Source organism: Falco punctatus, assembly GCF_963210335.1.
Source record: "Falco punctatus genome assembly, chromosome: 3".
Lineage (NCBI taxonomy): Eukaryota > Metazoa > Chordata > Aves > Falconiformes > Falconidae > Falco > Falco punctatus.
Window position 1 is genome coordinate 41,567,330 of NC_137582.1, and position 218,053 is coordinate 41,785,382.

Consider the following 218,053-nt stretch of genomic DNA (forward strand, 5'->3'; position numbering starts at 1 on the left):
TGGTCAGTCATTGCTAATGAGACATCACAAACATAAAGGTACTAACAAACGAATATTCACTGAAAAGCTTAGCAAAACAAATTCTTTGTTTTTATAATTGCACTTCTAATTCCAGTAGAGCTCAGAGAATCTTAGTATCAGGAGGGTTGTTTCAGCAATGAGTGAATCACAGCCACTTCTGCTTGAAAGAGCAGTATCAGTTTGACAACTCAGAGGTTTGTTACTCAACAGCTTTAAGCAGGAAGAAGAGCCGATAGTCATCTTGGAGGAGGCTGAGGACAGCTTCCAAAGCTGTTGTCTGGCCAGGAGTCTGGGCTGGGCTGTCTTGCTGCAATGTCTGTGCCAAAGCCTTTCCCTTCACCCAAAGTCATCCAGCACTTCACATTTTGGTCTCATTCTGTAAATTCTGAGTGTTTTTTGAAAAAGCACTCTTCTTGAAAATAGCAGTGATCTAAAAATAGGACTTGTAATGCAAAAGCAGGGTGGTTTTTTTTCCCCCCCAACTACTATGTACTTCTGGATATACTCATTTTAGACATGCTGTTCAAGTGTCAGCTGGATGCTTTGTCCACTTCATTATTTATCTGCTTTAATCTTGTGGCTATCCTAGCTGATTTCCAGTTGCTCTTCAAAACCACACTGAACAGAGTTGTCTGCTCTAGTCCTAGGTGAGGAAAAGCTTATAGAAATTGTATGAATGTTAGATAGGCTTGCCTGTTTTCCTCGTGTTCCAATCTTCCATGTTCCCAAGTATATAATCTTACTTTGTACACCTACACCAATGGAACAAACAGCTAGCGTTAAGCTTCGTAATGTCCCCATTGGTTTGAAGATTACACCTCTTCCATACATGAGGAGCCTATAGTAACTCAAAATACAACTTGCCCAGAGTAGATCTTGGGAATTTAACAAAGACTTATATTTTATTGCTACATCAAACTTCCTTCTTTCCCTTGTTTTTCCTTTTACCTTTCTTTACTTCCCTGTTCGGTCCCTATAAAAGATCTTAGATTTGATGGGATATATTACCTAGGATTTCAAGTGAATCAGTGTAGCCATACTGCTTCAGATGGTTTAGGGTTTTTTTAATAGTTTTCCAGTTCTTTAAGGTTTCCCAGGTCTTCTAGTGCTCTAAATGCTGAAGAGTTGATTCTATATAGGGTAGTAAAGCTACAAAAAATTCAGCAGCTAAATGCACTTCATACGAAGCTAAAAAAGTCTCCAAATTCTTATACCTGTTCTTATGTTGCTGTATTCTTTCTGAGAACCTGACCTGGCTTTTTAAATCTCCGCCTCTTTGCTGCATCTTTCATCTCTGCAGAGACACTCTGCTCTAGGTAACTTTCCACTTATAGCAAAACAGCCCAGATTCCTGTGCAGTGCATTAGCCTCTCTCAAGAGGTGATGTTAATACAATATTGTTACAATGGTTAAGCATTCTTCTCCATCTCTCTTTCATTTTAGAGTCCTTTTAATTTGTGTTGATCAATTTATAGTCCAGATTATGTAAGAATATTCATGAAAGTAGACTGACATGACCTTTCAAACTGTGATAAACCAAAAAAAAACAAAGTTCCATTTTGTCACAGCAAGGAAATTCTATGTTGAGGGGTGTTTTCACTTTTGATAGAGAGAAACATGATGGCTTTGCATCTGTAGAGGGTCTAGGTGTTAGCAAGGTGATGGGAAGGCACTTCTCTGCACTGCAACTGACTCAAAGAATGACCTAAGGGTAAAATTATTTAACTCCGGGTTCACGCACCTGGCAAAGCAGTGGTTGGTGTCAGTGATGCCTGCTGCTCCCAATTGCAGTTGGGCACTCTCTGATGCAGGATGATGACATGTTATGTCTTAAAGAAGCAGAAAACAGATTCACAGGCCACAGACTTATGAAACTCGCTGAGGACTTTTGCATGGCTTCATTTTTGTCACTCTTCTTCATGCCAGCTGCCTTTGAGATGCCTGTCTGTTGCACTAACTGCCAAGCCAATTCCTTAAATGCTCCTTTTAGGATTTCAGCTTGGGTTCACAGAAAAATACACTTAAAGACAGTAATGATTTTTTTGAAATGTCTGAATCTTTGTGAAGCATTTGGAGCTCATTAGCAGAAAAGCATTAGAAGCAACTGTGAAAGTATTAGGAAACAATACTGTGCAACACACAAAACATTTGGCTAGGACAGAGGCTCTAGCTGTGCCATTCACTGGGTAGATGCTGTCAGCCACTTTTCCTTTGTTGCCTACTGTTCAAAGGAGATTTTTTTTTCCCCGCCTTCAAGGTATGAGAATTGTATTTTATTTCATATTTAAGACCAGTAACAGTGTCCCCCAAAGGACTTCAGAGACCTTGGACCTACAAATTCTTGACTGCAGTCCAGGGGCACTAAGACCCTGGACGGTTACATGGCACGGGCACCGTGAGCTGATCAGGTTGTCTTCACCACAAAGATGAAGGTTCACGCTGTTTGCAAGGAGTCCAATGTCAGATTTGGTGCACATAGACACATCTGTTCAATAATGCAGTTCTCTTACATGTATGCAGCCTTATCCCCAGAAAAACAACTGTTCATAACAGAAAAGCTCAGTCCCCTGTGGTTTTCATGTGCCATGGTGGGGTTTTTGGTTTTGTTTTTTCGGTCATACACTATGAAATCACGTAGTATTTGCTATGTCTGGCAGCAATATTGCAAATCCTGGGGGCTTTCCACATCAGTGCTCAGGCTCCAGGTTCCACCAAGCCCTCTCCTTAAGATGGCACCACTTAGTTAAAGAGCCTATGTGGCCATGTGAGGGCTAATTTTCACAGCAGGAATTTTCCATGGCCCTTATCTTAGGTTACTGAGAAGAGCCATAGCTCTTGTACAGTCTTTTGCCATCTTCCCTGTGCAAAATGGAAAGCTTTTGAGGTTTATAGATGTATATATAATACTGAAATCTTAGGGTTTATATAAACAAATATATATAAATAAATTAAAAGCAGCCACATAACAAATGAAAAGCAAAGCAAAACATAACAAAATGTAGGAGAAAAGCCTGTCAAAAGACTGTGTGCATGTGTATACACATACACACACCCTTTCTGGATGCTTTCTGGTTACATCCCAGTCACAGCTATGATACACTCTGTGTGTTTAGGTGGTTGGTTTCTTTATGGTGTTTTTGCTTCATATATGAATAACACTGTTTAAAATAGATAGCTGCTATGAATAAGGAAAGAATTTGTTCAGAATGACACTGAGAATTTCTTGTAAATCTTGCATTAACTATTTCTGAAGCAGATAGATTTGATTTCTTTTTGAAAATCACCTGTCAGCACAAAAGCAGCATTTTTATGTCAATGATTGTTTGTGCTGAAGTTTGTGTACCATAGAAATTTTCTCATAAGGAACAACTATACATATAGATGCTTAGGTATAGATTTAGGTAAAACACATTTCAATTTCATTTTTTTTTAACAAATTAGTTCTGTATTTCATGAGATTATGGATCACTTTTGCCAAGGGACTGGGTTTTGCTACTTGTAAAAGACATTACCCCATTGGCTTCGGTCAGGATGGCCAAGTGCAACATACGGAATTGCTGTTCTGTGGAAATGTGTTTATTTTTCCAGGAGGTGATTGTGGCTCCCAAAATAACTGCTGTATGACTGTGTAGTAAATTTTAGATTTGCCAGTCTTGGCACTGTCCTTTCAAACAATTTATTTCCTCCTCCGTATAACTTCAATGGTATCTTTAATGAGTATACATTTCAAGCAGTAACAAAGACAATTTGAGCCCGTCTCATTTCCTGGTAAACATCCAGTCTTCAGTGAAATCAGCTCTTCTGTGTTTTAAGTTGTGTGCAAACTTTCACTTGCATTTATTATCACTTCCTTGGATTAGTCAGTGGGTACTATAGCAGCAACTGAAAAAGAAAGCCTTTATTTTCTCCAGTTCTTGGGGGAGAAGGGCAACAGGAAATAAAAGCACAATGTGTATTTTTACTTCTCTTTCAGTATTAATATTGCTGAAGTGGGTAGAGCAAATCAAGCTTGATTGCTTTTATTCTAATAAGACCATTGAATGTTTGTCATGGGTTAACCCCAGCCAGCAACTAAGCGCCACACAGTAGCTGCCTCACTGCCCCTGGTTGGGATGGGGGAGGGAATCGGAAGAGTAAAAGTGAAAAAACTCATGGGTTGAGATAAAGACAATTTAATAAGTGAAACAAAAGCCACACATGCAAGCAAAGCAAAAGAAGGATTTCGTTCACCACTTCCCACCAGCAGGCAGGTGCTCAGCCATCCCAGGAAAGCCAGGCTCCATCACGCATCATGATTACTTGGGAAAACAAACGCCATAACACCAAGCGTCCCCCCTTCCTCCTTCTTCCCCCAGCTCCATATGCTGAGCATGATACCACATGGTATGGGATATGCCTTTGGTCAGTTTCTTGTGCCCCCCCAGCCTGCTCGCTGATGGTGGGGCGTGAGGGGCAGAAAAGGCCTCGACTGTGTAACCACTGCTCAGCTGAAACATCCCTGCGTGATCAACACTGCTTCCAGCACAAATCCAACACATAGCCCCGTAACAGCTACTATGAAGAAAATTAATCCTATCCCTGCCCAAATCGGTGCAATGTTTTCTAGCCAAAAAGACACTGACAGGTAAAGAAAATTGGTAGAAATTTTGTCTAAAACCCAGGGAGAAAGCTTAAAGCACTCATCAGTAATTGGGAGAGAAAATATCTTACAGGGATGTTGCATCATGAACAAAGCATCAGAAACGCAGAGGAGGCAGAAGGAAGGCTAATGTAACACAGGAAGGTGCACCTGAGGCATGCTAGCAATTAGAGGGCTGCTCCTCCTTACAGTTTGATTAAGGTTGTGAATCCTGACTAAGTCACACTTTTTATTAAAGACACGTTGTATGCTATTTTCCCTTCCTGCAGAGCCGCCTCATTAAGCATTTCCCTCCATGGCACTTGTGTGGACTTTCTTGTGTTAAGATGCTAATCTTCCACAAGTTACCGCATCCTTTGTGCCCCGCGGGACAGAAGCCAAGGTGCCCTCTGAAGGGGGTGTATCCCTTGCCCTGCCAGGGGATGGAAAAAGGGATAGTGAAAAACAGATTAAAAGAAGCAGTGACTGTCTTTGGGAAGGGTGGCCACTGGCCTGGGACCACTGAGAGCGATGGGAGGTGACAGCCACTTGGAAAGGGAATGTCCCTTAGTGGCGCCCCATCCAGAGCCCTATTTATCAGGGCTTCACCAAGGGCAAGCAAGCATCTGGGGCTGGGAGAGCAAAGGGTTGCAAAACAGGAGGAATTTTCTACTCGTGAGCTCTCAGTGCTGTAGGGAAGATCTGAACTGCTTGGAAATAATGGCTTGGGATGGGACAAGTGTGATGCTGCGTGGTGTCTTCTGCAAAGTCTCTGCAAGGTCTTCTGCAATTTTAAAAACAAACTTTATCTCACAGTCTGTTCTTCTCAGAAATAAAGTAATAGGCCTGCTGCTGTTGTCCAAAACCATCTTCTGGTCCCAGAGGATTATTTTCTTCATTTTGGGAAAAAGATTTATGATTGAAATGCCACAAAATTGCATTGCTGCTTTACAGATAAGGTGATGTTTACATTTATTTGTGGACTGCCTCTGTAACACTGGTTGAAGACAGATAGCAAATAGTCTACATAAACCCAAACGCTTTCCACCTTTCTTTCTCTTCAGCTTTAATGCCATGTCGTCCTATATAGTGAGCGAGTTATGGTAATTAGTAATAGAAAAATCCTTTGAAAAAAATACCAAAGGCTTGACTTATTTTTATATCAATAAAGCTTCTGTAATTTCTTGGCCATCCTGTAGCTTCAGAGAAAATTCAGAGTACCAGCAGAGTAAGTGTAGTGTGGGAGGGGTTCAGCTGAAGCATAAATTAACTGTATTTCATTTCCCCTTAATAAAGAATTTCAGTTTTTCCACAGCTAACTGTATAATCAATTTGCTCCCCTGCTGGCTTGCTAACTTGCTGTTGGCTTTGCTTCAATAATATCAAGCCTGTAATGAGGGAAATGGGAGGCTCTAATCACACAGAGGAGAAATAAGCAGCTGCAATTGAACGTGTAGTTTAGCTGTGCAGAATTTTGCTGCGGCTTTTATCGCTGAAGAGCTCAAATACATCTCCCCCTGTGCCCGCCTAGCTTTGGAGACTAAAAAGCAGTGTACTCCTCCAGACTCATTAATCATTTTTCACTGATTGGGTGACACTAAATACTTAAATCCTATTCAGTTTTCAGCAGCCTTGAGCTTACTTCTTATTCTCTGTAAAGTTTTATCTTCAAGCTGTACTTGCATAGCCAGGGTGCATCGCAGCTCTGCCTTTCTGTATTAGTAATGTGACATAATTTTGTTTCATTCTGCTGTGAAATTCTTAGTCAAAGTATACTTTAATTGTAACATTATTGTACCACAAGTCTTGGAGAGATTATAAAGAAAAAAAATAATAATATAGTATAATAACTGCTGAGTTTGTTTTTCCTTTCTTCACCATGCCTAGGAATTATACCCTGTGTTATGGGTTTGATCAGTTACTCACTTGTAATTCTACATTTTTTTCCAACACTTTGAATATACAAGACACAAGTTAAACATACAAGATAAACAAAGATTATCTTTAGTCACAGTATCGCCAGACAAAAGGCTCTTCTGAGCTAGCAGTCCCCACCCCTACATTTCTATTTCTGCTCTTCATTCTAAATGTTCTGCTTCTAGTTGCAGATAATCTGCCTGGCAGAACTCTGCAAAAAGAAAAGTCTTTGTGTCAAATTAAACATACTACTATTTTTTCTTTCCAGTTTTTGTTTGACTTCAGCATTTGTGAGGGAATGACTTCTGCTTCATATTTAGATTTTTTTTCTTTTCTTTTTTTCCTGCCAGTGCAGGGGGGGAATAACTGGGGGGAGGAGGTGGGGTTAAAGTTCAATTTTAGTTTTCTGCGTCATTTGGTCTCATTTTGACTTGTGGCCATGTGATCAGGCAGCATTCAGTGCAAGGAGAGGCAGAGTGGGGGAGGCTGAGCCAGTGTCAGAAAAGCTTAGAAGAAAAGTAAAAGTCATTAATTAAAAATGGATTTTATTTACCTTTTGGCCTTTTTTTTCTGATTATGAATATACAATTATAGTTCATAAATAATTTCTTTTTGCTTCCTGTGGTGTTTTGGAATCTCCTATGTTCAGAGTCCTGATGAAATAAGTGGTTTTTTAATTAGACACCAGCAACAAAAGTCAATATTGCTTCAAAGATATCTGCCTATTTTCTATGTCATCAGAGAGTCCTTGATGTCATTCCAGAACATGCCCTGTTTGTGATGAAATTTTTTTTAAAAAAGTGATGTAATTAGGAAAGCAGTCTTGTTTTGATTTATGAACAGGATGAAGCTTACCATTAATTCTATTAGTGTAGTACGTCTAACAGTGCACAAAATGGTCCTTTTTTTGAGATGAAAGTGATCAGAACCAACAAAGCCTATCTGTCGCCTTTTTTTGTGGTTTTGTCTGTCATACTGTGGTGCATGCATGTGGGTATGTGAACATGTGGGTGCATGCTCGGGCATCAGGAACTTGACCAAAGGTAGGATGGCTCATTGCCTTCGTGCTCTTTCAGATTCAGAAGACCATGCTGTTGGCCATGGTGCCGGAGCTCTGGCTGATCTACTGCTGTATTTGGACTGTACCCATCAGATACCATCCAAAAGCAGAGCACAGATGAAATCCTGCGGGCCACAACCTGGCAGGTTGGAGTCCTGGGGGTGCTGCTCAGCACTGAGCAGAAGCTGGAGGTGCCATGCAGGAGGCAATCTGGTTGCAATGCAGGGATGAGCCGAATACATGTGCTTATTTACAATATCATGGGTAACTGCCAGAAGAAGGAGCTTTAAGGAGTGGGGGACCTTGGATATATGATGGTGAACCTTCTCTAATACTGTTTTGTGTGCTGGCTGGATTGAGCACACCCAGTCCCACTTTTACTTTGTTTCCTAGTTGGATCCCAAGATTTATGAAGCACACGAGGCTTTCTGTTTTGGCTCAAAAGACAGAGTGGCATTGCCTTTTAATTGTGATGATTCACCATTTTCAAATCTGAGTGCATAAAATTAAGCATGAGAAGCGTGTTGTTTTCATTTTAGCACTTCAGAAAGGGGGGGAAAATCAGTTATTAATGAAGTTTTCTATTTCTCCTTCTGCATAAAGCAGAGTGGTTTATATTACAACATGACTACTCCAGAGTTTCAGAGAATAACAGCAGCAGTGAAGAAAAAGTACACACAGACTCTACTGGGGCTATAGTAGTTGTTATATTTATTAGAAACTGGGCCAGAAATTTTCCGTCATCAAGGCAGTTGTCAGTAGCAGCCATTACCTTAAGCACTGGTTGAGAGAGAAGAGTTGGAAAGCCTTAAAATAGAGACAGGGTCAGCATGATTTAAAGGAAGCTTTGGTGGGATGAGGAAGTACCGAGGTCTAATGGTAGCAGTGCTCTCTGCTAAACAGTGAAGTTTGTGGCTTTCCACATCGGATGATTTAACGTGATTTGAGTGTCAGCTTTCAGGCTGACACATTTTTAAAATGTTGGTCAGAATTCTTGTGAAAAATGAAGATAATGAGCCCCCGGTCCTCATGATGAATACCGTTCATGAAATAATTTAAGAATTATTGAAAGCATATACTTCTGAAAGGAAACTGCCTGTCTTCTCCTTTCAGACCTTGACTTTTTTGTTGTGACTAATGGAGACACCATTTGGCAGGAGGCCTTTGCAAAATGAAGCCCTTCTCCCTGGGACTAGCAGAGAGAACCACAACTCATTTCTAATTTGCCACCATTCTTCTGCGAGAGACTTTGAATAGCTTCTGGCTGAAATGAATTGACTCAATCAAAAAACATGCCCATTGCCAATCCCCTCCTTCATTTCCCTCCATCATGTTTTATTTAATGTTTCCAAACTTTCACTCTCATAATGTTTGTGAAGGGAAAAATTCAAACCCTCTTAACAGCTTAATCTTTTCCTTGCAACCTTTAAGACCTCTCCTCTCCTTCTACCCTATATTTCAGTTCGTTCCAATCTATGCCACTGTGCTGCATGTTTTCTGGGAATGAAAACTGAACCAGATTTAGCTAGTGAAACTGGCTTCCTCTGCTCTTTTAGAAGATAAACACCATGGTAGCAGCCTGAATTTTACATACTTTTTAATGTTAGTACACGACGTTGTGAAACCTCCTCCAAATTGCTGTCTAGTGTCACCTGCAGGGCTGCTCTGGCGTGCCTGCTTTTGCCAGCTCAGCCTTCCCTTCATGGACTTTGCCTGTGTTCTCCCTGTAATAATTTTCAAAACCTGTTATTGTATTTTCTTACGATGTTTTCATCCCCTCTGGTTTTTGTATTATCTCCATTCTCACTAATGCCATCAGACACTCATTTCAGCATTACGTGATGTGATTAGCATGTTGTTTACAACGCTCTCTGCCATTTTATTAATGAAGATGCTAAATGAGATGATACCAATTTATAAACCTCCTTAAGCTCAGAGAGAGCTAAATAAACTCAGACACTCACTGCCTACCTTTCTGTTTTCTAAAGATGGCTTTAAAGACATTTAAAGCCATATAAGCCAGCTTGAAGTTACTCTTCATGGAAGATGAACAATACGTGGCACCAACCCTCCTGCAAACCTGTGAAACAGGCCCTGCTATTTCATGAGGGCAACCTGGTTGGGGACTACAGGTGTTTCTTCCATTTTAAAGCATTTAAAATAAGGTTGTGTCATGAATTTTTTTTTAAGCAATTGGTATTTCTTTCAGGTGTATTAAGCTCCTTGCTGCACCTTACTTGGAACAAGCATTTTTCCTTCTGGTCTACTGCCTTGCAATAAAAATCAAAGCACTCAAGCATTTCCTTTGTGACATTATTTGTGACGAGCATCAGGAAGGTACACTGAGGGGTAAATGTTCTCCAGAATACTCTTCATTAATTCCTGACTTTTAATGTAGAAAATGGCCACCCGTGTGACCCGCAGGTCCAGACTGCAGGCTGTCTTGATGCAAGGATGAGGGAAAAGGAAGGTTTTAAGCAAACCCAGATATAGGGCCTTATATATTTTTGTCTGATCATAACTTTCTCCAGTACATATTCAAATACCTTTGAATAATTGTATCTTACCTTTTCTAGACAACTATCTGGAAATGCATCAGTATTTTTTGTTGTATCATCATGCTTGAACTATTTTCTTATTGTGGATATCTCATGCACTCAGGTATGTTAAAACCTCCTCAAAGACGTACCTACAATTTTCTGGCTGAAAAATAAAGAGCATTGTAATAGTAGTAATAAAAATACAGCATGTAGCACTTTATAGTTTGACAGTGTTCTAGGGAAATTAAAGCACCACTGCACCCTGTACTATTAGTATTAATTGCACCACCTTATCGTGGTAATGTGGTAAGAACTTCCTCAGCGTCACACAGTGGTGTGGTTAGGTTGTCAGACTGAGAGGTATTGGGCATTCCTGCTTTTTAGTTTGGTACTTCCCTAAAACACTTAATACATCTGATACTGGTTTGCTTCTTAGTGATTATTCTGCCAGCTGATGCCCTAGGGAAGTTGTTTCTCCTTCTCATAAAAAAGTTGGAAATTTTTTTTTCTTCATAACTTTATAATATAAGATGCTGCGGTTTAGTTTTCCTTTTAAGAAGGTGTGATTTATGTGTTAATATATAACTTATGTGTTGGACATTCTACTGTATTCTGTGTTCACCCAAAATTTTCACAGGAGTCAGTCAGAATATTCATCAGACTTTGTGAGGTCATCTGTTTCCTGAAGGTATTCTCAGGCCACAGTTTTAACAAATTTCTAGTTATTCTGTGTGCTCCAGTTTTTGCAGAAACATCGGAGCGGACCTGATTTTCAGCAAGCATTGAGGACAGAAGAACAGACTACATTAAAGTTTCAAGTACCCTGAAATTACCAGCTATTAAATCTTGGCCATTACTGCATTCATTTCCCCAGATCGTACTCTGTACTTTGCATATCATCTAGCATAAAAAACACGAGCATTTTGTCTTGCTATATATTTGCTGTAGAAATCATGTGATTTAAGGAATTTCAACAGATGTATAATTCCTGCTTTACTAGATTTATAATAACAATTTCAACTGTGTTAAAAACATGTAAACACCAGTTTTAAATCCCTCCCTCAATTGATTTTATCTTGCCTATCTACAATGTAATTGAGTTTTTTTCACTTCATTTTTATGGTTTACTTGGTATTCCTGTGGAGAAACTGGAATTATGATGGTCCCACTATGTTTTCCTTTACATTAACTTTTCGTATCAACTTTTTTTTTCCCCACTAGGAAATCAAAGTAATTTCTCTGATCTCCTAAAGGTACCTTGCTCTCCTGTACTATACTCTGCTTTCTGCACAATGACTCTTTGTTTGAGGTTTGGGGTTTTTTTCCTTTTGAAATTTAATGCAGGTATAATTCTTTCTTTGACTTTCATCCTCACAGATGTGGCTTCTTGTTCAATTCCTAATGAAATTAAACATGCATGTCACAAAACTTGTGCTTAGTATAAAACAATGATCTGTTTTGTGTCTCAAGTTATATTGTAGTATTTCAGTGAAGGGCTTGGAGAACTGTTCTTCACTTAATGGAACTGTAAGCAAACCCGTGTTACATGGGGGTTTTTATTGTCCATTATTTTGTTCAATTTGAAAGATGATATCTCAGTTTTCCATGTGAAGTTTCTGCATTTGTTCTCCAGCTAACCTAAGAAAAATATGTTGCTTGCTTTAAAATATTTCAAAGTGTAGGCAAGCTAAGATAGTGAGACACAAATCTGTTTGCATGACAATATTATACTACAGGCCTGTGTATTCTTTTCTTCATCAGCAATGGGATTATGGCACGAGTATACAGGATTTCTTATCCATATAATTTGATGGCAGGAAATATTAAAATAAACTATAAACTCAATTTGCAGCTTGTCTTAGGGAGGAAATTGGGATATGGCTGGGTAAAATACAGATTGCAGACTAAAAAATGTGGATTTGCAGAAATAGAATGATGACACAAGGTTCTCTGTCATTTTCTTTCAGTAGCATTGAATATAATTACCTTACTATTTATCTTAGTAAATGTTAGGTTCCCAAGCAAAGCTACATAAGCACAACTTTTTGCATCCCTTAAATAACCTGAAGAGACTTCAACTAACTATATTCTTGGTGAAGCTTCTATGCCTTAATTCATGCAATCAAATTAACTAAGGAATTGAAGTCCAGAGTAAACAGTTATTACTTTGTGGGAAATCCACTTCTGCAAACAGAATTAGTATTTTCTTAATTTTTTAGAACAATGAGGACCTAAGTTTTGAAGGTGCTGAACCTCTTCTAATTAGTTTGTAAGTGAATTAATTGCTTACGGAAGCTATTCTACGGAGATACAAGGAAATTACAAAATGGGCTTTGCTGCTACGAGCCCTATCCCTGTGCCTCAGGCCCATCAGCATCAGACCCGTTTTCCTTATGCTTGTTCCGGGCCTGTTCTCTTTTTGTATTGAAAGTCAAAGCAAGGGCCTGTTGGTACTGACTCCTGGGGCTGCTCTTCCTGGGCGTGCTGCCTGGTACCTGAAACCACGTGGCACTGCCTATGGGAAGCAAAGGGGAGTTGTGCTTTTCTTACTATCATGTAGGGTTTTGATTTGATTTGATTTGATTTTACTTTATTTTATTTTTTATTTTATTTTATTTTACTTTCCCCACATCTCCCCAATGCCCAGATTTCAAGAAAAGAAGTTCCACAGAAAACCAACATTTTTTTAATATAAATAAACCTCAGAATTTTTATTATTTTTGTATTGTTTCATCACCCAGCTATTGCTTCATTGCCAGTAATGCAATGATTTTTATTTCTTTTTCCTGGTTCCTGTGAGGGGCTGTGGAGGTGGAGTGCTGGCTTGGGATGACTGGGGGGAACAATGTTGCACTGGTCAGCACCCAGCAAGGCAGGAGCCCCTGGCCCCAGCTGCCCCTGGCAGCACATCCTCCCCTCAACACCTCCCCTCCAGCCATACTTGCTCAAGATAGGAGAGAAAGCAACTTCTCTGTGGAAAAGGGAGCTGGGGATTTTTTTAACACTCTTGGTGAAAGAGGAAGCAAAGGCTGAGAGAAGATATGATGGAGGCATGGATTGCTTTAAAGTACTGCAGCTGGGGCAAAAGGAGCGCACCACTAGAAACTGTATGGGTGCAAATCCAAGAGGTGTCAACTTGTGCCTCTGTCCTGGCTTGGAGCAAAATGGGCCCCTTTGCCCAAGTGGTAAATAACAGCTCTGGCAAAGTCCAAAGTAGTTGATTTGTTTCTTAAGACAAATGCTTGCATTCCTTTTTTCACAATTAAAACTGTGCTAGGATAGCTAGTTTGTGCCAACTTTGAAAATTTGGTTTCCATAGTGGTTTTGTTCCGAAGCTTTACAAGCGTGTTCTTCAGTGCCTAAAGATTTGCCTGACTTACAGTGCTGGAGCACCTCCTGCATCTGGAACCTCCAAAAGCACAGCGGTTTGGATGTGAGGGTAGGGCTTAATTTCTGGTGTATAAAACACACTACGGGATGGACTGTGAAGTAGTGCAGACATACCATGCCTTTTAATAGAGTTAAAAACATAGTATGTTTAGGGAATTTTAAGCCTTCAGTTTGGAGCTGGTACACTGCAAGCTGTTTGGCTTCTATTGCCCTGCTCGTAGGCGCATTTTCTCCAGAGATGGACAGTAAGTAACTATCAATAGGAAGAGCTTGCAACGCAGAGAACTGCTACTACCTGGAAAAAAGCACAGGGTATAGCCAGAGAAATGTTGTCTGTGGTCTGGTTTTAACACCGTACAACTTCTTTTGCTTTATGTAAGTGATGTCAGTGCTGCAGTTCCATCCCAACGCATGGGGCAAGGAAAGGGTAACGCCAGGCATCCATATAAAAAAGAGCTGACACAGGCTTTTGATGCAGATTTCTACCTACCTGTATGTGAACCAGTTACACAAGAACTACAAAGTGCCCTTTTTTTTTTTCTTTTTTTTTTTTTTCCCCCAGTAAGTGGTAGTTGCAGACACTATTATTTGAGGTAGGGCGGGGTTCCTTTCTGCTTGTATTTAGAGTAATACTTGCATTTACAAAACACAGTATAGGGCTGAATCTTCACATTGTCTTGGCAGCTTTTTGCAGTGAAATCATACTATATTTCAATGTAGATTCTATCCTCATTGCAATCTGTTCTGTGTTTTCCCATGTTTTTCCTATCTGGATTATAGGTAGGTGGGTTTTAGAGGAACATAGGAAGTTTGGGATTGCTGCAGGTCTAAATAAAGAGACATTTCCATACCTTAACTATTCAGGAACTGAATTTATTATTTTTTTTGCAATAAGCCTTTTCACTTGCTCTGAAGTAGCAATTCAGTCATGATTTGGTTATGGATTATAGGATATCTAATATGTATGTGCATTTCCTTGTTTAAGAAACAACTTGATTTTCAGTTTCACCTTAATTTACATTTAATTTCCAGAATTTCTTACTCCACTCACCAAACTAGCATTTTGCATGTAAATAGGAGAAACTATCTCTTGAATGTATTCTTGTTTATTAGAATTTTATCTGCACACAAATACCATAATTTTATCTCTTCCTCTTTTTAGCTTCTATTACTTAGTCTCTTTGCTTTGACTTCAGTATACTTAATTACAATGAGTATGAATAATTACAACTGGTGATTTTATAGATGGCATTTTATGCCTATAATATGTATATAGGCACATTTTGAGATATAATGCATTATGTTACAAATTATAAATACAGGTTTTAAACCCAACATATTCTGAATGGTGATGTTCAAATGACATTCCAAATGTTTAAATACTCTGCTTCTACAAAATAAACAGCATTAATTAGGAATTACCTTTGCATTACTTCTTCATTCCATTGTTTGAGGTTTGCCAGCTCACTTGATTTTCTTGTTTGAGTCATGTGAGTTAGGAAGGCTTACTCTGTGTAGGCAAGCCTACTAATCCTTGCTCATGCTCTCCCTGGTATCTGTGGTTATAATGTACTTTTTCGAGTTTTTGACAGAATAGTGAGAAACTACTTGGGAAATAAGCTCACACAGTGAGTAAATTGCAAATTATTACTACATAGTTGCATAGGCCATCTGGCGTTTAAATAGAAATACAATACATGTCTTCTCTAACCAACGTATTTTCTTACTCCACCAAAATTTGCAAGTATTCACAATGTGTCAGTGAAGAGGATGCTAAGAAACAGGCACTGAGGAATTTAACACACTTTAAAGTAGTGAATTAAATAGAACTCTTGAATAATATCATGAGCAGATCCTCTAGCGAAAAGGGATATAATCCATTTAATAGGAATATGTAATAGACAATTCAGTTCTTACGGGTAGCTTATCAAATAAAATGCTTTTTGTCATAAAATTACATGCAAGAGAGTCAGTACAGAAAACCAAGCCATGCGTTTTGTTGTATAACAAAACAAAATATATTACATTTATGAATATTGACACATCCAAAATTATACACAAGTTATACACAATTAGACATTGCTTTCCTTGAATAGTAGTCATTCTACATGTCACAATCCAGGGTTCCCTCTTTATCATTATTATTAAAAGAAAATGAAAGATTTTATCAAAGCAGCAGGGGATGAGATTTAAGTAATTTCTAAAAAAATTTTTTTTGGTTTGCAAACATGCCTTGCCTCAAAATTGTAAGTATCATAAACACTGAAGTGTTGGACTGATTCATTTACTTCATGCATTTCATTTTAACACAAAAAAGGAATACTTGGATCTACAATAATGAGTATGAAAAAGATATCTTTAAAATATATATAGGGAGTAAATAAATTCAACTAAAGGCATGTTTGGAAGGCATATTGTATCAGGCATGATTCTGTCTTGCAAGCACTAGCTAAAACCAGGCCCACCAGCTTCACACAAACAAACACATTTCAATTTCTTTACTCCGAATAGCTCGAATAGCCTCCTGATTAGCAAGGTACTTAGGCATGTAAGTAGTCTCAGTGAGTGTCCCCAGCAAAGCTAAATATATTTGCCAAATCACTTACCTAAGGGTGTCTCCTGAATTTTTTGAATTGTTGCATTGTTTACCCTGCTCCAGTTTCTACCAAGAGTGACTCAACAACAGTTAAGCAGCTGCTCGAGTAGGACACCTCTCTGTCATACCAAACCCTGTACTTGGCCAATTTTTCATTGCTCCTTTTAATTCCACTCTCTAGGTACAGGGTGGGGATGGAGGTTGTAGACTGGGGGGGATTGGGGGGCAGGGATTTCCAATTCACCCGTTCCTTATCTGGTATTTATCTTGTAATGTTTGGCCAGGGAAAATCTTTTTGCAATAAACCTGTGTAGTCCTTAGCAAAATGGGATCCCATTTGACAACTAATCCCTGAAACAGCAAAAGTGTAGTTCCCTGTTTGAACCTATAGTTATGTGACATCTTTCAAAAATACATAGGTATGAATAGAATATGTGAGTAAATGTGACTATCTCAATTTCATAGACATAAATAGTATATTTCTTCATCCCTGGAGGGTTTTTTCTACACATGAGACTGTTTAGCTTGAGGATATAATGAGGTGTTACTAGACTTTTCTGTAGCTAAAAGAGTGGTTCTCTGACAATCCTGATCCAGATTTGTAGAAATATGGCCAGTACAGAAAATAACGTATGTGCCATTGTCTGAAAAATTCAGGCATATCTACACACAAACAGTAGCAGTAGTCTTTGTTTATTATGCTTTGATTTTGAGTTTTGATTTTGCCAAAATGTACAAAGAATAGTGCTCTGAACACTTCTGTTAGATTTCCCTTTTTTTTTTTTTTTTTTTTTTTTTAATAATGACTGGACAAGGTCTTCAGTTGAAGTGGTATATGTCTTTTACATCAATATAATGTCTGTAATAATTCACTAAACTGCATTTTTAAATGTTGGAATACTAACATTAGCATAGTAGATCTGATCTCTGAACAACAGTGAGTGATACCATGTTATTGGAGGGGTGGGGGAAATAAAAAATGCTTATTAGGATGTGGAAAAGGACATACAGCCTGCATGGCAAATGAAGTAATGCTTCCAGCATCAGTAAGGCCTCAAACTAAGTAGTATGCTCAATATCAAAAACTCACCCTTTTCTCTGCACCAGCTGGAGAAAGTCTATAGCAGCTGGAATGAGCAGGGACCGGCATAATGTGCTGTAAAAGGAGAGCTAGAAGGAACTGAGATTACTCAGGCTAGTAGAAGACAGGAGCAACAATGCAGCAGCCCTGCAAAAGGGTAAGAACTGACAAAAGTAGAGGGGGAAAAAAACTCTATATCCATGGTAGATTTGAGAAGAAGATAAAGGCCTAAAATGCAGCAAACTAAACCATGTCTAAGCATTAGAAAAGCTAATCCTGAGGAGAGTAGAGCAATGCAGTAGCCTGGGAGGCTGGGATGTCTTCATCACAGGTCATTAAGAACAGGTTAGACCAACGCACTGGGAGTGAGATAGGTGTTAATCATCCTGCCTTAAAGGAGGGGGGTGGACACAGATGGCCTCTTGACCTCTTTTAGCTTCTTGATCTTGTCGTTTCTTTTTTTCTGGATTCAGGGTATACATTTAATCAACGCAGCTGTATTTAAACTAAGAGGGAAGGTGATAGTCTTCTATATAGAAGTTAGTTCATTTCCTCCTCATCCTTCGGCACTTTCTGTTGTAAAAAATTGGCACCTTTGTCTGAGCTCAGTCTGTCCTTCACAGGACTTTTTTTTCCCTTTGGTAGGCATAAAGCTGATGGGTAGAGGAGTATACAAAGGACAATTGGTTTTGTAAGTCCGCATCCCAGCAAGCACAGTATCTGTAATGATCTCATCAAATGTACTTGAATTGTCTAAGGCAGGATCTTTCTTAATTATAAGTCAAGATGGGGAGGGGAGAGCTTAGGCTGCAGCTTGTCTTCTGAAAGGGACATAGAAAGGACTGCAAAAGTGGGGGTGGTGGTGGGTGGTGGTAGCTTTATATCACTTGTCTTCCAAATGTTAGGGCTACAGTGGCTCTTGCAAAACACTTGTTGGTTTAAACAGTGCAAGCAGAACTATTGACAGAGCCTATTACCTTAGCTGTCAGGTTGGAGTCACCAGACCATGGTGAGGTTGGGTTGGTTAAGTTATGTGCAAGTTGGTTACAAATTGCGCTTTTCCAAACCATTCAGTGTGTTTGCATTATCTTTCAAGCATGTATTATCTTACTGCAAACACAAGCCGTAAGTTAGTTTATTAATTTCTCTCTTGGCTCCTTTCCTCTCTTTAATTTGTTGCTTTTATGAAACAGCTTTACTGTTTAATTTTTTTTCTCCAAACATTATGATAATTATTGAAAATGTATTTGAGAGCTTAAAAGTGGAATGGCTGGAGTGGGATGTCACAAGAAACAATATCAAAATTTGATACAGTTGTAGCCTCTTCCTCCTTCAGTCTGAGCTTTGCTAACCTTGCTATTTCCTGATGAGCCATATTTAATGCATATGTAACCACCACATGTAGTAAAATCAAAAGCAAAATCTCTGTCTGCAAAACCCAGAGATGTGAAAATGTCCCACGGTAGGATTGCAACTTCAGAAACATGAACTATCTTTTATTGATATAGAGCTGTCTCCTTGAGTACACAAGGAGGCTGGAGCAGAGACTTATTTTGGTGAGGTGCTAATTCTGATGCCCAGTGATTATTTCAAAGTCAACACTGTTACCTTTCCTTCCTGACACAAGAAAGGAGAAAGAAAACCACAGAATTTCTTGCTATATTGTGAGCAATGTGTAATTTTGATCCTACATATAGAGGTTCACATGGTAATAGTATCTACTCCTAAAGCCCAAAAGTGGGAGAAGCCAACTCAAGGAGACCACAGAGTCTGCAAATCCAAGGACCTGTTTGGGAAAGGAAAGGACAGATGTCCAAAACTGATCAGGGAAATGTTCAACTCTTCTAGTTGCTCTGCACTGTCTGGCTCAGTCTTCAAAAATGACTGTTCCCCATCCCTGATGCCTTTGGTGAGTCAAATGAAGCTGATGCTAAGGAGATTTCAGAGGGCATGCCATTAGGGTGAAATGGAGGTAGTCTCAGGGAATGGAAAACCTCTGTCCTACTACATAGTCCAAAAAAATTAGGGACAATTTTTTCTGATATGTGTTAGACTAAAATAATTCCATACAAAAAAATGGGTTGTTCTAGAGTTTAGGGTTGGAAGCCAAACTGAAAACATAAGCTTAAGAAACTTTAATTGGTTTAATAATAATAATAAAAAGAAATTAGATTAAAATAATATTTTTTTAAAAGCCATGAGCAGCTGAATTCCTGAATTTAAAGAACTTGAACTTAAAACCCTTAACTCTATCCTGAGGTGAAGTCAGACTCCTTATATTACTTCTTCATACTTTCTGGACTTTATTTACTTCAGGTAAAGGTTTGTAAGATCAAGCTTCTGTGCTATCTGTAAATCAAAAAGCTATCTGTGGCCTCAAGTTTGGAAAGCCATTTAACTGGTTCTGTGACTAAATCACTGTCATCCTTCCATCTTGATTTCATCTCTTTCATAATGGCATTAAGAACTGCAACAGACAGAGGCAGATCTTAAGTCTGCTGCATGAAATGTGCTACTTGTACAGACATGCTAAGTTTTTGCCAGTTAAAAACATGCTTCATCACCACTCTGATTTTTTTTTTTTTTTTGTATCTTCTGTGCTCTAATTAAATGGGCTAATAAATTGACATGTTTACATAACTCTGGATTTACATAGTAAGTGGCCAATTGAGAACACAGATTGATCATCCTCAAGCTATAATCAGATTACTAGTGAATTTAGAAAGTATGCTCAATATAAAAGATGTAGGGTCACTTAGGCTGAGGGTTGCATAACTGAGGCTGAGGGGTACGATTTAGGAGGAAAGCATTCTAATGTATGTGGTCAGGGATGAGAAGTAATTGTTAATTATGAATTAATAAAAGCTGCCTTAGAATAATTTTTCAGAGGACATCCCAAAGAAAGCAGCACAAAGAGTGTGTCCAAGGGGCTTGTCAAAGCCTACGTCTCCACTTGCTAATGGTGGGATGGATGATTTTTAATTCTGCCCTTCCTCAGCAATGCTTTTTATTATCAAAATCTTGTGAAGGTACAAAAACGTGTGTATTCAAGTGCAGGAAGTCAAGGGAAGAAGACAGTGTTACACAATCCTGAACAAAAGGTAAGTTAACATGTTCAAAAGTGTAATTACAAGGGGAAGACAACATTACTCTTTAAACAGCAAAATCATAATGAAACACTTCTACCTCTATTTCTTCTTATATGTAGCTCGATCATACCCCTTAACGTGTATGCTTGAGTGTATGTACATTTTCAGTTAAAGGCGGAGTATAGGGGTGAGCTGGGCCTTTTTCATCCTCAGTAGGAGGAATGGCAATGTCTTTTTGAACAGACTGCGTGAATATACAGAATATGTCATGGCATAAGTGTCATTGACCATACACTGCAGAATGAGAATGTGGGAGAGACTGAGAATGGAAGAGTTGCAAAAATAAAGATAAAATGGAAAATAAGGGCAAAAGAAGGGGAGGAAAAAAGAGATGGCTGAAGAGAAGAATGATTGGAGAAGTTGGGAGATCGGTGTGAATGAAATAAAGCAGAGTAGCAGAAAGAATTTTTTCCCCACAAAAAGTATCACAGAGCCACAGAGTTCCTGAGGCTGGACAGGACTTCTGGAGGTCAACTGGTCCAGCCCCCCTGCTCAAGCAGGGTCATCTCCAGCAGCCTACGCAGCAGTGCCCAGCACTTTTTCTCATGGTTGGAATTTGGTGCCAGCTGCTCAGCAGTCCCCACCACAGTGCATGAGAAGAACTTTAGGGGCAGATCTTGTTTGACTGATCCAGCACTTCTGTGGTCATAGTTGCTACATGTAACTGAAGGAAAGTGGCAGAAGCAAGTGGGCTAGGTAAATGAAGGTGCTGCTCCAGCAAGGTAAAAGTGCAAGGGGTTTTTGTATGGTGTTATCGTACAAGAAAAATACATACACTTCTGGTGCTAGTATAGCAGTCACGGTTTAGTTCTACAGGTGTATTTCCCTCAGCTGAACATTATTTTGTCTTAGCATGACTGCTATCAGAGTAGCATGAGTAAAATGAGTTATTTATTCTAGTATAAAAATACTGGCACAAATATTGATTAAAATTCTGATTCTTACCCTATACATTTATAACTTTCTTCAAAATGTTTTATAAGGTGAAATTGATCTTGATTGATTTCTTGTATTAAAAAAGTATGGAGCTTTTCAAGGTTATCTGATTTTTAGAAAAATTAATATGAAGCAAATCAACATGCAATAAGATGTTTGATTAGCCACTTTTTAATTTATAAGTTTGTTATTTGAGGTGCAAAACATATTTTGTTTTTGCCTGAGGTTTTTCTAGGACAAAAAAAATACCTTATTTTTACTTTTAGCACATAAGCTCTATATGACTAGGATATGCTCTTCACTGCAAGCTCTTAATGAGTCTGATGTATCACTGTATCAAATGGCAATAAAGCCAAAGTGCCACTGAAGAAGTTGAGCCAGATCCTAGATGCTTTAAAAGAACATAGTGCTATGCCAGTCAGTGTGTTGTTTTGAGAAGGCAGAATATGGCGAAGGGCTAATCAGCAACGGTCTGGATGTGATGTGAGAGCAGAGGGGCACAGTAATTGTGGTAACAATAGAGTATGCATATCCTGACAGGTGTGTGTGTGTGTGTTGTGTAAAGGTGATGGCGACTAGGGGAAGTGCTAGGTAGCTGGAAGAAAGACAAATGTCGTGTCCACCTTCAAGGAGGGAGATCCAGGGAACTACAGGCCAGCCAGTCTGACCTCCGTCTGTGGGAGGATTAAGTAGTAAATCCTCCTGAATACCACGTTCAGGTGTTTGAAAGACAAGAAGGTGACTGGGGACAGGCAGTAAGGGTTTACAAAGGGTAAATTCTGCCTGACCAACATCACTGCTTTTTATAATGAGATAACTGAGTCTGTGGAGAAAGGGAGAGTGGCAGATATCATTTACCTTGACTTTAGCAAAGTTTTTGACACAATCACCCATAGGCCTCCTTTAATCACATTGGAGAGGTATGAGCTAGGTTAAGTAGAAGATAAGTTAGGTGGAAAAAAGATGTTAGGCTGGACCATGGGCTCAAGGGCTGTCATCAGCAGTAGCAGGTCCAGCTGGTGGCCAGTGTGCTTCAAGGGTGGATACTGGGACTGATACTGTGAAACACCTTTGTCAGTGACCTCAGTGATGAGATGAAGTGCAGGTGACAGCAAACTGGGAAGGAGTGGTCGGTGCACTGGAGGGACCTCAGCAGGCTGGAGAAATGGGCTAGCAGGAACTTCATGAAATTCAGTGAATATTAGTGCAGCATCCTGCATCTGTGACAGAATAGCCACCCACTTTAGGAGGTGGAAGCCAAGTGGATAGAAAAGAGTTTTTTAAAAAAACTATTATTTGGGGATCCTGACAAGCAACTAGTAAGTCAGCAGTGATCTTGCAACAAAGGAGGTCAATGGCATCCTGGGCCACAATAGCAAAAGAAGAGCCAGTAGGTTGAGAAAAGTGGTTGTTTCCACCCATGGAGTACTTGTGAGATCACATCTGGATTACCGTGTGCAGTTTTGAGGTCCCCAGTACGTGAAAGCCATGGACATAAAAAAGCAAATCCAGAGGAAGGCTGCCACAATGGTGAAGGTGCTGGAGCATGTGACGCACAAGAAGAGGCCGAGGAGGTCAGGCTGTTAGTCCTAAGAAGAGAAGGCTGGCATGAATTTCATTGTTCTCCTCAGCTACCTAATGGGCAGGCACAGAGAAGATGGAGCCTTCTTTGAAGTCCACAGTGGCGTTTTCCCTGTGACAGGCAATAGGCACAAGGTGGAACAGGTCTATTAGATATTGGGGGCAAAGAAAAAATCACAAATGTGGTCAAAAGCTGGAACGGGTCATTAAGAGAGGCTGTGGACTCTTCATCCCTGGAGACAGTAAAAACTCAGCTGGATATGGCTCTGGAAAATCTGGCATAACTTCAAAAATGGCCCTATGTGGAGCTGAGGTTTCAACTGGAAGACCACGACAGGTCCCTCCACATCCTGAAGAGGGTGAAGATGGTATAGTAGGTTTAAATGGTTTTAAATTTCATTTTGTTTTCTTTATGGCTTTGAATTGGTTATATACTGTGTCAACAAAAATCTTATTGGTTTCATAAAGACCATATTTAAATCCACTTGGGAAGGTTAATAAATAAGTGGGGACTCAATTCCCCATAAAGGTGGGCAGAGCAATTCTACAGGGTAAATGCAGCTGCTCATGAAAAAGGCTTTGTGCACAAACAGCTGTGTTACATATAGCCCTGGTGTCAGCAGGTGCACATAAACCCTTCTTCCTTACGTGTTAGAGCTGTGGATACAGCTTTATGAGACAGCAACCATACCTGAGTGGCCCACCAAGTTCATAAGCATTCAACAATTCATTCATAACCTTTCACCTTACGGAAGAATAACTGTTATGTTTGAAAATCAGTTAAAAACACACCGGAAAATACTAGTTTTACTCACAGCACCCCATGTACCAATTTTTTTGAGACATATGTTATGTGGAAAAGGTAAGTAAGAAAAAAATATTGACAATAGATGACTATACTGATCAGAAAAAAACATGGTTGCATTCAGATTCTGATTTTTCTCCTGTTGATTTAGGGGAAAAAAATTATGAGAAGAAATTTAACCAAACTTCACTGAAAATTCAAAATAATTAAAACCTTCTGTCTGTGTTAAATTTCACACCAGGAAAGGTTTGCAAGTCACAATGAATAATCAAGTGAATGCATAAAGTGATGCTGTGAACAAAAAAGCCAGCAGAAGTATAAATGGGAGGAGGACGCATAGGAGAGGATGATGGAAAGCTTGTATTACTCTTGTTTAGAATGGATGAAGCTTCTGTTGAATAACTAAGCCCAGCTGTAGTCAGCACTGCACAGCAATGGTGACGCTAGAGGTTCAGAGAAGACCTGTAATGCTGAATAAACCCTGGCACTGAAGTGTGTTTATCAAATCTGTTTCACATCTGGAAGACGGCGCTTTCCCTTTAAAGAACAGCAGTCAGGAATAGCATAATTACTGGTCTTTGCACTCAGTGATATTTGTAACCAGGGGTTTGGGTTTTGGCCTTAGATGACAAAGTGTATCTGCTCATGAGTTAGAAGCTTGTAACAAATTTCAGTGGATCTGAGCGTATGTGTGTAGCTGAAACCCTTCTCTCACCCAGTTTATCAACGACACTCAGCCATATCAGACTCAGAGGGTTTTGTCAATGTTGAGACCATAAACTTTGTGTTACATGGGCTATCTTTTATGTTTGTACTGCAGCAAGTTAAAAGATCTTCCTTGCTTTTCCCGGTGGATTTAGGTACTAGTTTAATACTTAAGACTTTTGGTTATGTTAAAGGAAGTGTGAAGTTGGGAAAAAATCAAGCTTTCATAAGTAAGAAATGCTGGAATTAAAATTACCTGTGCAATTCTGCTTATGGTCATAAAATTAAAGACATACTCCCCCCCCCCCCCCAGCGGCCCACTGTTTCACTTAGCATAGGAGAACGAATGAATCATGATTGTGAGGTAAATGAGATTATTGCCTATATAAATGTTACCTTATTTGCTACAGAGGTTTGCACAGATATAACAAATGAGGCCAGAGGAAAAGCTCTGTCTGTCCAGAAATCTTTGCCCCAGGTTTTTTTCACATACAAGCTACTCTCATTTGCCATGTTATTTCAAGGTAATATTCTGATTTCTCTGCTCTCCAGACAGAATTAACCTTCGATCTCTTTGCTGCCTGCCCGCGTACGGGCAGGGCGGAAAAGCTTCCTGAAGACTGAGTAATTTCTCTGCCGAGTATGACTGATGGGGAGGGACATTCAGAAAGGTTGTCCTCTCCAGCTACTGCAGCCCAGCACTGGAGCACGCCTGCTTCTCTTCTGGAGATGATGCCAAAATCACTCCCCCTAAAACAGTGGCATTTAATGTAGGTAGGATCTCTGGTTACTTTGGCAGCAAAGCTCTAATTGAGTGTTTACAGACTACAATCCCTCCACCCTCATTTCCTAATGGGACTACATTCAAATAAGACTTCTGATAGCCATCTCTCCCATACCTGAGTATAGGAAATCCCATACCTGAAGAGGAAAATATTACAAGTTTTCAGTACTTGCTTGCAAAGACTTTTCTTAATATGGGGGAGGAGAGCGGGAAAGATAGTTCCCCTTTAATATGTTTGGAAAACCCATTGAACTATTTTTGCCCAGTCAAAGGAAAAAGCTTTTAAAAAAATTGAGTCAGACACAAGTATGGGAAATTGCATGCAGCACAGCAGGGCAAAATGTAACCCTCTGAAAAACAACGGTTATGATCAAAAAAGTATTGGACAAGCCTAATTGCAAGCAGAGTTAGCCATACCACCAGCAACAATATATAATCTGTGGATAGCTCCAGAAAAACTTGGGGCTGCACACCCATGTGAGAAAACATCAAAAATAACAACCCTTACAAGCTGTAGAGCACAGCTCGCCATTATCGACATACGTGAAAACTTAAAGCTTTCCTTTTACGAAAGGATTTCTGCATCGTGGGTCGCCTCTTGAACTAAAGGGCAATGTTTAACAATCACCCTCCGGCCCTTAATAATTTTTAACTCACGTCTTCACTCCTCCAACCTAGGAAGAGCCTGCATCTCCATCCCCTCGCTCCCGTGAGCAAGGCACAGTTGATTCCGTGCATTTGTGACGCGATTTTCAGCATGTGTGCCTTTTTTTTTTTTTTTATCCCCCCGGGGGCAAAGAAAGGAAACAAGCCTGTGCCGTGTGCCCCCCCCCCCCGCCCCCGCGCCTCTCCGTTACTGTGGACAGGGGCCACCGAAAGCCCTGCCGGGGCTGATCGCGCCGGTCCCGCTGGGCGGCGAGGTGCCTCCCGGGGCGGCCCGCAAAGGGCCACATTTAAAGTCTCGCCCTCCGAGGGCGAAGGACTTTTTTTTCCCTCCTTCTTCCCTTCCCCTTTCTCCCCCGCCCGGGTGCCGGGGAGGAGGCTCCCGGGAGCGCCGCGCAGGGCTGCGAGCGAGCGGGGCGGCTGCCATTGTCCCTGCGGGCGGGGAGCGGGGCAGCCCCGCGCCCCGCCGGGCGGCATCTGCGAGGGGCGGCGGCGCCCCGGGCCACGCCGCGGTGCCGCCCGCCCCGGCCCAGCCTCCCCCAGCCCGGGGCCCGGCCGCTGCCGCCGTGCCCGGGGGCAGGGGGGAGTGACTTGTGCCTCCCCCCGCCTCCTCCCCGTCCAGCCCTCCTCTGGGTAGAAGGGGAGGAGGAGGAGGGCGAGTGGTGGGAGGGTCTCCATTGAAATAAACAAGCAGGCAGTTATTAAAACGGGAACATGGCGGCCGCAGCCCCAGCTTCAGCTTCATCTTACAAAGCGAAGGTCAGCGCCGGCGGCAGCCGCGGCGGCAGCGGCGGGAGACGGCACTGATCCCGGTAACGGCTCCCGCACGCCCCCTCGGCCCCGGCGCGGCGGGGGGTGTGCCCGAGCCCCCCGCGCCTCCCCGGCCGCCTTGTGTAATGCCGGGGGGACGCCCGGGGCCGCGCCGGTGCGCGGAGGGGCGGCGTTGGCGGGCGGCACCGCGGCCGCGGCGAGGCGGCTTCCCCCGCGGCGGGGAGCGGGGCGGGGGCTGCGGCCCCCTCCGGGGGGAACCGGGGGGCAGCCGGGGGCAGGGGACTGCCGGGCCGCCCCTCGCCGGGGCATCGTGCTCGCACCCCCGGGGCCCGGCGGGGGGGTGCGGGTTTACTTCCCCGGGACATCCCCCGTTTCGGCGGAGCGGGGCGGAGGGGGGGGCGGGCGGGTTAGGGCACCCCACACTGCCGGGCCGGGGGGGCTGGTTTCCTGCGCCCAGGCCAGGCGGAGGTCGGGTGCCGCCTCTCCGCGCCGCTGGCTGGGGGCGGCCGGGGGAGAAAGTGCGCGGAGCCGGGGAGGGGAGGGCTGCCGCGGGCGAGCCGGGGGGCAGGGGCTGCCCGTGCTGGGGGAGGATGGGGCAGCCGGGGTGCGGAGGGAGATTTTCAAGGGATTGTTTAGGACGTTCCCTCCTCGCCTCCGAGCACACGCCGACAGGGAAACTTGAGGGAGGGTGTCTCCCCGGTGACAAAAGGGGTGATTTGGGGAGCAGGGTGGCGCTCACCCCCTCCCTTTCCCCGGCTGACAAGGACTTGGCGCGCCGGGGTGCGGGCCGCTCCGCTTTCCCTGCGTGGGGCTGAGCCGGCCGCCCCCTTCCCCGCGCCGGGCAGGGGCCGCGGCGCCCGGTGCCCTCTCCTCTCCCCTCCGCGGCCGGGGCGCCCCGCCGCCGCTGCGCGCCCGCAGGAGACGCGCGGGGAAGGAGGGGGCAAAGCGGGCAACTTCTCTAACTTTCTGCGCGGGGGCTGCGCCTGCGTGTGCGCGCCGCGCACCGCCGCGCCGTGCCGCGGGGGCGAGCGGCGGGGCGCCGCAGTCGCGCAGCCAGGCCGCGGCGGCACAGCTGCGTGCGAGCGCAGCCCGGGGCGCCCGGCCGCCGCCTCCCCGCGGCCCGGGGAGGGGTGGGGGCCCGGCCGCCGCAGTGCCGTGTGTCTGCGTGTGTGCGCGGGGCGGGGAGCGGCGGCGGGAGGAGGAGGGGGAGGAGGGGACGGCAGCCGGCTGGGCGCGGGGCCGGGGTCCCTGGGCGGGTGCTGCCGGCGGGGCGGGCGGTGCCGCTTGCTCCCGCTCCGCTCCCGCGGGGCCGCGCGTAAAGGCTGCGGGCCGCTCCGCCTCCGCCGGGAGCGGGCCCCCGCGCACGGGGAGCGGGGGAGGGGTGGGGAGATGTCCGCCGCCTCCGCGGAGGGCGGGTGCTCAACCCCTCCCCGCCGCCGCGCTCGCCGGAGGCTCCTGGGCGAGGTGTAACCGGAGCCCCGTCCCCCGCCTCGCCGCCCCTCACCGCTTCGCCCGCGCTTGGCCCCGAGCGCGTCCCCCCTTCCCGCGGGGGGCGTGCAGGCCGCGCGGTTTGCCTGCGGGAAACCTGCCCGGGGGCCCGGCAAAAAAAAAAAAAAAAAGGCCGGGGGGGGCGGCGAGGAGGTTGCTGGTAGTCGCCGGGAAATAACGATACCCGAACCGTGGTTCGCGTAAGCCTGTGTGCCTCTGAGCGCCTATGCGGGCCCGCGGCGTGCATACACTTGTAATGCAGCCAGGGGAGAGTCTCCTTGTAAAGGAGAGCAGCCTGCTTGTTGGTAGCAGTCAGTTGGTTTTGTATTTTCTCTTTCTCTGAGTAGTTGGGAGCAGGTGAAGGGGCTTTAGAACTGAACCGATAATATTTTTACGGTATTTGAGTACAGCCTGAACTAAGCATATAGTGTCTGGCTGTGACAGAGCCGAGCTCTATTGCTGCTGTAAATAAGTAAGCAGTTTAGGACTGCCGGTCTTCTTACTTAAAGCATTTTTTTTGTTGTTGTTGTCCTTAGTTTGCTGCTGTTGTGACCAAGAGCAGTCATTTTTTTTTTTTTTAATCCTTCTAGGTTTTTATGTACTAAACCATAAAATGAACTCTAGCCAGTTAATTTCCTGGCTTTTTACAACCCGGTAGTGGCATTGGGCCACCCGGTGGGCTCCTCGGGGGGCAAGGGGGAGCCCTCTGGGAGTGCCGAAAGGGGGGGAGCTGCTAGTCCGTTGTGCTGCATCCTCTCGGAGAAATGACAAGGTTGCACACCGTTGTTAGTGTCATACCGAAACTGTTATTCCCCAAAGCAGGGCTGGTCTTTGCTTGCACGCAGCTTAAGGCCGCTGTGAATGGAACCCGGTCGTTTTATCGCAGCCGGTGTGGGTACTGCGCCTCCTGCGTATTTCAGGACACTTGCTTGTTTACGTCAGCGGCAGTGTCACAAATAGGATATACCAGGCTTATGCATATTTGTACGTACAGATGCGTACGCAGGTGCGTATGGGCGCTCATGCATTTGTGTCCCTTACTTTGGCATTTGTGATACAGCTGATTGGGGGCTGGAACATAGAAGTCAGCTCTGCTCTGCCACATGAGATAAAAGAAAGATGTAAATTGCCCCCAGTTAATCCCTAAGTTTATGTGAAGTGCTGTGATAAGCTTAGTGTTCATAGCCAGTCTTGGTCATCTGTGATCTTGATGAAAATACTTTGTCGTGGACTCATCCTTCAGGAATATTGAGAACAACTTTAAGAAGAAAGGTTGATCTTTTTAGCGTCACGCAAATATTTGAAGAATCACTTAATTTTTAATAAGACAGTATCTCGCTTTAGTGAGCATTATGCAATAAGTGTCTGACAAAGGTGGTGTCATCATCTCACTTTTTCAGCCACCATGCTCTTTTTATCTCATGTAAAAACTGAAGATTTCTCAACTTTATATTTTCTCAAGCTTGTGGTCTTTACTAGGGAGAGGATCCATGTATGACATGCTTAATCGCTATCTCTGCAATGTCTGAAGACGCCTCTTTAGTAAATGTGTAAATCTTCCCCATTGTGTGTCCTAGTGGTGTCAGTGCTAAATTTGAAACTTGAGACATTTGAGTAAGGAATGCTTTATTGCTATCAAGAATGATACTTTTGGAATAAGGCAGTTCGATTTAAGTTTTTAAACTGGAACAATGTTATTTGGGAGAGAATATTTCTGGAGGCAAAATTAGAAAGTACAGAGGATTTACTCACATATAGTGCAGTGCATTGCATTAAACTGAAGCTCTGAAGTAAAAATTAAAGAATAATGTTTATGTTTTAATAATTGTTTAGGATGTTGCTTGCTCATTATAAAGCTGAAAGAATCTGTCAAAAGAGGCATGTAAGCACCCTGTAGTGTTGACATTCCCAGCTTTTCCCTCTGTCCTCAGAAAAAGAAACCCAGTAAGAGCTAGCCCATCTGCAGGGAGCCCAGGTTTTGCAGCAAGAAGAACAAAGTCAGTGAGCGAGCCAGCTGCTGCTACAATGCCCACTGTCTTCTGCTCCTTGCCTTTGTTGCTGATGTCACTGTCTCATTGGCAAAATCTGGGCTTCTGCGCTCAGCTGGAGTTTCTCTAGCACCTGACACCAGAATTGCAGAAGCTGCAGAGGCTTATTGAGGTCTCAGCCTTGAGGGTGCTGTCAGTTCATTTAAAAGAAGCAGCCGAACTAAAGACTGGTACCAAATTCAAGTATAAATGTAACACTCTTTGTCTGCCGAGTGCCAATAGATTGCGTGTTGGAGAAAGGCAATGCTGAACTAAAACTGTTCTTGCCACGTTCATTTTTTTGTACGTTTGCTATGGTTGGCCTCTGCAAACGATGCAGTTTGTATGCAAGTAGGTATAAAGTATTTGACAAATTCCACACATTTCTTCAGTATTCTTATAGGCATTAAAATGCTCAGTACTCGCTTATTTCTATGTTTGGCTTTGGAGGTCAGAGGTGAGATGTGTCATTACAGTATATATACTCTTGTCTGTGATACAACATTTTAAACCAAGAACAGAGTAACACTGATACTTACTGTATAGAAGGCAAATTAGAGCATCCATTCATCCACTCATTTTCTACTATTAGTTAATATAGTTACAGATGGCTACTCTGGCAGGATCCCTTATTTTTATTTTTAAATGAGGTGAAGTTCACTGCACTACTTTATTTTTGTTAGTTGTTAAAACATTCTCATACTCCTGGTGGCAGATAATGACAAATTCTTCAATGTAATGCTGGGAGCAAGGGAGGTGGAGAGGGAGAAAAGGGGAGGGAGGCGGGGTGCGGTGGGGGGGGGGTAGAGGGGGTGGGGTGGGGGGAAACCCCTCCTGAGCATATGGAGACATCCAGAAAAAGATGTGCATCGTCAGCTGTGATTCCATTGTGTGCTTGCGGACAGGATCTGGGCTCTTCTTCTCTTGGGAATTTAAACCTTACAGAAGTATTCTTTGGCTTTTACCCATCAGGATAATTGAGCTTATATAACATATATTTCACATATATATTATAGATAATATTTTGATAATATTTTAAGATTTCATGGTATAAATACAGTTACCAGGACTCCTGCTCTGTGTTTGAATAACATTTTGAACAGGCATACATATTGGTGAAATGGCAACTTTGAGAAGCAAGAATAATTTGTAATATTACATCAGTGGTTACATATTAATAAGGCATCTTACCAGTTCTATGGTTAGTAGTTTGTCAGCAGTATTTGCATTATGCGAACACTCCCTATTTTTAATGATTCAGTAGCTTAGCCTTTTCAAAACATACCAAGGAGAAATGTGACATGAAATATGACAGCTTGTATAGTTTAATCAATTTAAGATACAGAATTTTTAAAAAAAAACCCAAACAATCCCAGGTGTTTTTTTAAGCAGGGGTTTAAAACAAAGCTATTTTGTCACTGTTGAGTATTCAGAAATAGTATTTACATGATGAAAAAAACTGAGTGGAAGAAATTAAATTTTCTTGTCTGGCATTTACCTATTACCTAGAACAGCGTTCCTTCTCCTGAGCATTTGGAATGCTTCTACTGATTTTCTACAATTATTTTGAGTTAATGAACAGTTTGAAAAATACATGTTGAACACGGTGAATTTACTACGTTGTGTTTTGTTACAGTTTATGATTTTTCAGTCTTGTTCTGTGGAAATTGCACATTATTCTAGTGAAAGACTAATGGAAATTTTGCTTAAGAGTTTTATGGAAATAAATAGGCACAGTTCCTATGGAAAGAGTATGGTCACTGGGGTGCTTGGCATTTTGAAGTCTGAAATTAGTTCATTAATTTAAATGTCTGAAGCTATACAACAACTTATTAACAATGCACACTTTTTTTTTTTTTCTTCTTCTGCAGCTGCATCATTATACTATTTGAAGTCTTGCATTTCCTTAAATGGCTTCCATAAAAATCTCCCATTAATACAGTTACTGAGAGATATTATTCTTGCTTTTCTCTCATTTTAGGAGTTATAAATGATAGTAAATCTCACTCTGTCTGTGAGTGTACTCCCATTACTTCAAAATTCAGAAGCTGCTTTGTAGTGTGCATTTGCTTGTTTTCATCTCAAATGCAATGCCCTCTGTAAAGCCTAATTACATTTTCCTGTTTGCTTTTAAACTTCAAGTTACTTGCTATTTGGAAAGGATAACTTGTATTTTGCTAAAATATTCCATGTATATGGAAATCATTAATGTATTAATGAAAGGACAGAGAGTATAGGTGACAAACTAATTAAAATAGCATGGATTACAAGAGCTTCTGGGTGGCGGTGGGGTGGATCCTGGGCCATAGTGAGTATATGTATCTGATGTAGCGATAACTGAGAGTTGCTATTTTGATGCTTTTTTAATGAGCTATGTAAGACATATTGTTGCTCTTTGGTAGGAATTATAGTGGGCATATCACAATTGGCTGCTTTATTGGCTGCCTCAGTGGAAAAGTCTGGGATTGAAGAATGGGCATGGAAAGTGAAATAACATTTTACTTGTTAGGTCAGAATTATTATGGAGTTTTACTCTTACTCTGCCCGTGCTGCAATTCAGCTGTGTGTGAACAGATTTAGTTTTTTATTGCTGTCAGTATTGGTCTCTAATGAGTCTTGCCCATGGATTTTGAAGAAAATGACTCCAATTAAAAACAATGCAGTATGTCACCTATTTGTACCTTGCAGATTATTTAGGAGCTATTAAACTGCATTTAAAAAGAAAACTTTATAAGGATGGAGGAAAGTCTGACGATGAATATATCTGATAGTATATACTGACACTTTTATTACAGGTCTTTTTATGAACTTAGCCTGGGTGATGGAATGAAATTTTAAAACAAACAACTCAAACCCCAAGGTCATATATTTTAATACTTGTGCAAGTGAGAGTTCAGATATCACCCAGCCTACAGTGGAGACTACTTTTCCTCATACTTCTTCCAACACCGTACTCTGAGTTCACAAGGTAGCTCTTCAGTCCGTATTCTTTACTATTTCAAAATTCATGTCAATGGTTGTTGACCAACCCTTTATGGTATTCCCAGGAATAAATTCAATTGTTGTCAACTAATTTCACTTGTTACCCTTGCACCTTGGTCTCCAGAGATACGAGCAATGTCCTTTTCCTGTTCCACCAATTTCCTAAAATAGGTTCTTTGTGGAGGAAGATGATGAGTGTATACAGATAAATACATTATTTATTTTAGCAGATTTCAATGTTGTTCTCAAGGAGAAAAGCCGTTCTTCAAGTCTAAATCTTGGGGTTTTTTTTTCCCAAATAAAAATTTACAACTAGAAATACACTATTCAGTGTGGCCAGAATAATTGTTGCCTTTATGTTAAAAAAACCTAAAGTCAACCTGTTGATACTTGACTAGCTAGAAAATGTAGGTCTAACATATTTTAAAGCTTTTTTTTTTAATTGCTTTCCAATTTGTGTTGGCATCTGCAGTGCAAAGATACTTTTGCTTGTTTTGCTGCTGTTTTTTTTTAAGAATCATGGCTTATTTACTACAAATATACTGAATTTTTATTGAGGCCTCAATTTTTTTTTTTGCTACAGTTCTGTGTGAAATTAGTGTTTACTGCACAATGATGAGATCATTTGTGACACCTTTTCTTATTAATATAAGAATGAGGGAACTTGAAGACTATGTGGATGAAAAAATACGTTCACCAAACTTGCATGCTGTCAGTGATGGTGTCTTCCAGTTATGTCTGAAAGTGGTAGTTGTTCCCTCCCTTTTAGCTAAATTGTAGTTTGTAGAGCGGGTATTGTGTGTTTTGGTTGCAACTTTAAGTTTTTATGGGGCAAGGAGGTAGCACATCTTTAGGTACCCGGAATACAGATGTCCTGGAAAAGAAAGAAATTGCTGTGCATGAATGGGGCATAAACGCGTGAAGCGCTCTGAAGTCAGAGGACAGTGTGTTATTCTGGGCTGTACCAGTTGCTTTTAGCTGTTGTTTGACTTCTTTTTAAAAGTTTTCTTTTACTCTGTGGGATGGAGAATTGAATGGTGGTGTTGGAAAATGGCAGGTGTGGAGAGTGATAGCTATGGCGCATTTAATTTTTTTATTGTAGCTAATGCTGATAATTTATGTACTGTTTGAGGCAGAGACCCATTCTTCATGTAGGCCTTTGCATGTGGCATACTTGTAGGCCTTTGGGCACCACCGTTAACAGCATTGCATTCCTGTGAAAGCTGGCTTTATGCAAGAGTGGTTTGTCTTGAGTTTTGAGGGGCATCCCAAGCCCCTCCTGATTCCTGTGGGAATGGGTGGGAGTTTGTGTGGCCATGGGTGCTAGCATTGCTTGTTGCTGCAGAGTTGGCTTTCCTTTATTTCAGGCTTCAGAAGGCACTTGAGAGAAGGGAAGGCAAAGGACTAATAGGTCATTTCCTTGTCCATCACTTCATGTTCGTCACTTTTCTTCACTGACAGTCTAGTTTAGTTAGAGGAACACATCTGGAATAATATATCAGTTTATATGTAAGCTTGTCACTAGTTGCTGTATCATTCAAGAGTTTTATTTGGAAAGAAACCTCATTAGTAGCATTTTGAAGGTAGCACTATAATGTATTGCCTTCACTTTCAGACAGTACTATTATTAAATATTTTATGAATAGAACAGATGAAAATCAGCAAAACTTGTCATTTCCATTGTTGCCATGTGGTGCCCCATGGGCCACAGCATAACAGTTGGGAGCCACGTTGGTTGTGTGCGGACTTTCTGAGCTGCAGTACTGGCAGCTGTGTAGGTCGAGAGGTGGGACTTGAAAATAAGTCAGCAGTAGGAGAACACCAGTGGGCAGCCAGGCTAGTTATCAAGAAACAAAATGGTAGTGGAGCAGTCGTTCTCATTCACTGGTGTGCAGCAGCTGGAAGACAGGAGAAGGGTGGGAAATGCTTCTGTGTACACAGGTGCTCTCATGGTCATCGCTCCTCTGCAGAGAAGCTCTCCCCGCCAGGGGCTGGGGTTGCATCTGCTGCTGAGGCAGTGGCTTCCCTTTAGAGGGTCTCTCTGAACTGACTCTAAATCTCGCTAAATCGCCAGAAGGTCTAGTAGTGTTTTACTAAAAATTTTAATTCTAAGAAAAGATGGTGTATTCTGTCAGGAGGACCCACTTGAAGCACCAGGTTTGTGATCAGTAGAGCTTGTGTACTTTTTGAACATTCCTGAGGAAACAATGTAGTCATATCTTCTGTGTATATCTCATATAAAAATACTTCTTTGTTAGTGGTGCCTGCAATTACTTTGTTACTGTGGTGGTATCCTGCCTGTGACTGAAAACTTAAGCAGAGTTTGGCTGAAAAAGGTTCCTGTGAGATGGCAGAAATGACAGAAAAAATGAAGTTGTTTCTAAATTTCATTTCTCTTGAGGCATAATTAGTGTGCTTTTTTTCGCTGTTGATGACTCTTGTAGCGTATCCTTCATTTTCTTTGTTCTGCCTCTTTGTTTGTCAGAATAAGAAGGTAGAAAACTGTTCTTTGGTAGCTTGCTTGGATACGTTTGACGTACAGTACTGTTTGACCTACAAACAGAAGCGCAGGCACAATATTAATGTGGGTAGTGGCATGCTCCTTTTCCTTGAAGAAATGTGTATTGCTGTGCAATGTATGTCCTCTGCTCTACTGGACTCTTAAGCTCTATACTTATGAAAAGCTTTCTGTTTATTTGTCCGCTGATACTCGTCATTCAGGTCTGGAGTATTGTAAGTGGAGATCAGAGAAGAAACATGCTTCTGTATGTACAACTTTATAAAATGTCTTTCAGCCATTATTAAAGGACACCAGTTTCTCCTTTTTAGAGATTTGAAACTAATGTGTCATAAAAGTCAACCAGCCAAGCAGTCAACCAAAAAAGGAACCAACCACTTTCACAGGCAGTTCCCACAGATTCTTTTGTGAAAATAAAGGCTGTGTACCGAGTAAGTTAATGTAAACATCTTAGTTGCTATCACTGTGAATTTGCAGTAGGCAGCAGGTACAGAGGAAGTTGTGTGCCTGGAGTGATTGTGCAACTGGAAGGGGGTTGTAGTTACGTCTGGAAAAGCAGATAATGCTCTGCAAAGTTTACGTTTCCCTCATTGTGTTATGCTTAAAACAGCCATGTGCTAGGCATCACATTTTTATTTTTCTATGCCTGTCTCCAAAAAAAGACTAATATTTTTCTCTCAATTTTGTTCCTAGCATGCTTGAGATGTATCTGGGTAGTGAGGCCCCCTGCACGCACAGCCTCTAGAAATCATTGTCTGGCTCACTGAGTCCTGGTGAGTTGTCTATATCCTATTTTGTTTAATTGGATTGTGTTACAGTTTTATCTTCTTCACTGGGGAATTTGATGTGAGATGTCTTAAATTGATTGTGTGGATACAGCAGAACAAGCCTTGGTTTTTAAGTAATGTATGATATTATACAGTGATTTGAAATACAAACATTTTAGAGACTTTAAAAAATAATGCTCAGACTGGTTATGGAAGCAGGGACCCTGCTTTAGTGCCAGGATCAGGAATGGGACTTTCTGCTGAGAAAGGCTGAAGGGATCAGCATGTGGTGTTATTTCACATTAAGTTTGTTTGATATTTTATACTATAACTAAGGAATTGACATTTTTCAAATGTGCTGGTTATGGTGTGTCTTACGGCAAAGGTTGAGTATGAAATAATACAAGCTTTTCCATCCAACTATCTACACTAATAAATTACTTAAATTGAGGGTTGAAATTGGTATAATGACACTGATGACTTAAACTGCTTGTTGCTCAAGAATTACTGTCTGATGACTCCATCAGGCAGTGCTGTGCCTGTTTAACTCTGCTCACAAGAAGGGATAATACCACTGAGAATTAGAAAAAGGGACCCCTGTGGATTGGTTAAATGCAGACTAATAATAGTTTTGTAGTGCAGTGAAAGGAAGTGGAATATAAATACTGTGTTTTTATTTTCGGTATGTTTAATATATCAATATACTCACTTGGTATAAATTTTTTACAAATATGCATTTGAGATTTTATGTGAGAACCTTTTCAGGGTACTCATGAATAAATGTTGTCTTTCAACGCGTAGAGTGACTTATTAAGGTCAGAAATATGTATTTTTGAGGCTTGCACACTAAATATAGAGGTGGGAAATGAGCCTGCTGGAAAGGTTTTTAGTGGTGTGTGGGATAACTGTTTATAAAATGCCAACCATTTATGGGTAAAGTTATGTATGTCCACTTCAAGTATAATTTCCTCTTTTGTTAATTATGTTGAGCAATTTTTGCAAACTAACAGTGCTTTTCTTCAAATTTACTGAATTTTCTAGCATCAGTGGATGAAAAGATTAAGAAGCTTTCCAGTGCTGCTGTTTTTTCTGCCTGTTCCCTAGGCTGTTCTGATAAAACACTTTGTACTTCATTGCATTCAGTGAAGTTTATAATACTGGTTAATAGTTTGTTTATGTATTATATTAACTTGAAAATGCTCAGCCACATAGATGTTATTACTTATTTACACTCATTACTTAAATAGAATAAATAAGTAATATAGTTTATCTGGGCTGCATAATGATCATAATATGCATGTGCAGGTCTTCTCAATAATAAGCTGTTCTTGTGATCATTTAAGCAAATTGTTTTAAAAAAAGGAAAGAGTAAGACTTTTTTTTTTTTTCTAGGGAGTAGGACTCAGAATCAGTTAGGTATGGGTAATAAAGATAGAGGAAAAAGTCACTGGCTAAATTCTTGAAAGAAAACATGAAATTTTGTTGTCAAGCTGCTAGTATGTTTGTTTTCAGTTGTCTCCATTGTAATTTTCTGTTAAAAAAGGAATGCTTTAGGTAAAGATTAGAAAAGGTTAGTATTTAAATAAAAAGCAATTTGCATATATATTTTTTCTAATTAATATACATGGGCACAAAACCCCCTTTTATTTTGCTTAGTGTTTCATCATTCTGTACCAGAATTATAAATTTGATTGTTGCTGTGCCAGAAAGTAATCTTGTACCTTTACAGATATTGACTAAAACATAGTTGCTGTGTGTGAAAAGTTCAGAACCTTTAATAAGAGCACGTAGGAGATAAATATTTGTATATGAAGGCTATGCTGATGACACTGAGGAAGAAACCACTGTAGAAAATGGGATGTCATGAAAGGATTTAGAGGGCGAGGATGAAGTGGAAAGGTGGTTCTTAGCTTAAAAATACCGTTTTGCTCTAAAGTGGATAGTTATCCGTGTGTCCATGTGATAGCAGCAAAAGAAGGCTGCATGAGGCAAGGAATAGTTTCAAATTTTGGTTCCTTTGAATCCTTGGAAATATTTTCATCGATTTCTGAATGTCCAGGATTTCAGTCCTATTTTTCAACATCATCAGATGTTCACCTTCGCCATCACAAGATCAGAAAGCTGTAGCTGTTGATTTTGACTAGTACATCCATCTGAACTTACACTAGTCTGAAGGATGTATCAGTTGGAGTTTCATTTAAGAAATCCTGTCCTTGGTTTCTGACTGGAGTTGCTTGTGGAACAGATGTTGTGTTTGACTGTGTGTTGTGACATTGTACCACAACTGTGACTGAAATTGTGCGCGTTCAGTCTGTCTACCACTGTATTAAGTTTTTTGGGAAGTGAAACTACTGCTTGATACTTATTGGATCTATTTTTATATGTTAGAGTGGATAAGAGTGTGAATCCTGGGCTGGTTAAATGGCCTTAGAATGTGTGTATATGAACTGATAAGAAATAATGTAAATGACAGAATTTGTGGCTGCTCCCTTGAATTGTTGTTAGTTGAGCGGTGGAAGTAGCTGCTGTGTGCCACCAAAAAGCCGTGCAATTAGGATGGTGGTAAGTTTAGACTTAAAAAAAATAAACAAACAGATAAAAATACTGACTTCTGTTCCTAATCTAAAAGTTTTCAATTAGAACACATTTTTCTTTTCTCCTTTTCTTTTTGCATGAAATTGTTTGCTGTGTAAGGAATATTTCTCAGCAAAAGAAGAGTGTAGATTAGAGAAGTCTCAGTTTTCTGTCACTCTTGATCTAGAGAGTCTGTTTCAATCTAACTTTGTAGTGATTTCATTGGCGTTTGTGTTGTAGTTAATGTCAAGTGTGATAGATAGAAAATATTTGTGTGTCTCTTTGTTATGAGTTATAGCACTCCTTATTGTTGTTTACAGCCATAGTAGATAAAGAAAATTCTGACAGATGTCTCATTTTTGACTGTGGTCCTCCTAATACATGTGTGTCTAAAGGGAATGCTGTCAGAAAATAAAGTGCGGTACTGAAAACAGAGTGCCTTATGTTGAAATGAGTTTTAAAAACCTTCAGTATTAGTTCAAGGATGCAAGTGAGGAACCTACAGTAGGTTCCAAGTTTCAAATCTGAGTAAGAGCTCATTTCTATCAGCATGCAAAGCCAAGCTGGGTTGGTGCCTACCTAGAGCTCTGAAATGACTTCGGAGCACCTTAATTCCCACAGGAGCTGTATTTCTAAAATACCTGAAATAAAATATAGGTATCTATCACAGGCATGGATAATCTTTACTGCATCAGGTTTTCTCATTTACAGAGGGATCTGTGAAGGACATTTAATCTATTTTGAAGTGGCTTATGATAAATAAAGGGAATATATTCCCGTTCCTAGACCTTGAAACATGGAGTTGTTTTGCATGAAATACCAGATTTATCTGTTTTCAGTCACTCTTGTTCAGTAGCAACGTTAGTTAACATGAATTGCCTGTAAAAGTAGTTGCTTGATTATAGTGAATTTAGTGCAATCAGCGTTAAAGTGATACTCCTAATCTGAGTGTGAAGTTCTGTGTGGGTGGTACAATGAGAACAGCAGTACTGAAAAATGAGCATCTGTTAAGATTTATACAATTGTACCCCACAGATAGATAGATATTCTCCCTTCCCTGCACACCCCCCACCCCCCTACCCCTTCCCCCTCCAAATTGTAAATGGGAGCTGATGGAAATCTTTGGGGTTTATTTTGTGGAAAAGCTGAAATTTACACAAACGTAATATATTGCATTTCCTTTAAAATTGATGAAAATTGAGAGTATTGCAGAGAAAAATCTCATCGTGCTTGAAACTAGCAGAACTAGATTTGTTGGTAATAAAAGCAGTTTTAAAGTACTTTCATAGTCTTGAGGCCACAATGTTCAAACTCATTACATATCTGCAGTAAACCATTCTTAAATATGTTAAATTCATTAATTGCTGTGAATGGACTTAAATGGAGTGCTCTGTCAGTGAAGTTTTCACTGAATTGATGGAACTAAACTTCATATATATCCAGGACTGTTGAAAACACTCTCATTCGATTGATTGAAGCTTGCCTTTTGGATGTGGCTATATCTTGGAAGTTTATTTTTAACATTTCAGTTTGTGAGACAAATAAAAAAATATTTAGGAAATGAGATTGCTAACTTGATTTTATTCACTGCTTAAATATTGGTTTTGACCTAGTAATGGGCTTTGCTAAGATTTTTTCATTTCTTACTTTGATAGGAACCTTTTTATATGGGCAAATGTATAGTATATATGCATCTGCAGAAGAAATAGCTGTCATTATCATCTGTGGAAAATCAATATATATTATAAATATAGATTGATGACATTGTACCACCAGTATTGGAGTCTGGGAATTCTAGAGGGGTCAAGAACAGGACAACTGAGAACTTGCATCATCAGAGAAGATAAGATGCATTTACTTGGGCAGATTTTCCTCTGGGTCTGCATTTAGCCCTTGAATTCAGAGGAGTGAAATATTTACCCAGCTTGGCTCTTGACAGTAAATAGTATTAATTAAATACAGCGCTTGAAAATGACACTGGTATTTCACATTAAGGCCAGTAGATTTTTGCCTTGGCTTTCTGGAAATTGAATTCCAGTAGTCTGTTTATTTGACAGAATTATAGTACAATAATTTGAGGTTCATGGATATTTCTGTACATTGGAGTGGGTGAATTTTTATAATGTCACAATGCTGGGATTTTAGGCTCAGAAGACTTATGTGACTAGAATAATAAGCAAATTTGCATCTGGGTAATATAAATTGTGGCATAGTACATTTCCATCTGATTAATTTACCTTTGTATTAACTAAACTGACAAGAAATTACAGGTTTTCTTTTTAAAACAAACTTTAGATGTTGAAAAATTCAGATGAAAGGTCTTAGATAAATTACAGATGTTAAGAAGTATTACTAAAATAATTTAGAAATATTGGTGAGTTTTACAGTATCATTGTGAAATGCTCTAACTATTCAAAATGCTTTACAAAATCCTCCTGTAGTCATCTCACCACAAGCAAAAAGGGTTACTGACACGCCTACATACACAGTATCTGTTGGTGTGTAAATGGCCATGATAAATGAAGAATACGCTCTGTTCTCCTGTTGCAACATCTCTGTTTTATGGTCCAAATCCTTCCCTTTTTTCATTATCAGTACTTTTGTTCCTTCAGTAATCCCAGTTCAATAAACTACAGCATTCTGTGTACACCAAACTCTGTATCTTTTAAAATGACAGCAATAGGCAATATAGGAATATTTAAAATTAGATTGGGAAAAGATTTAGTTTTTCCTGTAGGTATTGCAAATCAGCTCATCCTTGAGGGAAACCATAGTAGTGTCAGAGAAAGTTAAAATGTTTACATTCTTTATTTTTTCCCTTATATTTGGATATTCTCACTTAAAATTTGAATCCTCATCCTTAGATCATCCTTGAGTCACCCCTTTTTGTGTTGGATTCCTTTGTCTTTCTGTCTCTAGGTACCTGTTTTGCTGCTGTGAAAGAGATGTCTTCTGCATTTCTTTGTTCAGGTTGTAAGCTTGAACCTCTGCTGTGGTGGCACAGTTTAGTAGTATTGTAAAATGGGATAAAAACATCTACGTTTCTCTAAAAGTAGCTGGCCAACTCGTATGAAATTTCACTTGGTTTAATTTTTATGGCCTTTCAATTTTCAGTTGTGGTTTTTTGCTTGGCTTCTCTTCACAAATCCTGGTTAACTGTGTTTTTATTGCTCAGTCCTACTGAACAGACTCATGTAAAACTTTTTCTGTTTGGAGTTACAGTATGTAACTTCCAGAAAGTATCCTGCAGTGGAATAGGGTTTATGTGCGGCTGATGATACATGAAGCTTGATGCCTGACTACCGATTTTTAAAATACTCCTTGTCACTGACTGTGTACTGTGGGCATTTCTTAAAAGAAAAAAAAAAAAGAAAAAAAAGTAATAGCCTTCTGCTGATGAGCTTGATTCCAGTAACAGTAGTTATCGAAGTTGCCTCCTACTTAGTCTTTGTCTTACTTGCTTCATTACTCCATTTCTGCGCTACTTCTTTCCACCCCCAGGTTCCAGGAGAGATGTTTTGTGTGTTGTGGTCTTCTGATACAGTCTGTTAAAGCTTAGGGATAGTTCATTGTCCTTCACCTTTGCTATCAGTCAGAGTACCCAGGCAGCAACATAAGGAGGAGTGACTTTTTGGGTCAGGACAGCTTGATCCATGGTTATGAGGCTGTTTAGGAAGAGTTGGACCTATTTGTCTGTGTGTGTATGTTATTTTGAGGGAAAATTACTGAAAATGTATTTTTGGCTAGTTTGAAGCTATTAATGGGTTGGCTTGAATTTCGTAAGTGGCTTTGTTGAGGAAGGGGGAAGATTCCCTACTAATCAGAAATGTTGTAATGGCTTGCTTAGGAAATCCTGAAATTAGGAGTTTTGGATTTCGAGGCCGGATTCACAGGAAGACTTAAAAGCCAGCAAGCCATGGGGAGGTAGGCTGGCTGCAGGGTACGCCTTAGTGGGTAGCCGCTGTGGGTGTGCAGTGGGGGCTCTTGCTAGGCTACAGCTTCAGTGTCACAACCTGTGCCCCAGGTAGAGGGACAGCTAGTGACAGGTCCCACAGCTCATCTGCTTCCTGGTGTCTGGTCTCGCTCCCTGTGAGGTGCAGTTTATCCTGCTGTTCCTGGGTCCAGGGCGGCCCTGCCTCTCCTCATGGTGCCAGGCTGGGAACGGGCAGGTTGCCAGTGTTTTACAACCGTGGCAGAGAACGGCTCCCAACGTCACCAGATTCACTTGGAGTGACTGCGAGGGCTGGGGAGCCCTTTACTGTACCCCCATGAGCACCAGCATGCATGGGAATGGGGGTACACCAGCCGCTGCTGAGGCGGGGGAGGGTGGATTGCAGCGTGCTGCCTTCCGAGCAGTGGGGTGTGGGTGCGCAGCAAGATGGAGAAGGGAACAGTGATGCTTCTGCTTCAAAGCAGAGGTTTGCGTTTTGGTCCTCTGCCTCCTAGGAGATTACTGCTGTCTCTGGGCTGCTGAATGTTTTCAAGCGGAGCTTTCCTGCCTCTGAAAGGGCCCCGCTTTTTTATGGGTGTGTAAATACTTTGTTGGAGAACTGAATGTCCTGCATCGGCACTGAGCACCCTATCTGTTGTGCATGTCCTACAGTGAAGGACAGTAGCTTCTTCACTTGCCCACTTCTACAGATTTAATTTATTTATCTGCTACTCATAAGGTTGTTTTCTCAGACAAGGTTCTGCAAAGGAAGCTAAAGTGTACATTCACAGATATATTTAGCAATTAAATCCTCCTGTGGATGTGCTTAATGCTTTGAGATAGATGTGAAGTAAGCTATCTGAAACAAGGGCATTTTTCCAGGTGAACTTAGTACTTGAGCAGCTTGAAACAGTTTTAAAATACGTGGGGTTTTTTTGCCTCTGCCCCATTTAGTGGCTGATATGAAACGTCCATTATAGGCAGAGCTCTGTTCCTCATATCAGAGGTGTCATCGTCCATAATTAAATGGATACCTTTGACTACAACGTTATAATAGAAATTAAAGTTTCACGTGGTTGCCACTGCATATGCAATATTTTTTTTTATCCAAATCCTTTGATAAGGTTAGTGTGAAGTATTTTACCATGTAAAACTGATGAATTCTTGAAAACCTGAAAAGATCAAAATGAGGCATATTTAGATCTCTCAGAGCAAATGAGAAGTAAAAATGTGAACAATATGTAACGTGTCTGGCAAAGGTAGAAATAAACCCTTCAGAACTTAAAAGCACTGGTGAATATTTTGTGTTATGGTGGAAAGGGCCATATGCCATAACTTTTCTTGCTGTTGACATGATTTGGGGACTGTTCTTACTGTTCTGATTTTGTGGAAATACCGTTGTATAAGCATAGTGGTAACTTTTGCATAATGAACTGTACTCTGGTCTGTTAAACTTGTGTAAATAGTTTTTACTCAAGTTGTATTGCAGAAGCTGAGAAAGGAAAATGGTGAGCCTGCCCTCAGAATTTCCTTGGGGGAGGAGGGACTTTTTTTAGAGATGAGATTCTGAGAAGGGAAATAGGAGGGTTTCTTGCAGAAAGGCTGAGCTAACTAGCAATACAGGAAAGATGAAAATGTAAAATCCAATATTCGGTCAAACCTCTTCTGCTAATTGAAAATGTTTCTCACTTGCATTAGCTGGATGTAAAGACAAACACTGTGTTTTACTGTTGTTTTTTTTTTTTTTTTTTTTTTTTGACTGATTTTGCTTACCACTGGCAGGGGAGGAAGTCAGTAAAAGGGAACTGCTATTTTCTTACACAGGCAATGTCTTGAGGAGCAGAATAAATTAATGCAACACAGTTTTTGGTGAGGGTGCGTACCCCAACAACATGAGAATTTTTTATTTAATATTTTAATAATTGAAATGGTGTGTGTTTTTTTTTCTGTGTGTGTCTGCATTTGTTTCTGTGTTGTAATTTGTACAGAGTGTATTGCCAGTGTTGAGTTCTGTCTTGTCCAGGTAGTATCAGCCACTCTTGCATGTTATGGAAATGTCCCTATAATTATACCCATGGGAATGATCTTACATGGTAATGACACGGATGGAGCTAGTCCTGTCTTGGAGATCTAGGAGCTTACTCTTCATTGCCAGGTTTGCCAGAGGTGTACTAAACAAATCACGTGAGCTGCAAGTCATTCACTTCACTGTAAAATGGGGTCAATCCTAATTATTTTCTCTGTATGCAGAATTCTGATTCATTGGTGATTGTGGATTGTGTAAGGAAAACAAATATGTGTTTACTTTCCTCAAATGTAAATAAAATGCCTGCTTCTATCTACCTATGCTGTGAATTAATACTGAAATTGTAAAAACATGCTAGAGAGAACTTGCCTATTAAAATGGTGAAGCAATGGCCTTTTGCTGTTTTATTAAAGAAAAATCAACCTAGATTATTTTGAGTTAGCAGTACTTTTGTCTGCTTATGTTATGAGATAAAACATTGAGTATTGACTTAACTTCACGTTTCACAGAGGAAGAATTAAAAATTATCTCTGTGAAGGGTGACTATGGAGTTACTCTTTGAAATTCTAATTTAACACTTCAGTAATGGGTCAAGCCTGCTTTGAATCCTCTGTGGGATTATTTGATTTGCTGTCTGGTTAACCTCAAGGAAAATGGGATGTCTTTAAATTACTAGAGGTGCTAGCTATCACCTTATAATGGAGCCACGGGAGAATTTGTTGTTTTAAATTAGGATTGTCCCCTGATGACTAAGGGATTATATGAATGGGACTTATTTTTAAGATGTACCTTGAGGTTGAAAGTTGCAAATTTTTTTTATCTTTTGTTTTTGGTTTTTTTTTGTTGGTGGTGTTTTTTTTACTTGTATAATTGGATATAATTACAGGATAGGGGGGGGAAATTTTTCTTTACCTGAGAGGGGGATGGGGTTAGCCTTTTAGTATTTATTTTGTCTTCAGTCTTATTTATGCATGGAAGTTTCTTTTGTATTTCTTCTATTAACATTAACATATATGTTTTGTGCCTCAACAAGAAGACTTCAGTTTTTTCATAATAAAGCTGATTATTAAATGACATTCATGTGATTGTGGAACTGAAGGGAGAAGTTCAGCTTTTTCTAAGTAGACAAAGAAGCAGCTTGAATGTTTTGCAAGTTTATGCATGTAATGTTTATCCTGCCGAAACCTTTACAATTAATTTGCGGAGTATTGAAATACAAGTACTCGAATGTTTTATGCTGTGTCATACAAAAAGGGAGCATTTGGCAGTTAATTAGGAACTTGAATTTTGGGGATAAAGGCAAGATTTCAGTTAATAATGAATTCTTCCAACATTGTACTTTTCATTCTATTTCATGTTGGATATTCTGTGCATATTGCTGTTACAGGTTGTTTTTTTCTTTAGCTGCAGTTCACCTTTAAAAGCCATATAGCACACCTAGTCATATTTTAGCAGGTTACATATTTCTCTATCTTACAAATTAAATTGAATTTTTAAACATCTATAGTTTGTGACATCATAGGGTATATATTAATACAATGGAAAGCTTAGCATAATAGATCATTTTAACGGCACTTAGCATCTCTTCAAGAGTATTGAATGGAGACAAGCTATGCAGTGTGTATTGCATATACTAAGAAATTTCACAAGACTTTTTGACATGAGTTTTGAAATGAGTCGTGGGCTCGGCTCCAGTGCCACTCTGCGCGTAGCCTTCCTGCAGAACTTTCCATTGCCAGTCTGTCATGTACCACGTGCCTATATTTCACCTAAGATTTCTGATATGAGTAGCTGTGGCTATACATTGTTTGAATTGCATATCTAACAGAATTTACTTCCTGTTGCTTCTGACGTTTTGATTTGGTTTTTTTCGTAAGAACACAAGTATTCTTTACAGTTCCACGTATATCAATTTGTAATCAATTTTTAATTTGTATATCAACATGTTGTGGCATGTTTTTGAAGTTAGTGGTAGTCATGGAAATGTAAGTCTGAGGACCTGGTGATTTTGGGAGGAAGTATGTAGTTGTCTGTTCCGTACACACGTAGGGGAGGAAAATTTTTTAGGATATGAAAGTTTTTCTGTGCTTTCTAGGAGCTGACATATGTAAATAACATAGTGTGATAACATTTATAAAAACAGAAAATAGGAAGATTTATTTTACAATATTTCCATCAAAGGTTTGTTTACAAAAGGCAAAAAAGCCCTTCTTCTGTCTACTGGATTAAAATGCATATGACAATGTGCTAGTTGCAGCAGAAGGAAGCAGGGCTGGGCTTGCAAGCCTCTATCTGAAAAATTGCTAGCATGTACGAGTTGGGCTGCTTTGCCACTTCAAGCTGGATAGCTTTCTGGTGATAGGAGAGGTCCTACAGCTACCCATTGCTGGTTGCTAAAAATAGTGGTGCTGCAGTAAGGACAGTACAGCAGCACAGAACCAAAAAACCTCCCCAACCCTCAGAACACCAAGATTTTAACAAGTAAATGCTCAAACAAAACGCACCATCTCCCCATGGCAGGCAGGGTTGCAGGCTAGCTCATCCCCTGAGTCTGGCTGACTGGCTGCATAGAGGTAGAAAAGCTTTTGCAGGGAATGCTTGATTTGCTTTTCTTCTTTTTTTCCTAGAGGGGAAGTATAAACTGAAGTGTCTTTTCTGACTCCTGCTAGAAGTGTGTGAGTTCACACAGACAACTTCCAGGCAGAAATGTAAAATACGAAGTGTTGTTGTGAAATAGAAATCTCCAGATCAGGGCTGCTGTTGAGTGTGAAGAAACATGATTTTATTATTGGTAGATGACATGCATCTTGATTTGCCTTCCCTTAACCCTGAGGTGAACCTTCAGAAGGTGAAAGATGGCTTAAACTCCTACTAAGCTGAGATGTGGAGATCTCCTGAATATAAACTTAGATGTTTTGCCACATGATATGGCCACAAATCATCAGGCTTCCTGTAGAGTTTCAACTTGGCCCAAAGCTGGGGTTCAAATAAGACACCACCACCCCCCATCCCCCAAAAAAACCCCACCCACTTAACACAATTTATGCAGACTGTTTCATGTGATGTTTTGTTTTTACTAGCTACTGTTTTCTGTTTTTTGTAATAGTAGATAGGTGGCTTAGGCTGTATTTCAGATATGCCTTCTCTTCTGTATTTATGTACAAAATTAAGAATAAAGGAAGAGATACAGATTTTTTTCAAGCTTGCTTATAGCATTCAGGGAGAAGTATTGAATAAGTTTGAAGTCCTAATGAAAAATTTTTTCACTATTGTAGGGAATTTTTGCTGAGTTGCAGATTTGAGGTATCATTTGCCATGAAAGAACTGATCACTTAACAAATCTTCCACTAGCAGTTTGGGTTGTATTTTGGTAGGTAATTCATAAGACATCTTCTCTTGATGATCATGTCATTTCCCCAAATGGCAACAACAACTGACTTCATGGGAAACCAGTAGTTAGAACATGGATTGATGTATTTTTAGTTTTCTTTAATGTAATTAAAATCTGGAAGTAAGCAGAGCCATCATCATGTGAGCAGCCAGATTTCTACAGCATCTCAGGAAATATTCTTGACCACTTTTTGCAAATGGCTGATACAATTATCTGGTGGATATTTTTTGTTCCAGATACTCAATCTAGTGGCCTGTACACATTGTAAGGGTCAGTTCATCATCTGGCCAATATTCCTTCCCACTTAATAGTAAGTACTTATTATCATGCTTGTTGCTCTGTGTGAAATTAATAAGTATTATTAAGCTTCATGATGGTCTGGTGAGGTAGGGATCGTACAGGAAAGTCGGTGACAGAAATTACAGTAAGAACCTAAACTGTGTGTCTTGTAGATATTAATGAGAAAAATCAGTAGGGTGATGGCTAGCTGCAAATTAGATAGTCTAATTTGTAAGCATTGATAATAGCTCAGTCCACCGAGTTTCATTTGTAGAAGCACACTGTATCTCAGAGTTAGAAGTTGGTAACTGAGTAGTATCATTGCACACAAGTCCTATCTTAGTGAACTTTTTGCCTTCAGACCTGTGCTATGTTTGTATTAGCTGGGCCTTTCCATACAGAATAAACGAATAAGAAAAATAACTCTCTGGCAACAAATAAGACGAACACTTCATAAGGTGTTTAAGAAAAACAATCTTGATTTCCCTCTCTCCCCTGCTACTTCTCTGCCTTCACAGTCTCTGCTTTCTGCTCATGTCCGACTAAAATGATACAGTAAATGTCTGAGCCCTTGCAAGTAAGGCTGTCACATTGATGTTTAACTGACTTTGAAGCAGTGCAGCTGTAAAGGGGAAATGAATTCTGTTCTCTGTCAAAGCCTGTAAAAGAGTGTTTGTTTTAGCAACTACTGATGATGGAAGTGTTTATTCCATGACTGCGTTGGTTGTCAAAACTGGACATATTTTCCTGTATTAATAATATTTGGAATTTTTCATTACTTATCATTTCCTGCTGGTTCTTGAAAGGCGTATTGAGATGCTGATCACTGTCCCAATCTTTTCAGCTCTTCTTTCTGCATTTGAATGGAAATCTTGGAATTCCATTGGGGGTGGGGGGTGTATGTTGTGCACGCATGTGTAATTATGTATTATATAAAACTTTAAAACCAGTTGCAAATGTCTGTGAGTTTCTGATTCAAAAAAGCAATGGGATTTGTACAAGACAGACAGCTCTTCCAGTTTGTCAGGTGATGGAAGACTGTACCTAATGTGCATGAAACACAACTGATTAGTCATATTTTTGTGGGTTTTTTTTTTTTTTTTATATGACTTCTGTCACAGAGTTTTGCTCCTGATATATAGAATTCCCTCTTGACATAGGACGACTGACCACAATCTGGATACTTAGTGTTACTGAAATATGTTATTCTGTGTGATTTATTTCAAAAGTAGCTTATCACATGTACTTACCAAATCAGCCATTCAGCACAAAAAAAACTCTCCTGAAGTGTTTCCAATGCATAGTTGCTATAGTGAGGGGGTGGGGGGGAGGAAAGGTGGGGTAGCGGTGTTGGAGTATTTTTAGTTTATTTGGCTGTTTAAGATCGATCATCTAGAGCTGAAACTTAAGGATAAGTGTTTGAAATGTGAAACAATAACCATGCTAAGTAAGCCTGTCATGATCTTGGCATCATCAGAAGAGAGAGCAAGTGGTGCGGGAAGCTAGATCTGTGCTAGTGTTGCTTGCAATGGTATGTAACTTACTAATTACCTTTGCTGTAAAATGGTTGGTAAAAAGCCAAAATACTGCTTCCCTAGTTCCCTAGGATCCTTGTTTTGAGAGGATTATACTTCCTAGTGTTTTTACAAGAATTACATGGATGCCAAAACGTTTCCCAGGCTTCTCTTTGATGTTTGGTACAATGTAACAGGGAAGGCTGACCAAAAATTACTGAGGAAGCGAGTAGGAGAGAGATAAAAAAGTGTGAGAATACATTAGTCTGATAGCTGTGTATTTATGCATCTTCCCTGTCCTCCTCATTTTCAGTCTGGTTTCTAAAGGAAATTAAATTCATGTGATCGTGATTGAGACAAAACCTGTTTATGTGTATTTCTGGGGTAGTGTGTGTGTGTGTTTGCAGTTTCCTTCCTCTGCCCCAAAGAAACTGTGCTTCTGCAGGTTGCAAGAAAATACTGGTCAGGTAGATGACTGCCATCCTGTTAGTGAAAGAAGGACCTTACCTGTTGGCAGCCTTGATCTGGTATCAGGAAATCACTATGGGAGAGCAAGATTATGGATGGCTGAGGGCAAAAAGTCAGTCAAGTGCAGAGGTGTCGGCATGTTTGTCAAACTAAATTTCCATGCCCCTTACTCTCTGCTTGTCAGCTGGAAATTGAAACACCTTGTGATGCAGAGGAACTGTGAGGTTTAAGGCTTTTAGATTAAAAATCAGAAGACATGTTATATCAAGACACTGTAGTATGCGCTTCAAAATCTATTGATGGAACTAATGTCCGATATTAATATAATCTTCTGAGATATATATGTGTAATTAAAATTTAGAACTCAGTTTCTTTAAAGAAGAGTGTGAAAAGCTTTACATACACTGGGAAATTCAGCTGAATATGCAGATTACAGACCCTTTTATTTTACTAAAGTTATTGCTGGTAGTTGTAGCCTTATTTTTTCATCTGTGGGCTAGCCATAATGCCATGTCTTAACATCCATTATTTTTTTATAAGTCTCTGTTGATTTTCAGGGTAGAGTCAGGAAGAAAATATACAGTGTTCCCTGGCAGTGGTGCAGTGCAGGCCTTCATTCATCCTTCCCCATGTCTAACATAATGATTTTGGCTGTCAGTGTTGCAAGTTGTTTGTTTCAGCCTCAGATACTTAATCAGATTGATTATCTTGGCAGTATTTGATATTATACAGAAAGCATTTGAAATGGCAGTGATATTTCACTGAGCTACTGCTCATGTGGAAGGCCTCATTTTAATAGTCTCGGTGATAACAAAAACTTACTGAAAAGTGAGGTGGAGATATATGTGTGTAGATATATGTATATATATCTTTTGGCACAAGTGATTGTAGACATAAACCACTATGAGAACTTTTTCTTACATGCTTAGTTCCTATTTGGATGAGTGAAAGCAGTAAGATTTATGTAGTTAGTCTATTTTAAGTGTTACTCAATAAAAAGGTTGAAAAAAGATTTCTGAATGGTGATGTGGTATAGACAAGCATCACAACCTCAGGCTGTTGCTGGCCAGCTTCGTGTTCATTGGAGATTTCTGTGAGGTAGAAGATGCCCTTGGTCAGGTGTGATGCCCCTGATGAGGCCAGCTGCACTTTGAGGAAAACTGGAAGATGCAATGTCTTCTTACATGCCCTGAACAGAGGTTCTTCAGCATAATTGCAAGCCAGCTTCAGCCTCTGCTTCATTAATTCCGAATTCAGTGGTTGCATAGCTTTGCTTCAGTTTATCTTGCAAAATGACACCTCATCAAATTTTTGTACTAGGGTTTCCCCAGAAAAGCCCGTCACATCCAGCTTCTACCAGGACTCACAAGTCCACTGTCTGGTGCAGTGTCTCTGCTAGCCAGGACTCTGTTTTATCCCTTTTGTCTCACGTGTCTTCTCTCCCTTTCTCACTTCACAATTGGTGTAAGAAAGGTTAAAACTCCTCTACTTCGTAACATCAAGACAGAAATCAACATTACAAAGAAAAAAAATTAAACTGTAAATAAACTTACTTTCTAGCAAAAACTTTCTTCATTCACCTTCCTCAGCATTAAAAGGTAAATGGCATGGTGTACTTGGTAAGTGAATAAAAAATGCAAGCCTGACTTAGCTTCCTGACTACAGCAGAAAAAAATTCAGGCATGCTTTTTAAGGAATGGTTATTTAAAAGTAATGTGTTTTTGTTGCAGCATGATTATATATTTAACAGGAAACTAGGTTGCAGTCTTTATGACTAACTCTTATTACTACTGCTCCCTTGGTTTCCAGGAGATGATGACTATAATGCTATACAAAATCTTCAGGTATGTAGCATCATCTCACACAATTTTCTTTTTTGTCCCATGGTATTACTGCTCAATCATTATTTTGTGAAGAAATGATACAGGTTTTGAATTTAATACAACGTAATGTTTTCATTTTCCTTCTAACTCCTTGTTGTTGGTCTGGGTGGACCATGGGAGGACAATAATGGGACCGTATTCTGAGGCTTTTTGGTTTTTAGTACTCCATATGCTCAAGGTACAAATTGTATTTGGAACTTGTGTTTTACATGAAGGAAAAACATTGGCTTTTTAAATCAGTAAAACATACCAAAGTAATTCACTTTTTGAGTTGAAATTGAGAATTATTGGGAAGAATTTTTTTTCCTCTCAGATATATTTTTAAAAGACCTTTTTTGTTGACAAAGGTAAGTATATAATGAACAACATTTCTCAACCTTATGTCATTTGCTGCATAGGAAGAGTATTTATTGACAATAACTCTAGAAAGGATTGCATGTGTAATTGCTCAGAACTCCAGGTAGCTTTTCCCAAAAAGGTTTGTGTAGGAAAGAAATAATTTGGGACCTGTCCAGCACAGACTTCAATCTGAGAGTTAGAAGCATTAAGCGTTAATTTTTTCTAAAGACCCCCAGCCCTGTTCAGTTACTTTGGTAGCAATGCAGATATTTTCTTATAGCTGCATGTATTTTATGGTTCTTTAAAATACCAGGAATGTTGCTGTCAGTGTGCCTTTTACCATTGTATATTACCATGATTTGACAGCTGACAAAACAAGCATGTGAAGGCTGACATTTGTGCCAGATGTCTTTCATTATATATTTTTATAGGCTTAATTTTTCATGTGTGCACTTTATATTGGCAGCTTTAATATTTTTTGCAGATGAAGCTTAATTATCTTTCTTTTATGCACATTTATATTTTAGTAGATTAAATTTTTACCACAAAATGTACTTGTAATTTAAATTGCTGTGCAGAAAGTAAAAGCTTACCAAAAACATGACCTAAAAAGGTTTTGACCATTCTTTAGGGTTTAGAAAAAGGAGTTGAAAGCATCTTATTCTGATAGAGAAGCTTTTGGCCACCTGAGGAGCCTAACGCTGTATTTTTCCTTTCATTGCCTTATGGTGGCCCTTCAGAAACTCATGAAGCTGATTTGAGGAGCAGACGGAGTCCTGTTATCCATAATCAAGTGTATAATCTAAAATTTTGCACTGACTTAGCTAGATTTGGATAATATGTTATTTTACGGCAGTTTCTAAATCCTTGACAAACAAGTGAAGTCCCCCTGAAGCTTGAGTTGTCTCTGGGGTTTGGCCCTTCTGCCACTTGGTTTCCTGATGCATCCGGGAAGTGCCTCCTGAGGAGGAACTGAACACAGCAGAGTCCTTCGATGGTCCCATAGCTCCTGCTATACCCTCGCACCAGCTGTCAGCCCACGCTCACGAGAATATCTTAGGAAATGGGAGCGAAGGGTAAGAAACGCGGTTTAAGGCTTTAACAAGTGTCAGAACTTAAGCAGGATAGGGCTAAGCCAAATTTCTATTTTCTTTTTTCTCAAAAATATCAAGAGATCTGATACATGCTTGTTCTATATGAAGATGTGATTACAGTTTCAGAATTTTTTCACTAGCTGTGTGGATGAAAGAGATTCTGAAATAACAAATAGCCAGTGCTGTGGCATTTTTCTGTGGTGACAGGGACTTGAGTTGTAAAATTGCCAACTTGTCCAATTCAAGTTAGGGTTTTAACATCTCTAGTAATCACCAGTAAGCATCAGTGGGTTGTCTTGGGGTGATGCTCTCATTCTCGCTCATAGGTTCATCTTGAGTCTTATTCTATCAGGACTCTAACTGGAATGTTCTTGCAGAGGAACTGGCTTTGGTAAGTTGGTGGGTTTTTTTGATGAACGCTGTCTTAGAAAATCTGAGTGCTGCTTGCCTGAAGTTGAGCAGTCTGCAGTTGCAGGAGTGCCCCCTTCTCCCCACTCCCTTGCTGTGGCAAGATACATGGGAAGGAACAGAAACTGGGTGCCGTTGCTTTTGCCATAAGTTTATGATCTTCTTGCAAATGGCACTTGATTCTGGAGAAAACAAAATAGTGGGAAAAAGACACATGGTTACAGCAATAGTGGATTCCCTTGCAATCTTAAAGTCTGCTGAACATGAAGGAACAAAAATTCATGGATACTTTAAAAACAATAAATATAATTGTTGACTCATTTATGTATTTCCTTTTATATAATGTCACTCACACACTTTTTTAGCTCCACTGTACTTTACAAGGTTCTGTGTTTGTGGTAATATCATTGCTGTAATCCTGCCCTTTCCTTCAGCAACTTCTCCCTTAAGAGCTTTCAAATAATGGTTTGAAATGTTAACACTTTTTTTGAAAAATATTTTTTCTCAGCCCTTAAATGAGCATCACTTTGAATTGTATTTCTGATAGTTTCCATTTTTCTTCATTTAAGAAACCAAGTGGAGCACACTCGTTCTTTTGTTTCCCTTCAGTAACAGAAACCATAAAAATGAACAGGACCTAATTTGTGCCAGCGTTACAAAACCAGTAACGTTACCTGCATACATCTGAACACCACTCAAAATTCTAGTTTTATGGAAAGTCTCCTCTCATCTCCCTTATAAAAATGCACATAAATTCTGCATTTGGTAATGAAATATCATGGAGATAAATGAAGAAAAGCATGTGGATGGGCAATAAAATGAGAAATTTGAAATGCAGAAGCCTTTAAAAACTTAAGATACTTATTTAGTCTACTCAAGTGACAAAAGTTTTTGGCAAAGGAAGTGTTACGGCATGTTAGTTCTGTTATAAATATATTAATTTGTGTATTTGGCTACAAATACTATGATGGATATTTTTATAACCATCCTTTAAGAACATGTTTTATTTTTAAGATATTACAGTCTTGAAGTACATACATTTCTGTTGCACTGTTAACATCAGTAATAGCCAGGAAAATCTAATTAAGACATACTGTTACTTTTTATGTGCAAGTATATTCTAAGGTTTCTGTTTCCAAATCTCCTAAGCTGAGAACTTAAAATGGTGGTTTCAGTGATCACAAATTTCTGTGTGTTAGTATGGACAACATTTGTGGTACTGTTTCAACATAATTATGTGAATTAAGTGGTTTATATAATTTCTGTGTATCTCAGGATTTGGTCAATAGAAGGCGGCAAAAGTCTAGCCTCTCACAATTCAGATAACCAAGTAAATGAATAAATTGTCATATAAAATCTGACAGAAGTGGTAAGATTGGGCTGTTGCATCTAGTGCTGTTCTACAAATTAAATGAGTGTTTTGCTGTCTCCCAAGTGTAACGCACAAATGGATGTTACTAAAATATGCACTGTTATTACCAGGCAAAAGAGTTATGAGAAAAAACCTTCAGAGTAACAATCGTACTTTTCACATAAATGCGTTTTGTTCCTCTTCTCTACACGTCGTTTTCCTGTCCTTTTTCTATCTACTGGTGTTACATCACTTGCACGCTTGGTTTTTAAAGGCCCTTGTGAAAGTATCGCTGTATTACTTCCAGCTGAGTAAGTACTCAGTTGCACCTCATAAGCTTTCCAAGTCACGTCTCGCAACAGTGACAACCTGTTAAGAAAGCAACTCTGTTTTTAAAGCCCTGTTCTTGTTCTCATGCACCATGTTAGTGATGCTTGGAGCTGATTGCGGGCCTATCGATGAATGATGGTGCTGTGTAATTTCAATTATTCCATTCAATGGTGATGTAGATGTTGATTGGTTTTCAGATACTAATCGTGTTCCTTAATATAGCAGTTGGCCACATGTGTGAGCTCATCCCATTAAGGAACGGCCTTCAGGGAAAATGAGCCCTGAAACATTTGGGCCTGGAGTTTATAAATTTCGTAGGAACTGGAAAGTAAAAAAGAAATAGGTGAACAGTTTCAAAGGCAATGACAAAGTACCACTGGCCTATGCTAATGAAAAGCAAATAAAAAAACCAGCCTTTTGTAAGGCAGAGTTATAAGACTTATTTCCTCAATCACATTTTATGAAATTTGTCTTGTACTGAAACTTTTAAACAAAGTTCTTGGGCCATTCAAGTGCTGTTAGTAGTGAAAAAATGTTGGAAGGATATGCAAGGCGGTTTTTATTCTAGAGCCAGTTCTGCTATTCAACCTTAATGTCAACAACTCTTGTCACCAGGAATGTAATATAACCAATAGCAGAGCAAAATCTCAGCCCAGCTGTCCGGGGATGATTCCTCTGCTGTTGTAAATTAGCTGGAATTCTTGTGAAAGAAGCTTTCCACGTTGGGAGTGCTTTGGAGAGAGTATCAGTGAAGGCTTCAGCTGCCTGTTATTTGCCTGCCTTAACTGTGTGTTATGTCCATCTTTGCTTCTAAAAGTTGTGTGTAAATAATTACCTGGCATCCTACAAATAGCCCCACAGAGCTGTGATTGCAAAGCCAGCTTTGAATGGGCTCTACATAAAAGGACAAGTAGTTTTTCTATGCATTTGGTTGCATTTGAAATTACTTTTTGCTGTCAGTTTTTTCATTGTGCTGTCATTCTTCAGGTCTATAATTTCAGAAGACTACCATACCTAAAGTTCAAATCCTCATGGTAAACTATTAGTACTCTTAAGTCCATTTGTTTTGTAACGTTTCAACATTTTCTGCTCAATTACGGATGTTTGGTTTAGTTATCTTGCTTTAGCCAAATATTTTTGCCTGATACTGCCAATTTTGTGATCTATAGGGAAGGTATGTTTAATTTAAGATCCAAGGACGCTCGTGAAGGGCTTGTGTGTGTGCTCAAAGACAGAATTAAGAGTAAATCCTCTGGGTTTTTTCTTTTTTGACCTTTTTAAACTACAAAAATGTGTTTTAATGGGTTTCCTCAATACTGTAATGTGTTGCACGGGTTTTGTTCTACCTTGTTCTTAACCTGCTTTTCATTGCATCTTTCTTGTAGTTTGGCTCCTATGAAATATGAGTGTCAGATTTCTGATGTACGGCATGTTGGAACAGGTTTTACTGCATCTCCTTTCTTTCCATTTGTGTGCTTGGGTGCATGCAGGTTTGAGAATTATCTGCCTTCACGTACTGATTAGAACACTTAATTTCTTTGCAGAGTTAAAAAGAAGACCTGCTTCTGCAACTCAGTACAAATTTACCTGTCTTCAACTTAAGCTGTAGTTGTTATTCATTTTTATACTTTTGATAGATACAACCTGCTTATTTTAATTAAATCTTGGGTAGAAGTCAACAGTGCTGAGAGGGAAAGACCTCAGCCAAACCAGGTATATATTCCAGCTAATGGAGGGGCTAACATTTTCTGCTTGCTGTCAGAAGTACTTGAGAATGGTATTACCTTATTTTCACATTAAAAATAGGTTCAATGAATACTTGCTCTTTTTTTAGATTTCTTTTCCACCCCCCAGCTCTTAATTTTTTTGTTTTAATTGCTATTATTTTTATATGTTCATGTAGCAAACCTTCATGTGGCTTCTGGACTTGAGAGGTCAGGGTACTCCTCAACTTTGCAGCGGAACAGTATATTAAGTTTTATGTGAATTAGATCAGAATATTTTCTTTAATTATAAATTGTGGGTGTGATAGTGTTTCTGGTGGCGCTTTGAGCGCATCTACTGACATAAAGATATGCTGGAGCTTTTTTTAAAGCATTAGATGAAATTTTTGTGACACTAAAATATTGTACTATGGCTAGAAAACAATAAAATAAAACTTGTCAGCCAATCAGGATTTTTTCAATTCTGTTGAAATTAATGAGGAAGTTAGAAGAAATAATGAATTCCAAGGGTACCTCTAGTATACATGCAAGAGCTTTTTAGGCCTGATTTAGTAATTTGTGATTTCTGTGTTCTGAATGACTGCAAGGATAAACATTCTTAAAATTTGTTTGTATAGTTTTTCTCTCATGATGTTTGTACATGGTGTTTCCTAAAACCTCTTATTAGCTGTTTTAACAAAAAACCCTGCATCTTATAATGGTCTGTAACTTAAATTTTGCTTATGAAGTTAACTATTTAGAGAACTCAATTACATGTTTTATATTGTTTCACAGAAGCAAACCGAAATCATACCATCTTTTTAATAAGAATGGTAAGTTTGACAGCTGGAGTAGTTGCTTCAAATGTCCAGGTCTCTAATGCCCCTATCATGCTATCTGGTTTTGTCTGAGGTTTTTTTTTATTTATCTTGGCTTATTCATTTGTGCATATTTCTCTTTGAAGATTTTCTCTTTGGAGATCAGTTCTTTTCACTGAGCTAATAGAAGCAATCGATAAATGCTTTATTTTTTGAAAGAGATAGTGTCATATTTTAATTTTTTAGAATTTTTTTTGCTGCCAAGGTTCTTTTAAATGGAGGCAGTAATCGTTAGTTACTTTAGAATCTTTTGTGCTTTACCTGGATGTATACATCTCTTCAAAGAACTTTACAACCCCTCTATAATCTAACTATGCATCAGTGTTTTTATTTAAGAAACCAGAAAGGTACGTGTTTGTTTCTGCACCAGCATTAAACCTGGAGTTGCTGGCTACCATTTCTATGCTTAGTTCCCTAGGTCATGCTGCTTGTGCAAAGGTATTGATCTTTAGGATGTTTAGCAATCTTTGCCTGTTACCCCTGTGTATGTTGCAGAATTTTAGACATGGGATATGTTGCCCTGGAGGAGGGCTCATTTGTCAGGAGGCTGCATGTTCTCCCATTTGGGTTTTTTCCAAATGTTATGAAGCACAATTTAAGTTTTGCAGAAACACTTAGCCAGTAATCTTAGTTGTCTTGGCATGTGTGATACTAGCTTTTTAACACATAAAACAAACCTGAATGTTTCTAGCTGTTATTTGAAATCTTAATTCACAAGGATGCTGGTTTCAGGAACTGAAATTTAGTGCATTTGTGTTACAAAGAATAGAAATAAATATACTACCTTATATGCTTGTTTACTAACAGCGAAAATTGATGGAAACACAATGTTTATGTAGAGCAATGCTACTTGGAAGAACACTTGGGGGAAACAGAATTTTGTTTATAATTTTTTACCAAAAATTATGAATATTAAAACTGAGGGAGTGCTGACATGCTTTTTCACCGTATCAGAGAGCAGGGAAACACTGTTCTGGTTTTATTAAATTCTGCACAAATCCTGTGATGTCTTGACTTCCTGGATTATCTTGTAAACCTTTTTGGCTACACGGAAGGGATGCACTGACTTGGCACTTAGTGTGGTCATAGGAAACCTAGAAGAAGACGCTTTCTTTGCATGGTAAAGTGGAACCTGCTGTGTGTTCTGTTGTTAGCAAAACTTAAAAGCACAGACCTCTAGCTTTCTAGTTGTAGCTGGTGTTTCTGTCGTGCATATTGTTACCTAGGGAAGTTGTGCTGGCAGTGGCAGAGTACACAGAGCAGCATTCCACAGAACTTGTGACTTTGTACCCTGAAAGTGTTTAGCAACCTGTAGAGATTATAACAGCAAACATTTTAATGAACTTTGAAAAAGTTGCTATTACAGGAAGAAAATAATAATTTAACCTTAAATAAACACTTTCTGAAACCTGTTAGAAAAAAAGTACACAGTTTTACTCTTATTCAGTGGTTTTGTTTCTGGGTAGACTCTGTGCATGTGCAACTGTTTTGCCTGGTGTTCAGTATACAGTTCATCATGTTGGCCTTACAGGGCAATTCGTAGCAGCAGTATTTTGTATGTAGTACAGCTACAACCAAACAAGTTATAAACAGCAAATGAAACTTAAATTACAACTGAGTTAGGAAGAAAAATCAAAAAGATTTTGACAGTACAGTGTATATCTGTCTATTCTGTATAAAATACAGCCTGGAACGTGCATACCTATTTATTGCCAATCTTGTGTCTTGGCAAAGTGCATTGACTTTTTATCAGGTAGACAAAGTAAGCTTAGTTGGTATCAGGCAGACTAGAAGCTCCGTTCTGCAGTTATATGTTGTTGCCAGGATGTAGTTATTATGAACCATAGTAAGTTTAGTAACAATAATAATACTACTAATGAAATTGTTAGCAATTTTAAATCCCTTAAGCCCATCTGGAAGTGGGTGAGACTACAAGCAGTATCCTTTTCACTCCTTACAGCTCTATGAGTATCTTTGCAACAATTTTGCCTTATGTGTGGCTGAGTTGGCTTTAGTTATTGATAGCTTTTGAATGTGAAATACTAGGGTATGTTGTATTTTGGGTATTTTTTTGGTTTACTGTTCCTAAATATGGGCCCTTTAACATGGATTTATTTGTCAGCCATGTGTAAAATTGTGGTCTACTACACACTCTAGAGTATATATAGATCCATGCCACATTCAAGTGTTGTCTCTACCTGAAAGGCTGGTGTGCCAGCTTAGCACAAAAACACATGCTGTGTTACAAACCTAGGTGTCTTCTCAATTTCTGCAGTGGGCAGAAATTGCTCATGTTCTTGGGCTTGGCTCAAGCCAAGGGGTAACTTCCCGCTTGTTTCCTGGGCTGGTGTGTCATGTTTGACCAGGTAAATGAAAGCCAGTCCATTTCTGACAAGTCTCTTTCTTTATGTTCTCTTTGGAATGGAGTTTAAGGGTTACTTAAAGAATAAAATAATGCTTCTGATTTATTTGCTGAGGATAGTAAATTCTGCTATAGTATTCCAGTGAGTCGATGAAACTATACATTTAAATATTGAATGGAACGATGTTTCCTAAGCACTTATTTAAACAAAACGTTGTCGGAGTGATGTTAAAAAACATCTTTTAATTAGCTTGGAAAGCTAGTTAATGAGAGGGCCTTCAGGTCTTGAGAAACCCTGCGAGTTTATATTTGCTTTTCAGATGTAAAAAAGGGTTATATGATTGATTAGTATGAACAGCTTCTACCTTTCAGACTGTAGATGAGGAACATCGTTCCAAAGGCATCAGTTTGCCCAAATAGCTTGGATATATTTGAAAACATTATTAAATAATTGCTAGTTCTGACTTAGGTACTGTTTCTATAGAACCTCTAATGGGTATTCAATAGGTATGAAAGGAAAGGTTAACTATTTGAGTATTTAAACATACTTTTTTCTTTAACTTAAACTGAGCCAGGGTTTTCCAGAATTTTTTTTTTTTTAACAGTGGCACAGCTCTCTTCCTTCAATACATTCAAGACCACCATGCACTTCTAATAGAGACTTACGGGGAAAATACATGTGCCAACCATGGCCTTTTGGACCACCATTTGGAAACTGCTGCTGCTGAATATTCATTTGCAAGCCTATAGTATAACTCTTGGCCACAGCAAGAACATGTGTTTTAATAGTGTTAGTACTATAAAAATTATGATGCTGACTGTCATGACTTTCTTCTTGGATAAATCTTCCACTATTTCATGTTTGATATGCTGTATTGGAAAATTTAAGTTTTTACACTTGAGTAACTGTACATGTGGAATCATTTAAAAATAACAATACATACATTTCCCCATATGGATTTTTGATGGGCTCTGATTTTCAGAACAGCTATTAAATGCATGCTCTTTCTTAATGAAAACGTTTACATAACATTTAATTGAGTAACATACACTTTGTTAAATAGGAGTATCTCCTTACCTGGAAATGGAGCTTGCTAAATTTTTTTTTCCTTGATTCGGTCTTTATGAAATGTAAGCAAGCCCAGCTTTGGTAACTGATGATTATGGGTATAACAACTTGGATATTACCAAGTACAATTGCAGAATTGCATAAAGTAACTGAAAAAAGTTTATATGGTTGAATTTGTTCTCATGTTCAGGCCGGAAAAGGGTTGAAATAAATCTGAGTTGCTTTTAAACTGAAAGCTTTCAAGTTTTGGTTGATAGTTTCTTATGTGTATTTCAAGATGACTACAACTACTTGAAAATAGCAGCAATGAATTAAAGCAGATTTTTTTTCAGTCTATCCATAGTGCTGGTTTTGTGACATTAGTAAACCTCTTCAATCTAGCGGATTTTGGCTTTCGGCTTTGATTTTTAAAGGCGATTTCTTGTTGAGTAATTATTTCATTGTGTTTGTGTTGAGTTGAAACCTGGCACGCTGGGTGTGTGCCCAGATTGCCCACAGTAGCTGTGCATGCAGAATACCAGATGTGTGCAGCTGCTTAGGGCTGGTGCATGTGCTCTGCCTTCCAAGGAAGGTACAGCAGCTGCAACATCAGCTGTCACTCTGCCACAGATAGCTGTGCTTTTCCCTTTACCTGAAAGTAGTTAGGTGTTACCTTTGCTAGGGAGGTTCTAGTTCAGCTCTTTGGCTTTTACTGTGATGTAAGGCATAAATTGTTGGGTTTTATTTTTGTTTCTTGGTACCAAGGTCTGTGTTTGATGGCAATCAATAAGTGCTTAGCCTGAGAATGTCCATATGTACTGTTTGCCCTGCAGACTCCCCTTTTCTCGCACACTGCTGTCCTGTGAGCTGCCCAGGATGTATGTCTTGCTGTGCCAAGCAAGTGCTAAGCTGCTGAGGTGCTTGAGGTTGTGTCTGTGCAGGAGGGTGCTCTCTGGCTGCACCTGATTTTTGTGTATCATTATCAGCAGATAATGCAGAGTGAGCAGGTCCTGCCTTGAGGCAGCCCTAAAGCCCTAAAGTATTTGGTCTTTGAAATGCCTCTTGCTGTATGACAGTCATTTGGAGGGCCTGTTTTCTAGCATTCCACCCCTCCTCTTTTTTAAACTGTCAATGGAGACTTTGTGGGGAGTCTGTGAGGCTTTCTGAGAAGTCTGCGATACCTGTCTAAAACTATTCTTAATGGAAAAGGTTATGAAGAGCTGGTGTGACTCTTGAGATGCTGTCTCAGGAGCAGACTTCTGCTTTGAAGTTGGCTCTGTCACATGTTCTGGCTGCAAGAGCCAGCTTGAGGGGACAGATCTGTTGACTGAAAGAAACTTCATGCCATGAAGAAATGCACTGACCCACTTCATCTGTCTGGGCAGGCGGTTGTTCCTTCTCCCTGAAGCTGGAAAGATCAAAGATTCCCAGGTGTGGCCCAGCATTATTTGCTTTCACTGAGTTGGCTAAACAGGGGGATAAGAGATTTCATGAGGGTTTCTCTAAGCAGGCACACCTCCTGTGTCAGTTACATCAGTTTTGTGAGGTTGAGGCTGGAGGATTATATACCTTGGAGTCAGTACTGCATCCTTCATCTTTGAATGCATCAAAGTATGACTATTTCTGCAGTGTTAATGTTGATATACTGGTACTTCCTGGTAAAGATGATGTTCTCATCTACTAAGACTGCTAGGTGTGTAATGCAGGTCTGAAATCTTCCATTAAGGTACTTTTATTCTCCATGTATCTCAAGGCTCCGTAGTATAAAAAAAAGCGCTGTTTTTTCCTTTTAGCAGATTCCTTTCTTCACTTAGGCATCCCTTGAAGAAATCTCCTTGTTAAATATTCTTTACTTAGAGGAAAGCAGGAAGACCTCTCACTTACTGCCTAAGAAGTGCAGGTGGAGCACAGGACTGAATTGCTTTGCTTTGCAAAATGATCTTTCTCCTTGGCTTCTTGCTGAGTTCCATCTGAAGCAACTGCAGTCATTTTTGAAAGGTCTAGGAAGATTCAGGCATCTTGTTGTTTGAGGCTATGCCTCTGATAGCTGTAGCCAGGACTTCCTTAAGCTTTCTTGAAGTTCTTGTTGAGATACCGTGGATATCATATGGGAAGATCTCAGTTTTCTTTGATATTCCACAAGTGAGCTACTGGGCTACTCAAGTCATGTTCAGCTGTTCTCATTAATGTGCATACTATGAACTGTAGCAGGTCTCTGTCTCCCTTCTAGAATTGCATAGAAGGGCAGATAGCAGTTACCAGTTTTTCTTTAAAAGGTGTAAACACGTCCCTGAACGTTTTAATCAAACCACACAGAACCCCTGGGCTCTAGCCTGTAGATAGATTATGTGAATATAAATAGAGATGGGAAGACGTTTTGCTTGGAGAGCCTGTTGACTGTGCTCAGGAAAGCTTGTTTCTTTCAAGTGGCTTTGAGGCATGTTTAATCCCAAAGTTGGATGAATCTTTCATGTTCCAAAGTGCAGCAGGGCAGGAATGCCCGAATACGGTGTTTGGATGGGCTCATCATAAATGAAAAATTACATAGACTTTGGTTGTTGCCTTGAGAGGTTGTGGAGTCTCCATCCTTGGAGATATTCAAGACCCATTTGGACATGGTCCTGTGCAACCCACTCTAGCTGACCCTGCTCTGAGCAGGGGATTGGACTAGATGATCTCCAGAGGTCCCTTCCAGTGTTAGCCATTCTGTGATGGTGGCACAGTGATTCCAGTGTAAGTTTCCCCAGTTTGGGGATGAGGGTGGGATGACAGGAATAACTCCATGCAATATGAAGCAACAAGAAGAAAATTTCAGGCAGTATTGGCTTTTCTTTGAAATTATCTGTCTGGTTGGGTAACACCTGCAGCTCTTGAGTCTTCCTGAGGTGGGATCAGTTGAAACCTGCAGCTGCAAATAAGAGCTGTGGCTGATTCCCACCATATTACCCCTCTTACTTCACTCATAGTGATCAGCTGTTCTTTTGAGTCTGAAAACAGACCTCTTCTCTCTGGAGAAGAAATAGCTGTCTGTACTACGGCCAGAAAGGTTAGGAATAGAGGTTGGTGGATCATGAATGACATGGAGAGATTAAAAGCAGGACAATTGTAAATTGATTTTTTTTAATTTTTTTTTCTCACAGTCCAAGAACTAGTGGCACTAAATAAAATTAGCAATAGTTCTTAATTCAAAGTGTGGTATGACTCTCCTTTTGAGGCAGACAGATACAGTTTACATCCTGCTCTGGTACCATCATTTGTGAGCTCTCTTGTAGCATAAAACTTTGTTCTGTATTTCTCTGTTCTTAAGTGAGAGGGGAAAAAGCAAAGCGAAAGGGAATTCTGGATTCAAGGTTCCCTAGACCAAAGCTGCTTTTTCTCATTAATACTGAAAAAAGTATTTGGCTTTTTTGGCCAGAAGAAGTCTTCCTATGGCAATGAATTAAGAGTATGTGAATGAGATTATGTTCTTCATTTGGAAGTTGCTACAATGGGAGGGTCCTGGTCTACTTGTACTGGTTGCTGTACTCATTTGCCTTTTTCAGACATTTGTTTATTGGTTTTCTTCATGGTAAAGAAGATACAGTTAATGGAAGATTGGTATTACATAAGTAAACCCAATCATAATGTGTTTGCATGACACTAGAATATCTAGAGCAGCACTGATGACTGTCATGTTTCAAAGTCTTGAGTGTGTAACCTGAATTATGTTCTCTAACAATTTGTGCAGGAACATTCCTGGGTTTAATTAGTGGGAGACAAAAAGGTTGTAATTTTGAACTGCAGCACTGATGTCTTAGAGCAGGGGTCCTCAAACTACGGCCCGTGGGTTGGATACGGCCCCCCAGGGTCCTCAATCTGGCCCCTGGTATTTACAGGACCCCCCTGCCAGGGGTTGGGGGAGGAAACCAAGCAGCCACAGATGACTGCCTGCCACTTCATCCGTGCGCCAGCCCCCTGGTTAAAAAGTTTGAGGATCCCTGTCTTAGAGTATTCAACTAAACTACAAAATAGCCTGCCATCAGTCTTCAATAGGATGGGTAGTTCGACTTGGGTTTTAAGTTGTTTGGATGGGCAACAACAATTCTGGTCATGACTGGTCATGCAGTCTTTTCCCTTGTCCAAGACTTAAGAAAATTATTCTCTTTGTTACCCACCTAGTGGGATACTGGCCGGTGTAGCTGCATGCTGAATCTGTTTTTTTAGGATCATTGTGTCATGCCTGGAGGTAAGGGATCTTCTGACCTGCATGGTGACTTTTGAAAGGTAAATTGAGAGTACATGGGAGTAGAAAGTTTTCAAAGTGATTCTAGCGTTTCCATTGCTACTTTGGTGGTGGTGAGCCCAGTTTTATAACTGCTGGTTATGACTGTGTTGTGCTGCCAAAAATTTTGCAGGAATGCAAGAGAGGAGAAAAATTTGGACTTTAACAGTTTATACATCATCCAAAAGTGAATGGAATTTCATGGGGTAAAATGAAAACAGTTATGTATCCCATGGGGATTTCCTCTGCTGAATATCAAAGGTATACTGTAAGCCATTGAGGTGTAGGCACTTCTGCTTGAAATGGTTTCAAGATCCTTTATGATGAAAGGAGTTAGGCAGCTGAAGTATAAGTGTTACTAATGAAGTCTCATTAGAAGGTACATAGCAGTGTTATTTGAAATATCCCATTGACCTCAGTAGGTCTTTGTTTTATTTTTTTTCATTGTTGCTATTTGACATTGAGACTGTTGAAAAGATACTGTGATTTGATGTTTTTGGGTATGCCTGGCATTTTCATCTGTGACCTGCCTCACGCTGTGCCAAATTCAACTTTGGCAAACCAATGCCCTGAAATTACTAGAAACTTCATCCCTTTAAAAGCAAATCTTGAAATCACAAGAGCTTGCATATTACACTTTCTGAAGTGTTTAGGCATAATGCATGTGTTGTAGTTAAGATGTCTTTGTTTTAGTGTGTATGCGTATTATGTACTTAACTGTTGGACAAAATTATTGATGTGTACTAGAAGATTATAGTATTTTTCAAATCTACAGAACTTCTAACCAGATTCTTACTACCTTGCAAACAGCAGTTTTGAGTGTAATAGGAAACTCCTGCAGGGTGCTGTTAACTTTCCTAGTAAACCTTGCAAGACAGAGGCTGTCACCTTATGTTTTTGCAGCTCGCAGAACAGCAAGGCTTTAATTCTAAATAGGGTCTTTGAGAACAACCAAAATATTTGCTTAAAAAAGAGAAAGAGAGGGAGAGAGTTGGAGGATGTCAGAGTCACCTGCTCCTGATTTTCATTAAACTTCTCTGATATTTGGGATGTTCTCCCTTTTTCAGCCTTGACGGACACTGGCCAGTTAGGTCAAAATTTGCAACTGGCAGGCATGTTGCAATTTTTAATGTGTTGCTTCCCTAGGTATCCGTGTTGAAAACCAGAAAGTTTATTAATGCTGAAAAAAGCAAATACACTTGATAAATTTGTAATGAAAGTTAATTTGTTTGGTGTATGTAGGTTTAATTGGGATATGACAGGAACTGTCTTAATCTCAACTAGTGAGCAACTTCAGTGACAAATTGTAGCTTGACTTCTGGAGCTGCTGTTCAGAGATCTGAGAATCAAACAGGTGATGAAAAGCGATGTGAAGAGAGCAGTGCTGCTGAAGACTGAGGAGCTTTCTGGTTTTCATTTAAAAATATATTTTAAAAAGATAATTAGGATTTCTGAAAATTATACTTAAGATAAATTATCTCTCGGGTAATTTTTTTCCTTTGTATTTCTGTGAAGTTAAATAAACAGAGATACAATTGTTTGTAATCAATCTTAAATACTTCAACAAAAGCTTTTCAGAAGGTAATATTCCTGGAAGCTGCCAATTTTACTGATGCAGCCATTTGTATCAACACCACTGGTAAACAAAATACAGAAGGAATTGCAGGTAAAGAAAATGGAGTTCTGTTACAGCAATACCACCTTCATTGCTTTTTTTAGCTGAACTGCATGCAGGGCTCTGCAGTCACACAGTAGAATAGCAAGTGGTTTTATTCCACCAGCTTGGCCAATATAATCAACGTTTATGTGAACAAATTATGGTTAACTGCAACAGGATTATCTCTAATATTTAACCTGTGATCTCTAGAAGCTCAGTGCACATATGTTGTTAAGAAATCGATGGCAGTACCGCAGAGAAGCCTGTGTGTGTAACGAGAAGTGGTAGTTGCCTGAGCGGAGTTGAAAGCAGAGGTTTGTTCCAGGCAAGTTGATTGTGGGGTTGCTGGAAGACATGTCTTGAATCCTCCAGCTTAGGTTGCATCCAGTCAGATGAAACAGGAACAGTGTTCTTCAGCAGCTGCATGTTGGGTTTTTTCTCCATGATTTTTTTTAGAATACTGTACAATTTGTGTGGTTTACACAAGAGGCTTAAGGGACTTTGTTTATATTGATGTGTTCCTCACCTGTACACATTGTTCTAGGTATGTACCTTATGAAAAAGGCAATGTAAGGACAAGCTAAAGTAAAAATACAAGCAGGAGTATTGTTTTAGTAGAACATATTAAAATGGCAATGGATATAACAATAAGAGGCATAGTCAGAGGGTCTGTATACAGAGATCTTGGCTCCCATTGTAGCTAGACTCGCTGTGGCATAGCAAAATTACATACAAGAATGTAAGGAATTAAAAGTCATAAGATTACCAAGAGTTACAAGACTCCACTGAGTCTAAGTATAGAAGAACATTTTAATGCTTTATTAAAATCAACAGTTAAATGCAACTTGCAGAAAAAGATAAGACCTAGAAAAGTCATAACCTTAACCCGATAACACAGACTTTTTTGAACAGCAGCATATTGGTAAAAGAAATTTTAAATCTGTGCTCTTCATAAGAATCCAGTGGTAGAGTTGGGCAGCAAGGAAAACCCCCTTTGAGACTTTGGTTTAGCCGCTAAATCATACAAAATAAGGCATTACTTGATGTATGGATAAAATGAAAACAAAAAAAAGTAGAGAATTAGAATTAGCAGACTGAATTGATGTTAAGAAGCGAAATAAGCAGACTGAATTGGACATTTAATACTCGTATTAACTTGAGTTCAGCACAAGTTCTGTCAGTGTAAGACTGTGCTTACTAGTTGAGCTGTCTTGTTTGAAGCTAATGGTTAATAGCTTAAAAGTTGATTAACTTGTCATACCAGTCTCACCATACTTTTGTTTTTCTCAAACTAGATGAAAGGTTTCTTTAAGTATGGTTACTGTAGTACTGCATTCCTGATGATGCTGGTAGCTAATGACACGCTTTGTTGTAGAAATCAGGAAATGTGGGTTGAGCCTCTGCGATCTGTGTGGCTTGAGTATGAAAATATGTCCTAAATGGCAAGGTCTTGCTGGAACAACTTGGTATGTGATATTGCTAATAATAAGTCTGCAGCTTTCGCTTTTCAGATTAATTTACTCACTTGCTAAATGTAATGTAATGCTAAATCACTTCCACCATGACAAAATACTGCATCTAAAACTATCTTTTTATAAAAAGACTTAATATTTCTTAGAGTGCTTGGTATGGGTGCCTGGCTTCTGTCACCAATACTGTCTGATGGCATTTTCATTCAAAATCTGTTTGACACACAGGTTCTGGTTGGCTAAATGGGCTGACATTTAACATGAATTAATTTCATTACACTAATTAAAACAACCCTTGTGGTATGCAGCCTTGTATTTCCATTTGAATTTTTAATTTAAATACAAAGAAATTATTCATAAACGTTTACATAATAGAGTGCTTGCCATAAAGTGCAGTTAATATATGCCAAGCTCAAATGTTTTTACTGTGAGCCAGAGGCGGCTGTGAGACTTTCTTGCCTGTTTGGCTTGTTTTTCTGAGTTTTCAGTGAAGTGTGGGTGGGGCAGAATTGGCATTGGGGACTAGAGAAAGATTTCTGGATTTGCAATTGATTTAACTGAAATATTAAAGTCCTTGTGTTTCTTAGAAATTTCGTTTTGACCATATTTATTGAAAAGCAAGATGATTTTACTGAAGTGATGTTGACATGCCTTCCTAAATCAAATGCCTGTGTAGTACACTGGATGTTTAAGGAAGGTCCTAGGGTTACTTGTTCTCTGTCTAAAGAAAAAGTTGTCTGGGGAAATACAGCCCCTGCCCAAGTATCTCCTGTGGCTGCTGCTTGGATCGAGAGCATAGTTTAGTCTCCTTCTTAACCTCTGGTGTCTGTACTAAGTACTGCACCCCCTGGAAACTTTATTATGTACTGATCTATTCTATCTAGCTGTGTTACGGACCAGCTCCTCAACCATGATCACGGAGGATAATGTGGATAGTTCAGTTCTGCGGAAATGAATTTCATCCAATCAAGGGCATGGTAGTTGTTCGCATGGTGGATGCTGAATGCCTGCCTCCCCATGTTGACTCTTGTTGTGCACTGCCACGTCCTTTGGTGCAAAAATGTAAACGGAAAGATCAAAACCTGCAGGTTTTCAAGCATGCCTGAACAGATTGTCATTGTTGCGGTGTGTGTACAGTCAGTTCTGTTCTGTGGGATGCCTCTTGGGCGTTCCTCATTTCTTCACAAGAAAAAGTCGTTTAGTTTTAGCAGAATTAACTTATTGAGAAAGCCTGGTGATTTTAGTTTTCCTGAAGACTGAAATATGAAGAGAATGCACTGAGGAGTATTGATGTGTAGTAGCATCCCCTTGTAATGTGCCTATCCTCTCTGGCCTTCCTGGAGATTGGGGAACTGAGAACAGACCAGAAATGTGTACTTGTTGTCAGCTTTTGGGATACGTGGCAAAATTTCATCATTTTCTGCAGGTTTACTGGACAATAGTGAGGTTTTAGGAATTATATAGTGGTTCTAAAATAATCTTTCAGATAAACTTTTAATGCGAGAAGGAATCTGGAATCTCTTCAGTATCTCCCCCTGCTGTGATCCTGTCAAATAATACAAAAATTCTAGGAATTGTAGCTCTCACAGTTACATTCAGCTGTGGAAGGAGTGAAATCCCCGGTATGCTAAATCAAACTTTTTCTTCTATTAAACATACAACAACATTTTGTACCTAAAAGCAGTACATTAAATAGTTCAGTAGATTTACTTGGTGAGAAGGCTACAAATGTTGAAAGGGTGAATTCATTGCAGATAAGACCTGGAAGAGTGGATGGGTTAGAATGCAACAGTTGGACTTTTGGAAGTGTATTGGAAAATTAATACTCCCAATTGTTCTACAAAATGCCAAGATGCCTAGCCTTCTAGTCTGTATTTGTTTGTTCAGGTTTTAAATCATTTAGTTATCTTTGATATGATCTTTAGAAAGTGCTTGTTAACATAATTGTGATTCAGTAGAGTAATTCTTTCTTCATTTTATTGCCTTAAAAGCAATTTTTTGCTTTATATTTAGTACTGTGTTGGTTTCACTTCTACTCTAAACAGTTGACTTGTAAAGATTGCATGCGAAGTTTGGCCCTGAAGATATGGCAAAATTAAAAATACAACAGGATGGAAAATGGTTGCTGTTCTAGGAGCTAGTAGTTTTGAGTTGGCTTTTTTGGGGTTGGAGAATGGTGTGGTTTTTTTACTTTGTAGATCTGTATATTAAAAACCAAACCAAAATACCAACAGCCCCTTGCCCCGACCACAGAACTCTGCTAGGCTTCAGATCATAACTTGGAGTTACAAATAGGTACCTCCTGCTAATTGCATGGGATATGTATACCTAGTACATCTTGAGTTTTCTAGGATGATATTAAAGCTGCAAAGAAATACCGAGGTGGTGAATACAGTGCCTTTTTAAAGGTTTTGTTTTCCACTTTTTTGCATTACTTCTTATCTTGTTTTATTTTTTTGCTTCATTAATAAGAATTGTAGTTATAAAATCTGGATATTATCAAATCAAATCTAGGCATTCATGAGGTTGGAGCCAAAGTTTCATGACTTGCCAAGGCAAGAAGGATTCAGTAGTAAGAAAAACTGAGTACATTGTCTTTAGGAAAGCATTCAGGTCTCAGATAAGACTGGAATTCTGCTGTTGATTACATCATTTGTGAGGTGCTACATGCATACAATTGCTATCTTGCCTTAACTCACCTAAGAGAAGGCCAGTGCACAGAAATACTTTTTTTCACTAGAATACTGCGATGTCTTTTCTGTTTAATGTGTCAATGCTGCAGCAAGTTTGAAGGAAAGTTACTATATATAGTGATTGCTCTAAAATGTAATTTAGCACTATCAGGACCTAATTCTTCCATAGGCGGTTTAAAATTCTCCTTCTATAAAATTTGTAGTATATTTGGACTGCTCAAATATGAGTTGGATGAGGGGAAAAAAAATAGAAAACTATTACAGTATGCATTTGTTAAGCTCTGTGTAGTGTGGTTATTGCATTTAGTCCTGGGTTCAAACTCTGAAGGGTGGTAGTGCTGATTGAGAGAAACTGAAATTGGGATTTTCTTTTTTAATCTACATTATTTTGCAAAAGGTAAGGGGGAATAGCTGAATAATTGTTCAATAACTTAGTTGGGATTTTAGCATGACATTTTAAATATATAATCAGTGCTTTGGATTGATTCAAACTTGGAAAACTTTGCCCATATAAGGGAGATGGATGGAAGATGATCCTAAAATAGGAGACTTGGCACATGCCGAACATCTTCAGAGGGGTATGAATGTAAGGACTGTTTCCAGCAAGATAGCTCTAGAAAAATCATAGCATTTTAACATGCTCTTAAGTTTCAGGCAGCAAAATTTCCCAGTTGTGTGACAACCTCAAATAAAACTCTCAACTTTAAAAAGCTGAAGTCCTGGTGCAGACAGTAATCTGGAATTGTTCTATCTAGCTTTTTTTAAAATAGTAATACTAAAATAGTAAATCCCTCTTGTAATCATCTCTGAAGTAGTCTGTACACTGGGTGCACTTATATCCTGCTGTTCTGGGATTTTTGCACCTGAAGCTGTAGTAAAAGTAAAATACAAGTTTTTGCCTGTAGGGCACCTACTCTTCCCCTCTCCAGAACTGCTCACTCAACATGTTGCTAAAATGGCCAAGGAGTAATGAGCTACCCTTTCTTCTCAGTTAGGAATAGTTTTAAAGTCTTGCTTAGTCTAGAGTAAAGGGACTTGCATCGGTGCAGTGTGAGCAAGTTATTGTTTGTCAGTGAAACCTGATTTTTCTGTGCATACTCTTACTCTGTTATATGTATTCCTTTTTGCCATTGTTGTGGTATCTGTACAGCATAGATTATCCCTCAGGAAAAAGCTAGACTACCTTACAATGAACGCCTGGTGCTACGAGTGTAACATTGTACACCAGGACTGCGTTCGTGCTGGCTGTAGGGACCTTGGATCCACTACAGAATTGCAATTGTGAGTTCAGAACCTAACCCAGTAACAGATGATATCTTGCTGAAGGTTTCGTCTAGAGATGTTAGAGCTAGACCTTTATTGTTTAAGTAATGCTGGAAGATGATAGTCTGGATCCATTTAAAGAAGTGTGTGTTGAGTTTAACTGTATTGTATTCACTTAGCCCAATGCGTCATTTTTCTTTGTTACAATAAAGCTTTAATCTGTTTATATTATTGCATCTTATAGGTGTTGATGCTTGCAAGCCTAGTGGGATATTTGCTAGGCCAATAAGCATGATAATAAATCTGTTCACTCAATGTATATTAGGGTTAGGCCTTGTCTAGTCCAGGCTTTAAAGGTGTGATCCTGATTGATCTACCTAGCTCGTTCTAATTAATACCTCTAGTTAATGGAGTTGAAGCCTAGGGGGAAGCTTATGCATTAACCTGTGAAGTTGAGCACTTCTTGAAGAAAAATTGCTTTGTCTTTGCTAGAGCTTTAGTAAGGAGTTAATTAGATCTAAACAGGTAACAGATCCAATACCACTCTTAATTTCCAGGCAACGTAGTGCCTTAACCTTGACTGTGCGCTTCCAGGATTTCAGGCTTTCTGTGATTCAGTGCAGTTTCTCTGTTCTTGTCAGCTCTTGAGAGCTGTGGGTAGTACAACACAAATGTGATGAGAGGTGCTATGTTTTCCCTGTATACCAAGATACCCTTCTCTTAGAAAGGATTTAATGACCATTTAAAACTCAGAAATTCAATGTTTAAACCAGTTTAGCATTAAAAACAATGATTATGATTAGGCTGTCTGCCTGTCTTAGGGTTTCATCACTTGCTAGTTTTGAATTATTAGACCTTTTCAACAAATATTGGCAAATATCTCAAAGAGAGAAGGAATAAACGTATCAATGACATTATAATAAGAGAAAGTCAAGTAAAGGAGAGAGACTTTATTAATACCTGAACAGAGGAAGAAAAGGCATTGGACCCAAAGGAGCTGGCATAGGTTAGGGTGATTTCATAAATGTCTCTGGCATGGGAAAAGCTTTACAAATTCAGTCCACCACATGACACAAACTTGTAGGAAAGTAAGCTTTGTTAGTTACAGTGCTTGTTGAATGATGATGTTTAACAAGCATGTATTATTTCACAAATAGGTTTACTGTAAGCAATCTGCATTAAACAGCCTGGCTTTTGGAAGTCAGTGATTTGTTGTGTGTATGTTGAATTAACTGATAAATTAATTTTACTTTAGATTTCAAAGGTGCATTCAAGATACATTACACTGTCATTAGTAAAGTCAAAACTTAGTCTGAAATGATGGACTAAATTTGACTCAGAACAGGCATACAAATTTTGTTAATGTTATTTTGTAGACTCTTTAAAGGTGTTTTGTAGGATGATTGAAGCATCTCATACTTGGATGTAATCCTCCATGTAAATGGTCTTATTTTTTTGCTAATGAGTCTTTTCAAGTAACTTGTGTCAAGGTGTCAGATCAGTTTTCTTTCCATATACAACAGTGGGAACAATATTTAGGTGCAATTGCAGGGGAAAGATGCTTCAGCTTTCTGGGAAGCGTCATTCTGTCATCACAGAGATGGTATATGAAGGTAGGCTAATCTATATCTTTCACATCTCTGTGACTCGATGTCTTGCTTTTCTCTATTTGGGAACACGTAGAAGACTTTTCTTTGAATCTTGACACCAATTAAATCACTGATTAGATCTTGTAACTTTTCACTGTATATGAAAATCAACATGTATATGTACATAAGGATTGCATAATGGCATCAGTAGGCTGGTTACTTTTCCTATGTATGTAGAAGTGCTTAGCAAAGGGCATTTTTTAATGAGGAGTTTGTTTGCTTTTTCCCATAAGACTACTGCTTCAGATTTGTAATGTTATCTGTTTGTTTAGATAATCAGGAAGAAGTGGAATTTTCTTTGCCTGCAAATGTGTTGTCTTTTCTGTTAATTCCGAAACTCATTTATTGTGTGTTGGGATGAAGCTGCTTTGGCAAATCTCAGAACTATCTGATGTCTGTTTCTAACAAGGCTTTAATTTAATTTAAAGCATTTCTTATGTCAGAAATGCAAAAGTGGTAAATTGATGTTTATTGCTTCTAGTTAAAATTTGTTGAAAATTTTTATTAAAATTAAAAATGATAAAATGTCTTAGAACTGCTGTAATAAAACATCTTTTTAAAATTAATCTTCTACTTTGAGAGCATGGCTTCATTTTTCCTTGTTTCTCCTCTCTGCTTAATTAATGAAAGGGATCAGTATAGCTCCTGTTTGTCTCAGTTCACAGAGATTATTACATTGTCTTGCTTTGCTGTTTTACTTACTTTATTAATAAGGAAAATAAAGTTGTGCTTTTGGGTTTGTTTTTTATTTTTAAGTTATGAGGGTCAGAGACAGACGATGATACTATTTTAACAATGCCCTTTTTATTCATAGCAGATCTTTGTGCACATGAGAGTAATAATGGAAACAGACTGGGGTGGGTAAGATACACTGGAGTTGGTGAGCGGAGGTGCAGGGTGCCAGCCATTCCAAGCCAACGTGCTTTTGTTCCTGACTGATGCCATCAACAAACCAAGGCAGCCATGTTTTTATGGAATTATGACCACATTTCATATTTCAATTCACATTGACAAAATTTAGGGATTTAATGTATCTTTGAGAACAAAGATTTATTCCAAAATTATTTTGGAAGGCTTTAGCGATGCTGGCCTTTAGTTTGAGCAAAGTGATGGAGTTCTTGTGCCCTGCGTGCTGGTATGCAGATGGTAATTCTGTAGCTGTTCTAATTTGAGTACAGCTGTGATTAACTTGTGCTGCAAAAAACTGAAGTAATCCCCAGTTCTGCCACTTTCTGCTTCTCATTTGGAGAACTTTTTTTTTTTTTTTAAAAAAAAGTTGTGTTGTGGTTGGAATCTTCCTGTTTCCATTCGGCTCACTTTCCATTCCAATAAAATGAAGATGGCGGTGAAGGAAGTGAACTTTCTTCCCCAAAAGGCAGCTAGATGGAAATCAGCCAAGGATCAAGTTAAGGCATCTCTTGGGAAATCACTGTGGACTTTTTAGAGTGTTGTTTCCAGTGTATGGACATCTGATCCAGGTTATAAATATATAGCAAAGAAGAAAAAAAAAAGTATGTATGCAAACGCTAATTAGTTTTTCTCCTGTGTTAGAAAAGTGAACAATTTATATACATGAACAATCCAAAGATCAAAAAGCACTTGACAAGATCGTTTTGGGTTATTTTTCTTCTTTTAAAATTTATTTTGTATTTTGAATTTTTTTAGGTTACTGGCTGATACTCTTTTAGGTGGAGAAGTTATGGTAGTTAGGAAAAACATGGCCATTAGAGCTTTTGTCTCATTCTTTTCAGTTCCTTGGTGAAAGGAGACTTGTCAGGTTCACCTGTTGGTCTAAGGAAATTGTGCTAAGGAAGAGCAGTACTGCAAATCTGGTGAATATTTTTGCATGAAAAATTTGATGGAAAATATAGTAATGTTTGACCCAAAAATCTACTCTGAGGAACATTTGCTTCCATTAGGAAATCCTTGAAAAACAAAGAAAACAAAAACCCCGAAACACCACCACTAAAAAAACCTGAAACAACCCACTTCAAATACAAATTTATGATTGGAAAACTGAAACATACCTGAGTGTATTGAGGACATCTGACTTTGTCAGAAACTGTGCCATTAATTATCTGTGATTTTTCAGACAACCCTGAGGGAAATGATTTTAAGTGTTTATGACAGAGCGTAAGATGAAGATCTGCTAAGGTTACGCTACAGATGAGTGGTTGACCCTCCAAGAGATGAGGGAGAGAATAGAGGAGGGTATCATGGGAGATTTCAAGCTGAGGAGTTCATGCTAAGTCTCACTCTGGTAGTACCATAACACTGGGCGTTCTAAATGTAGATATGGCAACTTCCTTATGCAAGGTGTTTCGCATCCTACTCTGAAAAAAAGTCTTTACATCCCATTGTGTAAAATAAAGAAAAGTTGAATGTGAAACTAAAAAAAATGCTACAAGTTTCAAGGCATGATCAAATCTGAACCAGTTGGAGGCGAGGGGGGGGAGTACATGTCTAAAGCTAGCTGTGCATAAATTTGTCTATTTTACACTGCAGAAAGTGTCAAATACACAAATAGTGGTAAACCACATGATTTGAAAAATAATTGCTTTAAAAAAAAACCAAAACAACAAACCAACACTCTGTAGATGAGAAATGATGGTTTAAAATCTTCAATATTATGAAGAGAATTAAAGGAGTTTGGGAATAGTGTGTACCAAATTGGGGGGGGGGGGGGGGGGGGCGGGGAGAAGATAACTTTAAATCAAAGCTTGTGACTGTAGGAAGTAAGAAAGGAAAAAGCAAAGCAACCTACAGAAAAAACTAACTTGGCAATTAACAATACAGAAAATGAAGAATGTATTTCTTTTGATTATTTGGTGTGTGTGGTTTGTTGTTTTGTTTTGTTTTTTTAAGTAATACTCACCATGTTTTGATATCATGAGCTGCTGCTGAAACCCATGCCTTTCCTGTAGGACTTAGCAGGCTATGAAAGAATAGTTAGAGTATGCCAGTTTCTGTCCATAACTTCATGGGATTATCTGCAGACCTATCTGTACTGATAAGGTTGATTTTTCTTTTTTTATTACACACCCATCCACCCCTGAACTTGACACATGTGGGAAATGTAGATATATGTAGAAGAAGTTTAATGTCTTGGGCAGGCGAGCTGCTTGTTCTAGACTTAACAGCTTGACTCCAGCCTCAGATAAAATCTTGAAGAGGCTGACCAAGGACTTGATTAACCAGGAATTAAAACAGAGCAATATAATTAATGCTAGCCAGTATTGTTTGACAAGATCATCTCTGATTTCATCTGGAGGAACAATTAGTAGTTTTCATGTAATATGCTAATATACAATATATTTCATTAACAGACCTCAGATAAACTTTAAGTGACTTAAGTGCCGAGGTTGCTGTCCAGCTCCTTCCTCTTCCCAGCAGTAGCTGTGGAAGGACAGTACAGTGTTCCCTTATACATTCTTAAAAGTATTTTTTGTTTCGTTCTTTTAATCCAGAGCCATTGAAAAACAGAACAGAAACAGACCTAGGAACAAAGAGTAGAAATCGGGCCTTTCTTCTCTTTTAAAGAGCTCCCTAACTGTAGGCAAAAATAAAATAAAATAAAATTGCATTTGCTATCACATTTTGCCTGGGTTTCTTCCAGTCATTCTGCATAGTGAAATACATGCATAGAGAGTGCAAATGATGAGCATTTGGATGCTGCAGGGATTCAAGGTATAATTAGAACCATGACTGTCATTCATTCTGGGTAAATCTTTTGATGGCCCTGTGGACCATACAGTTTGAGTTGGCGTTGCATAGAATTTTAAGAAATTAGAACAAGGCAAACTCCATGTACCCGCTATTAATACTGGCTAATTAGTATGTTCCAAATAGGGAATCGCTGAGCAACTAAATTAGCAGAAAACAGAGTAACTTATTTGGTCATATGCCCTTTGAAATTTGTGATACAAAATAGAACTCTGTATATCAAAATAGTCTTTAAATGATACAAAAGTGTTTGAAATAAGGAATAGTGAAGAGAACAAGCAAGTGCTAGAGAGCTGGATGGATCACTTCACAAGTGGTAGCAAGCTAACAAAATGTGCATTTGAATAGTCAAATATGGAGTTCTGCATCCAGAAACAAAATAACAAAGGTGGCGGCTGTAAGGGGGTGATGGTGAATAATGAGCTGAATCCAGGAGTCCCCAAATCATGGTGGAAAGGACCAATACAAATGTAGTTGTGTGAACAGAAAGCACAGAGCAAAGATGTACTGCAGGAGTCAGGATGTTGTACAATTTGTGCATTAAGCTACAGTAATTATTAGTTTGCTGGCACCCACAAGTTGGGTTCATAAATCAGAACTGCTCCAAGTCAGACCTTTTGATTAAAGAATCAGAAAAGAGCTGAAAGAGCTGAGAACCTGTGGGTGCTTCCCTTTGAAAGGACAAGGCTGAAGTTGGAAGAGGTTACCTTCGCCTGCCCAGTGTTCCTACACAATGAATGGTTCTGCAATACCAGGCCCTTAAGTTAAGCAAATAAATCTGTAAGCAGATCCAGGGGCAGGAAGGCTTGATACATTTAATTCAAAATTAAAGGTGCAAGTTTTTATAGGAAGGATAACAACAGCAGAACATTACATTGCCATGTACGGGAGTGGATTTCACAGAAATTTTTAATCAAGATCAGATGTCTTTCTATGAAGAAAAGCACTACTTCAAAGATAAATTAAAAAAATAATTTAGTTTTATTGCCTATAGTAAGATTGTTGGATTACAATACATCTTCTCGTTTTATTAGTCTGTGCTCTGTAATGTGATCAGGTGTTTTCTTACTACACACATTAATAGTGAGTCTCCTTCTAAAGGACCCCAAAAGGGAAGGTGGAAAACATCATCACATGAAATCCCCAGTTCCCCAGCATGATAAACATCTGGCTCTTCATATGAGACTTGAATTAGTTTATTATTTTTAGTTCACAGACATCTTGAATCGGGGCTGTGTAATTTACACATTACATTTGTATTCAAACTTGTGCTAGTAGTCTATAAATGAACAGCTCGGCAGCAAATATACTGCAAAGGCAACTCTAGTTCTTTGGCATCATATTTTTAATGTATTTCATGTATAGTTGAGAAGTTTTTCATCAAATTCTCATTTTACAACATGGGTGTTTTATTCTTTAACAGTTCATTTACTTAAATTACAAAACATTGTCTTCCCTCTCCGCCCCCCCCCCCCCCCCCCCCAAGTCTGATTTCTTAGTATTTAAATAAAATTTTGGCTCTAGTCTTTTATATATTTAAATCATAGAAGCCTATTTATATGTAAGATATATAAACATGTTGAAACATATACTTACACATATATAAAACAATAAAGCTCAATACATTAAAAATTGTAGCTTGTGAAGCTGACAACCCACGTAAAAGGGGAAAACAGTTGGGGAAGGTAATATTTTAAGCCACACTGTTAGTATAATATCTATAATTTATGCTGACAGACCTCAATATGAATACGAAATCTGATTTTCAGTTGCTTGCATCTTAACCAAGTTTTTGTGGTAGGCACCTACCAAAAGCTGAATTAATAAATACTTGTTCTGTATTTTTCAGTGGAAAATTTCTAGCTGTTTTTGTGCATGAGACTGGTTAAAACTGTATTGTGTTCTTTCTTAACAATTTTATAGGCTGCATGCTTTGGAGTGAAGATATTTTTTTTTCATTTTCTAGGAAAAAACCCCATTTTGTAATGTTTTTTTTTTTTTTTTTTGCTGTCCCAATGAAAGAACAAGCAAACATGGCCAGGGTGTAAGCTTTAAGATATAATAAGGGCCTAAGTTTCCATAACCACCTCCACTTACATATTGCCTGTTGCTCATGCTGGAAGCAGGCATAATGCTGATCCTAAATGCAGATGATGCTCTAAGTGAAGCAGGTCAACTTACTGATGAACTTCTTGGAAAGCTCTTATGAAGGGTAACACTCGACACGGAACACTTCTGAATACTGCAAGAAATGGTGCATGCTGTCATGAAATGGGTAGTGAAATTAAGACAAAACATTGAATAGGGTGAATATTGTGGTGAAGTACAGTGGACAGCACAGTTAGAAAAGGGCACGTGCATGGTTAAATGCATTATAATTCATCCATGTGAGGAGACTGATTTGTCAGGTCCTAACTCAAGAGCTTGATTTTTCTATTCCTGTGCTCTATTTGTTTGGAGTTTTTTGGGGGTGTATTAACATAGAAACAGAGCAAATGAGATGATAACCCTTATTGTCATGTTAACCTGTTTTTGACTGTGTTAAGGGATTTCCAAGTGGTTTTTTTCTGCTTTTTGCTGTCATGTTTTTATAACTTAACTCTTTTGAATGTTGAGAAGTTTTATAGGGGTGGAAAGGAAGCAGTGCCTCTTCATGATAGAAACGTGATAGCAGAAAGAAGTGTCTCCAGGATCACTTACTTCCCCTCGCTGTCTGGGGATGGTTTTAATGGCTTTAGTCTCCTGCAGATATTCAGTTGCACTCACGCCAAATTAACTATTATCCTGTAACTGGTTATAAATACTAAGGGATAAAACAACCCTGAAGAAAGTTAATTCAGGGTTGGAACTGCACATCTTCTCTTGTAAATATTGAACGTTTCATTTCATTCCTCTGTCAGTCGCAGCTTGTTGCCTTCAGCCTTTTGTCAGCTCTTTGGGGTGAGGAAACTCAAAATCCATTGCCTGAGGTGAAGGGTTCACAAGCCCAAGGACCTATAGGGGTATTGCAAACACAAGTACAGAACTTGCTGTTACTCAAAAGTACGTCTAATAGAGGGGTTTATTCTGTCTCTGTCAATGATTAGTGCACATGTGGTACATGTGTAAATGCTTGTGCTCTTTTTTGTGGGGTTTTTTGGTGGTTTTCTTTTTATTTTTTGATTATTATTATATCTAAGGCATGTACTTTGAGCGAAATCCTATAAACTCAGAAAGAAAATTTCTGCTTTGGAACTGAAATGAACATTTATCAATGGTCACTATAGTAAAGATTTGTACAGTGTCACAGAGTTTGTTTAAAAGTCAACGTACCTCTTCCTTCCCCCTCTAATAAACAACCAAAAACTTCATTAGCTGCAGTACTTGTACATAACCAGAAGTGTGTTATCAGATCATCTCAAATACATGGGGTGTGTGTAGTAGAAAGGAAACTAGTCTGGGACAGATAGTGCAGTTTTTTGGTGTGTTCTGCTATGTGAAGGGAAGCTCTGCAGTTGCAGAAATCCAGATGTGAATGTACTAAATGAAAATGTATTGAAGATCCAAACATTAAAATTACTAAACCTGTAAGTATTAACTAGTTTTGCTTGAGGTTGGGTCTTTCTGGTGTTTTTCTTCTGTTAGTGGGTTCAGGGGAAAGGGGAGTTGGTTTATTCTTTGGGTTTTTTGTTGGGTTTTTTTATTTATTTTTTGGGGCGTTATCATTCGAAAGAAGACACTATCTCTATGTTTCCCATGCTGAGATGCTGGGTGAGTGTATTTCTCTTGAGACCAGAGCATCAGTTTCTTCTAATCATATGAAAGTGCGAAGTTAGAAAGCCAAGAGAAGATGAGGGAGTAAGCAATTATAGTAACGATGAAAGGTAGTATGCACACTGGAAGAAGTGCTGTTCTTTCAATAGCTAATGCAGTCACATACTGAGAGATCATATAATATACTTTTGATATTTAAATTTTGCTGTTCTGTTGTCAAATTTTCCTGTTCCATTGTCAAAACACTCTATTAAAAAGACAATTTTGTTTAACACAAAAGAATTTTACTCAGAACTTCAGCAAATGGATAATTAACCAGCAGTATGGCAGAGCTATGCAAATTCTTGCATACCTTATTGATAGTGACAGCAAAAAAAAATCCCAAGTAAACAGAAAGGGACAGTTGATTTGAGATTGATATACAGATACTTTTCTGTATAAACAATAATATGGTTCTTATATACTGGAAGCACGTTTTCAAGCAGTTGTTTGCTTTGTAATTTTAGGTAGTGTTATGGAATTTGATTCTAAATATATTAACAGGTACTGGTGGAAAAATAGAGTTGTTAGATTCCCAGCAGTCCAACTGTATCAGTATTCCCAAAATGTGCCATTACATAGAAATGTTTTCTTTCTGGGTCACAGCCTTTTCTCTTGTTAATGCTTGATGCTTGTGACCATATGTTCTCTGAGCATCCGACTGCATCTTTTGAGATGATTTACACAGACCTAGATGTGTTTATGTCTGTTTTTTGAAGCAGAAGTAGATAAAGACTTACAAGTGCCTTTTTGGCATTGGTGCAGATGCTTCTTGCATGGAAAGTGGTATTGAGAAAACTCGGGGTCAAACCTCCTAACCTTACTTGTTGACACTGCTGCTGTTAACTGAACTCTGTACAGCCACATACTCCTGTTGCACACTTAGTACTGTTTCCTTCCCTACTTGAGCTTTCCCAGTGACTTTAGCACATCTCCGAATAAGGACTGAAACTCAAGTTGCTACTTCTGTAAGTGAGAGATTTTGAGCAAGATTTGCCTGCCCCCTCCCCCCCCCCCCCCCCAACTTGTTTGAAAGAATGTTTTAGAAACTCCGTGCTGCTGCATCTCAGTCAGAATATAACCTTTTTTTGGTCCAAGTCCATTGCCAACTTTAAAATTAAAATGAAAGCGAACATTTCTGGTCAGTTTAAATATCTTGTGGGTTTTTTAAACGTTATATTTAAACATATATGTAATGACTGTTTAGTTTTGCCTCCCCTTTTTTTCCTATTCCAGGGAAGCTCATATGGTCAGGTATTTAAAAATAACCCTCTGAGAAAAACTCTTAGAGTCGTATTTACCTGTGCAAAGCCCTAGCTGAGATTGGCCCAACGTGAAGGCATGGAAAGCGTTGTGTTGCCGCTTCCACCTCTCCAGGGCCAGCCCTCTTATGCCGCGTTGGTGGTGCTCCAGTGTTGTGCCTATCCATCAGCCAGCCTCTGGCTCATCGCCGCAGCAGTTTTCCTGTGACAAGCATGATCAGTTGACTTCCTTTGCTTGTTTGTAACACCGTAACCTGCAAATAACTTGTTTTCCCAGCTGGGCAATAGCTCTGCAGCAGCCTTCCCTATAGCTTCTCCTGTAGCCTTCCACCAGGTCCCTGTCTGCTCCTTGCCCCAAAAAATGAACAGAATCTTCTTAAGAGTTTCAACACATATGGACTCTATTTCTGACACATTTTGTGTTTAGAATGCTGAAGTTAATGCTTTAATGATACTAGTATAGTTTGTTTTCTTCAGGGCAGTGGCTGCTAAAGTTGCTGCTAATTGCTGTGGAGCTGGGATGAGTGGTAGCCGTCGCAGGGAGCCATGTAGGACAGTGTTCAGAGGTACTCAAGCAGGATTTGTTCTTGGGTGTAGTTGTGTGGTAGGCTTGTATTTGCATACAGATTTCCTTTGTTTTTCCATGAATCTGTTCTGACTAATCCTTTGGCCTGTATTTCATTAAAAGTGTTGACTGCAGAATGATGGTTTTGGTAACAGATGAAACAAAACTTTTCCTTTTTTCCTTTGCATGTGCATGTACAAAATAAGAAGTACAGGATGACCTTTTTTATTTGATAATTGAGAATGCGCCTGACTTTGTTAGGAAAGCCATAGACTAAGAATACGATTCACTGGTCTTTTTGTAAATTAATGCCAGTATGGTCTATCAGTTCTTACTCCCACTTAACCCTCTTATTCTCTCCTCTTCCCATCCCCCACTACTCCCTCCCTATTTTTAGAGGCAACACAAAGCTGTTTTGCTTCAAGCGAGGGACAAAAAGATTACAAGAGTTGTAAAGTTTTGCAGCAGATTTCTATAAAGTAGATGAGCCATGTTTGTACCTTGTACTCCTAAAACGGTGCTAAACTGTTTCTATGTCGTATCCATGAATGCTGGGCTTGTTTACTTCTAAAGCTTTTACTTGTTGTCCTCAAGCTATGGGCGAGTTATGGCTGAAGTTTGAATTGTGGCAAATCTGCATGTGAAGAGTATGGGTTCACGCCTTCTCCATATGAGAAATGGTGCTGTGTAATGTTCCCTACACGCTTGTGCAAATAAAACTGTGTTCAGAGCCTCTGCACTCCTGTAATCTGCAGACTGCATAGTGAGGAGGAGTATTAAAGAGGACCGTTTATGTGGTGGCGATAAAAATCACACATACTTCCAGGAGACCTAAAGACCCAGCAGATTTTATTGAACTTTGAAGAAAATCACATGCATGTTTATCTGTGTTGATAAATATATGTAACCTGCACAGAAGGGGGTTGTTAAGACTGCTAACATTCATGTTTGCGTCAGATGCAAGTTTGCAGCATTGCAAACTTAGTACTGAATGTAGACACTAGACTTTTAGCTTATGTGAAGCGTACCAAATGTTTCACAGGATTTACTTGTTTTAATAGTAAAGTAGGAAATGTTTGTGAGTTTGCAGGTTTATTTTAAAGAATGCAATAGAATCCATTGCTAAAAAAAGGGACAATTCAAGCAAATGCTGTTAGTATAGACAGATACAGAGCAGTCAGCATAGCAAGAATAATTCAGTTGAATAAAATGACTGATTAGTTCTTTCAGTTTTAAAGCCTGAGATTAAAAAGTGTTGTGAGTGCTGTTATTCATAAACTTAGGCTATAGCAGAAACTCGTATTTCCTATAGAAAATGTAAGAATGTGATGTTGGATGTGTTTACTAAAACCTCAATTTTAGTATTTTTCCCTGGATAATACAGCGTGCACTTGATTCGATGTGAGAAGCACCTTTTTAACAAGGCAGCACTTTTTAATCAGTTCATCAAAGCCATCTAGAAACCTATCCTTATTGTAGTTCAAAGCAAGTCAGTCACTCCACCCTGGTAGTTTTCTTCCTTCCTGAAAGCCCCATCCTTCTAAAGCATTCATTTTTCTATCTCAGGTTGCTATTAGCACCCTTTCAGTGTAAGGTCTTTCCCTGTCTGCCCCCATGACAAGTTTTAGCTACCTTGCAGTCACAAGTGAGGTGATGAAAACGGGAATTTAAAGTAGAATAGGTGCACACAGCCGGGCCTGGAGCAGAGTTATTAAAATTTAAATAGTTATCCAGCTTGCTTCTCCACCATTGTAGGAGATCTCGTTTTATATCTTTATGCAAAGCTCATCTAGGAAAAAAAAAGGTAATAAATGAGATCTTAGATTTTAATAAGTATTTAATTTGGCATTGCCATTAGTTGGTGGGACTTTTTTCTTTCTGTGTTGAACTGTCAGTTCAGGTTTTTGCTCCCTTTGATAAAGGGTTGCAGTAGCACTCATTGGGAGACACTGAAGTTTCATCTTTTGTGAAGTTGATACTGATAACAGGTTGTAAAGAATTATGGAATCTACACATGGCTGAGTGGATCTGGGCTTTTACAAAGCAGGTTTGACACCCAGCCAGTTTTGGTCTCTGTAGACCTAATAAATGAAAGAGATTTTTCCACTGCTCTGTCACAGAAAACAAAAACGCAGCTTACTGAATTGGCTGTTCACTGCCAGTTTAGGAAAAAAAATTGTCATTTTCTTGCCCTGTATAATAGAAGAAGCATTAATTAGTAGAAAGCACTAAAACAATCTCATATGCTTTTTGTCTGGTATTTGAAGCTTAAAAAAAATTCCCTTTTTATATATGATTGTCGTAAGAACTTTTTAGAATTTTAAGTGTTGTCAAACTTCAGCAATCAAATTGCATATTTTCAGACAGCTCTTAAGCAGACAGGAGTTGTTACAAGAGCCTCTTTCAGTGTTAAACTGTTGGTTTGCAAACTCCTTCTGACATCTCCTATGAAAGCAAAACAGTCCTTTTCTTCTTTTTAACTCAAAATAAACCTGTAATTGGTTTATAGGGCCTTGCACTCAAGTTGATGACATTTCTGTCCGTCTGGGATGCAGAAGGAAGAAACCGGGGAAAGAGGGAGCCCCTTGCATCTGGTTAGCAGGCCCAGCTCTGTAATTGTGTGGAGATCAAAGAACCATTTGATGGTGGCTGTTAACACCTTCCAGCATAATATCCCCAGCGCCCTCTCTGCCCATCCTCCTAGCGCAGCTCAAAAAGTTGGCACTCTGAAAGACCTACCTCCTGAACCAAAGGAAGATAAATGGGAATGAGAATTTGGGGTGTATGGGAAGTAGGGTAGAAGAGGAGGTAGAAGAACTGTGAGGTGGGAAGCCCTGGTGTTACCAAAGGATGACTTACAAAACCTTTTGCAGGCTAGGAATGGGAGGCTGACCATCCTGCTGACATGTGAGAGGAGAAAAACAGAGTTAGGCATGCCAGCTGGCCAGTTATTAAAGAAAACCAAAAGGCAACTAAAGAAGATTGGTTTACATGCTCAGATGCCCTGCACGTGTGCAGTGGTACCAGCCACGCCAAGGGTGCAGAGCAGATGCAGTGCAAGAGCTGGGAGCTGCAGGGCCATGGCCAGGCATGTGCACTGGCATTTCCATGCATCCCCTAGTGGATTGGTTACTGAGAAAACTGGAAAATGCAGTCCTCTCATTTGCAGTCATTAAGACAGCAGTAAAACTGGCCTGCCTGGTCAGAAACCAGTCAGGTAGCAATCACATGAAAGGCCCTTAGCTTCCCAAAGAGTGGCTGAAGGGAGGAGTAGTGCTCATATGACTCAGGGAGCGGATGAGGTGGGTCAATAGTCTCTGAAATGCAGCAGGATGGAAATGTGACATGGGGGTGTTCAGGGCACTCCAGAGAGGTGCAATGAGCATGACTGATAGCTGTAGCAAAGTGTGAAGCTCTTTACCTCTTTTATTTATAGTCAGAATTTCTTTGCGGACTACCTTGCATGAGAGCATTACTTTCTGTGAAAGCTGTGGGCTGCAGTTGCTCTGAACTGTAGATACGACAGCTTTTCCATTTGCTTCCACTTGCGCTACAGGAACGCTTGAAACAATGAAAATATTTTCTCTCTTGTGAGAGATGCAGCTTACTCCATTTGTATTCAGCAGGACCAAAAGCAGTTTCTTAATTTTTGGGGGTGTCTTCAGAAATATCCTGGAACCAAAGAAGAAAATGAGTCATCAAATTTAGTCATAAAATTGGAGCTGTTTTGAGTTTTAGAAGAACTGAGTAGCATTGTTGGAGCAGTTTATTTTACTCAGTGTTAGAAATCATACAAATTATATATGTTTTGTATATACATGTGTGTATGTGTATATATATGTGTAGTATGTACTATCTGATTTTGTAGTAAATTGAGTAGTTATCTCATTTTAAACATGTATTTCAATGCTGTCCATTCTTTTTTGCTCAGAAATTCATGGGATATAGGTATAATAATTCTTTGTTTCTGTGTTGTAACTGCCACTGGAGGTAAGTATTAAAACCATTTCACATTTGGGGAGATTACGTGATAAAGAAGCTGTTTCTTCATCCGGATTCCATAGTGAGTTGCTGGTGAATTGGTCTAAAGGAAAAACAAAAAAAAGGGATGCTTGGCAAGAAATTCAGAAATAACAGAAACCAGGCTCTCAATTTAAACCAAAATACTGAAGTTACTGTTGTTGTGTTTTTCCTCTTTCCTGAAAGACTTACAAAAACTTCCATAACTGCTGCACTGTCCAGTTTGGAGTATATTAACTGTGCAGTGTTCATGGTGTCCAGCTGCACTGGCTGAAGATGAAAGAGGTACCACTGAGACCATAGATTAAGAATGGGGCTTGCTCTGTCCATCGACTGTACCGGGGGTTTTCTTCAGTTCTCCCGCAAGGACCCAGGCTGGCAAGCACTAGGTGCTTCCCTAAGTTTTTGAGGGTGTTCCCCCCTGTTACTAAATTTTCCCATTGGCTACTGCTATAAACCTGTGAAAATTAGGCAACAGCACAGTTCTGTCAGACTAGCTATAGACCAGTGCTATGGCTGTTGGCCAGTTTGGAAACAGCTGTTTGGGGTATTCAGAGATCCTTCACCCTCTGTAGGAGAGAGACAGGAGATGGCGATGGTTGTTGGGTGGTAGAGGTACGTGCCTCACAGGGGTTGTCTGGCTCAGGCAAATGTATTCACCTGACAGCAGATGTGCCTAATTGCTAGTCTTTGGGCTAGCAAGTGTTAATCTATCTGTGCCAAGTGGAGAAGCATCAACAGGTGAGTGAGAAGGTTTGATGTGGCGGGATAAATCAAGCTAATCTGGTAGGGGGAAAAAAAATGGTCACTTTTGGAAATGAAAGTCCTTTTTCTTTTCCCTGTCTTCTGACTTCTCCCCAGTCTTGGCCAGGTTGCCATGTTGTCCCCTACTGTCTTGCTGGCTGTAAAAGTTTTCTCAGCCCTTGATGAACTGATTCAGTTTGCTAATCTACCAAACAACAACAACAACAAAGTGAATAGTTCTATGCCAAATTAGTGAGTTGAACAGTTTTACTAAAGGATAGCATGAATACAAGGAAAGGGACAGGAGCACAAGAAGTTCTTAACAGAACTGTTAGGTTCTTAGCTGTTAGGTTGGCTCAGCACCCTGGTGTAGCAACCCACTTTGAACATTTCTGGCCAGAATAAAGTGACGATGTTTGGGGTATTTCCATGAGAGGAAAGATTTGTGAGTTCAAGTAAGAGATCTCAAAAAGGAGATTATTGAGTTCTACAAATGTAGCCCAGGGGCTAGAGGAGAAATCGGCATATTAGATCAGAGCTGTCAAGCTTTGAGGCTTCAAAACCACATTTGCTTACAGAGTATTGGTTAGAAAATATTCTCTGCTCCTTCTCATCATGGGTTTCAGGCTCAAACCCTACAATTTCTAGAGCCAAGTACACTACTAGAATGGCAAAATGGTGCTAAAAAGGACATTTTATTCAAAGAATCTCACAAATTAGGCACAAACAGTGTAATAGACTCTAATGACCATTGGTTTATGAAGAAAACAGGGCATGACGTGCATTTTTGTATGTTTAGGAGAAATAAAATTTCTCAGTTCTCCTGTTTTTTATTCTCTGCTCTGTGGAAAACTTTCTTGTGCCTTTGGCAAATGTATGATTTTTATAACGTTTTTTTGAATTTCTGGAAGTTACCTGGGTTGAAAACTAAAGCACAGTTTAAAAATAGTCATAAAACCCTGTAGCAAAAAGGTGTTTTTGCTCACAAAAATAAACGGTCACAATATATTCCTGTTCTAAGCCATGATAAGGGGAACAAATTTAAAAGATTGGCTTTGGTACGGTGCTCCCAAATGTGTGCCAGGAGTCATCTTCACTCTGAGATATGTCTGTCCTAAGAGCCAGTTCAGTGGCCAGAGTCAAATGCAGTACAGGTGTATTTGCGGTTACTCTGAGGACTTTCTCTTAGCTTTCTATGCAAGATGTCCTTATGTCTGTGTTATTACTCAGGTTTGGTTTTGTAACTCTCTGATTTAATAAACAGAAAAAAGTGAAATCACACATAAGTATGTAACTTCCAATTTTCATACATCTGAGACATTAGTTTGAAAATGTAACAGACTATACATAGATTTATATTAGTTGATACCATATGGATAACATACTACTATATACCCTTTACTATTTGCTGTGTAGCTATTTTTGGCACTGTCATTCATAGACTTAAGAAAAACAAGTTCTCTTGAAGAGTACATGAAGTGAGGTGAGATTAAATACTGGTCTAAAATAAGCATTTATGAAATGACCAACTAAAACCTTCAGTCAGCCAGAACGGTACTTGTGGTGCTGGAAATTGCTCTGGATCCTAAGAAAGCCCATGGGGGTCATGGGCTGATGTCCATAAAGCTGTGATACTTTGACTCACTTTGCATCTGGTGTTTCTCCAGGTGCTTGATAAAGCATGGGAGAGGCATTTGACCTTAAAAATACGGAACTGAAGCTAAATTCCCCAGAACTTGTGGTGGGGATGGGGTTAGCAGTGGAGGGTTGGTGTTGTGGGTGCTTCTTGTGTCAGGCTTGGCTTCCAGGACACAGACTTCTTTTCATATGATAATAAGCCACAAAATTAAGGATGCTGTGCTACAGTAGTTGGAAGTTGTGGGTGCTGTTACCAGTATTCGTAACACAGATTTATTTTATTTTTTTCTTAATAATATATCCTACGTCAGTAAAATCAATGGAATTCTTACAATAGCAACTTATAAGGTTGCTATTCCATTTTATTCTACTTTTCAGTGTGAGGACAAGCTGTGAGCAGCTGTGTGCAATGTATTGTGGAGCAGTAACCTTAATGTGGGAGTCTGTTTATTTGCATAAGAACCATAATGTTTTATGCTGAACTCATTGTGTCATGTCATTTGAACAGATTGAAATAAAAGAGTAGACAACACTATACATGTTGATCAATGCACGAAGTGGCTATTGTGTTGATGCTATTGTAGCATTAGTTAAATAGGATATTACAATTCTTTGAGATATTTCTTGAAATTAGAAAGGGAAGCATGATTTGGGAATTTTTGAAAGTTCTAGTATTGTAGGAAATTATGTTCCTTATGATGATGTAAAGAACGGCTTCCCTAAACAAATTTAGTAATAGAATTAATTTTATCATGTAGAGAAAGGATCCTTTGTCAAATGGTGCCAGGAAGTTAATCATAGCAAATATGTTATTTGCCTGGTAGTGTGGCTTTTGTGATAATTGTATTAGTAACAGAAAGCTGCTGAAGGTTTTCAAGGAATAGCTTGTACTTAAAAAATGCTTGAAAATACTTAAAAAAAAAAAAAAAAGGAAAGAAAAAAAAAGAAAAAGGCAATCTTAAAATGAATTAATGGTCTTGGAGCAATCTTTGCTGTTGGGTAAGATGTTTGATACACTTCAGCCAGCTGGCTTAAGTCTGTAAGAATACACTTGTCCTAAGGAAGGTTAGTCTTTTTATGATTAGTTCACTGCACTGAGCCTCACCTTTTTCTTGAAGTGTATCACTAAGTGTTTATATATTCACAGATCTTACATAAATACATGCAGTCCTAGAGCCTTTTCAAGCATTTATATTATCAGTGTTTTATGATTTGTTTTACATGAAAGCTTTCCTACTTGACGGTGTAGTGTTTTAGCCCATAAATACTGATTTTGATGACAAAATAATTAGTTTGTTAAACAGCGAGCATTTTTGGAGGTCTTCTGGAAATCAGATGAGTTTTTAGGAATGCTATATAATGGTCTGTAGGAACTAAATCTACTACAGTTGCTTACAGTTGAGAGACAGCTACCTAGTGCCTGATACTTCTAATCAGTTGGGCAGTGCTGTATGAATGGAAATACTTTCTTTTCCTTTTCTTCATTGAAAAAAGTCCTTTGCTGACAGCAAGTATGTTATACTCTGCCAAATGAAACAGTGCATGAAATTCTGCTCTCTTTTTTAAGGAAGAAGTTTCATGTAGTTTCCATGATTGCACGTTGAAACTTCAGTACTTCATTCAACCTAATTACATTTTTAACTGTAACTAGTGATCAAATAATTATTCTGGCCTTAAAAAAAATAAATAATCTACCTCTTACAGATGCATGATAGCTAGTTTCATTACTTAAATTGAATTCAAGATACAATAAAATAATTTATTAGTGATTTTTGAAAATGGAAATGTGCTTTTAATGCTTCATTATGTTTTACACACTGATGTTAAAGCTTCTCATTTTCATAACAATAAACGTGAAGGTTCTAGGAGTGTGCGTGTGGGTCAAGTACTTTTTTTACCATAGCTAATCAGCGCTTTTTGAAAATTAGGCACATCAGATGTCTCTAGACTAAATGCGATCTCACAGGAATAGTTAGCTATTCCTTACAATTCAATTATTTTGTATTGAAAAATAAATGTCATAGTGTATTTAATCCATACCATAATTTGCATGCATCTGTGAGCATGTGATGCTTTTTTTCCTTCTTTTCTCAGTCTGCCCTTCTGGACCATGTTTGTACAGAAGTATTTACAAAAGCCATTGAGAAATCATTGTCTTGTTTGCTATTACGAGCTCAGTAAAAAAATTTGTAAATTGGATTTTGCTATAAAAAAACATGTAGTCTGTTTTGAGATGTTTTCCTCTTTCTATATATTACCTGACAGTGTACTGCATTTGTTTCTTATGCTGAGATAAATAACTGCTAAGATGAGAAAAGCAAAGAAAGAGTTTCCCAGAGTTTCATACAAGAAGGTTGTTTCCCCTCCAGGCAGGGGCAGATGATCACAAGCAATAGTATTGTACGAAGTTACCCTTCCTATTTTGAAACTGATGCACAACTGCTCCTGATTTTGTACAAATGTGAAGTAAAATGGATTTGCTTAAATTATCTCTGTTAGCTGTGCATGACCTTCACCAGGAATGAAGCTAACCCATTTTACTTAAGGTTTTTGTGGCCTAGAAATATTTCGTGAGCAGCTGTAGCTTTTCAGGCAAGCGCTGGTACCTCTGGGATGAAAAGGGTGGCATTCGAAGAAATGCTAGCTGGACCGTGTGCTGTCATCTAATGATGCTGTTTGAACATTGCTTGTAGGCATACAACAGAACTGGTGGTGGAGACAAAGGCGGTTTGCACGGTGCGCACTCCAGCACTGTCCACCCACAGCCACTACTCCTCGGTTTGACCACTGGTCTCAGGTGTTCATACTTGCACAGTTCTCGTTTCAGTGAGCTGGATGACTAAGGCTATTAATTAAGGGCTGCAAGGGAAGTGCCAGGGATTGCAGTAAGGAAGGCTTTGCCTGATGCTTCGCAGTGTGGGATGCTGGCTGGAGTTTTTTATAGCTTTGCAAAACATTAGCTTTTGGGGCTGGGCAGTTGCCTCTAGCTTGTTTTTTTTTTTGCTGCCAAAATTATTCAGCTATCTGTAAGAATGTGTGGAAAAAGTTATTTCTCATTGTAGATTAAAAAAAAAACACCACCACAAAACCACCTTTTTTTTGGAAATGTTCCATGTCCCTCCCTTTGAAGCAGAGACAAGGAGTTAGGTGGCAGTGTGGGAAGCACTGGCGATAGGCACTGGGGAAGAAGAGCGGCTTCTGAGTCACGGCTTTGCCTTTGTCTGCACTGCGCAAATCTCTGTTTCAGCAAAACTGTAAACTTCTAAAGGAATCGCAGTTCTTGCTTGCCATCTTGAGCATGTAAGAGCTGTATGGCCTGAAAGGGGAGGGGGAGTCTGAGCTGGAGGATAAATCCAGTGCCCCGTGCCCCAGCACCTGAGAGTCAGCAGCAGAGCTGTGGGACCCTGTCCTGGCCCCAGGATACCATAGGCTCTGGGCAGGGGAGGCAGACCTGGGGCGGCAGTGAGAGTTAATGTGAGGGTCATTGGGGGAGGAAGGAGGGGGAGTCGGGGGGAGAGTGTGGCACTGCCAGCCAAGCCTGGAAGTGACTGAGCCAGGAGAGATGAAAAGCCCTGGGGAGTGTGGGCGAGGAGAGACTTGGCAAGGGCGCTGAAGGTAAGAATGAAGGACCATGGCTTCAATCAACAGGGGACAGAGGACATGGCTTGAGGAAAACAGGCAGAGGAGTTTGTTCTGGAAGATCCTTTTCTCTAGTGATCTTTAAATGTAAACTGCCTGATTTCACTAAGAAGCTCCTTGAGAATATGGTTTTAACCATCACCTATGGCTAGTCCCCATGCAGAGAATTGTTTTGTGCTTGCAACCAATTTAATCCTTTGCCGCTGGAGCTGTGCAGTAGTATATCTAAAGATTTCAACCCTACTGCTGTTTTTTGTTGGTGTTACTGTACAAGATCTAATGTCTCAATTTCTTTTTTCTAGAAGCAGCAAGTGCAAACTTTTTTGCAGTGTGGCAGTGTCCGTGTCAAGGAATGTCAAAACTGAGCTTGTTTTTGCAAAGCTTTTTTGTTTGGCTCCTCATGAGGAAGCCTTACAATTAAACCATGTGCTGACGTGCTGGTTTTTTCCACAGGACCCCTGCTTCGTTCTGTGCACAGGATGGTCTTGCCCCGGGAATGAATCTGGTTGATGCAGTGGAGAAGGCTGTTCTCTGTAGTGCCCCTGCCTCACTTTCAGCTGAAGTCGGGACGCGTGTGGTGGGCGAGGCAGGGGATCGCCGGAGGCAGAAGCCGTTCTGGTGCTCTGCGCAGCTGCATGCTGCCCCAGCGAACGGGACTCTCTTCCTGGCTGTGCTGCAGACTTCCTAGGTGATGCTAGGTAAGTTGCTCAGTCCTGGCTTTTCTCAAGTCTTTGCTAACTGTATGCGTCTTACTTTCTTGCGGATGACTTGATATCTTTGGATCTGATTTGGAAAAGTGCTGAGTACTGATAACCGCAGTGAGGCAGTGGGGGCTGAGGTTTGAAAGTGCTATATAAAGCACAATGTAATGCTAAGTGCTGTGAAGAAATTAGGTCTGAGTTATGCCAAACTGGAGACAAAGGTGTCTTCAGAATTGGAAAATAATTTTGACCTTAAAGCTGTCACTGCTTTAGTTAAGAAGTTAGAAATAACACAGTTATTCTAAGTTGGGAGCAACGGAGTACCAGTAGGGCTAACCATTATGTTGAAGCACTCAGCTGCACCATTGAATTCACAAAGAAATTACTTGTTCCATCTACCAAAAAAGATTTGAGTAGCATGCAGTAAATAAGGTATCAGACCATATGCCAAGAGTAAAGCAGATTGCTGTTTTGATTAGTGGCATTTCTGTATGCTGCATGAAGCAGAGGTGCTGTGGAAACGGTGTGACATAAGTGCGGTGTATACCATGCCACAGAAGCAAACAAAAGCAAAGTTTAGGTTTCACTGAAACTTACTTCTGACATTTCTTCCTGTGAGTGCTTGCCTCTGGAGATTGGTTTTAGTGTATCACGTAATAAGATTTCAGGTGCAAGAAGCACAGCATTTTTTGATGTGTCAACTCAGATAATATATGTGCTTAAAACAAAAATGACGCGTAAATTCATCACTCGTTGCAGGCATATGCCTCTTGTGCCTGGTTATTGTGTCAAATACAAAGTAGACAGTGTTTGTAATGCCCACTATCAGAATGGCTCAAGGTCAGAATTTCATCTGCCTTTCTTCAGGCTCAGGATTGTATTTTCTCAGTGGGATGTCCATAGCTAGCTACAATGCTGTTGTGATCAGTAGATAACAGAGATTTTTTTGGCCAAGGCATGGTTAAGCTAAATATTGTTTTAACTTAGCTAACCCGAATGCAAAATATCTAACTTTGGATCAGATTTTATGAATTGAACTAAGAGCGTGTCTTTGATGCCTAGAAACATAGTGAGTGTGTTTGCCAGATAAGCTGTTGCTCTCTATTGCAGGAGAGAGAGACAGTAAAAGCTGTGAAGCTTTGATAATGGCTAAATATTAAATTAAATACACAGAGTAAGAATGCATGTTTCCCTTCCAGCCTGCTCATGGGGGATCTGCTACATATGGCTCTGTGAAAGGCTGCAGTAATGCTTTAGGCGCCGAGCAATGTTTTTAAGTGCAGCTTTCTAAGAAAACCTGAGGTATTTTTGTTTGACTGCTGCTGTGCAGTGCAAATCATTCTTTAAATCTTTAAACATAAACAAAGAAGAGAGGGGGGGTGTTGAGGGAAACAATCTGTATTTTATGAGCAGAAGTTAAAAATGAAATTATTTGCTTTACCTAGAGCGTTGAAAATTATGTTGCAATTAGACTGATGCAATAGTACACATTACGAAAGGATCGCACAATTCGCAGAGCCCGCTGGAGAAAAGCACGGGACTGGAACAGCAGGGGTGTTGTGGGCCTGCGGGGCAGCATGCTGGCAGAGCTACACGGGGAAGATTATCGGCTAATGTGGAGAGAGAAACGCCAAGAAAAATAAAAACTCTGCCGTTCCTGCGTATCCCATAAAACAGGGGGTGGAGGGGAGGAGGAGGGCGACTTGTTTTATCAATGTGCCTACTTTATTTTGGTGGCACATCTAATCCAGTACGGAAAATGTTTTCTGTTATGTGAAAGAAAGAAAGAATGGAAATGGAAGCTAATTTTGAGCTAATACAGTTTGAAAGCTGCTAATAATAGTGGCATTTTATTCAGAGCGCTCTATTTCTACAATAGAAAAGTAAAATTCCTTTGGGTTAACAGAAACATCTGTTGAACAAATTGGTTCAGTTTCATGAGTCTGTTACTAATTCTGAGAAGTAAATGGTGTTTTATAAAGCCAGCGGAGTTGGGGGGTTAGTGCCCATATTCTTTAATTTTTTTAATATTATAAAAGTAGGTCATTTTGAAGTGTTATGTTTTCATGAATACAGTAATAATGTGGTTAATATTTCTAGTATTTCAAGCTTTACCTTTGCTTTGATGAGTGTTCCTCACTGGTTTTAATCAGCATTATTAATATACTTTAAAATCATGGGCTTCCAGCTTTTTATCAAGTTCTTAGTAATGAAGTAATTGAGTAATTTTTTTTAAAAAGCCTTTTTTGGTGTATTTCTGCTTATATTTCCTTGTATCTGCGGTTTTTTTCTACTCTGTTTTACTTACGAAGTTTGAACATTAACAGAATTTTATTTGCTCCTACTGCTATTTTCTCATTTGGACTAATTCTTTGTAGCTTCACAGTTGTGGGAAGAATATTGTAGGTGACAAATCGGTTTGTGTCTTCACATGGTCGAAGCTAAGAATTTCGTAAGAGTCAATAAGCTGATGTCATATGAATTAATAAAAGAAGACAGTTAAAGGGAGAAATTAAAACATTCTGAGATTCTGTTCTCATGCATCAGGAATGCTCTAATTTAATCTTATACTTAAAGCAGTTTAGCTTTCTCAGGTACATACATCTATCAATATCATCACAGAAACTAAATCACAAGTAAGTGTAATGTTAGTATGCAGATCAAATTAAGTTCTGCGTGCTTTCTGTTAAATAGATAAAATCAATCCAAGTTGTTCTTTTGTACTACATGTAAGTAGTTGTAATACTTTGACACATTTAAAGAGAAAAACTGAACTTTGAATTGAGACAGTGAATATATGTATTTTCTTTGTAGTGCATATATTATGTGGAAAATACAAGACTGGCATTAAGCATGTACATTCAATGTGATTGTAAGCTATGGCATTTTCAGCTTTGTGGTCAGTGCCTGTTCAGAGTAGCTCCGTGTATGAAGGATGTGAACGAGCATTGACAATACTTTCTAATGTTACTTTAACAGATAATTTCCTTTACTTTTTATTACGGCTAATTTTGAAGCTGTAATATGTATTACTTATGTGATAATTCATAAAAGTTGTCTTCTTTAAAGTAGAAGATAATGCAAGTATAAATAAGAAGGACAGCAGTGTGAGGATATCATTGCTTTTGAGGGATTGCTGGGCTGAGGAGGAATGGAGACGTACAGCTGCATTTTGTGAAGGTGCATGTGAGTATTGGCAGCCCAAGGGGCTGCCCTGCTGCTGCTAAGATGTTGCAAACTCCCCTGTGTCAGTTTTGTCCTTGGTGCAGCTCGCTGAAGTTTCAGATGACGTGCATGAAATGAAGTGAGGGGGAAGCTTTGTGGCTGAAGTCCTGTGCCAAGTCTTTTTGAAGTCATATGCAGCAGCTGTGCTGTAGCTAAAGAAAGGCTTTCTTTGCCTCCACCGTAACATCTGCATGATCTTTAACAGCAGAATTGTTCCACTATGATGTATCGTTTAGCTAATCCGGGTTGCCTTCATTAAGTCTTTCTTTCTTTTCTTTATTAGAAATGCTCACGTTACTTTTCGAAGTAAGTCTGCAAAGATCTGGACTTGAGTGCTTCTATGTAGAAGCATTAGGCTTCAGTTAAAAAAAAAAAAAGTCATAAGAGGAGTTGAGACTTTGAGCCTGTAATTCAGTGAAGCTCTGAAGGTAATTGGGCAGCTTCAGACTGCACCCCATGAACTGGATTTTTCTGTGTCCTGCCTTGTTTGGAGGGTAGGAGCTGAACATGGGGCCAGTTTCTGTGGAGAGGTGACAAATGCAGCATCGTTGCCGGTAACCTTGGTCCAACGGGTTCCAGAAGCGTGGCTCGCACCCTCCCTGCTGAGACACTACCCAGTATCCCTCGGTGCCAGCACTGCTGCCACTGCAACGCTGGGGTGGGTTGGTCGAGGGAGCCAAACCAGTGGTCATCTAACCACATTTTTGGTTGGGTTACTTGGCTGGCTCTTTAACTCTTTGAACTTGCAAACTGCAGCACTGGACAAATGTCTGTGCTGAAGATGATGTGGAAGAGGGATGGCAGGACCAGCCTCTGCTCTGCCGCTTCGAAGTTGTGCCTTGACTTGAGGCAAGAAGGTGGCAGCCGGGGGAAGTGTTCTTAGGAACTGCACGTTGGACCATATACCGTGCTTACTTTGAGAGTTACGTGACGGGAAATCAATAGATCAGGTGTAATTGAATTTGAAATTTTAGCTTTAGTGTTTCTTTCGGTTGGAGGTTTTTGTATAAGGGCTTTTAAACAGAATCTGTATTTAATCTTCTTCCAGTTTGAGACTAAGAGGTCTCTAATTGTTCACTCTCTGTTAGCACTGCAAAGCTGGCACGTTCTCATGGTGAAAGGGTGGGATCTAATTGTCAGAAGTAAGAGGTTGTGGTCTTGGGGAGCAAAACAAAGGCAGAGATGCTGACACTTCTTCTGTGTTAAGGATTTTGGTGATCTTGACTGTAAATATCTCGCATTTATAGGGCATACATGACTCTCAGGCATCGTGTCACAAACTGGATCTGGAGGAATACATCGTAAATTAAATGTGGGTGGGGTTTTTTTGTAAGTAAGAATTACCACATTCTATTATCGGGGATTACTGGACAGGCATTTGCTTTTCAGTTGAACAATATGATCAGTCTTCCTGCGGTAATTTCTTAGGAGAATGACTGTCAACAGAAAAGCAGAGTGCTGATTTATGTAACTGTGCTCATTGCAGAAGTTTGGTTTGTGAGATCCAATTAACATAAATAAGCAAAGTAAGAGAAAAGGTGCAGGAAACATACTGCTGCTTATTAGGTTTGTTAAATGGTATTTTCAAAATTATCTTCTAGTCAAGTAATGATTTTCTTCGATTTATGCCAGGAGGGCTGTGTTACTCCCCATACTCAGTGTCTATAAAACTGAACATGTATTTGCCGCAATGAAGAATTAATACCATACTGTGCAAAATAACAAAGCTGCTATTACAAATTACTTGAAATACTGCATATTGAATGGAAAAAGGCAGATCTGCCGGCGTGTGTGATTCAGAGCGCAGCCTGCCTGCTTGGGGGAATGCGATGCGCCTGCCTCCCTGTCCGAGAGTGACCGTGACCACGTCAGCAGGGACTGAGCACGCCTCGGGTGACAGCTGGGCGTTTCAGTCTCACACATGGAAAACATATGTGTTTCCTAACACCTAAGGTTAGGTCCTAGAAATAGAGATGCTTGGCAGCAGTAGCCCAATACATGCATTTTATCTACACATTCAAAAATAGTTGGTAAAATAAGAACTTAAAACTAATCTTCAAAACTGAGCACGTGACACGTTCTGGTTCCAGCAATGTTACCGTGAGGTAAGGGCGAGCAGCTGAGGACTTGTTTCAAAAACAGGAAGTGCCCACATTTATATAAAATTGCATAGTTTCAGCTGTCATAAATGTGGTTTCAATGCAGTTGCAGGAGTAAAGCCCAAAGTAGTTATAACCAGCTTACTTCCTCTTCCAGTCAAAGTGCAAATAGCCATATAATTAACAATCTGTGGCTCGTTTTCTCTAGCTGGGTTAAGTATTCTGTTTCGCCTGTTCAGTCACTGTATAAACAGAGGGAACTTCACTTGCTTAAGAACATTTTAAAACACAAATTTTCTTGGTCATAACCAGATCTGCAGATTCACAAAACAGTATCTTCGATTGCCCCTTGAGCTTGGCAGCAGAAATGAGACCTGTGAGTGTGGCTGGCATGATGCCAGGCTCCTTGGAGAAGAGCGATCCTTGCCAAGTTGGCTTCTTGCCACGGTAAACTGCATGGGGCAGCAAAACCTGCTGCAGAGCTGGTAGACAGTTTTTCTCTTTAGGGACTTCCCTTCTTACATTCCATTACAAATTGGCTTTATTCGAAGTCTTTTATCATTAATTTTTTGAGGACTGATTGCTCAGCTTTTTTGGACAGCTTTTTTTCTGAGTTAATTCACCCCTCCTGCCTCTGACCATGCTCGTGCACTTAGGATGGCAGAAACCCATGAGTACACAAGGATAAGGAAGAGATCCTCTTCCGCACATGTACACTCTTGGGTTGGTGCAAACGTATTTTAGGCTGCTTGGGGCCTTTGAGGAGAGCCCAAACTTTTCATCCAGACAAGGTCTGTCATCACTTCTCTGTCTCTGCTGATACCAGGCACTTAAGCAGTAAATATCTGCTGTACTCTGCTTGTTTGGGAAGAGCTGTAAGGAGGCTTTCCAGGGAAAGGGAGTTCTCCCAGGAGAGTGTCTCCAGGGAAGGTCTGCTCAGTTACTGAAGCTGCAGCATTTGCTGCATACTGTAATTGACAGTAGACCTTTTCTTCTCGTGACAGATTCTTGGAGAGAGGCTTTTCTTCATGTGAGAGGTAGGCACTGCATTTTGCAAAGCCCTGTGAGAAACCTTTGGGCAGAGCTCAACAAACATCACTGTGTCGTAAACACAGTACGAGACAGTTCCCTTCCCCTTCCTAGCTTTCATCTTCAACGATCAGATAAATAGTGGAGAATAGTTATTCAAGACCTTATGAAATGTCATACACTCATAGTGACCATCTTTTGACTTTATGCAAGAAAGTTAATAGTCCTTAAAAGGACTGTTTCATCCTGTGCTACTCAAGGTTTTTTCCCTTCTTCAGGAAAAGCTGGATAACCCGTTTTGTTGTCACTGGAACAACCAGAAAAGCTATGTCAATGACCAGAACCTTGACTCATCTTTCTTAATGGAGTTTTAAAAGCAAAAGCAGTCTTAAGAGCCTCTGTGTAAAAACTAAGGTACATCCGACAGTGATTGTGAAGGGAACAGAAACCAGGACAGAGTCCTGCTTCCAGCTCCCTAGTGTTTCTAGCTGTAATTTATCAGAGGAGAGAAGGGAGGACCAATGAAGGTGAGAAGTCCTGTTTGCATCCTGTGAAAAGTCAAGGTTGCTAGGTATATTGAGGTGTTCCTTCCATTCTAAATGAAATATGGAAGGCTTTCAGGACATGGCAAGGTTTATAACATTTTTAATTCTGTAAAGGATTCCTTCCTATTTGTGCCTTCCAGTGTTTTAAGAGAACATACAGCTGCCATTCTGAAGAGGATGGTTGCACAGCTGCTGCTGCTTACTCTGTGTTGCTTTTGCTTACTCTGTGTCTCAGTGTGTAAGTAATAATTTATTATAACATCAATATAACATTACCTTCAGTCTTTCAGAAGAGCCTTATCTTAGGTGCTTGCCAGAGTTACTCATGTGTTTCTTTGCTTAGCGTGACATGGCCGTATTTTCCTTCGTGGCTTAGTTCCTAGCCCAAGCACAGGCGATGAAATGTGCTCACATTGCACTGTGTTTTATCACTGTGTTAAGGGATTGGATGGGGTTGTGTTGTAAAAGAGGACAGTAGGGCCAGTCAGTTTGATGCAATGAATAGATTGCTCTTATTCGTAGAGGAGTATGGTCCAAACAGTGGTCTGTGGGCCAAGACCAGCCTACAGGAAATTTCCATCTGCTCTGCTTTTCACCGAAGGAGATGGAGAACAGCTTTGCAGCAGCAAATGTTGGCCAGCAACTGGACTGTATTGGAGGCTTGCCACAATCCAGTTTAGAAGGCTGCCTCCAGGGGAGTGGAAGAAAGCGGAGTGGAAGGGGCGAGGAAGAAGAGCCTCCCTTCTCTCGCGGTCCTGTCCTATTTCTGTGATGACATCTTGACAGTATTTCTAGGTTAGCTACTTGTGGCATGTGCAGGCTGGTCAGGTTGGTGACTACCCGGAGGACTAGGAAGTGGAATCTGTAAGAATTAGTTGGTGGGAGGTTCTGCATCCAACCACCAAACTATAATTGCAAACCCCTTGTAGTAAGTGACCTCTTTTATTAGAAAACCACATCCTTTAAAACAGTTCATTAAATATGCCCTTGTCAATTACAAGCTACCATGCCATATAAAAAGCACCTTATTTGCATATGAAGTAATTCAGATTCAAACTGCTAATTGCCATTTGAGAAGTCAAATACTGATTTTTATGGGGATTTTGATACAGTTTTTTATTGCCTTTCAGGAGAATTTCAAAATGAATTTGAGACTGTAACTATTGAACCTGAAAAGAGCATGGGAAGCTGGAAAGGTCTATGTATCAAAAGGTCTATGTACCAAAATTTTTTTAAGAAAAAATTGTATGTGTATTTTTCATTGGCATGCAGTGATAGTCTCTAAAGTCTTTATAATCCTGAGATAATATGCATACCCATTACATGAGAGCACTGAATACCTTTTTGATCTGTGCGGGTCATCCCAAACAAAAGCCTCTAACAGTCATCTCCACACTTGGTTTTGTATTTTTATCATCGTAAGGTTAAATACTAAATAAATATTTAGATTTTTATATGATATATAATTTTTAACTTTTGTGTTTTTTTTTCAGATTCCCTTTTAAAAGAATTTTCACATAGGAAACCATTAAACTCTTGTAATAATGAAGATGGTTCAGGTGAAAGTGAATTAACAGAAAAATCATGTACAAGGAGGACGCTAGCTTTAAGACCTTGACTTATTATGTTTCTCTTTCAGCTGATGGTAGAAAAGCTTTTAAGTTACTTTTGTGTATGTGTATTTATACAAATAATCTGGGTTGCTTAAGTCAAATACGGTCAAATAGAGAAATATATGCACTGTTGTAAAGAGTTATTGCAATTAGCCTGGCCTCTAGCATGTGTAACAGAATTGTTCTTCTTAAATAAAACTGAATGAAAGCAATTATCCTGTATCATGTCAGTTGCTCTATGGACCTATGTGAAATCCGGGTACTTAAAAATTCCCCTAAGCCTCGTCAGACTCCTGTAAGGTTTCTGGCTTTGGCATGAAAGGTATGTTTGCTGGGGACAGATTATTTCTCCTTATCTGGAATGGGGATTGCATGAGCCAGCGAACCAAAATGCTAAGATCAGTGTTGAACTCTCCAAACTGCTCCAGTAATATATAGACTAGTATAAATTCATGCTCGATTGCAAACTTTCTAAAATCACTTTTTGCATTGTAGAAGAGTGAGAAGAGGTGCACAAACAGGCAAAATAACAAACAGCTTTACAGTGTTGCCATGCTACTGGATCACCTTGGGGTTTGAGTCAGGTTTCCTGAGTTCTCAGCTTCATTCCTTCAGTCTTGTTGTCTTGTGCAGTAGTTTGAGCTCTGCTCTTGATCAAAGTTTTCTGCGAAGGTGAAAAATTGGCATTCAGGCAGGTAGATACCTTTGAGTACCTTCAGCCTTCCTGTTCGTGTTCTTAAGACTAATTTCTGTTGCCTTATTTTCTTTGCTGCTTCTTTTATATCAGGCTTTTTCCATTGTTCTTTGCCCATTTTGCTGCTGATAAGCTGAGCAGAGTGAGTTTCCTCTAAATGTCATCCATTTTGCTTTTCCCTGGATGAAAGACTATTCACTTTTCCCTGGCCTGAGTCATAGGTGATACCAGTCCTGTCAGCAGATCTCTGAATGCTGTATGTATATGTGCACACGTTTGACTTATTTTTTTATATTCAGGTATATAATAGATAAATGAACATCTATGTTGTTTATATTTTTTATATAGTATCTAACAGCTCATGAATGTCTTGTATATGATTGTTAGTATTAATCACTTTATAATTAATTATTTTATGTTTATATATAAAATAACATCTGCCAACGTGTTTCATAGTTGGATACATCTGTTTCATTGCTTTAAAATGTTGATTTCCATTTTACTTTTTTGTTTAGGAGAAATACAGCATTACCAGCAGTTGCTTTCATTTTCTAAAGATCAGGCTTTGACTGAGACTGATCAGTTTATGGAAGTATTATATGACTTGATGGACAGCATTCTAAAGAGATGTGCCTCATTAAAGAGTGCGTAACATCTTCGGCTCCGTTCCTGTGTATTTTTATTCTGGTGGGACTCCTATATAGCAATATTCTCATTTAGAAGATTTCTCTAAGGTTCCGGTTATTATCTTTAATAATTAAAAGGTGGTCTCAGGGCTTCTCCCAGCTTTTGTTTGTTCTTTCAGATCTGCTTTCTATTTCAGATAGTCAGGCACTGGAACAGGCTGCCCCGGGAAGCGGTTGTGTCACCACCCCTGGAGGTATTTAAAAGACAGGTAGATGTGGCACTTAGGGTACATGGTTTAGTGGTGGACTTGGCAGTGCTGGGTTAGTGGTTGGACTCGATGATCTTAAAGGTCTTTTCCAACCTGAACTCTGTGAATCTATAGAGTTCTTTTCCTACATTTTCCTACAGCAAGAAAAATTACACAGTTCAGTAAAGTTGTGACACTTTTAAATTTTGTTTTAATTCTAAATGAATCTTCTGTCACTGTTATTAATAAGGGACACAAAAATGAGAAAAAATCATTTTATGGGCATGTAGAGAATTGTTCAAGTATTAGGTGGGCATATAGATCAAAGTTCTACCTTGTTGGGAAGTTTGTTAGCCTTTTAGGTCTGAATGAGGGCTCATTGAGAATGGCACAACTTTCTTCTAACTGTATTTGCAGAACAGAGCCATGGAGGTCTCTCCAAGCACAGATGCCAGTTTAGAAGTGCATGGTTTTTTTGTTCTGCTTTTGACAGTAAATGTATGTCCAGACATGGTCAGGTCTGAAATGCGTAGGTTATTGGTAACATCACATAAATGCAATAAACTTTGCTGGTGGATACCAAAGTATCAGGCTTGCTTTAAGAGCTGCTAAGTAAAATCCTATGGTCTTTGTTGTACAAGAGGTGAGGCTATGACTGTGGACTGTTTTGGCCTTAGAAATCTGTATTTTGATTTCTTTATGTGGAGTAATTTTTACTCTGTCATTTAGTAAATTATTTGATTTCATAAGTATTTGAATTTTGTATGTGAACATATTTTATGACCTGCTTAGAAATGGCTTAATGCTGTCACATTCTCTGGTATATGTTACTTAAGTGATCTGAGTGGCATGGGCTTGCTTTTGTTCTCTGTTACATTTACGAAGGGTTTAGCATCTAAAAGTCAAATGTGAAATGGAGCAATGCAACTATTTGTGTGAGAGCTTACTTGTGTTTATAACCTTGGAGACAGGACACGCTTGCCTAAATGCAGCTGTTTAGTTTGGTCCATCTAAATTAGCTTTTTGTGAAATTATGAGGTCAAATATTCTCCTTTATTTTTAGCCTCATTTCCTATAGAAACAAGGTTCATGAGGTCGCGCTGTGCATTTGTGTACATGCACACGCATCGCTTCATCTCCCCTCAGTAGCTTTTGAACCTGTTCATGATTTTGAGCACATTTTTTGGCACGGTGGAGGCCTCAAAATTCACATCCCACAAGTTTTGTGAAAATAAGTAGCTGAGTATAGGTGGGATCACCTAAAGGTGCCCTGACAGAGGGAAAGGTTACTGAGTGAAATAATCATCTTAGTTGCTGTGAATCCTAGTGATGGGAAAAGATAGACTTTAAACAGTGTCCCAACTGTGGGAAAAGCTTAATTCAAAGTTTTCACCTTTCTAGACACCAAAGTCAACCAACCAGGAGGTGTAAATTTGTGGGAGATGACGCTTAATTAATTTTGTTGTTCTTGGGACTGCTCATTCCTTAGATGATGATGATGATAATACCAGCAGCAGCAGCAAAAATGTTTCCGTGCGATATATTTTTGCATGTTTAATTTTTAAAGTAAATATGCAGGGATATTCTCTTTACAATCTTAATTTTCAGAGACAGTTTTTGTTTTCACTGTGAACATTAATTTAAATGTTTGCATAGCATCTTCTCTACCTGTTAGGTCAAACTTAGCAGTTGCTTCCCCCTACTTTTAAAACAACGGGTACCATGAATGCTTTCCAGCCCTGTTTTGCACATGGTTCTGGATTGCAGCTAGCCAGAAATGCTGGAACATTTTGTGGGGAGAATTCATGTCACTATGGTTGTACTCCAAGGGAGTTAACTGGGAAGAACAAGGTTGGTACAGTATGCGTATTCAATATGGAAATAATAATAATTATTAAGCTAGCCAACAAGAAGTGTATTCTTAATAAAATGTGTGGGTTTTTTCAGTGTAATTATCTGACTGTGTAATACAAAAATTGCTTTGAGAGTGGGTCAAAGATTACACATAGCAGAGGCTTGTGTGATTGGTTATGAACAAGTGAAAATAGGGTAAACTTTTGACCCGACAGCAGCAAATGGAACTGTGTAAAGCACCTACAGATGGCAGGATTTAACATATAGTCGGTCTCTCGCCCTTTCACAGCAATTACGATCATATTACACCAGGCGCAGAGGGGAAGGCACTTCGTAACTGTAATACAGTGCGTCTTTGAAAGTTTTGAATATGCAGTTGCGTGTTTTGTTTTTGCAGGACCATCAATTAGGTTAGCAAGAAGAATTCCACTTTTGTTGCTCGTGTTTGACTCGACGAGTTCCTGACCAGCGTGCCAAGGCCATTTTGAACAAAAAAATCATTTGAACAGTCTGAATAATTCTGATAATTCAGACTGCAGTGGATTTATTGCTAGGCTTGACTGACTCAGTGAAAGTTTTATGCTGTTCTGCTGCTGATGTGGGGTTGAGGGGATGAGGAGAATGTGGCTTCAGAAAGAGATCTGAGAAACAACGCTCCCAACCAGCTCCTTACATTTTAGTGTAGATGCATACATCTTCCTGGTTGAGTTTTAAGTTTGCAAAATTTAAACAGCAAAAAGACCAATTGATAAACTGTTTTTTGACCGTATTGTGGCATTTAGACAAATCAGTGGCTTTCATTTTGTTTGTACTTAGGAAATACTTGACAAAGTAGAAGTGAAAGAGTAGTGTGAATTAGAAATGAATGATTTCTAATGATGTAAACTTTGTCAGTTAACAAAATCAAAAGCCCAGTTGCACTTTTGGCACAGAGTGATAGTTCTGAAGTCATCCAAGCATATTTCATGTAATTCACTGCCTGTCAGGTGTTTGTGTGTCTGTGTGTGCACGTGTGGACCTCTCCCATGTTTGGTTTTATTTATCACGCTTTGACGTACTGGCATTCGGGAAAGATGTCTGAATTACAGAAGGCATGCTTCCTTCTAGTTGTGATCCAGCCACTATCTCCCTTTCCGTCTCTTCGCTTTGCCTTCTGGCCTGTAATCTGATGCGTGTGCCAGATGTGGGGAGGTGGAACAGAAGCAATCCAAGCTTTTAGACCATTTCATGGAGGGGGTTATTTTATTATATCTGTGGTTCACAAAAATTTTCCTTTGGTTTTCCAGAATGACTTCTACGAAGAGTAGAAATTGCAAGCATATGTTAATAAGCTAAATAAAATACTGAAAAATGCTGTTTGGAGGAAGGGAGAATTTTCAAATACTGATAAAATAAAGGGTGGGTGGGTGGCTTTTTTTCTTTTTAAATCATGCTGAAGCTTGTACTGTACGTAGACTGCTGGGTTTAATTCCATTTCTTTTTGGAGACAAATTGTCTTCATTTTAGCCGTGTCTGTACCTGCAGCAAAGAGCTGCTGATGAAAGCTTTAAGGTGCTTAAACGGCTCAGTGACTGCTACCACATAAGTCTGATCTGGTCACACAAGATTTTGGAACTTTACTGGTTGTTAAATTATAGTGAAATGAAAGCTGTTCTTCTCAAATGCTAAACAACATACAGTGTGATAGACTAAGTCCTTCTACAGTTTTCTGACCCCTCACACACAGACACACACACAAAAAGCAAGCAAACAAACAAACCCACCATGAGAACAAACTAAGTAATTTAAAAATACCGCTTCTGCATTCATCTCTTTTACTGATGAGCAGGCTTCATATTCCAGGTCTGAGCTGCACTTGAAATTTGCCTGGACCTGTTGAAGCCCCAGCTCTTCAGAGGAGGCTCATGGGCCCTGCGCTCCCTGCCAGGGCTGAGCTGTGGGGGTTACAGCTGGCCTCTGCCAGAGGCGGTGGGTTGGCAGAGTTACCCAACAGACCTCCTTAAAATGTCATTGAGTAATCTTAATCTAAAGGTAGTAGCAGAATTCTTCAAGGTGAGGTGGTTGTCTGTTGTGTTAATGACCTGTATGAATTAGGGCTGTTTGCATGACAGCTATTCTGCCTGAAAATAGGGGCAGTTACTCCCTTTGTTCTGCCTCCTAAGTACCAACTTCATAGAGGTATTCTGGATTTGTGGTACTTGGGAGATGCGAAAACAGAAACCAGCTCTGTAGAGAAAAAATATTCTGAATATATGGAGTAGAAAGGAAAATGAATTAAAGAGATGAGTTTCATACATGAGAAAGTGATTTTACCTAGTTATGTGCTTTTTGAAATACAAAAAAATATAAAAATGTTTTTGCTGAATGTTATTATTGAAATATTCTTGAAATATCATGGGATTATTCCCATAATTTCACTGATTAAAATAGAAATCTAAATGAAGGACCTGTACTTTTCACAGCTATTTTGTAAATAATACTAACTAGTATTGTATTCCAGTAACTGAAAGATCTTCAACAATTACAGCTACTTAATAAATACCCTGTGTGCTTCTTTAAAACAAACACATCAACCAAACTGAGGGATATAGTAAACCTTTAGCCAGTGACACATGCTTCATAGTGCTTGCATATTCTTCTGATTCTGATCATTATTTCTTGCCACAGTTTAACAGAAATGCTCATGTTTCCTAATTGTTACTGGAAATAAAGTAGTTAAAATGACTCTTCCTAGTGTCACTCAAAGCTAAGTATGAAGGTTTCCATTATGAGTTGCACAAAACATTCTTATCTATCCTTTGGTAAGTAGGTGAAATGCCTGTGTGCAATATGTGTAAGCTTCGTTTCCTTTCAGTTTTATCTAAATACCTAATTTAGCGTTCCTTTGTTATGTGCTCTGAAAGAATAACTTACAAAAGCTATCATTTCTTACACTACATCTTGCATACAGATACAAGTAAAGTGTGGTGAGCTTTTTCTGCTCCCAGAAGGCAGCTTTCCTAAACTGGTGGAGTTTTTCCTTTTGTCCTGTATGGAAGCATTTTTCACCTGTGTCAGTATTTACTTGTGCCAGTGCTTCCCTGGTCTGTCTCGGGATTGAAATAAGTGTGGCAAGAGGGCACCATCACTTCTATGCCAGTAATATGTAGGTTACTGCAAGTGAATTACTGTCACAGGAATATTCTGGATATGGAGATTTTAACTTGTCATTAAACAATTGTGTAATCATTACAAATAAATTAATGCATAGATTACAGTAGTATGTAGTATAACACATAGTTATTTGCATGCTGCTCACCAAGCTAAGCGCTGTCTAACTGGAGGATAAAAGTAGTAATTTTCCCATACAGATCTAGCAAAGAGAACTGTTTTGCCTGATAAATTTAGGTTGCTAGTGGAAGAGCAGACAAGGTGCAGGTTCAGACCATGTTTTTAATACATGAAGCATCAAAATAAAGGTGAAACATTTATTATAAGAAAGAGTTGAATTTGGCTCTCTCCATTTGTAAATGAGTTAGGAACTCTAAAGATCCCCATCCCCGAGGTGTGTGATCTTCTGAGAGAGATACTCTCTTTAGACAACTCCCCACCTAAGCTGTGGAGATCGCTAGCTTTGCACAACATAATGTGGCATAACAAACACCTTAACCCCACCCACCCCCCCATCCCGAAAAAAAAAAAAAAAACCCAAACCACCAAAACCCCAAAAAAACCAAAACCCAAGACACGTTTGTTTTCCATGCACGTGGGAATTTAGGTTGCTGCCTGCCTTTAGCAGAAGAGAGGGAGGCAGGGATGTGATTCTGGGGGGCTCCCTGGCCCCGTTGGCTCAGGGGATGGTTTTGACCTCCTGACAGTCAATCCCAGGCACAGCGGGAGCATGGGTCGGGTGCAGCTTAGTGAAAGCTGATTGACACTGAGCACCAACCCTCCCCATGTTTGTAGATGTGACCACTTACAGCTAATAAGCTTATAATAATTTGTGCTTAAGCACAGGTGGTGAAAGTAGTAGTGCAAAAAGAAATAAGACACTTAAATATGGTGAAGGTATGGGGCAAGTTGTGGTGAAGCACGTGCTGTGTGGGGTAATGATGGTTGTCCGTCCCCTTTCACGTGGGGGCTTGTGTTCATCCCAGTCCTGATATTCCTGTTCACACATCAGCATAGGGGAATCAGAAACTGAACTCCACCAAGAAGCATTACTTTTCTTTTCATTACATTGAACTATTTTTGCAGTTGGGCATAAATATCAAGACTTTTTGACGGCTTCTTGTAAGTCCTGCACAGGAATTTTCTTATGACGTATGCCCATTTTGGTTTACTATCTGAAGGACTCCATTTGTGCAGAGTAATATATTTCATTTGGTCTTCGGAATGATTTGATATTTTGAAAATTTAAAAAATTATCTTCTTTAACCAGATTGCTTTGCTGTGGGTGACTTGATGGGAAAACAGCACATGCCTCCCTGCCTACTTTGCGTGTTACCTAAATGGAGTAAATTCAGCTTGGAGAGGCTTGGGAAGAAGAGGAGGATTTAAAATTATTCCCTTTTAATTAATCCCAGGAAAATTCTGGGAAATCTGTTACTACTTAGTGCATGTTGTATGTCTTTTAACTCCATTTCATTCTGATCACATAGACAAAAATCAGGGGGTTGGGGTTTTTCACACTGATACTTTGGTTAGTACATGCAGAATAAGGTGTGTGTGTAGGTTGTGGGGTTTTTTTCTTTTTAAAAGCTTGTTTTCTGTTAAGGAAACATTCCAATGATGGTGTTAGTTAAATGTAGCTTTGAAGTGCTGACCTTTTATGAAATAATGTTTTACTACCAATTGCTGTAAGCCAGTGGTGATAACAGTGGTGATAATTTCCCCCCCCCCCTGTAAAATATAAATCTTTGGTTTGTTTAAACATCATGTTATTTGAACAGAGTAAGCTCCCTCTGTGGCAGATTATAGTACATTCGTTCTTTGGGGAAAAAGAAACAAACACAAGCAAAACAAAGAAACAACCCAAGGCTTATTTCTTTATTTTCTTTCTTGGCTAACACATAAGGACCTTGGGTCCTACTACTGCTGTACTTCAGAGGGCAGCTGAACGATAATTTATGCGTGTTATATGCTTCTAAGTCCTCAGCAGTCTAAGACAACACAAGGATTCCATCCTAAAAAGTGAAGAACGTTCTGATCTTACTCCAAGAAAGCATTTACACATAATCTTTACAGTCAAAGACATTTGGACTTAACGTTAGGTAAGACAGTTCAGAGAGTTTGCAAGATTAAGTATTTAATTGAAAGCATTATTGCTGTGGTGTTAACTAACAAATAAACTATCTTCCCACCATGGTACATTCTCATAAATATTCTTATATTAATGTATCAGTTTGGGGTTGCAATTAAACGGTTTTCTATCCAAAGCTTTTTGCACATTTGTTTTTTATTTGAAGTACTTTTCAGAAGTTAAAGTGTGGTATTAACACAAGGGAAAACACCACTCTAGCTCATGAAAATACAAGAGAGTATCTTAGATTTCCTAGAATTTTTACTGTGGCTCATTCTGGTTTACATAACTTAAGTCCTAGTAGTATATGTTCTTCTGGTAAAGTTGCCGTAAGTAGAATCAATCTTTCTAAAATTAATTATTTTCTGGTTGGACTATTCACAAGGTGTCTTAAAATCTCTATAAAAAAATAATCTGCTGAAGTACCTCTCTGTATAATTCATATAGTAGTATACTACTGCTTTCTTCAGGTTCAGTCTGCTGATAGTCTCCAAGAAATTCTGAGTGTGGAAGAAGACAGCTTTTTTGATCCCTGTTCAGCAGATCCTGATAGCTCTGCCCGTGGAGCTAGTGCCCTTTCCAGGGTGTTTGCACAAAATGATTCTGGAGCATTTCTGTACTGTCCTAGTAGAGTTAGCAATTTTTTTCCTTTTCCTGCATGAATATGTTTAGACTTCTATATTTGTAAAAGAGCTAACATTCATTGTGCTTTCTCATGGGTATTGCTGGCGTTCAAGGCGGTATTTGACTGTTTCCATAGTGTCACTGTAACTTGCAACCCGAGTTAAAAAGGCAGCATGCCTGGTATTACACTCTTAAATACACCTGGTTTACTGACTGACCTTGAATAGGTCATTCTATGTCTCTGTTCATCCTGAGATCTATAAACTGTAGATAATAAAACATATCTCCACCTTTGCAAAAGCTCTTTGAAATCCATGAGTAAAAGGTATCCCATAAGGTCAAAATATGAATTATTTATTGCTACATGACATGCACAGCATGCAGACTGTAGGGCTGTAGAAATCCTGTCTGTTCCTTATTCCTCTGAGAACAGAAGTCATACCTTCAGAGCTCTACTTGGAGAAGAAGTATTCGTTGCATGAAACCTCATACAGTCTTCATGTGTATGAGTATGTGATAATATTGAAACTTTGGTACCTCCAGTGAATTGGTTTCAAGTGTTAATACCCATCTTCCCCTGACAAGTGCAAATGCAGTTTTCAAAATAATAAACTTTTTTAAAATAAAGAGTTAATATGAGAAGATTAGAAAGAATAGTCAGAGTTGGGGGAAGACTGGCTTTTGAAATAAAGGCATTAGAATTTCATGGCATCGCAGCTGTAGTAGGGTTACTACAGAGTAGCAGGTCACTTTAACTTCCAGGTAATTGCTAATACTCATAGCCATTATCCATTTCCTACTATTTGACATGCCAGCAGTATGCTTTGAAAGAAACTGATTTTTCTTTTAGTGTGTTCCCTAGGGTTTGATTCTATACATCTAAGTATAGAAGGAGAAAAGTCACGTTCTCTGCTTACTATTTATAGTGTTTATTTTATTAATTTAGGTATGTGTTATTCAAGATAAGCTATCTATACATATATATAGGTAGGTAAAGATATGAAACATACAAAAAGCAAGAACAGGCATGTTGCAAGCCAGTTAGGGCTTTACACTTCAATGTGAACATCTTCAACTGTACTTGGAAATCAGTAGGCAGCTAGCACAGGTTCTGAAGAATTGGTATACCAGTTTCTGCTGAGATCTGCTGCTTTAATAATTGGGTTTCTCTGTATCAGTTTTGGCCTCTAAAAGAGTTTAAGGAATGGTCTTCAGCAGAGCACACTTAAATTATCTAACACTGAGGTGCATGACATTATTATAAAGTTAAAGTGCTTGGCCTTTAATCCAAGTCCAAACATTAGGTCAGAACTGTATCCAGCTAAATCCAAAATAGTTTTTAACTATTGGGGATAGGCCCAGACTTTCTAGTACTGACAATAGAGGCAAGAGGGTTCTTGCTCAGATTTTAAAACTCCCCTGGGGATGCCAGACTCCTGGATAACTTTAATTCTCTACTGCACTATTGGAGGAAGTGCAGTTTTACAGCTGAAGTCACATCCAGTTGGGAAGACTGGGGAGATGTTACTAGAAAATTGTGATGGGGGAGGGAAGCAGTCCTATGCCCAAGTAAGATTTTTGAGAAAATTGTTTGAAGAAAAATTACTTCTACATGTCTTAATGTAGTTGGTTTAGAAGACTGTACTTTTAGGCCGTGGTAAATTGTTTGGTTAAAAGGAGCCATCTGCTTGGAAATATTTCCCTTCATGTTGCCTTCCACCTTGGTTCTTTTCCATTATGCTTTAGGCATCATTTTGCTTGTTCTTTGTATTTATTTGATACTTTCATCTAGCCCTCTTCACAGCTGTAGACTCTGAGGACTTTGCTAGTCTGATTTTTCTTATCTGCCCACTGCTCTGACTGTGAGTGTGGCTGAGGTACTGCAGGCTATATATTAATAAAGGTAATTAATCTGTATAAATTTACATGTAGCATAGATACTAAGGGAGTGTAATGTTTTAAAGATTGCAGGGATCCTGTGCCATGGAAGCTTCCGAAGTACCTAAAACCTAAACAAGTACTTTATCACTGTCTTTTCTTTCTCCTTATCCTTCTCAGTATTCTCCACTGCAAATAAAAATGTTAGTGTCAGGGGTGTACCCGGCTCAGTACTCCCTTTGCTGTGTATTCCCCTTGTATTATGAAATACATAAACTCATAAAATAATATTGCTACCACTGAAGTTTTTTTTAAAACCCTGCTTTAGTAGAGAACACCATTGCAGCCAGGAGCTGTAATCCCATGATGCCTGGTTTTCTAAAATCAAGGCATTTTAATTGACCCTGGTACTTAATTCCCAGCACATCACTCATTATTTCCACTGGGGGCTCTCTGCTGTTGCTCCTCTCAAAAACTGTTCTCACGTATACCCTTCCTCACTGCCAACTAGTATATGCCTATATATAGTATGTACAGCTAGCATATTCAGAATTGTGTTAAATCCAAAGTCTTCAGACAGTGTATAATGTAATAAATTGCATCTGTCTTTGCTAATAGGGACATAGATTTACCATTATTTATTGACTTATTTCCATGTTTTTTAAATCTTCTTTTACTTTAGAGATCTTAGCCTACTGATCTGGAAGGGCGTACGTTTCTGGATGGTTATCACTGTATGTTGTATCCACTCCCGTGTAAGATTAAAAAAATGAAAAAGTTGTTTGTTTTTTTTCAGAGGCCTTTCAAGGAAAAAAATAAATCTGTCAGCTGTCTCCTAATACCTTAACTTTCTTTGAACAGTAACATTAGCAAACACATGCAGTGTCAAAAATGCTTATCAAGAGAATCACACCAGTTTGAGAGCACATTTTCCTTTAATATTAATTAATGGCCCCAGTTCACTTAAATTATATTGCATCCACCCGTGTTAGGCTGTTGTCTGGGAGAACAAATGACTCCCTGAGCCTTAGCTCTGCTGAGCTAAGTTAGAAGCAATTTCCAAAATCAGAGTGGCTATCAGAGTGTTTGTGCAGATGTTCCAAAAAACAGCATCCTGAACGCACAACTCTCATCACACACTATAAAGAGAAAATCAACCTTCCAATGTCCAGGACTCTACGTGGTCAAAATTAGCACCACAACGTCATCTTTAAATCAGTTTATACAAACGTATGACATAGAACACGGTCTTTAGACATTGCTCAGCAAGTGAGGCTGGCTGGATTGCCCTCGGACAGTGCAGTGGCTGTGCACTGGGTGTTGAAGGCTGCCCTGTGGGGCATCCTGCTTCTTAGGCAAAGGTATAGTTTGGAAGCACAGAGCACATCAGTTCTCTCACAGTTGCTTTGGTTGTCTGTTGACTTGTGGTTGAATTTCTGTCTTTTGGAAGTCATATATGACTTTACGTCCAGATTATTTCACAGATCATCCCTGTCTTTTGCTGTACTGCTGTTAAAACTGCCAGCAAAATGTTCTCTGCGAGGCCTTTTGTCTTCATGTGTTGCATGCCCTGCCTGTTGTCTCTGTAGTTTTGGGGAAGAAATCGCACAGGAGAAAGGACAGTTAATAAGAAAGGACTTAGGTGATCTCTTCTGAGAAGGATACCCTCTTCACTCAGGGTAAAGGGCTTATACAATGTTATTTATTATTATGTTATTAAATTGAAGCTTAGGAAATGTGCGTTCCTTAGAACCTGGGGACAGGCAATCTGTAAAAATCTAAATAACTCGTAAATCTCATATTAAGGATGATTTGCTAAGGGTTTTAAGAAATAGTCCTGTGAACTGTGAGGTACTGCAGTTTCAAGATGAGAGAGTCATGACAACCACGCGTTTGAAAGATAAAAAACCAGAGTATCTTTGCCAAAAGCAAAGCAGTGAAATAGCCATGTATTCTTCCAAACTTGACTTTTCTCCCCATTTAACTGACCTTGTATCATCTTGTGCTTCAGTACAACATGCTTAAGTGCAGAAAACGGACTGTGCCATCCATATTGTTGATATTTTTGTTAAGAGTAAGGTAATGCTTTTTAGATTGCTTTTGTGGAAAATTTAAAATGTGTAAACATGGTACGAACCACTAATTTTACACTGTCTGCCCTGCTATTTGCAGTTGGTAGCAGTTGCAACGTGTCTGCCATCGATTTTCAAAGTTTACATCTGACTAACTTTTTATACTGGTGTACAATATAACCTTAGTATGTGTGTGTAGGAGTTCTCAGGATGGGACAGGTTTTGCTATATGTTCTAAATATTTCAGGTTAAAATGATTGAGCTGTATGCAGTTTCTGAGCCTTTCTCTTCAGTCTTACATACGCACGTACTTTGCAGTTCATTTTAGGGAAAACCCAGAACAAACTGAAGTTGAGATATAGATTTCTGTTTTGGAATTCAGTGTGTTGAACTTTTCTCTCAAGAGTTAGCAGTAGACCCAAGTTCAGACATGTTTCCTCTCTTATCATAGACTTAAATATTCAACACTAACCACATTGGGGTTATTTGAGATTGTGTAGCATTTCTGCTCAGAATTAGGTTTCTGTTAGGGTGTTATGTCTTGTTTCTCCTGCAAATAATTACCTGCATACCTACATTATGCTGTTTCTTTATTTAGATGAAATGAGTATTGTCTTCCATGTTTTAGAGCTGCCATTTGTTATTACTGGCACTAGTAGCAAACCTGCACTTTTGTTGGACGAGAAGTGAACAAGTCTGGTTTCTGTTGAACACATAACTGTCATTGTTTTAAATATTTCTCAATACCCTACATTCAGTGATTGCTTTTGTATTAGCACAAGGTAGTTTTTTTAATCTTTTACTCTTACCAAGTAAAATTTGAAGTTCTTGAATTTTCACACTACTTCAGTTAAATCTCACTTTTGTTGCATCAACCTCATTATAAAAAGGAGCACAGACCAGTTGTCCTAAAGTTGATAATTATTTCATACCAGAGTATTTAATTATTTTATTGTAAATCAAATTAATTCCATCTGTTGGTACTTTTCCTTTCACTTTTATTTTACTTGGTAGGCTGCAGTCTCTGGCTCTTGGTTTTCTCATCAAATAGTGTTATCTCTGACAGCCCTTGTAGTTTTCAGGAGCATTTGTGCTTGGGCTCAGTGAAATGGGTTTTTTGATGATTCTGTCTGATACTGGTAGAAATTATCACCAGAACACTTTAAAACTCTTAATAGAAAAGCTAACTTTCTTTAGTTTCTCTTCTGTACCTTGTATCATCCACTGATATTCAGGATGTTTAATAATACGGAAATTTGAGGCATGACCCTGCTTTACTGTGCACTTAATTCCTAGTGGTTTAGTCAATCCTCTGTGTTTACTGCTGCTTACCGAAGTTCAGCATTCACACTGACTTAGTGCTATTTGAAATCCTTGTACGATTTGGCTAGAGCAGATGATGAAGCATTAAATTAGCTGCTTAATTTATTCTCAAATTTGTGAAAAGCAACTGTCCTTACGTTCCAGTTTCTCCCATGGGAAGCTAGTTGTGATTGGTAGCATCTCCCTTCTTCAGTGAGATTTCTTGGAGGACTGTGAAAGCCCAGAAGTTCAGTGTCTGCAAGATATAGTCTCTGCCTGTTTCCTCCTTGCTGCTCACAGGAGTTGGCTTTTCAAATGTGCCTCAATGTCTGCAAGCCGCTAGCAGTTAGACTGCTACTGAATATAGGTGAGACATAAGAGGAGGTCTAGGTGCAAAGACCTACGTACTCATCACCAGGTATGGTAATTTGCTGTATTCTGAACTAAAGGTAGAGGTCCCACTTGCATTAAACACAGCAGCAACTTTCTGTTTCAAGGAAAACCACAGGCAATGTATTAAATCTTGCTGAGTTCACACAGCGTTGCTGTTACGGCCAGATGGAGTGTTACGCTGTGCTGCCTTGCCTGGTTATCAGAGACCATGAAATTTCACCAAATTATTTCTTCCTTAATCCTCTACCCTGATTGAGTCATATGATGTCATTTAGGAAATATATTTGTTTCTAGCTGAGACTACATGAAAGAAAACCTGCCTTATCCTTGGATGAATTAGTATGATTTTATTCCACTACTAATAATAAACATTTTCTAGTCTGACTTTTGTCTGATTTAAATCTCAGCCATTGAATCTTGCCAGCTGTTGGTCTGCAAATTTTGGGAACCTTTTATTATCAGAAGTCTTTTCCCATGTAAGTACTTCTGTTCTGGGATGAGGTGAAATAAAAGAGTTTGAGCTGATTTTTTAGAAAATATATTCACTAAAAGGCACATTCTGTAGAGCTAAAAGTCATTTCTTTTTAAAGAAAAAATCCTGGACTCTTCATAATTTAGCTACATTCTGTAAAAAATGGATGGTAGCACTAGATATTATTACATTTATGTAATGTATCCTGTTAATACAATATCTATTTCTGTGCTGTAGTATCTCCATTCTGGTTCTGGTTTTCTTTGCTTGCTCAGCTTCCTGTGCTGAGTTCCTCTCATGTGCCATCAGTGCAGTTGGAAGCAACCCTCTCTCTTGAACTTGTCTGTCTGTGGGCTGAGGACCATCTCCAACAGAGCTTCTTCTTGTGTGTAACCTATAGAGAGCACCAGCCAGCACCCTGAGGCGGCGACTCTGGGGAATCTGACCTGACCTGACCCTTTTTTTAGTCCGTAAGAGGAGAAAGAGCTGACCATTTCCAGAATGCACCAAAAGAACCCCTCTTTCTTCTCTCTTGCCTTCTTAATTAAAGGCAATGGAGTAAAGCAGTAGAGATTTAAAACAAAACAAAACAAAAAAAGAGCACAGTTACTAGCGGACATGCCCGTACAGAACTTACTTGCTATATATAGCACATACTGCAGTATTGGATTCTCCAGTTAGATAATGCAGAAACTTGCACACAGAGTAGTCTGAGTGGGTCGCTGGGTACATACTTACGAAGTTACGAGAGCCATGATAAACTGTGTTCAAGAAGCACGGACATTTTCGTACTACAAAGAGAAGTCAACGGTAATACCTGAGAGGTTGAGAGAGCAGGGAATGTCTTTTCATTGCCTTCACAGGGTCAGAAGTTGCAAGGTGCTTAGCACTGTAGTTATGTATACTGATGTATACTGCTGATATGGAAACTGACTGTGAGAAATGCCAAGCGCTCTAACTTTCACTGGCAGTACGTTTGATATGATTCTTGTGTCCCTCAAGACAAGATGCAAAAGGCAGAAAACCTGTAGTTATGTATTTATTTTTCCTCATCTGGTACAAGGAAAAAGAAAAATCTACTTAGTTTTCAAATAGTGGTGAATTAGGAGTTCCTGAACTGGTGAAATGTTGATACCGTTGACATACACATCAACAGGTTTCCAGTTTTGATGTGAAAACACTAATGTTTTGTTAGCGTTCAGATTTTAAAAATTGACCTAATACTGGAAAACTGTATGCTTCTTTCTGCTTTACTGAAATGTAACACATGAAAAAAATCATTGTACTGTCTTTGTTCCTGACCTGAGCAGTAATATCCTTGTTGTGTTTCTTGGCAGTAAGTCTTAGTAATTTCTGTTTGTCTTTCTTGGTGCCAGTGCAAGGCTTTGCCCTTCCAGTCCTCCTCGCAAGCGGTACTTAATGCTGCCTAGTCAGCTTTCCTAAGAGTCAGTGGCCTCTTGCCTTGAATTAAGCCCAGCAAGTCAGCTTTGTAATTTTTCAAACACTTGTTGAAGTGTCCCACTATTCTGCAGTGTAAACTAGGGCCGTCACTACAGCTGGCAATTATGGTACCCCTTTGGGTACTCCCAACTGAGAGGATTGCAGGGATATTATGAAGGTGGAATTGGATCCTCCTGGATATGGTATAGAGGGTGAGAGAAAGGACTAAAAACTCATGTTTTGGGATTAAAAAGACTGAAAAGATGTTTTGGGATTGCTTTACCAGTCCTTGCCTCAGGTGTAGGTATGTTATGAAGAAGGGCAAACACCACCAGACTGCGTTGTAGTCTGTCCTCATCTTTGCCAAATTCGCTCTTTCTTAAGAGAAAATAAAGGAAGAAAAAGAAAACGCAAACTCAAGAGAACTGTAATACATGTACGCTGAAAGCAGTATTCTGTTTATCAGTTTTGATTATTTGATCACATTAAAACATAAACTGTAAACATTTTAGTGAAGTGTTTCCTTGTGTCTACTGCAAGGCCACCTGTGGCTAGGCAAACAAAATGAAGTATTAATGAAATACATGTCTTCGAGAAAATTTAGATAACCCTCTTTTGCTGTGCAAGATGTTTGTCTTATCCTAATATGAAAAAATCTGTAGTGCCGGTATTGGTTTTAAAGGTCATCTGCTCATCCCCAAATTATGTGTATGATTTCTGTGAAATTCTTATTTAAGAGGAAGCAACAATTCTGTAGTTTCCACTGGAAGCGTGTATTCACTGCCTGATAAAACTGAAGAGCCTTTCCTCTCTTGCTGTGGCATGTTCTTATTTATGTTCAGACTGGTGTTTTCTAACAGAAATATTTTTTCACTCATTTCTTCTTTCCTTTCTGTCTAGAATCAGTCTGTGTACTGCAGTGGTATATTCCCTCTTCTCCATTCACTTTATATGTACTCTGTTCTTCACTAAGCAATCTTTTTAACAACATCTGTATACTTTTACTCCTTTCAGTCTTCACATTTTATTGCTACAACAACCTGTTTCTGTTACCTCCTTTTTATTTATGCGTAATTCTTTCCGTAACACTGTGATTATTGTGTTTGTGCTCACCATATTGTGATGTCTTTGAATTTCCTATCTTATGATTCCTGTAAATATCAACAGTACAGTTCTCACTATGGTATCTGACTGGTATGCTCCTGTTTTTTATGTTTTCCTTAGATTTGTACTTCATAAGTGAAGTATTTTGTGTATGTGTTCTTGTGAAAGTTCGTTTTCCTTCTGGTGCTTGTCTATTAATACATTTTTTTGAATACCAGAGATTTTTTGTAATCTTCATAGTTTTTCCCACATTTGTATCATTTTCCAGTTTAAACATTATGCATTATGCACCTTCCTTCAGCTAAGGGATTAATATGGCAAATGCAAGTGACAATTTGTTTTAATAAAAGAAAGTTAAGATCACAAAGCAGTTCTTGGTCTATAAGGCTTAAAGTTATATGTTGCTCCAAATAATGTTCATTTTGCTTACCCTGTGTAGTGTGGCGCTTTGAGATGGAAGGACATACTTAGAAAGAACTGGCAAAAAAAATTACTCCATTTAGTCTGTATGTTTGTGTGTTTTTCTGCTGAATATACTGTATTATATAGCCTTCTTATGGAACCAGATTATTTCCTCCTGGACTGAGGATCTTTCTTGCAGATTCTCTCTAAAGCCTGGAAAAGGAAAGAGTAGAAAAGAGGATTCGTGCTGCTGCAGGAGGGGCCTCATTCCCGTTCCATTTCCAGGTCCTCTGCCACAGTAAGGTTGTGCCTCAGCTTTGTTCGTAGCCTTGGAGCAGGGATCTCCCAGAGCCTTGGGAAGGGCCACTTTCCTGAGTAAGGCTGCCCCTAAGGAGAGGAGTAAACAGAAGGGGTGACAGGGCAGTGTCAGGAAAGATGGAGTGTACAGGATAGCCACTATTCACAATTTCCACTTTATTTTTCTCTAAGTACAGCCACTGTCTCTAACACTAACCTCTTCAATTTTGGGAGAAACTGTAAGTTTATGATCAGTGTTGTCTTTAAGGAGAATGATCCAGTGCAGTGGGAAAAGATGGAAGTAGAAGAAGAAAAGGAGATAATTCTGTATCCTGATTAGACTGGAAAAGAGTAGAAACAATGCTGCAAAAGTTGTTCTGTGGGCGTGAAAATCACTGTGAGATGCTTCATCCACAGCGTGGTGAAACAGTTTGCAAACGCCAGCACTGGATATCAGGTGAAAGTCTAGGCTGGTCCGTGCCCACCTGTGCTCTCAGAGGTGGACAGGTCCAGGGGGAATCAGCTGGATGTCTTTATGCCGTGTGCCACAGTAACAGGGAAACGGTGTGCCAGTGTAGAAGAGGAAAGGTTTGTTCTGCTTTCAGTCTGTGAAGTACTTCAGTGAAGGCAGGACAGAGCAGTGTGTTTGCATGTATACTTTGCCTTTTACAAGCAAGAAACACCTTCTGAACAGTGAGGTGCGAACCTGTCCAGGGCTTGGCACTCAGGAGGGATGGGAACTGAAGCTGAAGCTTAGCTAGGTTTCCCCACTGAGCACTGTATTTAAAAAATGGTTCAGATGTTTGTCAGGGTAAAAAAAAAAAAAAAAAAAAGCACTCAGACTGGAGGTTGTAGTGCAAATCATTTGTTATTTGCGCGAGAGTTGGGTGCTGGGAGGAGTTCAACCATAGGATGTTGCTGAGAGAAGAATATTTATTGCAGTAGAATTAAAATTACAGGCAAAAAATTAAAAGTACTCTAGGGGAAAAAGAGAATGCTAGCATGCCAGATATTCAGTATTAAGAATGTTTAATATTTAGTTTAGTCTCATGTGACATGTTTATGACCAGTGTGTGTACCTCAACGAAGGCAGTGCCTAAAATTGTATTCATTAATTAGTTTTGGTGCAAGTAGAGGGAGCACATGTATTCCTCTTTTCCGCCGACAGTGCAGTTTGCTTTTTGATAGAGGAAGATGCAAAATGATTTCAAGTGTGCAGGGTTTGGGTTTCTCCTGGAGTCGTACCCTTAAAATCAGCAGAAGGGAGGGAGGGGAGTTACTCTGTCTATTATCATCAAGCTCTGCTAATGTAGCCTGGGCACCACGTGACTGCAGAAAAGGCTATTATCTCAATGAAAAGGAAACTGCTTTTTAGAGCAGCAACAGAACAGAAGCAGGAGGAATTTTCGAGTACTCCACCATGCTGGATTGTCAAAGGGGGATCTCTCTGATCAGCAGTTAGGGAAGGATTAGCGTGGCCAGTTTGTCAGCTGTCATTAGAAGCAGATGACAGAGATGATAAGCTGCTGTGTGCGCACGTCCTCACTCAGCATGTGCTTTGGTTTACATCAAGACATAACACTGGTTTGGGAGAATGGAGAGCTGATATTTTTAAGGCTGTAAATTTACTGGTATTTGTGTCTTTTTTTATTATTATTTTTTCCTTCTCCCCCCCCCTCCTGTTTTTAATAAAAAGCCAGTGTGATGGATGAGGAATGTATCTACATCTTGATCTGAAGACGCAGGAAAACTAGTGAGATCTGCCTTCAACTGCAAAGGCTGGAAGACAACAAGGTGTGTTTCTGAAGTGCTGTGACTTCATTGTTAGGACTCTGTTTGCACGTATGTGTGCTCCCATGTATGCATTGTAGGTGTCTGGCTGTTACTGGGGGGTATGTGTGTGATTGGGGAGGGCAAGGGGAGTATTGGTTTGGGGGAGTTGGGGGGAAGAGCTGATTTTTTTCTGAGCATGAGACTGTAAAGATAATGTTTCTAAATAGTGAATACAAAGAAGTAATACAAATTTGATTCTCCAGTTTCTGTAGTTGTTCCCCCCCCCCTCTTTTTTTTAATGTCTACAGGTGTACTTGTGGCTGCCTGTGACCGTTTTATGGGTTTATGAGGCTAAATATATCTTAGTGCACAGGAAATATTTTTGTAAGCAAGTTTTCTGGCATCCAGAATAATACACAAACCTATCTATATTTTCCCACTGTCAAGATGAGGTGGAGCCTGAGAGTGTCTTTTTCATTGCAGTAATTACTATTCAATATTTGGTAATTTCTATGCACATGAAAAAGTCCAGAGTAAGTCAGACTGAGACATTTTTGTAATAAAGCTTTCTCTTTCTGACCAAGAGCTCAAGCAGACAAAACACACTGAAACATTTGTAGTTGTTATATAACTTTTTCTGTTCTCTAATCTTAACAGTTTTCTTCACAAGTATGTGATTCTGTAAACATAATGACATTCATTTAATCTGCAGACCTTGTATTTATCTCATGGTTATGCATGCTGATGTCATTAAATATCTTGGCAGTATTTACCTTTCTTTTAACCTTGGGAAGGCAACATTTAATATTGGAGATTAAATAATAATAACACCTGAAAAAGGTTATAGATAGTTACTTGCAGTAGGTGAAGATGGTATGCCATCTCACCTGCTCGGGAAGTTATGTCAGGCTTGTTGGCTTTATTTTCGTGTCATACACAGCATTAAGCCCAGCATTGCTCTTTATCTCACAGCAATAATACTAATCCCAGACAACAACAACAAGAAGAAGATAAAATGAAGTGTTTGGATTTGCATAGGAGTGCTGATCATCGCTTCTCTAGAATTTTGTCTCTGAAGTTAAGGGCAGGATTGCAAAGATGTATATACCCAGTCATTACTGCAGTGCACTGGCAGTTCGCTAAAAGTGTGTTTTCCCAGTTTCATATTGAAATAGTGGTGGTGACTATCATGCTTAGAATCCATTTAATAATTAACTAAATACATACAGGAAATGCCTTAGTTTATTTTATGTAGGACTTTGAAAAACTCATGCTACTTTGAGATAGGAGGGGGGAAGGAAAATATTATTGTTTTTCAAATTAATGTAGTATGTGTTTGAAGAGACTTTATTTCATACTGTGAGGGCAGAGCCAGAAACATAAACAAGTTAGTGCTATTTATTTGCTTGTTCTCTTTTGTCTTGGTTTGATTATTTTAATTGCAATATACCTACATTTTGATAGAGAGGCCTGGGGCAGGCGGTGCCGTTCAGTAGAGGCTTGAGAGCCTGTCATGTTCGCCACACCAAATGTTGAAGCCACAAGAACAATGAAACTTCCTCTCTGCTTCTTGTGTTTTCTTCCTTTATTTCATTACAGAAGATCTAACAAGATAGTGGGGGCCAAGTAGTGCTTACTGAAATGCTGGCACCTACGTTTGGTAGAAAAATAGATTTTTGCTGCTGGTACAGTTATTTTGATTTGCCTAATGCCTTTTAGGATGTGTTAAGGGGAAAATTCAAACAAAATCAACTTTTTGTGTAGACTGTGTTCTTCAGGTGGCTCTGTGTTCTCACAAAACTCAGGCTGGGGTGTTTTCTTTTCATAATGTCCTGGTTTCAGCTGGGATAGCGTTAAACCATGACCCATAAGCAGTTTCTTACAAAAGTATGTTATGTAGCATATATAAAACTTGAAGTGATAATCTTTGACTAGAGTAATTTTGTTTGCCTGCTCTTTAAAATTTTGTGTGCTACTGTAGTCAACAAGATTACTGGTAATGTTGAAAAGGTGTTGCTTTCTTTTTTCTTTAGTTTTTTTCTTTAGGTGTTTGGTTTGTTTGTTTTTTGGGGGGGGGTTGTTGGTTTGTTGGGGTTTTTTTGTAATCATCTCTATAAGGTAAATTTTCTGTGCAAGGAAGACATGACTGCATTGCAAAATATACCATGTTGTAAGGAAAAAACTCTTCTTGGAAAGTCTGAGCTAGAGGAGTACTCTGAAATATTTCATTTCACTCCAGAGTTCTCAGCATGATATTTAATAACATGTCATTACGAAGTCAACTGGCTGGTTAGATTTTGCAGTACCATTTTATTTATTTGCTTAGACTAGTGACAGGCAAAAAAATGAGGAAATGTGTGAGAACAACCTTGATTCTCAGAGTCTACTTAATTAATAAATTGAATAAATTTGTTAGTGCACCACTATAGAATAGACCCGTAAGAGTGGTAAGAAAGCTGAGTTAAGGACTGAGGACTGGGGTCTGTGAGCCAAGCTGTCTGAGCTGAGTAAATGAGAAGACTGTAAGTTGATAATCACTGTACCTGCGAGGAAATCCTGATGGAATCATTTTACTGCCTACATTCCTCCTTAGCTTTTACTCACTTATGTTCAGGCCTAGAAGGATGCCTGAATTGGACTAAAAATTATCATTAGCAGGTAAAGCTTTAGCCTCTGAGGTCAAAGGGTAAGATTTGAAAGCCTATGTCCTTCAGAAGTGGGCTGCTCTCGGTACCCAGGATTCTGTGGCTGACCCTGCTGGTAGTTTCTCTGATAGCTGGAGCTGTACAGCGAGGGACTGGGAAGGGCTGGCTGGGAGGTGAGGATACAGAGTGTAAGGAAGATCACGGGAATTTGATGAAGATCCTAAATGAAGAATCAAACCAAAGGTTTATGAGAAAGGTACTTAATTTGCAGTGTGTGTTGTGCCCAAATCTCCTCTTTGCTGTTCCCATTTCATTTTGTCTGGGGACGATGTCCCCAAACAGACTTCATCAGGATACTGTAGTGCTCAAATTTTCCATTCCCGATAGCACAGGCTGTGATTGAGCAACTATCTAACACAAAATTCTCCTGAAGAAACTTCCCCTAGAACTGCCTGGCAATAAAATTATCTTTGTTACTTTTCCTCAAGTTTTTCCAGGTGTTCAATCCAACTGGTTTTAAATGTCTGTATTTTTTATTTTGGGACAGTGTATTGCAGGCTTCTGGTCAACTCCTATGAATGTAGTAGGTGTTTCTTCCCCTCTTTAGTAATTGTATTTCATTATATTCCAAAATTAAACATACTTGGAATATATGCTAATTCTTTCTTAGGACTTGTGGTTGTTCTTTACCAGAAATGGTTTCATTATTAACACAAATTAATTTCAGCTTATTTTTATAAAGAGGGTGAAGTGGTTGATAATGAACGTTCAGCTTTGATAGTACAGTAACCTTTTTTCCTTGGGCTGCAGGATACAAACATGTTGCATCAGGCCCATGGAGTGATTTATGTCCTACAAAAGAGAGAAATAACAATTTGACATCTTCCCCTAGTAGGCTAGAAGGAAAATCTAAGCTTCAGTGAAGTCAGTGATAAAATTCTGATTTATTTCAGTTGAGTCATAACATCCCCTTAAAACTCATCAATTTTTTACAGAATGTCACTCCTGCTGTTAAGGGAGCTGTGGTAAAGCTTATAGGGTGTTGCCTGTAAGTGTTGTGGAGGCCAAAGGTATATATGGATTTAAGAAGGAATTAGGTACAACTGAAGATAGGCTCGGAGGGAGGAGGAGGGACAGCAACACCACAGCTAAGTTTGAACCACTGATTGTCAGGGACAGAGAGAGGAGGTATCAGGGGGAAGGAACACTCCGCAGCTGCGTTGCACTTTTTTCTAAGGCATCTGCTCTTAGCTTCCATGACAGACTAGTCACTGACTAAACGTCTCTTTCATTTGACTCATACAGCCATTCCTATGTATGTTTTATTTGGTCGTAGTCTGTATTCATAGATTTATATATGTTTGTATATGTGTATATATATACACACACACTTGTGAGGACAAAGCTTGTTTCCACAAGGTTTTGTTCCTTGGCAGCTGACCAGCTAGAGCAACAAGATTTTTATGAGTTGTGTTTTCCTTTTAAATGCTGTAAAATGATAATTAAATCTGCATCTTCTTTTGTTATTGTTGGTTGCAGCATTTTACTAAAGCAAATAGAATGAAGACCAACATGAAATTTGAAGTGGGTTCACAGATCAGTTTTTAAACTCACAGATGTATTAGGTATGTATTTGATTAGGGTGTACAGGCTACTGTGGGCGCTTAATTTTTATCAAGTTAATTGTACTTTGAAAGTGTTTGCAAGACGCTTATGTGTGGCTCTGATGTAATTTATTGTATTAGCTTTGATTTACGGGCTTAGTAACAGTGTGTGTAGTTAGTACTCTCGATGGCTTTGCCAAGAGTTTTACATACATCTAACATACATCTGTATTAAGTACAAAACTAATTCTGCATGTCGGGAGATGATACAGGTATAATCTTTTATGTATATAGCTGTATTCTCTCAAAAAGCATGTACTAAATTGGTGGTTCTTCAAACTTTAATAAGAAAAGAATAATTAAATGTTTTCTACTTCCCAACTCCTACACTGCTGCTTCACTGTAAATGGATGATACTGGTATGGGTACCAGTATCAGCAGGAAGCACGTTCTGAGGGGAACTACCTGCTCACACAAATGCAGGATAGGAATAGGGGCCAAACCCCATCAGATCTCCCCCATAATGTTCAGGACCACATCCTTGTCATCAAGGCACCCTCTGGGACCACGGCTGAGGCAAGCCACCTTAGGCTGAGGATGATGCTGAGTTTTCCAGGGCAGATGTGCTAAATGCACTTGAGAGGCACAGAGGGTGGATAAGCCAGGCACCATACTGTAGAGGATGACTTTTCCAAGAAGTGGTGCAGGGTTCTGAACCTTGTGTGGTCACCAGCCACGTTCCTGACTGACAGAGGATGTCAGCTTGAAATCAAATTCACCTCATGTCCAGCTGTTAACATTACAATGCCTGTGGCCATTTGTGGAGCTGAGTACTAACATTTATTTAACTTGAATATAGATACGTTTCACTTTGGTCTGCTGTTAACTTGCAGCCTTCTGGAACAAAAAAGCTTGAATTCTAGAGTCTTAAATTGAAACTTTATTGTTATACACTGTTAAACTAAATGCGTGCTTATGTGAGCATCTCAGTGTTTTAGAAGGAAATATATCTTGTAAGTATGTGTGGAGTAGGTTATTCATTTGCCGTGATAACAATGTCAAGATGTGTAGAAATGCTTTACATAATGTTTAGGTACACTTCCTGCAAATCAGAGTTTTAATTCAGTGCTTGGCATTTGAAAGAGCAGCCTGAAGTTTCAACATGCTTCCTAGTAATAGGTGGTTGGGTAGAAGAGAAAAATAAACCTCCTTAGTGCTGCAGCTATGTGAAAATCAGAAACGTGAGTTCGGTTTTGATTAAGTACCAGAGAAGACACGTAGAGCTGAACTGCAGCAAAAAATTCAGTAAGATCATGTGTTTTAAGTAACAGTATCTATTCCAGGACTGCAGTAACATTATTTTGATGACCAGGTTAGAGCTGTGAAAGGTGGTATGCAACATAAGCATCTGTTGCTGAGGCTCCAGTGCAGATTTGGGTTGCACATCACATTGCACCTGAGTGTGTAGAGATGCTAAATTAATCCTAATGACCACGAGGACCAGCACCCCTCTAGCCGCATAAAGTCACTGAAACTGAGACTGATAAATGATGGAACTCAGATTCAACTATGACAGGTTTGATATCTCTGTGTGTAAGTTCCATGGAACTTCTATGTATTCCTTACTTTATACATTTGCTACAGAAACATGGTGCTGTTCTCTCTGTCTCATCCTCTGCTTTTTACTTTTTACTTTTTACCCTTATGGAACCCAGTTGCCTGAGTTTTTTATTAATGGGATATGTTTTATCTAAAGTAAACAGACTGGTATTTGACAGGCATTTAACTGGAGTTAAATCCTAATGTAAGCATGTTCGTGACACAGAGATGCGTAAATGCCTTTGTCTATTGTGATAAGTCGTATTTTTCTCACTGCTAAGATAGCATCTTGAAAATCACACTGACATGTGTAAGCTTACTGGTATTGTAAGTAATGTATACATTTCTATCACCTATATATATAAGATTAGAAAATGTTCCTGATTTTAGTTTTTCCAGGTGCCTTACACTTGTGAGAGCAATTGTTTTCACTCTTCCCCTCTCTCTGGTCTGGTTTTCCCCTTGCTTTTTGGTGGTTTCTTAGGGGGGAAAGTTGGCGTGGGAATTTAAGTGGACAAATAATAGTTTTGAAACTGAGATTGGCAGAGAGGATTCAGTGGGAGTTAAAATATGCTTAACTCGCTGTTCCAGAAGTACCATCAACTGGAAATGAAAGCTATTTAAATACAAAGTTTCCTGTAATATTATCCTTTTCAGTGTTGTTAATTTGCTTCGTTTGTCTGCTATGCTGTTCACAAAGTTTTACTTTAAATCACCATAGATTTGTAATAGTAGACTTCTAAACTAGTCTCATAAGTAATGTTATTAATTGTGAATTATAAGAAAAGTTCTAGATGAAATAAACATCTTCTGTGGGAATTTGGATTCCTTGTTTTCCAGTGAAAATGCTTGCAGGCTTAATTTTTTTTGCAGCCATGTTTTGATACTTATCAAGTGTAACCTAGAAGGTTTAAAAGTTTTAGAATTACTTTTCTTTGTCTTTTTTTTTTTTTTATTTCAAACTTAGCTACCTGCCATAAACAAAAGGATGCAAGTGTGACTAGTTTATTACAAATAATGTTCTGGCATTGTATTTTGGTTTTTAATCTGGTGTTTTAAGGGGAGCTTTAGTGGTATTTATCTGCATTTCTTTTGTCCTTGAGTACTGAGAATCAGAAACAATTCTTCATAACTAGAGAGAGGTGGAATCCCAGACCAGAAATTGTGATACAGAGTCCTGAAAAATTTTTTGCAGTAGTACCACCTGCCTCCTATTTGACAGTGTTTTGGTGGAAACAAGTCTTCTCCTCTTTAAAAGTAGAAATTGAGCAAACCTGTTACATGTTCTGTAAAAGAAAAATGGTATTTTCTTCCTCTGATCTTTTTTCTTTGTTGTCTTATTAAAGCCTAGTCTTGCTATTCCTGGGCATATTAGAGGTGGCTGACGTAGCCTAATCCGTAAGCAGCTGAGTGAGTGGCTCAGTTAAGAGCCTTAGCCTATGGGAATACAGAAGGTGGGAGCCATCTTACAGTGCTGAGGTCAGCCTGGACGGGTTTTTGCAAAGTCTCAGGCAGAACAGTGGTTTCTCAAACCTGTGGGTTTGAGCAGCTGAGGAAAACTTCTTTCTTCTCCAAGGCTTAGGTGGATTTTAAAGAAAGTCCTATTAAATACCAGTCTGTAACACTGAACATTAAGGTTAGCCATCAATGATTGTTATAGCATGTGTTAAAGAGCTGCTGCTGCCCATTTGCAGCCTAATGTGTTTATTAGACAGTCTTCCCAGTGGCATCTTGAATTGTCTTTCAGGTAAAAAATTCATGAGCATTATTGGCTTTCACGCTGCAAATGGAATATGTCATCTTCTTACTGTCTAATACACCACTCTAAAGCCATTACACAGGAGTAAGGGAAAAGATATTGTTGAGGAAGGAGCCTTTGGCTTAAACATTTGTTTATAGTCTGTTATGGCTTTTTGTAGACTGAGCAAAAATGTGAGTAGTAGGTGTTGGAGCCAGTTTTCTCTTCTATACACAGGCTCAGTGGCATTTGCTAGTAAATTATGTTCCTTTTCTTAGTTCTAGTTTGTGGAGTTCAAGACTAAAGTAGAATTTAGTACATATTAGCATAAATGTTATTTTAATGTTAACCTGCAATAGGCTCCCTTTCAAATGAAATTTCAAGTGACGAGTGTTATTTTCAGATAGAAAAGGGTACAGGTACACATCAGATTTTAATACAAGTCCTTTGAAGATGACTATAATTTTTCAGCTTGCTACCACCACCTTCCTCACAAAAACTCTGTTTTCACTGCGTGACTGTTGTAAGGTGGCAAAGATTTTAGGTAGTTTCATCTACAGTGAAAGTGGTAGTGCTGTTTCAGGGAAAAAGCATACCCTTGAATAAATTAATTTGCATTTTTAATATAAGGATACCATCACCAACCAAGTTATTGGATGTTTTGCTGATTCTGGCAGACTGACATTGTTTCATTTGGGATATATCCCAAATCCACATGTTCAGTGATGAAGAATGGGTATAGTAAGTTGATTGTAGAACCTGTGGCTTTATGTATACCAAGGATGCAGGAGAATGGTTTAATATATCTTTAACTTCCTTTTCTGTCAAACTTTTTAGCGGTGGATCTCTTGCTTTAATTTAATTTTACCAAACAATACAGTCTTTTTGTGTGTGTGTGTGCTCCTTTTATTTCCTTTGACTTTCACTTTTTTTAAAAATCATTTCCAAACCCTTATCTTTGTCTCTCTGGATTTGTCGAAATACCTGTGCAAAAGACAGTGTGGACACGAGAATCACTTTTCCAAGCGCCGTGCGGTGCCGGGGAGGGCGGGCCTGATTAGCTGGTTGGGATTCTGACGGGTGCTACAGTGAAGAGTGCTGGGGGTCACAGCGGCCCTTCCTTCGGGACTGCTGTGGGTCACCAGTGGAAGCTTGGCCGTGGTCTCCAGTGGCTCCAGTCTCTGATCTGGAATCTTATCCTGCCTCTGACAGCCGTTTCCTTTTGAGGCCTGGGAAAGTGGCTAGCAGCTGCTGCCTTCTTCAAAAGGGTTGAAGATTGCAGTATGTATCAATATTGTATATGTCCCAATTCAGAAATGGAACTGATGAAAAAAAGAGTTCATAAGCAGGAAAAAAATGTGAAGAATCAGAAGCTGCATGTGACTTCCAACTTTCCTGTGACTTCTACCAGAATTAATACTGCACAGAGTATACCAGTAATTATGAAACCAAGACCGAAAGCTTTTGGTCATGAGAACTTCACAGGAAAAAAGTGTGAATTACAATGGTTGCAAGTTTGAGTTTATAATTAACTACAGGAATATGAGCTGTTTATATTTTTTAGTTGGACCGTTAGGGAAAATTTGTGCCAAACTTTTCACTGACTTCTAATGTTTTTAGTCAGTAAACAGTATTTTTACTGTTTGATACTCAGTAAAACAGTTACTTTAATACATCAGTTCTGTATTTGTCAGTTGTATCTACACTAAATGCATGTACTGGTGTGCTAGAAGGGTGGTTGTATAGTACTGCTACCTGATTGTCTGCTATATGGTACTTTTCTTTTTGTTTGCTACTTTTCAGATTGAAATAGCAGCTTTGAAGGTGTAATCCTCATTTATTCTTTAACTGCATTTGTTAGGCTTATAATAAATCTGACAGTTTAACAGGCCTTGTTTGGAAGATGGCCTGCCCTGATAAGAGATAAAATGCACATTATCTTCTTCTACATTGACTCTGGATGATTAACTGGAATCACTGATGCTGAGGATCAGTGCTGGAAGGTTTGCTTTGCATGCTGTGCTCCTTCGTGGCGTTTGAGGAGTGGAGGAGATGTTACAAATTCACACAGCTGATTTGTGCTAGATATTTTCCTGTCTCCTTCTTCACAGGGCCTCTTTTTTTCTTTTTTCTCCCATGTGTTTTATTTTGGGGTTTACATTGTTTTATTTTTTTCCCTTTGAAAGATGAATGTCTTGTAAAAATATGTTTACTATTGCTTTATAATTAGGTTAAATCTGTCTGTACTCTAATTCAGAGCTGTTGCTGGTGCAGAATGTGAAGGAGGATGTGCTGTCACGATGAGAGCAGAAACTATTGTTTTATTACTGATAACAAAAAAAATTAATTTAAGCCTCTTTTAGGCTCTGTCGTTTTAGTCTCCCAACATGTGATAGAAACTGGTTAGATCTCAATGACTGTAATTACTAATATATACTGTCCAAGAGTTTATGCATTTAATCTTTCAGTGTCTGATTTGCATTTAGCAGTTGGAAAAATTAGACAGTGATTTTTGTCTACAAGTATTTTGGATGCTTAGGCCTGTATTAACAAAACTGAGAGAGCAGGAGAATAGACTTAAGTCTAAATACAAAGAAAATATTTACTTACCTGAGATGTCCTGTTGGTGCAGGTCATCTGTTGGAGCCTAAAATTAGTTCTTTAGGTACTTCTAGTAATACTAATTCTGCTTCTCTAATTATCTCCTTCCTTGTATGAAAATGCTGTGGTGCATGTATTTATCTTTTCGTTGCTTCTCATTGATGCCCAGTAGAGTTGAAGCTTGAGAGGCATCTGGGTCTGTATTAGAAGTTCAGCACTTAGTTATTGTTGTAGGGGTTTTTGTAGGACAAATGGAAAAAAAACTTAATACGTACTGAGAAAAAAAATCCGCTACCACCAATGAAGGCAAAATACTAATCCCACAGTGGGGCATCATGTTTGTATTTTGGAAGGCAGTGCAGCTCCCAGACAACTTAGACAATAAAAAAGGGAGTGCCTGGTCTTGCATGACAGTTCGTTCTGAAAGACACCCATGCAAATTCAGCTTTGTAAGACATTTTCTTTCAAATAAAAATTGGTTTAGTTCAGCATCTGACATATCATGATGCTATTTTTTCATTAACAAATGCCTCTGTCTCTCTGTCCTCAATGCAGTGATTACTGCTGGGTTTGTTTTTACTAATTCTGAATTTGTTTAATCCTTTTCCTAGTCTGTATTGCTCTAAATAAGCCTTGCCCACTTTTTCTAGATTTTCGTTTCAGAAGACATATGGTAGAGCTGATACTACATTTTCATATCTTCTAAAGCACTAAATGAACCAAACTGTTCAATTTCTTTATCGTTCTTCTTTCTGGAAGTTCCTGCAGAGATGTATAAAAAGATCAGAGGAGCAGGATGAATGCTGCTTTCTAATTTAAGGTATTTCCCTATAGGGGAGATTTACTGGAGTAAAATTTTGAGCCTCTGACTTGGCATTCTGCTCACAGTGGCTTTGGTTCTGAATTGTCATGTTTCCTGGAAAAAATTCAGACTTCAAGTTTGTGAGTTTAATTTTATGGTTTGAGAAGCTGTGTGGTTCAGGAGACTAAGAATATTTAGAACAGCTTTAAAAGTTCCTAAATTATCTTGTTAAAAATATTAATTTACTTAATGTTATGAATTTTTGTGCATTATAGAACAGTTAGTAACAATGAATAACCAAGAGATTTTGAGATGGATAAATCAACGTGTATGAAGGGAGTTAGGGCAGAACCTAGAAAACACTATATGCAGTTTAGCTGTTCCTGACTCACAGGTGTTTGTTTGTATGTCTGATTCATCTATCAATTCGATCTAAGTTCATGAGGTTTTCCCCTTCTCACTTGAAAGTTTCCTAGGTACCTGCTCTTTAGTACTACATGTGCCCAGAAGTACTTTCTTCTGAAAAATGTGGGTTTAGTTCCTTGCTATGCTGCATTAAATTTGTAGAGGTACCTAAACCCTCCAGATATCTTCATCTAGTAGTATGCATAGATCTTGAATGTGAATTAGCTCATGGGAAAAAAATGAAATAGCTGCTTTCTTTTAAAAAGACATGGAGAAACTAGGAGGGTGCTCACCTCTTTGACTCTGCTTGACTTGTTAGAGCCATTGCTGAGGAACGGGAGATACAGGTTTGCTACCCTCCTCAGCCTGAGGGATTCAAACCTCAGTCCCTTGTGTCTTAAGACAGTGTTTGAACTACTTACCCATGAGTTTAGTGGTAAGGGCTACGCACCTAAAAATACCCACTGCACTGCAACAGTTAATTAACCTTGCCCTCTTTGCTTCATAAACATCCAGTTTTGACAAGCAGGTAGCCTACCACCTAGAAGGCTGTCCCGTGTGATGAAAAATACAGGCTTGAAACCCCTCTACGAAGAGGGAGCTGAATCTCCATCACCTGGTTTCTGGCTGGTTTAGTTGGTACGTAGCATTATGGAAGAGCAGGGTAGCAGATTATCTATCCAAAGCTTCTAAAAGTTGATTCCTCATTTCTTCTAACTTGGGAAAGGATTTTAGTTTCTGAGTCCCAAGAGAGTAGAATAGCAGAACTTTACCTATCCCAGTCAGCCCCTAAATCTCTAGGGAGATAGGGTCTGGAGGCACATCCATTTGATTGTAACACTGTGTACTAGATGCTGCTGAGTGACTTTCATTTTGGCCTGTGAGAATTTTTAGATTGCCTTAGTACCATCCCTCTAGCTCTCCACTTTCCAAGGCACCCAACGCTGGATTTTGCAGTCTTCTCTGGAGCACAGGCACCAACAACACAGGAGCTGGAGAGCCTATACAGATCTTTGAGGTATAAAAGGTGATTTTTAATGAAGACATAGGGGAGAGCAGAAAGCAAACATCTTAGTAGGTGGCAGATTTCCAGAAAAACTTTATGATGACTAAAAAGAAACAGGTAACTCATTCCAAGAACAAACTGATAATGCTGCTGAGAAAAAGACATAATGGCCTATAAGTGCAAACAAAATAAAATAAATAATTTGTTTAGAGCCATTTACTGTGTTTAATAAGGAGCAAACAGGATGCTAGTTTCATAATACCAGTTTTGTTCACTTAGATACAGAAGGATGAGTAAGTGTTTATGGTGGAAGGTTAGTTTGAATGTGTTGTCTGAAGGCTGATAATGTAGACCTAGTGGAATTCCTACAGAACAGCATCAGTGTGAATGCAAGAAGAATTGAGCTTTGCATTGGTGGAGCTACTGGCGAAACTGCAAAAATAAACTTCCCTTTGCAGTAACCCTGACAGAGTAGGTGGGAAAATTGTCAATAACTGTTCCTATTTGTTTTCTTGAGGAGGAAGGGGAAGTGGAGGGGGGTGTTCCCCCCCTAAATGCTTACCTTGGACTTTAATTCTTACTACTGTGGGGGGATAATATGACAGTTGAATATTTGACAACTTTTCGTGAATTGTTGTGCTTTATTTTCTCAAGAAAAATTGTTAACCAATTCACATTTCTCAGGTATTACTTGGGAAGTATAAGAAACAAAGGACTTTCCCAGCCTGATTTTTCTTCTGTATTTTGGGTCACCATCTGAGTCTGGCTTAGAGATCAGATGATCTTGGGAATGTACAGCTTTCGTCATGTTGATGATTTTTCTGTCATCCTGGTCAGTGAAAAATTTAGTCATTGAAGCAGAGCCTCAAGGACAGTTCCAGCTCTCCACTGACAGCTACGTTGGAACTGCTGTCTCCTCAAAACCTCTTACTGTCACAGTTTTCTTAATAGTATCTTGGTCCTTTCTTGGACCCCCACTTGTGATACTTGTGAAATTGCCTATTTTCAAGAAAGTGCTTAGCTCCTTAGTTGTTAAGGAACAGTCAGTGTCACAGGCTATGCTGGAGGCTGCGGTAGATGTTTCATATAGCCTGCAGTAAGGTTGGTGTTTGTATGATGCTGTGAGTGCCCTGGCAGGGTCACTGGGAGTTCCCCAGCAAGTACAGAGGGATGGAGTTTGTGATTCGAGAGCTCAGCTCTGCTGTGCTGCAGAACAAGAGCCATCTTGCTCTTCTTGCAGTGGATTGTTCTTAAAATGTTGGCAGTACGTATATACATGTATAGACTTAATAGAGAAAAAGATAATCCAGATGGTTTTCAAGTAGAAACTGATACCATACGTGTCCAAGAGCAGCTGGGAGTTACATGTTTCAGGCATGATCCAGTTTTTTTCATGAAGCTTGAGCAGTATTTAGAAAAAGGAAAATGACTCCACTTTCTCCTCAAAATGGTTAAAACCCTATATTTTCAGTACAAAGAAAGGAATTTTTATTCCTTTTTAAAATTTTATTCTTTTTTTGATTTAGAAAAATGTTAGGTGGCGTTCAGTTCTGAATCTGAGACAGCTCCAAGTCTTGGTTGCTTCCTCAAGTTTCAATAAGTAGCCTTCTCAGTATCCCTGCAGAACTGCTTGGATCTTAGTCTCCAGGCTGTTTCTGCCAATGCCTTCATTCAGCCAGTTCATTGGGAAAACTAAGTGTGAACATCCAATTGCCAACACATACTCTGGCTGCTAAATTTTATAAATTGTCAGAAAGAAGAGAACAGCAGTTCCCTCATTAAGTTCAATGCATGGCTGACCGGGCCAGCAGAGGGAAGGGAACTGGTGGGGCAGAAATGAAGGACTTGAAGGAGGTGGTGAACCCTCTTGTTTTGATACCTGATTTCCATTTTATGCCAGCGTGAAGTGATCATACAATTACAGGCTCCAGCTTTTATTCTAACATGGTATGAATCACCTCCTGGAGATGCTCACCTCCTTCATGGCACTCGTGTTTGTTTTTCTGCTAATCCCAAACAATACAGGAGCTCTCTGAAATGGCTGGTAACATCTCCCTGCCATCGTCCTTACAAAACTGGCAGCACAGCAACTAGGCAGATGGTGAACTAGGGCTGCCGTGGCTTGTATGAACTTTTTGGTCATTTACATCACCTCCCTATGCCCTTTGTAATAATGATTTCTGCCTCCAGAATATTGGTACTTATTAAGGAGTATGTAAACTGGGACAGGTGAGTTTCATGTGGTCCTACGGTGCGTAGGACAACAGACGGCCAGGAGTGGGGCAGGATTTCCGTGGGCTGTTCATTGCAAAAATTATAATAAGCTTATGTTGTTTTAACACATGATAGCTTGACAAGTTATTTTCCTTACGAGGTAGATGATATGTAGAAAATATTTACCAGTTCCTCCGTGATCTCTGGTGTTGACGGATGTTCACTTTCTACAATATTATACATGTACTTGAGCAAGCATGTATTTTCACTAAAGCTGCATGTGCTGCCTTTTCATGTAGCTGCGATATGTTTGGTTTCATGTATTTCAGTTTTGTTAGGTTTTTCTTATTGTGTGACACTATGGCTTTTCCTTTGTCTTTCCTCATTCAGCCTTGCAAAATTGCCATGAAAATTCAGCAACCCAGGCACAAAACATACTTATCTGTTCTTACATAACTGGTAACAATCAAAGAGATGGCAGCGCTTTGCTTGTCCACCACGAATTTTCTTCTGAAGGCATTTGTCGAGTCATAAACACAGTGATTTTATTGGTACCTTTCAAACAAACTTTTATTTCAAATAGATTTGCCAAGTAAAAACTGAGTTGAGCATGGAACAAGAAACTTGGAAACATGAGCAGAGAACTCATGACTTCTCCACCATAAACCTTTCTTGCACTTTTTTCCTTTTAGTTGCTGATATGTGTTCAAGATGAGTGGGATAGGAGAAAATACCTCTGACCCATCCAGAGCAGAGTCAAGAAAGCGCAAGGATCCTGATCAGCTTGGACCCAGGTTAGCCCATTTATGTCTGAAGACACTGAAAGAGAAAGACTTTAAAAAAATGTACCATGCACATTTCTTGCAGGTAGAAAATGACAAACTTACCATTCTTGTGAAGAGAAGTCAGTACCAAACTACTCTGCAGTAATTCTGTGTCGTGGGTTTGGGGTGGGGGGTGGGGGTTGGGGGCTATTCTCTTATATTATTATTTATTTGTTTTGAATCCAATATAGTGTCAAAATACAGAATTTTGGTGAATATTTAGGAGCTATGTAAAAATCTTTTTTGGCTAATCGTTGCAAGGTGTCCTCAGTCACTTATTCTGGCAATCTACGATTTTTTGCCACCTCTTGTACATCATAATCAGGGACTTGAAAAATATTTTTCAGTTTTGTAGCAGTTGCATTATCAACATAAATTTTAGATTTGCCACTTATTCACCATTTTTTATTGCAACTGTCCTCATTTCACAGTGAGGCAGGGAGTATGGATTGTTAGGTTTCACTTTTTAAGCTGTTTTATTTTCTCATACACTGGCGCTATATGATGCTCCTTGGATTCTCAATGCCATGTGGAAGGATACTTGTAAATGTTCAAAACCCACCCACCCCAATTAATCTTCTGTTTTGAATTTCAAATCCCAAACCTCTTTTGAAACAAAAACACACTTCTGGGAAAAAATATGTAACATCGTTTTTAATCTACTTTCCTTGTTCCAAAGGAAACCTTTCTACTTGAAAAACTTGTAAGTTATATTTTTGTTGTGAGAGAAGGCAGTTCTCTCTCATTTTGTTAAACTACTCTTAAACCATTTGGCATCATCTTTGAGCTGGCCAGAAGGCAAGCAAACTGACATTAAATACAATGTTTTTATAATCTCCTCTTTCAGCCCTAAAAGAAGCACTGAGAAACGCAATCGTGAGCAAGAGAATAAATACATAGAAGAACTTGCAGAGCTGATTTTTGCAAATTTTAATGATATTGACAACTTTAACTTTAAACCTGACAAATGTGCAATCTTGAAAGAAACTGTGAAGCAAATTCGTCAGATAAAAGAACAAGGTAAGAAGACTAATAAATCGACTGAATATTTTCTGTGTTGATTATTCCTATTTTTTTGGCAAACCCAGTAGTCTCTTCAGCTTTTCTTTAGCAGATTCCTAGGTTTTTCATTAATCAGTAATGACAAATGTTGTAATGGTATATAAACAGAGTATGTTAAGTATCATGTTCAATATTTTAGAAATAAGCTTCATAGAGAATTCGGAAATTGCCAAGAGGGAGAGAAAAACAGTCAGTCCGATGTGTGCATCTAATGGAATTGGAATTTCTTGTGCTTTTACAAAAGTTAAACTAGCAGATGGCTTTGAGGCTGGGGTGGGGGGGCAAGGCTACTTACATACTTTTACATGGATGATGAATCCTTGCAAAATAGGAATAATCCAGGAGAGTGGGGTATGGAAGTATTCTGCATCCCCCCATTTGCTTGCTTTTGTTGGTATGAATAGATATTGTGGACTAAATTATCTACGTCTCTTAAATGATGACATCATATCCTCAACTACAATAGATTTGAAACTATTCTAATCTCTAGATAGGGTCCTGTTATAAATGTAAACCAGAGAACGTGACAGTTTTCTTCCTGTTCTTTGTCTAGAATATTAGTTTTGTATTTCTTTTCTTTTGAACTGTTTCCTATTTAAAGAAAAAAAAAAAACAAAATCTTTTAGAAACTTTAGATTTTTGGAAGTGGATTTTGTAGCACAAGTCTATCTGGGCAGGTATGAATAGCACTGCAGGTGTTTAGGGAAGATTCAGATTCTTACAAGTAGTATTAGTTTTATTTTTATATAGAGGATATCAATCTCTTTATATTAGAGTGATTCCTTTGGTTTTCAAACACTAAAATCTTTCACTTTTTTAGTATTCTGTGATTTCTGTGGGAAAATAATTCTTCCTTTTGCATATTATATGTGTGAGATTACATGTTGCATAATGTAGATACAGCTTTATTTCTAAAACCAGTGGATAAATATATCTGCATTCAAAGCTAAATGGAAAGTGGAAAGTGTCAAATTGTGTCAACTGCCTCCACAGTGGCTCTAGTTGATTAATCTTCAGGAATGTACCTATTTCTCAGCTTGTTCTGTTCTTATTGCTATTAAGTTGCCATAATTTTTAAAGTGGCTATTCTAGTGAAGTTGCCATGCCCCATGTTCGAAGTATACCTTTTAACCTGGCACAGTGTCCATCATCATTTTGCACCTTGTTGGCTTTTCAGATATGTTTTTTTCTTTATTTTCTTTTCTTCTTCCTTCTCTCACTTTCAGTTTTGGATTTTTGTTTTGCTGACACCAAGAGATGCATTCTCTTTATCCTTACCTGAGAAGGGATAAAGACCAAAAAAATTATGTTTTCCTGGGAAGTGGATGCACAGAGAAAAATCTGTTAGTCCACTTGGTAATTCTCTCAGTGGCTGAGAAGATATAGTCTGAAAATCTGGCTCTAACTAAGGCAACTTTGGCAAATCCAGAGTTTTGTTGTTCAGGACCAATATCATAAAAACATTTTTCATATTGTTATAAAATGTTCACGCTCATCAAACCAGGTTACATGTAAATTATTAGTTCTTTATGGGCCAGAAGTGTATGAAAGCTGAATGTGCACTTAATTTTTTAAGCTCATAAAGTTTTATTGCAAAAACAACTGAATATACATTTCTAAAGACAGACTAAAATGCTACGAATACTATTTATTTCAACAAGTAGCAGTGGTTTGCAACCCTTGAGCAATAAAGATACTAAATTACTCTTCATAATGTTGATTTGTTGCATAAGGTTCTTCAGCTGAGGACAATTTGATTGTTAACTGTCTGGGTCTTTGCATGAAACACATAGCTGGTACCGACTAGACTTTAAGACTCTCTAGGGGCCATTGCAAAACAATGAGACCCTCAAGGTGGGCATTGATGGTACCTCAGGATCTGGAAGCAAAGATTAGAATACTTGAAATTATTCCTTTAAACCAATTAAAAGTTTGATATTGATTTCTGCGTAGAAGCTACATGTGTTTGTTGTAATAGTAAATTTAAAAGGCTTTCCTTTTTAAGAAAAATTCAAATGATAGCACACTCTGAAATGCAGTGTTGTTTTGTAATAGGCATTTCGTTAACAAATAGGTCTCACATACAGTAAACATTCAAACTGCAGGAAGAGTATAGTACACCTGTACCTCTGTTGAGTGCCACAAAAAAACTGGCCTAAGCAAGGCAAACAAATTGAAGACCTAATGAGGCTATTACTATTGCAGTCTCATCTTTTTCAGGTAGTTTATCACCTCAGATTGGGAATCCTGCACTTCTATATATTCATCATTTAAATGCATTAACTTTTAGGTTGTTCTAAATCTTTGATTGCTTTTCCATTGGCAAGTCATGTTAGAAGACCTTCATAATGGTGAAACACTTGCGTTGTCTTAACAACATCTATTTCTAAAATAAAGTCAAGAGAATAATACTATACTTGAATAAATTGCCGTGAGACTCAGGTTAAAAATCATATTTTCTTAAGTTTAAGATGTTTTGTTGATTATTTAGCATTACACTAAATACCTGTAGGAGAGAACTAAATGAACACCCTGAAATTCTTGAGTGATTCTACACTAACATGGACAAATCAAGATGGCTCAGTTTTTACAAGCTGAGCCAGCTCTACATTTCTTCAAAGACAGATCAGATTAAATTAGTGAAGACTTATTTTACAGTTTTATTATTTTGAAGCTTTAGTAAAGAGGTTGGATTTTCGAAATAAATACTAAAAACTCTTCACAAACATTCATCTCTAAATAGAATTGCACGTTAAGGTCTCATTACTTTCAAAAACGCAGTCAGTTATAAATACCTTTTAAAGCCACTGAAAGCAACAAGTTTTATAGCTGCTGCTGAGATTTGACAAGGAGACTTTATTTTAGGTTCTAGGAATGAAAATGAAGAAGGAAGAAATACAGATTGATATTCATTTCCCATGTCAAGCTTGCTGGGCTGGTAGCTGAAAAAGTAATAGGTTTATTGCTGTAGCAATACCATGTAAGTTAGTATAATGTTATCCTGATCTATTTTATATGCAAATACAGATTTGCAATATTGTATTTGTTATCTTCATATCATTTTTCACAGTATATACTTCCAAGATTCTTTAGTTGTGGTATGTTTGAGATTCAGTTTATTACAATTTGCAAAGCAAGTTGCAAGAACTTGCATATAACTGAATTCATTAGAAGAATTAAAGATACTTGGAAGATGTAACCATTGCATGTAGTTTTAATCTGAGGTTTGAATGTTTTTAGTACTTGGGGAAATGGAAGACAAGTGGCTTTACAGAAGCTTAAGTTTCTACTGAGGATTTTTACCGTATTATCTTACAGTGATTGGATAGAGATTTGTGGATGTCCAGAGGAGATAAAAAATTGTGCTTTTTAATATGAAGATGAAATAGAAGCTGTATTCATGTAAATCTTACATGGGTATTTCTACTGGGGATTTGAAACTTGTGTTTCAAGCACTTGCGGAAAAGAGTCATTCAGTTTTTTATGTATAACGTAAAAGTGATATGAAATGGTGGGCTTATGGTTGTGTTACATAGTCATGGAAGTGTAAGCTCTCCTGTTATTCTCAGTCTGTGTTAAGTTACTTTGAAAGAGTAGTAGTCATATATGTTGCAGATGTGTTCATAATATACACAAATGTGTACAAGCACAGTAAGTTCCAGTTTACATGTGCTTAATTAAAAAAGCTTCTTTTAAGCAAGTGTAAAGACCACTGGGGATAAATGTTCTTTTGTATGCCAGACAGCCAAGAAGCTATAAAGCCATTTGATTGTACTTAAGAAATATATTTAGTAAAATAGTGTCTGATTGATGCCAGGATCCTACCTTTGCAACTACAACTTCAGCACTTAAGGCAGATTAATTTCAGTTGTGCAAGTACTGCTGCAAATGTTTTTGCATATCTGAAGACAGCAGAATTCTGAGAGCAAATGAGAGGAGTCTGCATTCTCTTCTTCCCTAGCTTACAATCAGCTGAACTGTTTCAGATCAATCTCATTTGATTTCATAGCTACAGTAGTCCTTTTCCTTGAATCGTGTCATTTGCCTGACTCCTCTCACTCACTGTGTGCATTTTGCTTTTTTCTTTCTCATTATTATTTTTGGCTGCTTCGTCCCTCTTGAGCTGATTCCCCCACCACCACCACCACCCGCCCTTCTTGGTATTAAGCAGGATTTAAAAATTAAACCTTTGCCTTTAGTTTAAAGCTCTTTTTATTCATCATACTAACATAAGTCTCAGCAGGTAAATAACTCACATTGTAAAACAGACACTATTTGTTACTTTTCACTGCTTGAACACCTCCTGGTTCAGGCTTTGAAACCTTTTCTTCATTATCTAGTTGTGCTTTTACTCTCTTCTGGATATCAGTAATGCAGTAGGTACAGAGGATGCTGAAGATCACCTTAAGCTTCTTCAGCAGTTTCTCTAGCTAAGCAGTCACCTCTGACCCCTTCAGTAGGAGTGCTGAAGAATGTGTCCTGACATCAAGTACAAGAAGTGGGTTTTTTTTCCTCAAGTCCCCTGTGTACCTTTTATTAAGCTTCAGGTCTGCATCTCTTGTTTCTCTCCTGGTCTCCATGCCTTTCTGTTTTCTGTAGCTTTTTTTCAGGATGGCATCCACCTGTCTTTAGATTCACATACAGAGGGATATAATGTACTGTGCCAAAGGATCCCCAAATGCGATTTTAGGTCTCAGTTCCATTTTCCTGCAGAGTCCAGCTTTCATGCGTCACTGGATTCTGAAGAGGTGCGGTGTTCTGTAGAACAGCTTTTCAGTAATACAGGGAAGGGGTATCAGGGTGGTGATTATCAGTCTAGCTATTAATGTACACTTCGGAGTTGTCAAATTGTGTTTTTGTAATAGCCTTACAAGAAGACAGACTTTGGACAGAGTGAATCGCCGTGTGAAAGCTAACCAGCGTTGGGAGAAGGGGACGTGCTTGGGAAAGGGAAACATGCAAGAGCTATGGAACCTGTATGAGTTTAAAAAGACTTGTTGTTAATCATGTGTATCTTCTTTTTCTGGTTCCATATTTGATAGCAAAACCAGGTTTTGCTTCCCGGTAGCAGTGCTACTTTGTAATCACAGAGTCACTCCAGCAGATAAGTCTATTGTTGCCTCCAGTGGCAGTATGTAAGTAAAGTTGCTTGCTAAAGGAAAAGAGCGTGGCCTTAAAGCTGTAACAAGGTGTAACTTTGCTGCTACTTTGAATTTATCAGATCTGAATTTAGATTCACATTTCACAAGGTATTTAAGCAACTGCCTAGCTTTAAGCAGATGAGTAATCCCTGTTAAGTCAGTGGAACTACTTAAGGGTTTAAAGTTATGTGCATAAATATCTTACCAAATCAGGATATTAAGACGAGAGCGTATGCAGAGCTGGTTTTTATTTGTTGGGTTTTGTTTTGCAAATACTGTAGTTGGTCAGTTTTACTGTAATTATTTTTTTTTTATGTTGATTGTACTTGAGATGGCAGGAGATTTAAAATTTATGCCAATTTTTGAATCCTTTTTCTTGAAGGAGTTCTGTATGGCTGTTATTATTTATATGTGCTGTATTTTCAGCCTGATAGGATTTTAAGACTGAATTAAGTGTCAGAGGAATTTGTGCTGTGAAGTCAAGCAATTTATGCAGCGCATTTACAAAAAATCTATTACTGAATTTGCTTTGCTGTCTCCTTTACCTGCAGCTGAGAGTGATGCACTGAAAATTACTTTGATCTTCCTCTGTACATTGTAAAGCTTTTTGGCTAAATATCCAGTTATGTTGACTTCACTACTTGCATGCCTCCAGAGAACTACTGATTTGCTGAAGAATTTAAACTGGTTTAATTTAAACTGGTAATGCATACCATCAGTTTCTTTTCTGTCTCTGAAGAAAAGTAGTCCATTAGCCAGCAGACCCATCAAGTGGGAAATTTCCTGGGGTTTGCTTATTTTAATGGAGTTGTGTATCATGCAGAATAGTTGGCTTAGGCCTTACCTACACATAAGTTATGGCATTTTAGCTATGTTAATAGTTTTCTGTGGAAGCAGTGTTAGACTTTTCTTAATATGACTTATGAGAGGAGTAGCTGAAGATGCCTTTATGACATATGGGCTTAAACTGTTGAAACAGTTGGGATTGTTCAGCCTGGAGAGGAGAAGGCTCCAGGGAGACCTTATTGCAGCAGCCTTTCAGTATGTAAAGGGGGCTTATAAGAAAAACAGAGGAGACTTTACTGAGGCCTACAGTGACAGGACAAGAGGCAGTGGTTTTAAGCTGAAAGAAGGCAGATTTAGATTGGACATAAGGAAGAATGTTTTTATGGTGATGGTGGTGAGACACTGGAACAGGTTGCCCAGAGAAGCTGTGGATGCCCCATCCCTGGAGGTGTTCAAGGCCAGGCTGGATGGGGCTTTGAGCAACCTGGTCTAGTGGAAGGTGTCCCTGCCCATGGCAGGGCGGTTGGAACTAGATGATCTTTAAAGCTCCTTTCCAACTCAAACTGTCTGTGATTCTGTGATTCTCTTGCTTCAAGAAAACAGACAAAAATAATCATCAAACTGGTAATCAAAATTGTGAAACTGGTGGAAAATCTATGCACTTAATAGGATTTAGTGGATTGGTGTCACTTCTTGCTTCCTAATCATGGTTAAAGTCCTGTCTGCTGTTTTAGAATAAATATAACGTTGTTCCCCAAAGTTAATGAGACTGTTTACTCATCATCTGATTAGGAGATTTTTTTATTATTTATTTTGAAGAACAGCAATAGTAGAGCTGTCCTGAGGATGTGCAGGCTGCAGACTAACCTGTGGGAAATGAGGCAGATGCTGAAAAGCCTCGGTTCCACCATTGCTTCCCTCCTCTTGGGCATGAGTTTCCATGCCCTCCCTTACCCTGACAGTGTACAGTTGTGTGGTGAGCCTGAGCAGTATTTTTTATTTGACTGGGAGGGGAGAATCTGTCTCCCCACAGATCCTTGGTGGGGCTCCCTCCAACACAGGTCCAAGTGTGCCAGCAATGACTGAGCCGTGGGCTAACACCCACAGCTGTCTTGGCACTGTTGGCCATTGCAGGGTGTCGAATGATGACTGTCACATAAGAAGACATGTCTCTTGTCCGTGGCCTTCAACTCTGTCAATTATGGGTGACTTCAGTTGAGATAATTTGCTTGAAGTCTTTGATTACTTCAGTTCTAGGGATAATTTGCTTAAAGTTTTAGACCAGAAATCAAAGCTTTGACTCCAAGTTGTGGATCAAAGTTGAAGTGAAACTAAGTGTTCACTCCTGTTAAGACTGTGGTCTTTTTCAGGTAGAAATAGTTATTTTTGGCAGGTGTTATGGGAAAACTTGCTTGCTTGTTTTGCATCCTACTTGTATTTTGCTTTTCTTTGATCTTTATTTTGTTTTCTTTCATAAATTCTAAATGACCAAGAGAGAAAATAATTCAAACTAGTGGAGCGTGGTTGTTTATTATATGTTCTGTAGCTGCACAGATGGTTGAGATCTAAGAGGTCTATAATACTAGCGTTGGGGGATGCTGTAAAGGATTGAGATGCTTCTCCTGTATTTACCATGTTTTAGGGGGTGTCTCAAGTGTTCCCTCTTCATTCTTTGCAAGAATATTTTCATTGAAGTTTTGGGTTTGTTACTTCAATATTTAATGACCATAGAATGGTCTGTGTACTTCTGGGATTGTAGTAGAAATGTCTTGTATAAGAAAGATAGAGACATCTCTTCCTGAAATTTAGGATTTTGGAGGCTACCTCCTTGCAGACAGTGTATTGTTCTCAGGCTGTGTTTAAACTGTCACTGAGCACTTTAAACTTCAAAGCTTTACAGAGTTTCTTTCGTATTTTATCATGTAATCTCTTATGAACTGTAATCATCATGAATGCATTTGGCATTTTAAATCTGGGGGGAGGTTGGAAATACAGACGTACAGGCTGTCATCCAGCCCTCCACAATATGAACTAAGCTCTTGAGTCTGGTGTTTCTTAGCAGCTGCTCTGTTCTTCAGAGGTGTCTGGTCAATAGCAAATACTGAGTTGAGGTGCAAAAGAAAAATTGGGGGCTGCTCACCCAGGTCTTAATGTTTGTGTTTGTAGTCTCTTACTGCTGGAAGATGTGCAATGTAAAAGGTACTTAATGTAGAACATCAGAGCTTGCTGTGTGCTTTAGATTAGTGAATGAAATGTACTAATCTCAGCAGCATGTAAAGCAAGTAAATGAAGGAGACTTCATATTACCTTGACTGTCTCTGTGCAGCCTAGTTTATGGAATAGCAAATAAATTTACTGAAAGTGGTGATGATACTTCAGTCAAAATAAGATCATCTATTATAAGGAACCTAGCTTTTTTCACACAGCTTTTATCTTTTCTGTTTAAAGACTGCATCCTGAAAAGTGATAGTATGATGTTGAGTCACTATAGAGCGCAATGCCTTTCATACCATGTTTGAATCCTGATAACCTGTGGATTCACAGCACATTAAAGGGGTATTGATCAAAGGCTCCTCTGTATTCAGACTAGAACCAAGATAACTGCATCTGTTCCAAGTCATGCATTTTGTTACTTCTGTAAAAGATTCTGCTTGTGGACAGTTAGTTAGAAATAGGAGTCCTTGAACGTGAAATGACTGAGGATATGAAAACAATTATTACTTAAGCTTTCAGGTTTTTCTTATGAAAACCCACGGTGTGCAGCTGGGGAAAAAAACATAGACTGGAGTTTGAAGAATGATGTGGCAGATGATATGTACTTGCTCTGTCATGTACACTGTTGAGCTCCTAGTGAGTGTCCTCAGACAGATGGTTGGAGAGCCAAGACAAATATACCTTCTCTTTCCTTTCATTAGTCTCATATACATGTATTTTATCATCTCATCTACATGTATTTTACAAGCCAATGGGTATTCTGCTGTCTGCACAGGCTCTCCCTCTTCCCTCTGAAAGCAAACCACTCTTCTTTAGCTTGCAAAAGATCAGAGCAAATGTCAGAAGATGGAGACAGAAAAGTATGTAACATTAAGTAGAAAACTTTCAAAGTAGATACTCCATAACTGGAGATGCTCCAGATATTGCTATCTTATCTGAAATAGTATCCGTGTGCCCCTTTGGAAGAAGCAGCAGCGTGATACCTCTATTCACAGAGGCTCTGTGCATCTTGAAGTGGAAAGGCGTGTCCCTGCAAACCTTGCTTTGCTTACTGATGCAGCTTGAAATGAAGCTATGCAGCATGCCTGCCACAGAGGGCTTCTAACACACAGAGGTGGGATACAGCCTAACAGCTGGAATCTGTGCCCAAAGCCAGCTCATGCGTAAGGTGCAGATTCTTAGTGGAAAGTTAACTGAAATTTGAAGCAACTTAGTAAAGAAATCAGTAGGTTCCATCAGTCTTCCCGAACAGATTTGAATGTCCTTCAAAATTTATATTGTAGTTCAGTGGAGGTTCTTGGCGTGATGCGGGGCTTGGTGAAACGTCTTGGCATGCATTACAGAGATCCAGCTAGACAGTTAGAGTGGTCCCTTGTTGTCTTAAGACGTGTGAGCATGAAGAGCACTAGCCTGTTACTGGCACTTTTTCTTCTGAGGCACAATTTCCTAGAAAGACTTGGAACAACCTGCAGTTCCCATGATCCTTCTGAGGAAGATGTCTTCCAGAGACGGGTTATTCTATGTCAGATTAGGTCTGGGCCTATGTTCAACATCGAAGAGGAAGTGTGTTTAAATATAACAATTGCTTCACTTGGAAATGTAAAAAAAAGGAGAGGAAGACGTATCAAGGTTGTAAATTCTAAATATAGATCGGAAGACTCAGGGGTCCCTCATTTAGGCTTTTCTTGGTTTGTTTGTTTTGGTGTTTGCTGGAAAAATATTGAAATATTTTGTGCTAATAACATTAAATTGCTCCTGTCTTCCTTCTTTTGTATAAAACCTTTCACCTCCTTAGCTTGGAGGAAATATTTGAATGTTTGAGTTTATTTTTCTATCTTTAGTTATTTCTTAGTATCCCTCTCGACTTTTCTGAACACAGTGCTCCCTGTCACTAGCTGTCAAAAGTAACATTTTATGTAGAATGGATTTTCTTTGTATTTCCCTATTCCTTTCTCCCTTTTCCCTTGAAAGGCTTTATTTTTGTTTCAACCTTTGCTGTTTTCTTTCCTCTCCTTTTTAATGATTGTCCTGCATTTTGTTTTTCACTTCTTCCCCAGTTATGCTCTCTCTTGCCTTCTAGTGTGGCTTTAGCCATAATTTTAGGACCAGCATCACCATACTTGTGGCAGTTTTATTTCATTCAGTGTTGTCTCTCTGATATTGTTGTTTCTCCTAGAGCTATGGTAGGGAATCATGGAATAGTCTTAGGGAATGTGACAAAACTTACTAATGAATCGTTGAGTGTTACACTGATCGATATCAAGGATTATTGTGATTACTATTAAGCTTGAAACTTGAGTCACCATCTGTCTAGCTGCTAGAGATGCTGATTTTAACTGAACATTATAATATAGCTTGTCAGGCCATTGTACTTAATGTTCAAAATATAATTATGTGTTTTCAGTTGGCAATCTAAAATGTAAAGATGCCCAGTAAGCTTTTTTTTTTCCCCATTTTTTTTTTTCTCAGTGATACAGGCAGAGAAGCCAGTCCATAAAACTTTTGTTAAATACAACTGTGGGAGGATACTGGCTTTCTCAGGGTCCGTTGTGAGTTATGGTGCAAGAATACTCTTCCTTTCCCTGAGCTCTGTGATGGTAGTGGCCATTGTCATTAATTCTTTCTTTGAAGCTCAGGCAAGGGGTATATCCTTTATCTTGACAGCGCAAACCCTTTCCAAAGGTGGGGGTTTGGTTTCTTTTGTTGTTTGTGGTTTGTTTTTTTTTTGGGGGGTGGGGCGCGCTGGTGGTTTGTTTGGTTGGTTGTTTTTTTTTTTTTCTTAATGAAGACTTCAGTCCAGGTCTAAATGGCTTAGAATTTAGATACTTACCTCAAACCTCAGTATCCTTAAATGTTTAGGCTGAGGTGGACCCATAATCCTGTGGAAATGACAACTATTATTTAAAAGGTTTCACCTGTTGGTGCTTTAATGGGTGAAGCGAGGAGCAGACACCCACGTTCCTTTTTGCAAGCAAGTAAGTAAATTGCAGACTGGAGGCAAAGGTTCTGGATTGTCACTGCTGACCTGATGCACAGGCAGGGCAGCTGAGCTGCGTTACCAGCCTTTGTGTCAAGGAGGGACATGACTGGAGACAGACCTTATTCTTCAGCATTTCCTGGTTAAAGCCACATTTGTCCAGCATACCCAACGTGGCACCTGTCAAACAGGGCCACCTCACTCCCAGCCTGTGCGGCGTCAGGAGCCTGGGACTGGGGAAGAGCAGCGAGGTTGTGGAGCCGGCTGCGGCAGCACCCACCACCACAGGTGGAGCATCCTTTCCAGTGAGCTGCTAGTTGTACACCGTTAAGGGAGCTGCTTTTAAGGCAGGTCAAAGTTTCTTCTCAGAGGAGAACTGATGAAGCTCATTGAGAAAATACAGAAAGCAATACTGTTTGTGTTGAATTATTTTCCTGGTTATGGATTATACTGACTTACATGAGACCAGGTGCTGATCCCTACTTCGTGACTTTGAAATAGAGAACAAGAAATGATACCCCCTAATTAATTAAGTTGTAAGTATGGTTCAGTCTATTGAAAGGAGCCCATTTGTACCTATCAGTTCTATTAGCAGGCATTTTAAAATGTGACAGAACAAATTAATGTAATTGAGGTTAAAAGTGACTTTGGATGTAAATCTTAGCAACAAGATAAGCCAAGCTTTTCTAAGGTAATGAAAAAAGAACTTTTAATTTTAGAGAATATCCTAAATGATACGTGTTAATAGTCATTGCCATCCTTCCAGCAGCCATGCTGTATTCATAATGTACCTGAAGTAATGTAGCCACTATTGAAATATATGAAATTAATCTTAAACGCAAGGTTTGGATTTAAAAAATCCTTCAAGTAACTAACATGCAGAAATAAACAGGTTCTTTTAGGAAGCTTTTGTTTTTCCTTATGCTTTCCTTGCAGTAATAAGAACATTTCTGTTTCTAAATTGATTTAAATGTTTGGCCGAGGCCTGTGGTGTTGGGTTAGGCTGGCAGGAAGAGGGGCCCCAGCTTCTATTTCTGAGCACTGGGCTATTACAGGGAGAAAACTTTACTTGTCCTTAATGATTTAGGGCTTTTTTGTACAAGATTTATCTACTGTAATCTGGACTATTAGAAGCAGTAGGAGCCCTGTTATCCATGTTAGCATGGACACATTAAATTAAACTTGTTTCAGTTCTTCCTTAGCTGTCTTCAATTATCTGTGCTCCATTTTGGTCTATGCTTTATTATGGAAACTTTTTTTTCTTTCGTGGGCTCACAGGGAGCCAATGATCCATCATATTTCTTTCTGGTGTGCCATATTAGGTCTCTTGAAAACTTTTTGCAGTCGTCAATGGCAATTTCTAAAAGCAAAAAGATCTTTGCCTGTTGCGAATGATCTGGTGTGTCACAAAGATTTATCATCAGCATCCTAAAATAAAGATGATATTTTGTAATCATGGCAATGTGGCATTCGAAGAAAGGGAGTCATCTGTTTCCTTTTAACAGTTGGTTGAGTATATAGGAGTAAGGCTTGAAGAAACAGAGTCTGGCTAGATTAATATTGCTTTCCAGTATGTTATTTTGCCCTAAGTTTTGAAACCTGTAGGTTTAATTAGCTTGGCAACTGCATCTGCAGATTCTACTCTAAAGAGTGTTAACTCTTGTATCTTTATTTTCAAAATTTTCCCTGTGTTTTTACATGTCAGAGAACCAACTGGAGAGCTGTTAACTTTTGTGAAAGCATTATATTATTTCTGAGACAGTGATGGAGCCCTGTTTTGGACTAAATTATCAGATTCTGCCCTATTTCTTGTCTTGGAAAACATCAGCTCAGCCAAAATGTTAAAGAACATCAGGCTCCCACCATTTAGACATTCATATTAATACTGTTTTTAGAGATGAATTATCAAAACAAGATGAGGTTACTCATTAAGTAAATATCTAACACTTACAAAACTGTAAATGCCAAAACATACCGTAAAAATTTCTGTCCTAATTCAGTACATACCAAAGAAAATAATTACTCAGTTAAACTGAGTGATGCCAAATATTTCTATCTACTATTTCAGTGCAGAGGTCAGTTAGCTTGGCTCTTCTTTTTGAAGTGTAGCCATATTAATGTAATAGATTCTAACTCAGTGCAGATAGATGCATGGCATTTGTTATCATGTACACTTGAGTAGTTTATGTGAGTGTTTTGAAGTCATCTAAGTACCAACAGAGGCAGAACTGTTTCCTGAGTATGTGTTTGTGTATACAGCTACAGACACATGTATTTTGAATCTGCTTATCTGATTCCAGAATAGAATAAGTGACTGATTAAACTGAGGGTATTTTTGAGTAAAGCATCGATAGCCAGTGTACTTAATCTACGATGTGTACTCCTTTGTTGTCTAAGTACTGCATTTTAGGCACTTGCAAAATATTCTGAAGTACACCACAACCCATCAGAGATTGGAGATTGTACTAGTTACTACACAGTCCTAGGAAGTGCATATGCAAAAAAAGGCCCGAAAACCCCAGCATTTAAAAAAAAAATTAAAACAGTGAAAATTATAAATTCTCAGCACCATCCTGTATTTTAGCCTTTCGATAAGGAAGTCTCCTGGGCAGACAACACCTTTGATTAATTTATTAATGCTTTTTCTCTAGTCAGTCAGTGTACACTGGAAGGATAGTGTTAGCGGTCATTTTGGAGAAAAGAGAATATCGCTTAAAAACATAGGAATATTCATACACACATTGGATTTGTCAGTTTGCAAGCTAAGCACACCCTTTCGTTTCATATAAAAGCGTATGTTGAATGTACTCAAATATTTTAATAAGCTAAGAGCTCTCTAAAAATTCTGCAGGAGTAAAACTACATCCAGTTTATTACTTTCCTTTTTTTTTTTTTAAACTTAGTGGAAAAGGTCCGTGTGGCAGCATCTCCATGGGTTCAACAGCTGATGGGCGTGATGGAAGCTTAATTCCATGTTCAAGAGATTAAAACCAGCTTTCCATTCACAATGTGGTAGTTTGATGTAGCCTCACAGTTTAAAATGAATCATGGGGTTAGAAGTAGTTTCTGGATCCAGGGTTGCTTTTAGTCTTGGTTTATATTTCACTTAAATTGTAGGATGGCAGCTGTCCTTCTGTGTCTTTACTGATAAATAAAAATACTAGAAATAATCTTGTTGGGGGAATTATTTCACTTGCTGTGTTGTTTTGTATTTTTATTGCATGCTGCGGACAGATTGAGCCGTTGAAGATTTGGGGTCCCAGATAGGACATTTCATTCTTCCGTTGAGCAGCAACAAGTGGGTTGTAACTCTGGGGTTTACTTCAGTCCCCAGTCCTTAATTTACCAGGAACTAGTGACCTTCTGAGGTAATCGCAGGTGTGAATAATCTCGGCCACTGCATTAAGCAGATAAATCTGAGAATAGTAGGTACATGTTTCTGCAAATAATGCTATATCTGTAAATAATGTTGTCACTTTTAGTTGCCGCTGTTAAATCCAAGAGTTAGCAATCTTCAGAGAAGCTATTTAAGTGTATTTAGAGGGTGAGACTCAGCCGCAGTGCTCCGAATGGAGCCGTGTGCCGGGAGCACTGACACTGCAATACCCCAGCTCACAGGGCTTGGAGCCAGCTGGCCCCTGGGGCGAGGGGAGGAAGGAGGGAGCACTTCCACTGCTGCTGCCTGTCCTCTTCCTCACTTCCCAGAAGTAGACCGTTGAGTTTTGTAATAATGAGAGAAAAATAAGGATCATGCTTGTGATGACAGAAAAGACAAGCAAAATGAGAATGGAGAAGAGACCAAGGAAAAGGTAATAAAATGCCTATTAAATTATTTAGCAAAAAATACATACAGAGATACTAGGCTCCTTTCTGTCCAGCAGTTAAATATTATTCTTGGTGAGTTGAATTTCATTATTTTTGTCCTTGTTCCAGTTTAACTGAATGGGTGCAATTATTTCTCAGGTAGTACTTCTTATAGAAGTTGTATTGGGTGACAAAAATGCTGACTTGTACAAAAGAGGAGTGATGGAGAAATGTCAATATTATTAAGAGAAATGAAACTGGTATTAATTTTATGTGTTATTACTTCTGTTTGTTGCTATTCCTAAATCCTTTGTGGGTTTTCAATTCTTTTTTTACTTTCAGCGTCCATGAAAATTTTATACACTGGCTATTGTTACTGAATTTTCTAAGACCAGACATCAATAAAAGCTTGAAAAGCTCCATGAAAGTTTAGCTGTATTTGGTGTTTTTGTGAGAATGCAAAGCTTTTCATAGAGCCAGTGTCTTACTGATGCGTCTTTACAGTGGGGCAGGTATGTGTGGGCTGGGAGATCACCTGTGCCAATTAGAAGTTGAAAACATGGCAGAGAAGAAGTTACAGCGTTGCAAGTGCTGTTACTCCTGAGCAAGTAATTGAGCTTACAGCTTTCCTAGGGCTTTTAGCTTAAGCCCTGGGGTCATTTACCATTTAAGTGTGTTTCCACCAGCAGTAGTAAATACAAAGCTAAACCGTGTGTGTGTGATGAGTGGAGCAGGCATGGGGAGGCACAGGGCACTGCTGGGCAGCCCTGGGCAGGCAAGCAGGTGGGTGGGCCCGCAGCCCTTCCCAACCGAAGGGGAGCCGAGCCATGCTAACAAGGGAGCTGTGTGTTGGGGAGGTGGGCAAAGCTGTGCTCTTAGATTGCTCACAGTGAATAAATGTGCTGAGAAAAAGTGCAGCTGTGCTTTTTTAATATGCACTGCAGGAGATTTCAGCAGCCTGATGATATATCGTGCATTAATGTTGAAAAGATAAACACATTTGGAGAGCACAGGAAGGCCTTGTGTTTTTATGTTAGCAGAATGCTTCCTAATGAATAAGAACGTGCTGCTGGCTTCACAGAGCCATATGGCAGCTTTTCTAATTTTAGTTCAGTGCAGATGCATAATTCTCCCTTGTTTTACCTCCTAAAACCTTCCTGAGATGTTGCATAGTTTTTCTTGTAAGACTTGATCTATAGTTTTGGGGGGGTGGGAATGTATTCAAGAGTCTAATAGCTTCTGGACAGATGTATGCTGTATGATGAAAGAGCAACCTCACTACATAATCACTTCCCTAAAATAGTAGCTAACTTTATTCACAGGGATGGGATAAGCTGGTCTAAAAATTGATTGCTGAAATAGTTGCTGTTTCTTAGGCACCGGTCTTTTGAAAAATTGCTTGCTTTCAGGGAGAAAAACCAACTTGTGTCAAGGCAATGGAAACTGGGTAAGAAACATGCATGTCGATATCAAGTTCCATGTGAGCCATGGATTGTAGTGCTTTGAATTAAGCAGTTACAAGGCAGAGGTGCTTTCCCTGTGGTTAACCAAGCATCAGAATAACTTACACATTCTTCACTGCTTTGCTTCATCATGTATAGTGATCCAAAACTCATGTTACCAAATACAAGCTTTCTTTTTTTGTTGGTTTTTTTTTTCTGGTTTTTATTCAAGTCAGTACCTTTGAAGGTACTTTTTGTATAGGCCTATTCATGTTAAAAATCTCCTGTCTGTTACCATAGCCAGTATCATTACTTAGCAATAGTCCTACTCAGATTTTTTAATTACATCTACTATTTTAAATGTTATTAAATCTAACACTTAAAACTGTAATGTCAACTACAGTTTAGCAGTTTGCTAAGTTTACTTTCTGTTATGTGTTAACATTTTTTTAATACTGTATCTACCCTTATCTTGGGCCAATTACATACTGTTTCCTTGATTGTTTGGGTTCTGTTTTTGCACACCAATTCAGGAGAGACCAGAAACCACACAGGGTAAACTTACTCACAAATATGCATGAGGCAAGACAAAAGTAGTTGGCTAAAGCATACAAAAAATTTGAGAAGATTAAGTTGTTTTTAAGACAGTTGAAGTGTAAAATTTAATTGCATTTTTAAACATTATATAGCATTTACAGTCGCTTTCCCATGATTGTAACAGTATACTGTTGCTGTCACTGTTATGGGGATCTTTCTTCATTAGTGTGATTCTCCTAATGTGCAGAGTTGAGCTTTCTAGTATCCCTTATGATAAATCTCTTTGTTTATATTTTTACTTATTATGTAAATGAGGGTATATGATTTGAGATGGGTGTGGCATTTCAATAGCAATCCAATAGAAAATTATGGAGAACAGCAATTATACAGGACACCTGATAAAACCTGTTTTAAACAATATTGGATAATAAATTTGATTCTGCCTGTTACAGGTTTTTTTCTCTTAATCTCTTTTCTCAGCAGTTTGTAGAGCACGGGTGCTGCCCTGTCCAGGGTTTCACCAGCATCTCTTTTTTGCTTCTCTTGTTCTGTGAATAACCTGAAGTATTTCGCCAATGCAAAATAAACTACATGTGTGTTGACGCAAATTTTGTCTTTCAGATTATGCTTTGTCTTTCTGTAATCCCTACAGAGGCTATGTTTTTGTTCTTTACTTTAAAAAGTCGTTTTGGTTTTGTAGAGAGCATCAAGATGGAAATACTTATGTGGCTGGGTTCATTAAGGAATTTGGAGTAGAGCTTGAATACAGACAGAGAGCTTTTGGGGTGGTTCAGCTGGTCCTGTCTGCCCACCTGTAGGGAGGGGAGGGTTTGAAACACAACTAAGAGAAGGTGATGCCCATCAGTAGCACTTCTGAGTCTGCTGTCAGAAACCCAGAGAGAACCAACGTAGCTTGAGTTGAGAGGATGGAAAACCAGGAAGGCTTCTGAAGTTAAAATGTAGCAGGAGACTTCAAACTATTGCTTTTGGCTTCTCTTTCTCTGACTTAGGAAATTCTGTTAAACTAATGTGATTTCACAAAGGTTTGCTTTCAGAATCTGTAATGAGCTTCAAATAAAGCTTGAGGCTTTCCCACTGGTGAATTTGTCAGAAAATATTTGTAAGGGTTTTTTTTTTCCTTCTCTCTTCTGTATATTAACGTAGAAAAGTAAATACAGTTTGTGATCACTAGGAAGATGCCCAATTGAAAATATTAATATGTATTTTAGTATATTACTGCTTATACAATTGTAAACATACCCACAGTTTAAAGTTTAAATTACACACATCACTAAAGCGCTACATAATTGGATGTATATATTCTTTGTAGTATCTCTCTCAGGAGTACTTGTATTTTATTTAAATTTTTTTCTCTCTCTAGGCTAAAGTCTTAATTGAGCAGAGCTAATAATTATTTCATGTGTGTGAGGTTTATTCCACTATAATTTAGCTAAAATGTGCTTGATCCCTGGTAACCATATTCGTAAGTATGGGACCAGTTTCTAATCTAATAGTCCCTCTCCAGTGGAGATTTCCCTGTGTGGAGGCGAGGCCGTGGGAAGCCCCTTTCCACGCCGCTTACCTCCTCTGCGGGCACAAGGCTGCGTTTCTCATTCCTTACTAAATCTCACTCGGCTAGCTGTGTAAGCTTTCCTGGCGTTTTCCATTTGAACAGGGGCATTGCTGTTCTAGGAGGTGGCATTGCTGGAAGGTGCGAGATCAGGGAACTGGCTCCTGTTTGCTGTGGAAAAACCTAGGGTCTGTGGTTAGTCACAGGGTAATACCAGCAACTCCCGTGGGGCTGGAAAAAAGGCTTCCGAGAGGATTTGCAAGGTTGGGCCTCTGCAGCTATTTTCCTAACCCCTAACATTCAAAAATCATTAATCTACTGTAGAAATAATAAACTCTCTGTGCTTCTGATTTGTTTGTAGGGCCCCCAGTGAACCTAAAAAAGATAGAAGTGAAAAAAGGAAAGGTAAACTTTACATTTTTGCGCTGCTGCTTAATGCCAGAAGCTGGAACTGTTAAGAAAAACAAAAAAATACTGACTCGTGATAAATGCATGAGTGTTGCCGGCAGTAGAAATTCATGTATCAGTTGTTGTTTTTTTCCAACCTTCTTCAACAAATTTTTGTTCTCAATTAGCCCCACGTGCTGTGTCACTGAAGAAAATATTTTCATTTCAAGACGTTCCCCATGTCTGGCTGTCAGGACGACACTGCTGACAGGGTTTGCACTTACTTTTCCTCTGTGTGCTGATAGATTCTTCATGAGAGGCTCTGTAGTTCAGTCAGAAATAGATAATTTATTGCATAGTTGAACATGATCAGTAGCTGCAGTTTATAACATTGGCAAAAGTTACTGCTGGTCCTACTCAGAGGCTGTCTGTGGCTATGGTTTCCTATACAATGCCACTTAAATGTGTAGGGACCTGTGGCCTGAAGGTATAGCCTCTTCTAAGCTCTCTGGCCACTTAACTTTACACAGTTCAGTTACAGATCCAATTATGAAGTCCATAATTTTGGAGTACTTGTGATTTATAAAGCTTTTCAGAATACCTAACCAACCATCATGAGTAGTGTAGTGTACGTTGTCACCTTCGCTGGGAGAGGCAGGTAGGCAGTGTTTGTGTCTAAATAGTATTTTCCTATTTTCTGAGTTCATTGCATTTTCCTTGAGGAAGCGCTGTGTTTCTTGATCTCGCAAAGGTATTGGGCCCTCTGTGGAAAAGGGTGTCTAAGGGAAAAGAAAATGGAGAGATTGAATGGTTGTGAGAGACAGCTGATGGTGGAACAGAAATGGTCAGGGATCAAAGGGTTGAAACAGAGAAAGGGGGAACCAGAGGGGAAAGCAGCCCCTGTCAGTGACGGGTCGTGAGGCTAGAGAGATCCTTGGTCTGACCTGGTATTGCAGCTTCTGTGTCGATTACCATTCTAGTAATGGAATACATTCTCCTTTTCCTTTGTATAAAACCTCACCGATCGGCATAAAAGAGAACAGTTGCTTTTATGGATATGCTATTGGTGGTTTGTATGAACTCCATGGTTTTAAGAGTGAAAAAAAAAATTCAGCAAATAGTTTGTATTATGTGAAAAATAGGCGGTAAAAGTAGTCTTTGTAAATTGGTGAAATGAGGAAAGACCATATAATGAATGTGCTTGCACACCGTTGCCGGACCACATCTGCAGCCCCCTCTCCATTTCTAGCACACGGAGAATAATCCCGTGTTCTCTGATACTCAAGGTGGTACCAGTGGCTGAAGCAGTGAGGGGATGAAAGCAGGATGCTGATATCTGTAGCCATTATAATATTTTGCAGTGTGAAACCAGGGATCACTTTATGCTACCAGGAACAGATGTTAAACAAATATCAATGCTGACTTTATTAAAAGATCAACCCTATCTTTAGAATCTTCTAGAATTCTTTCACAATTTTTAGAACATGTTTTCAGTATTGTGTCATCATGGTGCCAACTCTGCTATATTGTAGTATGGGAAGGATTGTTCTATTTTTTTCAGTTACATCTAATTTCTGCTTTTTGCCAAAAGAAGAAGAAAGGAAAAGAAAAAAAAGAAAATCTCACTGTAGTCCTCAGTCCAAACCAGAAATACTAATTTTGTGTCCTGGTAAGCTTAAGTGGAAGAGGAAGGGTTAGTAGTTACTTCTAGTGTATTTATTTCTCTGAGATTATGCTAATCAGAGTGATTTAAATTCTTCCATTAGTTGAAACAGTCCTTCTTCAGAACAATTTTATTTCATCATTATTCACAGTGGTGTTACATTGTGTATGAACATACCCTGAGAAGACCGCTAAGATTTTTCTGGTTCTTTTTTCATGAAAGCAAGAAACGTACAAATCTAGGATGAGACAGCCCAAGTGACCAAAGCCTTATTGCCAGTGGGCGATCACTGATAGGAGAACACCCAGGGGTTCTCAGAAGCAGTTCCTTTACTGTATGCCTGAGCAGCATATATTCACACTGACCTTGTAACCTCTGCCAAGGAAAGAGTTCAGAGGAACTTTGGCTGCAGTATTGCAGACCTACAGATTGTGGAAAATACTGTACATTTGGGTACATTTCAATCTGTATGACTGATGTTTTAATTTTCACTAAGGGTGATTTTCTGAAGGCCCTTTGCTCCATCTGCACATGGCACTTTCAGTAATTCCTACAATGAATCTTCTGGTTTATTTTTGTAGAAGGCATAAATTCTTGTTATCATAATTTCATGTGCTTTCATGTTTATTAAAATAATCTTTTGCACAATATTACAAATAAGAAATCTTTAATTATTTTTAATATTGTAGGTTGCAGCATAGCCCTAGCTTTTACACAGTTGCTTGAAAAATAATAAAAGAACGTTTTGAGTATAGAATTAGAAACAAAAAAACCTAGTTTCATTAACTTACAATGTAGAATATGTATTCGTATGGTATTTTCATTACTTTTATTACTTCTTCCTTAAACACCAGTATCATTCTTGGAATAGAAAAATTAATACAGTCCATTACTTGATAGGAATTACAAACCCTGTTGATTTGAAAGTTCTAATATGTATGAGTATCCCTTACATTTGGAGTTGGCTGTGATCTGTGATACTGTATGTAACATTGTAATATGTGGCATTATGATCCATAAACCTTAAATCGTTATTTTCTTGCCTGTAGTTTTCAAATACAGCACTTGAAATTGTATGTAGTTTCAATAATAGATTGGTAAATAAGGCAGTATGAAAATTATGTGATCGTAAAAATGTGGGTGGAGGCATGGGAACAGAAACGAGATTGCTGTTTCTCAGTACTGAAACAGTAGATTGCGGACTTAAGTTTTTCCTTCTAAATATAGCGATAGTGGAAAAGTTGTGCAGCTGTAAGCTTTGCATGCTCTTTTAGATCAGTCTTCTACTACACCTTGATCCTAGCTTTTGCTCATTGCACCTTCATAAGAAGACTTTGTCTTTGCCCATTGTTGTTTTGTAGTTCAGTAAAACGTCTAGCAGAGAAATAGCAAAAATTATTTCATTTGTGCCATAAAACATCAAAACTGAGAAGCAAATATGCTAGTTATGCTTCTGTTGATCATTATGGGAGACTATTTAATCTCGTTTTCAGAATTGTTGCGCTGTAACTGTTTCATAGCTAGTCCCAATACTCTCTGGACTCTTACTGTATCACTTAGAGAGCACTGCACTGTCATTTAACACGTAGTTTTCTTTCTTGCAGAAAAAGCAGCAGCAGCTAATGAAGATGAAGTGCAAAAAGCAGATGTCTCATCTACGGGTCAGAGTGTCATCGACAAGGATGCACTTGGACCAATGATGCTTGAGGTGAAGAGCAAAAAATTTCTGTATTTAAGCCAGCTCTGCTCCCCCTAGGATGAAGAGCAGTGTAATGAAATGAAAAAGTGGAGAGGTTGCTGTCAAGAGAGACAAGCCATCCTGGCTGCTTAGGGTTATGTCATTAAAAGCAGGCTGCATATTTCTATTGGATTCAGTGATGAAACTCTCTTTAACTTGGGGTGGGGAGAGGCAGAGAAAGAGATACTTCTACTGCTTTGTGATGCAGACAGCTTGAGGGGCTTCAGTTGGTAGCAAGTCCTGGGTTTCTGCGTGTGCATGTTTTGTTTGTTCTAAACCACAACAGATTTGGGAGACCTGTTGTACCTAAGCATTGACTTACATATACAGTATTATACATGTGAATATTTCCTCTAAAATTGCATGTCATTACTATACTGTTTTAATGTTTTATCATTTCGGCATGACCCTTCCCTCTAGAATATGAAAGTAATCTAGGAGAGCTTTTCAACACACGTATTTCAGTTTGTTCAGTTAAGATTTCTGTCTGATTCTAGCTATTAATTTGATATCCCAGAAGGCTGCATGGTTAAAACCTAGCTTCAAAATGTATTAATAGTAATGTTGGGTAGGTATGTTATCTGGGAACCTAATGTCATGTGCTACTGTCCTTTGGCACTACTGCTTTATCTGCTTAAGCTCACTTGCAAACTGTTTATTCCTGTTCTGACTGTGGACTTTATCTGCAAGGAAGAATAAATGTTACTTTAGATAAAACAAAAACACAAACTCTGAGTCAAGCTAAAGGAACCAACTTTGGCAGAAGCATAATTATTCTGTGATTTCTGAATGTTACAGCAACAAGATGCATGTTATAACAGCTTTAAGTATTTGCATTATTTTTCATGATATGTCAGATGAAAACACAGTTTTCTGTACTACGTATGAAATAAAGGCTCCAAGGTCACAGTACTAAACATAAGGAAGATCAGGCAGGTTGGAGTGAAAACATTTTTCTTTCAAAAGTGGAGGTAACAAATTAATTGGTTTGATTTAATTTAATATTTATTGTACATGCTCACTGAATTGATTGTTGTTGGTTTTGCTGTCAGACAAGGTTAAACATTCATCTTTTGCAATTGCTCTGTTAAAATTTGTCTTCAATTTCCTATTAATTTAATTGTAAGGACCTGTTCTAATTACAGGAAAAATAAGGATAAGATGACTTTTTTTCCTGGCTTATCTTGCATGATTGGCTATTGCAGCAAACCTGACATGTAAAATCACCCATCTGATCCGTTATTCCATTTAATTTAGTTTTCATTTGCAGTAAAACCATTGCATATTAACAATGAAAGATTGTGGAACCAAATTAATAAACTGTGGTCCTTTTGCACCAAGAAACTTAAAAGGACTGAAAGTTGTTATACTTTTGCTGTGAAAAGACTACAGATACTTTCTTTGTGTCTTTATCTCCTTCAGGAAATGAAATTAAGTTATTTCATCTTACAGAACCCCTTTATATAAGCTCTTCAAAAAACTACCCTTTTCCATTGCCAAATAATAATAAAAATGGCAATGGTGATGAACAGTTTATTAGTTTATTTGGTTTAGAAATACGATTATCTGTTTTTATTAAATAATAAAATGAAGGATCCTCAAAATAGTGACTGTTTCCAGCTGAAGAAAGTGAGTAAAATTAATCATGCAGCTGCCTCTGAGGGATATTTGAACATGCTTCTTGGTTAAAGCATAAAGTAGATAAGAAGAGAGGGTGAAAAATAATAAAGAGAGCTGACAACGTAGCAAAGAACACAAATGTATTTTCTGTTCTAGTATATCATCTAAAATAATACCTGTTTTCTTGTTTTCTCTTCCAGCATGTTGTCCATTATTTGTTCCCCCATTGTCCCAGTAGCTCTGAAAAGAGATTTTTTTGTTGTGGTGGCATGTATCTGGGGAAGGAATTAAGAAATTATTGCAAAAGTGGAAGCTTCTAAAAGATTTAAGTGGCTTGGTGCATTAACTTGCTCAAAAGCCTGTTGCTGCTTACCCGTAACGTTATTTTATTATTAGAATAGAAAGAAATGGCATATAAAGCCCTCTAGGCTCAGATGACCACTTCTGTGGTCAACCCAAGAAGCAGCTGTGAGGAAACAGCACAGAGCACTTCCTTGCCAAAGAAGTTGCCAGAGTAGGAAATAGTAGGGAAAACTGGAGGTTATTGTGGGATGCCAGTAATGCTTATAATCTTTTGCTTGCCATCTCTCCTTAGGACTGTGATAAACATCTGCTATGGCTTTGGTTTTGCAATCCCTTTGAGTTTGTGTAACTGCTGCCAAGCAGAATGGTTTAGCCAAACACACACCCATCTGCCAGCTCTAAATGCCATGTGGTTTCATGATGGGCCAGTTCAGGGACTGATGTGGCTGACTTTTTTTTTTTTTTTTTTTTTTGTATTCTTTTTCAGCCAATTCAGTTCTCTGGTCCAGCTTTTCATATCCTCAGTACAGGGAGCTGTCATGATGTAGAAAGGACTAAACCAAAGCCATCATGTTTACATTGGCTTCAAGCAGTAGTGAAATGCAGTCTAAGGCACTAATGCATTGCAGAGGTGCTGATAGGAAATTGTATTAGAGCCTCAATTAATTAAATCTTCTAAATCATTGTTAGTTAAACTAAATACTAGTCAGCATAAAAATGTCATGAATGTTATGAAAGCACATGGAAAGGAAGGAGCTCTGCAAAGAAAGTGAAGTGACAGGAGGAACCAAGAATGATCAGAAACAAGAAGATGGCAATAATAAAAAACTAAGTCAGAGATTAGAATTTATCAGGAGAAAAAAAAGACATATTTTATCCTAATTTAGAGGCAGTCAGGAAGAGTATATACTTGTACGTTTATTTTTGAGGTTTATTATTTTGTAACTTAAAAATAGAACAAACAAAGCATTTGGCAGTGATTGGCTCAGCCACTCTGCTTATGCATTGTGCTTTCACTGTCCCTCCGCTTTGGCAGAATCATTAACGCACTTTGGGAAGGACCTCTGGAGCATGTTTAGTTCCACTTCCCGCTGTAAGCAGGTCTGACTAGAGCAGGTGGCTCAGGTCCTAGTCCAGCCAAGGTTTGCGTATCTCTGGGGAAGGAGATTTCATAGCCTCTTTGAGCAGCCTTTTCCTATATCTGACCAACCCTCATGGTGATTTTTTTTAATTTTTGTATCTCCATGAAGCTTCCTGTCTTGCAAACTGTGTCTGTTGCATCTCGTCCTTCCCTTGTGAACTTCTGAATAGAGCCTGGCTCTGTCTTCTCTTTAGCCTTCTGCTAGGTGTCTGAAGACAGACATAAGATCCCTCCTTAGCCTTCTTTTTTGTACTGTCTGGATTTGCTACATGCTCAGTAGTGTACAATATTTGTAATACATATCTGTAGCCTGAGAGCTTGAGAACTGCCAGCTAAGACCAATGCACAAGTGTACAAGTTTGGTCGTATCAAAAATGCCACATGCCTGTATATGCTTGCTATGGCAACTCCTCCTTGTTAGACTGAGCTGAGTTCAGGTTTAGTATGGATCCATTTGGGTTTAATTAACCCTGAATGAATCATGGGTTGCCTGTCTTTCTGACTTGCTTCTGTCCCTGGAGGAGCAGTAACTGACAACTGTTCTAGTGATTTCCCACCAGTCATCAGAGAGGTGAATAAATCAGGCAAAGCTGCAGAAGTCTGTGTGGGTTAATTGATAATGAATGTTTAGACCAAAGGCTTTGGTACTTTAAGTTTAAATGTATCCCCCTTCATCTGCTCATGACATAAAGTTAGAGGGATGTATTCTGAAATATTTTTACCATTCACAACCATGTTTGCATCTTAAGGAAAAGAAAGTTTGGATGAGAAGTTCTTACTGATACTCAGATTTTTACTTTATCCTCATCAGGTAAAAGTGATGTAGTATTTGGCTTAGGCTTCAGATAACATACAGCAGATATCTTGGAAAGAATGCAGCAGCTAGGTTGTCACTATCACAAGAGATAAGGGGGAAACTAATCAGCAGAAATTACTAATTTAGACACTTCCTCACACAAACTTTAAGTCCTTTGGAATACCATGGAGCTAAGTTGAAGAGGTGAAAGTCTGGTTCCTGTTCCCTGGATCGTGTGTGGACTGGATTAAACTGGTGTCAAATAAAGAAAATGAAATCAGTCCTGGGAGTAAGGACTAAAGCTGCTCCGTCTTGCTGCTCACTGCCTGCCCTCAGCTCCCTTTGCCCTTCTCTGCTTTTAATGCCTCATGTTCCTGGCTGCATGGAGCCTCACTTCTACGTGAATATATATTCACAGGTGCACTGCTGCGGGTGGGGGTGGAGCGTTTCTCTTTCTTTCTGCGAGTGTTTTCCTTGCCTTGTGCCAGCACATCTTGTGATGTTTCCCTGGGATCAGTCTCCCTGTGCTGCATAGAGGACTGAACAGGCTCTAGGTGTAGCAGAACCAGCTTCTGATTCAGGTTTCTTACTTCATAGGTAGGCAGATAGGTTGCAACCTCTTCCATGATTTGTTTGTTTGGGATGGGGGTTTTCATTTGTTTTCATGTCTGGGTTTCATTATTTTGCAAGGTGTGCACCTTTCTGTGCTTTTACACAGGTTTGATATAAGTAAGATTAGGTGCTCAATCTGAAATGTGTCCTTTGACAAGATTATAAGAAGTGGGATGGATGCAGAAAGATTCAGCTATGCCTTCTGAAGTGAATATTTATTTTCTGGGTATCTTATTAATCTGATTGTTTGGTATTGTGTTTCTCTCTCTTCCTCTCTCTTTTTCTCTTTCTCTCTCTCTGCCTTTTTTTTGTTTTTTTCCCCTTTAGGCCCTAGATGGGTTCTTCTTTGTAGTGAACCCAGAAGGTAATGTTGTGTTTGTTTCTGAGAATGTGACACAGTACCTAAGGTACAACCAAGAAGAGCTGATGAACACAAGCATATATAGCATCCTGCATGTAGGGGACCACAATGAATTTGTCAAAATCCTGCTGCCAAAATCTTTAGGTATATATCTTTTCATCATATCATACATTACTCATTTAACTTTGGTTTCATAAATCAGCATTTCAATAACTTCAGTTAATGTCCTTGCACTACTTACAGTTTCATCATATATACACTATTTATTTTTAATGTATATATAGACTGTATGAATGATTAATATTATTCTCAAAAGCATCTTCCACTTTTCAGATTCTCCTTTGTTAAAATTACTCTTAGTAACTCATGTTAGCTGATATTTTTAATGGATCTCCAGAGTGAATCACTGAAAAGACAGCATTAGCTATGTGAACTCTCTGTTAATTCTCCTATGCTGGTTACTGTAAGAATGGCCCAAAAGAGGGAGAATATAAAAGAAAAATCAGAAAACTCCTTATGCTAGAATTTTTATGTCAGTGTCTTTAGTCTCACCAGTATTTACCCTTATCTTTCAAAACCTGTGAGTTGCAGCCACTTCTAGATTCATATTAATGTTGGGTTTAATGTCATTGGTTTTTGAAGGAGGTGAACAGAAAGAGAAAGTCAATACTGGGTGCCTCATTTACTCACAGCAGTTTAAAATATATTATGCAATTCACTTCAGCATGTTATGACTGTACTTACAAACCCTGAAGAATCAAATATGTAAATGGCTAAACCCCACAAATTACTGCCTTTATTGCATTTTATGACTGAAGAGGGCAAGTAAAGAGTATTTGAAATACAACCCTGCTATTTCCTTATGTGGTGTTACATAAATTTGCTCTGACGGGTGCCCAGTACCTATATTTGTGCATCTCAGGATTTTGTTTCCTTTTTTACTTGTCTTAAGCACTGTGTTAGGCTTTAGTTTTATCCATCACTGCACCCAGGTCATTCTCATGCCTTCAGTCGTTTCCCATTGTAGCTGAGACTATGTGTTTCAATATATTCCCGACTGTATTGCTTCCTGTTTTTATACATGCATATTGGTTTCTTTTCTTTCTGTTTCCAATCTGGACACGGATTTTTATACAATGCTGTCATCTCTTTTGTATTAATCACTTTTAAATTCACTGAACAGATCCTACATACTGCCTTATTTCTTCTGGGCACATAAAATAACTTGATCTACCCAGTAGGCTTTTCACTGGACTGTGTAACTTTTACATGCACCAATATTTAGACACTTATCTTGCTTTTCTACTATGTCATTATAAGTCACTTCAAAAAAACCCTGATAGCTGAACAAATTAGCAGCCCTCTTAAAATCTGAGAATTTTATAAATTACCTTGCTGTGTGCTGGTTTGGGCTCTAATATTAAAAATAGATTGTTGTTGTTCAATGAGCTGGTTTCCCGACCAAAGCAAAGCACCTTGATTAATTTCCTGTGGATAAGCAGCAGAAATGACTGCTACCAGATTTATCTCACTATACGATCTTTGCTTTGCTCAGTGAACGGGGGATCTTGGTCTGGTGATACTCCTAGGCGTAATAGCCATACCTTTAATTGTCGGATGCTGGTAAAACCTCTTGCTGATTCTGAAGAAGGCCATGATAACCAGGAAGCACATCAGAAATATGAAACTATGCAGTGCTTTGCTGTTTCTCAACCAAATTCCTTCAAGGAGGACGGTGAAGGTAATTACCACTTTCAGTTTGTGTTAGTATTTTGTCTTTCCATGCTGCTGTGGGTCAGCAGTTTTGGTGCAGTTGAAAAGAAGGCAAAGTTGATAAAGTTACTTCTAATTCCTGAAAAATGGAAAAGTTCTAAGTTTTCTCCTTTTTCATTTAACTGTAGAAGTGTACTTTAATCTTGGGTTATGAGTGTATACACTTGCATGCACCTGTGTGTTAAACCAATGTCATTGAAATTGAGAGAAACCCTGTTTACCTTGAAGAGATCCTGGTTTTATATCATGGTAATTGTAAGAGAGTGCAGCTGACTGAGAGGAAAGTTTAATGGGCAATTTTTTGAGTTCTTAGAATTTGAAGACAGTCGTTCTTCAGTTTCCTTTACCACTTACTACTTCAGCAGGTAAATTTCCTCAGATTGTATTTTAAGGTTTCAGATAAGTAAAAATGGCCTATTACAAAGCCGCTTGCTCAGGGACAGCAAGCATTTGCGGCTTTTTTAAAAAATGTGGCTTAGAAGCTACAAAATGGTGAGCGTTGCAGAAATGTGCTCTCTGTGCATGCAGTATATTCTTTTTATTACTTATCTCCTGAGTGGTTGAGCTGCCACAGGTGTATGCATAAACACGTGCCAATAATTATGGGCTGTGGTGGAGTCTTTGATAATTTTTCATCCAAAAAAGAAACCAAACCCACCTCTCCTGTGTTTAATGTTGTAAGAAATAATGAAGATGTAAAATCACTGAGTTCTGTCTATTCTTTTAGCGGTACAAAATCTATTCTTTTGGTCCCAAAGAACTTTTAAAAAATATTTCTGAATTACCTATGGAAATGAAAACTTCTTCTACACAAATTACTGAAGTAACATTTTTCTTTAAGATTTGCAGTCTTGCTTGATATGTGTTGCAAGAAGAGCTCCGATGAAGGAAAGGCCACTTCTTCCTTCATCAGAGAGCTTTACTACACGCCAGGATCTACAAGGTATTGTAAAATAAGAGGTTTAAATTTATCTTTCACACACACACACCCAAATGGGAAATTGCTGTAACAAATGTTTTATCTAATATCAGGCAAAATAACTTCACTGGACACAAGTACCATGCGAGCAGCTATGAAACCTGGCTGGGAGGACTTGGTGAGAAGATGCATTCAGAGGTTCCATTCACAGCACGAGGGAGAAATATCTTTTGCCAAGAGGCATCACCAGGAAGGTTGGTTTCATATTTTTAGCACTTTCTATATTTAAACTGTTTGTTATGTGTGTATCTTGGTTGTGTTCTCTTTGTCATGTTTACATGGAACAATCAAAGGCTACTGACAGTCTCTTTTTAAAGCTGATTTGCTTAACTGATGGCTCTTCTAGAGAGGTTTTGCACCTTTCTCCAGTTTGTTTTAGCCTGTGTGTTATAACTGTGCCATATTGAAGGGTGCTTTAAATCTTCAAATTATCACAATTATTTTAGAAAGACAGACCCCTGTGTCTTGCCCGTGAAAACATTCACTACGCGTTATTCTTCAGAACCTCAGCTCACACATTGCAGTTCATTGACCTGTATTCCTTTTCTCTACAAAAATGGACTTTTACTGTCACATTTCCCGTGAGAAACACTTGGTGTGAATTGTCAAAGATGCAGCACTCATGCTGTCTGGAAGCCTACATTATTGTACTGTATCTAGCTGGTAAGTGTTATAGGATACACCAGAAGCACATATACTCAGTCAGGATTATGGTAGGTAAGGTGTAGGGAGGGTACTGCACTGTGAAAGGTTCCCCATGAGGTTTCCATGGTAGTGACTGGATGAGGGTTTTTCTTTTCATAAAACCATGATAGTTCTAGTAGCACAGATCCAAATTACAAAAAACAAATAACCCTTTACAGTCCACAGGAAAGTCTTTTCTGAGCCAATGGGGAATAACGAACATTTCCAGTGGAGAAGCATCATTCTTTGGGTTCATGTTTGTAGAACAGGGTTTACAGCTGGCCTGTAACAAATAGTTGCCATGGTCAATTAAACCACAGGCGTGCTGTCTTGGAAACTAAATTGTAACTGGAATCTCAAATTATTCCATCAAATACACACATACAGAAAAAAAAAAAAGCTTTAGTCATGCGACATTAGTTAAATATTCTTTCATATGTTCTGCTTTCATGAAGCCTTATGCTGTGATTTCAGACAGAACTGAAGAAGGTAGTATGCAATTAAAAGTTACAGCAGGGGAGTTAGAGAGCAGTTTCAGGTAAGGACCTGTCTGTGCCAAAGTGGGTCAGGTTAGTTCCTGTTATGCTGTCCAGCCACTTGTCACTTCAGTCCTCTTCAAATTATTCTTGACCAAATTAGCAGATCCTACATCCAGTGCTGAGGCTTGAGTGGGTCCTCTCTAAGCTATCTGTGAAGGGATAAAAATAGGTGTGTTTTGGAGTTTACACTGATCATTTTGCAGGAGAGGCTTAGGTTCGTCATATAAACTGTAGAATTAGTCTAAATGAGGGGGCTCTTTGCTTCTCCTGGTTGTGAAGAGAGTGATAAGAGGAGGAGGAAAAACCTCTAGAACTGCTTTGCTGCAAAGGATCCAGCACTACAGAGGAATAGTGGCTGAAATGTTTCTTTCCCTTGCCCTGCAGCATGGAGGAGAAAAACAAGATGTATCTTGGGCTGTAACATCTTTGCATTTGACTGAGGAACCCCTTGCATTTTTTTAAGTCATTATGGGTTGAGAATAAGAGCAAAGAAAGCAGTGGTCTTCTACATGTAAATCAGTGTTACAGTGTGTGTGTGGGGGGGAAAGCATTAGCTTGAGAAAATATGAAAACCACAAAGCTTTTAAATTAACTCTCAGTATAAAGTGCAAAATATATGGTAAGTTTTTATTGGCCACAGTCAGAAAAATAGCATTTCCTCAAGAGGAATACGGAAACATTCTTGTTTGCTTAAAGAATTAGTTTGGAAAATGATTTAAGTAGAGATTTCACTTGTATCCTGTTGGCATTGAGTACTGGAATTTCCTGATGTGGTATATGCTAAAGTTAAGAGCTTTGGACCTTCTGGTGCCCAAAGGTTAAACTGAAACAATGACATACCTAGCAGTGAAATTTTGCTTTGTATTGTTTCACAGTTGTAGGTTTTTGTTTTTCTTTACATTTTTACTCTGAAAAAAACCTTCTGGTTGTTTAAATTGTGCTTCCTGTTTTCTCACTGCCTAAATAATACTTTAAAACCTTGCAGAACAATATATAACGGAGGCGGGGGGCGGACAGGGAAGGAAAGCAATCATAACCAATCCTGTAAGGCTGAAAATCTGGTAACTCTGTAGCAGAGACTATTTAATAAAGCCACACTTGTAAAACCGTGTCATTTCATTACAACAGGAAATATTAAAAGACAAGCAGTGAAATGCAGATCAGATGATACTGTTAATTAAAAAAAAAAAAAAAAAAAAAAAAAACAAAAAAAAAACAAACCCAAAGCAACAGAAAATGTGTATGTATGTAAAAATAGGAAATTAAAAATACTTGTAGTGCTTTGTTCCTATTTTTTCCCAAAACAATCATGTGAAAATTCTGAAGTTAAGTATTTCCCTCCTGCCATATCTGCAATCCTAATGTAATGCTTTTGGACTAGGAATGGAAGATTATCAGAGTTGTTTCATTGATGGCAAAGAGTGAACAGTAGAATAAATGCTTGCAGATTTGCTTTTCCATAGCATTATGCTAATTTTTAATTAAAGCAATGTCATAGGGGTCTACAGAAATTAAGAGCACTGAATTTGTTGAAATCCAGATTTACACTGAAAGCTTAAGGACTGCAGAACATGTGCAGTGAAGTAAACCCCAAACCTGAAATGCAGTCATATCTAATGCTGGGGAAGAATAGCACAGCCCCGGTTTTGGCTTAGGTAAATGTATTTCTAATTTGTTTGAGATGTGTATTTTTTAGTAATTCCTTGTTCCAGTTCTTATTTCTAATTGTTTCTATGTAAGAGATGTATTAACTTTTTAAATTAAAGAAATAGTGAGAATAACCGTTACAAGATAATTTAAGCGGGCAGTAAGGAGGAAAAGATACAGGCTAATGGAAACTGATGATACAGAAGCTAAAGGCATTTATATTAATCATCATGATGTAGATGATACAAATGGAAAAAATTTATGAGGAACAAAAGGAGTTAGACTTGTATTTGATGAAAAGTGAAATGGACATCAAGGACTTCTTTGTCCACTCCTGAAGCGCTCTGTATTTCATAGTATCTGTCCTGTTATTGCTGCCACTCCTTACAGGTTTTCTTTTGATCACCCTTTATTTCATGTGGGAACCTTTATTTTATATGCATCCCATCTATTGATTTTCAGTTTTTCTTCTGTCTTTTTTTCTTTTAATTAACACAGTGTCTGTGGTATCAGTGCTAATGGATTTACAACATCAGATGCTGAGCAGCTAAGCTACCTGTACTATAGTATATCATTAATTTATTTCTGTTATTTTGCTTGCTTGCAGTGCTGAGGCAGGGACTAGCATTTAGTCCTGTTTATCGGTTTTCCTTGTCTGATGGCACCATCGTTTCTGCCCAAACGAAGAGCAAGCTCATCCGTTCTCAGACGACTAGTGAACCTCAGCTTGTAATCTCCTTGCATATGCTTCACAGGTAATCCTGACTGGTTTATTACATGCACACTCTGCAGAGAGACAGAGAAAGTATGAAGTTGCCAAAGTAAATATATGGTTTAAGGCTGCTAGATGCTGAGTTGACCTAGAACTGATAGTGTGAAAACAAATAAGTTTTTAAAATCAATGCTTACAGCAGGAAGAGATTTAAGATTATTTCAGGATTTATAAATTGCGTTCTGGTTTGTCAGGTCAAGATCTTCCATTAAACATACAAAATTCACTTTAATCTCATGTTCTTAATTTCAGTATTTTAATTTCCTGTATTTTGCATAATAGACACAAGAAACCTTCCAAATTCAATTACATCTGGAAACCTTTGACGGATTAAATTCCTGTAGTTCGTAGTCCGTGATATGTTGGGCTTTGGTCTTCTTTAAAGAGTGTGTTATGATTACTAGAACTGCATTTTAGACAAACTGGATATTTTAACTCCTTGTCTCCATTCCTTGTCTTCTGGTGCTTGGAGTAGTGGCTTTCACATGTCTAACCCTAAGAAATGCCACCACTATTAGCGTTTTTTTAAAAGAAGACACAGGCAATAACATGTTAAATTGAAGGGCAGATAATCACTTACCTCAGAACTTCCATCGTAAAATCTGAATGAAGTCATTGCATGTCCTGGTATATTTGTGGCAGGTTTTGTTTCAGGCTTTATTTGCTGATGATAATTAACAGTGCTGTTTCCCTGTATCCACAGTATCACTTAGCACTTTTTTGAAAGGAAGAAAACGAGTCTAAATGTAGTTAAAACTAAAACCATTTTAGACAAATTGTAGATTTGGAAACTGACCTGACAAAAAGCTGTCTGAAGTTTGTTTTCTTTGGATTGCTGAATATACTTGGTATTTCATGAAGTCTAAGTTTTCAATTTAAAAAAGCATCATTAAGTTGAAAATGGTACTAGCAACTATTCTTGCTTTTTTTGGCAGAAGACTGGTACTATTGTATTTGTAATAAGGTTTTAAAAATCCACCTCTCTTTTTATAGTTAACGTTACTCACCTTTGCTTTTATACCTAAGGTAACAAATAGAGTAACAACATGAAGTATTCTTCAGTGTAGTGTGCTTCATTTCTTCTCACACTTTAGCATGTGTGAGTGTGTTTCTCTTCTATTCGCTCCATCTTACAGCCTGCATCTCTAAAATAGGAGTTTCAGCTCCAGTGTGTGTATTTTTTTTTCTTTCTTCTCTTTTCCTAAGTGCCCGTGCAGGACTGGATTGCTAACAGACTGTTCCCATTCTGAAGCAGTATCCAGTAGTTCTCTTGGCTCACGTGCTGTTTTGGAACAGGATCGAAATACTCTGGCAGTGTAGAAATACAACTTCTTCAGCTTTCTTTTCACTATGAACTTGGTGGGCAAATAGCCCACTCCAGCCTTGTGGTGGGGCTAACTCACAGAATTCAAAACTCCAGCAAACAGCTGTCTGCAGCTGTCTTGTAAAACATGTATTTGTTTGGGCCGCATGTTTCAGATGAGATTTCTGTCATTACTAGAAATTAGCTCTTGCCAAGTTGTAGAGCAGAGATACACATTAAAGGGAGAGAGCCTGGAATTGTAACCTATCTGCATTTCTAATGACTGTCATTGAAATGAGGTATAATTCTGTTTTTCCTCTCTTCCACTGATTTGTTAATGAGGTACTGAAAAACCATGCTGTTAATATGCAGCCATGTCGAAAGTTACATATCGCTTTTGTCAAGTTCTTGATTTGTTGTCAATTGTAGGTTTGTTGTGTTATTTTAAAGTGAGATTTGGGGGTTTGCTTGTTTTTCTTTATTGTAATTGCAAGCTGGCCGCTGTCATTTTAGCTAACAGGTTGTTTTTCTTCCCCTTGCCACATAGAGAGCAGAATGTCTGTGGAATGAATCAGGATTTGACTGGACAAGGAATGGGGAAGATACTGAACCCAATTAGCTCCAGCAGCCCTGCCCATCAGGCCATGTGCAGTGGGAACCCAGGTCAGGATATGACCATCAGTAGCAATATAAATTTTGCCATAAATGGCCCAAAGGAACAAATGGGCATGCCAGCAGGCAGGTTTGGTGGTTCAGGGGGAATGAACCATGTGTCAAGCATACAAGCATCCACTCCTCAGGGTAGTAACTATGCACTAAAAATGAATAGCCCCTCACAAAGCAGCCCCGGCATGAACCCAGGGCAGCCAAACTCTATGCTTTCCCCAAGGCATCGTGTGAGCCCTGGAGTGGCAGGAAGTCCTCGCATCCCACCCAGTCAGTTCTCCCCTGCAGGAAGCTTACATTCACCCGTGGGAGTCTGCAGCAGCACAGGAAATAGCCATAACTACACCAACAGTTCCCTGAACGCGCTTCAGGCCCTCAGCGAGGGCCACGGCGTTTCTCTAGGATCGTCGTTGGCTTCACCTGACCTAAAAATGGGAAATTTACAAAATTCCCCTGTGAATATGAATCCTCCCCAGCTAAGCAAGATGGGAAGCCTGGACTCTAAAGACTGCTTTGGACTATATGGGGAGCAATCAGAAGGTACAACTGGACAAGCAGAGAGCAGCTGCCATTCAGGAGAACAGAAAGAGAACAGCGATAGCAACCTGCCACCCGTTGTCGGTGGCGAGAGACCTGATGGACAGAATAAACTGCATGACGGAAAAAGCCAGACAAAACTCTTACAATTGCTGACCACCAAATCAGATCAGATGGAGCCTTCGCCTTTGTCCAGCACCATGGGAGATGTTAGCAAGGACTCCACGGGAGGGTTGCCTGGGTCTGGTTCGGCACACGGAACCTCGCTCAAGGAGAAGCATAAAATTTTGCACAGACTATTGCAGGACAGTAGTTCTCCTGTAGATTTGGCCAAGCTCACAGCAGAGGCCACAGGCAAAGAACTGAACCAGGAGTCCAGTAGCACAGCTCCTAGTTCAGAGGTGACTGTTAAACAGGAGCCAGCGAGTCCTAAGAAGAATAATAATGCACTACTTCGCTACTTGCTAGATAAAGATGATACTAAAGATATTGGTTTACCAGACATGCCCCCAAAACTGGAGCGGTTGGACAGTAAGACAGACCCTTCCGGTAGCACAAAGTTAATAGCTATGAGGACGGAAAAAGAAGAGATAAGCTTTGAGCCTAATGAACAGGTAAGCAGATCTTTGCATTACGTGTGAATGAGATGTTCCAGGCCTGCATTCCTTTCCATCTGACTTCCTTTGAGAATAATTTCTTAACTCTTCAAGAGGCTGTTACCTGTTCTTTGAAACTCACCTCAGTTTTCACTCAATTTTCCAGTTGGTGTTCTTAAGTTGTGATCATCACTCTGTCTAAAAGAACAGACTCTGCCTGGGAGGAGGTGGATGGCACAGGGACTGAACACTGGGGAACCATTCCCAGATGGTAGTCAGACAAAGAGAAAATACTTGTAACTGTTGGTTAATGCTAAGTTATTGACAGCTTTTCCCACAGGCTGTTGTTGAACTGCTGTGGGCTAGATGGGCTTTTGACCTAGCCCAGCACAGCAACTACACTTCCCCCATGTAAAGCTGGTTCGTGCTCGAGGACAGCGGTTGTTTGAAAGGATTGATCCCAGCTTTGTGTTACTAGTCTTTGTGCTATACTTGATCCGCAAATTACAATCAAGGGAAACAGACTTCCCTTATTTCTGTGCTAATTAGGGGTGGGGGGTGGTGGTGGTTTTGACTTTCTGGTTTTTACTTAAAAATTTTTATATTCAACCCCAAATTCCCATGGATGATTAATCGTTCAGTGCAGAGATCATGTCTCCCTGTGCAAGGTTACCTGCATTGAATTTTTCATTCAGAATTTCTTTGCGTTCTGTGCAAGGTTGATTGTTGCTCTGCTGCCCAACATACTAATAAACTGTATGTTGTCAGGACCTATGCTAAGAAGTGTTATTTTACTGGCTTTCATGCAGAATTTACTTGCAAAAAGCGCCGGGTTCACATCACCCTGATTGCTCCAGTTTTCAGGGCTTTGCAAGGAAAAGGGATGCAGAAAAAGCAGTTTGCTACTTCAGTATTACTGTTTATTTTATTTATAAAATGGGTAATTACAGTATCAGTTTTAGTATAAGGCATTTTCTGGGGAGTTTATAACTAGCTGGAGTTAATGATCCTTAGCTTTGTCCTACACTATCAACTCTCACAGCTGGTCATTAATCCCTAGGCAGTGCCCTGTGCATGAAGCCTTAGCTTGTAAATCATGATCAGATCATACACTGTGCAAATGTTCATGACTCTTTAATTCACAGCCATATCCTTCACTTTTTAAAAATACTGTATATTTCTAGTATGCAGACTGGGTTTGAGCTTGTTTGTTTTTGTAAATCTATTGTATTTTAATTATTGTATGTCTATAAATACATCATTTCCTATATTGTATTTTGAGACTGAGGAGGGATAGACAACATTTTCCTTGCCCTAAGTCACAGCACTGGATCTTTTTTGTTCTTTTGCCCTTTCAGCAGTCTCTAACCAGTAGACAGTTCTTTCAACAGTGGTTGTAACCACAAAACGTAGAGGCCAAACATGCCACTACAGTGTGGACACAGCATTGTTAAAATCTCAGTTATCCGGGCGTCTCCTAAGGTTACTTCACTTTTATTTCAACAGAATTTGACAGCTATTAACATTATGTAGGAGCAATTGTGGTTTTTCAATTTTTCCCATGTTTTAGGGGGAAACTGAGCCAAATTGCACTGATTTCTACAGGGATTTAACCTCAAGCCTGGATGTTAGTTTAGCTCTCAATACAGCTGCTGTATTGTAGTGCCTGTAGAGGGAGGCCTTAGGTTCTCCATGAGAACTTATGCTTTGTTAGGCTAGCAAAACCCAGGTATCAAGAAATTCACAGCTAACCTGGCAAGAATAAAGTATTTTAAAAATATCTAACAGATTTCAATTCCTAGTTCAGATCTCGCACATTGAAGTCAGTACCAGACTGAGGGCAGAGATCCTTCAGCCCTCAGTATTTGATACTGAGCGAGGATGCAGAATTTGGTAATCACCAAAAAGATCAGGATCTTGGCCTTTAGATGGTTTATTCCCCAAGAATTAAATTTCTAAAAGAATTAAAATTTCCTCTTTCATGATCTCTGTGGAGTAGACAAAAAATGGCTTAGTTTGTGAACCCTTTTTGCGAAGAGCAAGTTTTGTCCCCTCTAGAAGTTATCTGTCTAGTCTGAGGTAGTTGTACAAGTTCCTTTTATCGTTGATGGAAAAATAGAAAAAGACTCCAGGATTTTTTTTATCTTATCCTAGATAAAGTGTGTCTAAAATAGCGAAGGTAAGCTGCTGTCTAGTGATGTTCCCATTGACTAGTAGTAGCCTAGACAGCTAGCTTAAACTAGCTGCCTTACTTTTTCATGACTAAAGATAGGCAGGTGGCGTCTCACCCTAAATGTAAACATGTAACTATAAGAATAACTTTACAGACTTCAGTGTCTACAAGCATTGCCAACCTCAAGCATTTGAAAATCAGGTCCCGAGTATTATGAACTTTGTAAAGTGAATAGTCTATTCATTTTTTATTTTTAGGCTCTGTCTTTTGGAGGTCGGGGGAGGGATTTGAGGGTGTTGGAGTATGGGCTATGGATGCGTTGCCTTTTCTTGAAATTTGAAGATGGAGATTGTCTCCCAGGAGAGAGGGAACTGGGAGTACAGGACGGTCCAGGAGCTGGGGCTGTTGAGAAAACCATGAAGCAGTGCAGGACTTGTGATAAAGTGGTAAGGGCTGAAGTGCTCGGGCTTCCTCAGCACCAAGGTAAGAAGCCAGTCCCAAAGCTGTGATGGAAGGCTGCTGGATAATGACAGAAGGGCTTTTGTTGCTCCTCCCGTTGCTTGTAAATAGCGTTTTAAAACCTACTTAAAATGCAGTGAAACCTGGAGCTGAATAAACAGGACAAGTTCAGCGTGGAGTAGGAGAGGAAATGGTGGGGAATATAAAATAATGTAAGCGTTTATCTAGCTGAAGGCCAGGCCTTTAAACAAATAACCACTTTACCCCAATTATAAAATCACTGAAAATATTTAGCATCAAAAACTCTTCAGCTTTGGAAGATGGTCTCCCACAGGAAGTGCTCATTGCCTAAATTTAGATCAAAGCTGGAACTATTTAGTACAAGACTAGAACACAGATTCTTGTGCTAAATTCTTCCACCCTCCTGCGTCCTTCCCCCCCACCCTTCTTCCTCCCGTACGTAAAAATTAGCCGTGTGCTTGTGTTACCTATTTTGCAGGTTTATTTAAAACTTCTCCTCCCCAAGGAATTTTGTATTTTTAAGTAATTAGTCACTGGAGTGTGCAGTTTCTCTGGAAACTGCAGCGGAGCGGCAGTGGGATGGCCTCTGCAAGGGGGATCAGGGTGCTGGGAGGCGGCGGAGCCATTATGTTTTCTCCTTTTACTTTTGGTGTGACTTTCTGAGCAGGAAATGCTTTGAAGTGCACCACTGTACTAAAAATAGCAGTATTCTAGGTAGTGTGTTTAAACATACACTTCTGCAGAGAGCAGCAACTGACAGGAAGCCTTTCTCAAATGGCAGAGAATATTTCCAGCACCGCCGTACCTTTTTCCCTTCCTTGGTGGGATGATGGTTTTCGGGCTCTATTAGGCTGATGGCTATTCCAGTTAAAGCAGCTGTGGGGAAGAGGATGAAACAGACCTGCTGGGGAGGCTCAGCACAGCTTTTCCTACAGCACCAACAGAAGTAGGACTGCTGTCAAGCACCATGAGTGCTCATACCGTTCTCCGCTATTAAAAAGGGAAGGCAGTGGAAACATGAGTCCTGATTCACTACAGAACTGGTTTATAGGGTGTCCCTCAGCAGTAAGCCTTCCTTCTCCCGCTCTCCCTGATGGTCCACTGGCTACTGCGGGGCTGCGTGGTGGGACTCCATCCTGCACCTTCCTTCCCTGTGCACCGCTGCTTGTGCTGTCCCTCGAAAAACCTCTCATCGTGCTTGTGGCCGCAGCCAGCACGCGGGGCTGGTCAGGAGTAGCCTGTGTAGTGGTCAGCAGATCTGACCACTATCTGACAAAGACTGGCTAAGAGCTTGGGGGAAGGAGAGTGAAAGTGCACGGGGACGTCAGAGGAACGTCATGCGCTGAGCAATGTCAGGTTTTGTTTAGCCATGTTGTTTTGCACTGCAAAACTCTTCTGTAAAATTGTGTGTGTATTATTATATTAATATTACAGATGAAGAAACCAAGAAGTAGAAATTTGAAGTAGCTTATTCCCAGAGAAAGCACTTGGCATAGTGTGGAATAGAATCCTTATCTCTGTCAGTGTACTCTCCTCTTTTTTTGCCACTAGACAACATAGACAGCCTGTTTGTCGGATGGGGACTTGCAATGCCACAGCCTCCACCAGTGCTGGTCCAGAAATCAAATTAAGCATATAACTTTTTGTCCTAAAACTCAGAAACTGTTCTGATGTTCCTCACACACTTTTATCAACTCTGTTGTCCTCTTGCTTTATGTCGAAAGCAGCATCTTCACAGTACTAACACATTTTCTGTACAAATGCCACTCATCCTCCCCAAACCTATTTCTTCACGTCCAGAGTCCATTAAATTCATGAAGAACATTGGTTTCATCTTGAAATTCTATCAGAACCTTAGAATGGGGATTCCATTTTCTGAATATCTTTCAGTTAGAGGTCTGTTTTCAAACATTAGTGGTAGATTAGCCTGGTAATAATTAGCCTGATAATATAATTTCTAGCCAATTGTATGTTTATTGCAGTTACCAGAGAGAAGGAAAAAGACTATTGATTCCACTTCTGATTTACTTTTTCCTTCTTTTTATAATCCTTTCCTCCTTTTTATAATCCTTTCATTTATTGCCAGTTTGGAGCAGGGATCTTTTTTTATTTACCTTTTATGGTCAAATGCTCAGCCCATGCTACAGAGGTAGCTAATGAGCTAACTTGGGGTTTATATAAGGCAAGTATAGTTTCAAGTTGTGTCCTCACCAGAAGACACCCTGTTGTAAGGAAAAAGTCGCAGGTGCCTCTGTCATACATATGTGGTTGTAAAGGAAATGTATACACGTATGAAGTTTGGAATCATAGGGTCTCAGTGCAAGCCATGAACATTGCCCGTGGTGGAAAAGAGATCTCCAGAGAGTTTAGGAATTTATCTAATCCTTCGCAATCCCTGGAAGTTAGACTTTGGACATGGCATCCTTTATAAACCAAACTTCATGTTGAGGTATAACTGCCTTTCAGTAGAGCTGAAAAAATTCTGTAAACAATTAACACTGTAATCTGACTTTCTCTACATGACAGCGATAAGTACTTTGAAAGTAGATGCTTCTTACATGCAAAACTATTTCTAAGCATGATTTGTCTTAAGTTTTCTGGCACTTAGTGTCCAAGTTCTACGGAGATTGTTGTAACTGCTTTGCTTAGAGATAGTGAAAATATGTGCAAGAGAGCTTTCCTGTGATGCTTGGCACTTTATCAGGCATACTACTTTTTAATTCCTGACAAATAATTATTTCACAGGGAGGTTAGGGTGTGCCTTCTGTTTACATAAAGTTCAATTTAGACCATTGACAAAATAAATACAGAATATAAATAAAAGAAAAATCCCATTAAACTAACCACGTAAATATTTTAATGCTAGTTTCTGTGCATAAGGTGCCTTTTGAGGGTGAGTCTGGAAAGGCTTAGGCTAACATCATAGCTTGGTGTTAATTCTAAATCTGTCTTGGAGTTTTTGCAGCAGTTGAAAACCGTCATCAAAAAATAAGGATGAAATATTTGATAATGATAATTTAAGTTAAAAAAGGGAAGGTTATATGTTTGTGTTGTTATAATAATCTGTTGTATTTGGCCTTTCTTTGCCACTTCCTGAGAGGAATTAAAAGCATGTTAGGGAGTGCAGTTTTCTGACACATTTGGATCAATATGGTCTTCTCTGACTTTGTTTTGGAGTTGTTGGGGTGGGTTTTTTTACATGTAATGTTTCAACAAAGAATTGTAGGAGCTAGAATATTAAGCTGGGGGGGGGGGGGGGGGGGCGGGGCGCGGCCGGAGCAGCGGCAGCAAGGGCAGAAAAAAAGACATAAAGTCCTGGCACAAAACCAAAAAAACCCCAACCCTGCAACATATTAAACATCCCTTCACTGTTTTCTCAAATATGTTTAATGAAGGCTGTATGTCTTAATTCCCCCAAAGACTACTGAATTATACTTCTATAATTTATGATACTCTACATCAGTCTCCTACTGGCTCTTGCTGTGTTCTTGTTCCAGAACTCCCAGTGCTCAAAGTGCAGCTCCCATAAACATCGCTTGCCACTGTCTCTCGGAGAGCCTTTTTGAATCTGCTTATCACCTGTCCGCACAATGATTTAGGCTTCTTATAGTCACGTTTGATTTGTCCTGGCTCTGCCTCTTCTGTTGGTGTGCTGTGCCCACCCAACTGCATGTAAATGCGTGGAAGGCAGCAAGTCAGCAGGGGGATTTGTCAAGAGCAAGTTATGTCGGACCAACCTGTTCTCCTTCAGCAGAGGGTAGCAGGCATTTTGGCGTTAGAGAAGCAGCATATGCCATGTGTCTTGGTTTGAGTAAGGCTCTCTGGCCCTCTTACACATGGCATTCTCATAAGCAGATTAGACATGCATGGTCAAGATGAAACTGCTGTGAGTGGGTAGGAAGCTGTTTGGAAATCCTTACACACAAAGTAGTTGTTGAAGGATTCACTGTCAAATGGAGACGCTGCAGGAGCTGGTGCAGCTTCTAGAGCTGCTCGGTGGTTTAGTTAACCTAAATGACCCGATGGGAGAATAGAGTGTATGCTCGGTAAAGCTGTGTGTGATACTTGAATGTCTGTAAATACACTGGAGGACAGGATTCAAATTCAGCTGCAGCCAGGAGATACGGAGCACAAATCTTAGGAGAACATTCAGGATGAACAATTTATGCTATTTATTTTAATTAGTCTGAAATAATGTCACAGATTTAAAAAAAAAAAAAAAGAGGAGGGAATAACTGGCTAGAGAGGACATTTTCAGAGCTGTGTCTAGGGATCATAGTGAGCACAAGATGAGCGAGTGTAATGTCATGTAATTAAAAAAATCACAGGCTTTTCTGGAATATGTCATTGGAGTATACTATGTGTAGAGTAAATATTCTGCTTTACTTAGCAGTTGTAAGGCTTCATCTTAAGCCCTGTTCTGGACATGGCACTTCAGCAAAAGTGTGGATCAACTGAAGATGGTCCACAGGAGCAGCAAGAGTAATGAGAGGTCTAATAAGAGTAATGAGAAAACAGTTTATATGGTGAAGAAAATTCAACAAGTTGAGGTTGTATATTAACTTCAGCTTAAAACCCAAAAAGGCACATGTTTTCAAACACAAAAAAGGTTAGAAAAAGAAAGAGGAACAATTTGTTCTCCAAGTTCAACATTCAACAGGAAGGAAGGGCCTAAATTTCAGTGAGGGAGATTTTGCATTGACGCTGAGGAGAGAAACTCAAATTGTAAGGACGGCAGAGTGCTGAAACCAGTTCCCCGGGGAAGCTGTGGATTTTCTGTCACTGGATGTCTTTAACAAGCGGCTATATGAACTTCTGTAGGGAATGGCATACACTGCTTTTGCCTTAAGGCTTTATATTTCTTCCAGTCCTCTGATTCTGTGATTTCATACCATTTTGCCAGTAACACCAGCCTCCATATCACCCACATGCTGCCTTTTACAGAGTAAACTTCTTCCTCTTTTGCACCATATATTCCGATCTGTAAGACTAGGAGATGATGTGGAAGGAGTAAAGAGTAATACCATGTTTATCTGGAGTCAGTCACCCAGAAAAGGCATGGAGAGATGTAATCTTGAGGCATCTTAGCTACCTTAGAATAAAATAACTGGGCTTCCAGGAGCAGGTTAGCTGTGGCAACAGGAATTCAGTACAGACTAATGTGCAGTGCTTCCTAGCTAGGCTATGAGCCACGGGAGGTAGTTCAAAGCCATCTCAGCTATTTCTACATTATCCTGTGATCTGCGGCATAAGGTTTATCTCAATAAGTAACAAGTTGATGATGTGGCAGTAGAGCAAAAAAAAAAAAAAAAAACAGGAAGAATTGTATTTCAGTTGTGTGTATGTTTGTGGTGTTATTTCTGAGTTCCCCATCCTTCATGGCTGGCTGCTCACTCTGCCTCTCTTCTGTCATCAAACATTTCCTAATGAAGGCGCTGATTTTGAGTAGGTTTCTGTTATAATACTGTCATGAAATGTTTCCTGTTGTACCTTGGTGGTAACTGAGACTTGACTCCCTGTTGGTAATTACAACCCTAAAACTCTTTTAGCTCTACCCTGTTCAAAGGTTTAGGATTGGAGAATATACTTGTAGTAATTTCCAAATTTCAGTCAGAAAGATTTCAATTTGAGGGTTTATAGACAGAGAAACTGACAAAAAAAAAAAAAAAAACAAAAAAAAAAACCAAAACTTGTGAAAATCAGCATTTTTAAGAAAAACGTGCAGGTCATTATTTATGTTAGTCTAGGATGAACTTAATTCTTTTCCCATCTTTATTTGATGATGATTTTCTACTGAATTGAATGTAACTAGATTTCTCTTTTTCTTTTTTTCTTTTTTCTTTTTTTTTTTTTGGTCTTACTTTAGAGAAGTTATTTTCAATTATTTGGGAAGCTGTGAGCAAGATAAATTCCTAAATATAGTAACTAGTTGACAGGTTTTAATTTATAGAACTTCATTGAAATGTATATTTTTTGCCAGTTAACTTTATATATAAAGTTATGTAGAGTTATTCAGTGTTAAGGTTTTGGATTTAACAAAGAAAATGCGTATGGGGAATTGTTTTAGCCATGAAGCAACTTTTCCATCGTATGCTTTTAATCAAGTCATAAAGAGACTAGAAATATGACTGTGCTGAAAGGAATATTGGTTATACCTACATAAACCCCTTCTTCATCACTGTTGGATCTCTTCCCCTGCCAAATCATCTCTGCTGTCTGCACCGATCACAGAGTGCACAGGGAGAATCTCCCCTTTGCCCAAGGTATGGATCACGTGGATCTGTATGTCCCAACGCCGGGGTTTTGAAGGGGTGCCAGTGCTACACCAGGCTCTCCAAATGCAAGGCAGATGAACCCTGGGAAGCCTGCACACTCCCCTTTTGACAGCTTTGTGAGCTTCCTCCACATCGGGCTTCTTGCAGGAAGCATCCGAAGCGGTGTTGCCGCAATGCTTGCCGGCTGCCTGGCTTGGCACGAGCAGGATACGCGCCAGCTGCAGGGGAGCAGCGACGTGTACTGTGGGTTTGTGTGTTTTTTTTCTAATTGCAGCCAGGCAGTGAATTGGATAACTTGGAGGAGATTCTGGATGACCTGCAGAACAGCCAGTTACCGCAGCTTTTCCCAGATAGCCGCCCAGGCGCGCCAGCAGGCTCCGTCGACAAGCAAGCCATCATCAATGACCTCATGCAGCTCACCAGTGACAGCAGCCCCGGTGCGGCTGTGGCCACCCAGAAACCAGCAATGAGGATTTCACAGAGCAGTGAGTCCACCTTCCGCACGCGTGTATGCCCAGCTCGAGAACTCCCAGAGCAGCGGTCATGGTGCCCTGGGTCGGCCGGGCCGGAGCTGGGCAGCTCCGTGTCCTGGTCTGGCCTTGCATGATGACATAGCGCCATCTGCGGTCGTCCCGGCTCGAAACACACGTGGAGGTTCTGGCTTAATCACACAGCACCCTTGGAAGTCCGTGCCCTGGGAGGAGTTTTATAATAAATGAAACGACTCCTGCTGCGGTTATAGGTGATGCTGCAGTTGTGAGGGCTTTGGCACGGAGAGCACGTGCATTTTGGTGTGGTGCAGATTGCTGCTTTCCAGCAGCTCTTCCAGCGAAAGGGACGAGAGAGGCTTTTCTTAGTGTGAAGGGGAGCCTTCCTCTAAAACCGCAAGATTAATAGAAAGGCGTATGATTAAGAGGAATGCCCAAGTTTAATTTCAAATTGCGGCTTTTAATTGAGTCACTTCCAGCCGACAGTGTTCCTTAACTTTATTAATTAACTTACAAATCAGTATGAAATGTTGGTCTACCACCATAGAGTAATGGAAAGCGGGCCAGACAGGAGTCTTATCAGCTATGAATGTTGAAGAAAATAGCATAAAAAGCCACTGCTTCATTTCTTTCTCCTGTTGGCTAGGATGGCAGCATCTATCTTTAAATGTACACTGGTGCTCTTTTTATGAAACGTAGGGCTTAGATAATATTTTTAAGCCGTTCTGATGATATTAAAATAACACCATGCCACTTTCAAATGAAATCAAATTATTACTTGGAAATGTTTACATAAACATTAATATTGCTATTAATAATGAATGTGTATATTCATATTAAACCTACCACAGATGCTTAAATTATAATTTGTTGTCAATGTTGCTCAGAGAAGGATGCTTGGATTTCATGTACTTGGTTTTGTAAGTATGGGGATACTAACAGCAGCAGCACACAAGTCAGAAGGAAATCTCTGTGCATCTGAAATCTTCAGCGTATTCTTTCTGAAGTAGGGTGTGCTGGTTCCTTCCGCTGTAGCCTTTCGGCTTTCCAGAGTTAACCTAGCTTTAAATCTGTTTGCAAAGCTACTGGCAGAACAGTAACAGTATGATTGTAAATGAGAGTGTCTTGGTGATTAGCAGCAGTTCTGTAAAAGCACATCCTGTTTCCCATGTAAAGTAAAACCCTAAAACTTTTTCCCCCAGCTCAGTCTTGTGTCTGTGCCCTACTCCCCTAGGGAACTTCTGCCTTGTTTTCAGTTGAAGAACATACAGAAAACAGGTGCACAGAAATAGTGAGTGGCTTTTAATACGCTCGCAGAAAACCAGTGTAGAATGAATGTAAAATCATATACAATTCCAGAAGAGGTTTGGGATTTAAATTTTTTTTTCTGGAGAAATAGCCAGCTTTCATTTTACAGGTTTTACATGAAAATACTTAAAATACTTCACAAGACTTGAAAGCTGCCAGATTCGTCAGATTGCTGGAGTTTGTTGCATGGGGGACAGGGAGCCTCCTTCAGTCCCATCCTGACCAAGAGCAGAATATGATGCTGTAGTTCAGTTTTGGTTCAGTCCTTAGACTTTATGATGCCCCTAAGCTTAGGAAGATCATTTTTACCTCATAAGTAAGTTTTGTTTGCTTGGTTGAACAGACAGTCATGATAAAATTTTGATCACATGGTTAGGAATTAGGTGTATGTGATGTGATCTAATTCCTGTACACGCATATAGGCAAATTCACCTAGCAAAGAATTTATATGAAAAAATAAATAAATACAATGAGTTCCTGTAGTCTGGTTTTATAAAATTAGAGGAGAAGACAGAGACTTTTGTAATAAGATGTTTCCATACTTTTAACCAATCTTAATAGACCTCACCTAAGTTCTCAAATTCAAAGTATCACTACCTTGATCTAAAGTAAGAAGTTATCTAACTTCTTTGTAATGTGGTGAACATAAAAATGCAGAAGTTGCTTTAAGGAAGCCATCATATCAGAGACTGTCCTGGGGAAGCTATCAGGATGTATTGTAAATAATAATTTCACAAAAATGGTTAATTTATTTGTATGTACTCTGTTGGTGTGATTGGAAATGGAATCATAGGCACAAGGTGGGTGTTTGATTTGTGTTGGAGTACTAGTTGTGCACATAAGGGGAAGCTTTCGTGCATTGGAACATAGCCTAAAGACCAGCTGAGCCAGATGCTTGCCAGTCATGATATGAAGCTCACTTACTTGAGACTTGAGTCTGCAATTTTCTTTGCACAGGCTGATTTTTTAAGAGTACAAAACACCTCAAAAGAAGAAAACAGTTCTATAAAGGTGACAGTCACTATCAAGCATGGTTCTGTTTACCAGAACATTATGGTGGCACGGCTCTAATTCTGGACCACTTTTTTATTGTTGCTGAATCATGGAAGTATTTATTTTTAATAATGACAAAAAATGTAGCAAAGAATTTAAGAGGGAGATGTAGAAATGGGGCTACAGGATCTAATATAGGCTCAGTCTGTCCTTAATTTTGGATACTTCTTCAGGAGCATAGCTTATGCTGGAAAACTTTCAAAACTGAGATAATTCCTAACAGTCTGCCTCAGGATGACATCTGCATGCAATTAAAGTCCTACTAGGTATATGATTAATTTGCAGTAGTAGGCACATCACATAGTGGTATATTTTGCTGTAGTGGCTCTTCTGTCAGTTAAATTGCATCATTTCAAGTTTTAAAAATATACGTCATATCTGTTTTAGTGTCAGAATGTTCCATTTTGAAATTTACATAAAAATGTCAAGAAGGGATGTTTCTCAGACAGACATGGAGTGGTAATTTATGCAGCATTAAATAGCTCAGCCCAAGAGCTTAAAGTGTGTTTGGGTTGTTTATTGTTGGGTTTTTTTTAACAAGTAAAGTTTCCATTCTTGTAACTTTGCTTTTTTCTTTGCTCCTCCTGTCTAGCTTTTAATAACCCACGAGCAGGGCAACTGGGCAGGTTACTACCAAACCAGAATTTACCACTTGACATCACACTGCAGAACCCAACAGGTGCAGGAACTTTCCCACCCATAAGAACGAGTAGCCCCTATTCAGTGATACCTCAGCCAGGACTGATGGGCAGGAATGAAGGGATGATCGGAAGTCAAGGAACTTTAGGCAACAGTAGCACAGGTAAGATGACTTTCCATTTTTTTAAAATATACTTCAGTAACAGACTATAGTATGTGTAACATAATGCTGGGATTATTACAAGTGCAGTTTATTATAAGCACTTTCCAAAAAGTCTGGAAAAAAAATCATGTTTCATGGACTGTTACGTATTGGTATATTTAGTTTGAATTTCTGTTTCTGCACGTTTTTAGTCCTGATCTTTATTCACTGCTTTTCACCTACCTGAAAACTTCTAGATGAACACAGTGTATTGGTAATTAGAGACTGTTCACATCCAAATCCAGCTGAGGCTTAGATGGCTAAAAATCCAGTCTTTCTGCCTCAAAAAAGCAAACAAATGAACCACTTGTCTGTAGAGGTAATTCTTTCAAAACAAAATTGTGGGCTACACTGTTGCCCTTATGATGCATTCCTCTACAGACCTTGGTTTTGCCCTCAGTTATCCTTTATTTATTAGCCTTAGTTTTGATTTTGTATTAAATAAATGCTAATATTTTCATCTTTTTCTGAAACATAAACTTCTTGGGAACCATCAGAAGTTGGAGTGGTATTACCACTTGTCATGGATTATGCCTGATCTGTGATGCATTGATTTCTTCATGTTGCCCTAATATTGTGCCAAGATACCATAGGGGATTCCTCAAGAAAAGTCTGGTTGATTGACTTATTTCAACTAGTACATAGTCTTAGACTGTCCAAGTGTGCAACTGGTACTAAGAACTCTGAGTAAATAAATGGATACTCTAAGTCCTTTCAGCTGGCTATTCACTGACAAAATTTTATATTTAGTTTGCATCAGTATTAAAAAAGGCATGCTGCCAGACACCAAAATATCCTATTTAAGCAGTTTAGAGGTCAACTTGTAGTCTTTCAAGTGTCCTATTACTTTCATGTTTTGTATACGTATTAAAGGATGTTATTCATCTTATGTATACAAGTTAGAAAGTATTATCTGTGTTCCTGCCATTTGCTCTAGCACACCACATATTTCGGCTGATAGAATATGTACAAAAATAGAACAAACCTGAGGATGTGACAGTGAAGCAAATTTTGTACAGCAGCTGAATCAATGACCCTTTTCAGAGGGTTTTTCTTCTTGCCTATATATCACCAAGTAATTGAACTGATGAGTAATAATTATTCGTGTGGCTTTTAGTATTTGTTTGAGGATGTTGCAAAATGCAGCTGGAGAGACCAGTAATCCAGTCTGAAATCAGTGTTTTAGCCACTGTCTCGACTGTGTAAAACTGAAATGTATAAATGCTGTGAATACACGTCTTTGGATTTGGGGGGTTTTTGTGTTGGCGTTTGGTTGGGGGATTTTGTCTACTGTCAGAGTGTAGTACTCTATATATTCCAAGTGTAAATAAACTGTATCAGCTGTTTACAGTAGATGTAGGAGGACTTCCCCTAGAATAACGGTAATGAACTTCATCTATCGGAAAGTTCCTGTGAGTAATTTCCCTGCACCGTATATTAGTTCAAGATTATCTGGGTGAGCCTTGAAGCTAAGAAGGCTCTAGGTTCTGAATGAAAGGACTTGCCAAAAGATGTTTGCAGAATGTGAATTTAAATTCAATCCTTCTAATTTGTAAACGTGTGTAGCGATAACACGTTGTTACTCAACTCATTCTCACTTTGCACTTGGAAAGTAAAGCACTAACACGCACATCAGCAAACGTGATTCATTTCCTGAGGAAGGAAGTTAGGGCTATCCACACGCCCTCAGCACCTGTTGCAGACTACATGTGGGAGCACTTATTCTGAACAGCATTTCGGAAATGATAAAAGGATCTTCCTCTTGTAAAATGTGTAATAATCTCCAGTCCCTTGACTAAGCAGTGTAAGGCATCATTCTTTAGCTTTGCACATCTGGATGGGCAGTTGTGGTACAATGTGCTTTGAGTGAAACTACTGCATTTTCATCGCTAAAGATGCAACTTATCAGTCAGGGGTGATGCTAAAGCTGTTCTGAATCCTGTGCTGGCACCTAAGTCTGTTTGGCTTTTGTGCAGGAATGATCGGTGGCAATGCCTCTCGGCCTGCCATGACATCTGGAGATTGGGGCAGCCAGGCTCCTGCGGTGAGGGTGACCTGCGCGCCCACAGCTAGTGCCATGAACAGGCCGGTGCAAGCAGGCATGATCCGCAACCCCACGGCCAGCATCCCCTTGAGACCCAGCAACCAGCCTGGCCCAAGGCAGATGCTTCCATCTCAGGTCATGAATATGGGTAAGTCAGGGCATGTGTGGAGTTGTTCCTTATATGCTGGACTGTCAAAGATGAAGCAGAAAAAAACCCAAAAAATGAAAAAAAGAGACTTACTTCAGTTATAGATGGGATGAGAACTGTATTCCACAGTGAAAGTTTCCCATGGAAGTGGGAAGGAAAAGGTGTAAAACACTAATTTTTAACATGTGTATTGACAACAATTCCTGCTACTCTGTAGCTCCACAGTGGTGTGGCCAAAGAAAGAGGATATGAAGTTGCTCTTGTTCATTAAAGACTAGGGATTTTTTCAAGAAGAAATGCTGTGAATGTCATCATTGTTCTTGGTCACTTTTAAAGCAAGTGCATTATGATACTGGCTTTATATACTGTCTTTTTTTTATGCCTATCTTACTAATTTTTACATCCACGATGTCATATCTGCTATTTTATAGTTTTGAACCACTTTCAGAGCACCCGTGTTATTTTCTTAAATTTTAAAAGCAATTTTTACAAAAAATCATGATGCCTTTAAGTGTAATGTTGCTGAAGTCTGAATGTTTTTGCTTGCTTTTACTGTAACATAGATAATTCAATGGAAAGAATTAACATGAAAGTAGATTCTTTTCACAAAATTGATGTGGTTATTTTTCCTTGATTAGGGCCATCGGAATTGGAAATGAACATAGGAGGACCTCAGTATAGCCAACAACAGGCGCCTCCAAATCAGACTGCACCATGGCCAGACAGCATCTTGCCTATAGATCAGGCAACTTTCGGTAATCAGAACAGGTCAGTCTTAGCGTTAAACCAAAACATGGAGAGATTTTACAGGCCTGTATTTTATACACCTCATAGAAACAAAGTTCTACATAAAATATTCACCAAATGTACATCAGTTTAATGCTTGTAGTATTATATGCTTGTGAAATGTATGCATATTCCAGAATACTTATAAATGCTCTTATAGAGATCAATTAATACTTTTCAGTGTTTTAAAGGTATCTTTTATATATATATATCTCCTTATGTTTATTTTTTACACTCCAGGATCTGATTAAAAAGGCTACGGTGGTGTTAGTTTTCCTGCCTGCCATCCTTTATTTTTTTAGGTATATAGCCTGATGATGCAGCTCTTTCCTTCTGCTTAGCTTTGACATAGAGATTAGACTTCCATGGCAACCATATATCTCATTATGGAAACTAAATACACAAACATGTTTCTTTGTTTTTTCCAAACAGACATGTAAAAAGGGTTCACATATAGTGCTGTTTCCTCCCTCCATGTGTGACAGCTTTTGTTGTCTCTGAGTAATTACCTGGGATGAGATTCTTCCATGATATGCATATAGTAGGCTGCCCCTGCTTGCAGAATGCTTTGCTCTTTATATTTTCTGTTGTCGTCTTGTAGCATTGTGCATGAAGTAGGGCTTGTGTGTTGAACTACAAATCAAAAATATGTCATTTGGCTGCAGATAAGGTGTTATTTCAGATTTGGTTTGTTTCTCAGTAAGTTTTGTCCTTTGGGTTTGGAATAAACCTTTATTCTGCCTTTGTAACTGCGAGTGTGCTCTGCATACAAATTCAGGGGTGACGTAAGCAGGATTTATAGAGCCAGCAGACTCTGCCTGACAGTATCCAAATTCTTGCTGACACCCTTCTGAGGCACACAACCAAGTGCATAAGCTGGTACCCAAGTGTGCAGTTCCATAAGATGGGTTGAGCTGATGCAGTGTTTTGCTGCAAACAAGAAGGGGGAATGTCCTTTTCTCCCTGCTCCCTCATGCTTCTGGCCAGCTCTTCCAGATGTTTGGTTTATGCGAGCTCAGACAATCCTCAGACCCCTCTGTGACCTCTTTGGCTTTCTTAGTCTGATAGAAAACCAGTTAAGAAGAGTGTCTATGGAAATGAGTGCTTCTACTTGTGACAGTATACTTAATCTAACATCTGAAATTCAAAGTTGTAATTGGTTGTAAAAAAACTATTTAAGTTCTGTGTTCAGTGACTATATTTTAAACAAAAATGTCAGTGATTAAAATGATTTCTCTCTCCACTAGTTAGTTCAATTTGAGTACTAATCCTATGATATTATTTCTTGCTTTTCAGCAGCTGTTTACCAATGCTGTGTTCATGTTTTCACAGGCAACCGTTTGGCAGCTCACCAGATGATCTCTTGTGTAATCATCCTTCATCAGAGTCACCAAGTGATGAGGGCGCTCTCCTGGATCAGCTTTACATGGCATTAAGGAATTTTGATGGTTTAGAAGAAATCGACAGGGCTCTGGGAATACCAGAACTAGTTAGCCAGGTATACTGGACTTTGCATTGCTTGTAGTAGGTATTGCATTTAAAAGACATCTTGTCAAGGTGAAGGTAAAATGTGTGTTGAAGAACAGAGTTATAAAATACTTCTTGCAAGTTAAGATGGAGTTATGTATTTTGGTGGAAGCCCATCTAATGGCTCAGTGTCACCTGCAAAGCTTCCTTCAGCTCCAGGTTTAGTCTTCCATCCTCTCCCTTGCCACCCTCACCTAGCTCTCCTGACCTGTGCTGAGCCACTTTGCTTTATGCAACTAACCTGACCAAACCCAAAAAATTAACAAGCTTCTGCTTATCTGGTGGTCAGAGAAACAAACTGTATGAGAGAAAGATAAGATCACAGTCAGCAACAGGGTACATGAAAGAAAGAAAAAATAATATGAAGTACTAAAGTACTAGGAGCAGAGGAGTAAAATCTACACCTTTGTGTGATGGGGGCAACAAGCTTTCTGATGAGCAAACATGTAATTTTAACCATAGTTTTTCCCGTTAGTTCAAGAATGTGTGTTAAGGGACCAGTTTCACCTCAAGCAGTTGATTTCATCCCAAGCACTAAAAACTATATTTTTTTAAATTGTGAACATGCTTTCTGAACTTTAGAGCATGAAATTGTTTTATTCTTTTTAATCAGTTTTTTTCCCCCAGTTGTTTTTGTTGGCTTCCAGTTGTTTCTTGTCCATTTCAGTCTTACATGGTGCAAAAAAAATGTGGTAAAAATAAAAGATTTTGGGGAAAAGTTAGTTCTTGATGTTTCTGGCATCAAAATTGTATTTCCAAAACCAGCAGTTGTGTCTCTATGGTGATTTAATATCCCTAGAGAAGCCTAGAATACCCTTTTCATTTCCCAGCACTCATCAGCATCCTGAGCATAACTTCTGAAGTAGCTCTGCATTTTAGAGATGAAATAGGACCAATAAAATCCTGCTTTGCATATGAGAAAATTATCTCCAAGCCTATTTGGTACAACACAGAACTCCATGAGGTGTTGAGCTGGAGATATGATTTATTGGTGAACTTCAATTTTGCAGTGTGAAACTTTAATACAATGTTACATACCTTTTGGAGTACCACCACAAAAAGATATGAATAATGGTTTATTTCAAACTAAGTGGTAAACATATTGCTATTTAATAATTATCTCAGTGGAAACAGTTAAGGGCTGTTTATAAAATCAAACATTTTATAGGAGCTTAAAGTCTTTCTTTTATGAAGGCAGTGAAATTTAGATTAACTTGATTTCCAAGGTCAATGTGGAATAAGCTATAAAATTATTCTAGCTAGAGCAAATATTAGGGGAGTATCTAGAGTAGAGTTTAGAATTGTGTTAGCTTTTTTATGCTAATGGATAATCAGTTTGTGTGAAAGTGCCCTGAAAGAATTAGGCACTCTGTTCACGTTAGCTTCTATAATAGTTTCAGGCATCTTTATTTGAAGTCATTATTTTGTTTAAAGATACTGATAAAAATCTACTTACTCATTTGTAATGTCTTTGAATTTATTTCTGAATGAGTGGGAAAAATATGCTGGCGTCACTTAATTTACAGGTTTTGATATAGCGTTTGTCATTTTGGTTTTTATTCGTTAGCAGAGTGATACGATGGCTGTGTTAAGAACAGGACAAAGATTGTGGGTCTTTGTTTTAAAAAAAGAAAAAGGAAGAAGAGGAATTTGTCTCCATGATTATGTTTTGACACTTGAAAGTACGATTATATCTATTCTTAAGCTTTATATTTAAGTGAAGAAAATTTGTGTGATTTTCTGTTTAAAAACATTCACATCCTAGAAGCTTGGTTTTGCAGGGTGGCTGTATTCGTCTCGTATAGTCCTGTGAAAAGCCAAGTCCCAACACCTGTTTCTGTTGTTCACTTATTTCTACAGAGCCAAGCTGTGGACCCAGAGACCTTCCCCAGCCAGGATTCCAGCATCCTGATAGAGCAGAAGGCTCCGGTGTTCTCCCAGCAGTACGCGGCACAGGCTCAAATGGCACAGGGCAGCTACGCGCCCATGCAGGACCCCAGCTTCCACCCCATGGGGCAGCGCCCAGGGTACGCAGCCCTGCGCATGCAGCCCCGCGCCGGCCTCAGGCCCACCGGCATCGTGCAGAACCAGCCCAACCAGCTGCGGCTCCAGCTGCAGCACAGGCTGCAGGCACAGCAGGTACACCCCCTTCCTTGCCCGCTGCCCCGCCAGCGCAGGCACCTCTCCTAGGCGGTGCATACTGTCGGCTTACTCCAGATAGACCAGGTCTTCAGTGTGTACCCTGTTTTATTATAACCTAATTCCGCTTTTAAACTAAAAACGCTAGCCCTAGTGATGGTATTTTTGCCCAAGACGGTATGGTGCACATGCTTTTTGGATCTTTTTTTGCATCTTTCCGTAATACTGTGCAAGAATGTGCCTAGTATTTAAGCAGAGGTCTCACTAATTCTCTGAGCGTGGTTGCAGTGGTGCTTTTTGTTATACAAGTCTTTTTCTTTCTATTATATCTTGACTCTTCCAGCAATCTAAATGCTTTTATTCTTGTGTGTTACCTCATGCTTTTTTTTTTTCTCTTTTTCCTTGGCTTTGATCTACTTAAGATCACTTTTAAATTGTTGTTTCTTATTTCCTTTTTAAATATATAGGTTCATAGTACTGTACATAAGGTATCAGTGCTTTTCTAGTGGAGGAGGAAAGAGCATTTCTGCCTTCAGTCATCACAATAGAGTCTAATTCAGAGTAAACCTCAACAAGTCCAGTCCCAAACTCAAAAAGGACAGGAACTGTAAAGGGAGCGTGTTTGGTAAACAGCTTAGTGCCTGTGTTGTTATTTATATGGTGTGTTCTGTGAATGATAACAGCACTTGAGCGGAAAAACTAGTCCCTGCTTGAATATGGAAAACTAGGTCCTCAAACCAACTGATTGGAAGGTAGATGCATATATCTCTGTATATAAATTTTCCCTTTTCCTTCTAAAAACTTTTGAGTTTTGGTGTTGGTTTATTGTTTTTTCTTTAGAATCGGCAGCCACTGATAAATCAGATCAGCAGTGTCTCCAATATGAATCTGTCTTTGAGACCTGGAGTGCCAACGCAGGTGAGAGAAACAGTATGTTTTCAATAAAAAAATTACTTTGTTTTCTTCTTTCTCCCCCCAGTTAAATACAGTAGTAATGCTGTGTGGTAAATACATCAATAAGTTCTAAAGCTTGAATACAAATAATACAGTCTGTATGATAAGAAGTATTTTACTGTTATACATCTAAGAGTCTTTCCCATATTTACATGGGGTGGATGGTTGTTTACAAAAGATATAACTGCATTCTTAACCAAGCTTCTCATTTCCTATAGATGCATTTTTTTAATGAGCTACTCTATTTGCAATTACAAATTGCTGCAACATTAAACACTGGTATTATTTCAGTTAGTGACTCTTGCACTGTTGGAAGTCTTTCCCAGCAGAAGTATTAATAGGGTTATTTTCTCCCATTTTATATTATTGTTAATTGGGCGGGGCAGGGGGGAGAAAGAACTGGAATCTTCCAGATTGCTTTAGCGGAGATTCCTCCAACTTATCAGGTTGGCTTAGAAGAGCGGTTATTGATAGGTGGTGGTGGTTTCCCCTGCAGGGCCCTATCAACGCGCAGATGCTGGCGCAGAGGCAGCGGGAGATCCTGAGCCAGCACCTGCGGCAGCGGCAGATGCAGCAGCAGCAGCAGCAGGTGCAGCAGCGGACACTGATGATGCGAGGGCAGGGCTTGAGCATGACCCCCAGCATGGTGGCTGCCGGTGGCATACCAGCAACCATGAGCAATCCACGGATCCCGCAGGCAAATGCACAGCAGTTTCCGTTTCCTCCAAACTACGGTACTGATTCCATCCCCTCAGTGCATTTTGACAGTCCTTATTCCCCCGTGTCCCCCCCACTGCAGGGTCCAAGCCCCCCTCCCACAGCCCTCTTCCTGGCTCCCTGGGAGCGATGGGAAACATGGAGATTTGGGCCCCTTGGAAGTCCTTAGATGCAACATAGTGCCTTTGCATTTTCCTGGCTCTAGTACCACATATTCTCCAAGTGCTGCTATTCTTTTGAGCGATAGCAGAAACGCAGTGTGTGTGTTTGTTTATATATATAGATACATGCAGGTAAAAGTGTGTATGCACACGTGAACACATCCATGTGTATATATTGGCTTGATGGACTCTGAATTTTGACTGAACTAAACAAACCAATATATATGATAAAGTGCAAATGAAGAAAAACATGTGAATTGATGTTGGCAAACAGCATAAAGTGACTACAGGCAAAGCTGTACATCATTTTTTTAAATTTTGATGAGATATTGCTTAAATATCAGACAGATTCTTCCCCAAGAAAGGTAATTCATGTGTACATTATAATGTAAATTTATATATGTATAATAATGTAAAATTAACAACTAACTATTGAACTTAAATAATATAAATTAGTTTCAGATAAGTCATTCCCTTCCCTGTCCTTAAACCTGTGTGTAATACAGTAATTTATACCATTTTGTTTGTACGTTTTACAAAGCTGCACAGCACTTTGTTCTGAAGGTGCATGGGGCAATTACTCCATACAATTATTGTTATACAGCTTGTTTATTTATAAGTATTGTATAAGTTATATTACAATTGCATTATTATGTTACAATTGTATTACATAATTTATGTGTGAGTTCTGCAGATATTACAAATTATGTCCATCCAATTCTAAATTTGCTATCTACTCTTACTGATCTGTTATTCTTTACACCAGTTTCTAAATCATAATAATGCTTTCCCTTCGTGTATTTGTAATTGCTTTATGAAAATGAAGAGACATTATGTTACTCGCATTTTATGATATAGAGGAAGTATAGAGAAGCTAAGTCACACAGACAGTGAATGTAAGAATAGATTTCATATCACCTGATTCTTACCCCAGCATTAAGGGTGGCTTGTTTTTGTTATGCTGTTTGTGATGAACTTAAACAAGACCGAAGTGACTTGGATTAAAACAAAATTTCTGCACACAATTGACATTTTACAGCTTAAATTAGGTTTTCTTTGTCTCTAGATATTTTTTCTATTTTTCATTAAATGCTTGCACAAAGTAGCATTGAGTGTTTTTGCAGGGACACAGAAATAGAGGTGCTAAGGTTCTAGTAACTTTAGAAGAAACTGAAAATTATTGCCTAAATGTTAAAAGGTGGTGCCATGCAGTAAATGGGTCGTGCATAACTTTCACCAAAAGGGATTTGAAGCAATATGTTTTCTTTGTTGTTTTGAATGCAGGGTTGGTTTGTGGGTGCTTGTTGGGGTTTTGTTGGGGTTTTTTGGGGGGGTGGGGGTGGGGAAATCACTTAGCAGTGTTTTTCTTTTGGTCTATAGAGTGGAAAAACCACTTGTATGATTAGGACACACAGGTAGCCAGCATACTTAGGCAAATATTTTTTTTAAGGTTATAGGTATCGTATCAGTTGATGATGTCTTGCTCTTGACCTAGATATCCCACATTAAGAGTCAAGGTTATAGGTTCCTGATGACATAAGTATTGACTGTGTAAAGACATACCAGCAGGTATAAGCTCTCAGCTTAACTTTAAGTGGCTACATTTCTCATTTTCTTCTTCAGGTATTAGTCAGCAGCCCGATCCAGGCTTCACAGGGGCCACCACTCCTCAGAGTCCACTGATGTCCCCAAGACTGGCTCATACTCAGAGCCCCATGATTCAGCAGTCTCAGGCTAATCCTGCCTATCAGTCCTCTACGGAGATGAATGGGTGGGCACAAGGGAATATGGCTGGAAACAGGTAAATCCAGAACAAAACCAAAATGAACACACAGAGTAATGGGGTCATTTATGGTCTGCACTTATTTATGGGGTTGTTGTATGTAATTTTTTGCTTGTTTGTTTGTTAACTATCTATCCTAAAAGAGATTTCTTTTCAACTTGGCTTGACGAGTTGGTTTAAATTCTGTCTTCAGACAAAGCAAAGTGAGTGCATAGCTGAAAGACCTGCATCCACACAATGCACTGCTTTGTCTGTCCTAGCTGATAAAACACCGTGTGTCCTTCAGAAGCACCTCTGCTGCACAGTGAACTCCAGCCCCTAATGTTTGTGTGGATGCATTTCTTCTGCGTACAGTTTTCATGTCGCGCTCCCACACTGCTTTCCACATGGCTGGATCAGCTGAGCCGGAGCCTAAGCATTCCATACCGCTCTGGAATTGCGGTGACTGAATATCACCTCCCACTTTAGATGCTGGAGCGCAACCAGGTTCAATCTGTTAGCGCTGGCACATACTGGAGGTCAGCATAAACTGTCATTCTCTGAGGGCATTGTAGCATGCCTCATGCATGCAGTCACCTTTTCGGCTGAGGCCCATGCCCCAGTTGGTATAGCTCTAATACTCGTTCTGTCCACGTTGAGTGGGTTGGGTGTTGAATGCTGTCAGTAGGCAGCGGTGAGCTTATGGATGGCAATGGTCTGTGCTTTTCAGTGGAAGACAGGAGGAACTATCAGGTTGGTGTACAGCCTGTATCGCTTGACAGTGGGGTGTGCACAGTTGTCTCTAGCACACCGCTTTTGTCATCCTGAAGTTGTCAGGCTGCTCTTACTATCCCAGCCCAGCAACAAATCTTTTTCCTGCTAGTTGACAAAGATTTAATAAACCCAAGACACCAGTATTTCAGTGATGAGGCCGATCAAAGTAAAGTTTCCCTTAAAGCAACCGATTTATCTCTTATGCACATCCTTGTCCGTGCCTCTTCCTCACGGTCTTCCTGAAGCATCAGCAGGAGGCATAGCTACTGCTGTCGTGGCTTCTGCTGAAACGGCAGCAGGGGTAGCTCGATAAGACTAATGGTTGGCTTGCTAAACTGCAGCTCTACAGTGGAGACGTGTCAAATGTGTTTACACAAGCCACTGAGTATTCACAATGATCTGTAGTGTACTGTTTCAGCCATCCAGATAACAACTTAAAAATGGGGTTAGGTGGCCTGAAAAGACATGGAATTGGAAGGAAGAGAATGGTGGTATTTTTTGAGTTTGGTCCTGTGCCCAGAATGCCATTGCACTCCACCAAGTCTCACAGTACACAGCAATAGCCTAATGGAGTGCCCAAGTGCAAGGCTGAGCGTTAACCCTGAAAGATTTCCTCAGCTGTGGGAGCAGTGCTTCACAGGAAAGTAAAAGTCAGCCATTGATACGAAGGTGGTTACTGCATGCCATGCGACACACAGCAGCCCTTCCACAGTATTTCAGTCTAATGCAGTTCCTTTATGACTTCTGACATAATGAGAAGCATCCAGAAAGCACCTGCTTTGGATAAAACCTAGGATGAGCGCTTCCACAGTTCCTTAAGTTGTTCTGAAATGGCCTTAAAGGAACATAGAGGGTAATTATCTTAGACTTTATGTCGTTTCTTGCAGTGCCACATTTTCAAAACCTGATGCTAAGATTTAGTAAATGGATTTTTGCACAATTGCATGTCTATATTTGTGAGCCCACTTGCCATAATTGTATGTGCAGATCTGATATTCATGTGTGCAAATAGCCTCTTCTGCAAAAAGAAAGCTTATTAGGCCAGATCCAATTTCAGCTCCAGTCCTGTGTTGTACTAACACTGGAAGGAGAAAAAGGCTTTTTCCTTTCCCTCCAAAATTTGCTTTCCCAAACATATTTAAAGCAAACACAACCCGTTTAGTTGCCTAATCGGCTGCTACTGCACATGCATAACAGATTTGTACTCTGCCATAGTTTCACACGCAAAGGCATGCATTTTTGTGCACAGACATGGGACCTTAAATTTTGAAAATCTATTCCTTAGACACTAATGTAGCTGAAAGCTGTAGTTTTCCCTTTGAAGCTGGAATAAATGACAGTATATACAAATTCTAGCTTAAGATATATTAAAAAGCAAGTAGTTTCTTAGTGGCTTCAGCGTTCTGACACATTGCTTTTTCCATTCCTTGCTGTAGCATGTTTTCACAACAGTCCCCACCACATTTTGGGCAGCAAGCAAGCACCAGCATGTACAACAATAACATGAACATCAGTGTATCCATGGCAACCAACACAAGTGGTATGAACAACATGAACCAGATGACAGGGCAGATCAGCATGACCTCAGCGACCTCTGTGCCTACATCAGGGTTGTCCTCCATGGGTCCTGAGCAGGTGAGAATTTAAGGACATGAGATGACAGCTAGAGGATTTGCTTTGACTTTCAGTCATTTTTTCAGGTCGGCTGCGTTGGGCTGTAACTGCTGTAAGCCGTTAGAGTTTTCTACTAGTTTTCTTGAGAAATTATGATGTTAAAAAGGCTTTGGTTTTAGCTCTGCACTCAGATAACCAGGTGACTGATGAAGTAGAGAGCACTTTTTGTATCTAAATTTCCCATTTTGACCTAGCACTGCTGTAGGTAGCACATGTAGTTGCTGCTGGACTTCTATGGAAAGTGTGTGCTGATCTAGCTCCTGTGGTCAGTAGGTAAGTTTCTGTAGCGCAGTTGCAGGTCACCAGTTTCTCAGCAGTGGAGGCTAGGACTGAATGGCAGGCAGCCGTTTCCTGGAGATAAGAGTGAAAGATGTTGGTGCGGGCAGTGTGTGGAAGATGCTTCTACTGCCTCTGTGTTGTACTACCTGACAATAGGCAGTCAACTCCAAGAACTATCAATCTGGCACCTTCACGAGCGCAGAACCCACACTTTTTGTAATGCGATGCGTATAAAACAGGTTGCTGAATAAGTAGGTAAGTAACCTGTTCTTTTCTGCTGAGAGGATGTTTACACACTTGATTTTATTTGAGACTGCTACTTGTGGTATCTGAAATAAGGAAAATAACATTTCCATTTGTCAACCTGCAGTTAAACTCACATAACACATTAATAAGTATTTGACAAACAAGTCCTCCTAATTAAGAGGTTCATATGTTTGTTTCAGAGCTGAACTCCCATTTGTTCAAAACAGAGGCTTGAAATTTTGGATTTTTCATAGAAATACTGGCAGGAAAGTACCTGTTGTGTCTTCAGGCAGCATCTCCTGCTATGGTGGACAATACCGTAAACTTTTTTTCTGAGACCATAACATTTCAGTTTAAAGCTGGTTATATTAGTGGCTTGTTGATGTGTGTTCTTTTTCCAGCCTGAATTTGATAACGGAGTATTTACTTTTCCAATACTGTCCTTTAGCTTAAATAGATCTTTTGCCATCTTGTATTTTAGAAAAAGCCTTTCTGTCAACATGATTTTTTTGTTGTTTTGAGATTGTTGGATTGTTTTGTTTGGGGTTTCTTGGGTTTTTTCCTCTTAAGTTAAAACAAGCCACAGTGTTTCAGTCTCTTCTTGTAGGTTTTAAATTCCCTTTCCTTTTCTGCACCTGTTCCAGTTTGAATCAGTATTTCCTAAGCACCAGAGCCATGTGCATAACACTAGTTCTTCCCCATTTCTCTTGGAATACTCTGACAGATATAGCCCCAGATCACATTTGTCTTCCACAGCTGCCACATACTGGTGACCTGAAGTAATTTTGATACTCCCAAATCTGTCACCTTCTCTGATATTCCCAGTTGCTAAGCCCAATTATAGCAGACTTTACTATTATTATTAGTTCCCAAGTGCATACTGTTGCACACGTTTAGTGTAGTAAAGCAATAGTAAAACCGAAAAAGAAAAAGAGTGGGGATTTGAAGGTGACAGCTCAGTGTGATTTCTCAGCATGCCCATGCTACGTAATTTTCCCCAGGAACCTGAACTGAGAAGTATGCATTGTAGAAAGAGATCTGGTTTTATTTCAAAGATTGCCATGCAGACTACTGTTAACACTGGCACAGTTGTTGCACTGCTTTTCCTTCCTGTTAGACTACAAGATCTTGTTTCAAGATAGCATTTATCTAACTTCCAGTAAGTTGAATAGGCTGAGGTTCTTTATCCATCTCAACATTTGTTTTTCAAGCCCATCAGTCCTTTTTGTGGATCTACTTTAAACTCCATTGTGGCAATCTCCTCCTAGAAGTACGAACAGAGTAACTGGACACGGTGATTTAACAGTGACTGCACCAAAGCTCTGTAGTCAAGTTCATCTTGTAATTTCTTTTTCAATCAATGAGTTGCTTTGGCTCTGTTGGTGACAATATCACACTGGAGAGCACGTACTGAAACCCTTACAATGATCCCCAGATCCTCCTCAGCACATTCTACATAGATGAAACCTGCATTCTTTGTTCCCAAATATATTGCCTCCCTTTTGTCTACATCAAATTGCATTTCTTAGACAGAGTCAGTTTAATAATAAAGTGCTGTGGCATATTCAGTAACAGTAAACTGTTTTCCTCCTGATTTACTACCCCAGCACTGTGTCATCTGCAAACTCTGCAAGCAAATGTTTTATGCTTCATCTAGGTCAGAGGTGGCCAACTGACAGCTGAGGGGCCATTTCTGGGCCACAAGACAGTACTTTTTAGTCCTCAGGAATGTTTTCTGTGCTGCTTCACATTTTCTTTTCTGAGAAACATGAATAAATAAAAATGTATATTTGAATACTAAAATTGATACTTTTTTTCTGTTTTCAGGGCACAGTGTTTTGCAATTTGGCATCTTTATTTAGCAATTGACCTAGGCTGTGCTGAACTTTTTCTTGTAACTGGTAGTTTTCAAAATTACTATGTTTTCTTTAATTCTGCTGACTGTTGCCATTTCATTCATTCTTTTGGGGTTTCTTACACTGTCACCAACACTTTTACTTACTTATTCAATGCCATGTTTTTTTCCATAATACATAATTTTAACTTCACATGCTCATCTCTTTCTAATCACAGTGAATAACAGTGGTTATGCCACAAATGCACTCCAGCTTTCGAAAAAAAACTTACCACTTCACATGTTATTGGACAGTTTTGGAAATAACATGTATTTTGTGTTAGTAAAAAGCTGTGCGTGGGTGGGGAAAAAAAAAAAAAGCTGTTAGGTGATAAAAAAGCTGTTACCTGGTGAGAAGCACAGGTGTATTACCTTTGGTACCAAACAGGTTGGTTTGGCTGTCTCCTGTCTCTTTGTGGCATATCATACATTGTGGCTGTATCATACAGTATACCCAGAGCTCAGAAATACTGAGTTTGATGTTTGTCTGCTCAAACTCATGTATCTTCAACTTCTCTTGTTTACTACGTAGGCCACCAGCATCACCAAGCAAAAAACTAAGATTATGCCCAAATGGGCTAGAGATTTTTTATGTACTTGAGGGATTAAACGTTGTCTCGTTACCATCTTCTCCCTTATAATTACATTAAAGCTTTTCAGGCTGCTCTTACTAGTGTGTCTTCTTGGAGGCTGCTACCAGGGATGCTGAAATGCTAGCTGTCAGGTCTGTGGGTTCCTGGTGTCATACCATTCACAAAACTTACTGTGTCCTTGTCCTCATCTTGTTTGCCCAATGGACTGTTGCCATGTTTTTGCCTGTTAACTTATTTTGCATCATGGATCCATGTTATTGACTGAGCTATCGGAGACGCAATTTGAAACCTATGGAGGAGAAGAGGCTTTTCAGTATATGAAATAAACCCTGTCTAGATGTCCTCTCAGAGTAGATGTTTATTAATCTGCACAGAGCAGTACTCCCCAGGCCAAAACCATCATGGCATGTACAGTTATCTTGAAACAGCATTTTGATTTTATTCAGCATACTGGATAAAGAAGCTCCGGAGTGGTAGGAAACTTTTCTTATTAGACACCTTGTTTGTAATTCTGCTTTATTAGCAGGAGCTGTATTAACGTGCTTCATTGCAAAGGAGTTGTAAAGCATCTTCTGTCTTGTTTTAGTCAGATTTTGTGTCTGATAACACCACTTGACCTGTCTTCAGAAAATTATAAAAACCTTTCCATTTCTTTGTCCTTCTCCATAATTTTCTGATTGAATTGTTACTGCAGTCAGAAAAGTTAAAGTGTGAATGTGGGGTGCTTTGTTTCAAGTACTGCTGAAGCAAATGTATTCCTATAGCAAAATTGTAGACCTTTTTTGTATCTGATACCATGCCAATCGGGGTTCTTGCATCATCACTGGCAACGAGATTCTGTGATAGGAACTTCACTGATGCTTTTGCTGCTTTTATGGCATGCAGCCTGGAATCATCTTCCTTTTCCATATATGTTCTAACTGCCATGATGCAAATCATGCAGTAGCCTTTTTGTTCCAAAACTGCTGTTGATGCACTATACAATTTTTTTATTTCTGCTTTTTTTTTCCTTCCTCTGTCTACTAAACAAACAGAAAAAGCATTTGTGCCTATGCATTCTGATGAATATTGATCAATAATAACAGAAAACACTTTTCAAACGTGATTCTGTTGCCTAGTCAAATGCATGTAGATAAAGCTGCAAAGCTGCCTACTTTCTTTCTTTTCATACAAAATAGTGTGGCTTTCTTCCCTTCTGATTTAAATTTTCACATTCAGGGTTAGAAACCTGCCCATTTGTATTAAGAAGCAGAAAGCATCGCTAGGAGGCTTGCAGTACTTAATCAATTTATTCAGAGTTGAAATTCCTATGGCAAAAATATTACCATGTTTTAGCCTTTCCTGTTGAACTGCAGTCTCGTCTCTGGCAGCGTTTGAAACCACCTCTTTAGGTGGTGGCGTGTGAGTGCGTTTAGCTTTGTGACATTTTGCAAAGTCGGTGAATAGCAACAGAAATGACTCAGGATGACCTGAAATGAGAAGTCTTTGGTGTGGTACATTCCAGAGAGTCTTCCCTGCCTTGCTGCAGTAGGTTGCTGTAGATGAGGTGAGGTAGTGCAGTGGCAGAATCTCCTCTCCTTGGCACCACAAGTCCCTTAAAGGACAGGTGACACAGAAAACATCTTTTTCCTTACAGCAAATCTGGAGGGGCATATTTTCACCATATGGTGACATCTATCAGACATCTAGTCTGAGGGAAGTAACAGAGAGAACAGAGTCAACAAAGATTCCCTAGGGAGAGGTTTCTTTACCTGTAAAAAATCTAAGGAAAGCTGGATTTTCTTGTATTTCAGAACCTTGCTGAATGACTGTGTTCTGTATTTTATACCACTTCCTCACAGTGAGATTTATCCTTTGATTAAGAAAGCAAGGCTGTAGATTTGGCAAACCATTCTTTCCACATAACTAAGCATGACAGACCTTTTGGTTGTGCATAAGTACACAGCTTCATTACTTTTCCATGGCTGTGTTCAGAAAATTGTCGAGACCATCCCTTTAGGAAAGCATGCCGCTGCACGTTCCCTTATTTAATACTATCTTTCTCCCATTGCTTACCAGCAGAAAAGTGAGTGTTGTGAAAACCAAGTCAATAGTTGGTATAATTCAGCCTGGCTGTTACCTCATCAGGCTCTGAAAAAATAGCATGGTGGTTTGCAAATAGAAAAGCTGCGTGTTACTGAGGCTGGGAAAGTAGTTAACACGTTTCTGCTTTCAGGTCTTTCGTAGCAGGTATGTCCTCTTCAGATAATACTGACCTAATTTATGGAGCCTGCTTTGTAAAATATTCAACAAGGGTCATAGTATCAGGAATGAAATCTTTCTTGTTGGCTGTGAAGCAGAATAACATGAGTCAAACACATGCTGCGCCAGAAGGGTGCTCGGCTATGGAGTCACTTCCCTGACCGCAACCTTATCTCTGAAGTGCTTGTTGGTATGTGCAGGCAGCACAGTGGTTTATAATGCTTCTTTTTAATCCCCAGCCTTCTTCCCAACATATTTTTTAATTCATTCTCCTTAATGTCTTGTTACCAATAGGTTAATGATCCTGCTATGAGGGGAGGCAATCTTTTTCCAAACCAGCTGCCTGGAATGGATATGATTAAGCAGGATGGAGATGCAACGCGGGTAAGAAATGGCAAACGCAGGCATACAGAGGCAACGGAACCGTGAATATACTGTGGTCTGGAATGGATATGGTATCTTTTTACTTACAAAGTAACAAGTAGCCCGGGTAATAGGGAATTGAGTTTTCACCACTGATTTTTGTAATGCCACGTTTTGTGACATTAAGTTCCTTGTTCAGATCCCACTAGCATTTCTGAAGTGAATAATACAGAACACGTTTACATTAACAGAATACATTATTGAATTAACAAACAGTCGCGTTCAGCAGACTTAACGTGCAGTTGTATTTGCTCTTTACAGCGCAATTACATGACTACACGCTTAACCCACTTCATGTTTCATCCTGCCTAAAAGTTTTTCCATTTTTCATTGTGTTACACTTAGGGTGAAAATCTCATTAATTATTTACTTTATTACTTTCCGTGCAGCGCTGCTGCTGAGAAGGGTGGCTGGCACAACTGAACTGATCTTCGCACAAATTTCTGACTGACAGGGTAATTAGCGGTTGCTTAGGTCAAAACCGATTTGTATTCCAGGCTGTAACAGTACTGAAGGCAAGACATTGTGGAGTTCTTGGCGTGTGGCCAAGCAAACGAGGTGGTTTTGACGTCCCGTCCCGTCCCGTCCCCCCCCCCAATGGAAAGGGTTGTTGAGGTTTTTTAATGGAAATAATCTTAATTTCAGACCAGTTCACCACAGCAAACGCACCGTTCCCCGAGGCCTGCCGTGATCTGAGGCTCGAGCGCGGCACTTTCCCCGCGCGGGACCCCAGCCCCGCCCGCTCCCCCGCCCGCCCGGCTCTGCGCGCCTGGGGCGGGGCGGGGCGCGGCGCTGAGCTGCGCGCGGGAAGCGCCACCTAGCGGCTGCCGCCGCCCCTCCGCAGCCCCGCTCGGCAGGCTGGCGCGGGAAAGCTTTAAATTGCCCGTGTCCCGCGCTCCGCGCCGTAATCCAAACAGGCAGGTCTCGCCCCTTACTCCCGCAGGAGTCCTTGTGTAACCTCCTTCAGGCCCGTCTCCTGCACCGTGGTTTCCCGCCATCTCCTTGTATGCGGTGTCAAAACCAGAAAGGTGGAATTAAATAAAATTTTCCTCTGACGCTGCATCTTATAGCAAAAACTGAAGTTTTGTATTATTAAATGTGAGTAGTAAGGGGAATTCAGAAAACGTGACTGCAAAGGTGTCAGGATTAGTGAAAATTAAGAATGTGGAAGTACTGAGGAAGGAGTAGCCCGTACATACGTATATTTTATTATACCCTTTTTTTTTTTTTTTGCATGCATAGGCACTTAAAACTTCCTGGGGGCCAGGTCTCTGCAGACCATCCTGGTTCGTATGGAAATATGGGTGCCAGCCTGCCGGGAGTGGGGGAGCTGTGCTGGGGCTCTTCTGCCACCATTCCATGGCCACTTGTAGGGTTAACGGAGCAGCCTGTTCTGCTTCAGCAGAAGCTATCACATACCCAGACCTGACCTTCTGACTGGTGTTCCCTCACGCCTTATGTTTTTCCCTCACCCCTTACATTTTCGCTGCTAAGAGAAGCCAAGGCTGTCAAGAGAACAAAATGCCAGGTACCACTGAGGGAGGAGAGGGAGTAAGGATGGTGAGGGGGAAGCAGACTAAAGAAAAGGAGGAGGTAGGTTTTAAGGAATGGTTGGAGAGAAAAGGAAAGGAGTGGGTGTGACAGAAAAGGGTAGGAGAGGGTGGAGAGAAGTCAGGGAAGAGGGTACAAGTGGAGGAAACAAGCGGCAGGGCTTTGACAGAGCCTGTGGGGTCTAAAGTTAAAATAATGGAGCTGGTGCCATGACACTGAGACTGGTGGTGGCCATGCCTGAGAGCGGTTTTGGCTCACCTGGAGAAAAGTAACTTCTTACAGCCTCTTGAATTATTTCGGTAGGGTACGTCAGACAGCACTCTGTGATTTTACTTTTATTCTATTAATGCATCTCTGACTGTCAAGGAAAATCTAGATGGTTTATATGCACTGTAAATACCTTTTACTGAACTTTGGACTGTGATAGAGGTTCAGTAACTACTAAGTTCATGCGCCTGTGCAATAAGCTACCCCTGCATAACTTTTTTTTAAAGCTCAAGCTGTGTGATTAGAAAGCTAAGGATGGAATTGATGTTGTGGCTTTAACATATGAAAGCTGAGAAGTTCATCTGACAAATAAGAAACTCCTCTGACAAATCCAAGGTTTTCTTCAGTGTTTCACAAAGTTGATGTCAATAACTATCATTTAAAAGGATCGGTTCTGTTTAGAGTTGAGTAACCAGGAAATAACATGCTATTGCTGAAATCTGTACAGCTGTGGATGTCAGATCTCTACATTTACTGGTTTAATTTGTTTGCTTAATGCTGTTTCACATTATTTTAACACATTAAGGATGAAACTTCTACAGCTTAAGACTTGCAAGGATGATACTGATGTTTAACAGAGAAGCTGTTTCTAAAGTAACTAGAGGACAGAGAAATTTCTGCCTCTTTCAAGGCACAAAGTATCCTTCATTTGCAGAGCTGAAAATAGTTGCAGCTGGAACAGTTTAATATACTATTTTGCCATTATTGGAGGAGATGTGTATTAACTAATTTCATACAGTAAAAGAAAACTTTGAACCTGCCTCATAAAGTAAATGTCTGAAGAATACTGTTGTAGCTGAGGTTTTTGAGGGGGCGGGCATCCAGTTTAACTTTAAAACAGCATAGCAGTAATCTTATAGTCAATGATCTTTGGACTTCCCAAATTACTTCTGTACTCTGAAGTTGTGTACATCAGCCGTGGAAGTTATTCTGAGCAATTTTTCTCACATTCACTAGCAGCCTGGAAATAATAATTTGACATAGTTATTTAAAGCCCTTGGTTATATGTAAATAAAAAGGGGTGGGGGAGTGTTTTTTCTGGAGGTACACTTGTGCCTTCTTTGTCTTGCTCACTCCTTTATATATTTTATCACCCTATGACTCAAATCTTTCTTAAATTATTAAAAAAAACTTCTCCAGTACATTATTATTATTTTTAAGTCACTGGTATAGTGGGAGCATTTATTCAGCATCTCTGTAGAGATACTGTTTGCTAAATGTCTACTCTGAAAATAAGGACTTTTGCTTCTGTTCTGCACTTCATGATCAAAAGCACTAACACATTCCCCAAACTGCCTCTCAACGTGTTAGGAAGAGGAGCCAACATTTAGCTTGTCCATATTAGTCAGGGCATGAGGGATGTGCGTGTGGTGTCTCTGTGCTGTGACAAAGCGACAAAGAGCAGGAGCAGGACTCGCTGTGTGGGCCTCCAGACTGTGCTTGTGGCTGTTCACCCTCAAAGAGCTCCAACTCTGGGCCAAGAATAGCGAATGTACAAAACGTAGGACCTTGCTCTCCCACATTGCAGGATGGTACCTGACACCGACTTCCTTTGTCCATAAAGATACATTTCTAGGCCTCATGTGATTGCAGAGGGAAAGCATGGTGAAGTCCAAAGCATGGTGTAGACAGCTTCCAGACGGCGGCGGCAGGAGTCTGTGAGCAAAGAGCTGCTCTGCTGCTGGAGCCATGGGATTCGAGTGAAAAGCAACCCCAGGGGAGGAAAAAAATGGGTTTGGCTTTATTGGCTCTCTGACCTGACCGACCACAGTGCGCCATGGGAGCACGAGTTTGCAAGGGGAGGAAAGCAGAGAGGCACAGATTGCAGTCAGTGGAAGGGACAGTCTTAAAACAACTGTGAAAACCACATCCTGAGGGGTTTTTAAATAGAAAGTACAAGATAATCCACTCAGCTGAAACCAGTTTCTACTCTGTTTGTGTAAAGACACTGCAAGGGTAGTAAGTATGATGTGAAGAACATCTCTAGGGATCAGTAGCTGAAACTTTTTTTTACTTCTTTATTCCCTTCTTTGTTACGATTCTTAGAGGGGAAAGTGAACCAAGCAGTTGTTTCCTTTGAGGGTGACGCTAACACAGCGAGATTTTGCACATACTCCCAAGAAGGAGACTTCTCTTAAACCATATTGCTGTGCCTTTAGCTGGAGTCTACAAGGGATAGATGGTCCTGAATTGTTATAATATCCATGATAATTGTAATGAATTAAGGACCTAAGAATGCAGTGAAATTAAACCTCCACTGATACTACTGGAGGTAAATCACAGGTCAGTTGTATCAGTGTACGCAAAAGAATAGGCTAGCTTTATAACTTCCAGTTATATTTCAGGTTGAAAGTAATCCACCAATGTATGGTTGACAGTGGATGCTGTGGTCCAGCTTCCCACTCTCATTGACCTATCCATCTTCACTGTCGTAGAAGGAAGAATTAATTGTTTTTCTCCCATTTCTCTTTTTTGCAGAAATATTGCTGACCCTGAGGGTGGTTTGGTTGCTTCTTCCTTCAGCTGACTGGGCTTACAGCCCCAAATCCTTACCGATTTGAAGAGCTGCGTCTGTTTGTCGTGACCCAGCTGAGCTGCCAGGCCAGGGGTGGCTGCCTGCTGCCGACAGGACTCAGCCCTGCCTTCCCGAGGGGAGCCGGGTGGTCGTTGCCGAAGAGCAGCCTCTTCTTTGACAGTCTGAAGCTAGCGTACAGACAGTTGCTCAGTCTGTTCACTGCATTCACCTTAGTGCAACTTAGATCTCTCCTGCGAAGTAAATGTTGACAGGCAATTTTCATAAACCATGTCAGATTGAATGTATTTAAATGTATGTATTTAAAGAAAAACAACCATGCTCTTGTTCTGTTTCTGTTTAGTTCTAGACCTTGGGGTTGGTTTTTTTTTTTTTTGCTTTGTTTTCCCTGGCTTACTCAGTCTGGTGCAAAGGATTCAGTTCTGTCTGAAAACTGGTGTTTTAGACTAAGGCCTGCATTTTGGGGCAGAGAGGAGGCATGGAGGAGGGTGTAGAAGCAACGTCTGGTACATATAGAGATCTTCAACGAGCACGTTCCACTGACAACAAGTCAGAGAAGACGAACCGATGCAGAAAACTATACAGACCAATTCTGAATGGGATTAAAGTTGTAAAACAGATGAAAAATACTCTGTGAGGGGGCTGTTTATAAGGGGCATTTTGGTTGGGTTTTGTGGTGGTGTTTATAATGCAAGTCATGAATCCAAAAATACGAGTTGGTTACATTCTTATTTAATTAAATTCCTAACAAACAGCAAATCCTGATTATTTTTTTTTTACCTGGCTCTCCTGACCTCTGTTATCTTCCTCTTTTTTTCTAATAGAATAAAAGAACAGGTTACTCCTTTATTTCCCTGGGTGTGTTTCCAGCAATCTGGACAGCCAGTTACTGGATGCTGAACAGCAAATGTTGATGGTAATGCATGTACTGATTATGGTAGTGGCAGAATTGGCACATAATATCAAAGAGCTCAAGATACCTGCTTTAAAGCATCATAATTTCTGGTTCCCATCCCCTTAGCTGGGAAAATAACAATTCTTGTAATACCTGTAGCAGATATCACTAGACTTCACCACTATCGTGTGTTTCTGATTATTTTAAAGCAGTGTGGACTACAAGGACGTTTTGTAAGGTACATAAAATCCAGTTTATATGTAAACAAGCAATAATTTAAGTTGAAAACCTAAGTGTTTTACTTGTATAATTTTTGTGAGATATACATGTTGTGAAGTTGATTCCAAATGAGGTACTTCAGTATTAAATTAGATATCTTCTTAGCCGTGTGTGTCTCCTGGAAAAGTGTTTTGTAAAGGATCACAATGCCTTGATTAGACCTAATTTGTAGGCTTGAGACTTCTCATTTTCTAAACCTTGTGATTCTGCTCATAATGTCATTTAACTAACCTATATTATATGCAGCCACTGTAGGAACCAATTCTTGATTTTTGTATGTTTATATCCTTTCGTAACAAATCTTAGAAAAACTGTTACTAAGCAGGCCACTGTTAGGGGGTTTGGGGTTTTTTCTTGCCCACTGTGGTTGGAATAATCTTTTACTAACCTGACATCAGTTTCTGAGGACTTGAAATATTAAGAAATTGATGGGTTTGACTTGTTTTCTTTCTGCTGACCCTTAATCCACAAACTTTCTAATGTGAATGAAATGTTTTGATGTCATGTAAAATGCAATGCATTTTATAATATCTCATCAGCCATGCCTTTTGGGAGTGAAAGGTTTATTCTGTCGCCTTTCAGTTTCTTCTGGTTTTCAGGTGGGAGTCCAAATAAAAGAGCAGCCGTTCTATATCAGGGCTGAGGAAAATAACGATAAAAGGTGGTTCAAAACGGGCTGTTTCTGTAGAAGGCTTTTGATGAAAGCCCAGAAAATGTGCACTTGTGTTTGCCCCTAAGGAGGGCAGTGCCACCGTTTTGGAGAAAGAACATTTTTCAGCTGTCACTGTTCTGTTACCAAAGTGAAACAGAATATTTAGTCAGCTGAGTCATCACTTCTACCTGCTGATGGGAAACCAAAGTAACTGTCAGCCCTGAGCTCCACAGCCTCATTACTACAACGACATTTGTGTTAAACTTGTATTATATATCTGACAAAAAATATAAGAAATGTATAAATTTGAAGGAATTAACTTCATGCACCGCAAAGTGTAAAATGAGTTTTAAAATAGTTTTGTTTCTGTTCCATTTGTTTTTCAGTTCTTAACTGTAACCGCTGCAGATTATTCTCTTTCACAGTGGACAAAATAGTTAAATTTGTCCTGTTTCACAACAGACCTGCAAACCCTTATCATCTGTAGTGATTATGATACTTCCTCATCCATTGCCATTTTGAAAGAAAGGAGATTGTACCTATCACTTTGGCTCTGTTTGGGTTCATCGTGACTTTAGTCGTCTTCTAACTAATGAAAGAGAAAAGTGAGTGAAGGAATCTTCTGATCATATTGATCACTATAGAAACAAATAAGCCAAATCAATTCCCTTCATTATCAGTATTTTTCATCCTGTATACAGTAAATTTGTTGGAGAAAGTACTTGGGGTTTGTTTAACAGAACAATTAATCAGTGTTCTACTTACATTACTAAATGTGAAAGGCGCATAATGTGAAAAATAAGCATATATATGGTCATACGACCTGTTTTAAGTGTTCATGTAATGTGGTAAGTTTAAAAAGTGAAGTGAGCTGTTTTGCTACAATGAATTAATTTGTATTCAATCTTTAAAATATCGTCCCACACCGGTATCCCTTTGGGCCTGTATTAATTAAAAGCAATGTTTTTGCAGTTTATACAATACATTTTTTAATCTTTGTTTAAAAGCAGAATTCATATGGGCTTAACAGATGAAATGGGTGGCACAGCTCCACTTGCAGAACCCAAAGATACACAATCAGTTTTGAAATGCAACTTAAGCCATTAATTGTTGGTGTGAATTTAAAAGTTTTCTAGTATTTGTATGGTAGTATGCTGCCTAAGAGCAAAAGCATTCTCTGCACAAAAGAAAATTTACTGTAGTGGCTTTGATTTTAATTAGAATTTTCTCCCTGGTGTTTCTTTGTAGACTAAAACAAAATCTTTTAAGTTTCTTACTACAGGTAAAAGCTATGTGCAAGAACCTCAAAATGCTAAAATCTAGCATAATGCCTTAGATCTGTTTTTAAGTCTTGTATATTCCTACATAGCTGTCTGATGTATTATATTTGTATAGTGAATTGTGTACAATTTTGGAATAAGTGCATCATCACTTAATCTTTATGTTGTTCAATAGAGATGATGGACACATTTCTTCAAGCATTTACTGTCATTTAATTTTTTCCCTTTATGTCATTTGTGGGTTTTATTTGTACAGTTCATCATGAAGTTGCATCTGAGATGTGTGTATATGAAAAGATTATACAAGGGTAAAATTAAGCAATATATAAACTATGGTTCTTCAGGAGAAAGCTTACAGTGTTTCAGGTTGTGATTTATTTTCAAAACGGAGTTGACTCTGAACATCACTTTGTTCACCTGCATTGATGTTTGTATTTCTAGTGTGAGCAGTTTATGCAAAGGTAGATATATTCAGAGAAATTTTAAATACATTTATGCAAGTTAATATTGCTTTGCTGATGCTATTTGCTTATTTGATGTTAAATAATGCTATTGTAAATAAAGAATTCTGTTGTTATTGCATCATTTAATAAATTTTAATGCCTTCGGGTTTTACATGGCTTCAGAGATTTCAACGTGTTTCTGTTGTGTCTTCATTTATTCTTAGAAGGGCATAAGATAGTAGAGGGTAGATGAATCGGCGGCTCTTAAAAAGATAGCAGGCTTTCTATGTGGAAGACATTTATGTATTCCAACTAGGTGTTACTTTCAAATCCTTTTACCTTTGTAACGCTATAGTAACAGAAAATGTTTATCAGGTGGCTTAATGTGAAAACAGTTCATTATGAGTACTTGTTTATATCACAGCCAGGATGAAAGGGGTGTCTTTCATGACAGTTTCAGCAGAGGCAGACCTCAAGTGGTGTGAAGTGGGACTGAGTAGAGTTAAGGGCTGGCTCTCCTTGCTATGCCAAAATGGTTAATTTAAGGCAGTCAGAAAAGTTTGACTGGTCAATTTAAAAAATAAAGAAAGAAAAGCAGCTGCAAGAGTGCTTGTTTATGAAGAGAAATCTTCTGTTCTCTTTGAGAGATGGAAGAGGGAGAAAAGCTATTTATATTAAAAATATGAGAAGCTGAAGTTGTTTTAAAGATGTTCCAATGTTAACCCTTCACCATTCCTACCAAAACAAGGCTTATCCTGCAGGTCTGTTGGCTTCAGCAAAATGATGGTGATCCTTGGATATGAGGAAAATACTGCCACATTAAGGAAAGCAAGAAGATGTTTCTTCCTAATGTAAGGTCAGAAACAAGTAGAGAAAACAAAATGTTTCCTGTCAGAAATTTGCCTTTAGGCAAAAATTATCCCCGTAGAATTTATTAATATTAAAAGAAATGAAAATTCTAGACGACAGTTTTAGCTAAAACTCCTGGTACCATTTGAAATACCTAACGATGACCTCTGGTGTAACTGACTTTATGAAAGAGAGGTGCTGCCTTTCACTTTCAGGATAGGCTTTGTTCACAGAGACCAGCGCATGTGACATACAAACAAGTTCTTCTAACCTGACATCATGACAAAAGAGACAAAAGGTGATGCTGCAAAATCTGTCTGTTTCGCAGACCAGACTTTTCACAGGGGCAGAACAGGGATGCCCAGTGTTCCTTGAATCTTGACGTGTTGTATCCAGTACGGGAGGAGGGCTGCACCTCACACTGTGCTTGGGCTCCAGCTATGCCAAGGGAAGAGAGCAGCAGGGGGTGTCTGCCCTCTGCCTTGGCTTGTGGGCTATGAAATGTAGAAGTAGAGATGCTAAGTACAGCCTGAGCGAGCATCCTGACTGAACTTATACCCTGTCCCCTGAAACAATAATCACAGTGAAACCACAGAATCGTCAAGATTGGCAAATACCTTTAAGAATATTGAGTCCAGTCGTTAACCTAGCACTGCCAAGTCCACCTTGTGGTGAACCATGTCCCTAAGCGCCACATCTACACGTCTTTTTAAATACCTCCAGGGACGGTGATGCAACTACTTCTCTGGGCAGCCTGTTCCAGTGCTTGAAAACCCTTTCGGTGAAGAAATTTTTCCTAATATCCAATCTAAATCTCTGCTGGCGTGACTTGAGACTGTTTCCTCTTGTCCTATTGCTTGTTACTTGGGAGAAGAGTCTGACACTTGCCTCACTACGACCTCCTTTCTTGCAGCTGTAGAGAGCAATAAGGTCCCCCCCCCGACCCTCCTTTTCTCCAGGCCAAACACCCCCAGCTCCCCCAGCCGCTCCTCATAAGCCTTGTGCTCCAGCCCCTCCACCAGCTTCGCTGCCCGTCTCTGGACACGCTCCAGCCCCTCAATGTCCCTCCTGCAGTGAGGGGCCCAAACCTGAACACGGCATTCGAGGGGCGGCCTCACCAGTGCCCAGTGCAGGGGGACGGTCACTGCCCTGGTCCTGCTGGCCACACGGTTTCTGACACAAGCCAGGGGGCTGTTGGCCTTCATGATAAA

At 39.3% G+C, this 218,053-nt stretch overlaps 1 protein-coding gene across 9 annotated transcripts; it reads left to right on the plus strand.

Annotated features, from left to right (window-relative positions):
- Window positions 1-17,833: 17,833 nt before the first annotated feature.
- NCOA2 (nuclear receptor coactivator 2) lies at window positions 17,834-216,185 on the plus strand. Of its 9 annotated transcripts, none has more exons than XM_080378652.1 (25): window positions 17,834-26,658; window positions 36,326-36,405; window positions 69,272-69,362; window positions 94,807-95,051; window positions 139,332-139,433; window positions 140,311-140,483; window positions 162,651-162,754; window positions 167,584-167,761; window positions 169,173-169,358; window positions 170,232-170,333; window positions 170,423-170,563; window positions 173,847-173,994; window positions 175,862-177,131; window positions 186,316-186,526; window positions 189,483-189,692; window positions 191,708-191,923; window positions 192,562-192,691; window positions 194,042-194,207; window positions 196,097-196,375; window positions 197,216-197,293; window positions 197,826-198,063; window positions 199,831-200,008; window positions 202,180-202,378; window positions 207,965-208,054; window positions 212,390-216,185. In XM_080378652.1, the coding sequence occupies exons 5-25, from the start codon at window positions 139,351-139,353 to the stop codon at window positions 212,399-212,401; spliced, it is 4,392 nt and encodes a 1,463-aa protein (XP_080234778.1). In that variant the 5' UTR covers window positions 17,834-26,658; window positions 36,326-36,405; window positions 69,272-69,362; window positions 94,807-95,051; window positions 139,332-139,350; the 3' UTR covers window positions 212,402-216,185. The 9 variants fall into 9 exon arrangements, with proteins under 9 accessions (XP_080234778.1, XP_080234779.1, XP_080234782.1 ...); XM_080378653.1 differs by lacking the exon at window positions 69,272-69,362 and adding an exon at window positions 123,949-124,046; XM_080378656.1 differs by having other exon boundaries at window positions 17,834-26,605.
- Window positions 216,186-218,053: the final 1,868 nt, after the last annotated feature.

Coding starts and splice junctions, on each gene's coding strand:
- NCOA2 (XM_080378652.1), top strand. CDS start 139,351: ATGAGTGGGATAGGAGAAAATACCTCTGACCCATCCAGAGCAGAGTCA. Junction 177,132..186,315: donor GCTTTGAGCCTAATGAACAG/GTAAGCAGATCT, acceptor TTCTAATTGCAG/CCAGGCAGTGAATTGGATAA. Junction 202,379..207,964: donor CCTCCATGGGTCCTGAGCAG/GTGAGAATTTAA, acceptor TGTTACCAATAG/GTTAATGATCCTGCTATGAG.